This window comes from Strix aluco, chromosome 4 (genome assembly GCF_031877795.1).
Source record: "Strix aluco isolate bStrAlu1 chromosome 4, bStrAlu1.hap1, whole genome shotgun sequence".
Taxonomy (NCBI): domain Eukaryota; kingdom Metazoa; phylum Chordata; class Aves; order Strigiformes; family Strigidae; genus Strix; species Strix aluco.
Window position 1 is genome coordinate 36,126,325 of NC_133934.1, and position 243,793 is coordinate 36,370,117.

The window sequence follows — 243,793 nt, forward strand, 5'->3', positions numbered from 1 at the left end:
TCTGCTCAAGGCTTTGCATTCCAGCAGTGCTGAAATCTAGCTGCTATGTATATTCTGTACTTTGGATAATGTACAGAAACACTGTATTTAGTGGTAGGGTGCTAGTTCCAGTAGCTATTTAATTCTTTGTGGTATGTGCTATGAAAATAAGTGAGGATTGTTTAGAAATGCTTGCCATTTAATAACTACACAACTCGGTGTTTAGTAGCCTAAGGGTATGGAAGAACAAATTTATTTGTGGGACTGAGCTTGCAAGAGAAGACTACAGTAGAAAGGAGGCAACTAATTCTCTGCTACAATTGTGGTGCAGATAAATCCGTCCATGCTTTCTTGAAGCCCAACTTCCTCTTTCCCTCCTAGCTCTGGTCGTGCTCCAGGTCTGCAAATAGGGCTAATTTCTATGCAGAACTGAGTCTGCTGTAGGACTGATGTTTCAGATAGCAGCAGCATGTTGGTGCCACTGGCTTTTAGCCTGATAACACACTAGCTGGTACTTTTCAAGTGCCCTTCAAGTAGCATGTTACAATTTTAAAAGAAAAAAGGGTAGAGCCCACAAAAATAGTGAAATGGGGAAAATTACCTCATTCTTACTCTGTTAAATATTTGTAACATTTACTCGATCAATGCTTGCTTCAACTCAGCAACCTGTTAACTTATGGTAAATCTTGCTTTAACTGGAAGCAGTTATTTTTAACAGCCAAAGCTGCTAGAATTATATGACACTTGACACTCTTGATTTCTATATTAAAAAGGAGTTTCTAGTTTTATGGCTCTGCTAAAAACATGAATCAAAGTGCACTGTAAAGGTGGTGCAAAGTCTTTCTGGGTTATTGCACCCCAGTTATTAACTTGACCTATTTGGCAAAGGAAAGTAGCTGATCTTTGTTTTTAATGTTGAGATTTTGATTTAATAATGCAGGAAAATTTAATTGTGGCACATGGTCTCCCTTGTTTCTGCTATGCATTTGTTGCGACTTGAGGGATGTTTCCTGTGTATTTCCAGAATCTGTTATGATTACAAGCTCCTCTTCACTTCATGCTGTCCTCCAAGCTATTGCTCTAAAAAAAGCTTTCTGTGAAACCTTTTAGATTCCTTTCTTATAAGGCAGGTTTAAGAAAAGATACTGTTCTTGTTTAAGGGAACTTCATGAGGAAGACTGACATAACTTGTCAGAAGGCACTTATCAGTCAGTTTAGGCTATTTGCAAACTGGTATATATCTGTCATGCCTAGAGAATACCTGTGCCAAAAGTTCTAGCATATGTGAAACTGCTTGAAAAACATCTTTAACTAGAATAATGGAAAGTAACAGTGTATGGAGATGAATATACTACCTCTTTCTACATTAAAGCTTATGGTAGGGCTTTTATAGATAAAGGTCTTCTCTTGTCTTGATCTTTGATCTCTCCAATGAACCTGTGAGTCTGACTTTTTCTTCTGGTTCTATAGATGTTGATGTTATCCAAGCTATGCATTTTAATTTAAATTAAGGTACTTGCTTTTGCATTATGTGTTTTATCACTGGGGAAGATTCTGCTTCATGTTCTACACTGCAACTTTCTCTACTGAATAGAAAAGAAAGTGTATGAGTAATCTACCAAACACAGCTTTAGAATGCTAATTCTAATCCCCCTTACCTCTGCTGATTGAATTTAGTCTTGGTGAACTGTACTGCTATTAGATTTCAGTTCAGTTACTTTTAATCCTGCTGGATGGTTAGAATGTGCCCAGCTATTTTCAGTGCCTTGCAGTTGGGCAAATGTAGCCAAAGTTTTAAATAGGTGATGGGTGACTTAACACAGCTTTGTTATACATAAATGCACAAGGAAGACTTCAATTATGTAGATTTATTTAAATAGTTAAATGTAACTTGTAGTTGAATAAAATGTTTTGTTTAATATTAAAAAGCCAAGAAAGTAAACAAATCTCCCTGGACAATTTGTGTTTTCCAGTAGAGCAAATGTACTAAAGATGTTGAAGTTATTTGTAAAATTGTACCTTAAAAATAGGTGCTGGGTCATTTACTTTCAAAAATGGACATGTTTAAGAATTTCAAAGAGCCTCAGTCTCACTTTCAAAACTGATGTTCACAAGCACAGAACTTTAGATGTTAGGTGCTCCTGCTGCATTAAATTGTCCATATACCTTTCACCTTGATGTTGGGAATCCTTGAAAGCAATTTCCAAGCTGGTTGCAAAACAGAATTTCAGTACAGGAGTCTAAATTCAGAAGAGTGATTCTGGGAGCCAGAGTTTGGCTGTTACTTGATCTTCAGCCAACCTTGGGAACTGGGATTTGTTAGTCTGGGAATTATGAAGTGGAGGGGGAAAGGTTAAAAAAGGATATCATATGACTTTTGTACATACTGAGAAAGCATTGTGGCTTTAGCAAGGCTCAGCACTTTAGCACCAATTTACACCAAAACACAAACAGGATTCAGAAATTGATTCTCTGCTCTGAAAGCATGTTTAATGCTACTGCCTGGTTGAGTTTCTGAACATCCAGTTGTATTCCATAGGGAAAGATGCATAAAGAGGCCTTTAAGGTAGCCCAGTGCTAAGAATTTACTTAGTTCGTGCGGGTTGATGTTTTTCTCCCTCTGATCTGAGGGGGCTTTTAACCAAGTTTGCCACTTCATTTGTGATTCCACGTTCTTGAAGTCTATAAGCTGTTCTGGCTGCCTGTTCTTTACTGAGCAGAAAAATATTTCACAGGCAGGAAACAGGGTATCAGTACAGGAGTGGAGGCTTGGGTCCTGGTTCCTACTCCACTTTTGTACCTCAACCAATGGCTATCAGATGTTTTTATCATAGCTACTGTGGCAAGAATGAGAGCCCTTTAAAGGTGTGCTAATAACTGTTGCACGTATGAAGAGGAGATGATTAACTCAAATTTGGATTATACTTTGCACCGGTGCCCAATAGTGATGTGTTGCAAGCTTTGAAGGGCTTGTAGTTTTGGAGGCTTGGTTGAGAGGAACCTCTGAGAAGTCTATACCAGAATAATTGAAGGTTTTAGTGGCAGAATTCTCATTCTCTCTAAATAGATCCAATATGCTGATATATAGTGCTCATTGGTAAGCATTCACTATGTACTGCAACATCAGGCAAATGATCATCTTTATTGTTAAAAGATCTGTTTAAATGCTTGTTAACATCAGGAAACGTTCTGGTTGTTTCTCTCAAACTGAGACTAGTAGATACCTCATATGTGCATGCCATAAGTTACATTGGGTTGGTAATTTTTAGTCTTGTAAAATCTAAAATAGATGCAAGAATGCTATTCTTGTTTAAGTGATGCAATTCATAATACCCTTCTAAGATGGATTAGGTAACTGTATTTAACTCTATCCTCTAGAGGTCTTTAATAACATTAACATATCTGCCATTCCCATCTGTTTTAATTTAAGGCTGATTATGCTAACATGCCTTAAAACTGGAAACCACCTGACAGTTCAGTATTGTTTTAAGCAGATACAGCTTGTAGTATTTTCAGAATATAAGCACAAAGCTTGCTATTGTGAAGCAATTCATTTTATTAGGCTTGTCCTTGTTTAGTCTATATGTAAGCTTGGAAAGCTATTAACCTTTTTTGAGAGGCTTTTCTTGGTTTGGAATTTCCCCCTCCCCCAAACCAGTTCTTGCTAACCTGCTACTGTTCTTGGAACTGTCAAGTTTTCTGAATGTGTCCCCTGGGAAATAACTGAGCCCAGCTGAAGGGTAAGGTGGGAGCAGTGAGCTCAGCAGCCATCCTGTCAGACTTGAAAGGAAGTTTGATGCTTCCCAATGAGTAACAGATTTGATTATGTTTCTTTGTGCATGAATGCAGCACACATGTTGTAAATGCCTTATGTGGTAGTAAAGGCTACCATGCAGATCAGAGAAGAAAGGGCAACACTGGAGGGGTACAGCATATGCTGTGTTATAACCCTCTACAGTATCTGGCAAGCAGACTGCAACATTTCTGTGCTGGCGTGTTCTCATTTCAAGGTATTGATATTTTCATTACAATTGAATGTTTCGTTCAAAATAGAATTACAGGGATTGCTGTAGTATTGATGTATTAGCTTAAGTGATGTATTTCAGCAAAGTACTTCTGTTATGTAAACTATCGGGTTTTTAAATTACTAAATTACATGTATTGCCAACTGTTCTACATTGACTATTTTACCTCTTGAGATGTAAAATAAGACTGAAAGAGCTGGCTAATCACAGAAGTCTTTCTGCTGTTTCTGTAACTTGGTTTTGTGTATTGCTGAGACAAGTGTCACTGTAGGCAGAATCAAAAATGCTGCTGGTGTGAAAAGGTGTATCTTATTGCTCATCTACGTGAGTGTATTTAAGGAATGATGAAAGGGGGGCTGTAAACTGCAAACTAATGGCTGAGTTGAATCATCATAATTATGCAGTGGATTACAGTAATGCAAATGCAAGTTCTGTGGAAGTGGACTGCTTTAAACATGCACTATGGTAACATTGAGTAGGGGCATGAGGACTGTCACAGTATTGTTAAGAGTTACAATGAACAAGCAGGTATTTGCATGTTGAATATTTTTGTTTGTTCCAGGACAATTTAAAAGAATTCAATGTGCTGAAGCTAAAGATCCACAGAAATGTATTTGACCAGGAGCCCTAGAGGGTGTTTTTTCTCTTAGTGAATGTCATCTTTTGTCTCCAGTGTATAGCATCCAACTATCAGCAAAGTGCAGTGCATTTGAGTAAATATGGAACTTTTAAACTGAGGCTGGCATTTCTTGTTTTGATAGTTTTGTTGTTGCGATACTGGAAAGCAATAACAATTGTATTTAATGTAAGTGTTCATAAATAAAATGTGATATATGGTTAATTATGCTGAGTCAGTCCATGTGTGCCACAGCATGGGGTTGTTCAGAGTAGTGAACATAGGTGTAGTACAGATGGTGGCATGTTCTGAAACAATAGGGACAAATCCAAGTTCTGATTTTTGTTAACTTGCTATGATTGTATCTTCTAAGCTCATCTAAGTTTGTATCCTGATAGGATATGCAGGAATAAATTAGTTAACTGTGTCCATAATTCTCTAAACTTTAATGACTCCATATTTTTGCCACAGCATTGGCATCTCTGAAGTTCAATGGATGCAGGTTATACCTTGTGTTATTGGTCAAAACACCTTTTATGTCAGAAGCTTACCAATCACTACCATAGATTTCCAGTTCCAGATGCTGTACTTTCTTTTAAAGGCTTTCAAACAAATTAAAGTGTGTTCTCTTGAAAATATAGCCATGCAGTCTATAAATAATGTCTTCTCAGCTGAGCTGTTAAACACAGACAATTCCATTTCTTTCCTAGCCAATGGTCTGATCACACCTTTTTGTTACATTGCTTTATTTTTGCTGCCTATCCATTTCCTGTTGTTCAGATACCTTGTGCTTTGTATATATTTTGATTTGTGGAGTCTCTACAGAAAAAAAGTGAGCTTCTCATCATGATAGTAAAGGTAGGAATCAGAGCCAGGTTATCAAATAACTAATATCTAAGAATTAGGTTATCAAACTGAGTTAGTGAAATCTAAATGTTCAATTCCTTTCCTTCAGACACCTTTAATTGTAAAAACAGTATCAATGTTTTTCAAGCTGTTCTGTAGCACTTCTGAGTACTTCAGTTTCCCCAGTGTATGAAAATATATATATTGGAGGCATTCAGATAGCAAAAGGACTAGACAAGTACCTTAGCTTTTCTATTTTTTTGTACCAAATTAAGAAAAGCTATCCATGGTTTACAGTTCAGAGAAGCAGTGCTTGGATGGAATTTCTTGAGCTTAAGTAAATTTGAACTGCATATTTATGTGAAACATTTTATTTAAATAGATCCTTGATACTTTTCTTAGAGGAATGTTGGACTTTTTCTAAGGACCAAGTGTCATGGCACTGTGCAAAATCATAGAATCATGGAATGGTTTGAATTGGAAGGGACATTAAAGGCCATCTAGTTCCAGCCCCCCTGCCATGAGCAGGGAACCCTTCCACTAGATCAGGTTGCTCAAAGCCCCATCCAACCTGGCCTTGAACACTTCCCAAGAGGGGGCAGCCACAGCTTCTCTGGGCAACCTGTTCCAGTGTCTCACCAGTCTCACAGTAAAGAATTTATTCCTTATATCTAATTTAAATCTGCCCTCTTTCAGTTTAAAACCATTACACCTTGTCTTATCACTCCACTCACTGATAGAGTCCCTCCCCATCTTTCCTGTAGGTGCCCTTTAAGTACTGGAAGGCCTCTGAGGTCTTGCTGGAGCCTTCTCTTCTCCAGTATGAACAACCCCAACTCTCTCAGCCTGTCCTCATAAGGGAGGTGCTCCAATTCCCTGATCATCCTTGTGGCCCTCCTCTAGACCTGTTTGAGCAGGTCCACGTCCTTATGTTGGGGGCCCCAGAGCTGGACACAGTACTCCAGGTGGGGTCTCACGAGAGCAGAGCAGAGGGGGAGAATCACCTCCCTCGACCTGCTGGCCACACTTATCCTGATGCAGCCCAGGATACAGTTGGCTTTCTGGGCTGCAAGCACACACTGCTGGCTCATAGTCAGATTTCCATTCACTAATATCCCCAAGTCCTCCTCCACAGGGCTGCTCTCAATTCACTCATCGCCCAGCCTGTATTTGTGCTTGGGATTGCCCCAGGACCCATGTGCAGGACCTTGCATTTGGCCTTGTTGAACTTCATGAGGTTTTCACAGGCCCACCTCTCAAGCCTGTCCAGGTCCCTCTGGATGGCATCCCTTCCCTCCAGTGTGTTGACTGCACTACACAGATCATCCAGCAAACTTCCTGAGGGTGCAGTCAATCCCACTCTCCATGTCATCAACAAAGATGTTAAACAGCACTGGTCCCAGTACCGACCCCTGAGGAATGCCAGTTGTCACTGCTCTCCGCTTGGATGTTGAGCTGTTCACTACGGCTCTTTGAGTGTGACCATTGAGCCAATTTCTTATGCACTGAGTGGTCCATCCATCAAATCACCATCTCTTCAATTTAGGGACTAGGATGTTGTGTGGGACAGTGTCAAATGCTTTGCACAAGTCGAGGTAGATTCCCTTCCCTTATCCACTAACCTCATGCGTGCAAAGCTATGCATGAGCCTGAAAACTGATTCCCCAGGGTGAATGTGGTAAGGGTGAAGACGAGTTCTTTGGAAGAGCAAAGGGGAGAAAATAAACAACAGTATCAATACTACTTAGAAAAGTTAATGCACTTAAATTTTGTAACTGTATTTCTCTTCAAATATTGGCAAAGGGACAAGGTCCATAGGAAGCTACTTCTGGGAAAGTTCAGAAGGCTGATAGATTGTAGGTGAGCTTAGGCAAAGAACTTGACATACCTCTCCTCTAAAACTAGTGATTGTTTTATAATCGTCTTATGGATGTGTCCTCCTAGATACAGTTTCTTCAGTTTATAGGCCATTCCTGTATGGTTGGGATTCCACAAAGTACTTGCTTGGGTGATTGTCTTGACTAAATTTTTTTGAATGTGCTCCTCAGAGTGAGAATGCAACATCTTCATCAGTCAACCATCTCCTTTCATTCTAGTGAGCTTTGTTAAGCTACTTCACTTGCCTATATTCCTTCAGGCACTTGTTTCTGGGCCTGTGAAAAAATAATGAGATGGATTTTTTTACTTCCCATCTCTGCCAGTTCACAAGGATCACATCCTTGGGATAGCTTCATGTAATTTAGTCTTCATTCACTTCCTATAGCACATGCTGTGAAGTGACTATTGCCTTGTAAAATATCTATTTCTGAAATGAGTGTTCCGTATATAAACAAGCTGCTGATCAGATCTTAATTGTACTACAGTGGGTTTTCTTTAGATGTCTGGCATAGCATAGATTTATCTTTCTCTGGATTTAAAATGCCAACTTTCCTTTAAATGTAGTGCCATGGACATTCTCATTATGCTATGTACTTATGCTGACTATGCATATATATTATAAATGATTCTCAGAAATAACTTATACTGAGGCATACCTACTCATTTTGGAGGGGAGAAGTAAATTTCCTAGAACTCCGATTCTGTTCAAAGATGGCTAAAATTCATCCTTTTCTGGGCATAAAGTGCAACTCTTCTCGCAGTTGACTGCTTCTGGGCAGCTTGCTCCTCATCATGCTGGGTGCTTTAGATTTATTTTTGGTTTTAAATATTTGTATCCTTTATAGGATTATAAATTACTTAAATGGGTTCCCAGACTTTACTGCTGAAGCTGAAACCCCAGACATTGTGGACATGCAAGTTCTACGTTGAGGAGAATTCATCCAAAGCTTCTATCTGCAGAAGTATGAGTTAAGCTACAATGCACTTCAGATGCTCACTTGCTTGGTATGCCTAAATCTGGATGTAGAAGAGACTATCACCTTAGAATAGCTTGGTTTTTGGTAAAGATTTTTTGTCCTTAAGAAATCAGGTGTGATACTTCAGGTGGTCATCCAACTCAGCACCTTGAAAATGGGACTTGATGATTCAGGAGTTCCACTACCAAACTTGTAAATACAGGTCTTTATTATATGTGCTCAAATTAATGCTTAGACTTGTATTTCAGACTTATCTAAAGACCTGATCCTAGAATTTGCATTACTCTAAGGTGTACTTCAGGCCAGCAACCTTCAGCTTATTCAGGAGACTAGTAGGTGGGATACCATGGGAGGTAATTCTGAAGCCCAAAGGCATTGGGAAAAATTAAAGACTGTATAATTGTGGGAACAGGCCATCCTGATGATCAGGAAAACAGATGTATTGGGAGACTGGCTTGGCTAAACAGGAAGTTAGAACAAATTCCAGTGCAAAAAGTATACTGGAGGAAGTAGGAGGGACATACTGTAGAGGAGGAGTTTGCAAGTACTATCCACATAAGCATGATGTTAAGGAAGTCATAGCTCAACTGGAATTGAGACTTGAAAGGGACAACAAGAAAGACTGCTGCTGCATTAGTAGGCTGAACATGGGAAATGCAACTGCTGCTGAGGGGTGTGCATCATCGAGTGACAGTAAACAAGGATAAGGCTGAAGTACTTCTTACTTAGGTTTCACCAAGGACTCTCGGATGCCTCTCCTTAGTGAAAGGTTTCAAGGAGAAGAGCTACCAACAGTAACTGGATGAGAGTTGACTCAGGGATTTCTTCAGAGAACTCAGCATGGACAGAGGTCTTGGTGGGCTGTATGTAAACATGTTTAGACAACTCTCTGCTGTCCTTTTGAGGCTATTCTCTTCAGTCTTCAAAAGGTTATGGAGATCAGAAGTTCCTCATAACTAGAGAAGGGCGAGTCTTGTACCCCTCTAAAAGGCATGAGGGTTCAATCCTATGAAGTACAGACTGGTCAACTTAACTTTGATCCCTGGGAATATCATGGAACAAGTCCACTTGGAGCACATCTCTGAGCACATGAAGGCAATGATTGGGAGAATTCAGTGTGGATTTAACAAGGGTAAGTCTTGCCTGACTAACCTGATTGTCTCCTAGGATGAAGTGACCATATTATATATGTGGTGGGTGAAAGAAACTTACCTTCACTTTATCAGGTCTTTTTTACACTGTCTCACACAGTATTTATGCTCATATCCTAGTTAGGATGTTGTGATCTGAATAGGTGAACAACTAGAATAGGTTAAAAAAATCAAACCTGCATAAATATGCTCAGAGGGTTGTGGTTAATGTGTCATGCTGTCACTGGAGGCTGGCAACAAGTGGCGTCTTGTTTCTGAAATTGTATTTCAGTTTGTCCCAGTGTTTAAGTGCAAGGTAACTTTCTTCTGAGTTTTCATATTAAAAGAAATTGAGTATTATAGTTAAAAAAAAAAAAAACAAAAAAAAAACCAAAGAAAATAAAACAGTTGCTGAAGTTCCTGCAAATCAGAATATCTGTTTTCCAGTTTTGATTTGGTCTTAAACTGAACTGTCTATTTTTAAGGATTCATGTGTAAACTACTACTTTTCTTGCTAATAACTTTTTACTTTTAATACATCTTTTAAATTGAACTAGGTGAATGTATCTTCATCCATTTTTGATCAGTTGTGTCAATTTCTCATTTGTCTTGTCCCTACCCTTCCCCGTTAATATGGTCTTGCCTTTCCATCTTTAATCCGCAATGCTGGGCATGATGAATTAATTGTCAGTAGTAGCATATGACTGCATTTAAAAGGCACAAATATTCTGCCATTAATGTATATTTAGTTAAATGGGATAACTGAGCACAAAAAGGGCCTGTTTTTTCTATAGATCTGCAAGAAAAGAGAACCATAGTATTCTAGTCATGGAGTGAGAGGCAGGAAGTGTGGGAACATCTATATTAAAATCTTTTTAAGAGACTCCATTAGAAAAGAAGGTTGAGGCAGCTGTTGCTATTTTGTCTGTGAACTAAATACTAAGACCAAGAGCGTTTCTTTATAGCTCTAGTGAATATTAATACAAGTTTCACATCTCTCTATTAATGGTACATAAAAAATAATTTAGAGGGGCTTTGTCTATGTTTCCATTAACAAGTAATGCAGCTAGACAAGATGGATCTGTAGAATAAAATACGTAATTCCATGGACCTGTTATCCACACCACACTTCAAGTGGAAATATTTCACAGGATTATGCTAGAACTAGCCTGGACTGAGTGTTGATGAAGGGTGTTCAGTACTTTAGTGACCCTGTGCCTAGTCCAATGTGGTGTGCCATTGGATCAGTAGGATCAACGCCCCATGGATATGTTAAAAAATCAGTTTCCTTAACAACTGTTACATTCTGTATTTTCCTACTTACAAATTTTTGGAACTGGGATTACATTTAGACCTTTGATTTGCATTCCATACTACACTTGCATCTTTGTCTCCAAAAGTATTCCTTGTATTGCAGTAAGTTGGCAGTTCATATCTTTGCATAATAAACTGAAGAAATTATCTTTTCAGGAAACAATAAAATAGGATGGTATACCTACCTAACAAATTGTGTAATAGGTGTTCTTGAGAGATACTTACCAATATTAGCTAATAAATATATAAAATTCAGACTTCAGAGCATATCACACACTAGGTAATCATAGTTCTCGTAAGAAGTTAGGCTTTTTAGATTTATGTATGTTTTCTTGTGTAATTTATTATTACTCATATCTCTACATGTATAAGCTGATGTATCAGATTAAAGTAGGTTTATAATGTCAGTTACTTAAAATTAATAAACTAGAATACTGATTAAAAAATACTGGCAAGTCTTTGTGTAACCAAATTAAAAATAGCTAACTGGTGATCTTGGTTTAGTTGTGGTAGCTATACTGTTTGAGAGGAGATACTAATACGTGGTGAACAAAACTACTTTGTCTGGTAGTTCTTCATATTTACTGGATTTTAGCTGTTTTGAGTAGCCAGCTGTCAGATATAATGCTTCTATTAAATGCCTTGCTTGAAAAATACACAGTCTAAGTAATTTGTACTATTTCTAGTTAGGAGAAAGGATAATGTCAGAAAGGGAAGATTAATCTTTAAACAGAGCAGTGAAGGATCAGTTGACATAATCACAAATGCCTCAAGGTGATCACATAAATACTTCAGTTAAGATGAAGTCAAATTTTTAAAAGTTTTCATTTTAATGTCTTGTGCTTGTTAAAATCAGAAAGTGGTTTTTAGACATATACACTTTGTGTATACTTATTTGGATATTGAACACATGTTCTCTTTCTGTAGAAATGTGATTGCTTGCAAGTCTGGTATGGCATACAAAATGTGCCAAGCTGGTTTTGTATGAAGGTAGTGCTTACAACTGTGCTATAAAAGCTTTAAAACTGGGTCCTGTGTTTCATGGCAACAGACATGGGGAAGCAGAGGTTGTTGCTCTTGCCAGAAAGTCTGTGAAACACACCAAATACTTCACAAAAGTATGTGAACAGTATTTATATAGACCTAAAGTTCTAGTGCTTCAGGGAGTGCTTTCATAAAAGCCTGTTTGCATTTGGCACTAGTGACTCTGTAGTGCTGTAGGTGTCAAAACAGCATTTAGATATCAAGGAATTAGTCCTTAAGATTAGTTTATGGAATAAGTATTAGGAATAATGTATAAGTATTAATATCACTATCCACTGTGTAGGTGAAAACTTAGATGCATCATGAAGATTTAGACATAATAATCTGGAATCTAGAAGAACAAATCTGCTTTAGTAGTCCATGCAAGTGCTGTGTCCTACTTGAGATAAAACCATGAGGAAGCTTGCCAGTATTGGACAGAAAATGATCTGTGTCTAGGGATTCTCAAAATATTTCTCAATTGTTGGATCACTTTGCTCTGTTGGAGTGGTTAGGTAAAAGTATATTTGGGAGGAGCAGTGAATGAATGGTGTTCTTCATGAATGGTGTAGCAGTTCTTTCAGTTTTCCCATGAGAAAGTTGAGTTTATCCTGAGCTGTTAAGTGATGTGGAGAATGATTCAAATGTGACATACGGTGTTGTCATAACTTGGTGAAGAAGAGAAGTTGAGGAGATATCATTTGAGTTAGCTTACTTTGTTAGCTCAGAATCTTGAAATAAGTGAAATGAGTGTTTTACTGAAATAGTCACAATCCTGGCAGTATTGCTGAGAAAAGCTAAAATAGACTGAACCTGTACCATATAATTATAAGACATTTTATAGTTCATTTGCTGTATGCTGAATGTAATTGCATTTTGTCAAATTAATGGTAAATGCTTTTCTGCAGTATCCTAATAATCAGGTTTTGTTGTTTATTTTGCATTTCCCCAGAAGATATGTTTTCCTTATGCTATGTTCAAAAATACACAAATCCTCTGGCAGAGGCCTATTACCAGTTACTGTGAAGTGTAGGCAGACAAACTAAGTAGTAATGTCTTGTCTTCTCAGCACATTTGTTAGATATACCAACATCAAAGTGATTCAGTACAGTGTTCATACATATGCAGAGTTCTATTATGCATGTAAATACTTTATGTAGTGTTCATTGGCCATGTGCAGGCTGTATGCAGGCACTGGAGTTTTAAGTTCTTGCTCTTCCCTAATGTCACCATGCCTTTTAGTATAGGGGTTTTCGCACTTTAGATCGTGTTTTATGTATTTCATGATAATGCTTGTATGTCTTCAGTGAAGAATTTGGCTAAGATGCTGAAACAGAACATAAGGGAAGTAGAATATGCCATGTACATGTACACTAATTTATTGAGAAATTGGTGGTTTTGTTTATAAAAACTTTATAGGTAATTATAAACAAATTCATATGAATGTAATGCTATTTTTTTTTTTATGGAGTAAGGAATGCATGTTAACCAACTACTCTAAGCTGCTTGTTCAAGGATCCTGTAAAATCAAGTTAGATGACAATTTTGATTAGAATAGTGCTGTAGAAGAGTATAGAGCTCAGTTCCACCTCCACCACAGAATTTTGGACCTAAAGCCATTTAGGATTATAATCCCACAAAGGAATTTATTACTCAAAACTAAACACCCTAGTATTTACTCTAATGTCATTATATTTAGTGTTCTGTGCTTAGTCTTACTTCACAGTGTATAAGGGAGACATTGGGACCTTAGAAGTAGATCTAAAATTAGACAGTACATTGAGCTGCTGCCTGGAACTATTAGTTAAGCATTTCCTAGGATGATAGGAGGGTATCTTGACCCATGACCTAAGGCATGCCCCAAAAAAGCTGGTTTACAGTTGTGAGAACTTTTCTGAAGGCCTGATAGAAATGGTTTTATCTAAAATAAGTAACCTTGGCATCCTGCCAATGTGTTAGTGATGTAAACACATCTGAAGTGTCATGTAAAACTGATTAGGATTTTGACTGGAAACACAGAAGTATACAAATTGCTGAACCTTAAAGGTATTGGTTACTAAGAGCACCAGTAATGTCCATTAAGGTGTACATACTGGATTGTAATGCTTAGTATTTTAACTCAGGTTTTAACTTGGTAACTCAGGGGGTTTTTTAAGAAGTATTATTTTTAGAACTTAGGCTTTAACATAACTTGTTCTCAGATTTTTGATCTCCCCTAAAACTTCACACTTGCCATTTTAAATTAGGGTAGTTGTAACTGCTGTAATCTCCTATGGCTATTTCACTTTAAAAGACCAGACAAATAATATTTTTGCAGGCTCCTATTAAATGAGAGAGGATGTATTGGAAAGCTGAGGCTAAAAAGGATTTGCAGCTTTCAATGCATTGTGAATTGTTGGATTCAGATTACATTAAGTAGCTATGTAATATGGTGCAAAGGTGGAGTGCTAATGAATACACAGATTCCAGGACAGAAGATGCTGTGTGCTGAAGTAAACTGATATTCTCCAGCTTCTATTAAACTATTCCCCTGAAAAGACCTGAGCTAACATCAGAAATGGTGGGAACTGGCTTGCATTCATGGTTTTGTTCTGGTCTATTCATATTTTGTGAAAAGGCATGGATTGAGAGGAACTCTTTTATATGCAGTGTAATGGTTTACCCAGAAGGTATGAAAACTTGAATAAAGATTTATTGAATTGAGATGATTGAATGAAAATACGTATGCTTTTGAGACTGATGGCAAGAAGCATCTTCTAGCTTTATGTTAGCATTCAGATACACTGAGAGAACTGACCTAGCTTCATACAAGCTAACGCAGGACTAGAAGCACTTAAACAGAATTTATGCTGTACTGTTGCTAGACCAATTAGTTTTATTCACACCAGCAGATTGCATCCAGTCCCTGAATGTGTGACCTCTGAGAACCAGTTTATTTTGCTTTGGGTATTTCTAATGATATTTTTCTGCACAGCCCTTTTCAATGCAGCATTCTTAAGAGAAGCCATTAAATTATTTTAGTAGTGGGAAGAATTTACTTATAGTAATAGAACTATTGTTATGATTCTTTCAAACAATTAACAACTGACATTTTACAGTCAAGACCTGGATGCACAGACAATCATATGAGTTCCCATTTAGCGCCAAAGCTTATGATCAGCTATTTTGGGTGCTACTGAAACCTGTAGCAAAGTAAACTTCTGTTCCTTAACCATGCTAAGTCTGAATTAATTTCGAATAAATGCTTAGCTTTTACCTGAAAGACAAACTAAAACCATTTAAATGCTGTTACACCAGTTTCTTGTGTTAATTACCAGATTTATTTATGCTAACTGTCTCTTGACTTGTCAATGACAAAACTGTGGGGTGGAATAGTTTGAGTTTCCCCAGTACTGGGGGTGAAGAAGGAAGCATTAGAAACCTGACACCTCCTAAAGAGAAAAAAATCACCTTAAGTTGAATACTAAGCTTTTCTGATTTCTAAAACTAACAGTATTGAGTGATCGTGTTGAACATGAAATTAAAGGCCGTGTGAAACATTTGTATGTTTTGGTTTACATAAACCAATTTTTTCAAGTTATCTTTATAAATGTTTTTTGTCACCCTATGACATTAAATGTGCTCCCAAATGGGAAGAATGTGTTACCCAACTTAACTGAAATGAGCTTGAAAACAATTTTCTCATTTGGAACAGCTTGCTTTAGAATGAGGCCAAGAAGGCTTCTAGTGTTTGATATATCTTTGGTAGAACATAGCTGTGACCACATTCAGTGTGCAAGCATAATCAAACAGTCCTTCTGTAGACTTGGCATCCATGCAGGTGTGTATCCTTTTATGGTCATCCAGACACATTGATGGATGTGTCCCTGATAAAACAGGAGCAGGAAAACCCTAGTTATATTGTCAAATGTTTCTGAGATTACTTTTTAACAGACTGATTTTGTGCTTTGCTGTAGTGGGTTAACCTTGTCTGGCTACCAGATGCAAACCAGGCTGCTCTCTCTCCTTCTCAGAAAGAAAACAAGATGAAAAGCTCATGGGTTGAGGTAAGGACAGGGAGATTACTCACCAGTTAGTGTCACAGGCAAAACAGACTTGACTTGGGGAAAATTAATTTATTGCCAATTAATAATGGAGGAAGATAGTGAGATATGAGTACAAAACTAAACATCTTCCCCTTGATGCCCCACCTTCCCAGGTTCAGCTTCACTCCTGACTCTTTTGCCCCCTGAGGTAGAATGTGGGCTCTCTGGGCTTCAGCTTCCTTCATGGCATGTCTACCTGTTGTGGTGTGGGGTCCTCAATTGGCTGCGGTGTGGATTTATGTTCTAGCACGGTCCTCTGTGGGCTGCAGGGGGACAACCTGCTTCATCATGATCTTCCATGAGCTGCAGGGGAATCTCTGCTCACGGTGCCTGGAGCATCTCCTCCCCATCCTTGTTCAGAGCTTGGTGTCTGCAGGATTGTTTCTCTTGCACTTTCTCATTCTTCTTTCACAGCTGCTGTGCAGCAGTTTTTACCTTTTCTTAAATATGTTATAACAGAGGTGCCACCAGTGTTGCTGATGGTCTCCACTTTGGCCAGTGGTATGTCATTTTGGAGCTGGCTAGAACTGACTCTGACATGGGGGCAGCCTCTGGTGTCTGCTCACAGAAACCACCCCTGCAGACCCCTGGCTACCAAAACCTTGCTACATAAACCCAATACATTTGCACTTTTACCTTTGTCTCATGTAATCAATTGCTCCCCAAAGAAAATAATTTAAATGTTGGAAAACAGTTTTCTCAATACATTTTGTGAAAGGGACCTTTAATCATACTGGATTCTGATTGTACTGGCTTTGTTCACGTGTAACTGTGTAGAAATACAGTTGTTAAAAAAGGTGTCCCATTGGTGAAAAGCTGCAGTGCAGTAATATCTCTTTAAGCACAGTCTGTGGGGAGGGTTTGGCAGAAATGGCATATCAGTTACATACATAAGTCTTAGAAGCTAATTCAAACAATTGAATAGCCTAGCAGTTAGGTCAAGCTATTTATGGAAGTGGATGAGCAAGATATTTTTAGCCCAAGGAAATAACTGCTTTTCAGGCTTCAGATTATGATATTAGATGGTATGTAATAGCTCTGTGGTTTGTAAGGATATATAAATACCTAGTGTCTAATCCAGGCCTGTTGAATCTGTACATAGAAAGCTTAGTTATATACAGTAACTTAAGCATTTAGTACTGGCACCCAGACAGGTGAGCCAGGAGTTCTGTATGTCACTCCATGATTAAATTGTCAGAAGCACTGCAGAAATATTCCTATCAGTATCACTTCATTTTGAGTATCAGATTGCTAAAATGTAGAAAGTACATGTGTGTGCATATTTTTTTAATCAACCTATTTAATGTGAAATTCTGCATCTGGTGTCGGGGACCCAAATGAGGACTTACTTTAGATAGAAGTATGCCTGAAAGGCAGAAAGGAGTTAAAGATTTGGTTCAGACTGAACAGTATGCTGACATGTAGTTTATGCAGAGCACAGCACATGTCATCTAGGCAATTAAACTCTGAAATGCATGGCTGACAGGAACTGGTGATGCTATGGTTATTACACAAGAGTAGTGTTAATTGGAGTGGATGAGAAGGTACTGCACATGTGACTGAGCCTATCAAGAAGTCTTTGCATCTTCCCACTGTTCAAGTTTGAACTTAGCTGCCTTCCTGGAGCTTAAATGTCTACGCTTTTGAGAAAGTTCTGTCTGATACACTTCTTAAAAGGTGAGAATTTCCAGAGACCTGTAGATAGTCTGCCCAACTCTGGTGGTACTTTGCTATTGACTTTGCTATTGTTTGAAAGAACTTGATAACCTTCAAAGTGAATCAGTCTGCTTAAGTTTGGCATTTATTTCTTCAAGAGAATACAGGGAAACTGCAGAAAATGGTACGTATGCCCATCTGTTTGAGAAGCATGGCAGGCTTGAAGAGAGTTTTAGCTTAATGTGCTGCTTAGGATATGTATCAGGAGGTTAAGGATATCAAGTATCCATTTCTCCAATAGGAGTATCTGTTAGGTAAATATTTGAAAGGAGTAACATGGAGATACTCATTTTCAGCTATCTGTTGCTTGTCTTTAAGATCCAGCTTTAATCACATCAAACCCAATTTTCCTTCTACTAGTGGGAAATAATTTGAGGTTTAACTTGCTGACAACTACTAAAAGTAGTCATTGTAGCTGACTAATAGTCTTGAAGTTTGGAGCATGAGCAACTTCCAGATACTTTAGGAAGTGAACCATTTTGTCATGCAAAGAAAGCAATATAAATGACGTTTCACAATATACTTGAATGAATTCATTAAAAGTACTTAAACCAACAGGTAACTTTACATGTGTGTAAAATCAGAGGTACCTAAATCTGCTGTCCTGGACTTCTGTATTTACATGTGATGGATTTGTTTTAATGAGTCAGATTCCACTGCAAGGAAGAAATCTTCGGAATTGCCTTCAGCTAGAGACATTAAGGCATTGCATTTTGCTCTCACTGTATCAACATGGCTATTTAGAATTTTGTCTCTAGTGATAATGGTGCTTATGGTAGGAAATTTTTATTAGAATTAAGATATTGTAGGAAATCTGTATTTACCATGAGATTTATTGGTGTGAGAGTCATGTGGTAGGAGTGTTGATTTTGTAATCTGATATGCAGTACACCTGGCATGGCTGCTATGTAGCTTTTTCTTGGTTTAATTCCAGCAATATTAGTTGCACATTGCAGCAGCCATGTGCTTCCAAGTTTCTGAATAACACCACTGTACTAAGTGCAGTTCTACACCTCAGTGTCAAGATACAGTACACCTTGATTTCTTGTATAATAATCTTACACAGGATTTAATGTTCAGAGAGGAAGCAGTATCTCTAAAGCTGTTAATCTTCAGAGCGCAAAGGAACAGAGCATATGTTGATAGAAGTTTCCATAGTGTAAATCTTTACAGAATTTCAACATCAGGGGTGTGACCAAGAAAGCTGTGATTATAAGTTAGATCTGTTTTTCAAAACAGTTTGTGCTGAAATCTAACAAATAATTTGGATTTTCTTCATAAATCCTAAGATTCTTAAAGGAGTTCATTTTTAAAAAGAACCCTGAAGGTATGCATTATTCATGGTGAGGGTTTTTTCCCACGAAAGGCATAAAAATCTACTTACAAATACACTTTCTACTTCTCTACTTTTTATTTCTACTTCAGGGGCATGTGTACCTTCCTAATTACATGCAAAAGATGAATGTAGCATAATCAGAATTCTGTAGCACTGATAAAGGGGAATGAGCTTTCAAGGAAGTTGAGATCAATGGTGTTGAGACTCACTTCCCCTGGGTTTTTTCTCCAGAAAGGTTACTTGATTATGATGATGACCCTTAAAGATAGTGACTTAGTGTCATAGGAACTTAATTCAGGATCAGGATTATGTTGGGTTCTGCTATTGATGGTAAAGAAAATAAAGCAGAATCTGAAAACAGAGACAGTGGTAGCCACCTGTCTGGCCTTTTCCCTTCTCAGTTAATTTTCATGCAGCTATTCCAATATAAGGAATGGAAACTGGGCAAGTTGTCATTTTAACACAAGTTGGCAGGTAGATGACTCAAAGTCAGTTCTCAAATTCAGATGTTTCTGAATTAGTTGGGAGCTACCCCTTCTTCCTAGTGTCTTCTTACAAGTCCCAGAAGATAAAAGGCTGGGAGAGTTGTAATCATAGCAGACTAACATGGAAATGTTAGGAAAGGGAGGGAAGGGGTTTTATTTTCATGTATAACTTGCACTTTTTCAACAAACTTAGGATTTTCTATCTTAAATAGCAGTGAGCAAGTCGGATCCATAAATAGTCATAAAAATGTATTATCAATAGTACATTGCTTCGGATATTAACTAGCTAATAGGTAGTGCTAAAGAGGTATCCTTCTCTTGAATATTCAGATTTATTATCAACCTCAATCACAGTGTTTTCTGTTGGTTTTAAAGCTTTCATTATTCTGTTCCATCTTTGCCGTCTGTCTCTTGACCTTAGTTATCCTTGGATGAGCTCAATGTTTATGACCTTGTCTCACATAATGGTGAGCACGTCTTTTTATGTCTGTCAAGTGTTTCTTTGACATCATCTTAGTATTGTCTGAAAGATTTCTCTGCTGTACTTTTTCACAACTCTTATAAAGCAACCTCCATTGATGTTGTTATTACTAACTCATCTGTAGTTTTTCCTGCCAGCATCGGTGTATGTTTAGGAGAAAAGTCTGTCCTGCCTTTAAGGTAACCTTTCCTGAAATGTAGCTTCTCTGCCTATTACCTGATTGTCCTAAGCTTGATTGAGACTCAGTTTCCATTTGACTAAAGTATTTTAAGTATTTCCAGTTCAAAACAAAGGGCAAAATTCATGTTGTGCTCGAAGAATGTTCTGTTAATACTTTATATGAAGGTAAAGCCAGGAGACCAAGAGGAACTGAAACTCTTCTTTCCCCCTCCCATGCATGTAGTGAACTGTATTGGGACTCCCAAACCAGAATGATATCAAGAAGCCCTAAATGCTAACTTAGAAGCCCTGAAAAGCCAGTTCCCAGATTACCAGGTTCTCAGCTATGTATGGTTAGGAGTCTAAATGTTCATCTGGAGCTTCTTAATGCTCCCAATGATGGGAGGAATGCAAGCTGTTGTGCTGGCAGGAGTGGCTGGAAACCTGTGTTCCACAGCTGCTGGCAGTGAACTATGCAGGTTTCTACTCAGATCTCTCTCTGATTTGGGGAAGCTCATTGACATCAAAATATTGTTGTCAAATACTGACAAAATAATATTGTCAAATACTTTTTTGAGTAAGAGACTATATTGGAAAACTTGCAGTCACTGTAGCTTCATACAACCTGTATGAACAGATATTTGAGGAGATTCTTGGGTGCCAGTGTATTGTATTTACTGACTGACACTTGCATTTCTGTGAGTTTGTATGTTGCTTTATGTAGTACTTATCATTCTGAAAAGCTATCCCACTTAACTCTGAGTTGGATAACTGGTAGTTGCTCATCTTCATGAATTAGTTCATCTCTAGTGTAACAGTAGATTCAAAACAAGTATTTTTCTCATGTTCTGTTCATTCTACAGTTCTTGCAATGACTCTTAACTCTTTAGAAATTGTCCAGAATTTAGTTTCATGTCAATAATCATGTCAATTTTTTACTGTAACTCAATTTGCTTCTTTGAAAAAGATCAGATTCTGCCTTGCTGCTATAGTTTTGACTACTTGTTCAAATTAGCTTAATTTCAGCACAGCAGGATGCATCTGAAATTACTTGTCTTTTGACAAAAGCTTTAATATATTCTCTGTGTTGCTCTAAGAAATCAGGTATGTTAATCATAAGGGCTTGATGGCTTTATATGTGAAGTCTCACAATGAGAAGGTATTACTGCCTGCATTATCCCATGAGTTCATATAATCAAATATTATCTATAAATGGAAAGGTAATACATGGCTTCATTTTAAATTATGAAAGCTACCTAACAGTTCAGAGTTCATAGCATGTAAAAGGCAGGTTTGGCAGTTGAAAATACAGCAATTGCTAGAGCAGATAGTCCACTTGATTTTTATTTTTTTAATCTCCACCCCACCCCCAAGTGGTCATTGTATTTATAGGTGTAGGTAAATATCTGACACTTAACTAAAACTCTTGCATTGATGAAAGAGTTCAGGGCTTTCTGTAGAACCTTTGACAATGCTTTTATTAAACCATGGAAATATTTTTTCGTTATTGAGAACTTAATAATGGCAGTTAGAAAAGTTTTGACACAGTTATGTACATCTGTTACTGCAGAATTGTAATTTAGCATAGAAATAGTAAGATCTTTCAGTAGTTTGGGGTTTTGGGGCACAATTATTTTAACCTAAAAGTATGAAGCTGAAAGAACAATTTGCCAGTCTCAGTTAAATTGTTATATACATATGCACTGAACTTGGCAGCTCTTTTTATAATCAGTGGGTCAAAGTATGTTCCTGGCTATGTTGACCCAGCTGTGTACTCTTAGAGCTTGTGTGCAAATTTGAAGGGAGAAAATAATCCTATTACACACAGTTTATAGAAACAGTTCACTTCAAGCAAAATGTCTAAATTGCCAATGCATGCTTCTTTACAGGGTAGATCACAGCTATCAGTGTGGGTAGAAGGAACAGACCTTACAAAAGGAGAAATGCTGCTGAGAAGCATAGATGTCTGCTATGACTACCGTTGCTAATTGCCTGGATTTTTCTTCTGAGCAGTTAGCTGGTTGTGAAGCTTATGGTAGGTGGTTTTATTTTTGGTATACTCAAGGAATTGTTTTGCTTAATGAGTGAAAAAGACAGTTTTGCTCACCTAAGAGTGGTGACTTGGTTAATGAAAGTAACTCCTAAATAAAAACATGTCAAGGAAGCAGTTATTCCAGCCTAGGCCTGTTTGCCAAGTGCTGCTGCAAGGAGTTGGTACAAAGAGCGTTTTGGAGTTGGGAGGAAGAAAGAATCACTGAGTCTAATAAAAAAAAATTGCAGGGTAGGCAAGGACTTTCATGTGGAAGAGTGGCTGGTTAACCAGATTGACAGTTTGGTGTGTTTGCCCTTCCTGCATCTGAATACTGAATCAAGTGAGGACAGATAAAACAGTTCTGACATGCTAGTAGGGTTACTTCATAGTGATAAAACCTTTCTGTAGTACTGCTAAGTAACTTCACAGTGTTCTCATGGGTTAATTTTTGTTCTTATCCAGTGAAGTCTGAAATTCATATATCTGAATTAAACCTGTGAAACTGAGTCCTGAAAATATAAATCATAATAACTTTGTAAGAGTAGATCTCATGTATCATGAGTTCACTGGTTTGTATTTTCTACAGTTATAAGAAAACAGTGGATTGCATTAGTAACTGGTCCCCAAAGATACTTTACAGTAAAACAGAACTACAAAATGTCAGCGTTATAGGCAATATTGTCTCTACCACTTGTCTGCGAATACTGCCATTCTTCCTTATGCCTTACCTCTCATTCACTTTACTGGATGCAATAAGTACCCAAATCACTATTGTGTAGGTTAGACTACAGAAAGAGATCCACAATTTTGATGGGAAAAGCACTCTGGAGTCTTCAGTGGATGGCATTTTATTTCCGAAGTGATGGGGTTTTTTTGTTGTTGGTTTTTTATCCAGAAGATGAATGTAAGATAGAATTAAAGCATGGCTGATGTTGGACCAGATGATCTTCAGATATCCCTTTCAACTTTCCTGCTCTCAAAGCACGTATAACTAGTGCAAGTTGCCCAGGACTGTATTCAGAGGAGTTTGAAATATCTCCAAGACTAGAGACTCCATGATCTTTCTGGGCAGCCTGTGCTAGTTACTGATTATTCTTAGAATAAAGTGGGGGGGTTTCTTCTTACATTTAAACTGAATTTCCTGTGTTTCAGTTTTTGCCCTTTGCCTCTTGCCCAATCACTGGATACCACTGAATAGTCTGGCTCAGTCTTTACTTACCCCATTAGTATGTATACACATAAGATTCCCCAACATGAACCTTGTCTGCAGCTGAACAGTCCCAACTCATATGAAAGATGCTCCTGTTCCTTCATTTTCATGTCCCTCTGCTGGACTTGCTCTAACTTTTCCGTTTTATGTAACTGGAGAGCCCAGAACTGTACCCAGTACTCCAGATATGGCCTCACCAGTGTTGAGGGGAAGGATCATCTCCCTTAGCCTGTTGACTCCTAATGCAGTCAAGGATGCTGTTTACCCTCCTTGCAAGTATGACTTGCTGGTTTGTGTTCAGCATGTTTTACACTGGGATCCCAAGGTGGTTCTCTGCAGAGCTGCTTTTCAGCTGGCTGGTCCCCAATGTTCAGGACCTTACACTTCCCTTTGAACTTACTCTTTCCCTTTGCTGGAGCGATGGGCTAAGGCCAACTGTATGAGTTTCAATAAGGCCAAATGCCGGGTGCTGCACTTCAGCCACAACAACCCCCAGCAGTGCTACAGGCTTGTGGAGGAGTGGCTGGAGAGGTGCCAGTCAGAGAGGGACCTGGGGGTGTTGATTGACAGCCGGCTGAACATGAGCCAGCAGTGTGCCCAGGTGGCCAAGAAGGCCAATGGCATCCTGGCTTGCATCAGAAATAGCGTGGCCAGCAGGGACATGGAAGTGATCTTACCCCTGTACTTGGCACTGGTGAGGCTGCACCTCAATTCCTGTGTTCAGTTTTGGGCCCCTCACTACAAAAAGGACATTGAATTACTCGAGCGTGTCCAGAGAAGGGCAACGAAGCTGGTGCAGGGTCTGGAGCACATGTCGTACGAGGAGCGGCTGAGGGAACTGGGGTTGTTTAGTCTGGAGAAGAGGAGGCTGAGGGGAGACCTCATCGCCCTCTACAACTACCTGAAAGGAGGTTGCAGAGAGCTGGGGATGAGCCTCTTTAACCAAGTAATAAGTGATAGGACAAGAGGGAATGGCCTCAAGTTGCGCCGGGGAAGGTTTAGACTGGATATTAGGAAGCATTTCTTTACAGAACAGGTTGTTAGGCGTTGGAATGGGCTGCCCAGGGCAGTGGTGGAGTCCCCATCCCTGGAGGTGTTTAAGAGTCGGGTCGACTTAGTGCTTAGGGATATGGTGTAGTTGGGAACTGTCAGTGCTAGGTTAACGGTTGGACTAGATGATCTTCAAGGTCCTTTCCTAGATGATTCTGTGAACTCTATTAGCTGCTGCTTGCCCCAATTCTCTAGCTGCTGAGGTCCTTCTGAATGGCAGCACAACTAATGAGCAACATCAACCACTTACCCAGATTTGTATGCCTGTGAAGTAGCTGAAGGTGCACTCTGATGCATTGTCCAGACCGTTAGTGAAGATTGACCATAGGGTACACCACTGGTCACCTGCTGTGACCATGCTGCTGATCATAAGCCTTTGAGCTTGGCAGCTCAGCCAGTATTTTAGTCCATCTCACTGACCACTTACCTAGTCTGCATTTCATCACTGAGGATTTTATGGGAGACTGAAAGATTTGATAAAGTCAAGAAAGCAACTGCTGTTCTCCCCTCAGCCACTGAGCCAGTCATATCATGGTAGATGGCTATGAGTTTAAGCATGATTTCCCCTTCATAAAACAATGCTGACTATTCCCAATAATGTTATCCTTATTGTGTTTGGAAAGTAAGGAAGCTAAGATACTTTGATTAAAGTTTGAAGATCAGAACCCTTCAAGGAATCTGATCCCTATGACTTTTAAAAATATACTGTCAACCTTATTGGTGTCTGGTACTAGTCTGAGTTGTGTACATAGTGTGAAGTGATCCTGTGTGAATATATTTAGGCTGCAGAAAAATCAGGGAGAAAAAGTGTTGATGCTATTGTTCATGTTGGATTGTTTGCTGGATTTTACAGGTATATGTGAAGGAATCTGCCTTTTCTATAGAACAATGAGAAAAAATCCTGTCAAGCTGGAGTTCTGTTTCTGGTGGACACATTTGTAACTTAACATTAGTCTCATGAAGGAACTGTATGCTGGTGTCTAGCAGCCAAAATTCAAGCCTTCTGTTTTTACTTTCTGTAAACTGGAGGTTTCTTGAGGTTGGCTTTAACTCAGTAATGAAACCAGAGTTACTTTCACTACATACTTTGAAATATGATTTCCCTCTAACTCAGGTTTGTCACAGACATACTAAACCTGTGAAGGGATTATTTGCTATAGAGGCTTTTTACTTTTGCTGTAGAAAGTAAGGGAAGGCAGAAACTACTTTTTCTTTTTGGTGTGATATTTTATCTTTCAGTGCTATTTGCAATGGCATAGGTGGTTTTGTAATGACATACATTGTTCTGTAAGCTGTGTTATTCTTTTGTAAGGTTTTGTTGAAACAGATATATTTATGCTTACCAGTATGAATAGGGAAGAACATAAGAAATGGCTGGCAAATGACATAAGAGATAAAAAGCAAAATAACAGGCCAGGAATTTGCAAGAATATTTACCTTAAAACATTTAAAAATGAGTGGCATTGGGGTATCAGCAAAGAGAAATTCTCTGAATATACACTTTTCTTTTGTTCCACAATCAAATGCCTGTTTTTTTCTACTGCATATTGTAATATTTGGTGAAAAACCCTTTCATGGACACACATTTCAGTGATCTCTCACTTTCTTATGCTTTCTCACTTCTCATTATGATTCAACTATTTTATTCTGTAGGGCTCTTAAATTTGCATGTTGCCTGCCTGTCCTGGATTGCCAGAACTTTTGCTAATGTCTAAAGTATCAAGGAACCTCAGCGCTTACATGTGTTCTATAGGTGTGTACTCCTCCTTCTGTAGGAAAGCTTAAATATAATCCTACCCACAATTAGGCTTCACACAAGTGAAATTAATATGGCTACAGTACTCCACAAACAGTAGGAATTTCTTTATACATTGTTTTCCCATCAGCTTACCTTCTAGTGTACCTTGAGACTCCTCAAAGACCCAGTTGAAGTTCTGTTGTGAAAACGCATGTCAAATATTCTTCCTACTGGTGTTTTACAGCCCTTTGGTAATCCATCTATATCTTCCCTTTCCAAAACTTGAAAATTCCCCTACCCTTATTTGGGGGTGTGACCAGATGACCTCCAGAGGTACGTTCCAACCAGAATTTCACTTATTTTTCTTGTAATTCTTTAATTGCTGCATTGATGCAGCAGTGCAGAAATGCTGATAAAAAGTCCACTAATATTTCTGTTGCATGGAAAATTTAGCAGGGCGTGCAAATAACCAGACCGCCTGAACAGTACTTTCAGTTGGTTATTGCTAAGTGAGTGATTTGTGAATGCTGTAAGAGCCACCAGGGGGTTAAAATAGATAATGAAGTAAATGTTGAATTAAACTAGCAGATAAGGACCTATGTCCAGTCTGCAAAATATTCAGGAATGTATCCTATGGTATAGTTCTATGGGGTTTCGTATGTAATACTCTTAGAGTACGCAGCTTAAATGCTGTAATGCTTCAAGCAAAAGCTCTATGTTGAGCTTGTGGTGCTCCTGCAAACAAAAATTCATAATACTTAAGCCTTATTTTTTGGATACCAAAGACTTCTGCTGTACCTCAATTAGTTGATTGTCCTGAAACTATTGTGTGACACAAAAGGCTATGCAATATTTTGGACACACACAAAAAAAAAATATCAGCCTTTCTGAAGACTTAAGGGGTTCTGCTCTCTGTCCATATTCAGTTTTGTTTAGTTGGATATGTCTTGGAGTGCGGTACTTGAAAACTGGAAGGCATGTAGCATTTGTACCAAAGATATACCTTTTGCAGACTGGGAAATCTACCAGTGCTTAAGTTAGAAAACTTTGAGAAAACTCCCAACAGTAATTTCATTTAAGTTCTTAAAATTTAAGTGTTCTCAATTTTAGTCCTTTCTGCTTTCACTTGTTGAGCATTGAATTTTTCAGTGTAACAACTGAATTTTCCAACTGTTACGTATAAGGAAAAGTCTAATGGTAAATATCTAAGCACCACTTGTATTTGTCTATCAGCCTTTTTTTAACAAGAAAATGCAAACTACTGAGCATTCTTTACATACAGGACATTATTAAAGGCAAGGTACTATTGATGCAAATGAAGCAATTGAGAAATACAATTTGTTCTTGTCTCAAAATAAAGCTCTTGTATGGAGATTTTATTCAAGCAGGTACTCACATTTCTTTAGATGCAAATATCTAGTCAAGTGTATGATTATACAGGTGTGGGCTGCACAGTTTTATGCAGTTACTATTGTACTACATGCCCACCATGTGGTTCTAGTGTTGTTTTAGGTTGGTGTTCTGTTTATTAATTGGAGAAGACAATTTATCAAGCCCAAGTACTTATAGGAGATGGATGCACAAGATGCAATGAGATTACTCTTGTCCCCTGAATGTTTTGTTTGATAATAGGGCAAGATGAGTCCACCAAGAAGCTGCTGCCATTGTGTGTGTAGGACAGTGTTGTAGAAGCTCTGTTTAAGTGTTTGGTCCATTCTTGCATCCCTAGATTGGGATACATAGGTGTAGTCTTTTTTGAGAACAGTGTCAGAATGATAAAGGATGTGTGTTTAGGGAATATTCCAAAAGTCATTGTGTAAAAACAGTACTTGGGTTGTGAAGCTCATGAGATGCAATGAGGAGGAAATGAAAGTGACTCCTATAAAACTTGTAGCAGCTGAGTTTCCCTGAAAGGTGCTCTCAAGGCTTATTAAAAAAAAGGGTGGCCTTAGGTAATTAACTCTGTACTTTATGCAAAGTACACTCATATTTCTAAGCAGACTGTCTTGATGATATACTAGAAACCTAGTAATACTAGCAAATTCTGACAATGGATATTTAACAGTATAAATGTGTTTTCTTTTGCACCATAAAGCTATGTTCACTTAAACTGCAGTATAAAACTCTAGGAGTCAAACTCATGCCATTTCAGTTCTCCGAACATGCAGTAAGTAACTTAAAATGCAGTATGAGCAGCATTATAAAGAAATGTATTTTTGCAGATAGAATAGCTTCATAAAATTGTCTGAAATTGCTATTTCACAGCTACAAAATCTGATGTAGGACTTTGTTGGTTTTCTGCAATATTACTCACCTACTGCAGGAAAAGATTTTAGCTACTCTATACTCAGAACAGTTCAGCTAACTTCATGCTGTAATGTCATAATTATCCAAGTCAGGCTAACATGCTCCCTTTGCCTGACTAGGAATTAGTACTGAAGACTTAGATAACCTTCTTTGTCTGATGAAAAGTATAAATGTATGAAATGTGAAGCTGTAGATCCTGTGCTGGAAGGGCTGCTGCTTTTATGGAGCAGGAAGCAGTTCAGAAGTTCTCTATATAACATGCACCAACATGTATACCATTCTACCTCCATTGGCAACTGGTAAAAAGGGACTGGGGGGATGGGCAAACACTTCCTAAGTTTTCTTTGCTAAACTGAATACAAACAAGAAAACCACTGCAACAGAAAGCTTCTGATGTCGTCTTACTGTCCTTCAAACAGGCTTTTCAGCTATTTGGATTTAATGCAAGGAAGTTAGAGGTGGAGAGTTGCATTAGGCAAATGTTCATTGTCCTGGAAGCAGTTGGTTATGTATGCTTGTATTTTTATTCTTTGTGCTTTTCCTATGTGCTTTTATATTCCCATGCTTTAATATGTGGATGAGTTGAAGGGGTTTATGTAGTACACTTGATCAAACCAAAAATGTACCTAGTCTAGTATCCAGCTTCTTCGTGTGGCAGACCAACCTTTCTACCACCTTTCTGTCTGAGGTCTGTCCACAGTCACAAGATGTCCCCACCAACTTGCATTCACACCATGAACAGGAACAAGTTCAGTGTGGAGTACAGGACCTATTTCCATCCCTCATTATCATGTGTCTCAGCACAGCAACACTGGGCAACTTGGATGCTTCCTGGAGATATTGGACTCCCCATCGACCTTCAGGCCTCTAACCCTCAATTCCTTACTGCCATGTGCATTCCCTTTTCCTCTAATTTGTATGTTCTCTTCTCCTACTCCCTTAATCTTGACATGTACAAGCTTGAGAAGAGGGCTTGTTTATTACAGAAGTCAGACTTGGTGTGCAGTGGTAAATGCTTAAAAATAAATGAAGCAAGTACTAGTGCTCCTTCCTCTGTACACGCAAACTCTACTGTATTGCAGTATTGCACCATTTGCTTAATGATTAACTATTTCAATTTTGTACCTGGTTTATTGACTACATAGGAGGGTTTACTGGCTGAAGACTTAACTAAAAGTGAAGTAGATTGGGGAAAGTGGCTGGAAGATGAAATAGTGAAATACTTTTGTATTTTATTTGACTCTTCAAGTTGTGAATCTCTGGCTGATTAGTAAACACTGAGCTGATACTAACCTGGTAAAATTTCTTTTCAAAGAATATTTCACAAAAAGCAATTTTGAATGTTGTTGCTGTCTTGATCCACAATAGCTCACACATCTTGACATTCAGAGGAGAGTACAAAATACCTTCACTGAGTTTTGTGATTAATGGGGAATTATGCTTCAAGGGATGGGGCAGTACTGGTCGGGTTAATACTTATGATGAAGTATAATTGGTTAATATAACAAAGACAAGAAGAGAATGTTAAGTGCATCACTAACTAGAAAATCTGCTGGAATGTAGAACAACTGATTAAAGTATTCATATATGAATTCTTCAGAAATTACTACATTAAGCATGACTCTTGTTCTTTATATCATGCTTTGCTTGACTACTCTGAATTTCAATTAATTGCTTTCAAGCTAGTTGCATTAAAAGGTTTGACTTCATAGTTCATTTCAATTTTCTTTCTAAAGAGCTAATCCTTTGTATTTACTAAACTTTGCAAAGTTACACTTTGTTCTCTGTCATCAGTCAAACATTTCTGCTTCTGGCACTGTGTAGCTCTCATTCTAGCCTGAACAGCCTGTGTATTCCACTCTATGCCTCTTTCCTCCCATTTATTTAAATATATGGGAGAACTTTCTTTTCATCCATGGTTTCTACACTACTGTAACATTCCCTTTGGCTTTTTTAATTAACTTTGGAAGGCTAAGTTTTTACCAACCAGTTCTTTGGCTATGACTTAAATTTGTTCTTATTTGTCCTAAAATCTTTGGGAAAGCAATATGAAAGCTGTACTATTGGTATTTGACTCAAACATCTGCTTACTGTTATTTTTCCTGTTGATGATTTGAGTTTCAGAAATTGTACAGTTTGTGGTAATAGGTTTTTAAAGATAATATCAGTGGCCAGCTTGGAAGCATGGAAACTTGAGTTGCTGATGACTTCTATGGTGGTGAAGGCTTTCTAAACTTCATGTAAAATCTTATCTGTGGCTTCCAAAAAATGTTTTAAAATCCTGAGTTACTCCCCAAGAAAAGCCAGCAACACTTCTGGTGTTTATACCAGAAATAGTCTCCAACTATAGCATGCCTATCCTATGCCTTGCATCAGGCCTTGCATCAGTTGAACAGAAAGAGTTCACGTAACAGAATAGTAGAATGATTCATAACATCAAAAAAACAGACTAGTTCCTGAAAAACTAAGGAGGTGAACTTTGATCTGTAACTATTTTAAGTGTGTGAACACATGGGCTGAGATATTCTTATCTAATCATACTTCAGGTGATTTTGCAAGGGCAGTCAAACTATTTCATATAGCTCTTAAACCAGAATGGCCAGATTCTAGAAAAGATACAGTATAAAATATAGTGGAAAAAGTCTTTTGCCTTAGATGTGTGGCACAGCTTTATGAGTCACTGTTAGTACCCAAGATGGGAGGTCACATGCTGAACTGAGACTTACTGTTTCTTGATGAGAGCTGATGATTGATAGAGGCTCAGCTTTTAAAGATTCCTGAAAAACAATGGGGACCAGAACACTGTTGCAAAATTGATTTGGGTGTACTGTGCAAAGTATAAGAAATGTACCAGCAGAGGTAACCAGAAGTCACAGCGGAAGGCTCACACTCATAAATCCAATTCTCATTGTTTAAAAGACCTTTTAAAAAAAGAAAAAAACAACTGGGGAAAAAAAAAAAAAAAAAACAAACCACACCCACAAAAGTAAAATATGGAAAATGCTGATCTCTATCTCACTTATAATTATAAAATAGCAGCTTTTGTAGCTTCTCCATGAGCACCATGAAGGGCATAGGTTTTGTAACATAGCATTGAACTTCTTCCTTTTGGCAGATTTAATTAAGTCAATATGGTTTATTAGACTGATTCTCAATAGTCTGATCTTCTACTTTAGAGCAGACTTAAGTTTTGTGATGGAAAGACAAGCAAAGACCCTGGCCTTGAGAGATAAGTCTGCATATATGCAGTATGTGACCAGTTCAGATTCCTGTACCAATGATACTAACAGGAGAGTAAAAAGCAGTGAGGAGAAATCAACAGGATATCTAGATGAGATGTAGATCAGGTTTTCTAGAATAAACTAGCATTCCTCTTTTCAGACTATCCTTTTTATGGATACGTTTGGACACTGGAGAGAACCTGTTTTTATTTAAGAAAGTGCAAAATTTAGTGTTAGAACTGAAATGTGTATGTAGTTGTATGAACTGGACATTGCTGTGGTAGGAGAGTTTAGAAACTGTTTAGTGAGACCAGCTTCAAACATTAGTACAAAACTTTACTAAATTTAAGTGTTAACAAAATTGCATAGGGTTAGTTCTTGCCTGCAATCACTACATGCACCAAAGTGGTCTTTAATCATATCTCAGGCTAGCTGTGAGTACACAATATCTGAGAATTGATGAGCTATGTATTTATAACTGGAGGCTGTGGTCCTTGGTGCTCTTAATCAGGGAGGTTGAGATGATCTGGCTTTGACTCAGAATTCAAAACTGAAGTGAATTTCTTTTTCTCCTCTTCATTCTTAGTTTTATACTTCTTGCCACCCTTCCAAAAAGAAGGATCTCACCTAATTGAGTGCTGTTTGTCATGTTTATGATTTTGTTAATCATCTTAGATATTTGGAAGGGTGCCCTGCTTGTCTACAGTCCTCTGTGCTTATCTTGTTCTCTATCTTGCAATTTTCACTCTAATGCCTCCAAAATGCAACTGCACAATTTTCTTTACCCTTTTGATGGTCATGTTGCCCATAATTACATAAATATTTCTGTTTGGCTATACCATCAGTTGCAAAATATTTGTGTTATTTGCTATACTTTCTGTACACTTAACACTAACTTGCCTACAACCCAAATATTAAATATATCCTTATTACTGCATGTGTGTATTAGACACCACAGCCCTCTGCTTTTAGCTATATAGGGAAGAACTGAAAACCTTCTGTATATTGAATCTAAACATTCAGTTAATTTGAATCTTGTCTTGAATAGTACTCAAGATGAGATCACTTCTACAAGATAATCTACAAACCTTCATGAAATGAAGGTGAATTCAGTGCTGTTTTCATGTAGTCAAATCATAAGCTCAGATGATGAGGAAAAATTGGACAAACCATAGAAAAAGTGAAAAATAATCGCTTGATAGGTTGACTAGAAAGTGGACCTGGGCTTTTGATGAATAATGACCTGAACTTGAACTCCCTGGCTAATGTGGTTAAAAGCTTCATCTCCTTTTAGTTTCTGATAACAGTAGATGGGATTACTTCTGTGTGTTACAAAGATCATGAAATGCTGTGCCCAGTTGTGCTTGTGTTTTCTGAAGGAATTGAAATGTGATGAAACTAAATATGGTTTAAAAAACAAGTTTTCCCTCCAAGAGGTTTTTAAGTACATGGCAATACTGGGGAATAAGATAAAGCTGTGTCTTCTTCAGCGCCTGTATACAAAGGCTCAGAGGGTTTGTGTGTATGTATATATGGGCTCTGAACCTATATACGTAAACAGAATAATAAGAAAATACCTGATAGTGGTCTCCTCAAATGCAAATAGCAAATTCTCTGTCATGAGAAAAATGTTAAATCATGCTTAAATGTCTTTATTAGCAGTTGTGGACCAGTTGTTTGTTGCAGAAGCTGCTGGTGTGTGAAAACTTACAGTAAGCTAGAGAATAGACTAAATGATGATGATTTTATTTAAAATTGCACATATTCTTCTCATACCAATATTTCTTGGTTTATATCACATCTATAATATGATAATGCACAAATTAAGTGAATTGAAGGTTAAATTCCCCTTTTTAAATATTTCAGCAGCAAGCACATCTGCTTCCTTTCTTCAGACATAGAATTGTAAGTGAAACAGTCAGCAAAGCTGTGGGGTGTCTTAATCTTAATCCTTCCTTTGCAGTCACTAGAAATGTAACCTTGTGTCAAACAATGAAGTTTTGAAGGCTATAATCTGCAAAATTGTGCTTCCATTTACTTTTGTATAAAATCCATAACTGGAAGAGACAATACTTGTATAAGCATCTATGAGTTATGTAATGCATTTTATCAGATAAATAATTAACAGGAACAAACATACATATATTTTGCTGCATTTTTGGTTCTCTTCTATATCTACAATCTATTGCATATAATGCGTTATATGATTGAGAGAGTTTATATAAGAGGTACAACAATTCTTAAGGTATCTTTCATGTGGGCAGGTCAGAAGATAAAGTTATTGTGCTTTAGATTTTAAATGCTAAATTAGAAACTGTATGTAGTGCTAATTGCTTAATGAGACTTTCATAAATACCTCGATATCCTCATGCTGCTTCTCCTAGCATGTAGCAGTTCCGAGTTATGGTCCTGTCATATTAAAATCCATGACCTTAGAACTATCTTGGCTGCTTGTAATGGACAAGGTCAGCTAAATTTTTTCTATTGTAATTTTTTGGGGGTATTGAGGAAGGATCCCTTAATTATTCTCTTAATTGAAATTTTCTGTTAGATGTTTTTACATCAAAATTGACCTTGAGGGTTTATTCTTCACACTATTTTGGAGTGCACTAACTGACATGCCCTCAAAGATTTCTTTGACTTATCAATACTGTCACTTCAGAAGTGCCACCACCGTTAGCCATTTTTCAAATTTTATTATGACTTTTCTAGTTCAGTGTCTGTTAGTCCAAGAATATACTGAATACCTAAAACTACATTCTAAAGGAGGACGTAAATCAGGTATTTTTCTGAAGTCATGATTTGTCTAATCAAGTACTGTTCTTTCTACACTGCTACAAAGAATCATCTGCCAAACCTCTTGGTCATAGACTTTTTCCAGTGTTTAATCACAGCAATTAAGAATTATCTCTGGGATAAACTGGATTCTTATTAATGCAAGTTCTGTCTGTTCTACACAGATCAATATGATTATCTACACAAGGAGAAATAGCCTTTCTAGTTCAGTAGTTTGCTCAACAGACCCAATAATAGAAGCATTTGATGTGTCCTTGTTCTATTTAGGCCTTTGGAAGGGCAGCCTGTCCTTAGCTTGTAATGTGAGTGAGGGGAATCGGCAGGGTGAGTAAAACAAGGTCATCTTTAAGGTCAAGCAGTCAGACTTGAAACAGTTGAATTTCTAAGCATGTACAAAAGCCAGTTCTACAGTATGTACTAGAACAGATACTTATCAGCTGAAGAATTGGGTATTGTTTTCTTCAGTGAGGGAGAGCTACCCAATGGAGAATGCTGAGGGCAGGACCATGCTTGTTTCCTTGCAGTTCTGATCAGGGATGTATTCAAGGCTTGTAACGGAGGTTTTTCTGGTAATGGACATTTAACTAAATGCAGTTAAATAGAACTTTTCCTTCTTGTATAGCAGCAGGATAAAATATCAGGAAGTGAAAGAACTGGATTCAGTCTCCCCTTGCCGTGGGTTTTAGTCCAGTGTTTTCTCTTGCAGAATACTCTTAATGATTGAGTTTTGACTGCTGCAAGATAAATGCACCTTTCTGTGTTCCTTAAAATGGTTTTTCAGACTTCCACAGGACAGCAAAGGAACAAGAGCAAGGGTATTTATCTGAGAGGGCCAGTCCCAGGTTTCAGTCTGCTTGAAGGTCTATGTAAATATTGTAGCCTTTAATACTTCAGTAAATCAATATATTAAGCAGGAGTCTCCCATAGCCTGTGTTTAACCACTGAGCTGTTCTGTAAAAGGCTGGCATCTCAGAAGGTAGTGCTATTGTGCTGCACTTAGGGTCTTGACTAGCTATGTTAGGAATCTTTCAGAGTATGCTGTCTCTAGCTCCATAGGTAATAAACAGAAATAGTTACTGAATCCTGACTGAATTCTGTTGTGAAATAACTGTTACGTTGTTCAGCTGCCAAGATTTCTGATCAGTTCCAGAGGTGTATTAGGTGCCTGTGAGTGTTTAATTGGCAAAACCTAAGATTGTTAGATAATTTAGGTTCCTTTAGGCTTAGATGATGGGTAAGGATGACAGTTTTGGTCACAACTAAATTTTGCCTTTGTTTTGAGTCAAGCCATGTAACTTGTCATATGCATACTGTACCCCCAGCACTTGTGTAGGTAACAACAAGCAATTTTTCTGCAGTATTACATGTTATGTCAGGCCTACACTATTACAACAGTTTAAGAAACAGTCTAGAGAAAGAGCTGGCCATGGGAAGAGCTCTAGGGGACCTGGACAGTCTGGAGAATTGACCAGAGGAACTTCATGAAGTTCTACAAAGGGAAATGAAATGTACTGCACTTGTGGAGGAATAACCTCATGTACCAATACATGATGGGGGCCAAACAGCTGGAGTGCAGCTCTGCAGAGAAGGACCTTGGGATCCTGGTGGTCAGCAAGCTGACCATGAGCCAGCAAGCGTGTATTCACACCAAAGAAAGCCAACAGCATCATTGTTTGCATCAGGAGGTGTTTTATCAGCAGATGAGGGGAGGTGACCCTTCTGCTCAGCACTGGTGAGGCCACACCTTGAGTATTGGTCCAGTTCTGGCCTCCTCAGTTACACGAAAGGCATGGACTTGCTAGAGTTAGTCCATGAAAACCAAGGAGCTGGAGCCTTTTTCATGTGAAAGAAAGCTGAAAGAGCTGGGACTGTTTAGCCAGAGGAAGATAATGCTCATGTTGGGGGATCTTAGCAATGTGTGTAAATAGTGGAGGAAATAAAGATTCTTCCTGGTAATGCTCACTGACAGGACGAGAGGCAGTGGGTGCAAGCTGATATGTGTGAAATCCTGTCTGAACATAAGAAAACTTATTTAATGAGTGATTAAACAGGGGAAAAGGCTGCCCAGAGAGACTGTAAAATCTCCATCCTTGTAGCTGTTCGACCCAGCTGAACATAGTCTTAGGCAACCAGCTCTAGCTGACCCTGCTTGAGCAGGGTGTTGCTCTAGATGAGCTCCAGAAGTCCCTTCCAACCTCATTGTTGCTATGATTCCATGAATACGTCATAGGGATCATCAGGGTTGAAAAAGAAGCAGAAGAGAACTAAAAAAGAATATAGTGTATCAAAGAAAAGCAGTTCTTTCATCTAGTTGTCCTTGTAGTTGCTTTTGCTCAAAACCTTAGTAGTGCTGGAAAAAAAATGAGTACAGCTGATGTGGGAATAAAGCAAATACTGCAGCATATTCATCTGGGGATGAATTACGTGGTAATGTGACACAAATACAGCATATGATCTTCTAGCTACTGATTTTTTTCTGAGAAGATGACATAATTAAATACTATGAATAACAGCTTTAAAACTTGTAACCACAAAACATCACTGTACCTACAACACTCCTAGGCTTTACAGGAAAATTTCTACACCAATTTTGCATATTATGTTGGAATTTTACAACTTAAAGATATCAAAGAATCCTTAAAACCTTAGGAGATGCAATGTACTTTAAGTTGTAATAGGAAAGTATGCTCCAGAATAACTTTTTCCAGCTCAAATAAGCTGTGGACTTACTGGAGAGAATATTCGTTAGTAAAACTGTTGCACAGGAAATGAAATTAAACTAATCTTCAGTTTTCTATTCCTTCGAGCTCATATTTGGAAATCATGGTGCGTTGCTTTTTCTAGCTATTCTGTTGCATGCAAATTTGAAAGAGTTACTTTCTGTGCCTCCAGTTTCTAAAGGCAATTATAGAATTTATTTATGCACAAAGATTTAAAATGGGATACTACTATGTATTTTTGACAATGTGTTTGATGTATTATGTTAGTATTTCATCTAAAGTACATTACATGCCCCTTGGGGAAAGCACAGATCATTTGTGTAAAAGCAAACATGGTCTCAGTACTGGGTAATCTGAATAAACTCAAAGTTAAATAATCTTTAAGGACTTGTACTATAGACAAGCTGGTAAGAGTTATGTTCAAACTTTGATTTTTTTTTTTTTAAGAGTACCTGTGAGACAGACACTAAGTTGAAGCATTTGTATGCAGTGATGGTCAGGCATTTTTAGACTGTTAATATTAGTGTATCTTGAGACATTTCAGATCCAGTTAATGTTGGTTCCTACTAGAATCACTCTAGAGGTCTGTGAATAGAAATAAATACTTTGAATTTATCTTCTCTATAGCAAATGTGCTCAGCACAACTGCACTCTTTAAGTAGGTCCTAATTTTACAAAGTACAATTTTAAAGCTATTTATATGTTTACAAATGTAGTTGGGTATAGATTTCTGTAAGGTCACCCTGCTTGTCAACTTGAGAAATTCTTTTCTTTGGGCTCTAAAAGCAAAAAAAGTTGCCTTGGTGAGATACTCCCACCCTACCCACAAATGGGTTTGAATTAATGAAATACTGTGACCATAGCTATTTCTTTAGAGTGTGAAAGCATATTTCTGAGGGAGCATTAACCTACTAAATTGAGTTATACTTGAATTTCTAATTGTTTCAAAGTCAGTCTTTTATATATGCTAAATTAAAAAATTCATTACAAAACTCATCTTAATTTTAACCAAGTGTGATTTTAAACAGGGCCAAAATTACTTACACAACTTACTTTTCAGTATCTAAATGACTGGACTGAATTTTAGCCAGTTTAGGGCTTCTCAAGAAACTTCTTTCTCTACAGCTTTCAGAAGTGCATACATTGATGAAGGTTCTGACTTATTAACAGATGTCTGTCGTTTTAAGCATTGAACTCCTTTCAGTTCTAGAGCTATAACTGCGTGTTTGCAAGTAAGAAGAATACTTAAGACTTAATTCTTAACCAAAATTTTAAAATGTCTTTACTTAGAAGCAGTAGCCTCAATGATTGCATCCTATGTTCAAGTAATCTATCCTGAAAATGCAATTTATTAGTCCAAGAGAATCCTGAGTGCCAACAGTTGAGTCAGTAGAAATACTTCAACAACTCAGAACAATAGTATTCATCAGCCATCATACACTGCCAACTACTTGGCACTTCTATGTAGCTTCCACTTACTACATTTCTGGGATTTATTTGGGCATCCATTTGGATAGGTCAAATGTCATTGTACGTTTTCGTAGAACTTAATATAAAAGATTCTACTTTGCCATGGCTCTGTTCCCACTTTATGATCTGGTATGTGTCTGATTTGGGTTCAAAAACCTAAAAACTTGTCTGACAGCAGTGGTACTAATCCATTTCTGTTGTGAAAACATTTGTAAACTTACCACTTAGAATAGCTTTCAAAGGTATTAGTATTTCTCCAATACACCAAATCATCAGAATCTCAACCTAAAGCAGCCATTTAATTTAAGGAGAAGACTAGTAGGGACAAGAGAATGAATTCTGTATTCCAAAAGAGGGGTGGACTTCTGCCTGGAATTTCACATCTTTGCATTGCATATATGTCTTGCCTCACTGTTCTTTTTATTTCTCTTCTTGTATGGAGTTTTTTCCATATGCATTTTTAAATACAAATGAGAAAATGACACAAATGGTATTAGCTGTTTTGGAACACCTTACATCTGTATAGAGATGCGACATTATTATGTAGTTTGGGGTATTTAACAAAGTTTCATGCAGAGTTTATACTAAAGTCTTTCAGGACTTTAAGAACATTTTTTTCTTTTGATAGTAACGTGACTTAGACCGGTTTCCAAAGACATGTCACATTGCTTCTTCCTGCTCTGGTCAAGTATAATATATTTTTATGAACTCTGCTTTAAAGCTAAAACATTCATAGCTGCCAGATGCTGACTTACTGATTAGTTCTCTAGCATTATGCTTTTATACTAAGATGTTACACTATCATTCAGAAAAAACAAATGCTGCTGTGGGTTTTTTCACTTAGAAAGTGCTTGCACTTATTTCTTTGACATACTACTGTAGGCAAGATTTTTGAGATGTATTGTTTCTGATGTGTCCAGTCTACAGTTTCTTTACGAATTATTTTCTTGTTTATTGATTACAGTGTGTCTTGACCCAATTATTGTTTCTTCACTAAAGTTGAGCTCTCAGGGGCCTGAGTTCCCACTGATTTTCCAGAAAAAATAGTCTAGATTTACTGAGTAATGATGAAAAATTATTTTAACTCCTGACTGTTGTTTTTGCCTAGGCTGTGCTTAAAAGAATTTCTCAGTTCCCAAAAGATGAAGTGTAACAGTCTACACAAGCAGTAATTGCTGTGTGGGTTCTGAGGCTTCTGTAACAGTTAGGAAGGAAATACTGGTGCATGAAATAGGGAGGGACTTAAGAACTCTCGTGCCTTGCAGGTTTTTTCTGTCATCACTTTATTCTCTTGGGCTAGCAAGTCCTAATGTATAAGGTCTGATTATACTGCTTGGTTGTGACATTTAAAAATATAAAAACTGAGTCTGGTATAACTGTGATAATTCTTGCAAGACTTCTTAAGAAAATGGAAATATACCATGTCATATTCCTGCTCCTAATCAAATAATTTTTCAGGAATTACCAGAAATAGGATTTTCTGCACTGATCATCTGAAGGAATATAGTTAAAACTGAAGAATTCACCAGTACAATGTGTGTTCTTTCCAGGAAAGCTCTGCCTTTTAAAGTCCTTTCCTGAGTGTTTATCATGCTTTAAAAATGTAATCATCCAATGTTCTTTCTGCTTGAGTATTGCTGAAATGTCTCCCAAGTGAGGCAGCTAGTGTCACAGTGTTTACCCATGTTCCAGTACAGATTGTATATAGCCTATTGCATACACTTGCACAGCGGTACAGGAGAACACTGACTGTATGTACCCTACTCTTGATAGTCTCTGTGTAGGCAGGTACTTATGCAGACTGGGATCGTACTTCCCCTGAGGTGCATCTTTATGGTTATTTGTCTGAAGTAGTAGCTTTATTTCCATAGTTCAGAGAATATTTCATTTCTACTGTTCATACTGATTAGTGTAGCTAAATGGAATTCCAGTTAAAGACCTGAGTGTATTTTTTACAAAAAAAATTGATTTTCCTTTCCTCAGTCCATTACTCAGTTATGTCAACTTAGTGTTTTCAGTTATGAACTCAAAAGCCCTAAAGCTTCTGTAGTAAGCAATACTATTTGAAAATGTATCTACCTCATCAGTATGCTTGAACACAATTCCTTAATAAAAATAAGCTATAATAATTAGTAAGCTTTTATGGGTGACAGAAGCTTTAATTGTTAAACCTGGAAACAGATACTTGTCAGCTCTTATGACCACACGTGTAGTTTATAATAATCACCACTAGAAGTTTAGTAAGTATTGTAAGATTGAGCAGATAGTTTAGTACATGTTTGGTGTACAAAACAGAGGCAGGTGGAAATGTGGTAAATTGTGTGTACATGCACTAATCATAGCATTCTGTAAGGTTTTTTTCAGCTTAAAATGCTCTTTCTGTTTCTGGATATATTTCAAAATAAATGGAAAGGGTGCAGATAGTCCATCTCCATACACTTGATCAAGGTCTAAATTTGAATGTCATCATCTGAAGTGATCACAGAATCATAGAATAGTTTGGGTTGGAAGGGACCTTAAAGATCATCTAGTTCCAACCCCCCTGCCATGGGCAGGGACACCTTCCACTAGATCAGGTTGCTCAAAGCCCCGTCCAACCTGGCCTTGAACACTGCCAGGGAGGGGGCAGCCACAACCTGTTCCAGTGTCTTACCACCCTCACAGTAAAGAATTTCTCCCTTACACCTAACCTAAGCCTACCCTCTTTGTTTAAATGGTCCTTTAGTATTTGAAATAGGGCTCAGCTGCACAGAGTCATAAAAGCTAAGGAATAACAGCAGAAAGAAGAGAGGAGGAGAAATTATTTCAACGGTTATCATGATTTTCTTGTAATACAACAACTCTTTGTTTTTAACTGTAAAGATGAATAGCTTTAGAACCAATTAATTTGAAAGTTAATACATACTAATTCATTTTAAAAACCTATATATTTCAAATCATATTTTTTAGGGGTAACATTCAGCATTTAGATGAAAAGACAAGTTGCCTGTTTATGAAAAAACTATATTAGCAAATGTTGCTGCTTTTGTGAAGGCAATTTCAAGTAGCAGAGACTTTTATAGCTGTTTTGATAAACACAATAGAATTGTGATTTATGTATTAAGTAAATAACTATAAAGACTTCTGAAGCTTTGATATTTTTAAGTATAATGTGCCTGAACTCTACAAATTATCAACATCTGGAGACAATTCCATTGTATGATGCAGTTTTGCTCATTTTGTTCATTATGTTCTATGAAGAGTCCTTTGACTACTTCTAAGACCTTCCCTTTCTAAGTTTCCTAGTTTAGTGCTAACTGATTTTCTTCTAAAACTTAATGTTTAGATTTTTCTTTTTAAAGTTTCTGTGTTCTTATGTGTAGTGGTTAAGAATACAGTGTTCATTTGGAAAAGAGGTTAAATTTTTTCCTTTCTGTTATTTGTGATATAGTTTGAAATGAGACCTAGAAAAGCGTACAAAAGCCAAAGAAAAAAGTTTACTTTGAAAATTAATTTGGAGTATTGTAGCTAGAATTATTGGTAGTATAATTAGTTCCAAGGTTATGTTGTATTTCGTTTTAAGTAAAAGGAACTAGATAGCACAAGATGCCAGATATGTACTGAAGCCTTTGGACTGCTTTAAGGCTTGCTAATTCTACGTGGAGAACTGACAACAGTTGTTTGGTCTTAAGTGAATCCACTGGGTCCCTCTTATAGATCACAGGTTGGAGTGATCTTTGTGCTACTTCTGGTAGGGATTCCTTAGAGAATACCTATTTCCAGGTTGGCTGTCACTCTGCAGTGTACTTACCATAGGAACCCAGTTATGTGTAATTTTAAATCATTAAGCTGTCAAGTGAAAGCATCTAAGTTACCCAGTGTCTTGTATTTCAGCTCAACATAGCATTTGTCACGAACTTGTGATGAATCCCAAGTTGTGCTCTTAAGGAATGACAGACGTGTCGTACAAGCTGAAGAATGTCTTATACTCTCAGTGAGATAAGCAGGTTGGTTTATCAGTAGCCTAAGCAAGTAAAACTCACTAAGACTGAATCTGATTAGCGTAGGTTCAGACTATGCTAGTACAATCACAGAGCTTTTTCACAGCTTGAATCATGAGATGAGTAAATTCGTGGTGGTTTGCAGTATGTAATCTAAGCATAGTTTCTCTCCTGATGAAAGGCCAGTGGCAACTGGTAGTAACAAAGAAAATCAGGATTTTTCACAAGGATAAGGGATGTCTCTGGTACCTGAGTGCTCTGTTTTTGTGAAACCTGTTTTAAGGTGCCTATCTGACCTACATATTTTGTAAGTTGTGTGAACAGCCAACTGATTCTAGAGTACTAAGACCCTTTTGAAACTTCCAAATATTTGCTTGGGTCTAGGAGTTGGGAGGAAAAAAAAAATCCTGAGGTTCTAAAAAAATCATCTTTTTCTTTCAGTCATATTCTAAAGTTCTATAGAGCCTCAACATGTTGAAAACAAACTGTTCAAGCTCCCGTAGGGAAAAAAATCTTTTGTCTCCCATTTTCTAGAATTCAGACATCCTTTTGTTTTTCTCTGCTTTTTCTTCCCTAAATTGGGTTATGGTAACCAGACCAAATCTTTTGTTGAGCTTAGTTTATCTCTATTGTGACAATACAGGAAGGGTGTGAATGAGGAAGATGCTCTGAGTGCCTTATTCCCACACTCAGGAGTCACTTATCATAGGGACTTTACTACTCCCCAGGAACCCACATTAATATTAATTGGCATTTGACCACCTTCCAGTAGCATTTGAGCATACCATATGAGCATGAAGAAAATAATGCTTTCAAGGAGGGGGCTACAATTTTTAAAGGTTGTGCTCTTTATTTTTGAGACACAGGAGTTGCAAGACCTAATGAACTGTTTCTATCTGAACTGGAATGAAGAATGAACTACAATGAAGAGTCCCTCTACTGATGGAGATACCTATGTTTTCTGTAATTATACTGGGTATCCATTAGCCTGAAAGGTGATTTTAACTGTGCTTGTTCAATTCCATTGAACATCTCTTTCTGTGTCTGCACCTAAAACTCAGTCAGTACAACTTCATCTGGCTTCCTGGTAACATTTAGCAACAAATTTCTGGTATAGTTGTCTAATTTGTGTCCTGTGCATTATCACAATTCAGAAACTACTTTTTATTAATCCAAGTGAAGATTCCAGTAAAGGTTGAGCTAGAAATTGCTCTCTGAAGATACAGCACAAATCCCACTTTCTTATTCTAAGCTACCTGGAATGCCTTCCTCCTGAGCAAGGAAGTGGGATGGGGCCCTATTGCTTGTAATGTGTCCTGAAGTATCCTACTATCTCATGTGAAATTAGTTAATTTCTGGTTTTAAAATTATGAGGGGAAAAAACGCTTGTTTGAATATCAAGCTTTACCTTATGTGATCACAAATTTTTAACTATATTTTAGTACTTCAGGTTCAGAATTATTAAAAAGTAAAAGCAGTGCTTCAACATCAGATGACCCCTTAAGGGTTTTATCTTGGGCTTGTCCTATTTGCTATGCTAGGAGCTGCAATATTTTTTCTTCTTAAACAGCTTTTAACAAATTTGTGCAGTTTAATCTAGAAGTCTTTAAAACTTGACTTTGTGATACAAAAGTTAACAGCACAACTGGTTAATACTGGGATTTCTGGTTTAGTAGAAAGCGGAGAGAATCGTTGTCTGACACTTTCCCTGAATTTGACCTATAGTCAATCTTGACAAACATTTCATTCTCTGAAAGTGACCTACCTTTGGTTTTCTGTCTAATGTATATAAAAATAGAAGTGTAAAAAGCATTGGCTTCACAGAAACAGTTTAAATACTGTGTTAACTGGTTACACAAAAGGAAAATCTGGCTAGGACTGCTGTGGAACATTAAAGGCAGTCCTACTTTTTCAAGATTACCGCTGTGAAATATATGCTTGCTTTGGCAAGATAATGATGTGCAGGTCACAAACATTTGCAACAGATGTAGTCAGTTTAGTTTTTATCTTTGTTTATTATCAGTTTGTTTAAACTGCTGCTAGCTTCTTTAAATATAAGGGCATTTCTTTTTGCCCCACATCTCAAAACAGTCGTCTTAGAATGCTTAACACTAAATAATGGGACAGTGGTGGTATTTTTGTTTTGGAGAAATCAGGAGTGCTTCTTTAGTGTTTAGGAGGTCCTGTTTATTTTTTTTGTTCTGCATAGAACATAAGTCATGAACTTTATTGACTAGCTGAACTTGATTGGTTGATTGCTTCTTAAAGGAAATGAGGAATTGATTACTGTCAACAACATATGGTCACTCTGCTTTTTGTCAGGGCTAGCAAGAGGGCAGACAAGGCCTGACAAAATGGCAGATGATTAAGGCTATTGCTGTAGGGATACCAGTCGTTCAGGACTTTCCACAGCACTGGACGTTCCATGCAACTTGATTAGTACAGCAAATGCTACAGTAACTTGTGCTTGCTTTCTGTCAGTGCTCCAGTAACCCAACCTGAAGAATCACAGGATTGCAACATAACTGATGTTTAAAAGGACCTCTGGAGACTGTCTAGCCCAATCCACCCTGCTCAAAGCAGGGTGAGCTAAAGCAGGTTGCTCAGAACCATGTTGAGATAGATTTTGAGCATCTGCAACGTTGGGAGATTCTACAGCCTCTCTGGGCAACCTCCTCCAGTGTTCAATCACACTAAAGTTTTTCATGTTTAAACAGAATTTTCTGTGTTTCATTTTGTGTCTATTGCTTTATCCTTTCACTGGATACTACTGAGAAGATGAGGGAGGGAAGGCTGAGATGTCTTTCAACCTCTGTGCTTGACTAGCCATATTCTCTACAATCATACACTTAGCCAAGTTAGCCTTGTTATTTTTGAAAACCAAGCTTGTTATGTTTATTTTAATGGTCATTTACAAAAGCTATCTTTAATGTCTTAAATACTTCCAGTGCAGTGCTTTCTGTCTTGTAGACTGAACTGACAATTTTATCCCAGTGATGAAGGCTTCATCTTTATGATGAAACACACGCGTAAATCTGTAACTGTCTTTGGTTTTTATGAAGAGCAATACCTGCGCTGTAATGCAGATGAATTCTTTCATCCACTGTCATAGTGAAGACAATTACTACATTTTCTAGTGTGGTGTCTAGGATGTAGCTACTTGTGCATGTCATGAATCTGTTCTTATGATAGGGTCCTGAACTGTAGAGTTCTTTGCAGTTAGCAAGATTGCAGTGCTCATGTCAAGCTACCTATGGACACAATATGTAAAGTAGGCTTTTATGCAAGTTTTGGCTGAATCCTGTAGCCTGCAGCTTTCAATCTGAAAGAGTATTTTTACCCAAATAAACAAAATAGTGAAAATTAACATGTTTCCAACCTTAAAACTTCCTACAGTAATGAGTACACTGAAATGAGCAATTATAGGTGACCAATTTACATCTGTGTGCAGTATGTGTTCCTTTTAGCATGTGGCTAACATCTAAGTAGCTTCAGCATATTAAGAACCAACAGTAGAACAAAAGTTTAAGTGGACTACAAAATGCTATTAAGCAAGTTCCTTTCAAAATTGAAAAACTGCGTTTAGTAAACAGATCTCAAATTTTGTTAGCAACATGATTAGACATATTTGGTTATGGTATAGCTGGTAGGCAGTTACAATGCATTCTTTTCTAATGACTTTCAAGATAGAGACTAAATTTGATGTACTTTTTGAGATTACACACTATATAAAGTAACAGCCAAAATCAAAAAGCAAGCAGAAATCTTGTATCACCACGGAAAACCTTAGAGATGAACCTAGCAGACAGCAAAATGGATGTGCTGGTGTATTGATATATTTTGTCCGTGAAATCTAACTTGCTGTTTTCGGTGCAAGTGAATGTTGTATATCATATCCAATAACTAAGTAAAGAGAATAAAGATTTAATATGCGTGAAAACTGAAAAAAAAAAAAAAAAGTACAATTTGGCCTTCTGAAAAATGCAGTCCACTTCATCTTCTGTTTTTCAAACTGACTTCATTGGATTTCTCACATTATCACTGAGGCAATCACATATAGAAATACATGCAGGTTTTCAGATGTGGGTGGTGTTTTAAGGATCAGGAGTAGAGAAGTGGAGTTGCTGCCATGCCAGTGACTACCTGCTGTGAAACCTGGCATGCATTTGCCTTCATTCTTGGAACTGCTTCTGTAAAAGCTGTGCTTCTGAGAATGGCAGGAATGAGCTGCTCAGCCAGGAATGCTGATTTGCCCAGCATAGAGATACACTCCCTAGAAAAGCTGCCTTTGTTTAAGGGACACAGATTAACATAGATAAGAATTTTTAGTAAGCCATCTGATACCAGTTGTCAGTTACTCAAATATTTATCACATGAAAATGCAACACACTTTGCATAGTCAAAATAAAACAGTGAAAAGTGAAAAGCTGGTGTGTCAAAATGACTGACATGATTATGGACCTTTTGGACATAGTTTAATTTCAGTTGTACAAAGTTGCTGGATGTTTCTTTATACATCCTGACTTCTCTCAATTCATGTTAACTTCACTAGGTATAAAAGATATTTGTCTTAACTCAAACATCCCAATAGCGCAATGCTATGCAAAGCAAAATAGTCACTATCTGTGTTTATACAAGTCATCACTTGAGCATAAATAAACATAGATTTTAGTGCACTTAATATTTGTATTTCAGTGTTCTGAAACGTATATTAAAAAACATGGTTTGAATGGTATAATGTCATTGTGTGGTAGTGACTACTGAAGGCCTTCAGGATTGCTTAATTTCCATGTGCATCTCTTAGTACTGGAAGCTTGCTGAGGGCTGAAGCTTGTTTGTAAATGTATCTCAGAGATGCAATTAACTTAGAAATAGTAGCTATGGTTGACTAGAAGATGCTTCATAATAAAGTTCTTAAAATATTAGTGTGATTGGGAGCCAGAATGATTTATCTTGACTGAGGAAAATGCTAAACACCTGCTATGTCAGTATTCTGGTTTACAATGCTAAGCCATAGACAAAGGAGTCTGGTCCATGATTTATGATGATCGCTGGTTAGAGCTACCTGTCATAAACTATGACTTCAGTAATCCAATTACAGAAGTGAAGATAATCCATGGTCAGGGCAGTTTCCACCTGAGGAAAGGCTCTTCCAGTCTTTACAGCTTTTGCCAACAAAATTTATTAATGAAAAAATGTAAGTCAATATCTTTGTGATGGATTGTACCACTGTGGCTGTATCAGTAATCATAATACTGGGAATCCTGTTGCCTCAAGTCTGTAGAAGATAGATCTTCCCTCTCATGGGAGGGGACATGTTGTCGCTTTACTACTTTACACTGGCAATACAGAACTCCTGACAGTTCCTGTTAAGCAGGATTAAGTTTAGCTACACACTTCAGGGTTTTTCTAGTGATGTTTTACATGTATTTTTAAACTTTCAGATTAAGATATTTTAACTCAGATTCAAAACTAAGTTAAATAATAAGTGAGGGGGTGACTTACCTTTATGCTGAAAGTTGTTCAGAGATCAAAGACTTTTTTGCTAGTCTTTCCCAAGCGTATTCTGTTCCCTGAAGCACAGAAAGGTACAGTGCATATAAGAGAAATGCTATATATTAATGATGGCAAAACCATTTGGTATGCTAGAAACAGTAATAGTAAAAGCTTCATTGCATCTTAGTTTTCTGACCCTTAACAGCTGCTGTACTACCTGAAAAAAAGGGAATTATAGTTCAGATTCTCTAATTTCTTACAGCTAAACGTATTTGTCTTCTGTTAAGGCTTGGGTCCTACTCCTTGAAAGGAGCAGGAAAGCAAGAAAGTGAGTTAATTGCTTTAAAGAGAAGAATTACATTCAGAGCTTAAGTTTAATGTTCATTCTGAGTGTACAAGCTCTCCCAAAAATGAGGTGGTGATCCCTTATGCAACAGGTAAGAGATGAAAAATACAAATCCAAATTCTGTTACTGATTTAAAGTGATTAAATTAACCTGGTTTTGTGATGGACAGTGATTCTGAGCAGATAGGAGTTGGAATGTATTTGACCTGTAGGATGTTTTCTGTGATCATGCAAATCTGTTTGACCATAACTGTAGCTTTCAATCTCATTGAAGCATAAGGCCTAGCATTTTAGAAAACAAATGTACTGGTAAAATGTGGCAGAAGTGATCCAGAATAAAAATGGAACCTTACAATATTGCAAGTATTTTTCATAACTCCCACTTATAGAACATTACCATTATGAATGCAGGATACTCAGTGAATGCTTTTTATTGTATTAATAATCCAGATTTTTTTAGTGGAACTGCTGTTTCAAGTGTGTATGTAAGGATACTTAAGGGAATTAAATTATATGTCTGGAAAAAGGCAAACTTAGTTCCAAGTATGTTTTAGGATTGCATCAGCTTTCAGTTATGCCACAGCTTTTTATAGCTTGACTAGTGCTAATGATCTCATTCTCTTAACCTGATGACAACAATAATGGAATCCCTTGATTAACTTGAATGACAGCTCATAATTGATATGGTGGTTAAAATTAACATCAGTGCAAGAAGTTGTCACCCTGTGTTTTGTCTTATCTTACACAACCAAATAGCTAGAATAGGATGATAATCTGATTTTTAAAAAAAAAAAAAAAATCATTGTCATAAGGCTGTGCATAACTTCTTTAGAAAAAAAAATCACTCATTATTTTTCAGAGCACTTATTTTTAAGTGAGACAGATCCAGTATAGACAACATGACCAAAAATACCACCAGTATTTTGACTTCTCTACACAGACCATATATAGTGCAGGCAAGAGAAGCACTACTACTTTCAAGGATAGCAGAGCTCCCCTGAGAGGGAAAAGACTGGACAAATTTATTTGTAAAGGGAAATTTTAGAACTGGTACACTGACATCTGCATAACTCCTTTAAAGCAGGTAAATGGCTTTAGAGATCTTAGAAGTACTGTCTTTTTGGCCGACTTCTCTTAGCTTAGTTTAAGTTGACATAGATGGGGAAAGGTTCATGTGCTGCCACTAGTTCTTCAGTTTGACTGCTGTCCTGAAGTCTGTCCCATCCTGTTTCGTGCTCCACCTCAACAAAAAAAAACAGGCAAGAGTTGTCACATTGGTAAGGTATGTGGTTATATTTCTGTATTTGCTGCAAGCTTTGAGATGCTAAAAAATGTAAGTGTGAGAATATACCTTTATAGACGGTTTATTAGGGTGGAACCAAATTGTTGTTAAAACAGACAAGGCACTATGAGAAGATTTTTGTTATGGTAGGCTTCTTTAAGTGCTTTTCTGCCCTTGAATTTACTTCTGACCATCAGTTCACTATAGGAAGATGCCATTAAGGAGAGCAGAGGCTCTTCAATAGCTTCAGGTAACTGGCGGAAGGAATCTTAACTGCATCATCAGCTATTCAGCTATAGTCTGAGCATCCTTATAGTGATATGTAAATCAGCATGAAATTATGAAAGGCAAATATGATGCTACTCCTTTACAGTAACTGGAAGATTTAGAGGCAAGTGTAAAAGGAGACACTGATTTCTCTTGCTGAAATGGTGCTGAGAGGAATTTTGTGAGAGGTTAATGATAAACTTCAATTAACAGAATTCTGAAGTATGTGAAACTTGAGGGTACTAAAACTAGTGCAAGGCTTTTGCAGAAATTCGGAATAGGTCCTTTTGAGTTTAGCACATCAAATACTGACTTCTCATCATACAGTTTTCTATACACTTATCTAGCTACTTACCCAGTTAGGGCTCCTACCTACCACTTAACCAAATGTTAGTGCTAATTCTGGCATCTCCTGTAGGTGGGAGCCCTAGCAGTAGAAGAGGCTGAGTTGTTTTTCTGTTCTCTTCTAAAGTATGCTCTTAGCAAGCCAGTGTTTCAACAGACTATATATAAATCAAGCTGATGAGTTCACAAATGCACATATCACTTTGTTTATAGACCTTCAATGAATGCTAAATCATTGACAAAGTGTGAAATTTTAACTTTTCATCTAAAAACTGGGAGTCTGCTCATTTGTTTGGAATGTACAGTATGTGATTATGTAACTTGCTGAACCTTGCTGAAGGTAACATCACTGACCAATCAAAAAACTACACTTCTGACTGTTTTCTATTTGTAGAATTCTAAATTTCAAAGATAAGAGTAGGCATTTGGCTTAGTGTTTTTATGGTAGTATTGTCAACATAAACTTGCCTTAGTGTTTTTGAATACTTCAGATTCTGGCAGCAAACATGCTATAAAGTTTTGAAACTAAGTTCTGACTGCAGAAGAATTTCAAGGGGAAAAGGTAGGAAAATCTTTAAATAGGTGGCTATTCACTAGAGTCTGAGCGCTTGAAAGCAGTGTCATCTTTTAGCTCAGCTGATGTAATGGACACATGTTCCTCTATGCTGCTAGTGATGAATGGATGCTTTTCTTAAACAGCTAGTGTTTGAAAAGATCGTCAGTGTGGGGCAAGCTACAGTAAGTGATAAAAAAAATAAACTGTTCAGCAAAGCTAGCAATTTTGTTTGACAGGCTTTGGCTTTCTTGAAAATTCGTTATGTTTATCACTAAATTTCATGCTGTCACTTAACCTTCTAAACACTAGAGCTTTCCATTTGTTTGAGGACCCACAGTAACAGATTCAGAGTTCCTTATAAAGAGGTCATACGTTATCACTCAAATTTTTTTCCCCTCATTGTAGAATGCCTGTTGGAGACCTTAAGCCAAGAAACTAACTCTGAATATTTTCCAGCTCTCGCTGGAAGTGTTAGAAGGGCAGCTAGGTGCTGTGTTTCTGCAAGTTTTTGACTCAGCCGTGTTCTCAAAGTGTATACATTACTGCAGTGTAAATCTTAAAGTTTACTCTTAAAGAGTAAAATCTCTAAGCAGATTCTTATAGTCAGGCTTGGTCACTGGGGTCCTGCTGGTGGAATCTAGGGCACAGTTGTGTTATTGGTAGAATATAAGAGTAGAGCTCATGCTCCATAATTTTTTTGCAGGATCTGATGCTAGCTGTTCCTATTCAGGAAATAAGGAGCAAAGAGGTCATGTTAGGAAATAGTGATTTCTTTGGCCTTTCTATGAGTACATCTGAATCAAAAAGCCATTATTTCTTTCTAACAGAATTTACCCTAAAATTAATCCAGTTGTTTGGTATGTGATCTTTCTCCTGTCGTTTACCTGTCCTTTTTGATAGGATATGGCTAATCCATAGACACAAACCATTTTGATGTGGTGTTATCTGTAACAAGTTACATGCTTCAGGGTACTAGTGAAAGTCATGGTAATTGTAGTGCAGTTGTCTAGAAAATTTTCTGGCAAAATGCTTGCAATCGCCTCAAAGATAGTCAACTGTCTTGTATGCTTATGTTTTCAGTTACTGCACAAGAGAATCTCAGCATTTTGAAAATTATCTTGCATCATTATGGAACGCTAGACGAAGTTTTATTTGGAGCCTGGGAATGCACCACCCACCTAGTATTCCATTGAAAGGTATTAACTGTCCAGAATCAGAGGAACTGCTTTGTTCAGAGTTGTTATAAGTAATTCAATTATAGATGCTAATTATGATTAAAAGTTCTTATGAGCTATGAAAGCTCACATAGCTACTCTAGTTGAACAGAGATTGCACTTAACAGTACTCTTGGAACACAAATCCTGATGCCTTAGGAAAACATGCATAAGGTCTTAACCTTTATATACAAATCACATATGGCTATGAATGTAACTTCTGTCTTTATCCCTTCACCTATTTCTGCTACAAGCTGTCACTAATAAAGGTATATAAAATGTAAAACAAAATATAAAAAAAACAGAGAAGAATCCTGAAGACTGTGGCTTCTACATCACTTAAAGTTTTTCATATATCACTTCAGTGAGACATGTATGTTCACCTGTTCATTTACTAACTGTAGCTACTTTGGAAAATAAATGTCTGAAGTAGTAAAAGGATATACTGTTTAAAATTTAGCTATGTGATTACTGAATGTTGTCCTGATGTTTCTTGGCACTTAAATTAATTTTCAATTAATTTTCAAATTAGTTTTTCAAGGGCAAATTGTGCTTGACAAACCCGATTGCCTTCTATGACAAAGTAACCTGCTAGGTTGATGTGGGGTGAGCGGTGGACGTTGTCTACCTGGATTTCTCCAGGGCTTTCAGTGCAATTTCTGACAGCTGCCTCCTAAAGGAACTGATGTGTTATGATCTAGACAAGTGGTCTGTGCGATGGGTGAGGAACTGGCTGACAGGCCACACCTAGAGGGTGGTGGTAAATAGCTCCTTTTCAAACTGGGGACTCCCAGGGATCAATATTGGGCCCAATGTTGTTTAATATCTTCATAAGTGATCTGGATGATGGGATCAAGTGTACCCTGATGAAGTTTGCTGACGACACCAAACTGAGTGGGGAAGCAGACACTTTGGAAGGAGGACCAACCTTCAGGAAGACCTGGATAGTCTGGAAGAGTGGGCTAACAAGAACCTTATGAATTTCAGCAAAGACAAGTGTAAGGTCCTGCACCTGGGAAAACATAATCCAGGAGTGCAGCACAGGCTGGGCTCTATGTGGCTGGAGAGCAGCTCTGTGGAAAGGGGCTGCTCCGGCACAGAAAACCAACGGGATGCTGGGTTGCATCAACAAGGGCATCACCAGCAGAGATAAAGAAGTCATTATCCCACTCTGCTCAGCTCTTGTCAGGCCACACCTGGAATACTGTGTTTAGTTTTGATCCCCAATATACAAAAAAAGGTGTGGACAGGCTGGAGAGGGTCCAGAGGAGGGCCACAGAGATGAACAGAGGACTGGGAAGCCTGCAACATGAGGAAAGGCTGAGAGAATTGGGTTGGTTCAGCCTTGAGAAGAGAAGGCTTAGGAGAGACCTTATCACCATGTTCCAGTATTTAAAGTGCGGCTACAAAGATGATGCAGACTCCCTTTTTACAAGGAGTCACATGGAAAAGAGGGGTAATGGGTGCAAGTAACTCCTGGGGAGATTATGACTAGACAGTAGAGGAAAATTTTTCACAATGAAAACAATCAGCCATTGGAATGATCTCCCCAGGGAAGTGGTGGATTCCCCAATACTGGATATTTTTAAGATTCAGCTGGATGGGGTGCTGGGCCATCTTGTCTAGACAGTGCTTTTGCCAAGAATGGTAACACCAGCTGATCCTTGAGATCCCTTGTAGCCTGGTATTCTATGATTCTTTGATTCTATGATTTATTTTTATTCAGATCAAATGACTAGAATTTAAGGGAGTTAACTAAAGGTTTTGGAAAACAAAGAGAACCCAAAATTAGAAAAGCCAAAACCAAGCCTGTCTGATTATTTAACAAGGTACCCTTTAAACCTTTGCTGCTTTAAATTTTACTTCAGTAGGAACATTTACTTAAATTAAGGACCTGATAAAAGTGCACAGCTTTGGAGTGATTGTTTTTCCCCTCAAATTTCTAACTGCTGCCTAAATTCTAAATCTGAAAGATGGAAATTTTCAGCTTTATACAATGATCCTCTACCTCCCCCAGGCTCTTGGAAAATGCTTTTCTCATAGGGGAAAAAAACCCATCACCTTACTATCACTTTTAAGATTCTTCTCTGTGCCATGAATCATGCTTTTCATAATCTTTTCCTTTTAATAAAAATTAATTTCAATTAAAAAATTTATTTACCTGCATTTACTTTGTGGATCCCATGATTACAATGAGAACAAAACCATTAAGTGTGCCTCAGGGTATACCTCATACTTGTTAAAAATAAACTCTATTAGTAATTAGCTGTAAGTGAACTTCTAGAGTAGAAGCATTGAAAATAAATGCCCATGGAATGTGTTTTCATTGCAATCTACAAAAAATATACTGCACAGTGAATGAAACTCAAATTCTTTTCTGTGCTTTCTTAAGACTGATTCACTGCCACTTATTTTCTTGATATCACAGTTCTTAGAAGTGAATTGACAAGAAACAGTGTGTAAACAGGCAACCGAGATTTGTCTTAATTCAAAGCCTGTGAGTCAGTCCATAGGCAATAACACTTTCATTCTCTTTGAATTTTATTTTCATCCCTCATTCTTCATAGCACTAATTATGAAGTCTCACTTTTCCAATTGTGTATTAGATTATTCTAGTTGGGAAATCTAGATGTTGGGGAAAGTTCAGCTTCTGCCACTATGTGTTTTATTCTGACAAAGCTGTAGCCACTCTGCACCAGCAAGGCTACAGAATGGTTTTTTTTAAAAGCAGAAGAGTATTTTAGGTTTTCTGAACTGTTATAGCTTGTTTCACATGGTTGTAACTAGTCCTTTTAATCTGCAAATAAATTCTGGATGAACTCAGAGAAATAAGATAAGCTTACATACCTTATGTAGCAGCATTACTGTTCTGTAAATGCACATATATCAGATAATCCAGCCTGGCATGGACCAATTTGATAGAGCAGCATTTACTAAATGGGAAGAAATGAATAAATCTGGGTGCAACATGTACATCCTGAATGCTAGGCTGCATTCTTCAAGAGTGTCTGTGGTCCCCAACCTTTAGGGCCTTCACAGCATAACAGTAAATGATCTAGAACCCTACAGCTGTCGTTCAAGTCCTAAAGCTGTAATATGGCTGACCTACTTGGTAATTACTTGTGCCTTTGCAGTGAAAAAGTGGCAGTGTAACAGTACTGTCATGTGCTTTGTTGCTTCCGTTAAAAGAGGAGTCAGTATTTGGGTTTGTACCCAGCTGCCAAATTCAAGGTGAGCATTAACTGTACACCACCATTCTCCTTCCCCCTTCTGGAATGTTGAAAGGGGGTGGAAAAAATAAGTGGTTTCTGTTTTCTGTGCATGGGAAAAGGACTTGTACAAGTTAGAGGTGGAGAGAGATAATATGCCCTATGTTTTCCTTCTGTATCCTTGAATTTAGCATCAGAATGCAGTAGTTTGAGGATCTGCACTTTGGAATGGGAACTGGGAGTGCAGCCTACAGTTAACTGTGTAAATGCAAACTGGCTATGTGCTCCTAACTGGGACACCGAGTTCTGTTTCAGTTTGGACTGGTTTACTGAAAAATGCTATAGTTCTATCTTCTCACACATTTTCAAAGCTCTAAGGTCTTGTTTCATTTAGAAGCTTGAATATTTTTTCAGTTTTGACCTTGGCCAATGAAAAAAAACCCTTGGTACTTGCAAAAGTGACAGTGTAGTTGGAGTTTCTCTTTTTTAAAAAATATACCACTGGGAGAAGACGGGAGAGGTAAGTCATCAAGCTTTCTGATAATTCAATAATTAAAAGGGAGGAAAATACTTGGAATTCTCCTCCAGACTAAAATGTAATAAGATTTCTCCTTGCTGTTGCGTATTTTAGTCATGTTGACTATAAAGTCAGGTTTATTGATTGTACATCAGCATTTTCAGGTGGGAAGTTAAAACGCAATGCAAAGAGCTGCCACTGGAAGCAGTGATGGTTTTAGAGACAAGCAACTGGGACTGTTGCTTAAGGTCTTGGCCAAGATGGAGAGGTCTGCTGACTAAAAAAGGTAATAGTGCAAGTCATGTATCTCACCATGTAGACTGATGGAGGGACCTGAGGTTGGTACTGGTGTAATGTCAAATTGCAGGGACACTGGGGAGGTGGACAGAAAAATGGTGAAAGATGCAGGAAGCTGAGATTTCTCAGTGTGTCAGTCATTGACCCATAAGATGATCTGGGGCAAATTGCTCTTCTATACTTGCTTACCTGCCTCAAATGTGGCAGTATTTGTTGTCTTTGAAGTTCTTTTACATTGTGCTAATATTGTTCAAATTTTTTTCAGCTTCAGGTATTTTGAAGTTACTGAAAATCTCTAGCTCTAGGAACCTTGAGCTGTATTAATGCTAGCTAGCTACAAAAACAGGCTGAATGCATGTTAAAATTTAGTCCCAGACACTGATAGCTAGTCTGAAAATGATACCTTTAAGGTATAAATATGTTGTAGATATATTTATACAGCATATATTTTCACATCTAGTGAAACCCTTACATAGGATTGGTAAATTGAGTACTACTAAGTTTAGCTCGGGTCTGGTGAATTGTCACTTAAGAAATGTTATAGCAACCTTGTACCTTCATCCTGATTGTCATCTCTTGCTGTAAAATTTAAAGTCGAGCTTTTCTGTTCATTTTTTGGCACTGAGACATATCTTTCTCTCTGTTCTTAAGTGAAAGATAAACTATTCAGAAAGGATACCAAGATTTTTCATCTTCCTTGTCCTGTTTTGTGACTGCCCGTGAAAAAGAGGTGTAATAAGTTCCTCCTTCAGATACATTGAATAGAAATCGGGTAACTCATTGCCAATTTCATGTTTTTATGGGTGAAGTCACAGCCTCTCACATAACAGTAGCGTATGCTGTGCCACTGTCCTATAGTCAGAGAGGCTTGTTTTTGCCTTTTAACCTTTAACGTTGTTATACTGGAATTAAAAGTAGTTACTCTATTTAATAAGCATGAGTGCTGCAGCTTCCAATAAGCAACAAAAATACTGTAGCCAAAGGTGGTCAGTTATAAATTAAGAGTAACATGGGGGTTTTTTTCCAGGTTGCTTGTTGTGGTTATTGAAATTTGCACTTAAAAATGCTTGTGGACTGATTCACAAATATCTTTGAACCTTTGCTGAGAAGAACTAAGAGAAGATGTAGTGTTTACTTTCAGGAATATCATTTTGCAAACTGCTGCTTACTAACTTCAGCAAAAACAGGAGCCAGAGTTCACTGTGCTTTGTGAAGCTTGAACAGTGCAATTATGCAGTGTACTTGGGCAAGAAAGAAAGCTGAAAACTCTTATTCACCAGGACTAGTAGTCTGTATAATTATTTTTCTCCTTGTTTTGCTAGCCTAAAGTCTTACTAATGACAACCATCTTTACTGCTTGGAGGGCCCAAGCTTTTGATTTTTCCCTATCAAAATACATTTTTAGAAATATGACCCTAAAACATTTGAGGAAACCAGAAAATTTCCCCAGATCTGCTGCTCTGCCATTAAACTTTTGTGGTATTACTTAAATAATTTCAGGGAATAGAAGTGCCTGGATGGCTGTTGTATGTCCAGGGGATTATCACTCCTCAGCATCAAGAATAGTGGAGGTGTCAGAATTCTCCACTGCAGTCTCTCAGTATTGTTTGGGTACTGAATGTATGTGTAGGTAAAGACGGGTGCTGATAGCATTTAAACTGCTGCAGAACTGCCTAGCATGACTGCAAATTAACTGTTTATGCCCCAAAACAAAATTAAGTCTATACATAATCTTTCTGCAGTACCTTAATTGACTAGAAAACTGCAAAAAACCCACCTTGTTTTACAGTGATTATAATGTGTGTTCAAAATTATGTAAAGAGAAATCCCACTTAATTTTTTTTTTATACTGTTTCATGTAAGGATTTTTGTTAGAAGAAGCTGACTTGTCAAATAGGGGTACATGGGCATATAGATTTCTTCCATTCTCATGGTTCTGAGATTAAAATTTAAGTCAATGCTGTTTAGAATTGAATTGCCTCATCCCTGTAAATTCCACTTCCTGGAAAGCCAGTAAGTGGATCTCAGGGGTGGAATTTTTCCTTTCACTTAAGGCACAGCAAACTTCTCAAGGGACATACTTAATAACAAACAGTTTTTTTCTTGGAACACATGAGTATCCTGGTAACAAATCAGTTATCAAACAAGATGTATCAGATCTCAGTTTGAGATTTTCAACAACAATAATAATTATAATGTGGTATGACAGTTTTCATCTTTTAAAGGGATATTTCCCGAGACTCTGGCAAGCAAATTCCCATGTATTTGAGGTACTGTAGTTTTTAAAACTACACAATCTGCTCTCTGTTTTCCAGATATTTTGATGCAGCTGTAAAACTTTCTTTATGCAGTTTTTTTTCAAAATGAAATTTCTTGTCGGAAAAAAAATACATGTCCTTAGAAACTGAAGACTTTCTGAGGGATTTCAAAACTGATTTGGAATTTTGTGATGTAGGTGTTCTTTTTAGCTCTTCAACTGCAGAGATGATCATACTATCAAATCACCTATTAGATACTTAAACAGTAGTCTTTGTTGAAGTTTTTTCAGCATTGCAGATATCTAGTGTTACACTATCTAATGTCTTACAATTTACGTAATTTAAATAGACATCTGCTGTGCTGTGTTGTTGAATGTTGCCAAGTTTGATTGTTAGACAAGGCCAGCTTGTCCTTTAATCACTGGTGGTTTCGTGACTATGCTCCAGAGATGTGACAGATAATCAGCTGCCTTGTATAATTCGTAAAAGGTAACCCTGACCTTTCCCACAAATAATTACTGTCAATTATACTGCCCACCTGCATCCTTTCTCCACCACTGGGGGGGAAAAAACATCATCATGTTTTTCATTATTTTGTTCTGTTGACAAAAGTAAAATTAGCAGTCCAGTGCCAGAATTCTGTTCATAATTCGAGTACTGAATTATATCATCTGGGAAACTACTGTAGATCATGTTTTTTAGGTATGCTACCTCTTGCATGAATGTTAGGGTACTGATTTCTAAAAGGAAAAGGTACTTGAAAGAAATTCCAGGTGAGGAATGAAATCAACTGAAGTGGTCTTGGGTAGGTGTTGACTTTCCCTGTTGATTATTGGCACAACGCTTGAAAATTACTATTACACCAAACCAAATAATTGAAAATAGTATACAGAACTTATTTCACTTCATTGACATTAACTGTGTAGCTCTGAAGATCCCAAGAGTATTGTTAACACCCTTCTGAAACTTAGCTTCAGACTGATCTTTCCATGATGATTCTTTTTCATGATAATCAAGAGAGTCTTTGTGATCTCATTCTTGAAAAAGTCAGTTGCAAATGGTAGAAGTCTGGCACTTGTGATACGAAGTTCTATTGACCATGTCCCTTGCCATGTGTGCTGATGAAACTGAATGCATACAGCTGTACTAAGTGGCTAAATAACTTGAATTTGGATTTTGCCTCCCAAGTAACTTTTATGCAGTTGAAAACTCTGAAGTTGTACTATGCGTCAGATGTAGCCTGATGTGATGTAGAAATCTACAGTTCATAATGTTCTTCTGCCTTTGGTGCAAAAGACAGTACTTAAATTACAAGCTTATGTTGTTTCATTTCTCGAAATGGTGATAAATGGGCAAGTTGTATACAGGGGTTCAGTTTTTCAGGAGGAACTGGATATTAAAACAGTTGGGGTCATATGGCTATTGCTTACTGTTTACTGTGAAAGAGACTGATTAAGGCCTTGATCTAGCAGAATTGTAGCTTTGTCTTCTCTGTACCAAGCATTTTTCCAATGCTAAATATTATTTCTAGAACTGATACTGCTTTTCTTTGTCTCCCTTAAGCTCAATAAGTATAAATTCTCTCCTTTGCCTGTATTTTTTTATGGAAAAGCCAATTATATCAACTCAGCTGCATGGACAAGGAAGTTATAAAAGGTAAGCACTGCAAACCAATTGGATCATCTGATTCAGCTTAGTGCAATGCATGCTGCTTATCTACCATATCCTGTCTTTCCCTGGGGTCACGTAGGTCGTTTATTCTGACCAAGGAGGGAGATACCATTGGACACCACCTTTGATAGTGAGTGGTGAGTGCACAAGGCACAACTGCATCAACTGGCAGTGTACTGTTCATCTTGGGTTTAATGGGCTAAAGGGTTGTGAGACAGGCTGTCAAGTGCCAGGGGTGTTGTACTGTGCTTTTTACTCTTTCACTCTTATTTTGTTAGTAGGGTAGTTTTATTGGATCTTGACTCCTTAACAAGTGATACTTCTTGTGATAAACTGTGTAAGTTCATCAGTCAAAACCTCAGATCATCAGCTGGTAGGCAGTATCTGCTTTTAAGCTGTACATGGTGCTGTCCTTTAAAATCCTCACCCTGTTTTTACCCTGCTTTGAAGTATGTTAGTTACTATGGAAACAACATCAGTGTTATGAGCTTCTAAATCTTGAATACATTTGAGTTGTCTTGTTTTCTTTTCTCTTGTGTGTGAATACAGTTGTTCTTTTCCTCCCACACTATATCTGCAGCTCATTTCAGAAAGTGATGCTGAGCAAATTCTTCACTGCTGCTTCCTTAAAGTTAAATGCTAGGAGATTGTAGTATTTGAACATTCTCATACTGGAGATTCTGATACTGCCTTTTGTGTTTCTGCTGATCGGAGTCTGATTCTATTTGGAGAAATCAAAGGTCTAAGTTTTTGTGCCAGAGAGGAATAAATACCAATATTAATTGAAAAGCAATAACTTGGGCAGTTGGTTTTCATTGTATTGCAGAATGGTTGAGGTTAGAAGGGACCTCTGAAGATAGTCTGGTCAAACCTCCCTGATCAAGCGGGCCATCTAGAGCCAATTGTCCAGGATGATGTCCAGAAGGCTTTTGAATATCTCCTATGACAGACTCCACAACCTCTCCAGGCAACCTGTAGCAGTGCTCAGACACCCTCACATTAAAAAAGTGTTTTCTGATGTTCAGACTCTCCTGGGGTTCACTTTGTGCCCGTTGTCTCTAGTCCTGTCACTGGGCACCACTGGAAGTAACCTGGCTCAGTCTTCTTTATACCCTCCCTTCTGGTACGTGTACACATCGATGAGATTCCCCCTGCCCCTGAGCTTTCACTGGGCTAAACTGTCCAAGCTCTCTCAGCTGTTCCTCGTAGGAGAGAAGCTCTAGTCCCTTGGTCACCTTTGTGCCCCTTCGCTGGACTCTAGTATGTCAGTGCCTCTCTTGTACAGGGAAGCCCGGAACTGGACACAGTACTGCAGCACTGCAGGTGTGGCTTCACCAGCACTGCATAGAGGGGAAGCATCACATCTGTATTTGAATGTTTCAGCTTTCTCCTCCTTAGTGCTAAGTCTAGTTTGTTTCTGTAATAAATAATCTTCTTAAATGTAAGTGGGGTACTTGATGGAAAACTGGCAGCAGACTTTTAAAAATAGTCCTGTTCCATAATTTTATACCTACTACGCGAACACTGTTCAACACCAAAAATTAAGACAGAGTTGAAAAACCACTTCAGGAAAAAGGGAAGTGAATGTGGAGTTTAAGAAGTCCAGTCATAGGTTCAGGCTAGAATGCATCTGGAATCTTGTCTTGTCACAAAAAGCTGATTCACTTCCTAGGATAAAGGATATATTTGGCAGGTGATCTGCTTAAGTTCCTAGTGTGTTATGTTACACTCTAAAGAAAATAAGCTACCAAAAAGTACAAACTGTTAACCTTTAAGCTGAGGTAGATGCTGCTGTTTGTTTAAGCAGTTCTGGAATGCTTTGGCATTGTTTCGCTTCCTAGCACAAAAGAAAAAATGACCTCTTCATGAAAAGAATGCTGTGGATAAGCTGGTTGGTACCTTATCAACTTTGCTATTGTAGTTATGCCAGCCAGACATGTTAGTGTGACTTAGACATACTCTGCTATGGTATTTATATTTTGTCAGAGGTGTTTTGAGATTGATTTATGACCTCATCTGGCACAAAGAGGTGCTGCCAAGTTCTCAGAACTGATAAAATGTAAGCCCACTTTACAAGGAGTTTATTTAAAACTTCCTGGCCTCAAAGAACTTTGGAAAATATGATGGTTTACTTGATTTATCATACCTATTTGTTACCGATGCTCTTAGTCATCTGCTCTTCCCAAATCTTGCTGCTTTTAACAAATGATGGTCTGAAGTATCACAGTTGATGGCATTTCTTTGAGATGCTTTTGAGCTTAGGTTTTGAATAGTTATTTTTCCAGGAGGACTCTGCAGGAGAGCATAATCCTGCACACAAGGTGTGTGAATTCTAATCTGGAAGGAAGGGCAAACTTTTAAATGTCCTATGGTTAGCTCTGAGGGGTGTCAGAGGCGGATAGGACTAGCCCAACAAGCTCTTTATCACTAAAGAAGCCAATCTAATCAGGCAAGAACAACCTTTTTGAGTTGAGCGCCACAAATATGGTTGTGTGTTTAGGGAAACATTCTCTATTTTTAGTAAGCTGGTTATCATCTGGCTCTCAGCATCATGCAATGTTGAAAGTATGGGGTAGGGGAGCTGAAAAGCGATCAGTTGGGGCTGATTTTGTTACTTATTTTCTTCTTTGTTTTTCCTATGCCAGATTGAACAAAATTAGATTTGTCAAATAGGCATATTGAGAAACAGACTTAGTTTGTGGGGTGGTATTACATGGGATAGAAAAATACCACATGCAGGTAACTGAAAGAGATTGAAGCTACAGGGGGAAAAAGGAATATAGATATGGACAAATGGAATTAAAAAAAAAAAAAAAAAACAACAACACAACACAAAACCAAACCAAACAACAACAAAAAACCCCATGCCCTAATTATTAGTAATGACTCAGCTATCTGTATATATTTCAAGTTGCATGGAAATAGAACAGTTTGGATTGATTCTTGTTTATTTGGGCCTTTGTTGCAAGTAGGCCTGAGGTAGGATTGATGAGGAGCTCCAGGTGGGTTGTAAAAGCATTTGTGCCAAGAATTTTGGGCAACAGTTGAAAATCCATGTTTCTGCTCTACTTCCCCATCAGCAAACTCTTCTTATCAATTTTTTCCCATTTCTCACAGTTGATATTCTATAAATGTAGTGATTAGAAGTTAAGAACTGTCTCTCAAATTGGAGAAAAGGAATGCATGTCCCCATTAGCATGAAAGAGTAGTCTATATATCTAGTGGTAATGAGGTGCATGCAAAGAAATTACAAGAAGCAGGCTCTGGAAATAAAGGGACAGCAGTAGATATTGCCAAATAAGGGATACACATGGACCTGAGCCTTTCTGGCAGCTGCTCTCAAAGCAGTGGTTTAAGGAAGAGAAAGTGCTGCAAGTGAGAAGCTGCAGTTTGGCAGAACACTGGCAAGTAGATCAGGGATATGGCTTTATGTTATAGGTAAGGACAAGGTGATGAAAGATAAAAATAGGAGGTGTAAGTTTTGGATTTACATATTATAAATGGAGGAAAGAGGAGGCTGAGTGACAGCTCATCTTCCTAAATATGTAACAGTGATGTCTGAGAAATACGTACTTTCAGCCTAGAGGAGTTGGCTGTTGGTGTCTAAGCAGTGGTAAGAACTTTTTATCCTGGGTATCTGTCTATTTGCTTACTCTATAAATTGCAATATGTGAGGAACCTGTTACTGAGAATTTAATAAAATTTTCACTTTAGAATTCTAATTACCATACTCTTGTAGACAAGATGGGAAAACATTTCCTTTTCATTGTGTAGCTACCAGTCTCTCATTGTGTTTTATACACAAGTGTAGAATATACCATAAGACTTCATAACATATGCTGCCGAGATTGTTTTTTCAATAAATTGGAAAGCAGAAAATTTCTTGTGAAATTCCAAATTTCTTGCTGTAGGTTCTTAAAATTCTGGCACTGTTAGCCCGAGTTCAGGCCTCTGTGCATTTCGACAGAGCATTACTGCCGAGACTGACATTTGATGTTCACAGGAAATCAGGCTTGTAGGGATCTCCAGTTCAGAATGGAGACAAAACTTGGTTTTGTATAAGGTATATAGGTGTTATAATACATGAATGAATCCAGTTGGTAACTGAGCAAATAGAAATAAAATAATGAGTCTGTTTCAGGCTCTCTTTCATCATTACTTAAAATGCAGCTAAAATTAATCTGAAGCTGTATGTACAAATAGCTAAAAAGGAGCTTGATTTAACTTTAGTAATATTTCATATTTGAGATTAGGCAGTGATACCTCCACTACTGCTTTTCATATTGAATTATATCAGAAAGTAAAATACTAAATATGGGATGGGAAATAGTGTGGAAATTGCTCCAGGAATTCCGTAGCATCTCGAACACTGCTGTGAAACATGAGGGAACTAGTCTTATTAGGTTAAGACACTTTCATCTGTAATTATAAAAGGGCTTCAGGGTTTCCTTTTAAAATTTTTAAATATTTGCTTTTAAGAAAATCAGAGTTACTTTTCTCATCTTTTCTATTCCATTTATGGCTGTACTACTTGGGATGAATAACATTTCTCAAAGGGCAACTGCAAAAAAAGGATATACTGCCTGTGATAAAACTTTCCCAAATATACCTTGGAAAATGTTTCTAAAATGCTTTTGTGATTGTTTTATTTAAATGCATGCCACATCTTAAATACTTAAATCAACTCATTACTCTGTACAGTCTAGATAGATTTCTCTGCCAGCATCTTTGGCAAGTACCTGATTGACTCCACAGTACAGAAAATTGATCAGAGTTATTAGTGAGAACCTGAAAACGCAAAACCAATAGCTGGAGTTGTACTTAGTGCTCAGTAGCTGGAGTAGCTACAAAAAAGTTTGACCCGGGATAAAATTAACTCTTTATGTTTGAATTACAGTTCACTTTTCTGCAGGTTGTGTCTCAGGTAGTTAGTGATAGTGGTGTCTTGGGAATTAGACTTAGGGGTTTTTTCCAGGCTTGTGATCACCTGGAACATTGGAAAAATTATGTTAACTAGCCTATACTTCAGCACCCCTATAAATATTCATTCTGTTTACCTACTGCTTTGCATTTAAGCAGGTTGACCAACCAATATGAAAAAAACATTTGGTCTTTTTAAATTGGAGACCTTATAGTGGTTTTTATTGATAGATTATGCTTTGTTTATGATTAGAGCAGTCTAACTTGCCCTCATAAAAGAGCCTTTTTTATTTAAATATACCATCAAGTGATTACAGAAATTGAGGATCAGAAAGATCTGTAATCGATGATATTCAGGATGGCTGAACAGTAGGTGTTTTCCTATTTGGATAGTCAAATATATCTAGGAACAATGCAGGAAAAAAATTGCTGATTTTAATACAGTAATTGCTTCTTAACTAGGATCTCGTCTTTTGACATTTCCTGTCCACAGATGCAAATATCTTTTAATATTTGTTATAGTTCATGCTTTTAAAGCAGTTTTAGAATGCAAATTTATTTTTCAAAAAACAATGGATTTTAATGAAATGTATGCAAATAACAGTTCTTGAGTTGATTGAAGAAGTCATAAGAATGAAATGCTGCTTTAATGGAGGTATATGTTTTATATTCGGTGGAGCTGGTTAGAGACAGCTGGAAACTAGTTTCTGAAGGAAAATAGCAGAAAGGGCTAAATTACAATGGTGAATGATGTTGATACAGTATCTATCTATAGATAAGGCTGAGAATAATGCTTGTTATTTCTGTTTCAAAACAAGATTGTTTAGCAATGTTCTGGTGAAGGATTGGTGAGTACTAGTTTTCTTTCAGCTCTGGTTTTTGATGTGAGCAACTGTCCTCCAGGTACTACAGTGAGATCAGGAAGCTCATTTGAATCAATGTGGGAGTAGGATTTGAGCGAAGATACCAAATGATGTGTTCTGTTTTCAGCTCTCTTCTAACACAGCAGGCAAGTGGTTATCTTTAAGCACTTAAATACTCATTGTAGGGTCAGTATGACTCTATGCCTTGTACTTAAGTTTTTACATAAGGGGAGTAGGCTAGCAGCCACCATTTCAGCTGCCTGATACTGAGCCTTTTCTAGACATGCAGACATACCACTGTAACTGAGCCTTGGGGGCCTATCAGAGGTTATTCAGTCTCTGGTAGTTGCACTGTGCGTCCAGTTCACATCCTTGATGATGTGATTTCAGTGGGTTTTGCCAGGAGAAATTTTATGGGTGTGCAGAGCATGCAGCAGAAACTGTTCCTAGGACTTCTGTGGAGCTTTTAGGTAGTCCCAGACAGGTTAGGTTCTCACACTTTGTGCTTTAATTGTTTGCTGAATTGGAACCATAATCTGCACTTGGATTAAACCCCTTCTAACTTCTACCTCATTGCTTATGTCACTGCAGAGAAGGAAAGGTCGCATGTACACGTATATTGTTGAGTCTTATGTGCATACAGCAGGCAAAAGCTCCATCACTCTTAACTGGATGGAAGTGTGCCTGCATTACAAACATAGTTCTAGATCCCTAAAGACTGAATTCTGAAGTTGTAGTCCTTAAAAAAAAAAAATAATAACTTTAAGAAATACCATGCCTACACAGTGTGTTAAGATACCTGTATATGTATAGATATCGATGGACAAACATCTTGAAACTTTTCCAAGTTTTAACCTATTGTTTAAAAACTCAGGGCCTCTACTTTTTCAAAAGCCTGTCTGTAGAGAGTATTATGACAGTAACCATAGTAGGTTAGTGTGATAAAGTGATAGAAAACCTGCTTGTGTCTTCACTTACTGAATAAGATTGTTTTGTAGAGTCAGTGATGGTATCAATGCATTAAAAAGCAAGGGGCTGGATGAGCAGTCTGTTCCATGTTGCTTATTAACAAAAAAGTTAGTAAACTAATCATGGTGAAATGGTATTCTTGTAATGCAGACTGTTTTAATACTTACTTTCTGTGTAAATCATTACTTCAGTAGTTTAATGTTTTCCAGCAAAAAGCTTCAGAACCAGGTTGCCAAATGAGCAGACATCCTTTTTTGACCAAAAAGTGCTGTTGGACAGTAATCATGGCACAAAGTGTGTGTTTGAGTCATGGGAGCTGGGGTACTTTTGCCTGATGCTAGCACAGTCTCTTAGCCCCAGCTACAGTTTAAGAGATGTAGACATCCATCCATCTTTTTAAAGAAGGCTAAGAGAGGAAGAAAGAAGGCTAAATTAGTGTTACTGTTGAAGCACCTATTGAAATGTACTGGAATGTTTCAGCTCTGACACATCAGAAATCTAAACAGCATTTAGCTACTTGTTTCCTGGTGAGCTGCCCCAGGCCACTTTCCTGTTTTAATACTAACTTTCAGAGAAACTAGTGCTTACGCGAGGGAAGCAGGGTGAAGATGCTGAGGGGAGAAGTGTGTACAATTCACTGCAGTGGACTTAGTTCTCTGCCTGGGACTCCACTGAGACACCATTGTCCTTGGAGCCCAAGAGCAGAAATGCCATTTGGAGCGGTGGAGCAGCGGAGCTTTGTCTGCAAGCTGTACGCAGAGGTGAAAAACCTGCTGTAGCCCTAGGCAGTACGATACTGACCAAGGAAATGCCATGATTTGCTATATGGACTAAGCCAATCCCTGCTAATGACTGGGAAGGGACGGAAAAACCTTCCTCAAACCAACACGCAGAATTTTTATGTATGAAAGGCAGCATGCTCAGTTAGATGCATTTAATGTTTCTAAATGATTTTCAAAGAACTTCAGGTTGAAGAGTGCTGCATGTGCTTTCTAGCTGTTATTCCTGACTCCTTAGGCAGTTGAGCTGTGAGATAATGACAGCTCTTGAAGAGTGGGAATTTTTATAAGCAGTTTTAAATTGTTCACAAATGTCGCCTTTTCTTCCTACACCTGAAAGGAAAAACTGTGTTATTCTAAATAGGATAAAATTGGTTTACATGGTGATTGCAATGTACAATCTTTGAAACTAGTCTAATAAACAGCAACCTTTAACCCATTAAGAGCAAGGAATGTGTTTATAAACACTGGGATTAATTGTGATAACGTTAGGCTTAGCTTTTTGTAAATGAGTTGGGGGTTTGGGCTTCAGTGTTGGAAAACTAGCTGACCGTTGCATAATGGTTATCCCTGTTTTCCTAAATAAAGGATATTTGCCCCGAGTGCTTAGAGTGCGCCCTGTCAAATAATTTCTGCACGTAAGGCATCAAAAGAGCGTTTTCCTGTCCGTGTTCATACGGCAACTTGCAACCTGTGGGCCTGGGCCGCTTGCAGCGGGTGCTCCGGCCGTTCAGCTGCGCTCAGCCCCAGCGGGGAGCCCGGCCCGGGGGGAGCCGAGCCCAGCCCAGATGGCGCTGGGAAGGGGCGAGCGGCGGGGCCGGCCCAGTCGCCGCGGCGGCCAGGCGGCCCGGCTGTTGGCTGTTGCCATGGCTCCGGAAAGCCGGGGGAGCCCAATGAGCGCTCTGCGGCAGTGCTGAAAGGACCAGCCATTTTGCTTATGGGAAACAATGTGACATATTATGCTGTGCTTTACCGGGGAATAAACAAAAAATCTCGCCGGGGGAAACAGAAGAAACGAGCATATTAGTGAGTAACTGCAGTGGCTTAGCGTGCTTCCGAGCTGCCATTTTGACAAGCCGGTGACTGCCGTTCCTGCTCGCTGATCGGAGGAGGTGGAATGCAGGGTGATAATGCTGCCTATCTGCCGCTGTCAGGCAGCGGAGCGGGGTTTTGTCTTGTAAAGGCAAGGTTTCCCTGCAGTGTTATCTCAGCAGCTCGCTAGCAGCTCCCAGTGAAAGCCTGTGAGCCAGGAGCGGGGTGTTGCCGCTCTCGTGGGGGGCTGGCGGCGGGGACCAGGCGCTGCTGAGAAGGCAGGTGTGCGGCTGGGCTCGGCGGGGCGAGGCTCGGCGGGGCTGGGCTCGGCTCGGCTCGGCTCGGCGGGGCGCGGCGCGGCCGGGCCCCTCGGCGGGTTTACGCGCTGCCGCGACGGTTTAGCGGCCGGGCTTAGGAGCTTCTGCCGCCGGACTCCGCCACAAAGGGAAGCTGCTGTGAGGGTCGGCTTGTGTGAGAGAGGTACGGCTTTGCACGGACTATTCCCATTTCGCGAAACAAGACTGAGCAAAACTTCATGCAGGAAATAAGCTGCTTTAAGGCTCTCTGCGTTTAAAGGTTGACTTCGGTCCGTGGCTTGTTTAGAGCGCTTGCTGAATTAATTGACCTTTTTGCGTTTTCGTTAAACATTTCAGTGCCATGTTCCATATGGTTGCTGATTCAGAAGGATGTTTCCAACAGTTGATCAAACGTTATGCTTGCATTTTCTACCAAGAGCAAAGGGGGTTTTGTTTTGCAGTGTGCTTTTCACTACCACGATAGCATGGGTGAAATAAATCGTTGCAGAATTTGTGAACGTATTTGAAAAGCCTTACATCATGGAGTTCATCAGTAGTGCAATTCGTGCATTGTGTTCAGCCTCAATGTAACTAGATTTAAATTGTCCAACTGCTGCTGTGCAGTATGTAGGTCATAATAAAAAGCAGCTTTTTCACCAGCTTTCAATAGACTGCATGCCCCAGTGCTGTGGTTGATTAGTTTGTCGTACTTGTACTGGTAAGCGTAGTGGCATTACAGCCAGCTCACACCTCCTTTTTAAAGATATCGCACGTACCGTGCTAGACAGAGCACAACACACCCATTGTGTCCCTCCGTTTGGCGTTCAATAAAAGGAAGGAAACGAGCACTCCACATGGAGCACAAGCACGTTAATAGCACAAGACGGTTAAACTTTTATTGAACAATCTCAGTGATTCTGAGATAAGCTAGAGAAGGCAGTGAAAATAAAAACATGACAAATGTAAGGGAATAATTGAAATGGGAGAGGTCTTCTAATTGGACTATATGTTAATGCTGTAGATTTTCAGTGCAGAATGAACTGTTCTGAATAGTTACTAATCACGACACATCTGATTTAGAGATGAAAACTGTCGTTAGACCTAGGTAAATAGAATCGCAGTCCCTCAGTACAGATAACGTTTGTACTAAAAGTAGCATTTTATGAACTACCAACTGTATTCTCACTGAGTAATACAATTTCTGATTTAGCTAATACTGAAATGCGTTAAAGTATTCTGACAACTGAACCAAATATTCTGATTCACCTTGCATCTATAGAAAATGAAATTATATTTTGGTCTTAGCTCTTATTTAATAATTATGTGGATATAAATCACACTGAGCCATTTGTTTGGACAGTTGAGTGGGCATGAAATCAAGAATTTGGGGTCTGATATCTTTATAGTTAAATTAGTAACCAGTGCTCTGTAATTAGGAGCCAAATTCCAATGTGTTACTTCTGTATATATATATATTCTGCAGAGGTATTTGGACAAGCATGTTAAGCAGCTATCCCCCAAATGAGACGTTGCATTTGGAAACAGCAGTATATAGATGGATTGCTACTATGCATCTTCTCCATTAGAAAAGCTCCATCTTACTTGAATCATTCCAGGATTTTGTTGTTCGGTGAATGCACAGCCCAACTTCTTTTTCTATACCTCTATGTAGGGGTCACATAATAAGTTGCTTAGAGAACTGCTTTCATGTGTGTTCTATAAAGTGGAATGTGCATTTACAGCGTGGTACTACATGAATATTTATGATTGAGTCTGTGTAATTATGATGAAAATTATAAACAAGCAGAGCTGGTATTTCCTTTAAGGTGTTTGTAAGCCTTTAACAAAGAGACAGATAGCTTTTGTTATAAGAAATATGGATATGTCAGTATGCAAAAAGTGAAGGATCTTGTAGTTCAAGGTGGACATAATCTCACCATGAAGAATTTACGGTGTAAGAAAACAACTGAAGACTAGCTATGACTAATCACTAACCTGTGTGCACTCATTAGGTGCTGATAGATGCACCTTATTAGTCTCTATTATTTAAAGCAATATTCTGTACTTTCTATTCTGCTTTTCTCCCTTTGTCTTTTTCTCATATCAATTCCCAGCTTCCTTCTGTTTCCTTATTGTCTCTTTGGCAACATCTGATCCCCTCAGAGCTATTTGTAAATCAAATCAGTGACTGTCATTAATGGCCATGGAGGTGCTGCAATAGAATCTGGTGTGGAGGAAGAATTTAAATGAGTTAGAGGTAAGAAACCACAACTAAGTAAAGAGTGTATCCAGTATGAACTAATTCCACATAATGTAAGGTATAAAGGTGTAGAATTGGGTCTCTGATGTAGAAATCAAATGGGCATGAAGGGAGAGTGACATTTTTCAGCTTATGATAAACTGAAGTGTACTTATGAACAGAAGGTTTACAAGAAGACCTCGACAATAATATGACACAAGCCAAATTGGGTGGTTTTGGATTGGAAGGTGTGACATCAAGTTCTAATTTGAAGTCTAGAAGTTTTTCAGGTTTCAGTGGAGCCACAGTTTCTATCCAAGAGATTATTATATATGATTTGAAAGTCTAGGTTATGCAAAGTCAGGCTCTCTCTTGGTCAGCAGTGATGTAAATAACATCAGCTGTCCTGCTTTAACACTACAGTCGCTTCAAACATTTTTTTTAGACAGATGACCTTCAAAGGTGACTCTCGGCCTATGTGTTGTGCTCAAACAGGGTACCAACAAAGCAAAAGCAGGTAAATGAATCCTGAAATGCAGTATCATAGTAGCAGGTGCAAATAGTAATAGAAATAAGGGAACAGAATGACCAAAGGTAGAGTCAAGTGGTGTAACAGTGTTTTGGTATGTTGTTTGTTTAAAATAATCAGCTTTGAGCAAACAGTGATAAGCATGAAACAACCATGCCGTCTGTGGAGCACAATAACCTTATGAGAGAGCTAGTGTGGGAATGTGTTATCTACCCTCAGCCTATGGACTAGTCTCTGTATACTTACCTATATGACCAACCTGTGAGTAACAATACAGATGGCATGTGCCCAGGGAACACACTCAGATATCGAATTAGGGTACGTTGTATAATGTTACACTGTGGAACGGCTGAATGTCACTTCTGTATCGGGAGGATCAGGTATTGAATGTAATACACCAATGAAGAGGTTGCATCTGGAGCAGGCAAATTGCAGCATATGTGACCTTGGAACAATATTTCTGCTCCAGCAAGGCTGTCTGCACAAACATGGAAATAAAAGTTGACAATTCCTGCTTGTTTGTAAACTAGAATTTTGCAAATGTATGCTTTGGTATTTATTGTGTCCTACTATGATATTGATCCTTTCCCATGTCATCATTTCAGTACTGCATTAAGCATGTTACTCATTGCCAGTTTTTATTATTTCTTTACTGTTGGATGTAGTGTATAGCTTCCTATTTGAGAGATGACTGTACCATAGATATTCTTCTTTGTTCATTTTTCTTCAAATAGTGTAGTGTCTTTTCATGAAAGTGTTTTAACAAAGGTTGACCTTTCTGAAATTATGAAGCATCTTAACATTCTAGGGCTAAAACAAAACCAAAAAGACTTTCAAAGGCACTGAGGTAATGAAAAACTTCATGTGTTGGAGGGAGAAGGGAGAGAAGTAAATACTTAAAAGAGCAGCATGTACCTTCGCGTAAAGGCATGCTGGATGACCACACTCTAGATCTACTCCTGCTTTCAGTTTTTTTGAAGCATGAAATGTATTTTTCTGTTCAGATGTGTTGTTCCATACCAGTGATACATCATAGCTAATGCTGATGTAAAGCAGGAGATTCCAAAGATGGAGCCTTTTCTTCTGTTATTTCTAACTTCTTTCCCTAAATAGATTGATTTTTTTCATCTTTCTGTACTGAATAAAGATAGTGTTCTGATTCATCCACCCTTAAAAACCTCACCAACCACCACCAGGGGCTTGAATAGCACAGATGTCGTTCTGTGTTCTCAAGTAACCTGAGTAACATAGTACACTTTTTTAAGAGTTGATTCTGAAGATCCCAAGACTCAAATGATGGGGGAAAAGCAACCCTTCATCCTCTCAATCTTTACTATGCTCAAACTATACAGTAAATTTTTCCTTAGCTTTTTCAGAAAGTAACTATTAAATAACTCTGAGGCATAGAATAATGAAAGCTTTACTTATTTTTAGGGCACTTGTCTTGCATTTTATACACAGGTATTAAAGCAGTATATAGCTGAACTGTTTGATTGGTGACTAAAGCTATCCCTAATTTAGCAGCAGTTGCTGATTAGCTAAATTTGTCCATGAGCATACTGATTTTACCCTTTTGCTTCTTCAGGACCCAAAAGAAAAGGTAAGGATACTTGAGGAAATCCAAGGGAAATGTAACTACAGTAACTGTAGTTCTCATAGCTGAAAATTGAATTCATCAAGGCTTAAAAACAGTAAAATACAGGGCTCCAATATGCGTAGTGGTTGCCTTAGAGGACCAAGGGTGACCCCCCCCGTCCCCTTCCTCCTTTTTCCCAGCTTTATACTTGAGCAGACGTCATATGGTCTGGAATATCCCTTTGGTCAGTTCAGGTCAGCTGTCCTGGTTGTGTCCCCTCCCAAGATCTTGCCCACCCCGTCCCATTAGGGGGGAAAAATGCTGGAAAGAGCCTTGGTGCTGTGTAAGCACTACTCAGCAGTAGCCACAACACCAGTGTGTGATATCAACACCCTTCCAGCTCCCAACATAAAACACAGCACCATGAGGGCTGCTACAGGGGAAAACCAATTCCGGCTCAGCGAGACCCAGTACACATCAATAGGTAAGGTCCCAGCTCAACTGCAGCAAGACTGAAAGGTAGTTGTAATGCTTCCTAAGAGGCTTAGGGTCGGATGGTGTAGCCCGTGATGAGAAGGAGTAGGGACTGTGTCAAGAGCAGGACAGCCGTAGTGTTCTTTTTGGCACGTTGCCATATTGTCTGGGGACTCCTTAACTGGAGCCTGAATGTAAAGCTTCATCACCACAGTGGACCTTGAATGTTACCATGTTTAATAAAGCCACGTATTTCTCAGTGGGATAGACACGAGTGTGTGAATCCACAAAAAGCACAGTGTGCCACTTTACAAAAAGGCATAGATATTACTTAAAGATCATGTCAGTAGTGATGAAGGTGCAGAAGATGTAACAAGTTTTCCTATGTCAAAAAGTTATAAATATTTGTTCCTGATGTAAGAATTTGCAAGACAAATTAGCTAATTCGGAGATCTGATGGGTGTTCTAGATGAAATAGTGAACGGTCTCTAGATTTAGTACTAAGGAATGCCAATAAAAGAATAGAAATAGGGATTTCTGAAATGTAAATTGTAGAAGAGATATTAATGCTTGAGTTTATTATATATAGAAAAGTCAGACTCAGTTATGAAAGCAGAGTGGTCAGACTTGCATTTTCACTATGATTAATGAAATTAAGTGCAAAAGCAGAGTAGCCTAGACCACAAAAACTGTAAAAGTACAAATTTCAGTTCATAACAGTTAGGATTAAGACTGCTTTTGGTCTTTTGGAATAAAATGCAAATATAAATAAAACATCTCATGGTTGTTTACACCTGATCTCATAAACTGTTCTGAATCTGACTAGAACAAGGATATCCAGTAGGACTGACTTCCCAAGAGCTAACACTTTGCCAAAGTTTAGTTTTAGTAAATGAGAGGAGGGCAGCTGTCCATGATTCAGTTATCTGGATGAATTCCAATGTCTGAAAAATGCATGCAGTAGAAATCACATGTTACTACAGTGGTCTCTGGTTATACGAACAGTATTTTGACTATTTGAAGTGACCACAAGGGAAAAGTAGTGATTCAGGGCAATAGAACAAAGTGTGGGGTAGGCAGTTAAATTGAATGCTTGAATGTTGTTTGTCTTTGTTCATTTTCTCTTAATATTGAAAAATTAGACACAATTATGAAGCCAAAAATAATTCCGTTTTTGTAAGCATACACATAATCTGAAATCAAGATAATATTGGCACCAAGTTTTCAAGCAGGTGCAAAATGACATTTGTGAGGTACTAAATGGCTATTTCTCACTGAATTTCATGTTCATTTGAGAACCTCAGATTCTCTATTCTGTTACACAAACAATGAGAGCTTTTGTAGTTCCTTGAACTATGATAAATAAGGACAAATAAGTAATTGGTATGAGGTGATTATTGATAGGTGAGAATTACAAAGTATTTTAGGAAGGTTATTTAGTAAATCTCTACCACAGAAGTTTTGCTCCCTCCAATGAAACAGCCAGCATGGGCCATCTTAAGTGGTGGGTTAATGGATTAGATGGCCCCACTTTTGGCTTGGTATTTCAGCTGCTGTTTTTAAACATCATGAGACATCTGTGGAAGTTTTGAATATCAAAAAGACACTAACTTTCAAGGCAATCTGAAACTGCAGTGATTGGCCTAGATAAAGTATATAATAAATAATTAGCTTCTGAACATAGAGGTCACACTACTGACTTCTGTGTGTTTTGTGCTTTACACTTTTTAATCTTAAGCAGCTATTGTCTTGATTTAGGCATCAACCCTGTATTTTTTTCCTACTAATAGTAAAGGTTTTAAACAAGCAAGCAGTAGCAACCCAAAGGGGTGCCGGTGCAGAACAGTATGTATCAAAGTCATATACCGATCATGTACATCACACTGCTTCTTCTAGCCAGTTATGCATTTTGCACATTTTAATAACCAAGTTCTGACAGAAGCCAGCAGTTGCCAGCACATTTTTTATTTAATTTAATTTCTAGTGAATTTCTAGTGAACAGGGAACTCTAAGCAGTGACATTCTCCCAGATAATCAAATTCATAGTAATTGCACTGGTTTTCTTCTGACAAAATCTGTATTTTTTTAGGAATCTTGAAGAAATAATAATTTCAGTGTGACTGATGCAATCAAATGGTTTACTTTGAATAAGTAAAATATAAAAGAGGCTAATCAAATCGAGTGCTGCTGTATGAGACCTAAGTGAGATGCTGACAGTTTTGACAGTGGAATAAAGACGAAACCAAAGACTTTGTTTTGACATACGTGCAGATAATCAGGCAAATTCAAGTCTTTTAACAGACCTCTTCTATAAGGGTCACTTTACAGATACAGATCATGTAATTTGAGCTTTGCAGATTATCATTCTACTTTTAAACAAGTACAAGAGAGGTCTTTAATTCCTTATTTGCATAGCTGTAGATTTTCACGTTCACATGCTTTGCCAGTGGCATTTGATTCACAGATGACTGATTTATGGTCTTGAGCAAAGGCCAGATTCAGGACACACTTTGTCAGGACTGCAAACTCTACAAAAATTTTTGGAAGTCTGCACCTGTTCTGGTTAACATACTATAGCGAAGAATTAGGAGGATGCCTTCCAGCTTGAGGCAATAGTTTTCTTATGAGCAAGGCAAAAATAATTGCAGAGATGTTATGCTAAATTAATCCAGGTGTGAATTTGTTTTCTTCTTGTAATATTTATTGGTGTAATTATCTTAAACATAATTCTCTAAAATCAGTCACTGCTTAGCTAAAAACCACAAATGAAAATCAGCATGTCAATATGACTAAGAGCTACAAAAAGTACAACAGCAAATAGATGTTACACTATTTGTATGTAGATGCATTCCACTTTCACTTCTGGCATTCGCTCTCTGTATCATTAGCCATCAGGAGAGGAAGGGCAGATGAATTATTTCCTGAGGAATGGATAAAAAGACTGTCATCTGAGTTGCTATTTGAAAGGAAACTCTTGTGTTTAAGTAATTGTTTCTATCAATATTAAGTCATCACCATGCAAAGAAAGGATTGAGGTCAAGTTCTCTTTGCAATAGGTGATGAGCATAAAAGATGGAACGCACTTGATTGCAAAGGTAAACTGAAGAGCAGGTTTATTAACAGGTGGCTTTGACCACTACCTGACCATGATACCTGACCATGTGGTTTCATGACTTCCTATAGCAGAAATGAAAATTTAAAAGGAATTTGAGGAAAAAGCAAATGGTGGCTTTGTAGATACACTTGGGAAGCGTTCTTATGATAAAAGGCTACTCCTTCTTGTGAATGGGTGAAATGTATGTGGGAAAATCTGACTAGATACTGTCCAAAATTGTGATGAAAGTTTTGGGAGTTGGAAGAGGAGACGGGAGGAGGATTTTGAAGTTCTTGAAAAGGAAGAGGAGAAAGTTGTAATTGCTGCAGTGAGAAGACAAGGAGCCAGTAGTATGTGCCCACTGTTCTGGGGCAGGGGTGAGTACGATGGCTTCAAAGCAAAAAACCAGACTGGTCTCATGGGGTGCATTTTGCATAGATCAGAAAGCGTTACCTGAAATGGCGGGCCCAGGTACTGTAGTTAAATTGTGTGATGACAGAGACCTAAACAGTAGTGTTCCTGATGAGGGACCAAAAAAACCCAATTTAAGACCAGACTTCAAAAATGCTGTGGAGAAATCAGTCCTCAGGGGAAAAGCTACAACACAGTGTTTAGGAGAGCAAAGGGGAAGCATGTATGGGGAAAAATGAGCCAGGTCCTTGAGGAATTCATATGCTTGAATATCCAAGGTGTTTTGCGTTTAAAAAAAGTCATTATATTTGCATTCTAGTCAAATTTCTAACCTATACACAGTGTGCCAGGGCATCCCACATGTTTTAAATCTTCATACGTACACTTAGGAATTCCAATCCCAATTTAGGTTTGAAAACAAATTGATCCCCTTCTGTGGTTTTATTCTGTGTGTTGCATTTTATTCTTGGAAAACCCAAATGGTCAAGTCTTGACTGTTCATAAGCACTTTAGATGAAGCATTAGAAGTTTGGCCCACGTTTTCAAATAGTTAGTTTTGTGGATTTCCATTATGGAAATGGGATTCTCTTCAGCTGTCCTCCACCAGCAATGGAATAATGCGATACTGAGGATAGGGGTCAGGCAGTAGATAGTTTGGAGGCAAGCATAACACTTCATAAAAGAAGATGCTGTGGTGCTCAGTTTGGCTGACTATTGTAAAAGAGGAAAGTTGATTTTCTGATTCTGAAGTCAGTACCCCAAACCATCTATGAAACAGCTATTTACACTCTGAGCTATCTGTTCCTTCTGCTATGTCTGTATATTTGCTGACAATTCTGCACTCCAATTCCTGTCCATTGGTTTTGTACCAAATTATTTTAACAGGGGCAAATTGTGTTGGAATGTTAGTGGGATATCTTTTGTGTTTTGGTTTATATACACCTGTATATTAGGATTGCAGATTCTTTCTGGAAGGTGTCCTCAGTGACTCAGTGCATGTACTTGGTTTTCAAATTATCAGCTGAGATGGTAGTTTAAAGGTGGCTTGAGTTCAAACATGGTTTAAAATAATGATTATATTGCAAGCTTTCTTGTGTGTTAGTCCTCTTGGAAATCTATAACTCTACTGTCATCTTCAGTATTGTATAAATTTTAGTTATACTTCTATGGATTTTATGTTCCAGTATGTTTAGGAGCAGCTTCTCTATGTTCATTAAAAGTGTGGGTTTTTTTCTGAACCAATTGCAGATAATACTGTTAAATTTCACATTCAATACCTGAAATTTTTAAAAGATTCTGATTATATAGGTATATTAAGTCTTCCTAAAAGAAGCCACTCCTTTTGTTATTGAATTTGTTTTCTCTAGTGTTGACATGTGGATAGTTTTTACTGAGGAGCTTTCTAAAGAGCTAAAAGGATTTTTAGCTCTTTGGTGCCCAAAAGCAAATAGTTTTGTTAACAAACTTTTTTAGGGATAAGTTTGAAACTATACTCTGAGACCCCTACTCCCTTTCGGTGGGTACAGTATATGACTAAAATTTCTACACTTAGATTTGCAAAATTCTGAAACCTAATTTCTTCTTTCTCATAATCCTAAATTAGTATCTCCTGCTGCAAGTGCTGAAATTAAGAACTGAGTTTAGGCTTGTAAGAATCTAGTCTGAATAAGACTCTTAAAAGCAAAGTCATGACTTCAAGGTAGTTGTTCTTCTGTGACTTACCTCAAACCTGGGTGTATATAATATTCTTTCCAAAGACACATCCTAAACAAGGAACTTAGACTTATGTTTAAGAGGACAGAGATTAGTTTAGCAAAATGAAGCTTTCAGATGAAATTACTATAGACTATGGTATTTTCAGAAGCTCTTGTTGGTCTGTGTTCTCCCTTTGGAGGCAATGATAGAAGTCCTTCATTAAAAATAGTTTTAGGAAATGAGTGCTTTTACAGCACCACTGAAAAGGCCTTAGTATCCAGCTTTTTAGTATTCTAGTTTTAGGTTCAGCCCAAAATGCCTAGTAAATGCCTTTCAGAGAACACTGGAAAGATTTAAATAAAAGATTAAAAAAAAGTGTTGCAGTTGTGTTTATTTCTGTCCCTTGAAATAATGGTTATTTTTTTAATTCACATAGGCATTTAAGTCTTATTAGTAGGATCTGTGCTGAAAAGGTTGGCACCATCTGAATTAATCTGCTGCTTTTATTTATGGTATATTTATTACTGGAAATGCCTTTACATGTGTATATAGACACATATTATATTATTTTTTTGATGTCTTGGTAGATACGTAATTAGTTCTGCCTCCTAAAACTTGATGAACATCAAGTTACTTTCAAATTATGCTGTGCATTTCAAGCTGGGATCCTATAAATGCTACCCAGACTTGAAAAATGGGGTCAGTGTGGTTTTGGTGTTTTATCATGCTTAACTTCCTGTGCTATGTGTATCATATGCACCTGGAAGTTTAAAATTTCACCATCTGAATCAAGGTAAGGGGTCACCTTCATTTCATGAAGAGGATGAATCAGATATTGTGTTGTCATTACAAAGGCAGTAATGTTTCAATATTGTAGCATAAAAAGATTTCGTATGTTGACTTCTTTAGGTATGGATCACATGACAGCACAGAGTTTTGTTTATATTTTAATGCTATTTCTATTTTTAAAAGTACTATAAAAATGGTTTGAAGTACTCAACTTAAGGACAGTTTAGACTTTGATCTTGACTTACATGTTTCTAGTTCATGCACCAGTCTATTGTAGGGTGATTTTGTTATAAATAACAAAAAGCTGTGCACATATTATGTAAAACTATTAGTGATTTCCCCCACTCTCTTGTTGTACTCTGGTTTCAAACTCTGGTCTTCAGATAACTGTCAATCATATATCATTTCTTTTCACCCTGCTGATCAGAATGCAAAGGCTAAAAAATTAACATTAAATGTTTTTCTAACGTTTTCCTTATGAGCAATTTGTTTAACTGCTGTAAGAATCAAATGTGTGTGAGCTTAAACTGCATGTCAGTAGATTTGTAGCAGAAGGCAATGCAAGGAGCTTAATGTGTTTTGGATGCTAAATTTGTAACAATTAAACTTCTGCTAAGATATGTCTAATATGTTTGCGTTTGATGTTTTTATGTACAATACTGTAATTTGACAACATTTTTATCTCTACGTTCTCTTTTAGGAGGTAAGATAGAAAACTGGGATGGTGAACTATCCTGTATAAACTTACTAGAGAAAATTTACCTTTCAACTTCTCAATTTTGCTTTTCCATATATGTAAAACTTTCAAGCCGTTTAGGAAGCAGAGGGTACCAGAAGTCATTGACTTCATCCTTTAGTTTTCTTAAGTGTAAACGTTCATTTGTCCATTGTTGCTTGTAGTGATCTTTGTCTAAGGGTTGGAATTGAGAATTTCTGTTTTGAACTGGACCAAGCTGATAAAAAATTAAAAAGCCTTGAGGTAAAAAAGGGTCTTTTGAGCTTTTATTGTTAATAAGTGGATGGCTTTGAAAAACAGAGGATGTTAAAGTTCTGAGGAAGTAAACAATTTCTAGGAAGGGAAATCCGCCTTTTCATATGTTTATTTTTCAAAGAGAGGAAATTACCTAATAAGTGTAAAACTTCAGGGATGCAGAATGGAATATCTACTTCAAATTATACTACCTTTGACTTCCAGTTCTCACATATCTTAAGATCTGCCTGAACGTGATTGTGATGTTTTCATTTCTGCTTTTCAAGCTGCCTTCTATGTGACTTCAACTGCCATGAATTTAGGTTTATGATATGGACACAGGTGCTGCTTCCTTTATCCAATGTGCAAAATACATAGTCGTATTGTTCCAACTGTCAGCTTGTTGCTGTTTGAGAGTATTTTCGAGGACTTTTCTCTCCACCTTCCTAGTTGGCATTGGCCTTTGTTATATGAATAAGGATCTCTAAAAGGCCTGATTTTCATAAGTGTACACTGCATCTTTTGCAAAGTGTGTGTAGCCCTTCATCATTGTGTCATACTGGCTACCAAAAATGGAGATAGCAAGGAAGTCTTATTTTAGAATTGTGTCTGTAAACTGCCTTGTGGAAGAATTTTTCTATGCAGGGAGAAAACCTTTGGTGGAAAACATGACTGCAGTTTTGGATTTGTTATTAATTGATGATGTTCACTGATAAGCAATGGAAGTGTATTGATGGAGGAGAATTGGGAAATTGCTAAAAATCCTTTAAGTAATGTCACCCACAATGACTTCTGTCTTGTTGTCACTGCACTTGCCACTGAAAGGGGGCTCTAGTTCTGTTAGCTGAAAAATTATTTCCGGCCTGCAAAGAAGTCAATATAGGGCAATTAACTGGCAGTACAGCTGTAACATCCCGCATTGCCTTAAACACAGCAAGCATCAAGTGGGCTAGGGTATAGAGAACCCACTGGGGGCTGTTGGTGTTGTGCTATAACTTCACCTTTGGAAACTGAAGCACTTCCTAGAAGCAAAGTCCTCCTTTCCCTCCAAGCTACTAGTGTGAGGAACTGTCAAATCTGTGGGGAAATTATGATCTTCAGGAGTATAGAGATTTGAACAGGAAGGAACCAGTTTTCTGCTTTAGGGACTTCCTGTTAATCATGATACATCATATTGCAGAAGAGGAGATTGCCCGGGTGACTTGCCATGACCAAAGCAAGAAGCATCATTTAGCAGCTTCCTGCTGCTATATAATTCCATTTTTTTACTGTACTTAGGTAACTTACCTGTCCTCAAAGTTACAACAGTCTGTATTTGGATTATCTGGAAAGCAGCAGTTTCAATAATACTGCAATTGGTGTGTTAAGATTTTCAAATCCAACAAATCAGTTGCAAGTTTCTCCAGGGCATAAAACTTTCTTGTACAATTCTGAGCCAAATGTATGCAGTTAACAAGATACTGTAGCTTTGGCCTTTCAAGGCAGTATGAGCATGCTGCTATGTAATAACATCCAGTTGTATACATCCAGTGACAATACTGCTCTGGCCAGTTGCAGGTGAACTTACATGTTGAGTCCTTATAATTATCTACTGATACATAAGTGGGAAGGAAAACATGAGGCATCTACTGTCTGTATCTGTCTGGAAGTTACCAACACTTTGGTATGTGTTAAGGCTATTTTTGAGGTCATGCTCAATTTCATAAAGCCTTGAGAGCCTTGATGTTTCTAGCTAAGATAAAACATTGATGCTGATCACACTCTGATGCCCTGGGTTTTCCATTCTGGCTCTTGCAGCCCTAGAGCTTTTGAACTCTGCAGGAATCATAGTTTGTGCTGCATATCATTTATCTGTTGTCTTTATTGTGTAGCTCTAACTTTATAAATTAAGTCTGTGTCTGCTAATACTATGAAGCCACAAGCTTGACATGCCAGTTCTAGTTTGTTAGAAGTGAAAGGGTGAGAAGCAGCTTTACTGTGCCCACTGAGCTGATTTATAGAGAGTGGGTCCATGGAACCTTTAAAGAAAGCAGTGATTCAGCTCTACTCTTGGTGATTTCTAAGTTTGTAAAAGATTTTGAACAGAGTTCCAATCTAATGTAGTGTTTTCTTTAAGTCATATTACTTCCTTTAGTGTCATCTTTTGGCTAAGCCTCACTGATACCTGTGACTACTCTGCAGGCTCTGAAACTTGCTGTGCTGTCTGTGTGCCATGCAGTAAAAAGAAGGTGTAGGCTGGCACTTGGGCGGCTCTGTTCCTGCTTTGACTTGCTGTTTATGTTTGGAATTTGAGCTTGATTTGGTATATCTAAATCACCTGCACTGCTATCTTTCAGTCTTAAATTACACAAAAGGAGATTTTGGTTAGAGCTAGGAAAATAATGCTAAGGATAACTAAGTGCTGGAGTGTCTAAAGAAGTTGGGATATCTTTCTTGATGGATGCCTTCTGTAACAGACTGATCAAATGTTGATTTTGTTGTTATGAAGCAGATGAACAAGATGACCTGGAGAACCCTTCTCTTTGATATGAGGGATCGTAGAAGAACTGACTCACATTCAGTCTGCTGCTTCTGGTATTGCCCAAAGTCAGAATGGTTTGTGAATTCCTACAAGCTGACATGGTTTGGTTTGAAGCCAGATGTCTTTTCACACCCTTCATGAATAACCAGCCTGTCACTGCTATCCCATCAAAAATCCCTTCAGAATCAGTCTATAGAAACAACTTGTGCAAAGGCATAAGAATATGTGGTTTGGTGTTAAAGCATGTGGTCATAAGGAGAGTTCAAGTTGACTTCAAGTTCTGCGAGAAAGTGATGCAGGTAAAATCATAGACTAATAGAATGGTTTGAGTTGGAAAGGACCTTTAAAGGTCATCTAGTCCAACCCCCCTTCAATGAGCAGGCACTTCTTCCACTAGATCAGGTTGCTCAAAGCCCCATCCAACCTGACCTTGAATGTTTCCAGGGAGGGAGCATCTACCACCTCTCTGGGCAACCTGTTCCAGTGTTTTACCACCCTCATTGTAAAAAATTTCTTCTTTCTTTCTATTCTAAGTCTACCTTGGTTTAGTTTAAAACCATTACTCCTTGTCCTTTCACAACTGGCACTGCTAAAAAGTTTGTCCCCATCTTTCTCATAAGCCCCCTTTAAGTACTGAAAGGCTGCAATATGGTCTCCCTGGAACTTTCTCTTCTCCAGGCTGAACAACCCCAATTCTCTCAGCCTGTCCTCATAAGAACACCTGTTCCATCCCTCTGATCATTTTCATGGCCTTTCTCTGGACCCACTCCAAACAGGTCCATGTCTTTCCTGTGCTGAGGACTCCAGAGCTGGACACAGTACTCCAGGTGGGGTCTCACCAGAGCAGAGGGGGAAAATCACCTCCCTTGACCTGCTGGCCACACTTCTTTTTGTTCAGCCCAGGATATGGTTGACTTTCTGGGCTGCAAGTGCACATTGCTGGCTCCTGTCCAGCTTTTCATCCACCAGTACCCCCAAGCCCTTGGGCAAAAATACACTTTTAAGTCTTGGAGCTGCTGTATTTGCCAAGTAGCTTTGGTGCCCTCGGGCACGGCACACTTGGCCAGCTCTCTTGAGCAGCCCCTAGTGCATGGCAGACTCCACCTCTTGGGAACTGATGGTCAAGCATTCCTTATGATGTGTCAGATGACATGTTTTTCCAGTGATATATTCAGTAATGTCATTGTTGAAGGGGTTTGTGATACCCATGGTCTTGGTTAGGATAGTGGTCTCACGCTGGATCTGCATCAGCACCTTGCACTGATGGACGCAGTAACTCCTTTTCTGCTATTCTTACTGTGCTTGTAGCCCCTCTCAGGTTATCTGAAAAATATCAGACTCTGCCAGTATTAGCTTGTATTCTAAAATGCTGAAGTGTTACCTGCCCGTAGCTGGAAGCCTTCAAAGCTTTGCACAGCTGCTTATGTCTCTAGGTTGTGTTTTCAGTTAAGTGGATTATAGTAGCAAAATGGATAAACTGACAAAAGGAACATTTAAGGGAGGATGGTTCTCTAGGCTGCTTTTACCTGTTGTTTGACTTCTAGTGAGAGGTTTTGTACTCAGTTGAGGTGACAAGCATCATTCCCTTCGCCCTGGGGTTCAGTGCCTGAAAGCTTCAGCTGCAGTAGGTTTCTGTCCCCTACCTTCTATGCTATGAGTAGCAAAAAGTGTTAAAATTACTTGATTGGTAAAGCTAACAACTGTGTTTCATATAGGTCCCTTATTTTTTCTTTACTAAATTGACAGCTTAGCAAATTGGCTGAACACCACTGTGTTAATTATTGAGAAGCCTAAATTCCTTTGTGGATTTAGTCATGGTAATTGGAATAGAAACTCAATACAGAGTGTGGAGGAGTAAAGCTGGCCTGGCCATAACCTGGTGGTTTAAGAAAGAACAGGATGGCATTAGGCCTTGTGTACTCTGTAACACAAATCTTTGTGAAGGGAAAGGAGGGAACTGGGATTTGTGTTTCTTCTGTGAATGTCTTTTGCTTTGCATGGACCAGCTAGCTTGAGACTGAGCGCAGCATTTGTGCACAGGAGAATGCATGGCCTCACAGCCTAGTGATGGCAATTCTCCCTTGAGAAGTGGGCAGAGACTTATCCATGACTAACTCTTAGAAGGTGTTAATATTTCAGAGTATATTGTTCCGGTGTTAATATTTCAGAGTAACTGGAGAAGAGGCAGTCACTCAAATTTTCGTTTCTCCCAGGTAAATTCTCTTTATTAAGCTCTTGCTCTGTGAGCCACATGAAGTCTGTCATTACTCTATGAAAGATGGGCCAGTGTCCTCAGAAGGCCAGACAGTAGCTTGATGCTTAGTATTCTGTATCAGATAAGTGGGAGGTGTGACTGTAAATCCTTCTGGAAATTGAATCCAGGTTTTCAATATCTGTGGCAGATGTTTTAATGACCATCAGTAGAGTGTTTTTTAAAAAAAATAAAATCTGGTGGGGTACCATCTTCCACAGTTCTTATGAAGAGTGAAAATAACCTGAGAACATCTTATGGATGCTTGTGCCCCAGACACAAGGTTGATAAAACACGAGTTTATACATGACAGCTGTCACCAAAGTGATTTCGTCAATGTGAGACACTGCTTGCTTGGTCCAGCAGGAGAATTTTAGGTAACTGAGAACTTTACTGTTAAAAGGTACATAGATGCCTAGTAGTTTGGGTAAATGTAAAATGGGTATTTTAGAGATCGTCACTTTGGATTTGGGCTCAAAAATCCTTTTGAGCAGCTAGTTAAACACACACATTTGAGTTGGTAAGTCACAATGAGCATTGCAGGTTTAGAGTCCTAGCTTGTTTACATGTCTGAGGTATTAGGCTGTTAGGGAAACCCTGCTCCCTAATGCCCCCAGCACCCTCCCAAAAAAAACCCACAATCTTACACAGTGGTTGAACACATTCTAGCAGAAAATTAGTCTGAAAGACAAATAACCTTGTACAAAGTTCTTGAAACAATGGACTAGTAGTGTGTATCAAGAGCGAGATAAACAATAAGCTTCTGTTGTCCATTTCCTGAAAAGCCCTTTTCATACTGATTTCCCCATATGTTTTTAGCTGTTTACTCTTGGAATAGACAAAGTTAGTTTTACTAGCAAAATAGTGCTCTTAGAAGGCATATCATTCTCTTGGTCCAGTTTCATAGTGATAGCTGCGGTGACTGTAGTCACTTTTCACATCACTAGGAGGGCAGTTGTATGGTTTGCTGCCAGTTAAATGCAATTTGCGTAAGTATTGGAATTGCTTACAACAGATTACCAAGAGGCTCTACATATTTAGATAATATGCTTTTAATAGTTGGGGGTTTTTATATGCATGTGATTTCACTTCAGGCTTCAGAGTCTCCTTATGTTTTAATGTATTTATCTGGTGCTCAGTTAAAAATATTGTAATTTTTAAAGGTTTCTATATTATATAATCCTGTTATTAAACATATTAAAATATGCTCTTAAACATATTAAGAATTATAACCATTTCAGTGACTGACAAAATATTGGGTTTGAGTCCTCAGATATCAAACTGAACCTGCAGCAATGAAATTCAGTCCAGTTTTGCCAAAGGTGATTGGCAGAAAATCTGGTACTAGCCATCTTTCCAGCTTCTATTTAGAAAACAGATTAATTTTCCAGAGATGTGTTGTCTTGATAAGGATCTTATGTTGTTTATGTTGTTTTGGGTTTAGTATATTAGATCCCAAAAAAGCATAAAGAGGGTCACAAATTCGTAGATGCTGACTCTATATGAAAGCCTTTTACATCTTCAGAAACACTTAACCATAACGACAGTCAGTGACACTTTGTAGCTTTTGTAAAAGTTCTCAGATATATCAAGATTCCCGAAAAGCAAATTTTAAGTTGTATGGTAAACTCAGTTTACTGTGATGGCAGAGCTGCTTATTTACAAAGCATCTTTCACGACAAATCTGGCTAGGGGTTTCAGTCTTACATAATTATTTTTCTATCACTAGACAAAATTTTATTATAATGGGGGGGCGGAGAGCAGACATATTCCAAAGTCAAAAATGAGAACTGGAATATAGCTAAAGACAGATGGTGTCTTTTAAAGAGAACACAGATCTGCTGTTCTGGAGAACAACAGCAGAGGCAACTCTTCATCAAACATCTGCCATTTTGCACAAACATCAGTTGGTGTTAATGAAGTGAGAGCATGATTCTTCATACTTGATATCTTGATCCATGTCTTTCAAATGTGTGAGTTATCAGTAAAACACTTCTGTAAAATTCAGAAGGCTTCTTGGATACTCTGCTGGATCAGAGATTGCCTGATAACTCTTGGCTGGCTCTAGAGCGCTTTCTGAGGAACACAAGCCAAAAAAAACCAACCCACAATTCCAAGCTTCTTTTTGGTCTTCCTTCCCAGTTTCCATTTTTTTCTAATGAGATCTATAGGGATGAAACATTCTTGCACCAAACCTGGAGAGAAAAGTTTAATAACTTCATTATTACCTAATGATATGAGTGAGGTGGGCCATCTACCATTGTTTGAAGGAAATTGTGGAAAAAACCTCTTTAGGCAGGGTGGAGCACTCTGCTTTTTTAATGTGGAGAGCTACTTTGGGGTATACTGAGGTACTGGAGAACAGAATTACTTATGTGGGAAATCAGTGTGCTAATAGAGCAATAAAGAAAAGATAATACCATTGTATGGACTTCAACAAACTTCACTCTCCTTTGAAAGTTTTGTTAAAAATGAGCGTTCCCTAACCAGAGCTTCACTATGGGAATTACAAAGCCACAGATCAGTGTTAAATGCTGTGCGTGTCACTTCTGTACTGTTCACGCAGGGTGCTATTCATTGTCCCTGAGAGATTTAGATAATTTCCCACTTCTTGAAATGTCTCGACCAAAGATTCTGTTGCCATGTGTGCTGGGACAGATGTGTACGTAAAAGCAAGACTGCTTTGTAGCCACTCTGGGAGAATTTTTGAAGTATTTTAACATAATCACTGTGGGTAGTTCATTCAGGTAAGTTATTTTCTTTAGGTTTAGGAAAAAGTGTCAGATGTAACTATCACAGTAAGTTGGCTGCCTGCTTTCTTGCAGTGTGGAATCCTATGTTCTGAAAGCTTGAGTCTATTTTTCGATAGATAATCCACCTTTTTCAATGTATAACTCTAATGAAACTGTAGTAGAGACTGAAATTCAGAATTTGTTGTTTATGTGGGTTTTTTAATGTTGAAGGTTTTTTCAGGAGTTCTTTTACATATGATGGTCTAGAAAATTTCCAAAGTACCTTTTTATACATATCCAACTAAGGAAAGCTGCATGTGTATTTGTAGTCATTGTTATATGTGCTGCCATTCTAATACGACAATTCTTAAGCTACTGCCACTACATGAAGCTGAGGCATGCATGGTGACATAGGACATCAAGATCTATTTAGAAGTAACCTGGCTAGAATGCCAAGTTCATTTAATGACAGTGGGGAGGGCAAGAACTCTTAATATAGAAGAAGAAAGCAGTGCTTTCCTACCTGTTAATCCTCAGTCAAGTCTTCATTATTGTACTTAAGTTTATCATGACTTTTGATCAGTGCATAGATTTGCCCTTGTGAGAATTTAGAAGCCTTTATGATTAACAAGGCCCTAGAAATTTTGGAGTAGGAGAAAGGAGCTGACATTTTTTTTTATTCTTGTCTAAAGCAGTTTATATATATAAATTAAGCTCTCATTAGTGGGAAATTTATACCAGGTTTCTTATGGTAGCACATAGTGATTTATCCTAGTATATTAAGTAGGAGAAAAAGTATAAACTGACCATCAGTAAATAACTTCTTAGTAGATTTGTGGTAACTGTAAATATCTTGTGTCAGGTATGAGTGAAACAGAGAAGAAATGTTCTAAGTGAAGTGTTGACTATTTCTATTGAAGAAACGAAGGTCAAACCAATTCTCAAAAAACAGACTGGTCGGGTATGTGTTCTGATCAACCTGTGACCATTGTCACCCTTTCATTCCTGAGCATGTTCATACTGAACATAGGTGAAGGTCGATTACAACTCATCTGATGATGCCAAACCTAAAATACTAACATCTAGCTGAACTTCAGAAATTAAACTAATGTCACTGGAGATTAATCTTCTTCCATCTATTTTCATCCTTTGGCTTTATAGGCATATGAAGCATTTGTCTGAGGACAGACGTTTCTGGCAGTAGGTTCGGTTAATGCATGTGTCCATGTGTTTTTCACATATTTTACCTTATGTAGGAACAACCACAAGTAGTGGTTTATATCAGGGGTTCTCAACCTTTTCTTCACCATGGATCCCCTTTAAATACCTTTTGTGGCCATGGACCACCAAGACAATTCAAGATTTAAAGCACTAGACTGCATCAAATATTTATTTCAGTTTTCTCATGAAGGGTCTTCAGATTTGAAGAGAAAGGGGAAATAAATTAATCTGCTAACGCACGCATTCCTATTATAATACCTTTATTGCAATCATTCCATATGAATTTAAAATAATAGCATCAACACTCTTCTTGCTCAAATGGCCCATGTTATGGTATTTGCATGTGCTAATTCCAAATTTGATGCAATTTTTACATTAAAATTTGATGGAAAGTTTTTAGAATTCTCACGTCCCCCTTTGTTTGTCTGTGTTCAGTCACTATATATTTGTGTTTACGGGTCTAGGGCCACCACTAGAAGAAACAGACTTCGGCCCCTTGTGGCCCTAAAGAGGGCCATTGGGTTAAGAAAATGTCTTTAAGAGAAAAACGGCCTGGTTAAAGTGGGTCCCACCAACCATACTAGCACCGAATATACTAGTCTGTCAGGGCAGGTGAGGGGTGGGGGTGGGCGGGGGGGCTTGAGTATGAGAGGAGCATTGAGGGGAGGGGGCTGTAGGAAAAGGAGGTGCAGTTCTTGCCACGGGCCAGACCAAATGCTTCCAGTCTGGACGTTCCCCACCCCTGCTTTAAGCCTTTGCAGACCCTCTGTGACAACATCACGGCCCCCCAGGGGTCCATGGACCACGGGCTGAGAACCACTGGTTTATATGATCTGTGTGTAACTATGTAATCCGTCCTCTCCAGGAGAATGGCCACACTTCTTCATAGCTCCATTGCTTTTCAGCAGTGGAAGCTACTGAAAGCACATGAGACATTGAAAAAAGATTCATTCTTATTTGAAAGATCCTTCAGGATCATATGTGTCTACAACAGTTGCAAGACCAACTGAAGTCCAGGAAAAAGCATGGGATTGATATCTTACCTCCTGTCCTTCTGTAGATTTTTTATTTTTTGTAATCTGGGAAATAAGCATTTTGGAGACTGAAATGGTCAGTTCTATAAATGAACTCTGAGACTTCTGCAAATGCACAGCGCATGCATTGTGCTTGCATTGTCTAATGTTAAGTGCATTGAATGTCATCTGTCATAGTTCAGTTCAAATTCAAGAAACATGCTTATTTGGAAAAAAATAAACAATGAAAAAAAATCTTATCCATACTTGTTTCTTCCTGGAGCAGGTAATGTTTGAATTGCTTAATACCAACTATTGATTAAATTGCACTACAGTGTGCCACTAAAGAAATTATATGCTTGAATTTAGTGTTGCTGATAGCCACAAAATGGGAGATACAATTATCTGTCTCTGAAAAGCCTAAAATGGTAATCTTGGTAGTAGTAACATATTTGTTTTACTAATAAACATATAGATATATTCTTTGATACCTAGATGGTATATATAACGTTTATGGCATCTAATGTTTCCTATAGATACAGATCATCTGATTTATATCTAGTAGTTAAAGCACATCTCGTTATATACCGCAACAATGCTTTTGTCATATTTAGTAAATGCTATAAATACTAATAGGTAAATTATTTACACAAAAGCAGTTGCAGAGGGTGTATGAAGAAACAAAATACTAAAATGTGTTAAGCACTGGTGGTAAATCAGCTAATGGTATATCTGCCTTCTGAGAAGATGCTTCAGAAAAGAAATGCTGTGCTGTAAAGCATTGTGTATTGTATTACTTCAGTAGTAAATTGATACTGCTAATAATGATTTTAACACATTCTTCTGGTTTCCTATTTGTGTAGTATTAGTATTTGGCATTCAGATTTTTGTTGATTTTAGCTTGTAACCACCAGATGAAAGCATTAAGGATAGCAAGGTAATGTAGCCTCTAACTCTATGTACATACCGTCTTGTATTTATTTACAAACTCTACTGTATGTTCCACCTGACCATTGCAGCTCTCAAGCCAGCTATAATTTACATGTTTCTTGAAATTTAAGCTATTTGAGCCCTTAAATCTCTTTGTTCAATGAATCTCAAGTAAAATATAAACTGAGCTTCTTAACTTCTCTGAACTAGCCTTGTGGTAAAATAATAGTCCTAAACTAGCTGTTTCGAGTGAAGCAGTGATAATGATGAATTTAACAGGTTGATATTTAGAGTTTGTGGGGTTGTAGTGTTTGTTGTAGCTGCTTTTAACTGCAGTAACACTGTAGTTCTGGGATCAAATGGGAAGGATGCTTTTGAGCTAATCCAGAAAGAATTTGCACTATGTTTTCACACTCAGCAGTTTTTTCATTATTGTTATAAGTGTATTATAGCTGATGATTTTTGAGTCATCAGGAACAAATATGCTTTTTGTGTTTGATCTTTAACAATGATCATTGCTTTACTATTTTAATAGTTTACTAAATAGCCTGTGTGTCTGGCATCCTGTTTCATGTGTCAGTGTAGCTTTCAAATAGTTACTGTTCACAAACAAATCAGAAATTAAGGTGACCCATGGTGTATTGAAATACTTTCAAATGACTGTGCTTAAGTAGGCTTGATTGGAAATTTAATAGATATTGAAACATTTTGTAGTTTTACCACACCAGCCTGTTCTAGATTTTGAGTAGAGAGTAACTTCAAATCTCATAATTTTTCCTTGAACAAAAGTAACAAGTTTTTCAGTGGCAGTGCCTAACAGTGTGGACATGTATGAAAAGTTGTTGTCGTAAAGCAAAGTTGTGTTTGTCAGAATTGCTGAGATATACAGAAGGACATCTTGGAAGCTCCCTCCTGTACCAGAAGAAGCTGCAAAAAGTTAAATAACAATGGTGGTCTTCCACTGACGTAGTCTATCTATTTTCTGAAACTTCAAAGTAGTTAGCTTTTATGGACCCATCAAGATGTTTTTGAGTTTCTTCCTATAGTTGTTAATTTGTACTGATACTTTAAGTTTCCCAGTACTTTTTACATCATAGGAGGGTAAGGTGGCTGATTGGGAATATGGCAGAAGAAGGTAGGGAGATCTTTATCATGTCACGGAAAAGCCCTGTTAGAAAAAATGGAGTGCCGGTGGCTTCAGGACACTAAGCTTCCAAAGTAGCACTGGTGCTGAAACTGGAAACTTAAGATGCAAACTACTGGTTTCAATCTTGGTAAACTGATTTGTCCTGTCCTTGGATGTGTATGCCAGCCAGATACAATGCTCTTAAATGCAAATAGAAGTACTTCCATCTCAGATGAGCCCTTGCGTAAGGAAGGCAAGGCATCTTCATAGATGACCAAACTCAAAACATGTTTTTCACATAGAATATCCATGGTGGTTCATTTCCTGAGCTACAGGTAATAGTCTTCAAGGTCCCAGATTTCCTTTTAACAGTATTATTGTTCATCATCCGCAGTGACTGTTCCTTGCTCTTTCTGTTTCTTTAAATAAAAATTTGGACAATGAACAAAGTTTTTTGCTGTGGATTTCCTGATTTTTTTTTTTTTTTTTTTTTTTTTTTTCAGCTTGGGTTGGGAGGCTGGTTATTCTGTATTGCATTTTCATTTTGATTGTAGGCAAGCCCGTTGCTGCTGAAAATAGCTCAAATGTTCTTAGAACAAAAACATCAGCCAGCAGCTCAGATTATTTCTCTCTTTCTTTTGCAGGCTCTTGCATGTGAGTTAAATTAATTTCTTGAGAGAAACCTTCATAAAGGGCTAAATAAACAAGATCTACATATACAGACATTTCTTACTTCCTCTGCATTTGAGACACAGCTAAACTCGTCTGGCTGGTAAGTCATAATTTTCTTAAGGATTTGTCTTTCTTCCTGCCCTTATGACTTGCATTTTTGAGTTTCTAATTAGTGTTCAGAGAAAACCAGCTTCTGTTTGCTAGTGGTTCTGCTGCATGCTCTGTATGAAGTATGAAGACTAATCTGCAAATCATTACTGTGCTGCTTTTACAAACTTCGCAATAGTACCTATGATTCTGTTAGGTACTCTGGTGTAAGTGAGGTTTTAATTGTTCATCTAGTAGTTTTAAATGTTTTAAAGCAAAACTAGTGATTGTTCTCTCTTGAAATTATTTTTCTGTTTGAATGTTCTGGATTTAATGAATTAACTTTAATGAATTTGTATTGCAAAGTATATTCTGTGTCCAGTCAGAGTTTAAAAATAAACTTTCCCAGCAATTCATTCATGTTTCAGTTTGCTGGCTTCATCTTGTGTAGATAAAATAGGTTCATGTTATGGATGCAATGGTATATTTTTCTTGGTGATGTGCCTATTTCATAGGACAGTAGGCATGCTTGTCAGTAGTCTTTAATTTGATAATATAATTCTGTAACAGTACTATTAAAGATATTTGTGGCTTACAGAGTTTATTTGCGTTTTGATTGTGCTGCTTGAAACAATTTTTTTTCTTAGATTATGAAGTGTTAACTGCGTACAACCCAAACAAAAAGAAGTTTTGTCCTTTACCTTCTATTTTTATTCTTTATTGTGATTAAAATGAAGAAAATCTCAGAAGAACAAAAAATTCCTGCTCAGTGCTGTGGCTTTTCTAAGCAATTGGCTAGCATTAAATGGCAGTCTATATATACCTAGTCCATCTGATCACATATGCTGTGGCGCTTTGGCTTACCACAATTACCGTGTACTTACGTACTGCATAGTTCATTTTGCAGGCTTTGTTATAGCCCCAACATTAGTTTATTGCAAAAATATATTGGAAAACCCATGTCCTATTTAAAAGTAGCTGTACGGTTAATGTAAAGCAGTAGTTATGCATTATATTTTCTTAGGAAAAAAGATCAGTGGTTTTATATAAAACCTGTTGGGGACTTTCCAATTCATTTAAGTTTTGGTAAGAGGCTTTCCAGCTTATTTTTGGATAAAAAGAGAAAATCTGAAGTCTATGTATACATTTCAAATATCATACCTTTTTGTTAAAAATACAGAATTTTGTGTAAAAAATCAGGAATTTTCTTTAACAGTTTTTCAGGAAAAGTAAAACGAAGTCTGGTTCCATTGTAATGTTTGCAGTAATGTTTTATTCTGATACTTGAGAATCTGCTTGTTCTCCCTTACAGTAGCAGATATTGATAGTGTAATGTAGGTATCCACTTGAAACCATGGGAATTTCACTACTAGGCATACTTTGTTTCAAATGAGACAGTTTCTATTGGTTTTCCCCTTTCATTTTTAATTAAATTATATTCCTCTTGGTTTAAGATCTTCCCTATTCCTGTCTTACTGGCACATATAAAGCTGCTTCCCTGGTCCTGTAGGTCCGTCACACTGTCCTTGTACTTCCTAAGTTCTTTTGACCACACTCTAGTTAATACTTGTCTTACACTGATTTTCATATAAAAATAATTTGTCACCTGAGACTTACTATAGAAGAAGCCGAAGCTTCTGAAGAAACTTGAGACACTTAAGAGGCAATACTGTAGTTACTGTTTGAGCAATGTAGAAATTTGTGATCCCTTTACATGTCCAAAAGACATAGCTGGAGGAGAAAATACACAAAAATAGGCTGCAAAATAGACAAAATATTTACCAAGTATTTTAAGTTAAAAGCAGTGGTTGAATTGTGTGAAGTAAGGGCCAAGAATGGTCTATTAATGGTCATTTTTTAATTCCTGTAACTCTGAAGTTACTATATAAGACCAAGTTTTTGCTTGGCACTGAATTTTTGACTGAGTAACAGACCTGACTTACAGGAACTTGTATCTGGCATGCTAACACAACCCAAACTTTATCTGAGTGAACTTGGCACTAAATTCAACTAAAGAGAGGAAATCTCAGGAGAGCAGTGGAATTTCTTTCGTTGAGTAAGTATACCTCTGCATTCATGGGGAACAAACGGTAACATTTTGTGCAGATTTCTGCTTTTGACAGTATGTCTTTGTTCACTTCCCAAAGGTGGTATCAAATACATTGAAAAAATAAACTTTCCTATTTGGATTTTTCATTTTACTTTATGGTATGGTCCTGGGGAACCCAATGAGTCTGAAATGGCCTAACACCATTGCTTGTAATTCTTCGTGTGTGAAGGATAAAGGCTTGCTCAGAACAACTTTGGTTACATAATCATGCTCTGTCCTTATTGTCTTTGTGAGCTCAACTAGAGGAGTAGGAGGCAAATGTATCTATAAGCATTTTATGATTGAATTATTTGATCAGAGTGTCTCAGAAAATATTGCCTTCTTGCCAGTAAAAGTGTTTTCCAAACAATGTAGGATATTACCAAACTGTTACTTTGAGAAACCAGAGATTGTGATAGCTTGGATTTCTTGTCAAAACCTTCATGCTGATAAAGATCTTAAATTAATACACTGTTTAGTCAGTGTGTCAATGTTGCTTCCACTATGTGGTCTAAGTTCAATTCACTTATTGGTGGCAACAGGGTTTTATGGTCTGTTCTGTATGGGATTCTGTATGGGATTCTGGTCCATGAGAAGAATTCCAAAGTGACAGGATTACATCGGGAGAACACAGTAATATGTTGAAACTGCATGGGTTTAATATGCTGGAAAAGCAAAAGGTGCTTTGAAAACAGGAGAGCAAGACCTGGTGATATGGGAAATTAATCTGCGTGAAAGACCATCATGCTGGCACCTCTTCCTTGCATTATCCACAGGTTGGGGATAGACCAAATTGGAGGTGCTGAGAGCATGTGTATTCTTAGGTGAGACCTATGAGTGTTGTCTGCACTGGACTTACCTGACCATGTGCTATTCTCAGATGGCAATAGGTAGCTCTGGAAAAAGTTTGTGATGGGTTTCTGAATGTAACTAGCTGCTTTAGAGGGGTGCAATTTTTATGGCATCCTGGTTAGCTTCTGTCTGCACTAATGAAACATGGCAATGCCTCTTTATTGGCTCTGAGGCTTAGGCTGTGCTTGACCTTTTGGTAGATCTAAATGAGCTAGGAACTGGCAGGATTCCCAGTTTCTCACAATAGCCTCTGCTCATCATCATTAACCAGTGGTTTGGGGGGGAAAGGGTAAAATTAATCACTTTATTAATAATCAGGTATGGCAATGAGATAAACATTTTTCAGATTGTGCAACCTCAAAAGTATTCATTTTCCATCTTTAAAAGAGACAACATAAGTTGACAGTCAAAAGCAGATATTTTATGCATCTGGGACATACAGGAGTAGTTTAATTTTCAATTCTGCCTCGAGCTTTGAGTTACATTTGACTCTAACTTGTGTTAGAGTTTGAAAAATACTTATTTGGTAATAAAGCTGTGTGATATGTAGTAGAGAATTTTCCTGTTTAGCCACCTATGTGCTTGTACTTTTAAGAGAAAAGCATGCTTATGCATCGTCTCTTCCTAAGTAAGCACTTAACCATACATCTAATAAGTATGCTTTAATCTGTTTTCAAGGTGGCTCACGTAAGGCATTACCTGCTTATGTTTGTATGTAAGACTGCATTTGTCTCTGTATATTAGTGGCTTAAGAATTAGTATGTTTCATTAGTGGCTTATGTCCCTAAATGTTTAATGCTGTTTAGAAGGCTGTGTTGTCTTTACTGCTGGAGGCAACTTGAGCACTTAGGCTGCTTCTACACTTGAGGCTGCTAATGACTTGTTCCACAGGAAGGGGTTTTTTTGTTCCCTAGGAAAAAATCATTTAGTCTCAATGCATTTTAAAAGGAACTAACCTAGTGCAAAGGAGACTCTTAACATCATATCTTCCCTAGTCTGTTCAAAAGCAACAGGTGACAAAGGTAGTAGCAGCTCCATCCTTTTGAAGCTAAAAGTGTGAGCATCAAGTTCCTGTGTGCAAGAAGCCTCTCAACTTTGGAAGTGCTCCATAAGGCACCTCTATAGGATTCACTCACTTGTGTGGTTCATCTCAGCAGATCTAAGTGAACTAAGAGGTGAGGTGCAACTGGATGCAGCAAAACTGTACATGTGACCCTGAATCTCTCAGGTGTCTGGATCTTCTGGAAAGCAGCGGATTTCTTCTCCCAGGTCAAAGGAAGTAGAAGTGAGAATGGTGGAGATAAATAGTATGCATCTAATAAGATACTATTCTCTTATTTCCTGGGAGGGAAGGAAGCAGAGGAGGCAAGAATGGGAAGATAAGCAATGCTGCTTATCTGAAGGGACAGTTGATTTGGAGAGCCAGTTCTGCAGTCTTGATAACACTTAGTTGAGTTCTTATCAGTAGAAGGAATTTTTCAGTAGTTTTCATAGCCTTCAATGTATAGAATAGCCAGTTGATCTTTCCACAGTGATGGTTAACCAAGTAAAGGCAGTTGGAACTTGCTGTCAGAGGTCCATTGGATCTCCAAGTGGTGTAAAATTACCCTTTTTCTACCTATTTCCTCTCTGGATCCTGCACAAACCTTTCCAGTGCTGAAAAAGGAAGTTGATGGCTGATTTTTGGAATGTTACAGCTCAGGCCCAAAGTAACAGTTTAAAAGTGAGAAGAAAATTGATGTTAAGACTTTGTGAAAAATGAGGATATGAAATGTGTGTGTTAAAAAAAACCCAAAACTTAGATGTTATGGCTTAAAGTCTGAGGACATTCTGATGTACTGAAAGGCACAGAAACAGTGATTAAAAATGACCTTAGACTTCTGGAAGCAGAATTAAGCTAATATTGAAAGCTTTTGAAAGATCTTCCTTAAAGTACATTCCAACTGCATCTGCAGGCAGGTTTCCAGAAGCCTACCTACAATGTAAGAACTGAGTGTTTAAAGCTAGATTACCACTTCATACTGATACCTGTTGGAGTAGTTAATAGTAATACATTCACATAAAGCATTTTAAAGTAATGGCTTTGCATGAACTGAAAGATGCTTTATTAAAGCTACTGTTTGAATCTACTGTTTGAACTGGAATTCAATTTGTCTTAAGGGTGATGCTTCTGAAAAGAGCCATCATCAACTGCCCATTTAAAAAAAACCAGCTTGGAGTTCAAAGGCTCAAAAAATGTAACTAGGCAAGCATGTCTGAAATCCTAAAGGGTGTATAGATGTACTGCAAATGGGCTGTACTGAGTTACTCTGAACTCCTGAATTTGGTGTCCTGTGAAGTATGTATATGCTGGTGGCAAAGGTTGCTGTATGCTGGCCTCCCCATCCCTATCTGGATTTCCCTCCTTTATGTAAATAGGATAAACATAAATCCACTGACTTGGAAATAATTCTGTGGTTTCTTGCTTTGTAGCAGCTGTGATGGTTTTCTAGCAAAACACTTAAGTGACAGGCGGCAGGTCAGCATGGTGTTGATCTGTCTTCCTGTGATCTTGGAAGTCTCATCCAAATGACTTAAAATGCCTGGATTTCTGAAGTGAGATGTGCCAAATATTTGCTTGTAAAACCAAATGACTGGTCAAGAAACATTTGTGTCTCTCTCAATATGTATTAAAATATATATAATAGAAATAAGGAATGGGTTGAACAGCTGAAATGAACCAAGTGGTGGATTCTAATCAGGATTTGAACAAAACCTGTCAACTTATTTCAGATTGAAAATTCTGTTACTACGTGACATTGGTAAGGAGCATGCTTTTGTTAAATTTTCTTTGTATTCCTTGGGTCTAGGTAGATGAAAAGCAGTAGTGTCAAAATAAAGCTCCAAATTTTGAACTCTGTTCCACTCTTCGCAATAGTATACACTTGACCAAAACTTTTTATAGAGAGTTGGAGAACTGTTTCCAGTGGAAATCTGGGCTCCTTTGAGGAAGTCCTTTACAGGCAAGCAAACACAACAGTGCAAGTTTGAAAGACCTTTGAGTCAGCTGGTTGAACTACTTATTTCAAAATGTTTATTCACTGAATTTAATATCTTGTCTGTCAATTATCTGGCAAAATAGAGTGACCTGGACAAAGGTTGTTCTTATTCTTAAGGCTTTAAAAGATTCATGTAACATGTCTGGGCCTATTGAACTATCACAAAGAGCTGCTACTATGCACTTGCAGAATACTTGAGTATTCAGTGTTACAAACTCTGTCTACCTATCTGGTCACATTATGACCCAATATTAAGTCTGATCTTTGAGGATGAATAAACAATGATGAAATCAATAGGACATGGACAAAATGATTGTTGGGAAAGAATCACACTGGGTGATAGGTAGTGTGTTTTAAGTTATTTTAATTGTTATTCCCTTGCTTTGCATGAACTCGAAATATACTATAGTTAGACCTTTGCATAAATTGCCACATTTAGATTGAGAAAAAAAAGTTTAGACTGATTAAGAAATTCTAAAATTGTTTTTATTTTGAGATTTCAGGATTATTTTTGTTTCTGTAAAGATGCACTTTCCTGGATCACATGTTCCTCATCAAATAGAAATGAGGCAGGTTTTAAAATTAGTACGTCTTTCTGCAAAGAGAACATCTTTCCCATCTGTTATACAACTGTAATGAAATTAGAATGAGCCACTTAGTAAATTTTAAAACCTGGGACCTTCATAAGTAACACCTCTGATTCTGGCACTGAATGATAGTTCATGTTTTCTTGAACTGATGGAGTTCTTATACTCAGTTTTTGTTCATTTCCTCCCACTTTGTTTTGCGCTTGGTGCTCTCATGCATCCATTTGAATTACATGAAAGTTCTATCCAAGTGCATTATCATGCACAGTAGTGGTAGGCTGTGTTCTACAGCTAACAGAAGAGGAAATCTCAGCAATTAAAAATGCAACATCCTGCATGAAGTGCATGCACCTCATCTATTAATTGATTTTTCTGTCAATAATCTTTCTCTGTGTAAACCTTCCTGTTTTTCCTTTGCAACTACAGTAACTTAAGCAGATGTGTTTGATGTATAGTTCTTTGTCTGTTACCAAGGTGTATTTGCACAATTGTTGTGAATAACTTTCATGTTCCGTTTTGAGTTACACACTGTAACACCTAACACTTGTAAATTCCTTTCTGAAAATTCACAGCAGTAACTCTCTTCATCAAGTGAGAATAAAAAATGATTGCATGGATTAACTTTTCATTAAATTGTGTAATAAGCAATCATGATAATATCGCATAAATGCACTTCTAAGTTAATGGAAATGCATTGATTCTGGCATAGTTTTTCAAGTGATACAGAAATTTTCATATCACTTATATGAAACTGACAGAAACTATTCCTGGAAATTTGCAGTAATACACAATTAATAAAAAGTCCATCCTATCTGTCACTGCAGTAAAGGTGATGAACAAAAACTGGTATGCTCTTGTTTGGATGGTACCAAGTGTAATGAATCAGTGATTGTAGCCCTGGCACTGAGAGCTACTAGTGCTGATGATACCAAGATTGCTAGCATAACCAAGCAAGTCACTGTCCTGCTCAGGGCAAGAGGACAAATAAAGAAAGCAAGCTCAAAGTTCAGTGTAAGACCATTCAGTTTAGATCATAGTCACTGGCTTGGCCCTTCAGATATAACTGTGATACAGCTATACATAGCTTCAGATACAGCTTCTTCCATCTTACGCTGTTATTGGCTAAGTGTCATTGCCTTTCATGCTGACACTGATAAAAGTCACTATGTGATTATTTTCTGTATAACGTTTGCATGTATAGTAGAATTGTTCTATTCCACATAGAAGCAAGGAATGACAAATCATGTTACTCTGAATTAGAGACTATAGATTGCTGCATTTTATTTAATGGATGTTTTGAATGTGAACAATGTGTGGGGCAGCGATCAGGCCCAAAAATAGATAATAGCATATATAGGCCTAGATTGCTAGTTTCAGTCTAATCCAGGCAAGTAATGATCACACACAGTTTACGATAGTGCAGCAATTTGGTCTATGTGAAGTCAGTTAAATGCTTTGGTCCATTTGACACAGGCACTTCTCTGCTGGCAAAGCAGTATCTCCTGAGATGAGACCTCATGTTGTTCCAGTCTGGCTGTAGCCTCTTATGTGTCTGGAATAAGCAAGGAATTTAAAGTACTCTATTGCTCTGTTCCTACAGGGTCAGCCCAAGGTATATTTATCAAGTGAAGCTAGGATGGTTTTGTTTTTACTATTCATTCCAAATGTTTTATGTGGAATAAATACAGCACTTAATTTTTTTCTAGGCAATGTATGAGGCATAATTTCATTTGAAAATCCAAGTGCATATTTACAAGACATATGTTGGACTAACTGTGATTGAGTAAAGCTTTGCACTGGATTTGTACACAATTGGAAGAGGTGTAGGTACAGTCAGAGTATGGAAATTAAACTGATGTGTCATACCTCAAAATCTATAATGTAAAGGTCTCCTTTTGAACCACATGTCTTTGGATTTTTGTGAATAGGCTTATTTATGACCATAATGACCTGCATGAGAATTATCTGATTTCTGAATTGGGGCATAGATTTAGCTATGGATATGGATTTACAGGAAGAGAAGAGAACAACAAGCTACAACAACAACAACAAAAATCTATTTCTCCATAAGGATGGACTTATCTTGACACTTCAGGCAGCTCATCAAGTATCTCTTTAGAATAATTGCAACAGCTGCAATAGATATAAAACTGACAAATGCTGGGATTTTTTGTTTTTCTTGCTTTCTGATGGACTCCAGAACTTGATGACCTTTGCTGGAAATAACTTGACTAGCTGGAGCCATAACAAGACAACTATTTGAGGGCATGTGGCGAAGGCTCAGCTGTTTGGACGATGTTTATCATTCCATGGATATGATAGCTAGACAAATAGAGGAAATAGAAAACCAGTCATGAGGGTGAACTATAAAAGCAAAAATATTTTCCCTAGTTCATTATTTTTTCTAACTACTGATGAACTTGAGGAATATTTCCACTATTAAAATATTTTTACTCAAATGCATGCTGCGTTTTCTCATCTATATTGCTGGTGCGTATTGCAATGTTGATACTTTGTGTTCGTGCTGACGGCTGTGAGAGGTCAAGCTAGGTCTCTAGATTTTCCAGGCTAGAGGCAAGTTAGTGCCCTAACTTTAGTGCTTACTTCATCATTTTCTCTCAACATTACCATTATTGGTCAGTGTTCAGTGACAGTTTCAGTCCTTGCATTACAAGTACATTACCTGCTGAGAAAGCCTTCTATAGTTTTTTGCCTGTTAATAACTGGCTTTTTGCAATTCAGCTGCCAGTAAGAACATATTTAGCATTCTTTTGATAATGTAAAGGGTTTCCTTCACTTTAATATTTGCTGTGCCTGCCTACTAAGATTCTAGTGAAAACCAGTATTCTTGTAACCAAGAAAAATATACTGGTCTAATGAAGAATTTTACCAGAGATGTTACTGCTAGCTGCTTTATTTAAAGGTGGTAGAATGCTGCAGAACCAGGTGAGTAGGGAGCTGGATCCCAAATATTTCGTTTGGCAGTGGTATACTTAGCTAATACTTCATTTCTACTAGTGTTGGATTATCACTGGAGAGGTGGTAGGAAGGACAATAAACTCAACCTGTTGTAGGTCAAGTTGTCTAAATATGTGTTATCTCTAATGCTTAAACTGGCTAATGAAGAGATCTGACAATGATACTGCTTATTAACAGATAAGTTTTTAGGAGCTGTCTTTGATCTTTTTGTTCATCTGATACATGGATTTTGTTCTGTTTGAAAGAAAATGCACACGTGCAAAATCTGCTTTTTGCTTAAACATGCTAAAAATTATGTGTACTTATCAAAACAAAGGTGAATTAAGACTCTTGAAATATACATACTTGTAACAAGAGGGTTCTCTTAAGAACTGTTAAATCTTTATTAAAAATTGAGTCAATCTTGAAAAACTGTGTCCTGTACTTCAGTGCAATTTGACAGACTTGACTGATACCTATGAGGTTATGAAGTAAGATGAATGTTGATCAAGACTGTAAGAATTGTTAGCAGCTCTTGTGGTAGAAGTTGTTTCTCTATTTTAGACAGTCTGAGTTTTTGGGCTAAATCACCTTAAATTTTGGCATAATCCATTGTTTCTGTAATGGAAGTCTGCCCTAGAAAATACTAAACTACAGTGTTGATACCATCAAATATTCTGCTCATTAATTGCCAAGACACAATGTCATTGCCTAAAAGGGTAGAGAGCTTCATCAAGACCCTTGGTGCAGTCATCTATTTTTCTGCGCTGATGTTCTGCCTGTCAGCATGAAAGCTTCAGAGTGGCTTTCCAGAGCTGTGCCTTGGAGAATACCGGAACACTACAAGCTGCTCTGCAGAGGTGAGGAAAGGGCAGCTCCCTCAGCAACAGTGCTGTGGCAGCCACTGGTGTGCCCCAGGATGCAAGTGTATCCTCAACAGTAACCTTGTAGCAATACCAATAGCAAGTCCTACAAAGCCATCCCTAGGTGTAAAGTTTGTTAGGTGTGACGAAAGCCTAATTAAAGGAAAGGAAGGAAGCAGCAGTTGTTTCAAACTTTTTAACGATGCAAGTATTTCAGTGATTGTCAAATGGATATTTACCTATGTATGTGAACACAAGCCTTTGCACATGCCAAAGATTCTCATAGTATTGATGCAGTGTGATTTTTTTTTAATTTTTTTTTATTTTTTTTTTTATTCCGCCCCCCCCCCCCCCCCCCCCCATGGCTGCAGCACAGACAGCCATCATTAATCTTGATTGAATTTACTTTTCTGAAAAAAAGGGGGTTTTAACCTTGTAGTGGACATGGTATCCCATCTCTGAAGGAATTTGTCAGATGCTTCAGAAATCCTTGGGTGAATAGAGACACAGTTGCAAAGTAGATTGTCAGTTAAAGTTTTCAATTGCTTGATTCTTGCAGGTGCAATATTCCAGTTTTCTGCTATATTGTCTGTGGGTACCCTGATACTCCGTCTAGAAAAACTGACCCTGTATTAGTCAATATTTATTTTTCAACAGTATTCCCTTTCACATTAACAGATACTTAATACTGGGAATTAAAATAGTCTTTGTGGGAAATTTGTTCTGTTTTGACCAGGCAGCATGCTTGAACTCATTCCTTACTGCTAACTCTGCAACTTCAAGTTACCTTTTAAATTGGACCTTATTTCGTAACTTGTTAGGTTCTTGTTACTGTGTTTTAGAATTTGGGTGTAGCTTTAGTGCAGCAATGACGCATGTTCAGTCAATAGCAATGATAAAAATGCTTTTTAAAACTGTTGCTGTTTTGGGCTTTGTACTGCCCTTTTCATACAGAGCACAGCATTTGTAATAGATGGACAGACCATCCTTCTTTGAAAGTGCCAGGTGGATTTTTCTTCTGAGCATGACTGAGTAATGTAGTTTGTCCCTGTTCCTAATGTCAGAATTTATTTAAATATTTTCATTCACCTTTGTGCCCCTTTCCCAACCTCCTCCTTTTGCTGTTACAGAGCAGTAGGAATATTACTGAAGTCAGTGTCTAGAACAGCATAAAGGTTGTATAGCTAAGAGCTGAATTTGTCACCTTTCTTTATTACTGTTTGTTTGAAGCTGCAAGCTACAGAGCATTATAGTAGAAAAAATATTATTAGACTTTTCTGTCTGGAGATGGTATCACTTGGAATTTTAAGGAAAACTCTCTTGCAAAATTATTCAGTGCTATATGTCTGTGTGAAGCAACTTCTGTGGCTAATCAGTTGTCCTTCCTAGGCTTCCTTAGCTGCCAGCTCTTTGGAATGATGAAGTTGTCCTGTCCTAGACAAAACTACTATGTTGATAGCTGATACCAAGGTCTCAGATAAGCTCATCTGACTAGTTGCTTGTTTTCAGTGGCGTAATTAAGCACATTAGTCTAGAGATGAAGTAACTCTTAGTCTTTGAAAATGACCAGCTTGCATATGAAGTCCGTATGAACTGGAGGCCAACCAGCCCCATGTTTTCACAATCATTTTAATGTCAGTATAACACTTATCTAACTGAAAATGTATATCCAAAACCAGGTGTTACGTTTTGGTCTTAGTTGCAGGATTAATTCTCATTTGGACCAGTAGATGAGGCAACTCACCCCACGTCAAGTGATCAGTAGACCTGACAAGGGAAAGCAGATGTGACAGGGAAAGGAGATACACCTTTCCTGTGGTGAAGGCAGGATCCTAGATTGAGTTGAACCAACTTTAAAACTGGGTAGCTTGTCCTTGGTAGCCTTTGTACAAAATGGGAAAATGACTGTTTTGTTCACAACTTTCAGATTTACTGTACCTTAGTAGTTTCAGGTTAATAGTCTTAACCATGTGTGTTCATTGTAAGAATTCTCAGGGATGTGCAGTTTTACAGAATCTGCTTCATGAGGAATAAAAATTTGATTCCAGTAGCATTTTTTAAATACTTCATACTGTTGACTTCTGTAGCAGAAAGTAAGGGTGGTATTAACAAATGGTAACACTAGCCTACTTGGGCTGTTCTCAGTGGCTGCTTTAACATGTGAAAGAACAGTGTTGTCAAAGGGCCAGGCAGGTTCTGATGCTTGCCTGTGGTTGCCCTCTGAAGAAAGCTTTGTTGGTCTCTTTCCATAGACAGGGATGAAACTTGGGGGAACTAGCTATCCTCACCAGAAGTTAGCCTGAATTACTTCCCTTCATGCCACTGTGTGGCCCACACAAACCTTTTTTCCCCCTTTACCTTAGAAAGAGTAAATGACTTGAAGATTCAAAAATATCACTGCTATGCAACATATGGTACCATGACCTGTCATGCAGAAAATACCATGTTTGCCTGGGCCCAAGCAACCATGTGAAGTTAAAATATGCAATATGAAACCTCCTTGCACCTATGCGAAATAGTCCTCTTGTATGTTTTACTATCTGGACATCTTTATTACTTGGACATCTTCAATCTGAGCGGCTTTTTCTATGCTGTGGGGCAGGGTACTGCATGAGGTGCTTCATGGTTGTCACATGGATCTGCAGCCGTAGTGGTGGGACCTGACTTGTCCTTCCATTTTCATGTCTGGATGACTTGGGGACTAGGGCATTTCATGGAGAATATGTCCTGTGCTGTAGAGACACATTAACTTGGAGGCTAGGCTCTTCACTTTTCTTGAACTATGGAATCCCTCTCATCTGAAGTCATTACTGACTTCCAATTAGTCCCAGAGTATTGGGCTGGTTTTTTTTAAAGCAGCCTGTTACAAGGTTATTTTATTTTTCTCTCCTGCCAAAGCTGTATCTGAATCTTCCCCTTTCCTCCAAATTTTTCACTCATGTTTCAAAAGTAATTGTTCTTAATGTTGTTAAAGTTTTATCAGTAAAAGCTGGTTTTGCACAGTGTAACTGCTTGTGCAGTACTTTGAATGCAGCTCATGTCAGTGATAAATTTATAACCTGATGTCATAAAAAGTTATGTTACACCAGTTAAGAAGGTGATGAACTCTAGCACTCAGATTGGAATGACTGGGAAGGCAGACACCTCTTCAGTAGTTCTGCTGCTAAAGTAAGTCCATTATTTAACTATATCTTTTTTCTTCCAGTGGGAGAATTTTTTTCCCGAAGGACTGTATTTAAGGAAATATACAGTAAGTTGGTTTTTATATAGGGTGCATTTATTCTTTGTTCTCTTCAGGTGGGATCAGCTGGGTGCTGATGACCTCTACTGCTTGACCTACACAAATAAAATTGCCAGCACAACCCCTTTCCGCAGCACAGGCAACACAAGAGCAGTGCACAGATAAAAGCAGTCACAAGGTACAGGATTACAGAAAGTCAATAAAAGCACCCTGGAGTAAGTAAAGAAGTCCCCCAGATAAACCACATCTTCCCACATTGTTGAAGTGCCCTGTTTTTTCTGCTGTAATTGTAAATTAAGAGTGGACAAAGTGATTGTGTTTAATATAAAGTGCCTTCTCTATCTGGTCTGGTGAACTAATATGATGGAAGAAAACCTGGTCTAGACAGTCATTTTACATCACTGCACATTAAAAATTAGTAGACATGTGGTAAGCAACGGGATATTCATCCCACTAGGTAGCAGGTAATTGTCAGCTTTCCCAGTCCCCTGAGCAGAGATAAGTACCCATTTATTCTTCTGTCAAGGCAACTGTATACTACTTCATATACTAGGTTAGTTACAAGGCTGCTGTTTAGTCATGTGTGGTCATTCTTATGCTGCTTCCTCAACATCAAAGTTTTAGCTGGCTTTAGTAGCAAATCATAAAATAGTTAAGTGAAAAGTCTTGAGCTGTATAGCTTCTTGATATATAGCTCACTAATGCAATAGTAGGTTAGCCATTATTTTCTTAAATAAAAAAAAATCACTACCATGCCTTCTACTGCCCTAAAAAGCAGAATGGGTTAAATATGAAGTAAAAAAAACAGAGATAGCAATACACTTCAAACCCCAAATTACATTTTACTGTGCAGCAAAAACTAAAGAACAAACAGATCCAAATTACTGTTTTGATAATTTTGTACTGGATTTTTAAAAATCAAGAGTGTTCCTAGAATAAAATATGTATACTTTTTGGAATCCCTTACACAAATTGGGTACATCTCAAACTTTACTGTACTCTAGCATATTCATTGAATATTAAAGTGACTTCTTATATTGACTTCACAAATCATCTTTAAAGTAGTGTCAGATACCGAAAATCAAAACTTTTTAGACTTGTACTAGGCATGCTGAATGACTTATTGGTATCAATCATAGTAGTGTTTTCTGCTGCAGACTTCAGTCCTGGTGAGTTTAGAAACTTTGAATGCAATAAGTAGGAAATCTGGCATGTTCCACAGTAGGTGGAGGACTTAACGTGAGCAATGACAGAAGAAAACTGAAAATACTGAAAATGTATTAATAATATCAAACATCTGAATCAGCGAAGTGGCAGTTTGGCAGTGTTGACTTTTTTTGAACCACAATACAGTACTAAAGGTAGAGAAGGGAATTCCTCCAGTGTTGTTCCTGCTTGTTTCTTTAAGTTCTGCACAGGGCAGTATCTATGCTGATTTGTATCTCATCAGGATCTCAGGTGCATCTAGCAAGAGGGGATATGCTAAGAGTTTGCTGTGGAATCAGGCTGTCAGTAGTTGTTGAAGTGTGTCGTTTTTTTTTGTGTAAACTGGCTTTAGTTTTCAATTTTGGGGAACAAAGAAAAAAAAATGCAACTCTGTATAGTGTAGACACTTGTGTTGCGAATATCCTGGGGGAAGGCCTGTTTTCTTACGTGTTCCAGCATATAAACACCTACATTTACACTATTGTCTAAGATATTGTCTCAGCCATTCTCTTAAAAAAAGTCCCATAAAATTACTTATTTTTTAGATCCTCTGTCTTAAAGGCTAAAAATGAATTACATGCCTCTCTTCCTCATCTTGGCTTTGTAAGTACTAATAATTAGTCATTACTTTTTTTATTTTAATACCCTATTTCATGTGTCAAGTGCAGCAGCTCTACTGATGTTGTAATAGCTTATACATTATAAATTCCTTTTTATTAGAGAATATTTTTTTCAGATTGTTACCACTTATTAGCAAAATACCTTCCCATATGAATTTCAGTGGTTATGCTTGTGTTCTGAGCTCTTGTTTCATACCAGAATTCACAGCTCTGAAAGCTGTACCACATCTTGGATGTATAGTCCTACTACAGTTGAGCCGCACATGCACAAAATAATCATATACCCTGTGCACAAGGAGACAAATGCATCTGGATTCTCCTATGCAGTACAAGCTAGCTGAGCATTTACCTGTGTCCAGCATTGCTGTCAGAAGATTACTAACAAAACCAGCAATGCAGTGGATTACTGTCAAAAGCAACAGTGCATCAGGGAAAGTGAAATAGGGAGGTAGATGCTGTTGCTGTGAAATATTTTTTACTGTTAGAAAAGTACAGGTGTTCAGGGAGAACTAAGGACAAGACTTCACATTCTCCTAAGGGAAATCTGGCAGTATGTAAGTATTGTAGGAACTTGAAACGTATTATACTAACCCTTCAAAGAAACGTAAACTCTTCAAGATTCAGATTATAATGGTGATATGCATTCAGGCTTGAGGCAGATGCACAGTAGGAATTTCAACAGCATTAAAGCCTATAACTCAAACCATTGCAATGAGCAGAGATGCTTCGTGAAAAGGGACTGAGAATCCCATGAAGTAATGTTTTTAAAATTGTAGACCTCAAATTCAGTATTTAAGCAAGACTCAGGTTGGATCCACTGAACTTTAAACTCTTCACTAATGTGCCAGAATTGGAATTCCATATGTAGTCAACAGCAGCTCAGAAGGAAATTTGGTCTGGAATGGGCTTAATCACTCCTTGGAAATGCCTATATGCCTTGCTCAAGGAAATAGGAGTTTCTAAGGAAATTGTTCAAGTTTAAGTAAGCGCAATGAATCCAGCCCTTAGTCTGCATTGTCATCTCTTGTCATTTCATGCACAAGTGCCTACTTGTGTTCCTTGAAGTCTCACTTCTATATCTCCTGGTATTACCTGAGAATTGCAGCTTTGTTTAGATTTGAAATACGTAGCTGAAGCTTGAAAAGACATTCCAGTTGTCCCCTAATTAGAAGTCAGGTTAGATCCAGGTACAGAAGATACAGTACTTCATTGTAATTTCTTTTTATTTTGAAATACTTAACTGCCTTTGCCTAAATAGCTGATATTAGCAATACTGCTAAAATGTGCTGTTTCTGGAATTGCTAGATGCATGCATTAAAATAAATTAGAACTCCTGCACGTGTCTGATGAAACAATTTAGAATGTTTAGTTTAAATTAGTTTTAAGCACCCATTCTTACCAGTATTACTTTACATAAGTGATTTAGGTTCTTATTTTTATCTGTGGGCTCAGCTTGAGGGAGCAATGTTTGCCTCTGATTTTCTTCCTTGGTTGACTGGAGGAAAATGTGCAAAATACACCCTCTTGGAAGAGTACAGGATTGAGTCCCCAGAATGTTCTCTCAGGCAGCACCAGAAGTTGCAGAAGCATTTGATGCTTCTCCCTTGGCATGATACCACTATGGAGTGTGTCTCAGGGGAAACTCTTTATCTAGGCAAGCATGCAAATAGCTTCTGTGCTGGGGCCACCAATTAGTGCCAATTAAGATGACAATTCTTTTTTTGCTAGCTAGGAAATAAGCTGTGTACAGACAAATCCATTCCACAAATTGAATACTTTAAGTTGGGAATGTATTGGTAATTGTTCCAAATGAAAGGTTCTGAACCTGAGTGGGAGGTGTAAAATAACAGCAAATGAACAGCTGTAAAATTAACTTAATACATGACAGAATACTTTACTTGTTGCAATATATTTGACTTCAGGGTGCCAGAGCCATCCCTGGGAAGTGATCAAAGCAATATGCTAACATTTCTTTTGATAGCAGAGAGAGCTTCAGGCCTTGCAATTTCTTTCCCCACATCCACCTCCAACAAGCAGTGCTGGCCACCCTAAATCCTGTGTGACCGGCTTGGTTGAATGAATTTTCCAGTCTTAGTGGTAACTTTCCTACTGCTAAGGGAAACATGAATTTTCACAAAGCTAGAACAAAGATTTTAATTTTATATTAAAAAAAAAAAAAAAGTTATGGTATGTGCTCTTTCAAAAGAAAATTCAAAAATTTTATTTATGCAATTAGAAGTCTTTAAAAAGAAAACCTCCCTAATTTCCTGATTAAACAGAACACTGAAAACTGCAGGTGCATGCTAAAATAAACATGCAAACTCCAACATTTCTTTCGTAATTAAAAAAATAACCTGGCAAAACAGCTTAAAGCAACAAGCTATCTCTTCAGTTGTAAACATGTAATCAAGTATAGAATATGTTGAGAAATTATTTTATGTATGAATACTTAGATTTCATTTGAAGTGGCCTGGGGTGCTGAGTGGCTTTTGGTTATCACTTACAGGTTTTTTGGTGACAGGGATGTATCTAATGCAGTCTTCTGGAAAGCAACATGGTTTGCATAACTAACATTCCCCTTTTAGAATCTCTCGACAAACACTTTTTCCATGCTCATTTATCTTTAAACAGAATTCACACCAGGTTCTCAGAATTTTGCTTTTAAATCAAGTGTTGTGCTAAAAGAAGTCTTGTTTGGTCTGCAGCAGCATCTCAGAAGCAGAGAAAATCATTAGGTTTAATTAGGATCAAATATTTATTAAGCACTGGTAGATGAATTGAGTGTATTCAGTAATGGAGAAATTGTTTGTGGGTAATTTGCTGTTGTAGTAACACAAGGCATGCATGATTGAATAAATCTGCATGGAGATTTTTTCCATGTGGATTGTTTTTCATCTCGACTAGAAGTTTTATTTACACAGTACATAATTTTTTCCATCTTTCTTAGATATCTGAATCAAAATTTATTTTGAAGACTATCTTGTTAAATTGGTAGATTAAGGTGTATAAGGGTATTGTATCTCCTCATACATTCTTCAGTATCATTTTTCACCTGTAAATGCAAGTATAGGGAATTTGTTAAGTGAGATAAGTGGGTTTACCCATGAAGAGCTTGTGCACTGCATCTTTAGTGTCCGAGTATAGTAGTCTGTGGTGATGAACCAAACAAGAAGCATCTAAGAACCCAGGTAAGAAAACTAAATATGAATTATAGCCTAGGCTTTTTGTATTATAGCCTATTGGCTAAATTTTGTCTCTCATTGTTGAGACATGTTTGTTGTTGATTTAGTAGCAATCAGTCACTACTGAGAATAAAACTTTGTTCTATAACTTCAAGATGTGATCTTGAATATTTGCAACAAACACTACTGTTCTTACTGAGGGCTGGAACTATCATTCTAGTTCAGAATTGCCTCATTTTCAAGCTATGATGCTTTGTTGTGCCTTTAGTAGAGACAAATAGATAAAATCAAGTGTAAATTCACAAGATAGTGTGGATAAGCTGAATGGAGGAAATGCTTCAGCCAGCAGTGGTCTGGACTTACTCATCAGCTGTATAACGTTCTCTAGAAGGACGCCAAAGCTTTACCTTTGTTGCAAGATTTCAGAAGGAAGAATTGCAATCAATTTTTTGTCAGGTCTTAGTTCTAGAATAGTATCTCTAGATTCATAACAGTAAGCAGTGATCATAGGGCAGTCTGACTTCTTTTTAAAAAGAAATTTCAAGATTAAGACTGACCTTTACCAAAAACCAAGAAGCACTGCTCAAAGGGAGTTGGTTTCTGTGCTTAGTCTCCAAACCTCAAAGAAATTATCTTTGCAAACTAATGAAGATAAAATTAAGCATTATAGCCAGTGGCACCCCCTTCAAAGCTTTAAATGTAAATGAAAGGGTTGAAATTAGGTCAACTATTTTCTGGCTATATTTTTCTAATAGTGCTTAGTATACTATTGAAGCTATAGAAAGCAGTGCTTTCTGTCCCTGTAAAATTGTTGAGGAACAGTGGAAGGAGAAAGCTGTTTGAGAGTGGCATGATGGTAGTGGTGCAGCATGTTGATGGCATTTCAGTTTCAATCTCTTAGTCATTGTTAGAAAGGTAATGGGGTGGTTTCTCCCCTGCTAGAAAAGTGAGTAGTTCGAAAACTAGAGGATCCACACATGTGAGACACTGAAGTGCTAGCTGTTAAGATCTCTGGGTAATATCTGTTTGTCAACAACCCACACTGATTAACGCTTGTGATCCCAACAACAGCCCTGTTCAGCATTTAAGTGAGAAGAGACTGCGGTTTTTCAAGTTTAATAAAGGCACTGTATAATGTAAGTGCTATCTTTGGGTAGACCAATACATGCAAACCATTAGGTGTTTTCTCACTGGGTAAATGCTTTGTGTGGTCTGTTTGTGACAGCAGACTAGCTGTTTGCATTCAGATCCCCCAAACGCATGCGATCTGGTACTGATTTAGCACCAGTACAGGCATATTAGCACAAGGTGATTGTAAGCAAGCCAGAATAAAAGTGCTTGGCAGTGTCATCAGTGAGGATTCTTTGTTAACTTACATGTTCCCAGATGCTCAAGAAACCCCAACCTAAGTTTTAGCGTAGTACTTTTTGTCCTGTTGCGTCCGATTCTCGAGTGCTTTCCAGTTAATTGTATTAATTCTCTTAGTGCACCAGACTAGGTGACATTAATACCTCCTCGGAATGAAATCTGGTCACATAAGGTAATTGCTAAAGAAAAAATGGGTGTGGGAAATTTTTTTGTGGCTGTTGAAGGAAAGATGTTTCCAAAAAGTGTTCTGTCACAGGATGCCAATGTTTTTATTGAGTTTTATACAAATATTATTCTACTTGGCAAACTCTACCTGAGATACAGCAGATGCATGCTTTGTAGCTTAGTAGTGGTGCCATTCAAAACGGGGTTTGGGAGTTTGTCTAGGAGACAAACTGAGAGAATGCAGAAGCTGCATGAGTGCTGGTAGTAGGAGTAGAGATTTGTGTGTGGAAGTTTTCATTATATTTGGGGATAGTATTTGGGTGATACAAAACAGCAGTTACTCAGAAGCTTGACACCTCTTCCAAGCCTAAGCAAATATTTCATAGTTCCTGGTGTCATACTCAAGATTTACTTTGAATACGTGTGCAGAAACAGGAATTTATTGATAGTCTGTCAATGGTTTAAGTTCAGTCAAAACAGGTCAGTGCAAAGCCTGTTGCTTTTTTACCAGTAATGGCAAGAATTTTACTTACTTGGGTTACTCTGGACCTGGCAAGACAGGCATAGAAATTTGAAGTTTCTTGTGGCTTGTCTACCATCTCCAGCTTTGGGATAAAGGGCCTGTTAGGAGACAACTCAAATCTTAGAATTTCTTGTGTGCACCTGAAAGCTACTCCTATTGGAGTTGCTGGTTGCCTAGTGGTATATACAACCAGATTCCCTTCCCTTTCATGTTTACCAAAATTAATCTAAAGAGATTTTCTGTGTCAACCAAATGTTCACAAGAAGGAATTAGGAAATTGGTAACAAACATAAATACAAGGCCTCCAGTTCTCTCAGTGTGTTGGAAACAGTTCATTGAAACTTACTGTCTTTATAGCAAACTTGAGATTGCTGTGATCAGCAAGGTGATCACTATTCAGGACAGTAATTCTGGGAGAAGCTTAGTTACCGTTACTTATACACTTACTTTACAGCATCCTATAAGTCAGCTTTAATTTTATTGACCTTTAAAGAGAATTTAAGTGAAAAATCTACAATTTTTACCAAGGAGAAAAAAAAAAAATAGAAATAAGTCCAGAAAGTACTTTTAAGTAGAATTATGTACAGGTAGATAACACTGAGACTCTTTTTATGGTGAAAGTGCCCTTTAGTAGATAATAAGTATTCTTTCACTGTTTAAAAAAAAAACCAAAACCAACACAAAACAAAAAAACAGACAAAACCCCCCATACTGGAACTGCCCAGTCTGTCAAACAAATATTGTATGCCTGTGTAAAAGAGGAAATTGTCTTGTGAACATACTTTTCTCCTTTGTGGGAGGAGTCTGTATTAAAGTTTCTGACATTGCAGCCTTAGGACCAGAAAAATGTGAGAACTAAGACCCCTGTAAAACTGAAATTGGACATGTCAATTTTTTGTGTGAGAATGTCTTTTCCATTAGAAATATGGACTTAATATCACTGCCCAACAGCTGCTGCTTAAAAGCTCCACAGTGAGGACAGCAGCTGAACCCCTCACTCCGTAGACTAAACTGGAATAAGCATGTCTGATGAGCATCTTGAGTGATAGCTGGAAGGCAAAACTCATGACAGCTGGACCAGTGAATATAAAGACACTCATGTTTAGTGTTCTGCAAAGACCAGCACTTGAGGTCCTGATGAGTAGATAAGGGAGTATAGAAGCCTACAGAGGACGCAGGATGCATCTTCAAACATGGCCTATAATTACATGCACCATTTTGTATATGTGATACTAATTGCATACATAATTTCTGGCATGCTGGTCCTCATATTTACCCAAGTATGGAATTTACATGTGACTTTTCTTTGTGTGTATGCAAATTTTATCACTTACTTTTACACAGTCATCTGAAAAACAGTGAGGGCACAGTGTTGTATGTGCCAGGGTGTACTCATCTATCGGATGAGTCAAGGCTGTCCCAAAACCATGCCAGCTCTTACAACCTGGGAAGGGTATGTGTTTTGGTTATGAAATAAGTTATTGGACAAAATATTTAGTGTGGTCAAGCCATAGTGTTTTAATTTTTTTTTTTTCAGTTCTTGTGTATTCCAGAAAGACTATCTCAGATACCGCATTGATTTAAAGCAGGTTCTTCAACCAGGTATTGGTAATATTCTGTACAACTCAGTGTGGCTAATGAAGCACTGCATGCTATCTTTGGAGCTATAACTGTGGTGGTTTGGCCTTGGCTAAATGCCAGGTACCCACCAAGTCGCTCTATCACTTCCCCCCCCTTCCCCTTTTTTTCTCAACAGGGCAGAGAGGGGAAGGAAAATAAGATAGGGAAAAAAACCAACCCTTGTGGGTAAAACAACAGCAGTTTTAATATAAGCAAAGCGAAGCAAAGGTCCACGTGTAGAAGCAAAAAATAAAGCAGATTTATTGTCTACTTCCCATGAACAGGCGATGTCGGGCCTTCTCAGGAAGCAGGGCTCCGATACGTGTAGTGGTTGCCTCGGAGGACCAAGGGTTACCCCACCCCCTTCCTCCTTTCTCCCAGCTTTATACTCAAGCAGACGTCATATGGTATGGAATATCCCTTTGGTCAGTTCGGGTCAGCTGTCCTGGTTGTGTCCCCTCCCAAGATCTTGCCCACCCCGTCCCACTGTGGGGGGGAAATGTCAGAAAGAGCCTTGGTGCTGTGTAAGCACTACTCAGCAGTAGCCACAACACCAGTTGCTATCAACACCCTGCCAGCTCCCAACATAAAACACAGCACCATGAGGGCTGCTACAGGGGAAAACCAATTCTGGCTCAGCCAGACCCGGTACACTTGGCATAAAAATATGACCTTGACATGCTTTGCACTGCACAATGAACTGGTCGATAGGAAATTACTACAGTTTGTAATCCTATATAGTCGGAGACACTATGTTCCCAAACACAAAGACAAATAAAAGCTGAAGAGTAAAGTGACTTACCACTCTTAAAATGTCCAAATAAACTGTACATTTTCATTTGCTACTGTATGAAATACCCTTTGTTGGCAAGTTACATACAAATTTAGACAGTCAGACAATCTTTTGAAGTGATTAATGGAATAGATGCAATCATATGCTATATATTCTAGTAGGACTTGATTCTGACAAGATACAGATCATTGAAATACCTTTTACCTTTGTGGGATAACTACCTGGTCATCTCAAAGGAGGTTGCTTCAAATTTTGGGAAAAAGAGCAACTTTGATATTAAAAATTGAGGCCTGTATATGTCATAGTTTTGTTCATAATTTACAGTAAACAATGGGAACAACTCTGCAGCAGTACATTAACTTACCATTTCTGTTTTTCATGTGCTGACTCATTGTAAAACTTTAAAACTGTAACAGTCTTCTTACAAGTTTGGTTCTGAGGTACTTTTGCAAATCATATGGATAGTTTTGCAAGAATATATTGATCTTTTAAAGTATGCTTCTGTTCTGGGAATGACAGGGTAATACATTAATTGTGATGGAAATACGTCATCTAAAAAAAATTCTTGACAGCACAGTACAGTTTATAGCTGCATTGACTTTAAATTCTTAGCACTCAAAAGTTATATAGGTCAAGAAAGTAAAGACTATTGACTTTTTAAAAAACTTGCCTCCATTTACATGCCTCCCTTCAGTTTGTGTCAATGATTTTGATTCTTAATCTCCTTTACAAACTAGTAGATCAGTCCAAAAAATCCAGAGGTGAAATCTTTCTCCATGTGTTTCTTGTCTCCATTTTCAGAATTGAATTTGTATTTTGACCTTAGCTATGCTGTTAGTTGAGATCTTGGGAGTTTGTTACGGTAATGTTTGTGGATTTTGCTGCTGTTTTAAGTGTGTTACTCCTCACTGTCTTCTTGGTAGAAGCTTTAGGTTTGTGCTTTTTCTTGGCAGAATTTGGCTTTAACTCTTCTGCCCAACTGGATCCATTTTGAGGAGCTCTCAGGGATAACTGTTGAGCATGTGTATGTAAACCTCTGTTATTTTCCCAGAGAGTGCTACAACAGCAGAGCTCTACCAAGGTTCTTACTATACCACTGTACTTATACTCCTTTATGTAAAGTTAAATATGCTACTAAATGTTTCCTGGTCTCAGTAGGGTGCAGAGGTAGCCCAAGAATATACAAATCTGCCCAAAATACAGGTCTGGCCTCTTCATCAGCTCTTCCCCAGTTGTCTTTTTGCCTTAGATAAGGCTTGATGTCTGGTTATCCCCCTTTTGTAACAAGCTGGCTTTTCTGATTTGTGATTTCCAATTTGTTATTTTTTAGCAAACTTTTACTTCTCTTCCTCTTTCTAAGACCTTTTTCCTAAAAGAAACAACTGAAAGTATTCTCAGTTACTCTTTTCACCAGTTCGCTAGGTGACCTATTACTTTGACATTTTTCACTCTTCCATCTCAGTTCTTCAGAGGCAGAAGAGGGTTAATCTGGAGTTTAACCGTCCCATGAGATTTGATTGCTCTCACCTGAGTGGGAGCCAGCAAGTGTTAGTGATTGTGTGTTGTCCCTGGTCTGGAAGGTATGTGACATGTTAACTCATTCTGTGCTGTAACAGTGTTAAAACCTCAGTTAGAGTTCATGATTGTGTCCAGAGATTTCCCTATGGTAACTGGAGAGTTTTAGTTTCTTTTCTCCAGCACTATGCTACATGTGGCTTTGTCTTCTGAGTAAAAATACCGTGTACATTGTAGCAGGTAGATCATGACCATGGTCCTGATCTTTCAGGCAAGTCTGATGTTGGTATGCTGTGTATAGATTTATTATACTGCTTATATGCACATTTCCCTCAGAAAATGTTTATAAATGTTAGATATATTTGCAGGGTGCATGTAGGTGCTGTAGTCATATAGTTAACTACACTGTATATTGCATATAGTTGTTAAACACAAACTACGTTCATTTATACCTTTTAAAGAGTAAATTAAAAACCCTAAGATGAAATCTCACTGTTGAGAATCCATGGAATCATCCAATAGAGTTTATTTACATTCCCACACATTTTGGCGTTTCTGCTGTATGCAGGGAGATGCATAATTTTCCCTGACTTCAAAAAGTCATGCAGTGCAAGAAGATGGGTGAGCTGTGGATTTTGTTTGTTTTAAAAACACTTGTCCAAACTCATAGCTTTGCCTTTGATTCTGCAGTCTTAGTAAAGAATTTGGCTAGACATTGAACATCTCCATCTTTAGGCTTAATGAAAAATGTAAATTACAAGAAAAAGGAGCTCCACAGTTTAGTTGTGACGCATTTGCATGCTTTTTCCTCTTAGTCTGTTCTGACTGTTTATGGTACAGAGATGCTCTTCCCTGTATGACATGGGCCAAGCTGCTTCCAGAATGTAATAGAGCCAGGGTCCAAGTCACCGATGCCATAATTTACTCGAGTATAGAAATCCAGCCTGTGCTGTATTCTATAGGGAACCTAGATGGGACAGTGAGCTTGCAATTCCTGAAATTCCTTAAGGGCCTATGGAAGAAACGTGTATGTGCAGTGAGGATTCAGATACCTGAACAAGCGGTGTGGAATTGTGCTAGTTCTAGAACTGACAACATGTAAACATGGCACCATACCTGAGCTAGTAAGATCTACTTGGGTAAAATGTTGGAGCTATGCTACTCTGGGGTTAAATTATCTTTTGTGCTGTAGTATGCTTTAGAAACCTGGGAGTTTGGAGTGACAGCAGCTTGAGGTTTCTGTGACATGGCAATTGAATGTTACAAACATACACTTAGAAAGCCGGATACACTAAACTCAGCTGCACAATTATTATATGTCTGGGTTCTTCAGGTGACTTGGAATCCCAGTCTATAGGTTGTTTCCCAGTTCTGTTGTTTCTCTACTTACATACTTGGCCTCCCTGGGAATTCTGTGAGAAATTGGATAGCAGGTGGTGGCACTTGCACATACATCTCTTGTTAAAGAGAATTTGCTTGTGTGTGCTCTGTCTCATTAACAGACAGTGCTGTATCTCTTTTACTATTAGTAAAAGTTTAGTCAAATATTTGTCTGTTTACTCTTACTGGCTATTGTATTCTGAATTTTATTCAGCAAGAGTTTTTCAGTGGTCTATGTATTTGTTCCCCTTCATTTCTCTCACATGCATATCTGATATTCATGACACTGATCAGTTATAGAAAGCAGCACCAAAATAAGATATATAAAAGCTCAAGCCAGCCCCACCCCAACCCCCAAATTTTAAAAGCTGATGGAGAAGAAGTGGTCCAATTCTTAACTTTATAGATAAGTATGTTTTCCTTTTTTAAAATGAACAATCTTCTTTGTTTTGATTTCTTTGTTGAGCAGCTAGGGAAATACTTGTATGTAATACGAAAATACTAAATTGACAGAATCAGCTGTGTTTATGTGCATTGTTCCCACAAATACTATATGCTGCACATGATACCATCATCTTGTACTCTCAAGGGCTTGAGTCATCTATATTTTATAAGTGATGTTACTTAACCCATTGCAGAGGGTAAAGGGGGTGGAGGGTGTCTGTTCTTGCAGCCATCATGTTGCTTGTTCATCTCATGAAAAGTATAATGCTAACATTTTTTTAAAATTTGAAATAGCAGTCAACATACAGTTAAGTGTTTATAGATCATGGCATTTAAATGTATAGTGGGCAATTCCGGTATGTAAGATAGAAAGGAAAAATTAAGAGGCTGGATAAAAGTGAGTGTATCACTGGCATTTGGAATTTATCAAAGGCAGAGAATATTAAATTGTAGCAAGCCATCCCTGTTCAGCCCTGAGGTTTTGTCACCTTGTCATTGATGTTGCAAGTGTCTTGGTATTGCAGATACTTTGTGTGTGAAATAAGACGGGGGGAGGGTCTGAAGAAAATTTTTTTTTTTGTCAGCTCTTCAAATGAGCCAGGCACCCTTGTCTACATCTGCTGTCATTTTTTCCTATTACCATAAATACAACCTTTAATGTACTTTATAATAAAGACAGAAGTGAGGCAGAACCATGCAAACCAGTAACAAAGGGGTTTGTGTTTGAGAGCCTATTTGGTATAATTTTTCTTTATTTTCTTGTGTATGTTAAATGCTTCATTTCTAAAACTACTAGTAGTAGTTTGTTAGCAGAGAGTAGCTATAAACACATAAATAGCCCACAGTATGCATGATGTCTGGCTTTAGAAACCATTTATTAGGGTGTACCATGTGCCAGATGTTTAATAGCATTAAAAAAAATTACTAACTTCTTAAGGCATAACATTTTTATTACTCTGAGACAAAATGTCATACCCTTCTGCATTCAGAGGTGCATTAGGCTTGGTTTAGGTTTTTTAATTGCTTCTATTTTGCAAAAGATGCAATCAGTTTTTCAATATTAACATAATTTAATCTTTACCATAAGGCATAATCAGTAATGCAGTATCAAGTGGTAACTGCCAGCTTTCTAAATTATTTTTTTTATTCAACTTGACAGCTAATTTGCAAGCTCCCTTCCCCCACCTCATGTGATGCTACAACTTCTAATATTCTGGTGGCTGAATCTTCTGACTCCAGCTGGAAATGCAAATTTAGTATGGTACGAACAGGATTCTTTTGCATAAGCAACCAGGTTCAGTATATTAGGGGTCAAAGATATAAATGAGTTCTCATTTAATGCAAACAGGAAAAAAAAGAAGCAGCAAAGGAAAAATAATTTTGTGTTTTCTACTGGAAATTTGTGTAAGTATGACTAATCAGGTATGTAGGGAAATCTGACTTTATAGGTTCCCACCTAATAGGCCTGCCCCTTTGTAACCACATACCAGACAAGAAAGCTTTGGATGCTTTTACTATATAAAGATATGTTCACGTCAAGGAGTTTGACATTTTTGTAAACTGAAATATTGTTTATTCTTAGAAAAGAAACAACATCTTGTGGCTAGATATGGAAAAAATATTTGGAGTAGATGTTTTTGGAATTCATTAAAGAAGAGAAATAGTGTGTATAAAATGCTTAACAAAGCAGAAGGTATAAAAATATCCCTGAATTTGCTCCATTGGAGAACTGCAGAGTTAAAGCTGCTTTTCCGGTTCCTACACTAGCCAAAAAAATTGTTTAGGCTGCTTTTAAGATAAGCTAACTGTGCTCAGTTAACTGTGTGCAAGAAGAAAGAGTCTGCTTTCTAATATGCAAAATCAGTGCTGGAAATCTGTTTAACAGGAGGTTTCTTCCTTAGGCCTAAATCTAGTAGATTTCTACAGTTGATGTTTACTTTTAGCTTGGGAGTAATCCCATTGTTACACAGAAAAGCATGTACTTATACCTCACAGAAGACCATGGATTGTATGAGCATATATTAAGGACTTTGAATCAGAGCCCTAATATTTTTAAAGGAGAAATCTAAGAGTGGAAACCTGCTTACAGGTCTGGTATTAGCCGGTATTACAACTTCAGATAACTTGAATCAGAAAACTGAATTCCTCCACAGTATGCACAGCATCCGTGTCTCTTAAATACACCATAGCAATGTCTGTGACAGGGAATATGTCAACACAGTTGTTAATAGAAAAAAATATTATCTGAAGGCAGTAGTTTTTCTTTGCCTGGATTTCCTTAATTTCTCAACTTCTTGTAGATTGTCTCATGTCAGAAAACTGTTGGGTCATATGGAATAATTATTCTTATTTCACTCTAAACTTTTTTAATCAGGATAAAATTCGTAAGTAGGCAGTTCTTAGGCTGTGGATTCTGTTTACCACTTTGGGAGCAAGGCTCACCCTCAGCCTTATTCTGTGTGCAAACTCCACATATTGTGCCTGAACGATTGGCAGCCGCAGTGGGGACTGCCAGATGCCTAACAGAGGATGTGCAAAGCCCAAGACAGTGCTCTGTTGCTGTTGCTTCAGAACAGATGCATCCTCAGTACTGTGGTGTTACTGTAATGCTGTGGCATCATAATGTGGTATAGCAGCATGACATAGTACAAAGCCTTGAAGCTACTGTCCTCATTTGAGAACCTGTGGAAAACAAAGGTTATTTTGGGACCTATCCATCCTTCAGCTATGGCTTATAACATCTGTAACAGCCTCATCTGTCTTAAGACAGCAAAGAAAACTTGCTTCAGGCATTTCTGTCATCCAGCTCTCTAGTACCCTCCTTGCCTACCTATCCTATTAGGGTGGGTGGATTTTCAGCAAAGATGACTGCAGTCAGAGCACTAAAACAGCTGAGGCTGCTGTGCCTTTGAAAGGAGATAGTCTGCCTAGGTACTGTGCTGCCTGAGCCACTCAGGCTGTAGACAAGGCAGGAGCAGTGTCTTGCTGCCTCTCCCTTCAGCTCACCTCTCTTTGGCCAACGTGTCAGAAAGCATTACCTTGCTTGACTGATGCTTGCCTATGGAAAATGTCTGGTCAAGTGATTGTATACCATAAAACAGAAAAGTCTGGAAATTGCTACGATAGTTGTAAATGATTCCATTATTTGAGGCAAAGTCAGGTGACACTGGAGTTTAATACCTTTTCTGTGATTCAATATTTGCTCTGGAAAGGAAAGCAAATTATAAAATAATAACCATACATACCTTAGCATGACTACTAATCTTGCTTCTGGTGCCTTGTGGCCTTCCTCTGCATTGTCTTAATTTCTTCTTTCATGAGAAGGTAAAAATTCAAAACATGCTTCCCTGCTTTTTCTTTTAAGTGTGTACTTTTAAAATTGTGGGGGACTGGGACTTTCTGATATACCTTTCTTGAGTATGATCTGAACATTTCCTCTTGGTACATGCAGGATGAAAAGATTTTAATGAAAGGGTTTAATGAATCTCATGAAACAATTGTTTACATGCAAAAAGCGATTTGCCCATATGCGGGCTGGAGATGTTTCTGAATAGGACCCACAGTCATCTAATTAGACATGCATGGTATTAGTAGGCATTTGTAGTGCTCACAGGACTAGTCCAAGGACAAGGGATCCCTGCTGAAAATTTTCCATTAAAAAGATAATTGCATAGCACAAGGCCTTTCTAAAAAGCCTGCTGAAAAATTTTCTTTTTTTAAATTAGGTGCTGAGATCTAGATCTAAAAAGACTGAAAATAGAAAAAAGGTATTCTTTCCTGGGTACTAGAACTAATCATGCTGGCAGTGACTGTGGAATTGTGAAAAATCAAAGCAGAGGTGCTTTGCTTATAGTTTTATGACATGTTTTATGATCTGATGATCCTGATAGAATTAAATGTTTGGTATATACTGACGAATTATTTCATATTTTGCTTTGCAATATGACAGACCTACAGTCTAAACTAAAGTACTTAGGTGTATGTTACCAATACCAGGAGGTTGCAAACAATATTTTTTCTTAAGATGAGATTTCTGGGAATCTTAATTTTTCTACCTGCACCCTATTGGGCTCAGCAGTGTGAAAACATGACAAAAGTGTGAAAACACTGTCTACTCTGGTATGCCCCTCAACAGGAGCTGATCAGAAAAATGGCTGGTTTGTGTGTTAGGTGGGAAAAGTGTGCTCTGTTTACAGAAAAAACAGCACAGGCAAGGCATCAGTAACTGTGAAAGAATCAGTTAAAGGAATTAAAATGTCATCACTGTGAGTTACTAAAGCTAAATAAATAGTTAAAGAGGAGTTTTCACATTTTCAGTCAGAATTGGAGAGCAACCAAAGGAGTGATTACTGGGGTACTTTTACCGTGAAATTTAGATAGGACCTAAAAGAAGTATACTGAATTTCAGGAAAGTCACAGGAGCTCAGTGTAGGGGGTACTGGCTACATTGAAATAATCTATTACTCTGTCAGCATAATGAAGGAAGAGATGTAAAGACTTAGCTGTAGCCTAGTTATGAAAGAAATAAGAGAAAGATAGTGTGCACAGGTGAAAACGTTTTGTTATAAGCCTTACATGATTGTGAGATGGTAATGGCAACACATGATAATACCAGGAAAAGGAGAGAGACTTTGCAAAGAATGGTGTGAAATATGCTTTGGCTCTTTGTATTGCCTTTCTGCTGAGTGTGTAGCATGCTTACTGAAATAATAGCTTTTATTTTTTGATGGGGAAAAGTACCTCTTGACTGAGGAGGAACAATGGATCTCAAAGTACATTCAGCAGAATTGTAGGATGGAAACTAAACTTGCTTCTCAAGGCCTTAGCAAGGACTGGAAGAGAAAACCAAGATACATGTGGTGGTGTGTGGGTTCTCAGCCAAATAGTTGTGCAAGTTGGACCTAGCAAAGATATGTGGTGCTCTGATCTCTGGCCAGTACAAGAATGACAAGGTACAGTCATAGTACCATTCCCCTTGGGCTGGGGTTGGGAAATCAGAAAGACAGTCTCTGGACTTTGGAAGTCCTGATCCTTTCACAGGGAATGGCTGACAGCTGATGATTCCTGCCACATGCACAGCCCTGCACATACGTCAGTGCACGTGTGTCAAGTATGATTTTGTGCTTGTTAGGGAGACCAATTCAGAAGACAGCCCAAGAACAGAATAAAACTTCGGAGAATTACTGATTCTCTCCTGTGGTATATTTGAGGTTTCATTCATTCTGAAATGGTATAAATACATAGGGACTACTATTTCCAAGATATGTAATTAGCTGAAGATGCAGATAGCCACACAATGGGATGTTCAAAAACTGCCTATCCTTCTAGCTGCCATTCTTGTCAATGTTCATGAGCTTCTGGAAATCCTAGGAAGGTACTTGAGTAACCGTTAAGTCAAAAGAAGCAAATTAATATACATATGTATGATTTTTACATCTTGGAATGTAGTTCCTTGGAATAGGTGGCTCTTCCACCAATTTTTAGATAGCTAGGCATAGATATTAAAATAGACATATCAGGAAGATTTGGTATGGCCTTTTGATGTTAATTGCTCTCTCTTAGGAAAGAGATAACCTTAGTCACAATAGAAGAATGCAAATGTAAAGGCTGAACATATGGCAGCAAATAGGTCCCATGAAAAAAAACAAATTAGGACAGACATCAGTGAGCAAACTGATCCCAGCTGGTGGGTAGAGGAACTGTGAGTTAAAGCATTTGACAGTTCTACTGAGAAAAAGAAAAAATAAACTACCTATTTCTGTATTTGCTGCTTTCAGATGTGTGTGATAACCTGTGATGTGTTTAGTCTTCCCTTAATCTTAATTGGAGCATTGTTTTAGCAGTCTGAAAAAATGTGATCCCCACCCCCAATTAAAAACAGACTTAATGGTGTCTCTTAAAAATGAGAAAAAATTAGCTTCATAATAAATATGTGCTTTAGATATCCTTACTGAAATGAAGAGAATAACTTCAGGCTTGTGTTTTAGTCATGTTTTGCCTTGACTCAAGCCTCGTATCTGTTTTCAGCTACCAAATTGTGGGTGGGTGAGGGTTTTTTTGCTACTCTTAATAAGAAACTGAGAAAATAGTCACTGTCAAAAATCGACCAAGCTTCTCTCATCACAAATGTCCAGTGAAAGTGATAGTGAAAAGTGAGCTAGGACAGTTGTTATATCCCCAGCCATTTCTCTTTCTCTGTTACTACTTGCACTGTGAGCTGTTTACATGATGTGGTAGCTTTGGCAGGTAATAAATAAGCTATAGCTGTAGAATGTGAGTCTCAAAAGCTATTTGCCAGTGTGTAAGCATGGCCAATGTATTTATGTATCTTTACAGGGGAGAATGGGAATCTTTCTGAATTTACTCTGACTGGATATCTCTGTGTAGCCTTTCTGTCAGAAAGGGTGGAATACTAAAATTCCTATAATGCTCAGATTGGTCCAGGTAGGATATATGGTAGTAGAGGCCAGTAATCATTTATCATTTATCAAAAAGATAGGTCTGTAATCACAGATTTTGAGTCTTTTGCTTCATGATTTTTCATGGACATCTCTGTAGGAACTCTTGTTGGCTAATGCAAAAACACCTCTAAAAAAAAAGTCACCATCTTACCTACAGTAGACTGAAGCTTGTGCTAAAAATGAGCTTGTGCATATTAAAATTTTGTGTTAACGCGGTATAAACAGATCCCAGTACAGTTTATTGCAAACGAAACATGCAAGTTACATTCTAAAGCTGAGCTACAGAAAATGCAATTCTCCCTTACCTCTGCCATGTTCATTCTCACTCTACTGATGATACACAATGCAGTTTTTCAGGATGCACTGTAGGGAATGGCTAAACCCATTCTTCTTCTCAAGCTTGTTTATTTCTGACTGCCATTTTCTTGGTGAGATAGGAAAAAGGTCATTTTATGCCACTTCTTCCTCTCCTGCAGTCTCTTTTTTTAATACAAAGCAAAAGAGCCAGCCTTGTTTTTAACACTACATATTTTCTCTTGATATGTGGAGTAGTGCTATTCATACCTGAAGCTCTGGAACTTCCTGACTTCAGATGGGCTGCCTGTCTGTATTTACAAAGCACAAAGGTAGAATGTGCGGAAGACTAAAAATGTGGCTGCAGGCCCAACCTGTAACTTTGATTGGTATGTCTTATTGCTGATCTCTCCAAACCCCGTGATTTCAAAAGTCTACTCAGATGTCAGTTAAATTCACTTAATGGCTGGTGAAATCAAAGTTTTTTCTAAAAGTTTTCCTCTGTGGAGAGAGCTGAAGTATAATTGAAACTGACCTATACAATTAGGGTACTTGCTCATATTCTTATAATGTATCTAAAATTGAGGTAAGAATAACAGTGAAAATATTTCACTATTGTACTTTAACAGGTTTCCTGCTGTGTATTTAATAAGGTTAAATTGTTTGGACTCCATGTCTCTAAATAAAAGGTGAAACACTCAACAGTAGTAGCATATTTCACTAGAACCATGAAGAGAATCACATCAATCATAGAATAAATTAGGTCATGTGGTACCTCTAGAGACCATGTAGTTCAATCTCCTGCATAAAGCATGGCTAATCTTGAAGTTAATCATGTTGCACAAGACTTTGTGTGGCTCAGCTTTGTCCCTAAGGATGGAGACTGCATGGCTGGGCCTGTTCCACTGCTTGTCTACTCTTGTGAAGCTCGCTTTTTCAAGTACAAGATTCATAATCCCCTGTGTTGCAACATGTCTGTTGCACCTTGTCCTTTCACTGGCCTTTCCAAGAAGAAATTTGTATCTATCTAGCTGCTCTTTAAGTGATTGAAGACAGCAGTCAGATCTCCTGGGCTTTCTCTTTTCCAGGCTGAACATCCAGAGTTCCCTCAGCCTTTCTGCATGTGTTGTGTGCTTTGTGCCCTGAGCCTCTGAGTCTAGGCTCTGCTGGACTCACTCCAGTTTTTCCGTATCCATCTAGTACTGGGGTGGATAAAATTCGACGGAGTATTGCAGGTGTAGCCTCACCAGGACTCACCATGATACGAGGGAAGTGACCACTTCCCTTAACCTGCTTGTGATGCTCTTGCTAGTGTAGCTCATACGCACGTAGCCCTCATTGCTCTAAAGGCATGCAACCAGCTTACGTTCACCTTAATGTCCACCATGGTTCACAGATCCTATTTTGCAGAGCAGCTCCCCAGGCTGTATGTGCTGCATGGAGTTACTCCATCCCTGATGCAGGACTTTGTGTTTCTTGAATTTCATGAGTTTCCTATCAGCCTATTCCTCCAGCATTTGAAGGGTCCCTCCACTGTGACAGCAACTTCCCAGGTCTGGTGACCTCCATGAACTTGAATTTGTTTGGTACTATTGCCAAGGTGCCTAATAACCCATAAAAAAACCAGCTGCACTTAGTTTCAATTAATGTTTATTTTTTTAATAAAGAGCCAAACATAAGACTTGTAACCTGTCTTTTTGCACCAAATGTATGTGAAATTCCAGAAAGTTCAATACGGAATTTCTGGCAAGCATTTTTTCTTGCCAGAATATGTTTTTTTCCTATACTTAACAAAATGACACTTTGTCAGAGCTTATATTGATTCTTTGTTCTCATGTTGAGAAATCAGTCCAGGTACCCTGAGGTGCAGTCCAGTACCTAAAACCATATGGTTAATTTACTCTGAGATCCTTTGTAGATGATTTGGTTGAAGGAAGCCTTAGCAGTCTAAATTAATAGAGTGAAAAGTTCATTAACATGTGCTCTACATTGTCCCTCGTGGCTACTGCGAGTTAGTTCATGTTTCAAAATTACCACTCTTTTTCCCTGGGAAGAATTTTCCAGGCTCATTTCAAATGCCTTTTAAAAAGTGTCATCAAAAGCAATGCAGAGAAAAGGACTTAAAGAACCACTGCCTGTTTTCTCTGTTATTAAACACTTCCCATGTCTGTCTGTCTGGAAACAACTACAAGAGCTCCGAAGATGAATCAAACACGCAATAGAGTAGCACTGCTCGGCTAGCAGGATGCTGTGACAGCTCTGACCTCTGAACGACTTGCTAACTCTGCATCCAGTGGAAGCTCAAAACAATGAGTGCCTGTCCAGCTACACCCAAATTTGTTTCCTGCTGTGGTACTTCAAGGAAATCTGCTCTCTGTGGGACAGCAGCTTGCAAAATGTTCTACAGCAGCCAAACAGTAGTGGCTGAAAACAGCGTGACTTATCAGTGTTAATGCCCATCCTCTTTGTGTATGAGTCATAAATGCAAAACTTTGTGAAATGGAATAGTTGCTAAACATAGTTAGCTGAGAGACACTGGAGTGTGGCAGTTCGCTATAATTTAGGCTTACATTCACCTAGCCTAGCATTCTTGGAGGAAGAAGCAAGTGGTTTGATAACCTTCTCGCCACCGTGGGGATGAATTACAAACTCAAAAGTCCTGTGCTGTGTAACTTTTTGTAAGAAAATTTTAAAACTCATTTTGGCAAAGGTAGGACTGCTTTTCTGTGACTCTCTACATCTGAAGTTTCTTAGAGTCCTCTAGCTTGGTAGATGTGAGGTGCTTTGACATAGCAACTTCCTTAAATAGCTTATCAGCTCATATATAGTACAAAAATTGCCACAGATAAGAGATTGAGATCAGTGGGGGGGTGGCTCTTCATCCTCCCATGTCTTGGGACAAGGCTTGGGGAAAAAAAAGTGCTTTCTACTTCTGTGTGTGTTGATATTAATGTAACAGGCAACAAGATCAATCTTGGTTACTTCAGTAAAATAATGGTTTTAACAGTGAAGTCCTCAAGACCTAGTTCAGATTTATAGATATGCTGATAATGGGTAGGTCTTAAAAAGAGTGAATTTGTATATTAGAAGTACAGGTAAAGTTCTTAAAATAAGCTTCTGTGGTTAGCTTTTCAGAGCACAGAGGTTGGAGCACAGCAATGCAGGAGCCTTGCTCATTTGTTTCAAGTACCTACTTCTACAACTGTGCTCACTGCATTCAGTTAAAAACTGCATCGTTTGCTCTTTTAGAATATAAATCTTTAATTATGGAATTCTATATTTAGTGGAGAAAAAGGAGTGACAGGCTTTGTTGCTTTGAGATAGCACAAACAAAAATACTTTGCCTCTGAATCAGGCTGCATTCATGTTGTGAAACTGGGAAGCCATTAGATATACTTGGTGGTAAGGAAACAGTACTTCTTTAACAGTAAAAGATTAAACCAGTGTAAGAAATTCCCATTTGATAATCATTGATATGTACAACATATTTTGCTCTTGTAAACTATACAAAAAACTTAATTGATGCATAGAGAAAAAAGGTAACAATTGCTTTCTGATAGTGGATGATAGTTGTAGCATTTTTAACACAGGTCACTTGAATGTCATAATAAGGTGATACTTTCAAGACTTCTGCATAAAAGTGAATATAGAACTTGTATTAAACCACTGAGCATGCTCTGTGTGTGAGAATTTAAGACAAATGCTAGTCCCTTGCTATAACTGTACTTACCACAAACCAAAACTGAGAATTATCTGAAATGATAAAACCCAAAAATTATTTTAGAGCCACTAAACAGCTTGCATCTGCTTTGTGGTGCTTCTGCAAGCAAGTCCTCATATGGCAGCATTCAAAATATCACACATATGTCCTGTATCAGTTTTCTATAGGCAGAAAGGTAGAAGTTCTGTATCGTAATAGTTCTGTCACCTTTCATTTGCTGCATGGTAATACAACAATATATATTATTCTTCATTAATGTTGGCAGACCACTACAAATTGTGATTTACCCAAGAACATTAAGTGTAGCCATGTAGTTCAGTGGGTACTTGTAGGTGACTTATTAATGCGTAGGAGTAGTTTGTATTTCCGTAGTCTCTTCAGGCTTAAATTAAAAAACAAGAAAGCCTGTATTATGTTTGGTGTCATAAGTGGTGAAAGAAATTCTGTATCATGTAATGTCTATTTACAGAGGGCTTTTTTGTCTGAAACATTTTTTAAATAAATGTGTGATGATTAAGAGTTTGGATCCTAAACTAGAGTAAAGGGGCATCATTGACCTCAGTTGAACTGCACTGGTTTGTAACAGCTGAGGAAATAGCAGGAAGTATTTGCATTCTTCACTGTTTCTAAGACTAGAAGATAAAGAGCTGTTACTAGAGGAGAAACAAAAATTTATAGGAGTGTTAAAGTGGTTCACTTTAGTTTGGTGTAGAACTTTTTCTTACTGCTAATATTATCCAAATAGGCATTTATTAACTCTTATGACTCACTTTTTACTCTCAGTTCATTTAAGCATTGATTGGGTAGCATTTAAATGAGGCTGATACACAACTCTTGTGCAAAACTTTTGAGGCCATCAAGTTTAAGCACAGTTTCCTTTTATAGCAGAAAAGCAGAGGACTTGGTGCTGCACAGTTACACTGAGTGCAAGGTTTCTCCTTGGAGAAAGCTAACATGCAGCATTTAGTTCTATGTTTGTGGAAATTAAGAGACTTTATGCATGCATGAGCAGTTTTTGTCCAAGTGCAGGTATTTAGAATAGGTTTGCCTGATGTTCACTAGATATGGGGAACATAGTAGTGACCTTCTATAGTCACTTATTTGTGATGGAGGGTATGGCTGAGGTACATATTTGTGTCTTTCTTGTTCATTAACTAGGTCATAGCTTCATTTGGTATCAGTACTTTTAAAATCTACTGAACTGAAGCAAATCATCCAGTCTCTAAAGATGCAGGATGGAGCGGAAGGATGAATTGTATTTGCCAACCAGCGCTGAGGCCATGTGAGACAATAGGATATTCAATATAAAATAGGAGTGCCAAGGGCACAAGGGAACAGATAATCATTAAGTGAACAGTTCTGGTTCACTTAATATTCAGAAGCATTTGTTGTTTCAGAGTTCATGCACTTCATAAAACTTCAGTAGTTTTTGGATGGCAGAGCCTTAGTTAATAATTCACTGCTGATATATTCGTAAGGCCTTATCTTCCACTCTACTTTTTGTATATCCTGATGCCACTCAGCTGAAGACAGTATGGAACAGTCCTGAACTAGAGCACAGATCCAGCTTTATAGCTTTCCTTAGATATCCACGAAGGGTGTAACCACATCTACTACCATGTCTAGTAATGGTGTGTTCTTGATGGTGACTTTTGAGAATTGCAGGCTTTCTTACTGGGATAATGAGTAATAAATCCAAACATCTTGAACTGGTGCTAAATAAATGCTAGCATTAGGAAGAGGAAGGATTTGTTTACATAAAGACTATTTTCACTAAAACAACTTATGTCAAAGTTGATTTTGTGCCTTTCTTTTTTAATTGATTGACTGGTTCACTTTCTGAAAGCTCAGTAAGTTCACTGACCTGATCACTAGAGAGCATTTTATGAAGCAGTCATTCTTGAGAATGCTTGCTTCCCATTATCATAGGTTCGAGGTAGTCTTGGTTGTTGTTGCCTTCATTTACTTATTACAAAGGAGAGAACCCTAAGTTTCTGATTCTCTGCTGCATCTTTTCAAGGGCAATATGTGTATTCAATATGCATGATCCTTTTGCTGAAGCTATGTGAATCAATTCTTCAGTCTATTAAGGGGAATTGTCCTGCAGCTGTATTTCACGTAGGATGAAGAGAAGTTTAAAATGAAAAGTCAAAGGTGGAGACCATTGAGAAAGACTTGAGAACTTAGTATGACTTCCACAGTCACTCATTCCCCCACCCCCAATAAAAGCATAAAAACAAATTTATCATCTGTTATCATTGCAGTGCAACAGCTTGCTTCGATCCTAGAATGCTGAAGAGTGAAATGGAAATGCAAACTTTTCCATCCTTTTCAATGAAAGGAAGGTGTAGGACTTAACTCCAAACAAGCATCAATGTATGCAAAACAAGAATTTTGTGGTTTGGATCAATTCCATCTAATCACATACTGTGTCTGCAACTTTGTCTAGGAACAAATGTTTCAGGTAGGTGTAAGACAGGGTTGAAGAGATCCTTTAACCAGTATTTCCACTGAACCTCCAATTACCAGTAGTTTAGGAGCCTCTTATAGCAGGTTTTGCATCTGGACTGTCATTTTGAATAGCTGCTGATGGTTTAATTTTCAAATGTGTACTTATAGTTTATGTAAATCTGGAACAAATTATTATTCTCTGCTCAGTTTCTACTCACTTTCCATATTTTTATTGATCTGTTGTCCAATTTAGTACACAAAATGTTTGTGTATAATGCAAAAGTTTGGCAATATATTATTTGGTTATACGGTATACTTCTTTACCACCATAATAAGTTTTTGAACAATTGCAAAAGATGGAAGCATTATTCCCTTTATCTGATGCGTATTCTGATGTCTTCAAGAAGATGGAATAAATGTTTTAAAATACCGAGGCTTCACACTGCAGTAAGAATTTTATGCAGCAGTGTTGTTAGCTTTTACAGTATGACTAATGGATCAAATTTGGCAATTGTCAAAGCAAACTAAGAATGCGTGTATTCCCCCCTTTTTTTTTCTTTAGTTCAGAGCGACGATGTTTATTTCCAAGGTAGTCACTGTTTTTTGGTATTAGCGTTAGCTTATCATGCAATATAAAAACTTCTAGCAAGAATGATTTACCTGTTGTACTGTCTTTCATTGTAGTAGTTCTGTTGAGACGAGTTTTGCATTATTCTGTAAAGTAGTGAGCACACATGGCTCTTGAGTAAGAAAAAGTAAAATAATTACACTGAAAAAGTGTGACAGACACTTACAAATGAGTTAGAAAATGCATAGAAAGCAGACTTCCCTTCCCCAAGCAACTAATGAGTTAGATTACTGCTGTATCAAAAAATACCAAATTCAAAATGATATACCATAGGTGGAAGAAGTGTAGAAGGTCTTTAAAAATGAAGTATGAACATAAAAAACAATCTGAGGCAGCTGGTTTCAAGGAGGTAGACATTACTGCAAATAAAATGTATAGAGCAGAAGTGAGTAGGAGAAAAATGCAAAGCTTATCACATCTGGTGTTTGCCTCGTGGTTCCTTCAAGGTAACTAATACTACATTAAGAAATGCTTCAAGGCAAGGTACTGTTGCTGTATCAGTACTTAAATTAAGGTGAATCATAGGGCAAAGCTACAGAGCTGAGTGGAGTTGCATGGGAAATTGTTACCTTGCTTTACAGGATTTGTTTTGAAATTTCAGGAAGTCTTCCTTACTTCCCAAGCAAATCAAAACCTAAATGTCACCATCAAATTTCTGCAAATGGAAAGACCAGATTAAGATAATTTTTTCAAACACTTAGTTTGTGTTGCTTTTCTGATACAATTTACTGTAAACTAACTTATTTCTAAAGAAAAACTTAGACTAGTCTAAAAATGAAACGCCATTTTGCAAACTAAAAGTCAAAAGAGGACCTCTCAACAATTTTGCAACTTATGCGCAAAACCATTTTCCAGAATTGCTACTGTTTTTTACAATAATTTTTCCAAAAAGCAGCATTTTTCTCCAAAACATTGGGTTTGGATGATAATTTTAGTGTCATCAAGCTTACAAGAGAGATACACATATAGTGTTCATTAGCAATAATCTTACAAACAAGAAGCATCCATTCTTTAGCAACAGAAGTGATGCTTGAGAAGGGGATTTTGAGTAAGAGAGGGAGGCTTCCAAGAAGTAGGGCAGAATGGGATGAAATTATAGACAAAATACCAGGAAGTAGAGAAATGTTCACAGCCATACCTTTGAGATGAAAGGACTTTAGGAACTGCTGAATTCATGCTATTGATGGTACTTAGAGCAAGTGGAGATGAGAAAAATTATCAGAGATCATCTTCAGAAATGAGGAGAAGACGTCAGGAAAGTGAGGCAGAGTGGGGTTAAAGGCATTAGTGAAAACTGAGTACGAAAAGGATTATAGCACCAAAAGAAGGGAAGTAGAGAATTTCAGCAGGAGTATAGAATAGGAAGAAGCAACTAGACATGCATCAGTGATAATACAGATCACTTATTCTCTAAAACTGTTAGAGAAGATCAGATCATTTTTAATTATTTGAAAAAGAAATCAAAACATTAATCTGTCTTGGTCAAAAATTTCCTCTCTAAAGCAAATTGATTCCTACATACTATGCTTTGCTTGTGCATGGACTTTCAGAATTGAGCTTGGTTTTTGTTTGGAAGTGCTCTGATTCTATTTTATTTAAATGTGGGAAAGAACATCTTACTACCTCAAATGCTACTGATCTTCAAATGAAGTATTTTTACCACCTAGGACTAATTGTAAGGTGACAGCTTTGTGGAGATATTAAAATAGCTTTTTACATTTAAAAAAATCCTTTTTTTAAGCTTCTGGATTCTTGTGTGCTGTGTTTAGTAAGCAGCACCAGCAACTGCTGTAAGGAATGAAAAAGCAATTGTGTTTTCAGTTCATTAACTTTATTAATTTGACAGCTTTTCACAGATAGCCATTTCATGACCCCAGGAAACTTCAAGACTAGTTAGCACAATTTCTCTACCAGAGGAAAAATATGTATTTTTAAAATAAGTACAGTATGGTTTTAAACCCTCTTCCCTTTATCTTCAGAAAGTTCAGGTGAAATATCAATAGCTTAAGTCACTCTAAATTCCTTAGATCTGATTTAATGTTGATCCTTTAAATGTTGAGTGATTGGTTTGGTTCTTTAAGAAAGGATATGCTTACTTCTCTGTCCATCTACCATATCGTTCTGTCTTACTGTTTCATGTGAATATCTACACATTTTTAAATGCAAATAAAGTTCAGAAATGTATTGTTGGAATTAAATGATTACTTAGAACTTTGTTGTTTCACGATGTTGATATAAGCCAGACTATTAAATATAAAAATCATAAAAAAGCAGAAGTAGAACTTATTGATGAGTTCCACAGTTACCATATTTTCATGCCTATAGCCCCATGACTTTTAAAAGATCTTTAAAAATTTACTAATCTCCTACATAGGACAACCATTTGCAAGACTGAAAATTTACCAATTACCTCTGCAGATCTTGGCACTTCTCTGTCTACATTTCTGCGTACAGAAAAATCTGAAAATGGTAACTGTAAAGATGCTGTACCCCATTGTGAGGATCGCTGGGCTGCTGCTTCAGATTGAGAGCCTTTGTAATTTATGAGTGCTGAGAAGCACCACAGAAAGCTGCTGTGCAAACCAAGAACTGCCAGAGCACCCCAACACTTCTTCCTGACAAAAATCGCATGGTTTTTCATATGGCTAAGCTGAAAGGAGGAGGTGACAGGCTGCCATGACAGTATTGAAGCAAACACTGTCCCTATCACTGATCAGTATAAGGAAGGTCTGAATCCTCTTTAAAATCACTGATTTTCATACAGTTGGGGGTGAAAGCAACAGAAAGGTAACAATCTAACCCATCTTTCTCAGTCTCTCTAGTTTAATAGTAAGATTTGTCTGCAGTTAAATTTCCATTTTTCAAGCTATTTGAAATAGTTCTTCGAAGGAAAAATTACTGTAACTTGCTATGCCACTTAACCAGTGTATTAATTAAAATCTGTGTGCCACTGTGTTAGCTTGTACACATTCATGGGAAATACATGTGTTGAAGTTGAAGCCTGTCTCCTTGTCAGGTAAGTGTGGGTTGGCATACAGTTGAAATCAGTTGTGCTCTGTGTAGTAGAGGAATTTAATGAGCAAGTAACAGTGGCTTTTAAAATGATGCACTGCAGTGCACTGTATGGTAGGTGTCTAGTTACAAAACTATAATTAAGTGTGTGGGAACTTAGAACATCTGCTAAGGGAATGGCACTTACTTTTATCAATTTTAAAAAATAAATTAAAAAAGCCTAATGCTGTAAAACCAGAATTAAAATATTGCACCAGATTAAGATGAGGACATAATTTTAATAATTATATTAAGTAAACTGAGGAGTAACTCATGAAGGAAAATATTCTGTCATGCTCCATATGTTATTTATCCTTTTGTTATGTGCACTGCACTTGATGAGGTTGAATAGCTGGTATTGCAGCAAGACATGTAACTGATCTACACATTTTCATGAAACAGATACCATCTCATGTGCTAGCACTCCATGAATTAGCTGAGTGATGCTTACAATGCAGAACAATGAGCCCTGAATAGCACTTGTGGTGGCATTAGAACTGAGGCTGCTGCAGGTACATTTAAACTAATCTGATAACCTTGAAGTAACATTTCATTTGGGACCAGTACTAAACCCACTCAGTCAATTAAGGATTCCTGTTGGCATCAGCACTCCTGGGGATGTACCCTTGGCAAAATTTCACTAGGTGGTATAGAAAGCAAAACAGCCAACATATCATGATACTGATGAAACAAACCTTGTTTTAAAACTTAAAAATATTCAAGCATTTTGTTTAGAACTGCATTATTAACCTCTGTAAACTAGCTGAAGTGGACTGATAATATCTATTATTGATGAAGTCATTCATCATTTCCTGGTTTAAGAACCTGTTTCAAGTTTCTTGTCAAAAGCCAGAGTTCATGATTCCACAATGCGATCATTTTGTTCACATTAAAAATTCTGGTCACCTATAGTTTAGCAAGGTTTGGACTCGGTGGGTAGAATATGGACATAAACTTTAACACAGCTTTGTTAGGAATGTGACTTTTACCTCCCATTACAAAAATTGTGCACCACTGAAATATCTGTTTGCAGTTGCTCAGTAGAGACTTGGCAAAAGCAGACTATTTGAAAATCCATTCCCAGCACACGCAAATGGAAAATTAGAATTGAGTACTTGAATGCTTCTAAGTGCCAGGGGTAGTATAGGGAATGAGTGGGACTATTCATGTAGTTGCTACTGCAATGAATGCTAGAGCAAGCTGAAAATAAGGTGATGGTGTTTGCTGTTCTTTCAGACCCACTATAGACCAATCTTTGCAGGGGAAAAAGCTGCTTGACTTGAAGACTGAGGGAATAAGAGCAGTAGACTGTGACAAATTGCCTCTGGCGGGGGAAGGGGGAGTTTGGTTTGGAGTGTAGTGGCAGGAAAACTGGGATTTAAGTGAGTTGGACAAAAAGGTAAGACTGGCTAGGAAGGAATCTGGGGCTGAGAGCTGAAAGCTTACTGCAGCTGCCTAACTTCCTTAGCTGGAAAGGTGGAGGTTTATCTAGTGACTCTAGAATTCGAGTGTCCCTGTGGTGCCAAATAATGAGACTCCAAGAGTTCCCCTTCTTTTCAGAAGGAAAGAAAATCTAGAAGGTGACATGAGAAAAAATTTCATTGGCATTGTGAAGGCTGCGTGTAGGAAATGCCAGTTAAAGCTACCTTTGCTACTTCAGTTTGTTCCCTCTGTGTGGATGCAGTTATTTCCATAGTTTTATATCCATTTGTTTCTGCAAATCTGTGGCCTCAGCCGGAGCACAAGCTGGATCTCCTCATGGGATGCGGGAGTAGGTTTGGGTAAGGAATGGAGTCAGTAGTAGACTCTTTAGGATCCTTCTTTCATTTGCTGATGCAGTTTGCATTAGTAGTAGGGAATGAAGTAGACTGAACACTCCCCCTGGTTTGTGCCCCTGCCACTTCATTCCTGTGGTAGTGGGTGTTGTGCGTTATGGTGGAAGAGCACGGAAAGCTCCCACCTTTGGCTGGCTGGCAGGCAGCTTGTATAGCACTGTGTAGCCAAGCTTGACAGCGCTGTACAGGCGCCCAGCTACCCCTCAGGTGATTCCTGACTTTGTTCCATGTTGGCTGCATGCCTGGCACAAACCTCTGATCTGTGAAAGCACTAAGCATGCGTGCCCACAGTTGCAACGAAGGGGGAGTTTGATTAGCACTATTAGTATTCAAAGTATTCTGACCAGTTGGACCCAAAGTATCTTCAGTTACCCAATGTTATTAAAATCTTCATCTTCAGTCTATCACTTCGGTGAGGGTACAGTGGCTTTCTGACCCAAAGTTAATTTGTTTGACATGCATAGCTCTTACAACAATCAGTGTTTAAGGCAAATCTTGAAGGAAATTAACAGTTACAAATAAGGTTCAAGGCTGCATGCTGGCTAATGGTCAAACACGGCATAGCTCCTTACAGGAAGAACATCATTCTTTCTGTACACAGGCAAATTGATTGTGAGGATTTTTTAAAACAATCAAAAGTTTTATGTTACACCATTAAGATTTTTTAATTATAGTTTATTAAAAGTTACACATATGTGTAGATTGCAGGTGAAATATACAGGCATGTGGGTATGTATGTACATGTACAGGCACTTTCAGTGCACTTACAGGCACTTAGAGACAGATCTTTTAATTTTAGAGAATGTGAGTGGTCAGTGCAATTATGTCATCTTTGAGCTGAATGAGAATTCCATTTGAATGTTCTTGAGGTTATTATGAATATATGATATGGCTCACAGAATTACCTATTATTCAACCTATTGTTACTATACAGTCAGAACTGAGAAGAGGCAATCTTGTGTTGATAAAGGATGATCTTGTCTCTGACCTTCACTGTCTGGAATGCTGAACCAATGCATTGAGTGATTTCTTTCTCTTTTAAGAGCAGGAAGAATAACAAGAGTGAGAGTCACAGGGTAATGCTTTATCCCCACACTGGAAAATCAGATACTGGAGTAATATGTTCAGATAGGTGCATATAAAAGCATGAACTGAGCAAGGGGTAATGAAATAGCATGATTACTGATTAACATATTTAACCAGATGATTTAGTATTTTACTCCATCAGTAAGAATATATTATCTGTAATTCCTGGAGAAAACTGAGAGGAGAAAACAGTCCTCTGATTACTAAAGTTAAATCTGGTAATTGTAAATTTGGCTCTTACAGAAATGAATGCTACTTGCAGGCACAAAATACAATCTTTATAAATTCTAATAAATAACAGTTGTATGGTTATTTGGATAACAATTTCTGTAGTAGAAACTATAATGGATGGTTAGATGAATTCTTATCTAAAGAACTGTAATAGTAATGATCTTGGGAAATACTAGTTTTAAAAAATTGTTTAAAACAAAGTTTTATTTCAATAATGTTGGCACAGTTTTGTGGTTGTAGAATTCTGCAGTGATTTTATTATCAATTCGTTAATGTCTTTTCTTGGCAGCTGGTAGCTCTTAGCAGCTGCTATTTATCCAGTGATCAAAAGGGTAAGCAGGTACAGTTAATGAAACTTCAGAAATTTCCTTTGTATTTGATCATTTTTTAAACAGTCTTTCTATAATATACTGGTTTTCTTTATTTTCTTGACCATCATTGCAAATATCTGGAACTTTTGTTCTCTGGTTAAACAATCTCTCTTGGTTTGGCTGATCTTTTGTCATCTCTTAACATTGTTTGCTATGTTATATTTTTCTGTGCCTTATTATATATGCTATCCCAGTACCTAAGGAACTCTAATCAAGGACCAGCATCCCATTACTCTATAAGGCATACAGAGACAGATCTAAAATAGTCTCCTTTCCCAAGACTTTAAAATCTAAAATGAAAAAGCCACAGATGAAGGCAACAACTGAAATAGAAGGAATCAATGTTTATTGGTATTAGTACAAAGCAGCCTTCAGCCGTTGAGGAAGGGCTATATCTTAGCAGAGACTGGGATCCCATCCTGCTATGTCTGTGGAAACAGCTGAGCAGAGATAGTCCCTCTCCAAAAGTGACAGAGGGAGGGTCAGAGAAAGCTGAACTCACAAAGGTGAAATGATCTGTTGAAAATCAATGGCAGAGCCAGGTGTAGAAACCACATGTTAATGCCCTATTACAGGGGATAATCTGCTATACCATATGGCACCTGGCCTAAAGAAGCTTCAGAGCATGTAAGACTGAATGAAAAAATAGTTCAGTTCTGTCCTTGAAATGTCACTGAAAAGTTAAAATGACAGGGAAATGTTTAGAATTTATAAAAATAAGTAAACCCAATGCTGATTCTTTTAAGTATAGGAGTAGATTTGATTGGCATGTGAAGCCGTGAGAATGCCTGTAAGTTTTATAGCACACGCACTTCATGAAACCCCTTCCACAAACAGATCTTAACTTGCAGCACATGGCAGCATAAATATCCTTTGTTTTTCTGATCTTTTTGCTTAGTGGATCATTGGACAGATCTGAGAAGATGGGACCTTTTCCCATGAGTGGTTTTCAGCAAAAGGATTTGATAACCATTGGTCAAGCGCCTGATAGTCTCTCTGCTGCTGTACAGGCAGATACCATTTCCCTTTCAAAGCCTGATATTTTTTTTTCAAGGTCCTCAAGTTTTCCAGGTTTTGTCAGTGACTCCTGCTTCATGATTAGAACCAAGAATGCTAGAACAGTCTACCTTTGGAATTAAAATTGTCAGATAACTATCAGTAATAGAAATGTCTGCCATATATTTTAGTAAAATGCACTGACAATATCATTTCAAAGTGCAACTGCGTGAAAGTCATGTGGAAAAGAACTATTCTATTTTTTTCTTCATGTTCTTAAGTGTGTTCCAGGTTGCTTTGTAGATTCATGTTTGCCTTTGAGTCATTTGTCAGCCACTCAGATATCAAGCAGTATCATTCAGGTTTCTCATGTGCTTACTTGTTCTCTTTCCAGCTGTTTCTGCAAATACTGTCATGTTTTTCCCAATTTAAAAATTACTTGTTTTCTTCCCACATTTCTGTGAAGACTGAGCCTTTTTGTATGCCTTCTCCCCTAATTGTTCCTATGCCACTCTGCTTAACCTTTGTGAGTTTTAATGTTATACTATTTCTGACTTGCTCTAGGATCAGTAAAGGATGAGCTCAGTAGCAGAAATTTGCTGGTGGGCAATTAAGAATTGAGAGGGAGAGAGAAAGATAAGCATCCAATCTTTAAAAATTAACCAAATCTCTAGAACTTTTGAAATTCAGTTAGAAGGTACAGGTAGCTACTATTAACAGTTCTTAACTGAGTTTAACTGTGCTCCCAATTATAATGGTTAGTTGTTCTTTCTTTGGCTGTTTGTATTAGGAGGAATTATTGGGGTTTTTTGTTATATATAGCATTGAGCCATGTTGGACTTCATTAAGTATGAAACCAGCTGACAGTGTAGTGTTGTAAGCAGAAGAAGTTGCATTATTTTGATGTGTATTATATGGAGAAGGGATGTGAAGCTATTTGAAATGAAAATTGATGATTGTGGGAAAGGGCAAAATATAGCATCAGCAAAACATGCCACTGCAAGCTTGCAAAGGTGATTATTCTGGTTTTCATGTGTTGTACATAAGTTTTCCTTTGTTTTCAGAGCATATGATACTGCTATGGCTAAATATCTTCTTTCCTGTAAACTGTTAAGTCTCTAATGGGACTACAGTTATGCAAAGCAATGCTAAGAGTTAATGAGATAAACAGCATGGTATAAGGCAGGCTTTATAGCAGGGAGGGAAGATAGAAGTTTATAGCATGTGACTTGCTTTGAAGCTTCTAAATGCTGAGTCCTTTAGATATGGAGGCTGAAAGCACACTTCCAAAAGGCAGATGAGTCTTATTGGTTTGTATTTAAGTACAGTGCCACTTAACTGTTACTTGATCTTTCTGTCACTAACGTCTGATATATGTTAGTAAGAAGATCGAAAGGTTACAAGTAGTTCCTTGAATGGAGAACTGAAGAAACCTTGTGTCTGTTCAACTCAACAGTGAATAAATCTGCTCTAGCTTTTACTTCACAACTCTGCTCCTTAATCTGCACTAAAATCTTCTGATCGTTCCCCATTTTATTACTTTTTGGTTCATGTCATTGTGGGTTCACAGAGTAGATCTGCATACTCACCAACAAAGCTAAACTGGAAGAGGGACGCAAGGAAGGTGCCTGACATACTTCCTCTGCTGTGAGGCACCTGGGCTGCAGAGCCAGGGTAGAGCTGGTCTGAAGTCAAGCTCCTCTGTAGATGTCAGGATTCAACACCTACTCTTTTGTTGTAGAAAGTCACTCCTACTTGCTAATGTTGACACGCCCTTTGAAATTGAATCATACCAAGGCTCTTCTGTGAGTTCAAACTGTATTGGTCATCCGAGAATCCATGCAGAGCTTGACATGAATGCTTTCATAATGGGGAAAGCTTGGGTTCAAGTCTGCACCTTTTTAGACAGCAGAAATCTTTTGGTTTTGCTGATTGCCTGGTGTCTAACAAGGCAAATTAAATTTTGGTGGGGGGAATTTTGGTGGCTGGGATCATGAGGTATGTTCATTTATCCACACACAGCTCCTAACTTTTCCTTCCTGTATGAATTCACTTATATCTAATAACACTAGGGTATATTGCCCATTTGGCATTGACACGATCTGTAATCTCCATGGGAATTCCTCATGGAACTTGTAAGTCTTCAATGTTACTGAGATCTCTGTCAAACTTAGCCAAAATTGGATGAAAGTTTTAAGTATTTAGTAGGGTACTGAAAGTTTCTCTGTATGATCCCATCAAACTTTTATCTTAGAAAAATAATAAGGCTTAAATATTCCAGTGAATGTCTTCTTAGTTAATCTTTTAAGTTACAGGTATTCTTTTTGTCTTTATGAGCATGTTACAAAAAGTTCAAAACCAAATCCTGCTGCTTCAGCACACTTACTAAGAATATATTAAGGAGTCTTACATCACCCCACACATTGGTCTGACTCTGTTAGCTAGATGTAACACTACCTAACTGCAGTTCAGGGAAGCATATTTTTAAATTTAAGACAAAATCAATAGAAGGAAACAGAAAAGGATTTTTCTTTCATGAATGAACCCTGTTTCCACTGATTCTATTGGGAGTGGTATTACCTCGAAAAAAAATACTAGAAGGAATTGTATTTAGGTGGAGATTTATGCATGTTTAGTCTTGAATTGGTACATATTACATACCTAGTAGAAAGGAGCAGGAGTGCTTTGTTTTTCATACTGTATAAACATGGAAAATTTGATAATACTTGAAATATTCCAGTGATCAGGAATTTGCAAAGTCCTGGAAATGAGTGATGAAACTAAAACTTGCTTACATTCCCAATGTCTTTGGTAGTTACTGAAGGCTAATGAACCCAAATTTAACCCTCAAATGATGTATTTTAAACAGGTACTACGTAGTTCTAATGATACTTGTAGTTCATGTCTTGAGAAAGAGAAATAGTTGTATCTTCTGGGAAATAAAATTGTGAAGTAAAATTTCAAAGAATGTCTGAAAGATTGACAGAAAGGTGAATTCTGGGTACCAATGCTAAATATTGTATTTACTAAAAGACAGATACTTTGTCATGGTGAAATGACTGGCACCTCCTAATGGGGCTTCTTTTCTGTCACTAGTTTCTACATTTCCAAAAAATGGTGTATTGCTACTGCTACATAGTTCCCTGTTCCACCAGGGAGAAAAATGGACAGGTTGTGTATACCAGGGTGCTAAGCTAAGGGGCACAATGAACACCACTATCTTCTTGTGTTCCAGATGCTGAAATCTCTCCCTGAGCATCTGTGACTGAGCAGAACTGCCTTGCTACCAATCCTAAAGTGAAGTAATTGGTAAATGAATGCCACAGGCATCCGTCTCCTGTATGGGCTCTGGCTACCTGACAGGGACTCATTTGTGCGCCTCTAACATCTAAGTTTACCTGACAGGGGAACTTGCGTAAGGACTGAAAAGATGCATAATGTGTTTTAGGCACTCTGTCTTGAAGGTGGAGTTTTTTGTAATTATGTCTGTGGACACTAATCTACTGCATATCTACTTCAGTGACATGCTCTCATACATAATCTTAAATCATTTCCAGACTACAGAATGAGTTAACTTAAACAAACACAGTTCCTGTAAAACAACAGCAAAGGAGGAAGCCAAAAGCATGGAACAGAAATAACCACCACTAAAGGTTAGAAATTTACAGTTTTATAGTATTAAAAACAGTAGTAGATGCCTGGAGAAAAGGGTAGGAAATGTGAACTGCAGTCATCAATTAATGGGACTTCTTTTTCTTTATATTTAAGCAATAAAAATAATGAAAAAATCACAAACACCACAGGCACGACTGGAATTATTAATAAAATTTCATCTAGTGGGAGAGCTTTTAAGGACATGCAGAATATAAAAACAACAGTTTGTCCTCCTCCTTCCTTTTGCAGCTGTAAAAATAGCCAATAAAATGTACAGAATGTTGTCAGTTTGAACAGCTTTCTTGGTACCCTCTTATACTTGCAGTTACATTCTAAGAAAATGTTCTGATATTGAAGTGTCTGAGAGGTATTTTGAGATGACAGCAAATACCTATTTGGGACTAAGTGCAGAAGTTTGACTTAAGCTTATTTTTCAGTACATAGCTAGTCAGAAGAATACCTATCTAGTAAAAATGTTACAACAGGAGAAATTTTAAGCTTCAGGTTTTTTTCTCTAGAGAGACTTACTTTTAAGATGGTACCGATTTAAATAAGAGTGTTTGAACTTTTTTCTACTGATACTGTATGCAATAACAAAGATTGCTGTAAGAAACCTTCAGTTTACAAACATGTAGTATTTGCTTTTCTCTCTGATCAGATATTTATTTTCCTCAGTTTCATGAAGAAACATAGGGAAAGGCGGAGGTAATACCAGTTTCTCTTAATCTTGCATCTATATCATTGTCAGAAAAATGTGATTAGGAAAAGAGTTCAGGGTCTGGAAAGAAGTTCCTGTGTCATCAGATGTATTCCCCTGCCTTCAGACAGCCACCTTTTTCACATATACTTGTCAAGTTCAGGCTCTTTTTGACCACAGCACTCCCGGTGAAAGTGCTCCCAACCTTAATGACTATCAGGAATAGCAACTACCTTATGATTTTCAAATTATAGTTAAGATAAATGAAATGGTTAATAGTAACTCTTGTGTCAACATTATTCCATAACTTCCTTGAGTTATGTCCGGTCCCTTGATGTGTTGATACAGAATGATTGGCCATAGGCTTCTGCGATGGATTCTCCTGTATCTGATGCTCTTTGAACTCTTGCTTATGGGAACTAGAACTGCTTGTGATTTTTCAAGACAGGACCTTACCACTGCTTTAAATAACAACGTTACTATTATATTTGCTAGGGGAAATAGGCTTATATGTCTTAAATTAGATATCCACCTAATTTAGTTTGTTAGTAATACTGTAGGCAGTTGGAATATCTTTAAGATTTTATTCCTAATTACAACTTGGCAAACACAGCAAAAATCATAAATCCAGCTTCCATGTCTGTTCTGCTGCCTTTCCACACTGCTTAGAAATCACCTGTTTTCTACTAGAATATTACTCATAACCAAAATTTCTTGACAGGTGTAGCAAGGTAACTACCTATCCCCTTCTTACTTCTGAAAGAATCCCTGCAAACTCAGATCTACTCATCCTTGCCGAGTCAGTTAAACTAACTCATGCTCTTTGCAGCACAGGCATGTCTTCTAGTGTACTGTGTCTCCCCAGATGATCCAGTAAACAGAGCTTTTGTGTGTACACATTTCCCTGACCATGCACTTAGTGCTGCTGACTACAATGCAATCTAGCTATTGCATTCCACTGGAAGTTTATAGCCATGTACACATTATTGAGACATCCCAATTGTTTAATGACCTGATCAGTACATGTGTGTGATGACAGTGCACTTAACATCAGGATGTCTTCACAGTCCTGTATGCAAAGTTTTAAAGTTAAAATTACAGAAACTATGATGGCAGTTGTCTGCCTGTGTTTTATTCCTTGATTGTCTATCTGAAAACACTTTAATTAAAACTGGAGTATTCAGCTCCTTATAGGGTGAGGCAATGTGATCTGGGGCAAACAGTATTTATGTTTAACATTAAGCATAGAAATAGGTCTGTGGGGCATATGCCTTGCTGGGTTGGATCTTTGTACAAGCTCCCTGCCATTTTGTTGTCTTGTTGTTGCATGTTAATGAAATTGAAACACGGTGGAACCTTCTTCAGTGCCTTCTCAATTTTTTATTATAAGCACCACCAAAGGTTTTTTCATACAAACAATACATTCACATATACGCCTTCCTTCTGCTTAGGGGCTCAGCAGGACAGACTTCTGCTCTCAAGGAAGCTATGGGACAGTTGTTTCTTTGAGTTGCTCTTGCCACAGAAAAATGTTGCCACATTTTTCGATCTGTCAAGCTCTCATTGCATTCTCATTGCCATAGCTGTACTGTTACAGCTAAACTTCTGAAACTGTTTTAAAATCAGAGAAATAAAAGTCAGGTTCACTGTTTTCCAGAACTAATGCCTCATACTTATTTTTTCCCTCCTTCGCTGAATGTATGAGTTGGCAGATAAAGTATATTGACCTGTTGCAGAGATGAGCAGGAATACTCTGCACAGTCTTAATGATTTGGGTTAAAAGAATTTACTACCCCATGCAAATTAGGATAGAGAATCCTGCCTGGTAATAAATGTGTTTGTAGATCACCTGCCATGTTTAAACTGACTGAACAAACAATCCTTGGAGTAAAATCACTGACTGATTTGGCTCCTTAGTTTCGCAGATATTTTCTCAAGTAGATTACTGTCTCTAGCTCAGACTGTGAAACTGGCAAGCAACATTAATGCAAGTCTGACACTCCTTCTCACACAAATCTGGAAAGCTCCTGTCCTCTCCAAATATCTGGGCACTGCAGTCTAAGACAATGAAAATCTATCATTTTCCAGCCAGATCACACACACATCTATCCTGCTCTTGATCCATCTGCACCCTGTATTGTAAGCCAATTGCTCCTCTCACTGAAGGTCCTTGGGGTAGAATTCATTACAAAGGATGATAACTATAAAGAGTACATACTATAATCAGAAAATTAGATTTTAAACCTGCTTTTTATAATATCTTCTGTGAAATGGCAAGGAGTAAATAACAGGTAACTTAGAATCTGTAAAAAAAAGTAATTAGTCCATTAACACTGGTTGATCTGTCATCTTATAAAAGTTGTCTTGAATACTTTGGGGGAAAACATTTAGTTGGTTCCAGTTAATCAAACTCACAATTTACGCTACAGTACTCAGTGCCAAGAATGCCTGTAATGTAACTGTAGAAGCTGCTGTTAGTGGGAAGGGGGGGGGGGGGGGGGCGGGGTGTGTGTGTGCAATAATAGATGTTTTCTTTTTGACCCTCTTTCATACTCTTCAATATATTAAGTAGAATAGGTCAAAAATAGCAACAGCAATAGAGTCTGTATGCTCTGACTCAATACATACCAGACAAGATAACTTACCACCTTGTTCCTCAAGAGCCTTTCAAAACCTGTGTAAGCAAGCAGGAAGCTAGCATCCTGGAGTTTGCCCCCTAATTAGCTGTGCAGCTAGCAAGCTTGGGATTTCAAAGGGGTCTAGACTCCATGGCTACAGAGCAGGAGGCAGAAAGACCCCAAAAGTTATCCATGAGCTTGAATGCCTTTGATCTGATACTCCAATGTGGCATTTAGGAATTTGCAAATGTATTCAATTATTAATAAAGCTGTAATAGTAATTTTTGGAGTTTGTATATGTGCTTCCAAAAAAAAAAAAAATTTCCCTTACCTCACAGTTCTTTCCAGAATTTTACATGGAAAGGATATTCTAACTTCTGATGGTCTCTATCCTGAGATAGTTATGGATTATGGTTATTAACTATGATTAACTTAATTCTGTGAATGAGGTGCAAGCAGGTAATAGAGTGTTACTACTCATTTAGGCTTTGATTCACAAAGACTTGCTTACATTTATTTACTTGAAGTTTGGTTGGATGTTAGAACTCCTACCTTATGGCTGAAGGTGCTCTAACATCTGATCAATAATGGAATGAAACCTCTAACAGTGAGGAAATGTGTCTTGTATTCATGAATAAACTGAGGGCGGGGAAACCTTCCTTGACTTCTCACTAGCCCTTTTTATAGCTCCACATAAATGTGGAACAGAAGGGGTGACAGAATGGCTCGCTGCAGCACCCCACACTTCAGGATTTATCAGGAACAGAAAAAGTGATCACAACTAGCTATCAGGGTCTCTTGGTGAAAATAGAGCAGGTGTTAATGAGATTCCCACAAGTCTCTTCAGTAGCCTCTCTCAATGCAAAGTATTGCTGAGCTGAGGTAATCTTTGTAGTGTTACCAAGAAATATAGGGAGTTATCAAGAAATAACACAGCAATATATATTACATAGTGGAACTGTAGCAATGGGAACTGCAGCTGTATTCAACCTGAGAGACTCATTTTTTGTCCATTGATGCAGTCATTCATTTCCTACTGTGTTACCTGTGCTAGATGAAGCCAACTGTAGAAGAATGCCATGAAGATTAATCTTGGCTCTCCCTCTGCAAAAGTTAAGCATGCTACTGTTGTTAAACTTACTGTTCTTTTACCTTGGCATCTAAGATCAGATGTGAGCTTAGGAAACCTTCATGAACTAGGTAACTGAACAGTAGTCTCTGATTTTGCAGACTCATGCGTTCTGGTATTGTCTGCGCAGTAATTAACAGCATTCCTTCATTGCAGTGTTAGCTGTCTAAGAGCTGAGTGTCTTAGCTGATCATGGGCATCCTTTTTGGCAGTAAAGAGTGTCTGATGTTTCCAGTGGAACATTCATCTTGCCTCTGTCAGGGGTCTATATTAGAACTACTTACAAACTCATTAACAAAGAACAATTTTCAGGAGGCAATGAAGTAGGAACAAAAGTCCAAAGCAAACAACATCCTTTGCTCTCCCCTTCCCCTCCCCCACTTCACCCCCCTCCCACTTTCTTGAAGTAAGGATCTTAAAGGCTGCTTGAAACAATGCCGAGTAAAATGCTTTCAGGCATATGGCTGTTAAGTTCATTGCATTCGTTTGGATCCTATTGCCATCATCATTAAGTATTTGAATCTTGTAAGTATTCAGTTCCTTACAAGCAGAGAATTCTGAATAATTTTAGTATTAAATGCAAGGCTTACTGTTTACATGAGTGGGATTTGTGTTGCCTTATTTACATGCATACTTTTCAGGTATGCAAGACTAATTTGTTCTTCAGCAAAATGAGATTAATGTGGAAATGTTAGTGATTTGTATGCAATCCGTTGCTGAGAGTCAGCAATGCAGCCTAAGCTGTTCAGATAGAAAAACTCTTAGGACAAAGCTGTAGCGCTAAAACTGAGTGTTGTCTGTTAAAACTTAAGTAAGAGTTAAGCACGCTTTATGTAAATATGTCAAAGCCACCTGCTGGAAATCATTTTGGCTCTGCAGTGTTCCAAGAGTTCTGTACTTGTTGGGTCTGAAAATAAATACCACATTGTATTTCGTAGCTTGCGTGCCATACCATCAGTGATTCAGCTCCAAGCTAAAAGAAGGCTGAAAATGGGTGTCTCCTCTAGCAGCCTGAAAACACTGTAGGACTTTGAGGCTTTAAGAGTATTCTGTAGCCTGTTACAGATTTCTGTTACAGAAATCCAAAATTCAAAGACAATTTAACAAAAAATTAATAAAATAGAATTTGCCTTAATTTTTAAAAGACCTTTTAGAAATTCTCAGAGGTAGTTTGCTGATAGCTGCAGCTTAAAAAGTATGTAATAAAACTTTCTTCACTGCCACATTTATTTCCATAGTTCTCAAGAAGTTTAACATGCATATTTTCTGTCACAAAACTGACTGAATAAGACCAGTGGAGTTCAGATAGTTTCTGAAAAACAGTAAGTTTTTCAAGCAGTAGAGAATCTGGCCTCATTATGAATACAAGAGAGTACAGCAATATACACATTACCTCAGAGGTACAGTTCAGGGTTCCTGTTGAGTTTAGCTGGAATTCTAGTTTGATATTTTGTTTACTTGTATTAATTAGTATCTTGAGTCTCTCATTATAAAAAGGGTCCCTCATGCATACTTTCCAACTTGCTCCATCATAGTAGAACAGTCTATATTTTTAATTTATTTTTTGAAGCTGCATTACATTAAAAATTCTGCTTTTCCCTTTGTGTGACCCTGAACTTGATGTGGGAACAGTGCAGAGGGAGAATGACTTTTTTTTAGCCCTCAGTATTTTGGCCTCCAGTGTGTCTGCCCACTTAATGAATTATAGTGGACAGCATATATGTAACGATACAGCTGAACTTGGCCAGTATGCAGAACACCATTGGAAACCTTTTCTGCATTTATCTTTTTATCTCTAAAGGAGCCTGAATAGAAGAGGTATTAAAGCTCCTGATCCTAAGATAAAGCCATGGCATAAACTGGCAGTAGATGGAAAACATGGTCTAGTTTGTCCTGTGACATACTATCAGTAGGTTAAAGTCGCCTGTTAATGTAGGATGTTGTGCTTTTTTCTACAGTTGTAGGTTGGTTTTGTGGGGTTTTACTGTTCGATTGTTTGCAAGTACTGTATAGAATTGGGATGTCTAAATAAAGAGATTAAACCTTTGCTTGCATTTTACGTTGTTTTGATGCAAATTATTACCTTTAAAAAGCACATTGGTGTACAGTGGTGCACTTGATTCCTGACCTATAGACTCTGTTGGGAGTTTTGAAGTGGATTCCTGTGGATGCCAAGACACATGCTCTGATTCTGTGCATAGCCGTACAGTGACCAACATTAAGAGTGTCTGTGTTGTCTGTAGAGGCACATTAAATCACTGGATGAAAACAGCCACATCTCCTGCTTATAAACTGTTGAAAAAGACCTGGTAACTTTGGCTGCTTAAAAAAATACTCAGAGAGACCTACTCTTTGTACCTTTTACACAAAGGAGTGAATGAAGCTTATAAGCAGCCTTTAAAAATATTTCCCTATTACTGTATGGGAATAATTTTTAGTTTATAGTTTCAAGACCAAAAGTCAGTCATTAGTTTTTTATTCCAGAGCAAATGTTTACAACAGAGGTACTAAACACTTGAAAATAGAGTAGCTTATAATGGAAGAGTCAGCTCATCTTTAACTTTGGAAGGACAAGCAGTACCAATTTAATTAAAGCTGTGTTAAAATAGGACTGTCATTTGTATCACAGTGATTCTCCACCCCTCCGAGAAATCCTGCTGCCATTTTGTACCACACATTCATGTCTTGTGCAAATTAATAGATCATTTTATTTTCTGCAGGAAATCTGAAGACTTTTATAGCAAATCCTCCAGTATCAAAATGAACACAGGTATGCTGCTTCTGTGAGATTTTTCTTTACTCTTATGTGTCATTTAGTAAGCAGAGAAGGTCCCAAATTTATTGAAATCTTTGTGAACAAATTGTACTTTAGTTAGTGCTGAACTCAAATTAAGCAAGATATTTTAATCGTATGTCTGCTTATGTGCATTAGTATTCCATATGTAAAATTTGCATACATGTTTTTCTATGTATGGATATATATGGATATGTGAAATATACATGCATGTTTAGCTTTCTATGCTTAAGTTGTAAGTGTCAGTTTTGTATGTGTATGTTTTATGTAAAAATACGTAGTATGAGGACAACAGCTATGGAAAAGTGGTGTTAAAGCATTCCATTTTCCTAAGAAAATGCAGATGCTTTAAAAATGGTTTGGTTTTGTTCTCTACTGTCATTACATTAAGGGGCCTATAAATACTACTCTGTATTAGCTACACTTGCATAATCAGATGAGGGGAAACTTCTTTTGTGCTTATAGGGATTTGTATTTTTCTATCAAGTTGCTGTGATAGATGTACTGACCAAATGAAGTACTCTATAGGAAGTTATGTTCATGATCTGTGACAACATACTAATATTTGCTCCTGAATCATTGAAGTCAATAGATAGTGCTGCTGTTTTTGCTGGCAGTGGGAATATGCCTCTCAAAAGCAGACTGGTGAAATCCTGGCCAGCCCCACTCATGTCAGGTGTAAATTTTCAGTCACAGTCAACTCTTTATACTCCATGGGTGAACTGTCTGGTTTGCAGATTAACTGTGGCACAAGGATAGACATATCTATCCTTTCCAAACCAGTTGGTTTTACCATTGACCGTAGTGCTGCACCATCACAACTGATGTGACAACTTGAAATAAGCAAAATGTGTTATGTGGAACCTGAGGACCTGAACTATGAAGCTGGTTTGGGTGTTTCAGCAGCACACTCTAAATCGAAGGAGTTAGCTTTTCCATGGAATAGGTTGCCAATATCTCAACCACTGTATTAATCAGGCTTCCTGGCTTCCCATTGTCTTGGACAATGACTGGAACTCAGTAGGACCAGGTTCTTCAACAGACTTTTTTTTTTTAATACAAAGTTAAAACATATTGGCTCACTTGAAACCACTGCATTTGTAAATATAATAAACACAAGAAATGAAATTTCTCAGTTGAGTTTGTGGGGTTTTTTCCCAAAGTTTTGGTTGTTCCTAATTACTTCACAGATGCTAACCAGGGTGGTGTGTTTTTCATTTATGGAAATACTATTTGAAAGTTGTCCTATCCTCCTGTATTTTTACTGAAGACAGCTTTCCTGAACACGTCAGTCTGTATAATTAAGGTAGTACTGAAATACTGCTTGCTTCATAGAACTGTAGTTTCACAACTCGGCTAATGATCATACATTTGACTGTGATTACGTTGTGCATTGCAATCATATGAGTTAAAATCATATGATAGATGTCATTTTATAGCTTCGACTTTGAAAAATGTGGACAGAGTGGTAAATTGACAGTTTGTGCTACCGTAGCTCTGAAGTATTACTTTATTCTATGTTGTACTAAGATTTTTCACTTAAGCTAGAAATTCTCAAGAGAAATAGACATAAGATTTAAGTAATCTATGTGACTGAATGACTTCTATTGGAAATTGGGAGTCTTCTGATCACCCTTGAAAACAGACTTAAAAGACCTGAATGCACCTGAAATCCTTTCCAGTTACCTAAGGATATAATGATTGTAAACTGAACTTTAATCTACTTTGCGCTTACACATTTTTCATCCCATGTATGCTTGATATTAATGTGCATGTTACCAGCTGCACTAAAAGGAGGTATTGACAAAAAATGTGGTATCTCCTATTAGTTCTATTGATGTAGGTTATTTCCTCACTGTAAAAAAAAAAAAAGGTAAACAATCCAGTGAGTAGGGTGTGAGAGCGAACATCTTGCACTTATCTGTTGATAAAGCATCACTTTACTAAGGGAGAGAGTAACTGAGGTGGAAGATGTTCTGCATGGTGTTCTCGTCTATGTTGCTTCTTTTTCTTTTTTTTTTCTTTCTCTTTTTTTTTCTTTTTATACTTATATATGTTGGTTTTGAACATCAAATGAGTGCTGCAGTTCTTGTTTTACATATATTTCACTGTCAGCTCTCACAGCTTTATAACAGAAATTTGCGTGATGCAGTTGGAGGCTATCAGATAACGATGATTTGCCACTAGTTTGTTTTAAAAATATGCATTTCATTAATTACTCCTGTGGATAAATGAGCACTCTAGTTTGATGCCAGTAACTGCTGAAGTGGCAAAGCTAGTGTATATGCATCTTTGAAAAGAAAAATCTACTGTTTAGAGTGGGCTCCTCTAATCCAGTGTTCCCTGTGGCTGCAGACTTGGCAGTCTGTCTCAGCAAACCCTGCGGAAGATATTTTTGTCTACAGAGAAAATGTTTTGAAGAGCTTTAGTTTTCAATACTCTACCATATATGGGAGGGATTTTTTAGCATTTGATGTTAATTCTGTACCACATGTTAGAAAGGAATATCCAACAGCATAAGGCAATGAAACATGTTTGCAAAAGCAAAGAAACAGACATAAGATATAGGGGAGATTTTTAGAAGTACCAAAGGTACTTAAGCTCATAATTCCTCTTGGTGTTCAAATGCTGTCATAATTTAAAAATAGTAGTCTAATAGAACGTGTGACTTTTTAAACCCAGCGATCATCAACAGGAAACTATATGTAGGGGGTTTCATCAATAAGTCTTCAGGTACTTTACAGATTTGATGAACATCATTAACTTGGTGAGATATCTTGAGAAACTAAGTCACAGAAAACCTGAGCTACCCATGAAGTTCACATCAGATTAAAACGTAGGATAAATGTGCTTATTGTTCATACATATGTGCATGCATAGCTGATGTTGGAGAAGATGTAACTGAATTGAGGAATAATGAATAGATACAAGTTAATATGCTAAAACAAATTCTTAGTGTCGGTCCATAAATATTTTGGCTGTTTCGTACAGATAATTCTTGATAAATGCATCTGATTTTAAAATTATTAAACAAGTTAGTTGTTTGCATTACATGAATTACATAAAGAGCAGCCAAGAGTGAAAAAGTATGCAGTTCTGGAAGACTGCAAATACTTTGTGTTTGTTAAAATTATTAATGGAAGTCATCCCATGGACTAATCTCTTACATTTTGTCTGGAAGACAAGAATAGACATTCTTGGGACCCTGCAGGGTTCCTGAAGAGATTGTGAAGCCCCTTTTAGATCACTAAAGCAAATTAGGTGAGCTTGAGTGTTTCAGGCTTTTTACAAAAATTTACTTTTTTAATGATTATCTGCTGTAATTTAGCAGCATCAAAGAACCAAATAATAGTAGGTTCATCTGTGTAGTCAGTGTTAGGTTATGTGATAAAAGCTCATCTGCACACCCACAGAGGAGCTCGGAGTGGCAGGATGGTAAGTGGAAATAATAGCCTGCCCTGCCACGCTACTCCCAGGCCCATCACAGAAGCCATCAAAGGCCCATCTCCACAGGACTAAAGGAGCACAGGGGCACAAGGGCAGGCAGGAACCCAAATGAAAGACTCTGGAGGAATGAAGGGAGGCACAAGGGCCTCCCTTGTCCTGGCCCCTCCCAGGACTGCCCCAAGAGAGCCTCAGCCCTGGGGTCCAGGCATGGAGCATATGGCAGACGCAATGTTTGAGCCCAGTTGCTGGAAGGATCCACCTTGTACATGCGTGCATATATATTCTCACTAGTGGACCTTTGTCCTGTTCAGCCAGAGGGGGGAGGGGAATGAGCCCATTGTGCCGTCTGTGTGAGTGCTGTGAGTGTCTGTGATCTGTGTGGCTAGCCATGTATGTATGTGGTATATACATGTGCTCTTGTGTGTGAGTCTGCTGGGAATACATCTACAGGCTCACTACTGGTTGGACCTGGGGACATGGAGAGGCAGCAGCTTCGTCTGTCTTGGTCTGTTGGATCCAGCAGTATATATTTGCCTCAGAAGGTCAGAATGCAAATGAGGAGTAAGAATCCCTGATCTAAAGACTTCTAAACTTGAATTCACTGTGCAGACAAAGGGGAGAGTGATACCACTCACAAGTACAGTGGATGGAATAATGATCAGCAAACATTATGTTTGGGTGCCATTTTTCTTTTCTTTGAGTTGTAAGAGCTTATTAAAAATTTCCTGGCCCTGGCTTCTCTCTCTGACCTCTTCACAAGAGGTCACCATCCTTTCATCTTTGCCAGCTTGGTTTATGCCACTGCTTTTACTGATTCTCTGAAGCAGTCTTTTCAAAAAAAACACCCATGTTCCTAAATAAAAGTGGTGTTTTGAATTGACTCCATTCTGCTTTGGAGCAGGAGCTGACCAATAGACTAGTTGTCAAATAGAGATACAGCTCACTTAAGGTGATACTGCCTGTAGTTGTAGCAGTTGTTGGGATTGTAGATTTAGGGGGAAAGGGTTAAAATGCTTTTTTGTGGAGAGACACAGAACTAAGGGAGGGAGAGAGAAAGAACTACGGAAAGGTGAGGAATGGAGAAAGAATGAAGAGAAAAAATGCAGGAGGAGAGTTGGCAAAGGGAGAGGAGCTGAATGGTGAGCTAACAAGACAAAGAGAGCATCCAGAGCCCCACCACAGAGAGCATTAGGATACATGCACAAATACAGACATCCTCCTAGCTGGAGAGCAAGCCACCACCTCGGCTCTCTTTTCCAGTCAGTGGGTGGCTCTTTCTTTTTCTCTCTTTAAAGGTAAGTCTGCAACATTGACCCTAGCATTCAAGAGTTCATCCCTATACGGCCCTTACTCTGCAAGATACTGTCAGAAACATGTCTCACCAGATCCTTACCTCCCCTGTCTCCTTCATTTTCTGCAGTATCTGCTAAGGATGCTTATTTGTCTTTTTCCTTATTTAATGGGAGTATGTAGGGCTTGCAAAATAATATATAGGCACCAACCGTGCTAAGTCCTGATTTGAGCTGGATTTGCATTTTAGGCAGCTGTTTAGATTGTGAATTATTGCCTAACTTCATATTTTATTATTGCCTGCAGACCTTAGCTGATTCAGGTCTGTTAGAACAGTCACTCCTGAAGAATTTGTCTTGTCAAAAGCATAGAGAATTGTGCGTGTGTGTATACATATTTACACACGTTTCATTTTCTATATATGCATACATTTTGTATAGGTTGTTTCACAAATCCTCATTTGTTCCTTGAGTAACAGCTGTGCAATATTAATTGCTTATCGTTTGCAAGTGAAATGAGCAGATGATAATTAATTCAGCCTCCCTTACTGTTTTTGAATTTTCTGTTCTCTAGACTTAGAGCTTTCTGGTGTTATTTGGACTTCAAGAATCTGGGTGAATATAGTTAGCATTTGCTGGAAATTTGATGGAGCTATGAAAAAGGAGTACAGGCTGGAATAAGCCTCTTGAAGTTCAACTGTGTAAGGCCATACAGATAAGGGAAGCAGTTTGAAAACTGCCTCTTTTGAGGCAGTATGCAGATTTTTCTGATCCTCATTCAGACATGATGCCCTTGATTTAATGGGAGCCTGGCCTGAAGAAAGGTGGGAAGATGGAGTCCATCATGCATAAATATGTGCTTGCCCACACACATTCGTATTTTATTAGAAATTTTGCACAACTTAATATGGCATATTTGTGTGGTTATATCTTGAGTGCTAATTGATTCTCATTATTTTGTACAGGTACTGAGAATGTTATTGCAGGTACCGACTTGCTTATGGGCTTAGATATATATATAGGGTTAAATGTTGTATGCATATATGAATATAGTCAGTTACTACATCTGTTTTAGCTATCTTGTATGAAGCCATGTCAAACACTTTGCTAAATAATGGTTCCACTAAGTATAAAACTCTGACTCAGTTCAGTTACGTTAAAAATTAATTTGAAGCAGAATTTCTTGAAGTTACAGTGACAAAATATTTGTAGTCAGCTTTCTCGTTGTCTTCCTTTCCTCCCACTTCAGTTTCTCTATCCTGAAATTCGGGAAGGTAGCTCTTGCAAAAATACAAATAAAGCATCGCTTTGTTTGAATAAAAGATGTGAAAGTATAACAAAACTGTTTGCCTGTTAGCTTGTATTAATCAAATAAAGTATGCTGTCAAAGTCTGCCAGTATTCAGATAAGAACAGAACCTCAATATCAACACATCATAAAATCTCTTTGGAATTGCTTCTGGTGTATGTTGGGGAAGGGGGGGAATACAAGAATGGAGAAAGTTATTTTAGTTACCATTGCCATTCTATATTTATGTAAGCAAACTAAAACAAATGTGCAGATTTGATAGCCGTTGCCTTTGTTTCACATGCACAATGCCAATAATTAATCTCACATAATGTATTGCTTTCAACTATTGCTGACTGAAATCATTTGGGCCTTCTGCTTTGAGGATTGGAATTCACAATGAGTCTTTGGAACCGCTTACACCTGGGGCAGTGGCTCTGATGTTTGCCAACCTTAACAACTACTTAATGCATATCCTGCAAGACCTGTGGCCAGAGGGCTCTGCTATTTCAGGGGAATATTGGAATGAGCAAAGAAGTACCAGGAGCTCACATCTCTTGCAGATGCGGGTTAAAGATGTCTCTGTGGCTCAAATTACTGCTATCATAGGAAATACTTTCCACTAATAGGTTGCAGGTCTTCCTTAAACAGAATTTTGTAAAACTCCCTGTCTTACGATACAGATATAAAAAGCATTAGAGCCTCTATCGTAGCTGTGGTTCTTCTTGACTTCAGTGGGGGCCTGTATGGTATTTCAGTAATATCAAATATGAAAAGTAAAATAATTATTACAGTGAGGAGCAGAAAAATATTCTAGTTAAATATAATCAGGAAGAAAATTTATGTAACTTCTACAACTGTGATAGAGTTGCTAAAAAGCTACATTGTGGGAAAGCTGCCTTCTAATAATAACAAAGTATTTATAAAACGGAATGACAGCGTCAGGTGAGAGAGGAGCAGAGAGTAAGGGATGAAAGAGTCATGCAAGACCCAGAAGAAAGGTTTTGTTCCATTCCTGGTTGTTCAGAGTAATTTTAGATATATAGTCATTCCCTTGGGATGTTATTGGGTTCCAGACATATATTTTTTTAATCTTCCATTAGATAAAATAGAAGGGGGGGAAAGGGAGAACAAGGATGTTCCATCAAAACAACAAAATCGTGCCAGCCTTAGTAAGTTTGTTTCTTGAGCTTAAAGGATCCAAAAGACTGAACAAAAGCACTTTGTCAGCTGATCAAACATAAGCTTAATTTATGAATAGTGTCTTTCTAATGCATACAATGAAATGATTTTACAGCGCAGATTATTGATTAATGTTACTCCGGAATGCTTAATCCTTCATGTTGATTACTTGTTTGTTTTTACTAATTAGCTGTAATTAAGCAGTCTTTCAGGTAACAGAATATATATATTTCCCTAGTGGATTAAGTATTAAATACTTCTTTCTTATTTTCTGCGACGTTTATTGTTGTTTAAAGCTTCTGAAATTTTATGTATTCTGCTAATCTGTGAAACTTGCAAATTTACACATTCCTGCAGCAGTTCCCTAACTGCACGCTTATTTTCATGTATGTTTGGCATATCTCACACTGTGATATGTTGCATGTGCTTGCTCCCTTTGTCTGGGGCTGCTGTCTGTATTGTTTTGTGCTTCCAGATAGCGGTGGGTGTGCTCGCAAACGTGCTGCAATGTCTGTCACATTAACAGCTGTGAAGAGAGTTCAGAGTTCTCCAAACCTTCTGGCCTCAGGTATAACTGCTAACCAGTGAGATACTACTCTTGAATGGCTTTTCTATAGTGTTACGCATTCCTGCAATATTACTGTGCAAGGAGGAGAAGGTAACCATATTTTCTATTCCACTGACAGGTCTATTACTTCCACAATGCTCTTTAAAAAGTAGACTTAATTTCTCTCTGCCTATGCTTAGTAGCCATTAATGAAAAAAATTAGGAAGACTGAGGAAAAATCAGTTATTTATAAATTTATTTTTACTTTGATGGGTATTTTGGGTCTCAACACAGCGTGAAAAGTAGGTTTTGTTTATTAACAACTTTGTTTATTGCAACTTGCTTGAAAACTCTTCTCAGAGGAAAAGAATCTGAATGTTGTTGTAAAATGATCGTCAGAAGCCAGATTAACTTTTTAAAAAATCATTTATCAAGCATCCTAAACATGTTTAAAACAGTAAAAACATGCAGAATATTCAGTAGACAGGAAGAACTGTTTCTTAGCAATACTCATATCTGGTTTTGCAAAATTAAATCTTAATGTGTATCGGCTGCCCTGTGAATTAAGTAGTTGTAAGTATAAATCAGTAAAGAATCTTGAGTGGTGTAGACTAATTTACACCAGTCTGAATGTGCAGTGTCCACACCAAACAATTATAATACAGGAAGCTGAATAAAGAATGAGCCAGAAAGTAATTTCAAGATAAAGTCGTTGTGTTTTGATCTTTCAAATACAGGACTAATCCCTAGAAATAAGAACTGTTAGAATTTATGAAGCAAATGAAAAATTTAGTTGCTACTCTTTGTAAGGATAGTGGAAGGGTTATTGGGATTACTGCATGTATGTAAATTTAAGAAAACTTATTTCTTATTTCTTAGCAACTCTTCTAACAAATTTTTATCATTTAAGCATGTAATATATTACATGTCTCTTAATGTCTTGCTTTGTTGCACTTAAAATTAGTGATAAGGAATATTCTCAGTACTATAATTATTGTACATTAAAAATATTTTAATTTTTAGAGATGTCATAATTTTAGTTTATTTAGGAGAAGAGACACTAATATATCTACAAATAATACAAAAAACCACCAGAATTTCAAATCTGTTCTGTGCTGGCAGCATGTATGTATCAGTTTCTGTGTTTTGCTTTGAAGTGATGAAGAAAGCATCACACATTCTGGTGTGAAGGGGGAGAGAAAATCCTGACAGAATCTGTAGGCATCTTTCTTGGTTTTGAATTAAACGTTTCCAGCTCATCTTAAAGGGATGATATTTCTTTTGATGTCTAGATTTTAGATGGTAGTATATCACAGTATTTACTGGAAAAAAAACACAGCAAATGTTTGTTTATTATTGACTGTCTGAAATAGCAGTGATTAAATAACAGTAACTCTCAGCACACTATAATCTTCTGTAGAATTTGTGTAATAAACATTTCACAGTTACCTATGGTCTAATATTCTAAGGTGTGCTTAGGTAACAGGAGGGAGTTAGGTAACTGAACAAAAAGACTCCTACATATATTTAAAGTTGTGTCATAATGTTTTTATTTCTAACACAAATTAATATTGGATGTTTCTTTTTCAGGATCTGATTCTCAGTCTCCAGATTCAGGTAAGTAAAACACTGTGTTATTTATGCATCAGTGTAATATGTAAGTGGATTAGTTATATCAATCTTCCATTTATTTGATTTCATTACTCCATACATCCACATTCTTTTAGGAAAGCACCACTGAAATTGTAATAATAATAGCAAGTGGTTAAGACCTCAAATTCAGGTCTCGTTTGAAAGCAGTATTTCCTATAACACAGCATATATTGTCAGAAAATGAATTGTGTGGGAGAATACAGACTGCTAATTTGCCACCGTTAGATTCAGTGGCACTTGCTATTTCATTTTTAGTTCCTTTCTCAGGATTGCAAGTTCTGCCCACCCAACTTAGTGGCATGCTCACATAATGTGTAACTTTTCCCAGCCCCTTAAGATATTTTGTCTTCATATCTGTAACTTGTTGAGGCAAGATAGTATCTCCCTCTATGTTTGGACAATGCCTTGAGAGCTTTTCAGCTCTGAGGATAGAGACAAAACGTGGTCAGTTGGAAAATTGAGGTTTAATTCAGATTTGGAAATAACATGTGTTATTGAAACAACTAATAGTGTGTTGTGGTAAAATTTGGTGAAACTGCCAGGATAAAACTAACTTTATGTGAGCTGGAACGTTTTTCAAAATCTGATGTGTCTGTGAAGTTCCTGAAGAACCTAATCTGTGAAAGTACTTCAGCCTGCTTTATAACAGGCTGAAGCACCAACATCTCAAAAGTACTCCCAAGGTTAAAACCCATAGTCTGTACGAATGTTGTGGGGAGACATCAAACTGCTACCAGCAGTATTGTCAATGGCTGAGTTTTCTAAATTTTAAAGATAAATATTTTGTAAAGTGGCAGCTTTAGCCCTGTTCTTACAACTTCCATGGTTATAACATCAGCAATGTCAGTTGTGTAGCAGGTAAACTTTTCCACAGTTTGTTTAATAGCTGGGTTGCTATGATGATAGCAATACAGAGATCTACTAATCACCAAAAAAAATGGTTTGATTCTTTTTTCATCACAAAAGCTTGGAGATCTTACAATGATGGAAGTAGAGAGACACTGAATGGAGATGCTAGCAGTTCATCTCTTACAGCAAAAGGTTTTAGGAGCGTGCGGCCAAATCTACAGGATAAAAAATCACCTACTCAGGTAAAACTAAACACACCAAGTTTCATGCTTTGACATTTGTGTGTGGGTTATTCTCGGGGGTTAGATGGGATAACTCTATGGAACATTGTCCTGATGTCTTCTAGATAGTGTTTATCACCTGTTCATATGGGTCATTAAAAACTGTTTTACTGCATAGATAAATTATACTCCACACAGGATGAATGCCTTCAGGTTAATTACCAGAAATTGCTTTTAGTGAACAAGACAGTCAGCTAAGTAAAAGTAGGTCAAACACAAATAAAAGCTTTCTAGGAATGTTCCCAGACTTCAAAGAGTATTTATTAATATTTTACACTTGGAGAAATGCATCAGTCATGAAAATAATATCTGAGGGTAAAGGTTTATTAATTATAAGGTAGACAATATTTCTGCCTGTTTTGCAGAACAATATAATTAGAGCACACTAAAAAAAAAGCCACTTAACTTGAAAACTTACTTATCTGTCCGAAGAAGATTAACATACCAACGCAATACTGTCTCTGTTACTGTTTTAATTCAAGGATTTAAGAGGCTCTGTGTGTTTTATATATGCGTTTTAGCTTTGGAAATTAGTTACATATCTGAACAATTTCACAGTAATAATTCTTATTCAGTGTAATAATTTATTTTTTTAAAAGAAAATGGACTACTGTGGGCTCTCTTCTGATCCCAGTTTACTCTAAACAAATGGAACATCTGCTTTCTAAACACAAGCTGTACAACCCTGCACAGCAGAAGGTGGTGGGAACCTGACCAACTCAATTGTCCATTGAATTGAGCAATGTTGGGATGAAGCCCCTTAAGTTGCTAGTTCCTTTATTTAAAGATAAAAGTCAAACTGAGTTGTATCTCCTGCTAACATTTACTTTCTTTCTGTTTCTTCTTCAATGTTATTTTGCTGTGTGTGGATGCTTTTGGCAAATAAGGCACCTCTGCCACCCCCTAGAAAAGAAAGTTTACAGAAAGCAAGAGTAACTAATCACGAGAACGAAATTAATCTCCGGGCAGTAACAACCGGTCCAGCTAAACACCTTCCCACAGATACTGCCTATTACACTAACGAGGAGTCTGTCCAGGAGACAATGTCTTCTCAAACATCTAACACAAGTGTGTCCTATGCACAAAAAATCATTAAACCACTGACCTCAATCTGCAGTGCAGACACAAGCGCAGTAGCTGGTATTAGTACTACTCTCCATCAAGGCCAAAGGCAGCAGTCTCAAAAACGTAGGGTATCTACCCTGAAATTAACCCGGACACATGACCCAGCGAGTAGCATTCATTGTAATATCCAGCAACAGCTCAAGCCCATTGAAGTGCCCGTATTTCCGCAAAGGCCTGTCTCACCTGCCTGTAACCCTGTGCCTGAGATACACACAGCATCTCTTTCCGTTCAGATAGCTCCCATCCCTGACAATAAAGCAGAGCCTGAAATCCAAGAACATCCACCTAGTATTTCTCCAGACACTTCAAAGATGGCTTCAAAGGATTTGGGACAAAAGTCTACAGTTCTTCCTTCTTCACAGGCTGCAGAATGCCATGTGGTATATTTAATTTTTCCATCTTTTATTTTAGATCATTCATGAATCACTTAATAACCGTCTGTTTAGTTATACTTACATTATCAAAGTTAGACCTTGTGTTTCCTGGGTAAAACTACCTGTGACATGGATCAAAACAGAAGTGAACAAAACATGAAGTTTTTGGAAGGGTATTGTAAAAAAAAAAAAAACAAAACAAAAACAAAAACAAAAAAACCCACACACAAAACAAAACAACTTAACCCAGCTGAGCTGGAAGGTAGACTTCTTTGTTCCTTTGTGAACACTCTATGGAGTGTAAATACACAATAGGAAATTAGTGAATTGTAGGTGATGCATCTGCTTAAGTGGCTCTTTCTAGAGAGGGTTGCATAAAAGCATTATGCTGCCATAGGTGCTGGAAGGATCAAGTATGGATAGAAAAGAGTTGGGTTGGGGGTGTTTTTACAGATGCAGCTCTGCCGGTTTCCTAGGGCCACCAAAAAATATATTTTGTCGGTTGGTGCTTTCTGCAAGGCTAGTCACTGCTGTCTCCTATGTGTCCTGTGCAATAGCTCTTTTTAAAGAAAATGGGTTGACAAAATCTTTTGTCAACCATCCAGAAGCATCACAAAGCACTGAACTTTTAAGGCCCTCTGTTTCTCCTATACCCTATGCCTACTGAGATTAAAGTTCTTTAACTATACTGGTTTCATGTAGGAGAAATGGGAGTGTCAAGCACACAGTATAGGACCACAGGAGTCTGAGCACAGTTTATTGCCATTCAAAAAGTTACTGAGTCAAATAAAATAAACCTGGGAGCAATAAAGCAGCAGCAAATATGTACTAGGCAGAAAGAGAGCTCTGAATAAACTTTGCCATTTCTATTCTGCTTTGACTAGTCACATTAAGATTTTTCTATTTAAAAAGTTAATTATTCTAATATATCTACCAATATACCATCTTATCTGAATTTGAAAGCCCTTTGGTTGGAGGTAGGGATTGATATAGGTCTAGGCATATCTGCCTCAAAGCTTTGTCTGAGTGAGGATCCCATCATGGCATATTTGTGTTCATCTAGTTCTGCTGAAATCAGTGGGGCTACTCTGAAGTAAATAGGCACAATCTTGCAAACTTAGTCTCTTGACAGCCCTGTTGTCAGTAACACATCTGCTCTCTCAGACTGTGGTTCTTTCAGAGGATCTCATTCAACCAGGTCTTTACTCTGGAAGCCACAAGTATCTGCAGTAGCTACAGGATAGTTTTACAAGTTGTAATATGTCAATTCCCCCCTCCAACTTCCAAGTAAAAATTTTGATCAGAACAAAGCTCTCTGAAATTATATGGCAAGAATTTGCAATGCTCCTTTTGAATTCATTCCATTAGCAAATGGGAGCACGGAAGAATTAATCACATTTGTCATTCTCAAGATTAGAGATAAAACTATGATCTTAAACCTTTTTTTTAGGCTATATAAAATTTAAAACATTTTGAGAAAAACAAGTTGCTTTACCCTCAAAAAGAACCAGTTTGCTACTTAGTGATTTTTGTCAAGTAGGATGTCAGTTCAAGCAAGAGCCACAGTAAAGAAATCAGGTCATAACCAGTAAGGAAGGCTGAGTAAGGCTTGCAATCCTTTTAAATATGGACATCAAGGTCAAACAGTAGAACAGGTGTAAATGTGGCCAATACAACTTATGCATCTGTGTTTTCTTTTCACTTAGTAGTTGTTCAGCCTGTTAGCAATATGATGCATTATATATGTATGCTCAGATAAATCAAAGTGTCTCTCAAACAGAAAGTAGTTTTATGACAGCTAACGAGACTTAGGGGAAATAGCTTTTTTATGATCCAGAATAATACTCAAACTTTAATCTGAATGACTAAAAAGAATTTATCGTCTAGCTACTTTTTTTTTAGAATTTTAAAAGTCAAAACACAATTTGCAATTTCTTTTTATTTTAGAGACTGTTTTAGTTTCAGTATGCGCTGACAGAAGTCAGAAAAGTAGATGTGACTTGTTTGGCAATTCTACACTCATTTTACTGCCTTCTCCTTGGTTTCAGAGTGTGGGAAGAATGATCTGAAATTTGGCAACTGGGTTTCTCTGAATAAAATGCTAAAATTTTCAGTTGATCACAGGAATCATTAAGGAATATAGCCAGCTTTTCAAACTGCATCCCTTTATTGATCTCTTGCCTGCAAATTTCAGGTGACATCCTTCTTGATGTTCAACTTTGAAATAAATTCTAAACATTAGCGTGAAGAGGTGTATCTGGCATCACCATCGAGTCACGGAGCCAGTGGGTTTTGCTAGCTCTGTTCAAATAGATACCTAAGACAAATCAGCATGTGAGGTGGTGTAAAATTTTGCATCAGGTGAGGTCCAAAGCCAAGATGCCATGGGCTACAGTTAGAAATAAAGGCCACAGCTATATGTCTAAGAAGATTTGTTTTCTGACTCAGATCTCTGGTTGAAATCTTGAACTGTTCTAACTAATGCCAAAAATTATGATCTCCTTTAGAGCTAAATCTCATGGTATTTGCAAAGTTCACAATTTCTCTCACATAGACAAATTAACTTTCAGTATACTATGCATAATATTACTTTCATTTTTAAAATTGTTTTAGATTTGCAAGCTCTACAGGACTTTGTACACCAGTTGAAATACTTTGTATATGCAGATCATAGGTTCTTGTGTTAAGCTATATATGCTCTCAGACTGTAGATTAGGCCCACCAGCAATGTTCAAAGCTGCCACAGAAACTCTCAAAAACCAAACACATTTAGAAAGGCGCTGTAAAAACAAACAATTCTCCCTCTGCATATGGGTTTATGTATGTGGAGGAGAATGATGTAAGATTGGCTAATCATCACTTCTTAAGAGGTGGTGAATGAGAAATACTGTACATGTGTGATTATCTATGTGTGTAGGGAACATGTACAACTATATTATGTCACAAAGCATGGAGAAATACAGCCAAGAGAGAGCTTGTATGGTCCAAGTTCATGCACAACAATTTTGCAGTATTTTTTAATGTATCTTGTTATGTTTGTGTGCCTATTTGCACTTCATTTCAGAGCTTATCTGCTGAAACCTTAGGAGCAAGCAGAAGTGTTGTATGGCTCACCAAATGACATTCTGTAAACACTCCTACTCAGACAAAGGTTAAACCCCTTAAAAGTATATATGAAAAGAAAAGCATTCAGGTTGCTCAATATTAGCGGTTTTTTTATATTATTACAGTCTTGAGAGATGCTGTTGCTCTGAACCATACTGCAGATGAGGGGGAAATAACCTAATCTATTTCAACAGATGAAATAGTATTTGTTAGTATGAGACCGATGGAGGTAAATTCTGTTGTCCAAGTTTCTTACAAGAAAAAGTTCTGAACTGATGAAGAATTTTGAGCTGCATCTTCTTAAATAAACACCTGGTGTTTTTTGTGTTCCTTTTGTTCCTGGGTTCATAAGCATCCTCTTGTTATAGATATTGCTCTCTAAAACCGAGGATGCAAAACAGTTGTCCTGTTTATTTGAATTCCACAGATGAGTGAACACTTGATTTAGTCCTAGTGTTCACTCTACTAGATGTTCATGAAAGTGTTTCTTTTGCCAGCCTTATAGCTGTAGACACGTGAATCAAGGAAAGTAAGCTGGAATTAAAAAAAAATGTTTCTGAATCAGTTTATCTAATACATTATTGTTTCTTAGATAATGACAATACATTGAGTGATGTAGAAGGGAGAGAAGACAGGTTTCAACATTTTGAGGACAGATGGCAAGCAAAGAAAATCGAGCATATAATTTTCATTTTAAGTTTTGTATCACTAGTATGCATTTGCACAAGAGCTGAACTCCACCTCCTTATGCTGAGCTCAGAATAAGAGGTCTAGGTGGTAAAAATGGGTATAGGACTATAACTTGCAGCATCAGTTTGGAGATTTTGACATTAGCTTTTAACAATTAAAAATAGAGGTATTTTTACCCATTTGTGCAAGCGTATGGGTGTAATTTGATTGTTGACTACTAAACTCTGCTATGTATTAACAAAATGAGTTTGTTCACTCTGAATCTCCTTTTCTGTGTCTTGACTGTTGAAGCAAGGCCAGCACTTTGGTGTCATCAGTAATCTCACACCACTCCCCACAGATCTTGCATTAAAATGATAGATGACTGGTTTTGAAACCCATACTGGAATCACATGTCTACTTCATGTGAATTGAGTAGCATCTGTATTGTTCAGGCCTGACATTCTACTGTTTGATGGAAGGTGAACATTTCTAAGGACCAGCAGAAAGCTGCACTTGAGACCTTCAATTCACTTCAAGACTGTGATGACATTTATCTCTCTCTCAAGTGTTGCTCCACAACCCAGGATAATTATGTAGTCTAACTAGTTTTTCATCATTCTAATTGATTACGTACGTGTTTGGCATTTAATCTGCCTGACTTCCACTAGCGTTTCTTGCGCTATAACAATAACAAACCTAATCTGAAGCACACTGAATGGAACTGGTATTAAAAGTTTTCTGGAACGCATTCAGCCTTGTCCTTCTCATATTTTTCACAGTGATGAAAAATGTGGATTAGTAGTAGCCAAATGTATCTGTTCAGAGTTTACCAACACTCCATGTTTTTAAATGGTATAATCAGTTTTTGAAAATAATGCTGTTTTAAATCACTATTTCAGCCACTCTCCCAGAGTGATGGTTGTACCTATGACCGAATTCTAGAAGCAGGCAGATTATTCAAGTTTTACTCTACAAAGCTGAGAAACTTCATGTTGGGAGTTAGTAACTAGAATTGCTGTATTCCTTCTACCCACACTGTTTATATTCTTTTTAAGAATTTGGCTTGATGAACTCAGCTATTATTTGCCAAACACAATGAATTCAATTCCTTAAGAACTCAATTTCACTAGCTCTCTGGATGCACCCTGAATATCTGTTCTTGTGTTGTCCATCCCTTCTTTTCTCAAGCATGCAAGCAGTCTTCTCAGTTTGAAGCCAGAAGAGTCACTAGGTTTCTCAGGTTTCCAAAATTTCCTGTTATTTTAACAATTTAGAGATCAATTTACATATTTTGGCTCAGTCATACATAACTTTTCTTCTGGGGATGCTGAGAGAATATCTGGTCTCAAGAACTTCAGCACTTCATATTGGCTCTGCCTCATAATTGCATTATGATCTCCTGGTTCATGTCTCTTGGATTGTGACATGGATGATGAAATTCATCATGAATGACAGTTCTGTCTTCCCTTTATGTATCTGTGAGGTGAATTTGCTGTTTCTTTTATGTGTACATCAATGCACACATCTTAAACCCCTGATATACTATGCTGTATAACCAGCTGTTTCACATCTGCATATGATTGCTTTTTATTAAATTATTTTAATAGTATTCCATTGTTCCTTTGAAGTTTCCATTGACAAATTAGTTATCTCTAAAAATCATATCATCTTTTACAGTCGTACACACAATTACTGATTTTCTGATTAAGAAGTAATCTGTTCAGATTTACTCTATGGAAAGATTTTTTTTTTTTTTTTTTTTTTTTGTTGCAGATTTGAAACATTGCTGTGAATAAGGCTTGGATTTTAAGTTGTTTGACTAAGTTTTGTCACTGTTTTAACTGCAGCTTCTGGCTATTTTTGTGTACCCCAGAGATCCAGTAATGCCAAAGAGTTCTTTTTAACCATTTGGAACAAGTAATGGATATCTGTTCACATGCTTAAGATTCTTTTCTGAAATGCTTATTCATGGGGATGGTCCCATTGTCCTCAGTAAGGTTATTTGTGTAAATTCTAGTTGATCTCATTAAGAATTATGGAACTGGATCCCCAGTGACCTCTCATAAGTAGCACAATCTGGGTTGTGTTCCAAGTCTTCCATAAAGGCTTTAGAAGATATTTTCAGATTTTGGATTAAAATGCCAAAATGGCATTTTAATCTGATGGTTTGAGACATTTTTTGAATTATTAGATTTAAGGACATCTGCCTATTCTGAGCATAGGAAATAACCATAATATTATTGGTAGCAATGTGATATCTATGAGTAAATGTTGCTTTAAGTAGTAATTACTGCATATGGTATCTTACTGTCCTCTATTTTATATAAATTAAAAATCCAAAATGCTCTTTCCCTGCAGCTATTCCAGAGTTCCTCAGCCCTATCAAAAGTGAAACCATTAGTGCTGAAGTAGGCAGTATTTTGACGTACTTCAGGAATTGATTGAAAGCTTGTGGCTAATAGGCAGTATAGAAGGATTTGTGCAGCTGTTTAATGAAGATTGGATGCCAGCATGCTTTTCATGTATCTTTAATTCAAAAAGAAGTTGCAGATGCAAAAAGCCAGTTTCACTACTAGTTTAAACACAATGTCCTGTGACTGATTTGAAATAACAGAACATAAAGCTCATACATTGTGTGGCAGTTTTCAGAGGCACTCTCATGAGGACGTTGCCCTATACCTTTAAGGAATTACACCAAGGTCAAACAACTAGTCTGTTTTGTTTCAGTACAAAGTCATCCTTGTCCTGTTCTTGTGCTCCCAATCTTTGTTGTTCCTCAGATTTATACCTAACAATCCTTGTGTCCTCTAATGTTGAAAAGGCTCCTGTGCATATGCTTTATCCAGTAGGCTGACAGGGTGCTTCCAGGGTGCTTGGAAATTCATTGAAACATCATTGAAATGTTTTTATCAGAGAGGCAGTGGAGAAGATGTAGTCAGTCACAAGAGGCAAAAAAGTCCACAACCTATTGCTTGCAGATCATATAAACATTCAATATTAGTGTTTCCATTTAGGTTGCAGTCCTGCCCCTCTGTACATTACAGTTAATTTCAAAATGATACTTGTCCTTTGACAAAAAAGAGAGCAACATTTACAGAGATCAGACTTGCAGATACTTTTTTTCTTTTACAAACAAAATGAACATGACAGTCTCTACCCTCATATTTATGTGAAGTATAAAATAGCATGAACCTTCTCAATGCATAACTGAGATCATTAATATATGTAGTATATTATGAATATTCATCCCCAGCACACTATGGTTTCTGGCATTGCTTCCACTAGTAGTTGATGCATTTATTTCTTTCATGTTTTCCTACTTTAATATAGAGCGTGGTTGATTTATTTCCTAATCCATGTGAATGTAAACTTCCTTGGGCTGCTGAAGAACTTACGCTTTTGTAAGTCTCCCTCACACAGCAAGAGGCAAAGGGAAAAGTTTTTTATTCATTTGGTAATCTGTTTCTTTTCTTATTTTTTTTTCCTCAAATCTCAGCTTGGAAACCAGAAAGTAACTGCCCCTGTGATGGAGGTAAATGCTTCACAGACACACAGACAAACAGCAACAGAAGCTTCTCCACTGCCTCTTCCTCCTCCTGTGGTACCAGTTAACAGAGCCTCTTTCTCACCAGACAGTGGCACCCATCTAGTATCATATTCTTTGCCAACGCTTGATGATTTTTTGCCTTCACACTTTTATAAAACCCCGGCCCTTTCACAATTTTCATATAAATGCCCATACCTAGCTTCTGAAAGTATTATCCACAGGAACGAAACAGCCTCTGTAAGCACAGATTCTGCCATGAGTGAGTGCTCCTCCCGCACAGTGAGTGAGTCCTCCACAGCCATTCTAGATGAGCTGCAGACTTGTAGCTATGATACTACTGACTGCTCTGAAACACCTTCCCCAACCTTGAGCCAGATGTCTGCTGTGTCAGATGGCACCACCTTAACCAACACTGCTGCCACTTCTCATGTAATTATGCTTCCTTTTTTCCTCCTCCATTTTGTTCAAACAGGTTGTCAAAGGGGAAAAGCATTCAGACTTGTCTGTTATCCCATACACAGACAAGTATTCCATTAGTAGTTTTCTGTGTTCACAGTCTGACAGTATGCTTTGCAACAGTTGTTTTTAAAAAAATCATTGGCATAGCAGATTTGGTAATAGGAAAATAATACTAAGTTGTTGCACAGTTTTATGGTCAGCTAAGGTGTATCAAACACTTTGCTTAAAATAAATGAAAATAAATTCAATAAGTATCTCTTCTAAATGTATTAAAAGCAAGCGGTCTGTAGAGTTTGAAGGGATTTGTTTAAAATACTGTTAGCAATGTACAGGTTTGTGGAGTTTGTAGCCTCTGGGCTACTGCCATTTTTGGTTTATACTGAGGTACAGATTTCAGTAATGTAACCTGTAAATTCACAATAAATGTTGGCAATATTTAACACAGTTTTTTCCCCAGCCATGACCACTGACTGCACAAAACTTTTTTCTCTCCTCTAACTAACCTTTTCCTCTCCTAAGCACAGTTTCTCACAGGAGTGAACTTCATAAATAATCTTGTAGTACTCAAAGGTCCTATTACTTTTCTCTTGGTTAAGTCAAGGAAAAAACCAGCATGCAATTAGACATTTTATATGTACATTCACTTTTCTGTACCTTAGTACACTCTTATATGGGTAGAAAGAAGGTATGGAATTTGGGTAAAATCCAGATCACTTCTTATTTCTTTTGGGATTATCTACATGATTAAAATGAGTCAGAACAAAGCCTTCATTTAGATTGAGCAATTTGTTGCTGAATTACAAAACAGAGATGTTCCGAGACCAAAGTTTTATTGGTCACAACAGTGTTGAAACTTTGTACAAATACTTCAGCATGCTATCATTTTCAAGTCTGAAAAGAACAGTGCATGTATTTTTAAAGTTTCATGTATATTTTATAAAAAGCATTTTGAGCCCAAACTTGCACATAGTCACCTGGAAAGTCAACAATCTGTTATCAGTGCTCTGGATGCTGTTAAAAAAAATAATAACAGGCATGTAAAAGCTGTCATTCCTAACTCTTGTAACACAGCTCTGAAACGTTTTGGGTTTTTTTAAAGAATCAGTACTGTGAATCTGCATACAGCCCAGTAGTTGTAATTAAAGATACCATAATCAATATAGACTGGTATGTGTAAATAAGGCTATCACTACATGACCATTTACTACCTATGGGAAGTATGGAACATTTATATTTTCTTCTAACCTACTTCTAAAATAATCATCTAACAGTATTTGTTTTATTTGAGCACCATTTTTGTAAGCTAAAGTCCTTCCTTCTTTCCTTTTTTGAGTAGTCTCCCTGTAGAGGGATATGTTATGGTCAGATATGACGACCACTTTCTCTCTTAGACGTAGCAGGGATGAAACATAACAGTTGTTCACCATTAATGGACAAAAAGAAAGGATGCATCTCCCACGAAAGGACAAAAATCCCGAAACAGTCCTAAGAGCCCCACAGAAATCAAACTGCTGGCAAGACCCACTTCTGCAGTGTAGAAAAATCTTTGTCTCAATCCTCTATGGAGGAGGGCTGTAAGCCTATAAATGTATCCGTTAAATGAGAAGCTGGTGGCACACACAGGTGTGCTGCTTAGTGGCTCTACTCCTGTAATAATCCTCATTCTCAAAGGAGAATCCTGTTGGTTTTGTAGATGAAAACCACTGAGAGAACAACAAAAATAATGGAGGATTATGCCATCCAGCACTGTGCCTGCGTAAGATGGAACCACACTTTCAAAGACATTATGTCCACAGTGGGGATGTTTGTTTATTCTTGAGGTCGTTAATGAGAGCTTAGGCAAAAAGGTTTTACAGTGGATCTTCTGAGAAGAAGAAACAACATCAGAAAGATCTGAATCAACAAAATTGTAAAATATTCCAGGCAATGGAATTAAACTGTGGTTAATTGGCTACACTTTAGTCACAGATTACAGCTTCTTTGAAAACCTGAAGTATGAGAATTGTAATTCTTATTTGGGCTTATGCTTAGAATTGGAGTTAAAATCTGAGAACAGCTGGTTTTGGAAACTATTTTTTCTGATTCTATTTCAGTTATGAACATTACCCTTATAAAGTAATTTTCATGGGTTCTTTTTGTTTATGTAGTTTAAAATTGTGGAATCTAATGGAAACTTGGAAATGGAATACACATTAGCTTTTTGCCTTTTCCCAAGTTCTGGGACTGTCTCGAGCTTCAAGAACTGATCCTGAGTATTTTAGCCTAGTTCAGTGTCTTGAGCCCAGGGGTGTGTTGTGGAGAATTGTTGCACAAAACTGTTCAGACATCTGTAATGGCATCTCTTTCCCTTTGCTGCCTGCCTCAGCAGAGAGAAAGTTAGCAGCTCCAGTCCCAAATAGATGCTTTTCTCTGCTCTGATTCAGAATTCCAGAGAGATGCTCTTTCTGATGCTCAGGCAAATAATAGGAAGTTTAAACCTGGTACCTAGGAGGAATCTTTACAAGAGTTTGATTACCTAGCAGTAGAAGTAGGTGGTTCTGCTAGCAGTGGAGCACAGGTAAAGTATACTGGATGAAAAATAAATGGAGGAGCCTAGGGAAAATGAACAGCATGAAAGAGATGAGGATTATCTTCCCAGCAAGCTGGAAAATAGGTGCATTTTGGTGAAATAGTTATTTTCTGTATCATCTTATTTTCCCACAAAGGAGATTACCTAGGAAAATAAACGATCTGATTCACAAATAGGCATCTTAAAGATTTCATTTTCTTGTAAAATCTGGGAACAAACTCTGTCGCCTGGAACTAAAGCATCACATTCTCAGATTGAAATGTCAATAGCTCCCAAATGGTTCCAAGGGCAGGAAAGGCCCTTGGAACTTGAAACTTCTTAAAACTATCTTTTATAGCTAACTCTCTTACCAGTGCAGAATGCATGAGATAAACAAATGCAATAGCCACCTTCACAGAAACTTTCCTCCAAGAGGAAGTCATTAGGAGCTAAGAAATTATAGCTGAGCTGATATCCTCTCTAAAACTTTTAGAAGCAAACCCAAAAATGTCAAATATGGGCATGCCACATGTACATTTATGACTGTTGTCCATCAGCTACTTGTGTGGATCCTGTTTTTGTAATATTGTGTACTATGTAGTGTAAGAGTCCTACTGTCTAACCCAGATATCTGGAAAAGTCCATCAGAAGAATATCTTAATTTTCTATTACAGAAGTTCAAAGGAGTAGCTTTCCAGTCTACAAAGAACTTACGCTAGTTGTGCTCCTCTCTTCAGAGAAACAAAAGCTACAGTAAGAAGGTGTAAGGTTCTGGACATAGTTGCACCCTGCCTTCCCGAGAAACAAGCTTTCCCAAATATACAGTATGCAGAAAAAGAGAATGGGTGAACCCCTGAAGTAGGCTGGCCTCATCTAGGAACCTCATCTGAAAACATGACTTCATACCTCTTGAAATGCTAACTTTGAGCTCATGTAGCTTTTGTATTCTTACAGCTTCAAGTTCTCTTGGAGGGGAGGATGGTGTGAGAAAAGCCAATTTAGTTTACATTTTGGTTAAGAGAGGAAACTTTTAAACACAAAAGTTTTAATGGAGACGTCACCACAACACAAACTTTTCAGCTTAGTTCTGAAAACAGGCATCCTTATGCTGAAGGATTGCATTCCGCTGAATGCATCTAGGAATTCACATGATGTCTGTATAGGAGCCAGAATTTTATTTTGCTTTTTTAGCTGTTGGAGGCCGAGACATTAAAATTTCCAAATCAAATCCGTAATCTCCAAAATACAAATGCATACAAGAGGTTACGAACCATTTCATTTTTCAATGTAGAAATAATATGCCTTTTAATATGTTTTTTACTTATGCTTTGCTGCTTCATATAGTCTCATGTTTTACAGCATGTTTTAGTTCTTCTCTTTTGTTATATAAAATTGAGCAAAGTTTGTAGCACTAAAGAAGAGTTCTGCATTAAAAGAGATGTTTTAGAGAATTTCCCTCTCTTTTCTGCTGAAATATTCACTACCCTCTCATTTCATTCAGTGCTTTCTCAATCTCTGTTTTGATCATCACAATATTCCCCATAAAAGTGCTACAGCCCAGCTGTGGCAATTCTAAACCTGGGGGCAAGAAGCAGATTGTTTCAGAAGTACCTCTTGTGTACTAAAATGCCTAAATTGCTTGTGATGCTGCTATACTGCCAGTTTACTTAGCTTTCCCATTTTATTTATTTGATTTTGTTCTGCTTTTTATGGTTGTGGCATGGTTTTTTTTATTGGTGTTATTTATTTTTCTTGTGATAGATTACGTATCAGCATCCCATAGTCACTCCAGCTGGCTTCCATTTTTTAAAGAAGCTTTGGCTCACTCTATTTAGCTAGTCTTAATGAGACTTTTCCCTTTGGTCTGCACTGAAGTTCCCATTAATATCAATAGGGCTTGAGCATGTGCATTAAGGGAATATGTCTCTTGGAGTGAGTGATCTGTGGCAGGCAGCCTTTGTCACACAATGAGGAACTTTTACTGCTATCTTCATTTTATGTTGCTGTCAGACCTCTGCAGACCTTGTTTGTGCCATCTTCATGGTCTTGACCATGGTCTTTCTGTCACCTTCCCATGACTTCAGCATGCTTCACAGACAGCACATACAAGGAGAGAAGAGGGGAGGAGGTACAAGGTATATAAGGAACACATTCTGCTCCCCTTGCGATGAGTTTTGTATTTCAGCAAAGGCAGATGCCATTATGACTAGGTACCTGACAACTGGTAATTGTTGTGTGGATGACAGTTTTGCATCACTCGCTGTTTGGAATAGCAGTCGGAGGGCTTTGTGTGTAGTTTAATGGGATATTGTTTTGTTTCTCTCAGGCTCAGATCACAGTGAATGGGAACTCTGGCACTGCTGCCAGCCCAGTGAGTCACTTTCAAAGGCCTTTTTCCCCTTCTTCAGCTTACCCTCCACCAGCTTCACTCAATTCCAACATTGTTATCATGCAGCATGGCAGGATGATGGGTAAGCCTCACACAGAATATTTGCTTTATACATTACACAACATATTCCAATTCATGTGGCAAAGACTGCAAACAATTGCAGAGTGCTTCACATCTATAATGAAGGTATTGTCTATTCATCTACCTTGGGAAATAAATGCAAAAAAAAATCACATTTATTGTTGGATACAGTAGTGATCCTGAACTGGAGTTACTGTTAAGTTTTGTTACTTATGTGTGTAAGAGTGACCTCTTGCCACCTTTCTACTAGCTTTACCAAGGAAAGAGCATGTATTGAAATAGCTCAATCTGTGCAGCCCCTTCAGATTTTGCCTTCTTTAAGAAACCAAGGGCCAACTTTGTACATTGGTTCTTCCCACAACTTCCATAATCTTCAGTAGAAATACTGCCAACAAAGGGAGGGGCTTTGGGCTTTTAAACACCTAAAGCCATGTCAATCTATAATTTGTTTATGTATTTTTTTGTAGGGCATTGTTAATTATTTTTTTTTTTAAATAGTTGATCAGCCTTAGAATGGCGCTTTACCGGTATAATCCGGTTTTGCCAGAACAGTCATTTGCTTGCTGCTTTTTCTACCAGTGTTTTGCATACTCAGATAAGACTATACATGCAAAATAATTTGAATGTGATCCTGGCATTTACTTTTTTGTTGTGCATGCGGGAAAATTAGGTGACAGTTCTTGCTCTGAGACTTATGGTTTAGACAAATACTGCTATCCCTATCATAGTGATAAGTACAAAAACTGTATAACACTGTTTCTCCACATCTCAGAATTCTAGATTCTTTGATTGCTTCCAGTTTGCTGATCTAAAGGCCTATCAATTCTGGTTTCGATATACCTGAAATAAGTAGTGTTTTTCATGACTTTTACTCTTGTATGATGCTGAAGTTCTGTGTTCCACATTAACAGCCTGACTTAATTCTCCTTGCTCATGTAAAAATCCCACTGATGGCCTCGGTTTGAGGCCTATGAAGAATGAGGGATCAAATCCAAAATGTTTTCTAAATTTAACATCATGCATTTTGGGAAAAAGGCCCAAATACTCAGACATTTGCCACACAGAGTTGCCCCTCACCATATATGTGTAGCATGGGATTATTTACACAGTTTCGAACTTGAGTAAACAGCTGAAACAGCCATGCCAAAGCCAGCTCTCTGCAGTAGGAGTGAGCAGAAATACTCGAATTAAAATTAGAGCTTTCAGTCACCAGAGCTCCTTTTGCTGATTTATATTACAATTCAAGTATTTTGCTTCATAAGAATCAACAGAAGTTAATGTCATGCAAAAGGCAATTGTAATTTTCACCAGTAATGTTACAGTACTTATTTTTACTTCCTACATTAATTTATCCTGCAGTGGACATGTCTCACAAGTACTGTACCTGCTCTTGCAAAAAAAGATGCTCTGTCATAGCAGCCCACTGATTTACTGAAACATGCAGCCTGAAGGAGTAGGGCTCTTTTTGCTGCATACAGGAAGGAAGTACATCATCTGCAGCAGTACAAATTTTCACATGACACATCCCAGCAGTGAAATGTTTTTTGTTAAATAAATGACTGAATTTTAGAGGGAAGTGGTAATAGTGACGTATTAATTTCATTAGTTATAAAGGAAGATTTGGGGGAGAGGGGTAGAAATATTGCAAGTCACAACAAACCAGTAGCAGCCTGCACAGTTCACCTAAAGTACTGTAGGTAAATCATCAGATTGCTCTACCGATGCCAGGTTACTGAGGTCCGTTTTTATAGATTAAATGTAGGGGCACTTAAACATACCAGCATAACTTTAAGGGCCAAAAACTGTACGTCAGAATTTGTTTTTTAAAAATACTCATGCATCAGAACTTAATCTTTCTAAACACATATTACATAAGTCTTTGTGGGGGGCTGTTTGGAATCTGTTTCTGTGCTTACAGAACAGCAATTTTCTATAGTTTGATAGACTTGGGGTGGGGGGGCAAGCTTTGAAATTATATCACTAGTTTCAAGGAGTGAAACTTTCAAGGAAAGGTGCAAGAGTTTGATTTATAGGAAAAAGGCTGCTGCCACTATTTCTCAACAGATTTTGCTGGGTTTGTGGGGTTTTTTCTTGGTTTGTGAGGAAAATGCTGTGAAAAAGTACTTCTAATCTAAGAAGATCTGAGTTGAATAGCCTGTCTGGTCCTTAAATAAGTTTATGATTGTGTTAATGTAACATTAAGTAGGGCAAAGCCCCAGCTAAGATGATTTTTTTAAGTGTTGTATATGTATGTGGTTAAGATTGTTGTCAGTCTTTGTACAGCATACTGAAATGGGGAAGCGTGTTATAGCTGCCAAGTATGATTATTGTATCATTATACAATATTCTGTCATGTTATCTTTACAGAGTCCACAGAGACATACTCACAGCATGTTCAGACTGTTGGCAGCACCACCAACACCAGTACAATACCAATCTGTAGATCCTCAGAAGAAGAAAAAAAAATTACAGTCATTAAAGCTCCACATTATGCAGGGATTGGCCCGGTAGATGAATCTGGAATCCCTACAGCAATTAGAACGGTAGGAAATTCTGGGGAATCTGTGTATGAACTCATACAATGAATTGATTGTTGGTAATGGGTTTTTCACATTCTTCTAGTCTTATATAATGTGGAATACAGTGTGTGTAATCAACGAGCTCATGAATATAATATTGTGTGTTGACGGAAAAGGAGAACGCTGATGGGAGCATAATTGGGCAACTTCATGTTTCTAGTTTTAATTAGAAGTAGGCAAAATTTTGCGTCTTTTTCTTGCTTCTCTCGTAGTTCTTGCCTTTTGGAGATACGCAGTAATTGCATTTGTTTTGTTATTTCTAAAATAAAGTTTATGCATACTATACATATGCATGCATGCAAGTATACATGTGTGTCTATATATAAAAATCTCACGCTTCTGCATTTTTGGGGGCATGTCATCAGGGTAGTGTAGAAGTGAATACTTTTGTTCTGATAATAACCTAAGTGACTAGCATTTTTGTGGAAGTGCGATATATAATCATTGTGCCCTTGAGTGACATGTAAACGAATAGCGTGGAAGCTCTTTCATTGTGACTAGCCCAGTTTTGATCATCTGCCACTAGTCACTGCTTGAGTGGTTCCAGGATGTCGAACTGAAGAGTTTTGTTTTCACTCCGCTGAAGCATTCTTTCCACTCTGCTGTCAGGGCAGCCTCTTCTGGCTGGTCCAGAGAGCACAGTGGCAGCTGCACTAGGTCTGTAAAGGAAGTGCTTACTGGCCTTCCCAGCCAGAGAGGTGCTGTGCTAGACGGAGAAAGAGTAAGAAGAGTGGGAGCCAGGATGAAAGCAGCAGAGCCCTTGCAGGTGAAGTCTTTGTGAGGTGCAGGGTTGTAGCAGCTGTTGGATGTATCCTCTTTGCCAGTACTGACATATGGGGCTGTTGTATTGCTAAGAACTGCTTCAATGGATTGAAAAATTAGGGGGAAAATCAGGAATTGATGGAGAAAGCAATAGGAAAAAATCAGAATAAGTGGTAAGACGGGGACAATTTTGATAAGAAGAGGGGGGGGAGATTCTGGCATTTCTTGCTTTATTTTTTATATAAAATGTAATACGATCAGAATCTTTTAAAAATGAAGAAATTTCTTTGTGACAATGCTCTAGCTTCCTACCCCCTTTTTAAGTAAATAGTCCCTGTACTTTATATAAGATAAAGTAATTATTTTTGTTCTTTTGTTTTTAATAGCAGATTGATCTAATAGGGTGCATCCCAGTTATGTAAGATTATACCAGAAATCCCCCTCAAGTGTGCTTAACAGAGTTGGCAATCTGCCAACCTATATTTAACTTTCTGATTGCATGGTCTGAGTCTCTCAGATTTTGTCCTAAAATCATAATGTAATTTGAATTAGGACACTTTTCAGCTGGATTTCCTCTGGGTTTTGTTATGTTTCAATTTCAAAATATCTTACAGCTTGTAAACAGCATTATAGAAGTGATTCTCACAATGAGATAGGAGTTAAAAGCACATGTGTGTGAGTGTGTCTCATGTGCCACTTTGTGTCCTTATTCTGCTCTGTTAGGACTTAGCTGGAAGTGAGATTGTTTTCAAGATACTGATTTGAGATTACATTTTAAATGCGCACAAGTATATGTGAGCCCCATGTACCCCAGTCGTGTCAGAACAGAGGTGATATAGTTGTCAGCAAAAGACTCAAATATGCTGCACCTTCACACCTTTTAGAAGTGCAGTACTGTGCAGAAACGTGCAAAATTGCTACAGCTGTGTTTCCCATGAACAGTAGAAGGTAGTACATATTACTTGCTCTTTATCCAAGGTCAGTGAGCAATCCAAATAGGAATCTTCTTCAAGAAAGTTCAGCCTCACTCCATCTGGAGAGAGAAAGAAGTTTTCAAATTATTTGAGTTTATCATTGCATGCAAAGTTTAAGTTTCTTATTCTTCCATCTTTATGAAAATGGCAACATTCTATCAAAAAAGCAGTAAATGCAGATTTATGGGTGATAGGTAACATACACACTGTGTTCTGAAACACTATGCTACTCACAGGTAAGCTTGTAAATAAGAATTTGGGAGTATCTGTATTCCAGATTTGGAGTGCTTTTCAGGAGTAGTGAGATTTTTCAAGCTGTGGTTTTCTCCTCTGAGTCTGCGTTCACTCTCAGAACACGGTCTGTGACAGCTGTTTAGCCAAGGAAAGCAGAGTGATGTTCTCTTTCTATTCCTGCAAACCCTCTCTATCCAAAGCAGCTGAGAGGGGAAGGATTCCTATAAAGCCTTCCCTTCTCTCAGAACCTCTATCCCAAGTTAGCATGTTCCCTCCATATGACTTTAGTTCCTGCCAGCTCTGGGAAGTGCAAGTCTGAAGCCTGAAAATTCATATCATTGTTAAGTTCTGCCAGTGTGCCAAGCCCTGCGCCAAAGATTATGAGATTCCAAGGCATTAAAAATGAGGTCTTTGGAAAAGAGAGGGTAAAATGCTGTTCGCTCAGAAAAGCATTCAGTCAAATGGCACCACCAGAGTTTACCACTGACAGGGTTTAGGAAAGGTAAAAACAGATTCACAGAAATCAGTATGACTGCACTGTTTTAGGGTATCCAAAATGATTGCTTCATGTCTAACTATCAAAATTAATCTGTAGACTAAAAAGGCCTCTATTTACTAATGAAAAAAAAATCAAGTCCCACCAGATTTCTTTTCCATACTTAGCAATGTAATATTTCAGCTTGAAAAAAAAACCCACAGAAGGTCCACTGAAAGTCATAAATGACTCCTTTAATTACATATTATCTGATGGATTATTAGAATACCGCAATGATTATGGACTCTCCTGAGTACCAACCGCAGGTACTTCTTATGTCCTTTTCATGCTATTTAGCTGATTGTGCATTCGCATATGATGATACCGTGTTCCTATATTTAATTGCAACAGCTATAATGTATGCAAAGCAGGATGGCATCTGAATGGCTTGCTGCATTGTGAATGCTGCTAATTCCTCAAACAAATGTTGGTATGTGGGATTAGTGAATATAAATTGAGAAAATGTATTTTAAAATTAATTTATTCTATTCCATAACTAATCCTATCTGGCTTATAGTGTAAAGCCAAATTATTGACTGCGGCTTTAAACCCCAAGGTGAGGGCTGGGGGGAGATAATGAGAGAAAAATGTTCGAACGTCCAGAAAGATGTTGGGAGACCTTCTCTGGTCACACGGGAGTTTCTCCATACTTGATCTCTATGTGGAAGCTGCCTGTGGATTTGTGGAGGATCTAACTGATAAGGAGGATCCAGCAAAGAGATGTCTATGCATCTTTGTCCTTTGACAAACAGTAGGGTCATAGCAGTAATATTTATGCAGTGTTTCCAGTCTGTTCACCTATTGCTGATTCAAACTCTACTGGAAGACTCTTCTTGGACCAATACAATCAGAAAGGCAGTTGCAGTATCATGGGACCATTGCAGGTTTCTACTGCTGTATGAGGAGTAAATGAGGAGTACCATGGAGGTTATGCCCATAAATGTGAATTCCTTCAGACCTTTTGGACTTCCTTGTAAACTTTTGAACATATATGACATTGAAGCACCAAACAGTATACTTGTTTCAAATCCAGCTAAATTATTCTTTTCAGAGTTCTGCTAGTAAAGATGTTTAATACCTTTAAGGAAACAATGTTAAAATGGTCCAAATCTGTTTCCGAATATCTTCTCTTTGGCAGAAGTCAGGAATGTTGGTAGGTGAGGGAAGGGACCTGATCTTGACACAAAGCTGTATCTCCTTCATCTCTGTCTTGCAAGCAGGTCTGGTTAAAAAGCATGACCGTCTGCTTAAAATTCTTTCTTCCCCAGCAGATCCTGGAGTTCTTCAGTTCACTGTCAGCTCTTCTTTTAAGCAATTTCATTTTTAAATGTCATTTAGTAGCAATTTTATGAGAACTAATATTGATTCCTCAAAATACAGGAGCATTTTCTGCCTGGTCCCTTATAGTAAGAGTTCACCATTGTTAACAACACAGATTAATTTTGTACAGCGACTGTACCAAGTATTTAGGGCAAAAGTGTGATTCACTAAAATGGCATGGAGCCAGGTGAACACACTGAGATCTGTCGCTTATTTTGTAAGAAGAATTTGTGGATTTTCACTTTTCATGGTAAAGAGAAGTGGGCAGGGTGATTGCAGATTTAGTATTAGCTCATGCAAGATAATGCACATCAAAAGGGGTCTTTTGTATTATCCCTGTGCAACATGAGGTTTGAAGATAATTTTGTACATCCGCATTAAAACTTTTGCTTTTCTGACTACTGTGGAATGAGTAAAATTTTAGGACCTAAGAAGAACAATATTGAAAATGTGTTTGCCTTTGTTTTATCTCCTGTTCTGAAATACTATCATCCTAGCTCAAAGTAAGTTGCAGCAAAAGATAAAGTGCAGAAGGGTAAGAGATAAAAATAATTAGAAGCATGAGCAAATGTTGCTATGAGGAGATTTTGCAAACTTTGGGATTGCTTAGTTTATAAAAGTAAGGATAAGTATTTTTTGAGTGGTTATTGAAAGGTATATTGTATTCACTTTTCTCAAAATAGAAAAATAAGTTAAAATTAAGCTGTCTGGAAAGGAAATTTAAAAGTGATAAAAGGAAATACTGTTTGTTTACAATCCAACCATTAACTCTTAAATGAGCGTTGTATTAATTCTTTTCTCGGTAATATTCCAAAATTTTTCTGCAAAATTACATTTTGAAGATATTTAAGTTGGAAAATGCCAGGAGTTCAAAAGAAGCTTTTCTTACACACTTGTAAGTATAACTGCTGAGGTGTTCGTGTTTTCCTGTGAAGTATCTGGCATTCATAGTTGTCAATTATAGGGCACTAAGAAGATAAACTCTTGATCTGGCACTAATTCCTATGTTCCTAACCACTGTGTCCTTGAAGATCAGAGTCCAAAACTGACTTAGTGTTCAGTGTCTTCCAGAACTTGTTACAGGAATTCCTAGATGAAAAGCTTAAATACATCATTTGAAATTAGATGGTATGAAAATGATTATATTAAATAGGGGACAAAACATAATAGACTTTGTGTCCAGAATAACATTAAATGTCTGATCAGATCTGTACACACAGGGTTGTTTGGGGGGTTTTTTGTTAATTGTTAAAAACTGTATTTTATTTAGACCGTTGACAGGCCGAAGGATTGGTACAAGACAATGTTCAAGCAAATCCATATGGTTCATAAACCTGGTAAGTATGGTTTTGCCTTGGCTGGGTTGTTCTCAGTGGTATTAAAAAATGCACTTTTCTGCATTTTGATTGTCTATGTGAAAATACAAGTGTTCATCAAGTGTCAGATAATGAATCAAATCAAATGGGTAAATTCGATGATACATTTTACTGCAGAGAGAGTATTTTTCTCTGCTAAATGCTGAAAATTTCTCAAGGATTTATTTTGTTACTAAAACTAAACAAAAATTAAAGTCATTAGATACGTATGCAACCACTATGATTCCATGTCACTGGGGAGCTCTGTGAAGTGATCCTCATCTCCAGTTTGAGGGATGAGAAATTGGCCACTGTAAATCTCCTGCCATACCAGCTTTCTTTTGGAGAGCTCATGTGTTAGAACAGCATGGGCTAGTAAACAGGCTGTTTTGAGGATACATTTTCTGTCTGAACTGCATTTTCTTTGCAGACTGTCTTATTTGGTTTTGCTGAAATGGAGCTTTGGTGACATTACTAGCTTTAGAGTTAACATCCTTTATCATGATTGTCACCAAGGATGTCAAGAAACTGTATAAATGGCAATTATGCTCATTACACCTCTGGAAGGAAGGAGACTTTATTGGTCTGAGTTAGAGCTTGCATTCAGTATGGTCACACAGAATGTTAGTGGGAGAATAAAGAATGTAAGCAGGAGAATTTTGGCTTACAAAATCTATTTTGAACACTAGTCACATAGTAGATATTTGAGGTTGCTTTTTGTGATTGGAACAACTTAATAGTCTCTAGTACAGGAGAGATGACAAGAGGAAGAAATTGAGTTTCGGGAAGGGAGAAGAACAGACAAAAAGCTGTAATTTGCAATTTGCTGCTAACCAGTAAGCACGTAATATGGGTGACATGACCAGAAGATACCATTTTACCAATAAAATGGTAAAAATAGCCTATCGTAAGTATAATGGGAAGAGAGAGTCTTCAGAAAACACCTATGAGATGAAGAAAAGAAATACAGTGCTTAATTGCCTACCAATCTTCTGTTTGTATTTGTAAAACCAAAGCTGCATTGCTGTGATAAACTGGCATGTATTGCACTACTATAACTGTGGTTTTCTTTTTGTAGATGATGACACAGACATGTATAATACTGCCTATGCATACAGTACTGGTAGGAATTATTCCCTCACTTCAAAATGAGTCTTTTGTTAATGTCAGCAAGTAACAGGGGTAGTTAACTACACATGCTTGCTTATATAAACACTTCTTATCATCTTGTTTGATCTCAGTTGGTGTTTTTTCATGCCTTTTTTCCCAAATGAAACAAAATTTAATTTTGGTTTCATTCTTACCACAGAAATGAATTGCAGCTGTGGGCCTCTTACTGCAGATGAGATACACTGTAATACTGTAGTTTCTTGATTACATTGCATTTATTTTCACTAGTGATTGTGAGTAATGCAGTCTTTCCTTATCAAAAAAAAAAAGGGAACTACTGTGTGAAAGTACAAATGCTAATTACTGACATGGGAAGACAAAAGAATTGTACTGAAAACACCTTTTAAAATATGCAGTAAGACTGCCTAATAAAGATGATTCTGTTTTATGATCTTGTTCATTTTTGCTGTAGGCACAGGTGTTGATGTTATTTAGCTGCAAGACAGACATATTAAACTAAGACATATAACTGTTGTATCTTTCAGAAGTTTATAACCATGTGGTAAAATTATTTACAAAAACAAAAATGAAAGTGTGAGTAGACTGTATGTGTGAAAAAAACCATAGTGCCTGGTACAAAATTGCCATTCAAAATTCTTCCATTTCAGTGTTTGTTGAATTTGATATGGTCTCATACTGCCTTTCTCTGTACTGTTGAGAGCATTTTTGTGGGTCAGTTGTCTGAGATCTCTTTGGATTCTTGTGATCCTCTTCAAGATACGCTATTGCCTAGTTGTCCCACGCTAACAGGAATTATTAAAACAATGGGAAAAAGTGTGTATTTCCTGCCTTTTCTCTTACATCTGAACATAGAACAACTGAGAGGCAGGATGAGCCTGGGGATTAATTATAGGCTGTCATTAACAGCTTTGATGGATATATACAGCCATTAACTTCTTCCCCCCTCAAATTAATCATTAATTTATTTTAACTATACTGCACTTTATCTGTGTGCTTGTAGTCTTATATAGAAATATATAAAAAAAATTCTAATGAGCTACACAGTATACAGCATGTACTTTTAAAAATGCATTTACACATTTTTGTAACCTTGTATCTTTGTTGAGTAACTGTGGGTTCTTGTAGTGTTCCGTGTTGTGTTTTATTAAAATAAAACTCATTTATCATGCTGTGACTATTTCTGGTTTTGTTTTATATTAGGTAGCTACAGTCCATCCTTCTCTGCTCAGGCACACCCAGCTGCAAAGACTCAGACGTACAGACCATTGTCTAAAAGTGCTTCTGACAGTAGCTCTGATGCCTTTAAGGTCTCATCCCCTTTACCACCTCCACATGTGCCACCTCCAGTACCACCACACCGTCTGAGGGAAAGGTCTATACCAGAAAAGTAAGTTAGCATATTTTCAAAAAGTGTTCTTGGTATCTGCAGTAGTCCAATTACAGGATATCACAAAGGATAAAGTAGCAGCTATAGAATAATGTGACTTCAAGGGCTTTCTTTATTCAAGGGACAGTCAGGTGATGAGGGGTAATCTTCATCAGTAGTGTGGGCATTGTGTGTGGTGCTGCCATTTCTTCAAACATGCTAAATAAGTGCTTATTCTTACAAGTTATACCACCATGAGCATTTAAAGTTTTCATTCTCATTAGTGGGATTGTCCTACTTGTTTGTGTTTCAGAACAATCCGTGCTCTAGCAGCTGTCTTGAATAGTTAGTCTCTGAGTAGGAAAGGCTATTTATGGTATCCAGTAGCAAAGAGAAAAGATCTAAAAGATGTTGTAAATTGAAATTCAAGGAAGAGCAAAACTGTAAGAGTATAGCAGTCAACCCACGTTTTTCCAGAGGTCAGAAGTGCTTTATATCCCCACTTTTTCAATCTCCCATCTCCGTTTTGGTAGACCAAGTAGGTGTTTACAGATTAAAGGGGTATTTCAGATTTCTCATGGTTTTCCAGCTTCAAACTTGCTGCCCAAAACCAGGTCTCAGTGGTTAGAGTTCTGTTTGGAAAAGGTTAATACTTAATAACTCATGAAAGAAATGCTTGTCCTTCTGATAAAACCCTGCACACAAACTCTATAGATTCTTCAGCATATCTGTAGCTACAACCTCAAGTACAAAGCATTTTCTTTAGTGTTTACATTCATGAATACTACATACTAATATAATATTCTTTTATTATACATTTATGTGTGTGTGTATATATTTTATATATGAAAAGGGTCATTTTTTGTTCCATTTGTGGCTACAAACCCACCTCTCTTGCTTACACTCAAGTAACAAAACAAAATTTGCCCATTTTTGTCAGCTTGGACATTGTAAACATTTTTATATGTAGAAAATATTAAATAGTTTCAAATAATTTGCAGTTTGAATAAAATAAGAGAAAAGACCATGCTAAGTGTTTAAGACTGTGACTATGGCTTTTTGAAAAATTTGTAGGTAGTGGCAATCTAAAAGTTAATCCAGCAGATACATATACTGCAGAGAAAAATTAGATTGCTCGATGATTACTGATTTTGGCTACTCCTGCTTCTGAGGGCAGGTTGTCAAGAGGAAATGCTAGGGGTTAGAGTTGGGCTACCTCCCAGAGGCACTGAGGTTTGAGTTTTGCTAGCAAGTCATACAAAAGTGTAGATTTTGTTAGCAAGGACCAAAATGTGGATTCTGCTTAGCTTTGATCTCTGAAGTTATGTGAGTCATCATCCTGTGCTAGGCCAAATGCCTTGGTCACAGAAACTGAGGCCTGTTGCAGTTGCTTTTATCATGCAGTTGCTTGAAAATAACTGTTTCAGCACTGAATTTAGATGTTTAGCCTCTCCTTTTAATATCCTGCATGATAAGACAGGCAGTGGAAATCTGTGTTGTCCAGACCAGGGGATGGCAAACCCGTTAGTTATGCTTTGTCTGCTGCTGACAGCTATAGCTCGTCAATCTTTCCCTGCCATTGGGAGATTCTTTTTTTAATTGCCTATAAAGCCTGAGTATTTAAAATCTCACATAAGAGGCTTAGGTTTACTTGCATCACAGTTTCATAGCTGGGAGGCAAGATATGGTTTGCATTAACAGTTGGGCTCAAAAATATAGTCCATAAGGGATTACAGGCTAAACACTGTAAATTAGGTGAACTGAGCGTGAATCAGAATTTCAGTAGCATCCTTTTTCCTTCAGTGGCTTGCAGTATAATGCAACTTGATCAGAACATTCCCGTTTTCCTGTTCATTCTCAAAAAATACAACCTTTTCTGCTCTGAAATGAATTTTTTTGTCAGTGAAAATAAACAATAGAGCCATGTAGAACTACTTCCTTTGAAATGTAGGGCATTTTATAAATAGAGGTGTCTGTGTCCCAGAAATTGCACTCACAAACATACTGTAAACAAAAGCTACCCCATAGATTATTTTAAGGCACATGACACATGCCTTATTATGTCAGGTCATATCAAACCAAGTCACATCAGAAAGGCTGATAGAACTAATAGAATTTAATCAGTGTGTGATCTTTCTTATTGTAAATGCAGACAGTAGCTGATAGGATTTCCACTTTCCCCCATTCTTTGAGTTACTAGTAGGTCATTTTACACAGAGCTAAATAAAAAGATGTGTGAGCTACAGTTTTCCAAATGCAATGTAGGCAGTGACTACAAAAGCCGCGGTGAAGATGTAGCTCTCACTGTGATAGTAACTAGCTAACTATCCCCCAAAAATATATAGGTAGCTATTAATGTAACATGGTAAATTACTGAAAAAATATAGTAGTAGGGGTTACTTTTTATTCTTTGCATAGCACTATTAAATTGAAAGCAAATTTATAGTTATACAGAAAATGGATACATTTCTGTCCCAAAGCCCGCTGCCAAATTCTTGTTCTTGTTTATTCAAATTTCCAAGGAAACGGTATACCACTTGCAAGCGTATTCAGGAGCAGTTCTACTACAGATCAGGATAAAGAGCATCTACTAGATTTTCACACTGTCTTTTAAAACAATTCCTCATTTTTTGTCTCAGAAAATTTTTTAACTTTTTCAATATGGACTTACTATCATACAGTGTGATGACAAAAATATCTATTACTTGCCTGTATTAGTATAGTGCATAAAACAAGTATAGTAAATTTGCAATTTGAGAAGGCATGTCATGCTATTTTGACACAGTATGTCAGGGAAGTTTTTTAACTGGTCTACTAGTTGTAACAAAAGTATGAGTGATCACAGAGGCTGGACACCTCTAGCATTTTTCCTGCTGTACTGAGTATACCTGCTGTAAACAGGTTAAGACGATACAGTGCTTAAAACATTGGGATGCTAGACCAGACATTTCACAACTGAAATCTAGAAAGAGAAACCATGCTGAAATTCATTTGGTTTTGCATGTTTCTCTTGCACAGAGTTGTAAAGCAGATGGTGATGACAGTAAATTAACTCAGTTGCTCATATTTGCTATTTAGAAATGACTGGGATCCCCCTGACAGAAAGGTAGATACCCGCAAGTTCCGTTCTGAGCCAAGAAGTATTTTTGAATATGAGCCGGGAAAGTCATCCATCCTTGAACATGAAAGACCGGTAAGACACATAAGTGAAATAAGTAATACAGTAAGAGGTTTGGTGAGAGGTCATCTTTTTATTATTTACTACTAATTATAACTACTTAGATGAATGCTGAAGGTCCTTTTTCAAATGTGATTTTGCAGCAATTTGTCTTTGCTCTTTCCTGATGGTTGTGTTGAAAATGTGAGTTTGGCTTATTCACTAATCTCAGATCTTCTGGTATTTCCAAGAAATCAAACCACCGCTGTGAAAACCTAATGGATGATGAAACTGCTTTTTCTAATTGGCATGCATCTTCAGGAGTCATTTTCAGTAGTATTAACCGCACATATGATATCTGATTAATTAATGCATAAAAATAAACTGTTTTCATTTTCAGGATGTGCCTAATCATACACATAAGGAGATTTTGGTCAAATACTGGTCAAGGATGCCCAGAAAGGCTGTGGAATCTCCATTTCTAGAGGTGTTCAGGACTCACCTGAACACAGCCCTGAGCAACCTGATCTGATTAGACCTGCTTTTAGCAGGAGGTTGGACTAGATGACCTCTGGAGGGGGCCCTTCCAGCCTCAATTACTATGTGATTACTGATGTACACTAACACGTCATTAGAAGTCCTTATTCCTGCTTTCTGAATAATGATTGCAATTGTGGAATTTTTTGCAAACATGTCTGATAAAGCTACGCTTAATGCATGCAAGATGACCATCAATGGGAGTTTTTGTTCGCTGAAAGACACCTTCACCCAGCCTTTCTAATCTATCTTTGTGCCATCTCAATACTTTCTTGTTTTAGGAAAAATTTTGGCAATATTTTCTCTTCTTGGTCTTTTACTTTGAGGTTGAAATGGATGAGGGAGTCCAGTGTTAAAGAAGGGGTTTGTGTAATCAATACTGGATTATTATTTGCTTCTTTATTACTGTATTACATGCTTGTTCACAGAATTTATTTTACTAATTTAAAATAAATTAAACAAATAATTGAATTCCAGAATACGTAGTATGTCAACAGTGTGAAAAACCTGTACTAAGCACCATTCCCTTGTGTGTTTGTGGTCTTTTCAGGAATATAATTTTTGTTAACTAGAATACACTAAGCTGTGTTTCTGTGAAATTAAATTCTTGCAGAACTGATGCATTTTTCAAAGAGAAAATTGGCATTTCGATAGGAACTGCTAGTTAATCAATATAATTAAAGGGAATTTAGTATTTATTGTGAAGATTAACTTGAATTTTATTCAAAAGGTGATGGCATTTGTTCTGAGTACTTTTTTGATTGCTGTGGCTGCATTATACACACTGAGGTCATTTACCAGCCTTCTCAGTGCCAAAAAATAACAGCAGATTCAAGTTAAAAATAAGAAAATTACAGTGATGTTTCAAGAATGGCCTCACTTTTCTAATGAATTATATTTTCTACTAATGTAATGTGAAAAAGTAATTCATATAGGAATTGCAGTGTTGATGAATATGATCATAGATACAATTTTTCAATTTTAACAAACTAACGAAATCACAAAAAAGTGAGCTTTGCTGACTGTTCCTGAATCCTTTCTTTTAACTTGTTTATACGTTTTATTTTTGATGTTATCAATCAACAGGTTGGATTTTGAGCTTTGTTTGGTCCTTAAAATATTTTCCTGCAGAGAAGCCTTAGTCATGTTGTACTTACTGAGCAGCATCAGTCAAGGGCAAGATCACGCTTTATCATCTGAAGCTTAGACTAGAAGTGTAGACTTAGCTGATGTAAATACAAAGAAACATCTCTTTGTAGAATAAATTTTAAAAGCTGAGGAAATAATATTCATTGACAGAATGAAGAGATTTTTTGCTTATGTATGATTCAGAGCTGTAAAGGATTGGAAAACGGGAATTAATATAGAATACAAGAGATGAAAGTTGTGCTGACACTAGTGTAATGTTATTAACTGATAAAAATAGTTGAAGCGAGTATCACAGTTTTATCAGTCTGGAATTTCTGCTGCTGGTAACGATGATGTTGAGCTTTATGTATTTAGATAGTTCCTTTGGACTGGGTTACAAAAAGAAAAATACTTGGTTTCACTGAAACATTTGCCTTCATTGTGTTCACTGGAAGCAAAACTCACAACTTCTTAAATGATGATCAGCAGAGTAGGTCAAAAGATTTTCTCTGTGTGTAGGAAAAGCTGACATCTGAAAACCATGCAGTAGTTTTAAATTCAGATGAAAACTCAAAATTCTCAACTGTGTCAGTATTGCATGAGTTAAGTCTTTCATCATGATAATCTCAAAAGATTTTATTTTTAATGTCTGAAAAATTATTCTGATAATACTGAAATAAAATATTAATCAAAATATGGAGTATAAAAATAAAGGTAGTTAATATTGTAAAAGATGGACATTTATAGCTTCTGAACTAGAAAACTTTATTAGTTTTGCCAAAAACAAAAAAAGGAAAAGGGATTTTTTCCAGCACTCCAAATCTTAACATTTTTTGCTGAAATTTAATCATTTCCATGTCTACAGGACTGCAGTTTTGATGGCAAAATGATCTGGGGAAAAAAAATATTTACAGCTACCTTATATGATATTAAACAGGGCAGATGAGGTTTGAAAGCTCAGCATCCCCTTTACTGACATAGGCACTACATTGGAACCAGCTATGATTAATGTGGAGATTAGAAACATGGCAAGAATATAATAAAATGAGATTCAATGTAAAACTAACTTTTAGTGGGAAATATTCAGCAGATCCTCATTCAGTAGGTCAAAAGAGTGTGAGAAATAACCACCTTAAAAAAAAATGACCTAGTAATAAACATCAAATGGATAGATTGGTTAGGGATAGATAATTATCTTTGTTATGGATATAAAAAGATGAGTGTAATTCCAAGCTGCAGTATCATGTAGCAGCCTTCACTCATGAAACAGGAAAATAATGTTTCTTTTGTAATTTGAACTTGTAAGAGTATAAACATCAACAATAAGGAGAGGCTTGAGATTGGTCCTTTTAGATAACATCTAAAAGTAAGCGACATTAAGCTGTCTTCCAAGCAGTGATGTGGTAGCGCCTTTTTTCCTATTTCAATAAACCCATAAAATATTACCATTTCTTCTAATAACAGCACTGATAAGGTGGTACGTAAGTTGTTCTGATGTTTCCATCTCCAATGTCTGCAATTCAATAAAGTGCTCTTATTTTTGTCTAATATCATCTGAACCACAGATTTGTTTCCTAAAATGGATGTTAACTTTCAGTGAATAAATTCCAGTGTAGTAATTTAATCTTACTCATATGAATATGAAGTTAAATTTTTATTCTTTACTAGTTTCAACCTTGCATATGTGAAGTAGTTCATACATGTACATTTCTCTGTTTCTGCAGTAAAACAAGTAAGGAAAACTCTTAGTGTTTCTGTAAAGGAAGATTTTGTAAAATTGGTACAAGCAATAGATGCCTTTTTTTTCATTAGGTGTTTTAGTCTAAGCATGAAAGTACACATGTGCTAGTCAGAGAAAACTGCCAGGTTAAATTTTAGGTTTAGATTTTTTTATATATGTTCAGTATACAAATTTTCTACTGAGATTATATGCAAGAAGATTTAATGATCAAAATAAATTAAAAAACATTACTGTTTTGTCAAATACCAGAAATAGACTGGGCTTGCACCATGATGTACATCTGTTGGTTTGGGGGAGTTTTTTTACTGTAGTGAAAAATTTGAAATTTTCTTTAGAATATGCAAGTTTGGTTGCCTGTGAAATCTCAAGCTGGTTATCAGAATATTCTGCTCAGTGTTAGCTGAGTTACTTGAGTAACACTTTGCCAACTGAAAAAATTTTCACAGCATGTCTTAAAAAGAAATCAGAAATTCTACATATAGGCATGTTTTTATATGACATTAAAATAAATATGTCTTCTCATAAAGACACTGAGAGACTAAGTCAATATGGTAATGCACTTGGAGCTGCAACAGCTATTTAAAAGTAGTCCAAAAAAAAGAAAAAAGGAAAAGCAAAAGCAAACTCTTTAGAGCTAATAAAATAAAATACCAAAGCCAAATTTACAACAGACATCTGAGTCCATGGTTCCAAAGAGGCTTCAGTATGGTGTCTGAACTTGAAAATGTCAAATCAAGCACAGGCAAAGCTGCATGCAACACTACAGATGTATTTTTTTTAAATTACGGTGTTCTTCTATACTTGAGTATGTTGCAGTGCTGTGTTGACCATCTGATGCAAATGGATGGCTAAAAGAGTGAAGTTTCCTACTGGTCTTCAGTAGATATTTTCAACAAGTGATGAAAATGTTACTAAAGGACTAGATGAGGGATAGAGTACAGGAACATGACTTGGTTTGACTGACAAGGCATAAAAAGGGAATTTAACTTTATTGCTTTTATCTTCTCTTCAAACAGTTTGGGAGAATCTTTGTGAGACCAAGCCAAGTTCAGTATTTCATGTCAAAATTATCTGTTCATTTTAAATCTCGTGGAAGGGGAGATATTAGAAAAAGGTCCATCAGCAAAACTGAATCCAAAAGCCAAGCGAAGTCAATTGCTTGTGTATTGATCTTGGTAGCACAGGGAATGCAGAGTCCTTGCTAGAACTGCGAGGCAACAGTGGACTTGCAGACAGTAGTGCTCAGTTTCTTTTTGTTTGCTGCCCTCTGCGGTTCAATCCCTGAATAAAAGTAGGACTTGTATGCGTGGAGTTAGCTTTACACACTTTCTTAGGCTCTCATTTTATTTGCACACTACTACATGAGGAGAACTCAAAAACTTAGAAACTGCATAAAATACACTATTTCTAGCTTTTTATTTACAAGCAGAATTGCGGAGGTTTTTAAGCTTTCAGCTAATTACAAGAGTATTTGAAGATAAAAGGGGAGCCAAATCCCATTCTCATTTTTATCTCCTTGGGTAGCTGGGTGGAAGCCCAGCTGGTCTGACAGTGTGTTATGGCTTCCTGTAAGAAGGGACACTGGTCAGTGTGTAGGTGTGGGGCTGCTGCTATTCAGGGGACCTTGAGGTTCAAGGCTGATGCTTACTACCCAAGCAAGTAATGCCAGTAGGCCTGGGTTTGTAGTGCTAACAGCCCCACAGTTTCAACGCCATATGCATTTCAAGGGATTGATTTATTTATGTAGATGCACCCAATTGTTGATACTAACATTTCTGTGAAAATTAATTCATTGCGATAATATAAAGATGAAAGCATGCTATAAAGATTTCAGGATACTGTAACTTAGTTTGAAGAAATGATGAAAAAGCAATTGTTTAGTACTTTCTTCTCAAATTATCCAAATCTAAATTGTGGATTTTTTTTTTAAGATAAGCAAAAAACTCTGAATATGCCAAGCATTCTTTGTAATGGGAATCAAGTTGATATATAACGAAGTTATCTTCTGCATTGTGAATCATTTTTTGCCCTCATGCCTTCATCTCTCTGTAGAAGAGCATCACGTGTTTTTTCTTAAATTGGTTGAAGTTTCTAGTAAGGTCACAAGTCTTGACTGGTCAGTTCATGAAACTAATTTCAGTGGTGCTTTTCTACTAAAGACTTGGGTATGTATAGTTGAGTTGAAGCAGTTGTCATTAGTAGTGCTGGATTATGGCTGTGGATGGTGGAAATGCAAGGGCAAAACTCCAGAGCAGCTTCGCTTCCTAACCCTGCTGTGGAGCACAGCAAGTTGTTCATCACTGGCATTCACTTTTCACTCTGTTCACAGGAATAATACTTCCCTTACTTGAAAGGGACATTGTGAAGATAAATCTATAAAGCAACAGTTGGTGTCCAGATACTGCATGAACAGCTCATAGATATGTGAACACCAAGGTAGTTCAAAAGGGTTTTTGACCTTCAATAGAGCAAAGTTGACAGTCTGTTCCAGTAACATCAAAGGCAGCAAGAAAAGTGCTGTAAGATGTTTAATTACCTGAAATGGTAAAGAGCACAGTGTTATCTCTTGCAGAAAACAGAAATAGCTGTATGTGATTGCTCTGGTGTATTGGTGACAGCTTGACTCAGGAGGAAAAAAAAGTGTTACATACTTAATCACCAGTATCATTCTTTATGCAGGACCCTGTCATCTTCTAGGTCACACACATTAGTGTTTAAGTTCTGATAATTACAGTTGTGGAGAAACAAATTTTAAATTCAGAAATATCTTTAACAAGAGGCTTTCTCTGTTTCAGAGATCTTTAAACCAACAGTTCACTGTAATTCTGCACTGCATGACAGCTTACATCAGATCCTGCAAAGGAACTGGAGCTATTTAGAAAATAATGCAGCCAAGTTTACAGTTGATTAGATACCCCATTGGGAGCTCTACTGTTTTGCACTGTCCGTTTTCAAGCTACTTGAATAAACCTGTCAATTATTCTTCTGTTCATTGAAGAATTTCTTAATGCTATCTTCAACTGCTACTGTGAGAATTTTCAGACGAAAATAATGTATTTCGCTGTGGAAAAAAAATGCTCCATTATGTCAACAAGGCTGTGGGAGATAAAGCATTACAAAATACTGCTAAAATGAATATTATGGAATGTATAATTTTTTGTTCCCTATTTTTTGACCATAGGATTTAAAATATACCAGTACCATTTCATATGCTGAAGTGGCTTTCTAATAGAGTCATGCCTGCATGATGCAGATCCAGAATTAACATGCTTTGTGAGAAGACAAGGAGTGACCAAAAGCAATACTGATAACATTATGTCTTTATTGCTGACGAGATGGGCAATTTCTTGCCTATGCTGAAGATGACAATCATTTAAACCGTCTTCTTAACAAGGAATCTTTAATAGCAGTAAATGTACTTCAGTAATGCAGTGATGTTTACAGAAGTGGTCAAAGAGCCCTCTTAGCTTTAAAAGAGTAATTTTAAAATGTTTAACATCTTCCAGTCATTGGAAGAACAGTAACAAAAAGAAAAGTATTAAAGTACTAGTCAATGACAGCTCTTGAACAAGAATATCCTGTCTTAAAATACCATCTTCACTCTTTGATTTTATTCCATTCCTTTCCCCATATTTGTTTTGTGTTTGCGTGTGTTTCTTGTTAAAGTGACATGGCATTTCTAGCACTTTGCTCAGCGTGTGCCTTTTCCTTCCCTTTTCCTTCACAACTGCTCCAGACTGACCGCATAAACCCAGATGACATAGATTTAGAAAACGAACCCTGGTATAAATTCTTTTCAGAACTGGAGTTTGGATGTCCGGTAAGTGAGGACAGAATATTAATATTAAAACGTTAGGGAAAATATTTTTATAATGAGGAATTTACAAATTACCAAATTCAGCAAACATATGCCAGTAAAGTTAATTTTTTTTTTTTTTTTTTTGAGAAAGGTCAATAAAGTCATCTCATGCCTATAACTATTATTTTTCAAGTGGACCCTTAACTTGCCTGAGTAGTGGCTTTAATAGCTTTAATACGGACTACGTATTAGACAAATAGTAGTATGTAAATATTTAAGAACAAGACAAATTGAATGTTAAGTAGGTATGTTTACTAGTCTCTTTAAATCTTTTGCATTTGGCTGGATTATTTTTGAACAATCTTTCAGAACAGAAGAATATGTCAGTTTGCATTAGGGATGCTAAGTTACAAGTCATGTATTTTACTTGAAGGAACGTATCTAAATTTAAATGCACGCAGCCATACACAAATTGCTTATGGCAGTAAATACTATTATTTTTTTCCTTTTTTTTCCTCTCTTATATGCATACATGCAGAATACGTATTTTGTACCTGAACACAGAGATACACGTTTGCTCTGTTTTCAAGCTGGACACCTGCTTGAATGGACAGACTTCAGTTCTGCTCTGATTTTCACAAATAGCCAGGTCCAGAAAAAGGGTGCTACCTTAGTCCTACTGCAAGCACTTACACTTAAAATTAAAAACCTGAAAAGCTATATTTGGTTGAAACACCTAAACATCAAAGATATCTGTTTTTCACCTTTGGTTGCCTAGGCACTCACAATTCTTCTGCAAATACCACAGTCTTAATTGCATTTAAGCACCAAAAACTGTTTGTATATTTTATACAAGGATAAAACAGTAACATTGTCCTTGAAGCAAGACTGAGAACTAGGTCTCACTTCCTCCCTGCACAGTGCCTTAACAGCTAGGTTGGACATGCACCTGCTCTTGCTTTTGCACACACCCTCTCTGTCTCCATGGAGCTCAAATTCTTCCCTGTACACTCTAACATCTTTAAGAAAAAGGATAACATGCATCTTCATCCCAGAAGAATGTTAACACGGTGGTTAGAGTACTTTCCAGACAGGGGGAAGATGGGAGTTCAGATCCCCTCAGAAAAAGGAAGGAAGTAAACCCAAGCATTCCCTCAGTCCAGTTAAGTATTCTCATAGCTCCCCAGGATCCTGAGCACCTTGAGGGAAAAAAAAGCAAAAGCACCTGCCCACAGGCAGGAAATCCCAAATAGACATGGCATTTGAACTTGAGAGTATCAGGGTTTAAAACATCCCCATTCTTATCTTTCCCTGTTAGCTAGCAATTCTCTGGAGCCCCCTGCAGCGTGCTAATTACTGATATGCTGGGCTAGATGAGGAGCCTGAGCACTTGCCACAGGGCCCTGGAGGGCACTCTGGGAACCAGGTACCTTAGTCCCTTTTTGTAGCTAGCCATAAGCCAAAATCAGAACTCCCAACGACTTTAGTGAGAGCAGAAGAGAAAGCAAACCACATACATTCTTTTAAAACTAATTTTTTTAATCACAACATTTCAAAAAATTACCCACTCAATACCACTTGAAAATTAAAAAAAAAAAAAAAAAAAAGTTAAATATATCTGGGTTTAATTTGTTGTCCAGTGGTCTATAACATGTCACATTTTCACTGATTACCTTTTATCTCCTTTTATCTACCCATTCAAGCTGTTTTGTCATTCCTCCCTCTAGGTGGGCAGAAACAGTCCAGATACATTCTTCTGATGAACAATATGTCAACAATATTTTACTGATAATGATAGCCTGAGAATAGTGTCTCCTGTAAGATAAAATATATTGAGATTTCCCTAGCAGAATGTAACTGTGATGCTTTACATTCTTCTGTCTCATCAGTATTAAAAACTATTAGTAATGATTCAACCATTTCAGTTGTAAATTTTACCACCTAAAGTTACTAACATTTTATTAAGATGCTTATAATTTAAAAAATATTGTAACACATTCTTCCTTCCATTCTACCCCTATGTGTCACTCTGTATCTGACATTGTCAACACTTAGTTTCTAACTGTGTCACCTTCTCCACATGTTTCATTCCTTGCTGCCATTGATTCTACTCCATTTCATCTCTACACTTCTGCTTTTATGATGCAGCCACCTAAAAAGCTTTTGGACTATGTTCAAGACAGTTCTTCTGGTGTTTCCAATGAGGTAAATGAATGATTCTTGTTCAGATGATTCTCTTGGGAAGAAGGGTTGGAGTGCTCGCCATTTATGTCTTAAGTTTGTTAAAAATTAGTGGTTTCCTTCTGATAGCTATGAGACATTTCTAATTCACAATCATTGTATCTTTGTCTTCATATCTTTCCAGATCACTAGTGTATTTGGATGTTGATCTTATTCTAGGAACTGTGAGTCCTTATCCCCAAAACTTCTCAGAGATTAACAAACAGAATTACACAACAGCCCATACATCTCTCTTTGACAAATTCCCACTTCTTCAGAGTTGGGCAAGTACATTGCTTTCAGACACAATTAATACATCATCACAATAGTATTTTTTAATTAGAATATCCAACTGCAAATTCTATATCTCAAGTAAAGAAAGAAAGCCTTTGTGGCTAAGCTATCATTTGTCCAGTTAAGTATTTATGACTAAGGTTGCTAATCAGGTAAATCAGCAATTAATAATCCTGTTGTAAATTTATAACTGCAGGATTGACAGTCACTGTCATCACTCCAAATAAAATGCATCAAGATCAGGTAGTGGGCTGTTGTTGCCCTACTCTGAGTGGGAGAGATTCAGGCTTTCATTCCTTCCTCCCCTTCCTCACATTTTTAGAGTGTTAGGGCAAAAGTCAGTGAATGCTCTAATGGTGGCTTTACTTCATTCATATTTGGGATTCACTCTCATCTTCTGTAGTCTCTCCAAAAATTAAATGTAAATTGTGGCCTTAAATTGTTTATTGTTTGCAAGTTACTCTGGTTTGGTTTTAAGCTCTAAAAATCTGGAAGAACCTCATGGTTGTGAAATTTGCACCTAGTTCTCCAAGGCAATAAGCTTCTAGGCCTTCACTAATATTTGATAGTATTTTATATATTGAGGAAGACAATTTAAAAGCCCTAGCATGATTATTTGAAGTATTATCATGTTCAGTAGGTCTGGGTAAAACAATTATTAAGTAATACTGGGGTTTTTTTTGTTTAATTTACAGAGACATTTATGTTTTATTTTGAAACTTTTAAAATCTTTAATTATGATAAATCATTTTCACAGACTACAACAAATTAAGTATTGGGGGGGTAGAATATTCAAAATAACTTACTAAAGTATTAGAACCATTATGCAAATAAGCCTGATTTACAACTTTTGCCCACTTTTCCTAACTTCATTTTCATTTACCGTTAAAGCCTTGATGCATGCAAGCAGCTAAAAACATTGTCTTAATTGTAAATGTATATCTGGTTTTTTGAGTAGAACTGAATCAAAGTATTCAACAAGTTCTGTATTTGGTGGTTTGGGTGGTTGTCTCCAATACTGAATTATTTTTGTCAGACAGCCTTTATCCATATAGGGCAGTGTTGAATATTCTGGAAGAAGCCTAATTAGCTTTGGAGATGGGGGACTGGGGGAGCTGTGTTCTGCTGGGCCATCTGGAAGTGGCTTGAAGGGATCATGGGTCAATAAATGCCCACCAGCTGGTAGGACAGCTACAGACAGCGGTACCCACTCTTGGCTGTAAAAAACAACCATATCCACTGTTTGCTTTCACCTTTCCCCTATGTGCCACATCAGTGCAGCTCTACCTGTGGGTAGAAGGTATAAACTCCACACAGTCTACATATAATAACATATACCTGTGGTAAAAATTAGTATTGTAGAACGTGCAACATAGAGTATCTTTCATATAGAAAAAACTTCAAAGGTGGCATCAAAGAAAGGGCAAAAGGGCAAGTTACATTCAAGGTGATAAGAGTATCTTAAAGGATGGAAAGCAACAGCCATATAGTAAACCAGCAGTCAATTTTGGCAAGGCACGCGCTTCTTGCAGTCTTTGGCTGATCACTGACACACTATTTATGGCCTGGGGAATGCTGTGGATAAAGAAGTTCTCTGGTTTGGTTTCAATTGTGTGATTTACCCATTGCCTTCCGTAGGAGGCAGTGGTGATCTGCACCACCCTTGGGATTTACATCATAGTCTGTATAGCCCTGGAGCCATTACAAGTGATGGAAAGTAATCAGTGCCTCATGGCTGTTCGGCCAGTATCATGTGACAGATGGTCTCCGCCCAGTCTCTAATGGAAGGGGTTGGCACCTGCACAAGAAACCCTGCAATGACAATCTGCAGTGTTCATATCACCTCATGCAGCAGTTCCAACAGATCACCTATGAGCCCGAGTTTCCATCCTCTGCTGGTACCAGACCGTGGCAGTGACTGGTTAACAAAGATGAGGTTGATAGTTGTGGCCAGTTTTGAAATAAGACTGACATTTTCCAGAACAGGCTCAGTGTGTGTTTTGTGGGTAGTGTAGAGAACCACATGGACCTGAGGCCTTTGCTTCTCTGTTGTGTAGAAATGTGAGGAGAACTGTGATTATACTAGCTGCTGGTGTGAGCAACTCTGCTGCTGGCTTCTATGGTTTTATTTCAGACAGACCTCATAATATTAGATATTTATCTTAAAATCATTGAGGTTGGATAGTGGTAGGAGAATTGTCATAAAGTAGTTTTCAGCTTTCAGAGGACATAAAGAAAATCTTGAAAATATGCACTGTATGAACAGGAAAGACTCAGGAATAAGTACCACCTTCAGAATATATTTTTTAAAAACAAATACCATGATATTTTGTTTAGACAGAATAGGTGAACAGTAATGCACTCATCATGACCCCCATACACATTCAAATATTGAGAAATAAAAACCAGATCATTTCCTAAGTGCTAATAGCAGGTTTATTGTTTGTCTGAGAATATCTGATGATCATCAGCACACCTCCATAACAACTGGCTCCAAAACACAGGCTTCTATCTAATCTGCCTGTAGAAAGGAGATTTGATTCTTTACTCCTTTCCTAGAGCAGATGGTATGGTTTTGTTTCATGGTACCCCTTCTCTCTAATGTTTAATAAGTCCATTAACTTTATGAGCTAGGTTACAGTACTTAAAATACTTCGGTCAGAAATTATCTGTTTCTGTTCTTCACATTCAAATCCACAAATCAATTTTTATTTTAAAGTGTCAAACATAGTTTGTTTATCACTAAAAATAATGCAATGGCAGATGATTTTAAAAAACCCCAAACCTTAAAACCTGTGTTTTGCTAGCAAAATGAAACTTATAAGAAATAAATTCACATTTGTTTGCAGCAAAACATGTTGGTTTTAGCAAATCTAGCAAATAAAAATCAGATGCTGTGATAAAGCTGGATTGTATTCCACAGTCTTCTGTACTCTCCCATCATGGAAAAAAGCGTATGTGGAGCCCCACTGCACAGAAAGCCACCTGGGAAAGGGATGCATCATTGTATGAGTGAGGCAAACATTCACTGGTGGGAACACTTAACATGGAAGACACTGGGCACATGATCAGTTAATGTTGGTAGTCATCTTCCAACAGGCTGTTGCTACAGCAGACCTGCCCCACTGAGAGTGCCATCCTCCCGACATCACTGATGCACGCATCCCTGTTCCTTGGGAACAGGGGCTACCTCCCGCTACCTCACCTTGCTCCTATTGGTAACAGCTTAATTCCCAGATTGTGTGAAGATCTCTCATACACAGGCTGGAAATTGCAGATGAATGTTACAGGAGGACATGTTAATTTACAAAGAATAAACACTCTAGTAATTCCTAGCAGGTGGATGTATTGCCATTGATACTTTCCTTATGCCACTTTCTCCCTCCTACTGTAGTGCACACACTGTGGGTTGCATGCATGTCATTCTCTACTGTAAATGAGATGCAGATGAATAGAGGAGATCATGTCTCCTCTAATGTGTTTGAAGATTGTACTGGATGAGCTGAAAATGACTGCATGACAAGTAGCCCTTTTTTTAGCATAGCACTAAGGTAATTTTTGGAGCTTTTATTTCTAGATCCCCTCTATCATCCATAGCATAAGTCACTGAAGCAGAGTTTTATGTTGCCAGAACTTGAGCATCAGTTTCAACAACCTGAAAGTCCATGATACAGTGCAGCAATGGAAGGATAAGGGTGAGAAAAAGAACAAATCTATTCTTTTGGTTTCCCATTATTATAAAACAAAATATTTGTCGTACAGAACAGTGTAGCACATTACAAAATCACACAGCAGTTTCAGAGGTTTGGGACTAATTGAGTTCTGGCAGGAACAATTTAGCAGTATCCATCAGGTAAGAATTGCAGCAGCAGCAGAGAAACTGCCTCAGCTTTGCCTCTAATGTGGTGACAGAATATTAAAAAAGTGACTTTAAAATCTTGCAAAGATGCATCACTTTTACAGCACATAACTCTTAGAGTGTTATCCAAGTCTTGCATTGCTTCCATTCTGAACAGATGCAAAGACTAGCAAGTTTAAATGCACAAGTGACAACAGTGAAGTAGAACAATCGTCGTGGTTTCATGATTTAGTCCAGTAGTCTATTTCCTTTCAAAATAAATTGGAAGAAAACAGAGAAGTAGTTGCCACCAAAACCTTGAGTTTACTTCTTTCCTAGACATGTGCTTACTTTGAGATTTCCCCCAAAATGAAAGGCCTATCAGAGTTTGTGGGATGAAACTATGCCATGTTGAACTGTCCAAGATCACCAGAAAGCCTTGAAATAGGCCAGAAACTAAATTACTTTAATTATAGGCCAGTTCCTATGGTCTCTTGGTGAAACAGCAGAGTTGCCTCAACCCTGTTTGACAACATTACAACCAAATGTTGTTTTCAACAGTTGTTGCCTTCAAAATTTCTGTTGAAATCAAGAGGAACAAGAACTGCACACAAACACTACTAATAGGATACAACTCATAATGCTTAGTCCCACCACAGTGCTTTACAAGTTAAGCCAAGTATGACTTCAGAGAAGTATCAGGAACCCAGTTCTGTCATTTCTAGTGGTCAGATTTATGTTACTGGTTTTTACAGTGAGCATATTCTTTCTAGATCACTTATCCTAGATTTGTAATCTCACTTAAGGAGAGATTCTACCTTTGTGTTTATACAGCATGTTATTCAGATCCAAACTGGAGCTTATGAATATAACAGTATTTAACAGTGAGAATAATAGTAGTAATAAGTAGTAACTCAGAAGAAATACTTCAATATTTGTCCACAAAGCAAAGAACTTTCTTTTTAGAAAAAATAAATCTTTTGAAACCCTATGCAGAGATCACCTTAAATAAGTTATAGAGGTCTTATTTGCTCTGGAAAGTAACTTTAGTCTTTTAATTATTAACATCTTTTAATGTTTACATCTCAGCTGTCATTCTTACCAAAAGCTGGAAGGTTTTTTACCTGATTTTGAATGCAATTTAAATTAAACTACAGTTAAAAATTACTGAGAAAATCAGAATGATCTTAGCTCAAGTTTTAGATGACATTTGTTCCATATTGTATCATGTTTGTGTGGTTCTCCCTACCTCACACTATAATAAATTTCAGTATAATCCAGAAATCAAAGCTTCAGTTATTGTCTGTCCTGGTTTCGACCAGGATAGAGTTATCTTTCCCTGGGTTGAGAGGGAGCCCAGCGAGAGGGCCGGTGCCGATCAGTCATTGGGGTATTTCATCCCATGTGATGCCATGCCCAGGGATACAGGTGGGCGCGGGCTCTCTCTGGCGCACGCTGTGTCCGGTCCGGTCGCGTGTTGCTGTGGGGGCGGTCACCGCGCTCGGTAAGCCACTGCTGCATTTTACCCGTTTCTTTTTGGACTCACTATTGTTACTGTTGTTCTCTTGTTATATTTAGTAAATTCTTTATTCAACCCACGAATTCTCTTTTTGTCCCTCCCCTATTTCACCGGGGAGGGGGGAGGTGAACGGCTGGCACATTCCAAATTACAGTCAGATTGTCAGCCATCTCTATCAAGTGACTCAGAAAGAGAATGATTTTGTATGGGGCCCAGAGCAGCAACAGGCTTTTGAACAAATTAAGCAGGAAATAGTTCATGCAGTAGCTCTCAGGCCAGTTTGGACAGGGCAAGATGTTAAAAATGTGCTCTACACTGAAGCCGGGAAGAATGGCCCTACCTGGAGTCTCTGGCAGAGAGCACCAGAGGAGACTCAGGGTTGACCCCTGGGATTTTGGAGTCGGGGATACAGATGATCAGAAGACCGCTATACTCCAACCAAAAAGGAGATACTGGCAGCATACGAAGGGGTCCGAGCTGCTTCAGAGGTGATTGGGACTGAAGCACAGCTCCTCCTGGCTCCCTGACTGCCAGTGCTGGGCTGGATGTTCAAAGGGAGTGTCCCCTCCACACACCATGCAACTGATGCCACGTGGAGTAAATGGTTCGCATTAATCACACAACGGGCTCAAACAGGGAGCCCCAGCCATCCAGGAATATTGGAAGTGATTACAAATTGGCCAGAAGGCAAAGATTTTGGAATGGCACCAGAGGAAGAGGTAGCACATGCTGAAGAGGCCCCGCCATATAATAAACTACTGGATAACAAGAAGCGATACGCCCTGTTTACTGACGGGTCCCGTCGCATTGTGGGGAAACATCAAAGGTGGAAAGCAGCTGTATGGAGCCCCACACGACGGGTTGCTGAAGCTGCTGAAGGAGAAGGTGAATCAAGTCAGTTCGCAGAGGTGAAAGCCATCCAGCTGGCCTTGGATATCGCTGAGCGAGAAAAGTGGCCGGTGCTCTACCTCTATACTGACTCATGGATGGTGGTAAATGCGCTGTGGGGGTGGTTACAGCAGTGGAAATGGAGCAACTGGCAGCGCAGAGGCAAACCTGTCTGGGCTGCTGAATTATGGCAAGATATTGCTTCTCGAGTAGAGAATCTGGTTGTGAAAGTACACCATGTAGACGCTCATGTACCCAAGAGCCGGGCCACTGAAGAAAATCAGAACAACCAACAGACAGATCAGGCTGCCAAGATCAAGGTGGCTCAAGTAGATCTGGACTGGCAACATAAGGGTGAACATTTTCTGGCTCGCTGGGCCCATGAGTCCTCAGGCCATCAGGGAAGAGATGCAACATATAGATGGGCTCGTGACCGAGGGGTGGACTTAACCATGGATGTTATTGTACAGGTAATCCATGAATGTGAGACATGTGCTACGATCAAGCAAGCCAAACGGTTAAAGCCCATTTGGTATGGAGGATGATGGTCAAACTATAAATATGGAGAGGCCTGGCAGATTGATTATATCACGCTCCCACAAACTCGGCATGGCAAACACTATGTGCTTACAATGGTGGAAGCAGCCACTGGTTGGTTGGAAACTTATGCCATGTCCCATGTCACTGCCCGGAACACCATTTTAGGCCTTGAGGAGAAAGTCTTATGGTGGCATGGCATGCCATAAAGAATTGAGTCAGATAATGGGACACATTTCTGAAACAACCTCATAGATGCCTGGGCCAAAGAACCAATTGAGTGGATATATCACATTCCCTACCATGCACCAGCCTCTGGGAAAACTGAGCGATATGATGGATTGCTGAAAACTACACTGAGAGCAATGGGTGGTGGAACTTTCAAACACTGGGACGTGCATTTAGCAAAAGCCACAATACCAGAGGATCTGCCAAGCAAGCTGGCCCTGCTCAGTCAAACCTCCTACATACCGTGGATGGGGATAAAGCCCCCATAGTGCGCATTAGGAATATGTTGGGGAAGACCGTCCGGGTTACTCCTGCATTGGGTAAAGGTAAACTCATGCATGGGATTACTTTTGCCCAAGGACCTGAGTGCACTTGGTAGGTAATGCAGAAGGATGGAGAAGTCCAATGTGTGCCTCAGGGAGATTTGATTTTAGGTGAGAATAGCCAATGAACTGAACTGTCAAATAACCCTGTTATTGCACTTGGTGCCTTGCAACATTCCCATGCCACATCCAAAGCCTCCTGCTCAACCAACTGAGCCAACTCCGCCTCATCCCTCCAGCCTTATAGACTGTCATAACAGATGGAACCCGAAGTTATGGACTAAATGAACTCAGCAGACATTGTGGTAGGATGGCTCATAGACTAAGGGAACGATATCTGTGAGACCTGGGAAAAAAGGGGTGGTGATTCCTTAGGATGTATTTGGAACCTGAGCACGACGTCAATGGTATGGAATAAGGGGTGGAAACTGTCCTGATTTCGACCAGGATGGAGCTATCTTTCCCGGGGTTGAGAGGGAGCACAGCTAGAGGGCCAGTGCCGATCAGTCATTGGGGTATTTCATCCCATGTGATGTCATGCCCAGGGATACAGGTGGGCGCGGGCTCTCTCTGGCACGTGCCATTTCCGGTCCAGTTGCGTGTTGCTGTGGGGGCGGTCGCCACACTCGGTAGCCACTGCTGCATTTTACCCGTTTGGTTTTGGACTCACTATTGTTACTGTTGTTCTCTTGTTATATTTAGTAAATTCTTTCTTTTTATTCAGCCTACAAATTTTCTTCTTTTTGTCCCTCCCCTATTTCACCAGGGAGGGGGGAGGTGAATGGCTGGCCATGTGGCGTCTGGCTGCCGGCTGAGTTCAAACCTCAACATTGTCCTGATGGGATCACTTGGTGTATGCAGGTCTTAAATAACGAAACCTGCTGACAAATGAGCTTGTAACTGAACAATCATACTGACTTTATAGTGCCTCACCTGTAAAAGTAGTTTAAACAGTTACTCTAGAATGTCATTTAAACTATACAGTCCTCTGAAATCTGTTCTCAAATATTCTTAGATTATGGGTGACTTCTAGAAGTGTACGTAAGTGTCAGTTAACAAATCTGGGTGAAGTCCTATTCATGAACTTGCAATTCAAATCACTGGAAAAAATAATATCTAACAAAAAAAGCACTTACACAGTCCATGAGTGCTCTTACTTCTGCAGACCTTCTGTACAGCGAAAAGCCTATAAGATTTTTCCATACAGAGAAAAAGTCTAAAAGACTTCTGTAGAGAGAAAAATAGTTCCTGCAGCTTACAAATCTGTATGATACTTCTATTTCCAGTCCATTGGGTTAGCTCTGAAGTGACATGCCAGGAACTCAAAACAAGTTTAACTTTTGAACCACGCTGCTTTGTACCCATGAAGAAATAGCCCAGGGACCATGGAGTTCGTTCCAGATTCATACCTCGTTACCAGAATTGGAGTATTACTTAATTCTGACTGCAGGCTTGAAAAGTATTAAATGGTTAATTTAAAATTAGTAGTCATTTAAGGTTGGCTTTGTATTAAAATTATGGAGCACTACTCCATTCCATCTTCCAGGGTGCAGTACAGTGCAGTAGCTACTTCTGTAACTCCATAAGCAATGAGTAAAGTTCTGTGCTAAGAACTGTTCTTACCAGGAATATAAGGTGGTCAGCAACTAGCCGCCAACATCAAGAGTTTCTGGCTGTAATTGATTGTGGGATTTTGGTGGGTAACTGGAGGGGAGGAGAAGATCTTCAGACCTCACTTGCACATGAAGGAATTATTTTCAGATTTTTATGTTTTTATAGTAAAAGTTCATTTCAGCTGTTCTGTATCTATTTTTTAAAAGGGTATAGAGAAGCATGACTTCGGATCATTAGTTAGCAGTGCTTTAAAAGAAAAAACATTACTTGAACTAGAATATGAAATCAAATCTAGTTATGCTTTTTAGAAACTGCATAAGTATTCTCATGAAATATTGCAGCAGTATCTATGCTGGAGTGCCCAGGATGTTAATCATGATAGTCTGTTTTTATAGGATTTGTTACAGAGTAACAAAGCATAATCAAACATGATAACCAGAAATTTTTGTCACCCTTTTTTCAAATACATGCATATAACAGATTCATATATTTGTTTTCACAGACTTCTTTGTATCATCACTATTCAACAGACAAAGGCCTGGACAGGCCCTCTAGGTAAGACATACAGTATATGATTTCAGTAGACAGAGATTATATAGCCTGAGGGTTTTCTTTGTGACCTAAAACCATCAGAAGTTGTGAAGAGTCAGATTTTAACATTCACCTTGTGAGCTACTGACAAAATAGAGATACATGGAGAGGGTGTTTGTATTGTGATATTGAATTTTACTTTTGTTTTACAAGGACTTACTGTTTACATTCAAAATAAGCCATGCTGCATTCTGGGTCTTTCCACTAACATCCCTGAAATTGTCTCAACTGCAGCGATCCATCATTTAACCTTACTGCTGCACTTTCAGTGCTTGTTTCCATAAGCTTGCTGCCTCATCTCTTCTCAGTCTCTTTTTCCTGTCTTTGTGCTGAATTTCTAGTACCAAAAAGTAGTCTAGAAAAACTTGATGCTTTTATTTCAAAGCCTTTTCTATGAAGATGACATAGCGATTTTGTATAAAACTTTAAAACGCTCAGGTGAAGAAGAAATTCGGCTTTTCTCTGTGAAATATGTTGTGATATGTCTGAGACCGGTGCTTCTCCCCTTTACATGTTTTTGATGTATTTGTTCTGGCCTTGTTTAATCTATAAACGAATAAATATAATTATGACCTTACTTTTTAAATTCCTGGATTCTGATCTCAGAATTAGACTGCTGCTAATACTGTTTATTTCTGTAGTTCTGCAAGTACTGCAAGTGACTACAGAAAAAGAAGGAAGTCAGAACCTGCTGTAAGTCATCAGAGGGTGCACAGTGATCAGAACGCAAACAGGCCCAGCCCAGGCCGTACAGATATGCAAGGCCCATATACCACCCTTAGAAAGCCTTTAACTAGCTCATCACCTTCTTCTCCATCAAGAGCAAAAGGTAAGAGGAGATCGCATTTGTTAGCGGCAAACTACTGATGATGTGTTGTACAATACGTTGGTAGTAAATGACTGTCTGCTGTTGCTCAGTGCACTTCATTGGGCGATTTACTATATGAAGCAACAGCTTTGGGCCCTTCGTGACAGGCTAACTTGTTTATTCTTACATGTGTAATTTTAAGCTGAAAAGCTGGATTTGTAACAAGGCTTTTCCAGTTTCAACTGCTTATTCTAACAAAAAAAAAAAAAGACTAAATGAAGACTGTGATTTGTACCACAATTTATAAACCCATAAAGTTTTATTAACTCCACTACTCTCTTATAAGATAATTGTGATTTTAAAACTGTTTTCAGCATATACAGAAAATAAATCAAGACAAATAGCATATAAGATTAAAGACATGTTTCCAGGATAGTAGACCTTTCAAATCTATAGCTGATGTCTTAGACATTGTCAGTTATCAGAACTTAATTTAATCAAACAAACATCCATAGTCTGATTTTTGATTTTATAAATCCTTGAAGTATTTAGTACAGCATATACAATCTAATTAGCTATTTTTCCAAGTAACTCACCATTCTATTACTGTTCTCCATGTCTCTCCAGAAAAGAGATAATTGAATCAGACGCTGTTTTGGGGTTTTGGGTGGGGTTTTTTTAGCAAGACAAAAGGTTTCCAGTAAAACATATGATAGAAGGTAACATACAGAGTAATATTATATACAATATGTCTCCTTCTGTTTAAGTTATTATTATTCATTTAATTGCTGTATTTTCTAGCTATACTTATCAGCCTGTAGCTGTATTAGGGACTGTATAAACCTTTGTAAAAGTAAATTCCCACTGAAAAGAACACGATATCCAGGCTGCAACAGAATGCATCAAAGAAAAGCAGTGAAGAATATTAAGAGTGAAGTGATGGAAAAGCAAACGTATTTTAAACCTAGTGTTATAGCAGTAATTTTAAAAGTGGGTAAACTCATCCATTTGGTGTACCAGGCCAGGCAGTGAAAAGTTGGTAAATTCCAGTTACCTGCATTTACCTTTGACTACACCACTGATAATGAGCACTTACAATAACTTAAACATTTCCTGTGTTTGAAAATCCTTCCCTTAAGAACATCTACCACAGCTAATTAACTTTGAGAAGGTGACCTAGCTGTGTCACTGTTCTCTCCCAGCATTATGAAACCTACCATAATGTTAATTTTTCTTGGAAAAAATTTTTCTTGTTAAAGAAGCAGCACATTATAAACTGTTTGATCAGTATGGATTTTGAACTCAAGTGTTCCAGTTTCTGATCCAGATTCAAGTTGTTGTAGAAAGCAGATTGAGCTGTTTGAAGCATGTCCTGAACTGAATGTTGTCACTTGAGACCATTTTTGGAAGTTCAGTGCAAGTATGAGAGACCACAGTTCCAAATTTGTCTCATAGTGACTTCTAGATGTAGCATGCGCATAAAAATATGTCTCAAAACTTGCTCGAAAACTCAAGCTTTGTTGTGGAAGTCAATCTGAGGGCTGTTGTTTCTTCTACATGCTGGTTAGGCTCAGTAAACTGATACATATTCCTTTACACCCATATAGCAGTTCCTCAGCCGCTTTGTTCTGCCCTCCGTAAACTGTAGAAGGCACCCCTCCCTTCAGTGCTATCACACAGAGAAAAAGCAGGCTACTTATGCTACTTATGAACAACTGGGAGAAATTTCCTATTTGATTTTTATATAAAGATTTATCTTTATCTTAATTATCTTAGAATATGCAGTTGCTGTGAGCTCTGAGCATTATTCAGCTCAAAAATTCTGAACAGCCTCATTCAGAATGCACAGGTGGAAAAGTCAATATTTGACTGAGGTCTAGATTTGTTGTTTGGCTTCATCTTTAAATCCTTTGCAGCTTTTATTGTCTGTTGACCTGCTTCAAAATCAGTATTAATGCCTGTTTCTTATGTTGCTTTGGGGGGGGGGGGCGGGGGGAGGGTAAAATCTCCATAATTCATGAGGAATTCTTTTTGATGTTCAAATTATCATAAGTACATTTTTACAGCTGGAAAATAATTATTAGCTCTGCTGCCCCAGGCTGTAGCAACCTATGTACTGACCTAAATTGATAGATGCATTAATTGCTGTCTCTTTTCTAGTCTTTCCTAATACTTACTGATCTTAATTCCAACTTTCTGAATCTTTTAATTTCTGGCAATGTCTCTTTTTTACCATGCTGCTCTATGGATTATAAAGGTGGGGATATTAGCAAAGTATATCCATCCCTTTTAAGTTATTCAGTGCACAACCACAACACCTCAAATGAATTAGATTACTGTAGCACTTACAGACAACATTTAGCTGTTCCAAATGATTCAAGAAGGGCAATCAGCTACAAGAACGGCTGGCAAATGACTCGTCAAAATGCAGAAGTCTGGAGCAGCACAGAAGAAACTGCTTCTCCAAAGAGAAAATCTCGTAGCTGCGATGATCTGTTAACAGATGATCGTGATAGCTTTCCTGATGCACAGGCCAAGTCTGAAAGCATGGGCTCTCTGTTATGTGAGGAGGACTCCAAAGAAGTTTGCTCAATTAACTGGGCCTCACCATATGTTGAGGGTCGTGGTAGTAGTAGGTCAAGAGTTCGTCACAGATCTGCACATGATGCCCCGGGTTTCCTAAAAATGTACAAAAAGATGCACCGCATCAATCGCAAGGACTTGATGAATTCTGAGGTGATTTGTTCTGTGAAGTCCAGAATACTGCAGTATGAAAAAGAACAGCACAAAGGTATTCTTCAAGGCTGGAGAGAATCTTCTACCGAAGAGGTGCCCAGAGACATGGTGCCAACCAGAATATCTGAATTTGAAAAATTAATTCAGAAGTCAAAATCAATGCCGAACCTAGGTGATGATATGTTGTCAACTGTTACATTAGAGCCTCCTAAAAATGGCTTATGTCCAAAGAGGCGATTTTCTATCGAATCTTTGCTGGAAGAAGAAAATCAAGGCAGACATCCCTCTCAGGTACAACGGAGCTACAAGTCTAAAACCCTCGTGCCAATTCATATTGAAGTGACCAGTGATGAGCCACAACGATCGCATATGGATTTTTCAGACAGCGATCAAGATGGAGTGGTTTCTGACCTCAGTGACTTTATTCAGATAGAGGGTTCATCCTTTTGTAGTGAAAGTGACTTTGACCACTTTTCCTTCACATCATCTGAAAGCTTTTATGGATCAGGCCATCACCACCACCACCACCACCACCACCACCGCCATCTCATCAGCTCCTGCAAAGGACGATGTCCAGCATCCTACACTCGCTTCACCACCATGCTAAAACATGAAAGGGCTAAACAAGAAACCACTGAAGATCCAAGGAGACAGGAAACAGAATCTGGCCTCTCTAAGATAGCATTCCTAGTCAGTCCAGTGCCTTTCCGGAGGAAAAAAAGTGCAGCTCCTAAAAAACAAACTGAAAAGAAAAAATGCAAGTCATCTGTATTTGAAGCACTTGATTCTGCACTTAAAGACATCTGTGACCAAATTAAAGCTGAAAAAAGAAGGGGAAGCTTGCCCGACAACAGTATATTACACAGACTTATTACAGAGCTGCTTCCAGACATTCCAGAAAGGAATTCATCTCTTAAAGCTCTGAAAAAGAGTCCCATGCATCAGCCTTTTCATCCACTGCCTCCAGATGGTGCTATCCCTTGCCCACTGTACCAGAATGATTGTGGAAGATTACCTCTTAGTGCCTCTTTTCCAGACATGGACGCAACTAACAACAATGATAGTGCACTGTGTTTCCAAGGTGGATTAACTTTCTTCCTCTATCCTTGTGATTTACTTATCCAGCCTGACTCCCTGTATTTCCCACCCTTTCTCATTCCATTTTTATTTGTGTTGTCTATAAGAAACTTTCATCCCACAAAATTCTTAATGAAGGATGTCATTTTTACGTAAGTGATGAGGATAGATAAATTTGCTGTCTATTCACAAAATACAGTAATCTGGACAACTGGAGTAACAATGTATTTCAACTAATAGATTATTAGTGCTAAAAATTACAATGGTGTTATTAAATTAAGCAATGCGGGGTTTTTTCCTCAAGAAAAAGACCTTACAAAAAGTAAATGCATGCATCATAAGATGCTGGTGAAAACAATATACAGATAGCCCTTCCTTTATTATTTAAAAAAACAAGAAATCTGCATCTAAAACATGTTGTACTGTATAGTTTTGGTGCATGTAAGTGATAAAAATGCTGTTAATTCTGACAGTATCATAGAAAGTTGATTCTGTTTTCTCATGAAAATACATGAATTCCACTGCTTTATATTACTTTTTGTGAATAGACCTTAAGGTCATTTTAGGAAGTTTCCATTTCCACTGTTCAAATAATACAATTTCCAATTTCTGTGGCAGCAAAACTAGTTCTTCTCATATAGAATTTTAAAATATCTATGAAGTTTAGAGAAAATTCCTATCCTCTTAGAAGGGAAATTTTCAATAAAACTTGAATGACATTGTCAGGGTGAGTATAGCTTTTTTAAAAAGTCTGTCTTGACAGTGATCTGGTTTTAAAGTTAATGCTTTGAATTGTTCATTGCTCTGCTCTCTTTTTCTCAAAAAATTGCTTGAGCTTAAAACGTTTTTAAAGTTTAACCTTGCAATATTAAAAGAAGCAAACTAGGTTCGGATGATTTAGATTAACACCTTTGGCAAGTCTGTAATTTATTGCTCTTTTTAAATGGTAGCATTTCTGTGTTAAAGAATTCTGCTTCTGGACATACAGTCCTCTGTGACAGAGCATCTTTGAGAATTTGATGACATTACAAAACTATTCTTGAAATCACAAATGGATGTAAGAGAGAATGCCTTCAATTATGTAATATTTGATCAGATCCATCTTACCTTTACCTTACATCTTTTTCTGTAACTTTTACAAGTACCACACTAGTAAATATGTATTTCAAGAGGAATCAGAATTGAAGCTGTTACCATCTCTTCTTAGCTAGTTAAGATAGACATATTGAGAACAGAGAGTTTGGTAAAAAACAGCTATAAAATGCAGTTCAGAATTGAATTAGTGATACTTGAGGCCTGATCATGATTAACCCTGGCAGGCAGTACTACACGATGAGACTGAAGTTGTTGGAAATTGCACTGGTCACATATCACAGTTGCTAAATGAGAATTGTGCAGTCCTTGGAAATAAAGAAATCCACAGGGCAGAGCAAACAGGGATTCCTAATAACTTCTGCATCTATGAAGGAGCCTGGCATGAAGAAAGTGGTACTCTCTGTCAACATTAATATCTCTAAAGTAGCATGGAGAATGAATATAGCAGAATATTCCATTGACTTCCATCAGCACCAGTCATGGCTGAGCTCTACTTCTAATGAAGTTTCATGTTTTGCTGGATCTGTGTGTGTCTCTTACAGCCACCATCCACATGGAGACCCCAAGGTCATAGCACAAACCACTGAAAAACTACCAATATTGACTGCATAAGGAGCTGCATAGAAATAAAGGAAATAGTTCTTCCTAAAGCTTCTGCATTTTCACTCCTTCCCTCCCATGTCCTTTTCTTTATTCTAGAGCTTAAAGAAAAAAATAGATGTGTTTGGAGGCATTATATCTTTAGGTTTATGCAGTGAGCATAGAACCTCATTCACAGGCACATGCCATATCAACAAAGGTGTCCAGAATTGGGACTGTGATATACTTGTTGGTGATGACATGTTTGCCACCAATGACATAAATAATACAATTATCTCATTTTTTGCCTCCACTGTATTTATCATAGCCTCAAATTTTTGTGGCTTAGGAAATAGCCCACTGGAGACCATTTATATCTTTCTTCTGTAAGACACCAACATAATGGATGAGATGCTTTAAATTGTTTTTCTTCCACTTGTACTTCTTTAGAAATGTATGGGCTTGATAAGAACAGATTGTGTGAATGAAGTCAAAGGAAGACAAACATCAGTCATGTCTCCACTAGCAAGTATCACTGTGGCAGTAGGAGACTGAAATAGTAAATCTCAGAAGTCAAGAGGTAGTTCATTTCATCCTCTGATCTGAAATAATTCTGTTATATTTTCATTTCACATTGGCAACTTGCAGAGCTATAAAAAGTGTAAGATTTTGATTTTATTTGTATTAAAACATGAAAAGATGTATTCACCGTCCTGTAATATACCATCCTGCAATAAACATTAGTAAACTGTGCTTTAGAGAAAATCTGCCACATAGATTGGTGAGTAATGATTTGTACTCCATCTCTTAAAACAGAGTCGTTTTTATGAAATAACATCCTTTTAAATTTCCTTGTGCTGCCTAACACGTGCCCCTGGTAAAGTAGAAATACATCTTAGATTACTTAGGAGGAAACCATTTTTCTTCACTATTTCTCATTAAAGCATGCTTTAAACATATTTTGTGCATGTAATTATGTGTTTATATTGTTGGCATTCCAAAAAACAGTTTCATGCAACCTGGTGAAGTCCTGGTACTGTTGTCATGTCTTCCATTTGGTCCAGTAGGGATGCATCCCCTCATACAGTGAGGCATAATTGTGCTCTCTTGATCCTTTATCATATATTCTTCTGCTGGGGATCAGAGGACAGCCTTTGCCTTTGCTTGAGAGCTAGTATCTTTTTTTTCTTTAAAGGTGTACTTTAGCCATCATATCATGTGCTTTTTTTTCTATCAAAGGTAAAAGATTTCAATATCTCTTCACCCCCCTAAATGAAACCAAGAAGCATCACAGATATGAATGGCTTGTTTAATTTACCATAGTTTCACATAATTTCTGTTTTCAGTAGACCAGGAGTCTCCTGGAAGCTATTCTTCTGCTTTCACTGATGTGGGACGATGTACTCCAAGGGAGAGAAGAGGAACTGCAGATAAAGAGGTAGTGAAACAACAATAAATAATGCAGCAATATGCATATGGAAAATTGGTAACTTACCCGAGACAAGATTTGTTTTGGTTTTAAGACACTGTAATGTTACAGACTAGATGGGACAGGATCCTTCTTTTTCATTAAGGAGATTGGTACTTCAAGAAATTAAATGAATGTCAAGCTTTGTAAAATAAGCTGTGTCTTCTATTTCTGTTTAGATGTGGACATAAGTTTACTAGTCATTGATAGGCTTTGTCAGAGTTGATCGGAGTGGGTGTTTGGGACAGAGAAAAATAGCAGGTGTGACCAGGGAAAGGCTTTTTCGACAACCAGAGCATTACACAAAGAACTGCCTCAGTAGTTTCGAAACTGATAAGAAAGAACATCGGTATTTCACCATTATTTTTGTTTAGAAAAAGCAAAACCTCTGCTGTTTGTGTGTTAGACAAAAACACTTATCCTAAGAGCGACCTCTAATTTCTGTAACAGTTGGTGATTGTAATTATATACTGACTGCTTGTATTAATGCTTTGGACGAGGAAATGGAAGCAGGCATACAACCTTTAAAGTAACATAAAGTATCGCTGAAAAGTATACACAGAAAAATGGAGTATATCATTCAGTATCTTAAGAATATTTCTAGAGCTAGAAATACAAATGCTCTCCAAACAGGCTTCAAGGGATTTTATTCAATCTTAAGGTAAGTGCATTTATATTAACCAACATCTGCAGACCATAGGTTGTTAACATTTTTCATTGATTTTTGTTAAAATATTGCACAAAATAATGGCAGCATAAGAGAGTATTGTATTTTAATTGCTGATATTTAAGTTTTCGCTCTAGGCCATCTACCTTGCTAAATGGTGGTACAGGTTAGAACTGGTTACAGGGACTGACTTCAGACCCCCTTGCATGCCTTATGGTTACATTGCTGCAATTTGATTAAGAGCCTGATTTTAAAAAAAGACTGCTCATTACAAAATAAAGGTTTAAAAAGTCCCAGGAGCCATATTGTGTGCTCCTTTTAAAGAATTTTGTGACATTGAAAGTCATCTTTCAGTTTGAAAATACATAAAATACTTACACTAGAATCCATTCTTAAGATCGCTGTAATTTAAAAAGATGAGAGAAGAAAGGCTTCTTTATTTCCAGTATATTTTGTACATTTCCAGGTATTTCATATTTAATCAGCTCCACTGATCTTTTAATATTATCCCCCTTCTTCCATTATTTACTTTACTAGTTGTTGCAGAACCAGCTGTACCAAAATTGGGAAAGAGTGAAAAGGGCTTAGCTACAGTTCATGATATGAATATCCCCTCCCATCTAAAAGACTGTTTTTAACAACAGCAGTGAACAGAAAAATGCTTTTAAATTTAGGCTATGTTATTTGAAGGAGACCTATAATGGAAAATTGTATTAGTATTACAAAATGCAGGTTGACAGGATCCCTGTAATAACTTTGGGGGCTTTTTTATTATAGCAAAGATAATGCTCTAGATATGCTAAACTTGCTAGCCTTTAGATTATAAGAAGGGAGGGAACCCAGTCAAGAAGATCTGGCCTGGGAGAAAGGTAAAATGCAAAACTTACAAGTGTCCCTTTTGTTCCTCTCATATAAGGATGTGCACCCTTACGTCCTTACAAATAGCATCTCTCAGAAATAGCGTAATCGGCTCATTCTTGTCACTAGTATATCCTAGAGAGAGATTTTTTTAAACGTAGCAATCTCATCTGTGCAAGTACTTGCAGAGAAAGACTAAATCACTTTAACTAAATAACCTCACATGAGACTGCTAATCACTTCTTGCAGCTTCCTCTGAAGTATCTAGTGCTGATTACCCACGAGAGGCAGACACTAGATGAGTGAGGCTCTTGGGTCAGATCACAGTTTGTGTTTTCAGCACAGCTTTGAAAACAGTGAAAGTGTGTCAACCTCACAGGGGAGGAGAGTCAGGGTTGTTAACAGGTTTTTTTGAAACAATATTGAGCTTACAGCTACTTGGTGATAGAACTTGATAAATATATGAAAGGAATGATATGATGTGATTGCCTGTAATAGATCAGGAGATCCCTTCCAGTCCTGTGTTGCTCAGACTTTCTTAAAAATGTGATTATAAAAATTCAAAATATTCCCAACCTTTTCCAGCTGTCAGAGTAATTTTTCCTTTTTATATGTATATATAAAATGTGATGCAGTATTTGCAGTTGAAATTAGCCTAAAGATAACAAGTTTAATGGAAGAAGCATCTAAAGTATTACAGAATATTAAGCATATGAATTTCCATTGTACCTAAAGATCTAGTTGCCTACAAGTCACACTGGCATTTATTTAACTTTTTTTTTTACTTTTGTAGTTCTCTTAAACATAAAATTGCAAAGCAGTCTGTATTAAAATTTAGCTGCTATTTCTATTTTTTACAATAATAAGTCCCAAACACCTAACTGCCTTAAAAAAAGGAAGCTGTCTATTTAATTGCCTATTACTGCAAGAACCACTGTAAGGCACACGTTCTTTTCTTTTTGGATCTTGGTCACCTTTTTAAAAGCTGAAACATGTTTTCCGTATAGTCATACTACCTGACTGTATTAATCACTTTGCCTACTTTTCAGAAACTGCCAGCTAGAGCTGTATATGACTTTAAAGCTCAGACTTCTAAGTAAGTACCAGACTTTTGTTCATTTAAGAATTCATAATTCAAGAACACTCTTTCTAGCACTTGTGGCAGCTAACTGCTGTTCTGGACAGTTTCAACAGCAAATGCCATGGAAGCAGAGGGCCCTGCTTGCTGTCACAGTAGTCTGTGCATTAGCAAACTGTGTGAGAAGTTATTTTGTAAAAAAATGTCTTAAATTATTATATTCTCCATTGTATTTGTTTGAACACATGAATGGCTGTGCATCTTCAGCCATTTAGAGCATGGGTCCTGAGGGTCACCCACTGAATGCTCTTGGTTGTGAATTGTATTTAGGTTACACAAATATTGTCATAGATTGAATGCTTATCAAAATTCTGTATAGTGCTTCAGCATCTTCCTGTCTGTCTTGATACACAGGCTCTGCAGGACGTGACATGTCCCATACCAAAACAAACCACAATGGTCCATAAGAAAAACAAAATCAGGAAACCCTGGTTTAGGCTATGAGAGAATCAAAGTAGAGTGTCTATATTTCATTCCTGCTGTTGTTCTGATGATCCAGGGCATTTAAATGATCTTTAGATAGGCCAGACATTGACACTAGAATTATACTAGCTCTGTCTGGTAGAAAACTCACAACTTGAATTATCAGAAAAGCAGATCAGCTGTTGAAAAACCAAATGGATGATACAGCAAAGAACTCCCAGGCCAGGGCCTGAAAATATTCTTAATGATTTGGATATTTCCCTTTTTTGGTATCCAACATTAAGCATATCACAGGCCCCAAGTATCAGAAATAGTGAGAACATAATCCTGAGTTCTTCATGCTTCTGAACAGTTGTCTTGAAAGAAAAATGCAGAGAGCAGAGGCACACCAAGCTGTGCTGCTGCAAAAAAGGCAGTAATAGGCCATAGAGACATGGGATATATTCCACAGTTTTCCCTACTGCTTTTATAAAGAACTGACCAAATACCCCTCAGATGCCTGTCATAAAAGCAGCATCTAAACAGGTGATCCAAAAGACATCATACTTGCATGCAGACCCTATACTATGTGTTCTGGTAGTAACTAGCAATACCTCCATGGACTCACAGTGTAAAGCAGGCCTATATAACTTACAGATAGAACCTGGGATTCATAGATGTGAATCATTTCATTTTATATGGTATGATCAAGTGGTGAATTTACTACAGCTGTGACACTTTCTTCAAATGTTTAGTTGCTACATTCTTTTTCAGTTCCAAACTGTAAAGGTCTCAGAAACTATGCAGGTGGAAGAGTTAAATGTAAAGCTGTAAACATCTGATTTAAATAAATTTGTTACAGAGAGCTGTCCTTTAAGAAAGGAGATACTGTCTATATCCTCAGGAAAATTGATCAAAACTGGTATGAGGGTGAGCACCATGGAAGAGTTGGAATATTCCCAATTTCCTATGTCGAGGTTTGTTCTCTGTTTTAATTTCTTGAATTAGTTTGGGTAATGGGTTCACAAACTGCCTGGGAATGATGAAAATTTGTGGTTTTTCTTTTTCCCTTAGAAACTTTTTCTCCCAGAAAAAGCACAGCCTGTCAGGCCACCTCCCCCTGCACAGATTGGAGAGATTGGAGAAGCCGTTGCCAAATATAATTTCAGTGCAGACACAAATGTGGAGTTATCACTTAGGAAGGTACAGTTTAGAACTTCTCTATCAAAATACCATTATAGTATCTACTGCTACACAGAATTAAGATATAGGTAAATACTGTGCACTGGTGCACTCTGCATTCAATATTTGCTATGCACAAAGCAATGTAATGGTAGGAAACTACTGACATACTAACACAGTATCTTATTGGCTTGCAGTCTTTCACAGCCACCTGCAAATAGTTTAAATATGTTGTGCGTGTAAACTGGATTGTGGTAGATTAGCACATGCAAACGTCTGTTAACTGCCCACCTGAATTTCCAGTTTTCATTTCAATTATCCATTCCTTTTTTTAATAATTAGTTCTTGGTGTTACACCTATCATGGTAAAGTTTTTAATATAGAATAGAAAAATACAGAAAAGATAAAATAGAGGAAAAAAAGACTCAGATATTTTTGTGAATGTACCAGTTCTTGCAAATATTTAATTTAATAACACTCTCCTTTGTATAATATTCTCTTATCTTTTCTGTGCACATCGTGGTGGTTATACTTTATTGCACATGAGCAAAATAGCGTTTAATTTCTGAGGTTTGAGAGACACTGGAATGTTACCACTGTAGAGAAACTTTATTATTGCAGTTATTACATACTTAGTTGCAAGTAGTATATACTTTTTATCCACTGGAAAGTTCTGCCTCTTTTTTTTTAAGAATTAGAATTCATAGAAGTTATTCAGTGGTTTGTTTTTCTTTTCAAATAAGAGTTAAGGATACAGTTTTATGATGCTGACCTAGAGCATAATCCAGCATCACTGAAGATAATGGGTGTTTTTCCACTCATTTGAGATTGGTAAACATCAAAGAGGTCTAGAAAAAAATCAGGAATAGGAACTTAAGAAAAGTAGGGGTTGGGGGTAGTTTGATGATTTATTCATTTTTTAAATTCTCTTTTGTGCTTACTGTGGTGGTTGTAATCTTGACAGCCCAGTTTTGGATTGTTTTTAAAAGTTAACTTGCACTGGTTTTCTTTCGTTCCATCCCACTAAAGATAATTTTGGGGTACTCCACAAATGAACCACAGAAACAAAATTACAGAAACCCAAAGAGAACACAAAACTAAGAGGGAAGGATTTGTTACAAAAGACACATGGTAAAAAGCTCATCATGTAAAACAAAGAAGGAGGTAGCCCACAAAGTTTCACTACAGAGAAAAGTTTGAATAGGAAGTTGATATTTTCCATTTCAGTTGCTAAGCTCTCTAAAAACAGCAAGTGACCCACCACCCATCTTTTTTACACAGGAAAAGCACTTCTTTCTCTCATCTTTCCCATGAACTCACTTTTTAACTTTCTACTTCCACTTATTCCAGTTTTACTGATAACAAAGCACTTTCATGGATTTCATTGTTTAACTTTTATCACTTTTAAGGAAAAATGGGCATAGCAGTCACTATTGCATATTACAGTTATGCTGTTAGCTAGTAGTTTGGCCAACAGTTAAACCAGGTTACGTTCCAGAGAAAAGTTTAAATGTTAGTCCCCCAACCAAGAATAGGAGACTACCTGAGATTCCCCTCTGATAAAAAAATAGCATTTGCAGTCCATGACTAGCCCCCTGTTTTGCTGGAATGGTAGTTGTATACATGGTTATTATAAACGGGAGGAGAAATGTGAAAATGGAGACGATTCTCAAGACTGATGGGAAACAGCACTGCAGGGAGAATAATACTATGTGTTCAATAATATCTGCTATTCAAAAAATGAACTTACAGTGTATCTGCTGATAACTTATTTTCATAATGTATTTCAGGGAGACAGAGTAATTCTTCTTAAGCGAGTTGATCAAAACTGGTATGAAGGTAAAATACCAGGAACCAACAGACAAGGCATCTTCCCAGTATCCTATGTAGAAGTCATCAAAAAGAATGCATCAAAAAGTGTTGATGACTACTCTGATCCTCCAATACCCCAAAGCTATTCTAGTGACAGAATACACCATTTAAGCTCAACTAAGGTAAGGATTTTTTTTTCTTTGCTATCACCCCTAGAGTGGGTTTAGAAGGACTTGTAATTTTTTTTGTTAACATAATACGTAATTTATGCATTAAGTACACTACATTTTCTTTCCTGCATAGGTAGAATTGCATTGCTGACTTGTTACTAAAGTATTTTAATGGCTGAGTGTGTGTCTTGTATTCTTCCAGGGTTTTTGCTCTTTTTTTCATTAGCTTTTACATTATTGAGAGTAGGGCCAGGCAGAATTTGGGCAGAAAAATCAAGCCAACAGAACAAAATTTATTTGGGAACCTTAGACAGAATTTGAACATTAAAGATATGTCTAGCAGACTTTTCATATTGCAATATGAAGACATTCCCATAACACAGCTGACCTAAAAGGCTGCAGTCCCATGAGCATGCAGAGGGCAAGCAGTTTGTGTGGGGACGCAGCTTGCCAAGACCAGTTCTGTGCCTTTCAAAGTAAAAGAGAACAGCTAATGATTCTGTACCATAACCCTCCTCCTTTTCCCATTCACACTCGAGAAAGAGGCTGTTGGTACAACAGAGGTTCTTTGGAGCGGTACGACAACAGTGACAGTATTGTTTCATTTAGTGGTGAGGCAAATGTCATCACATTGTCAATGAACTTGGATTCAGACTTTTATAGTTGTAATTTTTCACACCAAATGTCTGCCATAGGTTCTGAATTCTTTTCCTTTCTAATCTGTATAACAACCACAAATACAGGATGTTGCAAAAAGATTCCTGTGTTGTGATTTATCATTCATTTGTGAGATTTCAGTCACCTGTGCAGGGAACATAACCTCTTCTGCAGTGATAGAAACTAAGAAAGTTTCTGCATACAAACTGTGATGAGCATTAATGTATTATCAATGATTTTGAACGCTCAGGATGGAAGTTTTTCTGAATCTTTCTCTTTACCTTTGTTGTTTATCCTTCAGCATGGGCAGTGGGGTTTGTGCGTAATTATAAACTTTTTATCCTGCTATTAATCTCTATTTGTTTCAGTTGGTTTTGTCCCCTTTTCTACTTTCATATACTTGCATATTGGTGCTCGTTTATGTGCTTCAGCTTTGAGATAAGTGCCACATTTATTTGCGGCTTTGGGGACAGCTACCAAAGTATGTCATTTATAGACAACAGTGGCCTCTGAAAATACTGCTTACAACTAAACAATATTAGCTGGTTTGGGATAGTTGCTAGAACAGGTCTTGTCTGGTTTTCCAGAATGTGTCACAACAGAGAACTAGCTCCTCTCTCCTCCATTCCAACAAAACTGTTGAATAGAAGTAGCATCAAATTCTGTAGCTACAGACTGAGGTATTCCTAAGCTAGGGCCTCTTATTATTTCAGGGATCCAGAGGTTCCTGAAGGCAAGTCAAGAGTATGAGGCAACTTAGGTGCTCCATATTAGAGCTCTGTCTCTGTATTTGGAGATGCCTCCCTCTCCATTTTCTGTGGAGCAGGCTTGTCTCTTAAGGCATCCTCCAGCTAAAGCTGGTGTTTGTGTAACCCCTATAACCCTTGTTGAGCACAGGTGAGTCTTCAGAACATTTACATTCAGGGGAAGAAGGTGGAAGAAGCCTTATTTGTAACACAGGAAATTTTTGCAATCATCTGGTTCTAGCATGAGTAAAAAAAAAAAAAAAAGCCTCTGCTGACACTTTTAAACAGACATCTTGTTTCTGAATTCAACTGTATTCAGAAGTGGCAATACATTGTAGAAGTCATCTTGTGCCTGACTACCTAGAAGGACTTTAGCAGTCCTGAAGGTGTTTTGGAGTTTACCACAATTACTGGTATCATTTTCCTATTCCTTTGGAGTTTTTTAGCACGTATCACTCCCTATTGCTAGAGAATTGCACTAAACTTCTTTGGCCTAATGTCAATAAAAATAAATAAGCAATACAAGTCAGAAGCAAGCTTTGCTCTCCTTAACTTGGCCTAGACCATCTATGTCTTTAGCTCTAGTGCAGCCTGTAACCACGGGAAACTAAAGATGGCAATGTCTCCTTGGCAGTATTATTGACCTTAAAATGACAGGTTAGAGGCCCTTGTTCGAGAGGAAAGATGAGGGAAAGAGATTGAGTATTGCTTGTAACAGCCTAGCTCTGTTTTAGCAGACCGCATTGTATCAGTCTGTACTGCTTACTTTGGTACAGAAGACTCTGTAACAAAGGTTTGTCTAACTATAAAATAAAGCTATTTGCCTCAAGAAAACTCAAACCAGAAGGTAAGTAAGTTAACCTTCCTAACCTGCGATGTTAATTTAGCCTTTTGAAATTATTTTCCTATTCTAGAGTAATACTTAAAGTCTAAAGCAGTTCAGATAACTTAGAGATGTACATCTAATTATTCTGGATAATTCTAACAATGAGATCAAAATATTTTTCACTTAATTTTAATTTTGAGGATTAATAGTAACAAAAATGCATTTTCAGTATTTACTGAAGCAATGGATATCTACTGATGCTGTGTACGTATGACTCACCAGTCTCTCATTCTTACAAAAGGATGTTTCTTTTACCAGAAGGATACTTCAATCAATATTATGTAACGGTACTCAAAATACACTGCTGTGTACTGTGCTGCCACTATTTTAAAAGCATTGTTGACTGCCTACATTCAATTAGGATTGAATGTACCTTTCACAAATGTTGATGTGAACTAATAGGGTTATTTTTGAAAAAAAATGCATTCTGTAGCTGCTTATGCCTTAATAAAAGTATGCTATGTATTAAAGATGTTTCTTAAACATTTACTGAGAAGTACTAAGAAAAAGTAGGAGTGTTAACATTAGGATAATTAGAAATCATGTCAGTTGTTACAGTTTAAAAGAAACACTTCATGACATCTGAAGTATACTTCTGAAAATGCTATTCTCAAAATAATAGTAATGGTTCAAGGAAAATTAATATTAATTGTATGATTTAATAACCTGTGACAGGCTCACTAACAGAGCACCATAAGTAACATAACTTTAGCAGATCAAATGCAGGTCGCCTTCATAATGTAATGATTCAGATCTGTCTTAATGTTTGACATTTAAGCCCCAAGCCAAAACCTGATAGAGTTTCATTTTTCAAATGTCTGTCCTGCTGTTCTGATTCATGTAGTAATGATTTCAGACACCTGTGCTCACTGAAATGACACCCTATAATCCAGATGATGGCACAGACATTTTTCCAGTCTACTCATATCCTAATTCTCTGTCATGCTTATTTATTTATTTAAATTCCCATGTTTTTCTTATTTTTGAAGTTGCCTTCCCAAGCCCTGTCCCCACTTTCCAGACACCTTTCCTCCTCTTGGTCACGCACTGATCAAAAGATTCTCCAGGCTGCCACCAGTGACTGGTCTTCAAGGACTGTTGGTTTTTCACCTTCAAGTGTGTGCATTTTACCGCCTCCGCTATTTCCAGACAGTTTTCTTTGTGACTTAGAAGAACTCAGTTCCTTGGCATTAACAACATCCCAACCTGTAGCAATCTCCCCAGGTAATAGCACTCACCAAGTTAAGGATGATCTCTTTATTCCAAATACAGAGGTCTCTCTCAGGTCTCCTACAGCTCTTCCTCTGTCCTTTCTTGTATCTACGTCTGTCTCATCTTCAACTAGCTCTTCTCATGAAATAGCATGTAAGCATACCAGCAACAATACCAAACCAGGAAAAAATAAAGACTTGAGAGGTATACTTCACTCTTCAGTTAGTGAAGTACCTAGAGACTTGTCAGATACTACAAGAGAAGGTGAACATGTTGGCGCTATCTGTAACATCCCTTTGCCACATGAAGGTGGTTCTGTCTCCAGAGTGCTAGCTGCAGCTGCTGAAAACGAAGAGGAAATCTGTGCTCCAGATCTGTCAGTTAATATAGGGGATCAGTCAAAGCCTCAAGAATCAGATTTCTACAGAGGAGCACAAGATGCAACAGGCGAACTGACAAGACTCTATATAGAGGAGGATCCGGGACATGACAATTTAGAATTCCCAATAGCAAGTGGAGGAGACTCCATGGTGTGTTATGAAGGATACACTTCAACTAATATTGATAAGGTATTTTAATTTCTTAAAATCCTGGCTTCTGTGTTCAGATAGCATACTCAATATAATTATTCTCTGCCTTTTCTTGTATTTACATGTTTGAATTGTGCACAGGCACAGTTTTACGTTACTGCATTTGATAAAAATTGTCAGTGTTAGGGGATAGTCCCTTCTCAGAAGCAGGCGTATACACCATTGTAAGTTCTATGGTGTATCAATTCTGTTGGTCCTTTCCCTTCGGTCCTTGTTAGCTGCTGATGCAAGAAGCCAGTGAACCATTTTCCTCACTGGCCCATTACTTGCCACTGCTTTTGAGCCAGAGGCCCCAGCAAGCAAATGCTATCAACAGCCTTCAGAGGGAGGGACATGCCTCCTGCAGAGACTCAGCAGTTTGTACTTCACATGTGTCACTTCATCAGCTGATATATTTATAGTAGGCTCTGTTACGAGAATGTGACTAATAACAGATCAGATTATGTTTGGCAGTTAAACAAATGCTTCCCCCTAAATCCCTCCCCAGTTCTTCTTTGGGACAGTACAACACTGGACTATCCCAAATGTGTGCTAGCCATTAAATGCCACAATATTGCTACACAGTTTGTGTGGTTTCTAGGCAAAGTTTTAGAACAGATTTTTTCTGTCCAGCACTTATTTCAACAGACTGTTCAGGCAGTTGCTTTGGCTGGCACATGCAAACATGCAAATCAGATACTTTGGACAGTATGTCATAGGCCAAATGTAAAATTAGTTAATTAGAAAGATTTTGCAGGCTGCCTCCACTCTTACTTGACCTGAAAAACACAGGGGAAAACTTGTTTTGATTTCTGAGGGAAGAATTTTCTTCCGGAAAAGTAGACTAATAATAAAATTAGCATCACATTTCTGACAGTTCAGGTTAGTTACATGACTCCTTACTGAGCATTTTATGTCCCTCACAGCTGGTTTTATAGCACAATTACTTCTCATTTTTCTTAAACATTTAAGCCAGCTCTGCTTTCCGTGGGAACATCAGGAGACTCTGATCCTCCTTTGCACCTTTCTTCTAATCTTCCATTTCACTCTGCCAAGGCACCAGCTTCTCACTCTGTTCCTACAACATCCCGGTCTACTGCTTCCCTCTCACCTCCTCTCCTTTCTAAACCCTTACATCAGCAGGAGAAAGACCCACCAAAGTTAAAGGTAACTGTACCTCTTCAGTATGGATTGTTGCAAATCTTTATGTATATTAAATAACTGCAAGGCTAACACTGAGTTTGCTCTTTTCAGATGTATTGTTTCCTTTACTAATATTAAGTAACATAGCACATGGAGTATTAATATAGGCCTTCTTCAAATGAAACACAAGCTAAAACTATAGCCATTATGATACAATGAAATAGCTTAAGGAGGAACCAGTGACAGGAAAGCAGAAAGCCTTCAACTCAATTTCAAGTCCATACCAGGACATCAGTAACTCTTCTTTAATTGAAAAAAACAAAATCATATTCAAGTATGCAGAAACTAAGTAACATTTGTAGTTTAAAAGCATTTTCAATTTCAATCCAAAGCCTGGGAGAATAGTCATAAATTTCACAGTAAAGCACCACTGCAGAGGGTCATGTTCTAAATACCAATTCTATTACTCAAGGACTGGACAAAGATTATTCCCTCTTCAGGACTACCATTTGTCTCAGCATTGCAGCTCTGTGGCAGAAAAATGAAATCTGGAAAGTTGCTTTGGACAGACAAAGTCAATTTCCAGTGCTGACTTCCAGAGAGTCCATTTACTCATGAAAAGGAGAAAAAAGTCATGTAAAAAGTTTGGGAAACTATCCTAGAAAAAGTGATCATTACATCTACGGAAAAAAAAAAAACCACCTTTAAAAAAAAAGTCTACCACATCTTACAATGTATGTTCACAGAAAACCCAGACATAATGGACTTAAAGAAGTCTTAATGTCCACCAGATCTGTTGGGTTTTTTTCCTGAAGTAGGGAAGAGACATAAAGGTTCTTTACAGGGCATGAATCTATCATGGACTTAGGTATGTTTCACCTCAAAGAAGGGGCAAAACACAGTATTGCATTTTTTTCTGCAACTCGGAATAATTTATCAGTTGTGCAGTGCTTTTGATGGGTACTTTTTGCTTAAACTAACCAACAAAATTCAGAAAATTCCTTATCTACACTGAAATTCTTTTTAGGTGACCCTGATATTCCTTGCCTTTGTTTGAGCAAGGCATGTTAACCCCAGCTGAAAATAAATAGAAGGAATATTTCTTCTCAGAATTAAAAGATCTGCTCCTGGGAACCTCCCGGACAGTGTACTGCTCTTCATTGGGCAAGGCAGGAAGCAAGGCACTGAGTAAGTAAGGGAGATGACTCCATCTTGCAGACACAAGAGTCTAAGTCCTGAGAAGGACTAGAGGTTGGGAAGTTGTTACAGAGTTCTAGCTCTTAATTATTGTTTTCAAACCATTTCAAATCTGGATTATTTTTTAAGTCTAGGGAACAGATTCCTTTATAAACTTAATCAGTATAGACCTATCTATTTGAAAATTGTTGAAATTATTAGGTACACTCCTAGTGACAACATATTTTTTGTACAGTATTTCCAAAATGAGATGAGGAGTTCTTTCTTCCCAAGGGTAAGCAAACTTTTTTCAGCAGTCAACACTGACTACATTGGAGAATAGAGAGTTGGATTAAAATAAGTGTAGCCAGGTTTGGCTGTCATCATTTCTTGCTACTTAGCCTACAGACTGGACTTGAGAAGGAAGGACAGTTCCTATCCTCTTCTCGTTATGCATGTTGTCCATACTTAAAGTCTGTTCTCAACTGCTACAGCAGAAAGAACACGAGACATTTCCAGGACTCATATATCACAAGTGAAGGGAGGTTCTTCAGAGAGTTCTTGAAACTGTGTACTGATACTTTGGTAATTTTTGTTCATGTAAAAATACATGCATATGTGTATGTGTAAATATATTTGGAATGTGGCTCAAATCTAAAGCATGACCAGGGATTGGGAGCAATAGAATACAAGGAGCTATGGGTGGGAAGTGTCACCTTGCTCCATGGTGATGAGAGGGATACGTCCTCCAAAGAACACTGAAGACACTTCCCAAAGAGAAATGCTGGTGTTTTCCTGCCTCATGAACTCCCTTAGTATCCTTTTTTTTTTTTTTTTTTTGTTATTCAATATCTCAGCTCCTAAGAGGGGGCTGTTCTTCTGCGTTGACACATTTTACTGGCAAACAGTCAGAAATACCAAAGAAAGGTTTCCAATATCAGCACTCCACTCCTCACGCATTCCCCCTGACTCACCCCTGCCCCTAAGAATTCACATTTGCTGCACAGCCCCCCTTAGGAGCTGAATTCTGACAAATCTATAGCTAATTTATAGTGATATTAAGAAAGCAAAGATTTTTCCTTTAAGTACTTTCCATCAAGTATTTACTTGCTTTCTAAATGCAAATTTAAGGTCCGTGTTCTGTTTAACACCAACATTTGTTACTGGTATTTCTAAGATAGCATTTTTGTTCTGTTCAGTTGAGCTTTTCTGTATTATTAACTGAGCTACTTCAGTGGGTACACTTGCAATAACTGTTCTTACTCCAACTGCATACACTGTGCATGATTAATCTTTTAACTGTAATGTGTAAGGGCATGTGCCAGAGCAGCAAACCCTTGGAAGAAAGATACTGTGAGAACAATGAATACACCATATATCAATAGTACTGTTATTTGCACACTTGCTTTTTGTTATCAAGAAAAGCATGTCCAGTTTGCATGTATGAATGAAGCAGCAAAAATCCCATGATGCTTCATTCTTAAACTCTCACTTGACACAGTTTTTGTGGTTTTTCTAGGCTAATTTAAAGAGAGAGATATTTCTTATGGGTAAACCTCCTCGTAGCCCAGTGATGACTAAGAGATCCTGCAGCTCACCTGTCAGAGGTCACAGCTATTCACACAGGGTATGGTACTGGATGCCCAGTGTGCAATAACAGTATTTCCATAGAAAAAGAGCTCAGTGTCCAGTCTTTCAGTATTTTGCTTTGCCCAAGTGTCTCAATACTATTGGTATGCTGTGTTTTCTTCCTGTTGTGCTTCTGTGCGATGTCTGAGTAAAGCCAACAGGTCTGCGTGCCAAAATTTATTTTATAAATCCATTAGTATATTGTATCTCTGCAGTACTACACAGTATTTCCAGTGCTACAAGATGTAAGAGATCAAAGTTCTTTAAATTTAGCCTGTTTTTTCCTAAATTACTCCTCTGTTTCAAAGCGTTTCTAATTTCTTAAAACTACAGCTTCTAAGAGTCAAAACTGTATACTTCATTGCATGTATACAGGCTGAATTCTTGTTTTTGAATCCATGTCCTTTTCAAAATGTTTTGTTGCTGCTATATTCACTCAATACTATTCTCTTTATCCAAGCACTGTTACTCTAGACTGTCATACTCTCTAGCCTTTCCCTTCATATCTGTAGTATAACAGTAACATAACTCTAACAGTTCTACCTAGTCAGAAAGTCAGATTGTTTATGCATGTGTTTCACTCCAAAAGATGATCTAAATTATGAAAAATACCCAAACTATATGAGAATAAGAATTCATGAGTTATGTTTTACTTTCAGTTTAGGACTAAATTATTCTTTGCATTGGTTTCTTAACATTTGGCTCTTAAAACTGATAAGGGGATGAACTGTTTTCCATGCTGTTGCTGCTGATTTTAGGTTATCGTCTTTCTGGTGGTTCCCTTTTTAAAATCTGAATTTTAATTCAAGATGTGTAGGTTTGTGTAACTTTTCAGTCTTGGCTTTTTGGCAGGACTCTGTTTGCTACCAGGTATGAGGGGACAGTACTTTCTTTGTTACTGAAGGGAGACAATTCAGTCATAGGAAGGCCAGAATTATTGTAGTAGAGGATCAACACCATCCCAAAGTCCAACTGGGAGTAAGATATATAAAAAAGGGATTAAGCCCTATTTTAATTTTGCGTGTTACTCCAAATGAATGGCATGTAATCAATACATTGAGAGGACTGTATTGGTCAATGTTTAGTGCATTTATGCCTTTAATTTCAAAACTACAAGACTACAAATTGTACACCTAATTTGCATGTTCAGAACTATACAGAATGCAAGCACTTATCAATCATGCATGAAAATCAGGTGTACAACTGGGATGACTGACGTGACTACACACTTTTGAATGTTTTTGGGGTTAGGCCCTACGATTTTTCCCAGGAAACAGGGTAGTGTAGTGAACTGAGATGTAGTTGGAAACTATAAATCCTGTGCACTGAGAGCTACTCCTAGGGTGATGCATTTCGTGACATCTGTTGAGCACAATTAGCCAGGCCTTGCAACAGTCCCCATTCTAGCCAGTGCCACTGTATATGGGAATGAGAGCTTAGGAAAAGAAAATGAGGAGAAAGCTTCTTGATGTCAGCTGGGGCACTACTGAGGAATGCATTCGGATAGAGAGAGCGCTCCAAGGGCCCCCTGTTCAGACATAACACAAGAGCACTTCACCCTAGTTTTCCCAGATTTTAAGAAGATAACACTGACGTACTTAATTTCTTCCTGGCTTGTTATATGTTCAAAGCATTAAATAAATAATTAGTAGTATTGCTAGTATTGCTTAGGACATTGACTGTTATTGTTTGCAAGAAAAATTCTTACCTCAGTTGAGTTCTCTTGCATCTCTGACTATCTTTGGCATTCAGCTCAGTTATGGACCTGATGAAAGATTAGCAGAGAATAAGGTCAGATTCCAATCCAAATACCAAGCAATCTGCCCAGTGGAATATTCTTATCTTACTCGGCAAGTCAACTGTTGAAGAGGGTTTACTGAGAACTGAAATGTTTAATTTGCGATCTTTGTTGTTGGATTCTTCAGTAAAAATTATCCATCTTTCTTGTACACCAGCAGAGGAAGATTAAATGAGGGAGAGAAGAGAGTCAAAGAGCATAAATAAATTTTTTTGGACTTTAAAAACCTCTTTCCCACCTAGTTGTCATTACTATGAATAAAAGTTCTGTAATCTACCTGCCTGCATCTTTAGGCACCTTTTTAAAATTATACTCTACAGACTGTAAAAATGGAGTGGAGAATGTTCACAATATTTTCTGTACTGTACACATACAAACACAATGAAAAGAAATGTAACTACTTCAATTTCATTTGGAGATGTTGGGAGGGGAAGGAGGAAAAAGAAAAAAAGAAAAAAAAAAAAGGAAAACCACAGTGCTTTTTAACACTCAAATTGATATCATCAGGCTGTGGGTTGTTTACCAGGGCCCTCTGTCATAGAAGACTGCACCGTCTTCAAGAGTAAACTGAAGCAAGATGAACTGAAATAGTCAAACCTGGGAAAGGGAGAACCATGGAGCGATAAGACAAATCCCACGGCTTCAAGATCAGGTTGCCGTTTACTCAATTCATGAAAGAAAGTGCTATGAGCTGTGTTTTGATATCCACACTCCCAAAACAGATACTGTTCCCAGACTTGTATCAGGCTGTCAGTCTGTACAGAACAACCATAGGGTATCCTCAGTCAACAGAGAACATGATCAGTGCTCACATCAAGAGCTCTCCAAGCAGCTGCTCCTGCGCTGTTTCTGGCCTCAGCCAGATTCCAATCGGTATAAGTCAATGTCTTCCTAAGCAGGATATGGTTTCTGTAGGAGGTTAATTTTTTCATTTCCACTGCATCCAGATTTTTTGGATATTAGTGGTGGGTAGTGCTCCATTAAGAAGGAAAGTAGTTCCTTTCTTAAAGCTTTGCACTGGAAATACAAACTACTTTTTCCTCAGAAGTAAAAGTGTTAATTGTTATTTTCACACAATACATGCATTCTTTCAAAAGTTCTTTCTGCTCTTTGTCTCCCAAGAGCCTGCATGGCTTTGTGTTCCCCCTCGAGATGAAACAGAACTAAAGCATAGCATGTTTTGCCTGCCAAGTTAGTACTCTGTGTGTGTGTAATGTAAATTGGTATGTTGTTTGTCTATGAATATTCTGAATTCTGCCATTACATACAGGAGATTTTATTTCTGCTTATCTAAAAATATACTTTGCCCAAGGAATGTATAATGTTCACCAGTTGCATCTGATTTTTCTAATGCTATTTCTGTTTCACAGTGAAGAGGCAGCAGGATTCTATTCCAACTTTCTACTATACTATAAATAGAATGGACTGTTGATGAAGTTCACAGTTTTGTTTTAGTTTCTATTATGTTCTCCAAAAATCAGATCTTTAAACCTGCCAAGATTCTGTTGCTTGCCATGTCTCTTAAGAATTTGTTGTGAGTTGGAAGGGGGGGGCAGGGGCAGGGGCATGTGTTGTTTTACACAATGTAGAATATGAACTCTCAAGTGACTGTGTATCATGCCCCTATCCAACTATTTGGACCTTAGACTATAAATCTTTATTACATTGCAAATCATTTCATTTCAGCCACAGCGCCCTGTGCTTGCTCATGAAAACATACACAGTGGGGGGGAACCGTAAGTATACTTCTTGTCTACTAAACCAAAACCTAACATTGAAGCAATAGCGAGCACATCGTCAAATAATTTGTTAACCTGCCAAGTACAATTATGAAGATATTTCAGAAATTTACAGATAACCGCATGATACAGGAAGATATCCAAGAAGGTCCCAGAGGGCAAAGCCTTAGTTGTTTAATTTACATCCAGCTCGGACAGACATGCCAACTTACAGTTCTCAATCGTTTATGCTTAAAAGGGATAATAATTTTGTAAAAATAAACTTTGACTTGTTTTATTCTCTCCATTTTTACATCTCAGCAGAATGCCAATTAAAGATTTAACACTGATTCATCTCATCTGCTTTACTGACTTGACACAAATTATTCAGAAACAGTTCTGGATGTGAATAGAGAGAAAAAAAAAATAATGTTGATCACGGGAACACAGGCTCACACTTTTTGGTGTAATTTACATATGCAATTTAAAAATTAGGTACAAGAAAGCTTTTCTGAAAACTGGAGAAGACCCTAGATCTCAAGTCTTATTTTCACAAACGATGTAAGCACTTGGGCTAGTTCAGTGCTGACTGTTAAGATGCAAGTTCAGTGCAAGATTCCGCCCCCCCTCCCCACCCTAGCCTTGCACTCAGGCCCTGCTTCAGTGATCATTGAAACCTGTAGCCATTCTTCCTCTAGCATCAGAGCACTTTGGAGCATGCCTAATAGATGAATTCTCCTAGATGTAACTAAGGCTTAGCATCTAAAAGTATTTAAAAGTTTACCTGTTAGTCACTTGAAGAAATGGCAAGAGAGAAGAGAGGGGCAAAAAGTTACCAACTATACCACAGATAATATATAATGAAAACTGGACGTTTTGGTTTCAGTTTCACTAAAACGACAAGCTCCTGTTGGTATTGTTGAGCATACTGAAGCACCTAACTCTGTTTTGTAAGCGATAACTATCTAATTAATTTTGTTCAATATAGTTTAAGTAGTTCATGACTAAAGTTACTTATTTCTAAAATTAAGATAGAAATATATTTAAATTTCCAACCAACCATTCTTTGTCTTGAATATGTATTCTCTTAGTTTTGTAAATGGTAGCAGAGTTTTCGTATTTAAAAAAATTCGTAGATTAGCAAAGAGAGTGAAATTACTACTAAGGGGTTATTAAAATGGATTATCTAGAAATTACTAAGATTAGATTTCTAAAAGACAAAGAGTGCTAATTTGGAAGTTCTTGTTGCTGTATTTGAGTAAGTTATTGGCTTGAATCCTGTTCATGACACATTACATCTGCAACTCCTGTACTTTTGGAAGCTGCATTTAGTGTTTTTAGTGTATCATCATAGCTGTGCGTTCCTAGAATACTGATAAGCATGACAGAAAATGTTATTGCCATTTAATTTTTTGCACAGATTGTTCTTACTCCTGCTACACAAATTACCAGAGGTAATTGCTTAAATAACCAGCCCTGATCCATTTTGTTAGAGTGATTAAAATATAAAATTAGAGTTTTCAGATTTGGAGACATAACTGCCAGTCATGGGAAATTAACTTAAAATCATTTTTTTCTCCAAACCAGCAATGTGAGTAATAAGTGTAGTTTATTCAAGACCATCATCATTACACTAAGCCTAGCACCAGTCTGTATATAAGATTTTCAAATGGGACTTTCAGGAGCAGGAATTTTTTTACTGAGATAAACATCTCATTTAAGCCATGGAAACTCTGCCTGAATGATACAGAACTAATGGAAGTACTCAGTACCAACACACTAAAGGGGGAGGTGGGTTTTTTTAATTGGGGGAAGTGTAATGGCATTAAGGTTTTAAAGTTAGTAAACTGTTGTTAAGAGGGAAAAGTGGACATGATTATGTTTTGTTTCAATATTTTGAAATGAAAACTATTGCAATTGTACAATTTCTGCAGTTATACCCTGCTCCTTTACATGCAGTCAGTCATAGCTGGGGCACAGAAAAAGAGGCAGATTCTGGCTCTGCAGGACTCACAGGCTTTTGCAGCGATCTTCCCTTGGGCTGCCAGCCCAAGCACTTTCAGTTCCCCCTATCAAAAGTCTATGGCCATTCTTTCAATTCCAAGAAATTCAATTAAAAGCTGACAAGGAATGAAAGATAATAAATTTAGTAATTTCATACCTCTTTCCACTTATCCACTTTACGTCCTTCAATCTGTAGCCCCTGGCTGGGGTGGAGGTACAGGTCGGTGTCTGAATACTGTTTGAGTTTCCATCCTTATGTCCCCCCATTTGATTCAAGCCTCTCCCTCACAGTCAGAGAGATATTTGTTTAAATGTAGATATATATAGCAGGGGCAGTTTTGACCAGGGAAGGGCTTGTGGCTGTTGTATGTTTCCAATAGCAATTACTCTCTACCTTCCCCACAGAGGAAGGCACCTCGTTTCCATGCAAAGCTCCTGGAGTGCCAAGTTTTGCCTCAGCAGTTGTAACTAGGGAGCCCAGGGAGGTCCCCCAATCACAGAGGTAGTGTGGGTGAGCCGCTCTCCCAGGCATCCTCCTCCACCCATGACAAAAGGTAACCAGGCACCTTGCTTAGGCTGTGTGGCCCTTTGCTGGGGCAGAGAAGGCATTCTCTCTCCCAAGTGGTGTTCAGCTCTCCGGAACTTAAAGGCAGAGCTACAGTTTTAGGTACTGATCATGGGGGTTAAGGGGCATCTACAGACTCCCCTCTAGAAGTCTTCTGTTTTGGTGACTCAACTATAAAATAATGCCAAAAAGAACCCCCTAGAATCCTGTGTTCAAAGAAACTGGTTGAGGAGCCATCAGGCTTGCCTTGAGTCCCAGTCTTTAGTGTCTGATGAGTTACCTTTCTGATAAGGTTTTATTTATTTACTATAATAAGTACCTAGCCCTGAAGGCTACCAGGCAAAATAAACCCTTTTCCCCTATATTTGCAAGAAGCGTTACTTACTAATTAATGTTTAAACCAGCTCCTTTACTTCAGCAAAGGTGCAAAGAACTCTTACTTCTTTTTAAAATACATCATTTGTCCTATTTAAGGTTTCAGGCTCTATATAACTATACTCCTAGGAACGAAGATGAATTGGAGCTCAGAGAGGGAGATGTCATTGATGTGATGGAAAAATGTGATGATGGATGGTTTGTGGGTATGTTTTAATTCAATTGTTTTTTCTTTTTTTTTTTTTTTCCCGACCTTTGTTGCCCTCTTTGCTTGATGTCTTTTAAACAAATTAATTTTTGGTATTCAGTGTGATTAATAAACCTGAACCTGGCTTTATCAGGAGAAATTCCAACCAAAATCCACTGAAATTAGCATGTGATTTTTCACTTGTTTCTTTTGGAATTGATGGACACAAATTGACATGTGCCTCCAGTTTGCTGTATAGCACTGTTGTCATTCTCATATGACACAAAATGGACTATGTATTACTGCTTTCTTCATAAAGACCAGGTAACATAAAACTTACTCACATGAATACATCTGCAGAACTGACTACTTGTGACAATCAAGTACTACTGAACAAACAGAGATTTCATATCTAAGCCTAGGTAGGGTGGCTTAATCATTCCATAAACCCTCATGCATACAGTGGCTAACTTAATCATCTAACTAGTTCTCAGTATTTCAAAAATTCACGTTATTTAAAGAGACTTGATGTTATTGAAATTAAATTATTTCTATGTACCAAGTCAAAATTTTAGCACAGCTTTTAATCAGGCCTAACAATTTAATCAAATATGCCTCTTTATTTGCTTTTTCCTTCCTGCACTTATAATTTGTTAAAACTCACAACTCACTAATGAAATTCAAAATAACTTTTTGAAGTTATAAAGAACTGTAGATATTTCTGTTTGTGCAATATTAAACATAAAAATTTGAAGGCCATGATTACATAGTGATTTCCTGTTGTTATTCCCATCTTTCATCTATTGCTTCTAATTTCAGGAACCTCAAGAAGAACCAAATTCTTTGGTACTTTCCCTGGAAACTATGTCAAGAGGCTGTGAATTTTGTTTTTCTACTTATTTATGTTGCATCTCTGCAACACATCTGCATAAAGCTGCTAGAAAACATGCTACGCTGGCCTTCTGTTTTCTTGCTTGCAGTCTCAAATAGAGGCATCTAGTTCATCCTCATCCCATCCCACCCGCCAAACCGTTCCAGCAGTATTACAGCAACGACCACGGTGTGAATAACTAAGCTTTTCTGAAACAAGAGGAATCGTTTCAACATTTAAATACTCCTGCCTTAAAATCTTTTCATTTGAAACACAATAGGAAAGGCCTGATGACAGGTACACAGATGAATTGCCATGGGGGGTGGGGGTGGGAAGGGGGAGAAACTGTTCTTGGTTTGGACATTTGTGGTACTAGCATGCATGTAATTAATAGAGGGGGAAGTTGCTGTTTACTGTTTTTTAAAAAACTGTTTGAGTTTCCACATTCTTACTAGCTTGGCAGCATTTGTTGCTTTCACTTTGCCGTATCACAGGTTTGCCAGTTGTACTGTTTACAATGTATGACAAATTAAAATATAGATTTTTTGCCTGCACTTGTATGTTGTAACATATGCACAGTGGTTGTAAAATCTCAAGCAAGCGTAGTGAAAAATGGAAGAACTGCAAGTGTTCTGAACGGGTGCAATGGTATCAGCTAAACATTTTTTCTTCCCTAATAAAGCTGTAGTGTTTTCTGTTAAAAGGTAAGAAGTGCAAGAGGCATAAAACCTTGGGAAAGAGGATTTAGTGAAGAGACAGACAATGATATAAGCATAGATAATAATAACCTGCTACTGATGTCTGACATTAAATGGTTGTAATAGAAAGCAACATGAAATTTGAGAGGTTAGGAATTTTAAGCAGCAGGAAGTAAACAGTGTTAGTGCAAAGGTTTTTTGGTTTGGGGTTTTTTTCCTAACATAGCCACCTGAAAAATATTCACAAGTATCATATACTGATTTACTTCACTATATATATATATATATGTATGTTAACAAAACCTGAGTTACACATTCTTTTTAGGAATTTAGTACAGAAAAAAAAAAGTCACAAGTATTAAACTGATACATTTTAGAGGTGGGTTTTTCTTTTTTTCCTGAATGAAAAAAGTATTTGTAACATACATTTTCCATACGCAGCAAATGAAATTAAGGCACAGGATGATAATGACTATGGCTTTATAAAAATTCAGATTTGGTTTCTTCAGCACCTTATAGATGGCAAAAGCTTCTACTGCATTTCTCATGGGTAAAGGATTGAGATTATCAAAATGTACGTAGTCTCTGTAGCATTTGTACATATGTTTGCTTTTTTGTACAGAGCCATTTGGTTGTTGATTTAAAAGAAATTAATTTCCTTATTTGATCTTTGCCCTCTTCACATGCAGAACATTTCAATGCATTTTTCTTTTCTTGCTCTATTTACCATAAGCACATCTGGATAGTGCAATTCTGTAAGATAGCATTTAGATAGCATTTTATGCAAGATTTTATTAATTAAAATATGGTTTACCAGCCAAATCTAAATGTACATATGTCTTTATTACTGAGAAATGTCATTAAGACAAAGGTAAAGAAACATCTTTGTGCAGCATACCTTTATTATTGCAGATTTCATGGCAAAAGCTTTATATTTAAAGGCTTTCAATTTTAAACTAGATCTGCATGCAGCTTTGCTGTGAGATTAATACCTATCTTTGATGCCATTTATGATTGAAGACTTAAATATCTGTTGCCTGTGATATTTAAAAAGTACTGTTTCTACTCTGTATCTGATTTTAGAAAAATACAGGTTTTTCATACCTGGCTTTCAGGTAACTGACTTTGAATTCCTACAAGCAAAAGGTCTCTGTGGTTTTTTTCTTGAATAGACTTCTAATAAATTTTGCTTGGAGTACACAACTGTTTCCCCCCATCATTTCTCACAGAATCACAGAATTGTCTAGGTTGGAAAAGGCCTTGAAGATCATCCAGTCCAACCATCAACCCAACATTAACAGTTCCCAACTACACCATATCCCTCAGTGCTATGTCAACCCAACTCTTCAACACCTCCAGGGATGGGGACTCCACCACCTCCCTGGGCAGCCCATTCCAACGCCTAACAACCCGTTCTGTAAAGAAATGCTTCCTAATATCTAGTCTAAACCTTCCCTGGTGCAACTTGAGGCCATTACCTCTTGTCCTATCACTCATTACTTGGTTAAAGAGACTCATCCCCAGCTCTCTGCAACCTCCTTTCAGGTAGTTGTAGAGGGCGATGAGGTCTCCCCTCAGCCTCCTCTTCTCCAGACTACACAACCCCAGTTCCCTCAGCCGCTCCTCGTACGACATGTGCTCCAGACCCTTCACCAGCTTCGTTGCCCTTCTCTGGACACGCTCGAGTAATTCCATGTCCTTTTTGTAGTGAGGGGCCCAAAACTGAACACAGTAATCGAGGTGCGGCCTCACCTCTGCCGAGTACAGGGGCAAGATCACTTCCCTGTCCCTGCTGGCCATGCTATTTCTGATGCAAGCCAGGATGCCATTGGCCTTCTTGGCCACCTGGGCACACTGCTGGCTCATGTTCAGCCAGCTGTCAGTCAACACCCCCAGGTCCCTCTCTGACTGGCAGCTCTCCAGCCACTCCTCCCCAAGCCTGTAGCGCTGCTGGGGGTTGTTGTGGCCGAAGTGCAGCACCCGGCATTTGGCCTTATTGAAACTCCTACAGTTGGCCTTAGCCCATCGCTCCAGCCTGTCCAGATCTCTCTGCAGAGCCTCCCTACCCTCGAGCAGATCAACACTCCCACCCAACTTGGTGTCATCTGCAAACTTACTGAGGGTGCACTCGATCCCCTCGTCTAGATCATCAATAAAGATGTTAAACAGGAGTGGCCCCAAAACCGAGCCCTGGGGGACACCACTCGTGACCAGCCGCCAACTGGATTTAACTCCATTCACCACAACTCTTTGAGCCCGGCCATCCAGCCAGTTCTTTACCCAGTGAAGCGTGTGCCCACCCAAGCCATGAGCAGCCAGTTTTGCCAGGAGAATGCTGTGGGAAACGGTGTCAAAGGCCCTACTAATGTCAAAGTAAACAACGTCCACAGCCTTTCCCTCATCCAATAAGCAGGTCACGCTGTCGTAGAAGGAGATCAGGTTTGTCAAGCAGGACCTTCAAGTTTATATGCAAATAGTTTTGCCTTGTACAGAGATCTTTTCCTACCACCAAGCACACACCAGTTATATACATGGGCAACTAGCATTGCCCAGACAGCTCTCAGTTGGTCTACTTCAGTGTCATCCTGAAAACACCTGAATCCAAAAGCAACGCTGTGGACTTTCTGCATTGACTGTGCTAATCTGAGATAATTTTTCTGTTGCCAGAGCCACCCTTCACTCCAGAAGCACAAAGGTAAAACACACAGTGGTAAACCCCCTATACCTGGCAAAAGTTCCCAGACCCTACTCCTTCAACAAAAGCAAAACAAGAACTCCCCTGTAAAGTGACAGCATAGAAGCAAGACTGAAGGAAAATACAGATTTTTGGGGAGCATTTTACACTTGGGACTCTGCCTGCAAAACTGAATTATCCCATACTAATGTCTCTGTCTGGCAAGGTACAACCATTCAAACAAAGCCAAAACCCGCAACAAGAACAAAAGTAAGGAAACAGCAGCTTTTTTTTCCCCCCACCACCCCCGACTGGTAACACAGTTACTGCTAGTGCCTCAGAGTACCACTTCAGTCCCGCTCCTCCCAGCTGTGCTGGCCACCACAGCCAAGCTGCCTCCTCCCAAACACTGCCCGTGTGCTACTTCTACCACTGAAGAACGCAACACAACAGCAACCTGCAGTTGGACAGGAATAACCTATTTCCTCAAGTCTGATTCATGCTCAGTTTTGTATTTACAATAGCTAGGCTGGAAAATGCAAAACCACTGACACCTCTAAATAAATACACGAGTGTGTAGCTTAAAATGTTAACTTTGTCTACAGGAAGGTTAAGACCAGGGGACTGCTGTTAAAACTCCAGCAGATAAATGCCTTTGTCAGTATAAACATTGTTGGTGCTGGCAGTGCTTTCAATTTGGACCAGGCCTAATTTAGTCAATACTATTATCACTGAGGTAAATGTGCCCTTCCAATGCTAGGTTAGCTTAAACCCACCACATGCACATCTTCTTACAGCCCTGTAACCAAATTCTGGAATATACAATCAAACATTGTGTGGTTTGTCCTTTCTGTTTGCTCAGTGACCCAGTGTGAGATCTAGGACATCACTGAAGCACTGCTTTGTGCCATATACCTGTAAGAACCATGAGTAGGAGTTGCCTTCTATAAAAGCTAGCATACGAACACCGACTGGGTGGTGGAGTCTTGCTAATACAAATTCTGGATAGTTAAGGGTCTGAGTCGTTAAGGGGTAAAATAGCATCCTCTTTTCTAATTGCAAAAGGGATGAAAAAAGTGAAAAGATAGACCACTGTAATAAGAATAGCAAGTCATTGAAACTGTGGTGTTAAAGTTTTGGTCAAAAAGTAGAAAAATATTAAGGTTATATCCAGGTAAACCAAATATACTCAAATCGTTTAAGTCTGCTGAAATCCCACCTACATTATATAAGGACCAGACTGAAGGATTTTTTGGGCTCATTGTATACTCCCCTATAAATTCATTAAGGACATCCCACAGGACTAGGTGGTGCTTTGTCCTTAAGGCCAGAGGAAAAGAGACCTGGGGAATTAGAGGCCAGCCAGTTTAAGATCTAGGAAGAGACCAGAATAAATCAATTAAAAGCCTCAGATATTCACAGATTTTTCTAGAAAATGATGTAGCAAACCAATTTCCCTTTATCTTGTCAGGATATGTAGCATGCATCTTTATTTCCATTAGAATTTTCTTTAATGCTATGACACAGCAGCCATGTTAGCAGACTAAGAAAAGTCTGTGTCAGTCTGCATGAACTCAAGTTTGTTGCAGAGTTATGCTACATTACAGATAAATAGGTAAGTTTTAACCAGAGCATCCCCTAAAACAAACAGTAGACTCCACTGCCTACCCTGCAGCAAGCTGTGCGTTTGCTGTTGAGGCAAAGGCC

General features: G+C 37.8%; 1 protein-coding gene across 13 annotated transcripts; it reads left to right on the top strand.

Moving 5' to 3' along the window:
- Window positions 1-68,291: 68,291 nt before the first annotated feature.
- Window positions 68,292-240,615, top strand: SORBS2 (sorbin and SH3 domain containing 2). Of its 13 annotated transcripts, XM_074822702.1 has the most exons (29): window positions 68,292-68,588; window positions 93,106-93,233; window positions 135,638-136,006; window positions 151,608-151,657; window positions 159,362-159,454; window positions 161,024-161,050; window positions 162,053-162,177; window positions 163,104-163,721; window positions 170,989-171,468; window positions 176,373-176,517; window positions 178,884-179,059; window positions 184,191-184,257; window positions 185,354-185,398; window positions 186,607-186,793; window positions 189,851-189,965; window positions 197,072-197,155; window positions 199,283-199,339; window positions 209,098-209,150; window positions 209,828-210,015; window positions 216,828-216,919; window positions 219,524-219,570; window positions 220,877-220,991; window positions 221,089-221,217; window positions 222,987-223,190; window positions 226,457-227,248; window positions 228,221-228,415; window positions 234,681-234,730; window positions 237,756-237,862; window positions 238,663-240,615. In XM_074822702.1, exons 4-29 carry the CDS (start codon window positions 151,648-151,650, stop codon window positions 238,722-238,724), a joined length of 4,263 nt encoding a protein of 1,420 aa, XP_074678803.1. In that variant the 5' UTR covers window positions 68,292-68,588; window positions 93,106-93,233; window positions 135,638-136,006; window positions 151,608-151,647; the 3' UTR covers window positions 238,725-240,615. The 13 variants fall into 13 exon arrangements, with proteins under 13 accessions (XP_074678803.1, XP_074678808.1, XP_074678805.1 ...); XM_074822707.1 differs by lacking the exons at window positions 151,608-151,657; window positions 159,362-159,454; XM_074822704.1 differs by lacking the exons at window positions 135,638-136,006; window positions 159,362-159,454.
- Window positions 240,616-243,793: the final 3,178 nt, after the last annotated feature.

Coding starts and splice junctions, on each gene's coding strand:
- SORBS2 (XM_074822702.1), top strand. Junction 209,151..209,827: donor GGCCTGGACAGGCCCTCTAG/GTAAGACATACA, acceptor TTATTTCTGTAG/TTCTGCAAGTACTGCAAGTG. Junction 210,016..216,827: donor TTCTCCATCAAGAGCAAAAG/GTAAGAGGAGAT, acceptor TTCTGTTTTCAG/TAGACCAGGAGTCTCCTGGA.